Raw genomic sequence first — 288,358 nt, forward strand, 5'->3', positions numbered from 1 at the left:
AGATAAAGTATTAGACCGCATTATACTATCGCCAAACAGCAATACTTTCCACGATGTAGACACGAGGGGTATAACATTTGTTTCCTGACGCCGATAAAAAACGGTTGTGCGTTTTCTGATAAGCGCAGTTGATCATTTATCATTGGATGGTCCATCAGCTGTTTTATTACCTATTATAAATAATTGAAAAAATATACATCCGTTTTGGAGGAATAATTATGAGAAAATTGCAATACGTTCGACATCCAAAATTATTTCTTTTCTGGTAGTTGGAACAAGTTACATATTCCTATTGTTTGATAAGTATGAAACTTATTCTGATTATAGTAATAGTCAAAACACCGCAGGTAGTATATTTCCTTAGTTTTCAATGTTTGTTTTTACGTTGATTTCGTTTTGTGTCCTCGTATAGTTACGAAAAGCAAATAATTTATATCATATTTATATGTTTATATATATGTAATAATAAATATGTAAACTTGTAAAGGAACATCTGATGTTCCGCACAACTTTTGATTTTTTAATGAATAAAAAAGTAAGAACCGCTCGTTTATTAATAAGACGATTATAATAATTTGACACAAACGTAATTTTGAATCGAATGAAATCCTCAAACGGGTAAGTGGGATATTAGCCAAAGTCCAAAAGCAGGTGAAACCTTTCTTTAGACGTATTGAAAAAAAAGTAGTGATATTTTGTATTAGATAGATAAATTTATTTCATCATCAATTTTAATATAATATTTTTGTCTCGTGTTCCCCAACTAATTATTGTTTTAAAACGCACATTTCTGTATGTCTGGTAGTTAATGTCTCGAACGATTAGATAATTATTAACTCATAAATGTCGTGTTAAAATTTTCTTCGACTATATATTTCTATTACGCACTTTTAAATGTATTTTTTATTTTTAATGTATAGGTCATATTAATAATTTATCATATGTTGAAAAACACATGTCTGGCTGAATGGTGCAAACCTTTACCTATTTCAAAAGGAAAAATATTTCCTAGTAAAGTAATTAAAATTATCAGATGTATCAATAGAGGATGCCAATTATTCGATTATAAATCAAATGTATTGAAGTAATAGAGAAGATTTAAACTCTATATTCTTTGATTTGCGTAAAAGAAATATAAAGTTACATTGAAATTAGAAAAAAAAACTGCTCTATTTTCTAATTAATAAAATACTTAACATATCTAACGGTAAGACACTGTAACTGACACATAACGACTAACGATCCCTAAAAAGTATATTTTTAATCTGTGTATATTTTATTTTATATAAATACTTTTTCAATTTAATTTAAAAAAAGTTAATTAAACATAGATAAGTATTTAAGACAACAATAGATACCCAGAAAGTATAAACATTCTTGATTTTTTTTAAATAAAGATGTAATTAACGTAATTAGTAAGACATCGACGTAATTGATTGAAAAAAATCTATGTGTCTATATGGTAGTGTCATCAAATGGGTAGCATCGTGCCACCAGATAAATATTTTATTTAATTTTTTTTTTTATTTATCAAGTACGGTTTGCTTTTTATATAATGAGACATTAAAAATAAAATGTGGCAATTTAGCTTTATCAATTGTTTAATACACGCCGGATTATGAAACAGAAATATTAACATATTTTCCCAATTTATTTTTGTTTGTAAAAATATTGCTGTAATTAATAGGCGTATTAAAATTAATAAGAAAAATCATTATTATTAAAGCTATTAGATATACCGCGGTCTTACTCTCGTGGGATAGCATGAACTTTGATGAATTTGACGTGTAATACTCGTATAATAAATTGAAAAAAAATATACTTATCGATATGATAGATGAAAAAAAAATCTATTTTATACTAAATAGGATATATTTCATAGATTATAACATGTAACGGCTCATTCGACGAGGCTTGAAGCTTGTAGCCATCTGTACCTAATAGACGCTAATTCTATAATAGCTTATTGTCATTGGTTCTTTTTTCAAATTCAAATTTTTTGTACGTTCGATTTCAATAAATTTTACATGAATCTCATTTATGATTAATTACAGTCTAAACAAAGTATATTTTCGTAAATTATGCTCTTATTATTTATTAATAATCATATTTTAAATTTATTATAATAAGAATAATTTATAATTATTTTCGTCATTAAACGACATGTTACCAATATTATAGGGACAATAAAGATATAAACTGATATTTATGAAACAATTAAGTACTTCAATTCATTTTCGATAAATAAAATCTAACATTTTTTCTTTCAACCTGTATCCAATTTAATCACTATGTAGTCTTATATAAGTAATAATGATAATTTGTGTATAGTATTAAAGATCTCATCGTAGACGTAATATGTTAAAACCCACTCCATACTTCTACTACATTCCAGATGTAATTTGTAAATATTCATCGAAACATAACGAAAACATTCTACTCTCTAATTTTAGTGTAATTAATGTTTAATCTTAAGTATTGTGTTTAATTTAAGTTAAAATTCGTTTATAATTTGTAAATGTTTATAATTAACGTAGTAGATGAAAATTAATGCAATTAAAATACGTTGAATAAAGCTACAAAATCACTGCACGTGCTATACTCTGGCAGAAGACGAGCTATGAGCTAGATTAAAAATATTTTATTTTGTTACAATAGTAATCAATTTATATTTTGCCTCGTTTTATATAGCAGATAAGTTCTAATGATTCTGATCAATATGTTTATACTGAATCGATATTGTCTTCTGTCATGGTTTAGCAAGAGCTAAACAAAAATAAACCTTTAAAGCGTATCACAGAAGAAGGGTTTCAGTAGCTGTTTTTCAAAAGTAGAATATTACTTACATATTTGCATTGGATTTGTTTTTAGATAACTATGATAATTTGTATGTTGTTCTGTGATACGCTTTGAGCGTTACTGATTGCATAGTCCAGCACATTAGTACAGAGTCACTCCACCAATATCAGATTTGTATACTAAGAAAATTTTAGTGAATAAAATATTGACTGGTGCTTTCACAATAATTGTAAGTTTCATTTAATGCCTTGTCCTATTCCTGAAAATAAAAAAAAAACATAAATTTACATTGAAACTATTTTTCAAGCAAATGTTACTGTTAACATCAAATGTTATCGCCTAAAAATGTGTCTTTAAAGTCTTAATTATATGCATAACACAAGGGTAGTTCTATGATTAAGACTGATCGAATGAAATGTTAAATACATTCAATTAAACTTTACAGTAATGCAATTTTGAATCGTCAATATTTCAAGTCTACCGTTTCAGAAAGCAGTCTCCAGCAAAAACAAGATAACTCGCATAATTGCTAGCAAACTTCGGCGCCTTTATTATAAATCGATGGTACTGTGTCAAAAAGTTACAAGCACATCTGTGTAACCAGTGTACTAAATTACAAATTAGTCACCTGAAAAATGTGTGAACACATATAATAAGAAACAATATTAATTGTAATTTAAGATTAATTTGAAAAAAAACTATAGTCGAAACTGCTGAGTAGCGGTCAGGCTTTTATACTAAGTTGATGATACTGTATCAAAAAGTTATACGCACATCTGTGTAACCACTGTCCTAAATTTCAAATTAGCAGCCTGAAAAATATGCGACCGCATATAATATGAAACGACAATAATTTTAATTTAAGATTAATTAAAAAAATACAATAGTCAAAACTGCTGACAAGCGGTCAGCAGAAGGTTTTCGTAGCTGCGTCGACCGTTATAAAGTAAAAATCAAAATATTCATTCAATAGAAGCGTTAAACTTGCTTATTGATTATCAAAAATCTATTACCAGCTCAAAAATAAACACCTCCGAAGCACGGCGAAAGAAAGAAAAAATATTTTTTCCAATCCAAATTTTAAAATTAGGAAAACAAACTTCTTTTTTCTTTTATTTAAGTTGGTAAACCTTGGAATGCGATCCAGCTTGGATACGAGCGCTCAAATTCCAAGGTTTGCAATCGACTAAATATTATCCATTGGGATACTTGAGCTTTAATTTTTACAACTAAACGAAATTGACTTAGTAATTAAGCAAATTACCTAAAAGGAAATAACTTTTAGAATTTTATCTATGGGACATTGCTACAATTTTTTTTTTTTTTTTAAAGTCTTTCATCGTAAGGCGAAGTGTTGGAGTTTATATCACACTACATCAACGCGTTGGCAGTATTTCATCCGACATTCGATTTTTCACGCCACTTTTATTTTAATTTTATTATTAATTAGTAATTGTTAAAACTGTCTCATAAGCCTAGTTGTCTATTCTGAGCCAGTATGTTCAAGAAGAAGTCTGACGAGAGATTCTCAAGTAGCAGCTCAGAGTTGTGAATTAGAGGTACGTTCTTAGCGCAAATCCGAGAATACTATCTCACCCAATTGCGACGTATTGATGTTCCTTTGGATTATTATATTAAGGGAAAAATGTACATTTATTTTTTTGTATAAACCTGCACTACAATAATTTCTGCATAGTTGACAAGCCTTAGCTTGGAATAATCAATTTTATGTCGGAAGTAATATAATTTATTCAGTAGAAATCACCCATACTGTAAGTAAATGCAAATTATTATGATTTAGAATGTTAATCATTATTTTTATTTCGAACCAGTAATTATTGATATCTACTGAAATAGAACGTTAATTTTTTTTTTAATCGACTTATATCGCAACGTAGCATTTTATTATCTGTGGAAAATGGATAGGGAGTTTGGGCGGGCTTTTAAAAAACCATTACATTCGAGAAAAATAAAAATGGCCGGTTTTTCTTACTGATCAAAAAGACAAATATAATATTAATATATAATGAATTTAATTTAAGCTATAGTTAAAGTTATTTTTTAACTTTTCTTACAATATGTATAGTAGGTACATAAAAAATAATCTCTATTTCTCTTGGTCACGCGATAACTTGAGAACGACTTTGCCGAATTTATTCTACTTTTTTTCAAGTTTTCTATATATTATAATGGAAGTAGGAAAAAAGATAAACAAACCTTAGATTTACGTATTTCATGCGATTTACTAATAACTCAGCTATATTGTGCACTACTAAGAGTTTATGATTAATATATCTTTATTTATAATACAACACTATTGCACTTAACCATTTATTTCCACTTTAATTTTACTTCCAAAATTCCGATAACAGTTTTGTCGACGTTCAAAACGCCATTTTTTTCGCAAATCCATAGTGAATATCATAGATTAATCAAGCTCTCGGCCAATTATATCGCGTCAATTTGCTGTCAAATGTTGTTTATTTGGCTTTTTTCCTGTTGTGGTTGGAATTGAGTAAAGATATGTAGAAAGTTCTTACGGATACTACAGATAACTTCAACTGAGCGTGTATGCCGTATTAGAAATGTGGACAGGCTTACTTTTTCAAAATTATTTATTCCCGTACGAATTAAAACATTTTAGCTAAATAGGAGAATGTCTGTCAGCTAGTGGTTAAAGAAACAGCAGAAGACTGAATACTCAAAAATTATCAAATAAAACAAAACACATTATTTATCAATTGTATATTTGATATCAAATCTTAATACATATAACATGGCTTAGCAAATTTGAAAATATTTATTAACACTTATTCCTCCGTAGCTATTGTGAGTCAAACGAGATACGAGTGAGATCCTAACCAACTTATTACATCTATTATTTATTTTGTAGTAATACATTACATTGAACATTGAAGAAAAAAAACAACTATCTTCCATATTCCTTATCAATAACAATATCTTATTAAATAGTATTTAAAATTAATTAATTGTTCATCGAAATTTGTGTGCATTACAATTAGCGGATTTACCTATAAATACTCCTTGGAGGTGGTTACTTTAATAATGCTATCGTTTTTCTTTCGAATGTCAAATGAATAACTACAGAAAGAGATAAATCAATATTTAACTAAAAACCTACCAAGCAATGTGAATAAATAAGGCCGTGCCTGTAAAATTTAATTAAACTCTTGCTAATACGAATACATATTTCAAATCATTAAAACAAGCGAAGATTAATATCAAATGAATATTTGTTGGTTTGAAGTTGCATTTTTTTATAGTTAATTATGGGCAGTGACTGTCATTGGGACACGTGTGACTTAGCTAAATTTAAATTTATCTAACTCATACGTGTCTCAATGACCTTATACTATATAATCCTTAAATTAAACACCGTTCATGTTCTATAACATTAGCTAGAAGCAACATTTTAACATTCATTTTGATATGGTTACACAGATCCATCAATAAATCATGATAACGCGTAAAATACCTAATTACATCATAATATTACATTCAAATAAAACATCTTCCAGAGAATCGTCGCGAATCATACGAAGCTATATGTTTACAAATTACACAATCATATTGTCATTTTAATACAACTACTCGGATGTCTCTTTGATTTCCATCTAGCTGACGAAGATCACATAACATATGTAACTCATACTTGAAAATTCAAAAAGCTGGGTCGGTTTCCGAGTGAAACTTCTTTGGGCGCTGCCGCGGTAAGAGACTAATTTTAAGCTTGAATTTCTAGTGCAATATTTCTATATGTAACGTTTGAAGAGAACTTTTCTCACCCAAAAAGGTTTCACTTAACATAATAAAATTATAATGTTTATTTTTTTTTAATTCGTATATTAATTTAATTATATGTATTACTATCAACCATTGAAAAATCCGACAATTATAAAATTTGTTACTATTCTTGTGAGTATTAGAACTCGAGATCACAATAATGTGAATGAACCAAAGTGTGATTCGATTCCCGGATGATATTGGCTCAAGACCGGTGCTCGATGTGCCGTAACTACGTGGCAAGTATTGTGCAGACGTGTAAATATGGCTACCGCTACGAGATAAGTGTTCATAAACTAAAACTTAATTAGTTTATTGCTAACAAGAGAGATATGACGATAGTTCAGATATGTTTGAACTTTTCTAGATATTAAAAGTTTTGGTCCGAATTGTCATGTATTCATTATTCAGCTATTCATTAGTTAGCTATTCAATAAAAATTCTTAAAATAATTTTCTTGGTTATAATCTAAATAAATTAAAACGAATCGTTCAGAAATATATTATTAAGTTTAAATGTCTTTTATAAAAGGATATTGGATCTGTTATTACGAATATGTATTATAAAACTGTTAATTTTTTTTAAATTGAAAATTACATTAATTATTCAATTATGTATATATATACCTAGAGTTCCAGTGTTTTTAAATTTATTGAAATTATACCAACATTGATTATAAGTAGATAACATTTTGAAAGTAATTAATTTTTTAATGAAACATTGATAACATAACATTTAAAGATATAAATAAATGTTGCTATTAATAAAAAATTGTCAAACTTCTTAAAACCCGAACTTAGATGAAAAATAATTTATTGTATAAATTGCTTATCAGTAAATTAACTTTAGAAAATATTGGTAACGGTAAAGATATTTCCTTACACCACTAACCGTTCAATGTACAAATATTATATACTACATTATATTTACATAATGATTAAAATTAAATTATCACCACTAAAATTGTTTCGATCGACTAAAATGAGGCAAGATTTTAGCCACAACGTAGTCAAATATATTACAACTACAATGCAATTTTAAGACAACTTCCGATTCGATACGAATAATTAATTCTTTCAATTTTTAATCTGTCTAGATTAGTACATACTCGTACATAATAATAAAAAAAAAATAAAGCAAAAAAAATTATCTTGTACTGACTTGAGAACTATAGGCAAATTAAAAAAAAAAACTAATATTTTTAGTACAAATTAAAATAAAATGACACAATTATTATGTGTGTGCATAATTAAACGAATGTATGTGTTCAGTATGTAATACTTTTCCTATTATTTGAGGATTAATTAAGTCGTAATTACATGTTTTCCTCGTTTAATATTTCTAAATGTTTACTGCTTGAATTTACATGAAATATATTCTATATTTTAACTTCCTGCTATTTTCGTCAGATATGCAATTAATGGTTTTGAGTGTTATTTTATTTTAACCGAAAGTTTTAATGGCTTTGAAATCGTCTTATACAGTCTTAAAAAGGGACTGAAACATATATTTTAAACATTTAATTTTTGCTTATGATAAACAGAATAGGCCAAGAAACAGATCCGTATTTATAATTATAGTAATATTCTTAAAATTGCATTGAGTAATCATTAAAATAAGTCTCATTTAATTTCGCATTGTAAATTTTAGGCATTATTTCAATTTGTAGGCAAAATGCGGCATTTATAGTTTCACATTCATCCGTTTTACATTTCAAAGACACAATCACGTCTATAAATAGACTTCAAAAAGCGACACGCAACACATTTTAAAATTGTCAATTCATTATTAAGACTGATCGTCTTCTATATCTAAGATTGTTCTCAATTACAAGAAAAGTTTTAACGACTGAGATAGTTTTAGCGTCGTTTAAACTTTTAAAGTCATTAGCGGCAAGTGACATTGGAGAACATTTTATCGGCCTACAGCTTAATTGAGGCATTCTTCAGACCAGTGTGATCTCTTCTGCCATGTAATATCGTTATAAAACTACGCTTTATTATTGGTTAAAAACATTTCATGACAAACTATCAACCCAATTAAACCCAATCCCAAGCCTAACACGCAATTTTACATTTAGAATAATAATTTAAAAATGGTGCCTTATGTCATTTCCATGAAACGTTTCAAATCACTGAAATTGAAGCCAGTACAGTGTGCGTTAACGGATCCTGTGAATTAATAAATATACGGTCTTTGTTGAGTATTCAAAACAGTCTTGTTTGTGAAAACTTTTGTTGATCAATACCATGCTACGAAAATTCTAGAGAGCTCTCGGAATATCAGCGAGTTTTGTTAGTGATGATCCAGGACACAAGCCGCTACCAACACTGCACTCTCCACAGTCCAATATTTTAATCGCTTTCAAGCTAAATTTCTCGCATCAATAATAGTTGATTTGCGCTAAGCAAATACTGTTTTACCCATTGGATATCCAACTACGGCTGATTGAAATCTACAATGTGCGACATCAAACTGAAAATAAATCTAAGTGCAACAATATTTAAAACTTTTACTTATGAGTCAATTCCCCATTTATGGAGATAACGATTATGTGATCCCATTGTCGAAGCGTTCCAAGATTGTTAATCTTAGGAGACTTTAGAAGATGGTCTGTGAGCAGAGCTTTGGAGTAGGACGGCACATTTGTTCCCACATTGCTGGATTATAGCAGCCCCCTGTCTAGTTCTTTCCGAAGCATCCTGGTTAGTTTGATGACGTCATCGTCTATCTGTCCGGCGAATAATGAATCGAGGAGCTCCCCCCTAGAGGCAAGTGCGAATACTCCGGCCAGTCGTGAGACTGACTTATCGGATAAGTGGCGCTCGACCACGGCCCTGGAAACAGAAAAAATATCCACATTAATATAGCAATATCCTTTGAATGTCGAACTGTTAGATGCTGCTAAGGGCACCAACTTAAAGATATAATGGGACTAGGGAGATGCATATCTTTAAATGAAGCTTTAATTCACCCCGGGGAAAATACTGTGTGGTGTGCATTTTTGAAACGGTAAATGTTTTGGCTATATTATTAAGATGATTTTGCAAGCAAAATTACAAAATCTATAACCTGAGCTGTATTAAAACTAATAATTTAATCATTGATGAATGAGTGTCTAATATGACTTACTTAAGTGATTGATGTGATTCCCGAAGAGCATCCTGAAGAAATCCTCGATCGTATGAGAAGTCCACCTCACAGAATGATACCACCGCCATCAATACGGTCTGAATAAAAATATTCATACATTAGATTATACATGTTCTGAAAATGGTGGCGGAAGAGTCCCACTGGATGCGGAAGGCGGAGAACCGGTATTATTGTTGCACCTTAGGAGAATCCCATGTCCTGTAGTAGATGCCGGTTAGCTAACGACGTTGGTCTGGTATTTGATTTATAAAACTTTAGATCCCCAGTTCCTGTGTTTAAATAGGGCTAATAAAACATGGTTGGGTATTTCTTGATATAAATTATCTTAAAATAAACCCCGGAGTATGGAAGCAGTATTTAGATTAATGTGTCTCGTGTAGAACCTAAAGCCTGTCGAATCGTCTTTCTATCAGGTGATGAGCGTGAGGTAATAGAGACTGCACATGTTGACTAATACGTCCCGCGCAATTGGTCAGTCGACGTTGAAATTGCCCGCAGTGAGGATATCATCATCATCATATTTATAGTGTTTATTATAGCCAGCAAACATACTAAACGAAAATGCATTAGAAAAGACAACTTGTCTATAAAACGCGGTTTTGTTGCTAAGTTTTACGATTATTGACATCAATTATTTTATAATGACGTTATAAAATTGTTTAATACACCACATAAAATTTTGCATTGTTGTAACATATTTTAATATTCATAATATCATTATTAGTATTGAAGAAGCAAAATAAATGTAGCGCACTAAAGAAGACCTTTATTACCTACGAAGTGGATCAAACTTATAACATTTTACTTTTAAGCGTGAAAAATAGTACGCCATTAAGTTGTTTTAATTAATTAGATTCTCCGTTTTAACGGGAACATAAATTTCGTAAAGAGACAGTTCATTAAAATGAGCATTTTACTCACTTGTCTAGCGCTACTGAAAGTTTACAATTATTAACTTGAATGTATTGCTTTCTTGAAATTGGTATTTTTTATTTTAAATAAAACTCACGTGAAACTTCGAGCGGAATGCAGCCAAGGCTCTCTCGTCCGCAGCTGACAGCTGCCCGTGCCGCCGCAACACACCCAGCTTCACAGCAGCTTTGATCACGTGCTTGACCAGCTTCTCAGCCTCTCGCTTCTCCACGCGCTCGCGTAATACGCTTAAGAACTGCCAGAGGAAGAAATATCGATACGATATTTAATGGAACGTTTAAATTTACGTCGGATTGAATAAAAGGTTCCACATAATATATTTATAAATATGACCTATACAATTGACGGAAATACATCTTATATGTGGATGACGGTGTAAGATGTCGTTTTACAATTGTTACAGCGTAATTGTCCACATATTATCACTTAGCCCAATTACTCGTTTGCTTCCTTAAATAAATTAAACAGAGCTACATATATTGTATAAAACAATTTCGAATAATACGATGTTCATATTATTCTAAAAGTTTTGTAACAATTAAAAATAATTTCGAAAATTCTGAAAACTTTGGAAGGGAATTTTTCATGGTTACTATAGTAAAATTTATTAAGTAAATTCGATTCATAGAATTCAGTCAGTGAGTTTCAGTTCATTTATATTACTAATGGTGAATTTATTTGCCATTAAATAGTAAGTAAGTTAAACATATAGGAATATAAAAAGTTGCACCCCTATAAATGACTCAAAGCTGAACTTGGAACTCCTTCTCCTTAGAGAAGTAGACTTAAGATATTATTGATAAATCTAAGATAAATTTGCTTTAAAACTTTCAACTAATTTTACTTCCCTATTTAAGTTAAAGTACAGTATAAAGTACATTTGTTTGAAAATATGAAATATGAGAAAAATTTATGCTCTTTTATATAAGTTTGTTTAAGTAGGAGTAATCAATAAACTCCACGGGGTTCATTTGTCACGTTCCGGTGCGCGTGTTGTACAAAACGTGTTTTTATGAAATACTGAAAAAATATTTTAATCGAGATTGGTCCAATCTCAGTTAAAAGATTTTTCTTTAATAATTCCCTTCTCGTAGGTTGAAATTAATTCCTTTGTAATTCTAAATAAAAGAACTGCTTGACCGATGTTTATTTAATTATACATTTTTCCACTCGAATAACGTGTGTATCAAGTTGTCTGTGTATGTACAATGTACATACATCAATATGTCGTTCAGAGCTCAGATCATGGTAGGTGAATCTATTGTTGATCAGCGCGCCCGCTGTTCCAGATTTATAACTTGTAATTTTACTAAATCTTTATTACTGAAACTGGAATAAGCTAATACTAATAATAGAATTTACCTGATCTAGTAGTTTTGCAGCGTGTTCGTCAAGAACCAACGAGCGCGCACTCGCAGCGCCCCCCACACGCGAGAGGAACTTCTTCTGCGCGCGCAGAGAGATGTCGCGGGCGCACCACGCGCCACCCTCCATCGCTGTGAAATAAAAAAAAGCATGCGTGAACACGTGACATTAAAAACCTAACTTTTCCCATTACACAAACAATATTTATAACTTCTTAGGCTTTTCCCAAGACGGTAAAAAAAGTCCAAGTACGGTTTCCTCTTGGTGTAAATATATGATTCATATTAAGTAACTAGTAAACACATTGTTTATTCCTAACACAAATATATAAAAACAACCAAACTGCTATAAGAACTACCAGTCGGTTAAATGTTTGGAACCTACAGCCTATTCCAATGGAAATAGGAAAAAGATCAACAATCCTTAGATTTACGTATTTCAAGCGATTTACTTATAACTCAGCCGTATTGTGCCCTAATAAGAGTTTATGATTAATATATCTTTATTTATAATACAACATATTATTACACTTAACTACTTATTTCCACTTTAATTTTACTTCCAAAACTCCGATAACAGTTTTGTCGACGCTCAAAACGCCTCAATTTTTTTCGCAAATCCATAGTGCATCCATCCATCATGGATAAATCAAGCTCTTAACCAATGATAACGCATCAATTTGCTTTCAAATGTTGTTTATTTGGCTTTTTTCGTGTTATGGTTGAAATGGAGTATATATTCATCTATTTCGATCGAGGAGGTGTAAAGATAAACAAATCTTAGATATTCCGTAAGATTACATAACAATTCTTGGTATAAAAAGTTAGGTTATTAAATAAATATATACGAAAATAACTACAACTATTAAACTAACTAAAATATATTTATATAAACTAAATTATTAAAATATTATCATTCAGGTTTGTGGTTGCTTAATTGCAACATTAAATGAAACGACTGTTAAAAAAATAAAAAAATATTATAATAATGTTCAGATTTTATGACGCAGCTATTAAGAATCAATTACTAATAAAAATATAATCAAATAGGATTTAAAAAGGGCGAATGTAAAATATTTTTATCTGTTTTAACATTATTTTCGACGCAATATTTTTTTGCTTTATTAATTTACATAATGATAAATGATAAAAAACACGTTAATAGTTATTTTAGTAACAACCACCAATGTATAATAAGTAACTTAATAGAAAAATTAAGCTTCACCTGTATATATTTATTTTGAATGTTGTATACATATATACAGCTATACATATATAAGTATATATAATACATTGTGAGTAATGATTAGTGATTGACTATAAATACATAATTTAAATTATTGTTAAATATTTATTTATTTATAAATATAACATGATAATACAATTACGACGAACGTTCATGGCGTTACTTTGAATGTATTTGTCATTTAGAACAGCTCTACCTTAATTCAGGCTAACGAGTATTTTGTTTAAAAATAACCATCCTATCAAAATTACAAGAAATGAAACTCACGTAGTATGTATTCAGTTTGATAAACGTCACTTAATTTTCTCCAATTGAATAATAATAAATTCATTTGAATTACAACACCATTGGCACCGAAAGGGTGAGTGTAAGCCATCGCGTATATCAAAATACATTTTATTAATAGTTACAATTACTTTTGAATCCTTACTTAAGTAAGGTTAAATTTTTGGTAAAGCTAAACTGGTTCGGAATGATGATTGTACCAAGAAAAGAGATAAATTGTATCAAATAAAAACATTAATTAATCTTTATATCAAGCAAAAAAATATGCACGTAGGAATCATATACAATTTATTATAAGTATTTAAGCAGACTCTGTGTACACGAAATGCTCACCATGTCTAACGTGACACAAGTATATCAATCTTATGATTGATTATATATTGTATATTATGTACATACTTACCCTTCAAACCGGAACATAGCAATCCCAATTATTATTTGACGGTAGATTAAATAGAGGACTGGACGATATATTCAGGCGAACTTATAAATTTATAAAATGTATATGAAAGTAACTCTTTGCATGTGCCTAAAGCCTCCTCTCCTTCTTAGTAGAAGGTTTGGACCTTACTGCACTAGGCAGTGCCCTAAGCACTGGACCATCACGGATTAATTAAATTAATCACCATCTAATTAGAACTAGCGATATCTAATGTTAAAATAAGTGAATTGATTATTTGAATTGGTAGGACAATTAAAAAATTATTATATCTTATTAACAACATTATAAATAATTCCGGGACACTTTAATTATTTCATTTTTTACATTTTACATTAGCAGTCTGTAAATTTCCCACTGCCGGGCTAAGGCCTCCTCTCCCTTTGAGAAGAAGGTTTAGAGCATATTCCACCACGCTGCCCCAATGGGGGTTAGTGGAATACACATTTCAGAATTTCATTGAAATTAGACACATGCAGGTTTCCTCACGATGTTTTCCTTCACTGCCGAGCACGAGATGAATTATAAACACAAATTAAGCACATGAAAATTCAGTGGTGCTTGCCTGGGTTTGAACCCGCAATCATCGGTTCAGATGCCTTCTAACCACTGAGCCATCTCGCACTTGATTATTAATAAGAGGTAATAATTATATTCAATGAAAGATCAATATTTAGGATATACATGAAATAGAGGCGCGTCCATACAAAGTTAGCCGAAAAACTAACTCGTGAAAAAAAATCTCGATTCGGACACTTCTGAGATTTTATTTACGACCAAAAATATTTTAGATTACGATATTTAATTAAATTACACTAAATAGCTCGCAATCATGTTAAGTTGAACGTAGTAAGTATGTCAATAGATAGTCTCAACTCTGAATATGAATACTTTTTTACAACGTGACATTCGACCTTTTCAGTGTTGCCTTTTTATTTTCATTTACTTGTTAAAGGATATTGATTTTCTTAAATATTTCAGTTATAAATACTGAGGGTGTTGGGAGTGTAATAATCGTATACGTAATTTACTAATCACATAAAATAAAAACGACAAATTGACTTGGTTCGGCTTTTGTGCATGCCCGTTAAGGTGGTTAACACCCACTTATCGAATGTTCTACCACCAAACAGTAATACTTAGTTTTGTTCTGTTTCGGATATCGTCGTGAGTGAGCCAATATAGTAATAGGCACAAGGGCCGTAACACCTTGGTTCCACTGCTGGTGGCGCATTGAAAATGTAAGTGTTTGGATGGTAGTGACCAATTAAGCAAGAACTAATTTAATTTAACGTTAATTAGAAATAAAGTTTAGAGTAACCTTTTATACTATTTAATAAAACTCCGTATAAACTTTTTGAAGTGAAACGAGGTAATTATAAACATATTTTTTCCGATATGCTTTAAATTACTCGGTCTTCAACCGAACCCTATACCCGACAATTTTAAAAAGAACGCAAATATATTTAGCCGGTTATTTATACCAAGCCAGAGTAAGGTCAATGACCTCCATTGGTCCTTTCGCCAGACGCGGGCAATATTATAATGTGCTTTTAATTTGCATATGATGAATTTATGTATCCCCAGACAGTGAAAGGTCAACGGCATCTCTGTACCCAGGTAAAGATAATACAGGTAAGGTATAATCATTTTAACCCTTTAAAGTAGCACATTAAACTTTTAAAGGGTACGATCCGACTCTGTTCCTCGGATAGGCATAATATTGACATTCTATAAAGGAAAATCTTTTAAAACGCTGTCTATTTTACACCGAACATATATTTCGATAACAGCCTGCGCTGTTCTTTACGAATAAATTCGAAATTCGAAGTGGAATTCAGCTGCAAAATTAAATGGGGCATTGGCTTCAAGCATCGTATCATCGTAAATCAATTTTCAAAACATTACGATTAGGACGATCGAGCCTAATATCAAATTTATTTAATACGCCGCGTTTAGTAGATTAAATACGATGAACTACTAAATTGAAAACGCTTAACAAGATTTGCAATCAAATTACATTAACATTACATACATTACATTAGCAGCCTGTAAATTTCCCACTGCTGGGCTAAGGCCTCCTCTCCCTTTGAGGAGAAGGTTTGGAGCATATTCCACAACGCTGCTCCAATGCGGGTTGGTGGAATACACATGTGGCAGAATTTTGTTGAAATTAGACACATGCAGGTTTCCTCGCGATGTTTTCCTTCACCGCCGAGCACGAGATGAATTATAAACACAAATTAAGCACATGAAAATTCAGTGGTGCCTGCCTGGGTTTGAACCCGAAATCATCGGTTAAGATGCACGCGTTCTAACCACTGGGCCATCACGGCTCTCAATTTGGCTCGGATCGGCAATCAAATTGAAGAAACAAAAATCTGACAAAGTATGACATTGTTCATCTTTTCTTGAATTAATTTCAAGAAATTGTTGACCGACAAATATCTGTCAACGATAATTGAACCGTGTGACAAAATAGCCGATGTTAAATATTACTAATTTGGTGAATTTTGAGTTTTGTATAAGTTTAATGGTCCTTGAATGTCGTACAATTTTTTCCCGTACAATATAATGCATAACTATTCAATGAATACATACTGTACAAAACGTATTTTAGTATTTCTGAATCATTATTAAGCTATTATGAGTTTAATGTATTGATTAAATTCTATTTTAAACATCGTATGAAAGGTTGAGTCACTTTAGCGATATTTTAATATCAGTAATGGCTCAACCGTGGATGTATTTTATAATCATATACTCGTACGTGCATTATATTATGTTGATTGCTTTGTCGGTCTTTTAATTAGTTTATAAGGCCGCTGTTCCGAAGTACAGGGTATACTCTACCGTCTTCTGAAAGCACCTGAACTCTTGGCGGTCCCATCAGGTAATGGGTAAGCGAAAAGGGAGTGTAGTTGTGTTTGAGCACACATTTCCACAATAAAACATGTGCAGAACGGTTGACAAGTCTTCCTTGAGAATCGCTGCCACGGCTGATATCGGCCAAGAACAAGGGTCATTATCATCGTATAAGATTACTTAATTATTTCTCGTTATATACCTTGTGGTTGTAATTACCGGTACTCACTCACCCTTGAAACCGGAACACAGCAATCTACCTACCTCCTCGGACGGGCTTGTATAGCCCATCACCAAGAGAAGTTATTACTTACAAAAGTTATAATTTACAGGAGTAAGGAAATCGTACGATATCTAAAGGTTTTAAAGGAACGAATATTTACAACAGTAAAGTTTGCAAGAAGGTTCTTAACAATGACTCACGATATTTTTAAAAACTCCGTTAAAACGAATGACTAATAACAATAATTGTACTTTCACGCTCATCTTTGAAGCAACTGGATATATATGTATATTAGTAACCAGACTCTCGCTGTTTTTAGCCTAGCGGTTTGACCTACGTTAGTCAGGTCATTTTTTTTTTATATTTTTCCTGAAAAAGGTATTCTATATTCAGCTAATGCTAATAGTTTAAAGTTCTTGTTTTATTAACCATAAATAATAATAAAAATATACATACATATTTTATAATATATAGATGATTCAAATCTTATTAGCTGAGTTTTGTAACGATATGTCTGAAACTTTTTATACATGAAAAAAATATATGTTTTTGCATACGTATTTACTGCCGTATGTACTGATAAGATTTACATTTTAATTTAAACTAAAATAAAAAATGGGACGAAATAAGATGACTTACGATTGAATATTTTGTGGTATAAAATATTTACGATGTATTACATGCTTATGTGAGTTTAATAAAAGAAAAATAATATCCGTCGAAATATAAACATAATCGCTCGAAGATATGGAGTCAAGTTTGCAGCAGCTATTTTTTAATTTCCTGTGTCTTTCATCAATTTATTACTTTCGTCCTTGACGAAAATACGCCTCGTCAACCTGAAGGCAATTTTCTTTACATACTTAATAAAGATTCATGATATAGCGGGGTGTTGTTCACTTGAATATAGCAATATAGGCTTTAGGGTAACGTCATTAGTTCCAAAATACCTGAGCAGCAAAAACGCTATATTGGCCATGTACACAGGTTTGGGCGGAACATGATAGTGGTGTATTAGCATATCGCGTGCTGAAGCGGCCTTCGCTTAGGATATACAATCAAGTACAATGTCAAGTTGAATGCTTACAATGTCATGATATAAGGCCATTCTATTCTTCATCACCGCAGGTCGAGGATCATCACCAACGAAGTATAATAAGGATGGACAATGTATCCGCATTGTTTATTGACTGTATTGCGGATAAGCTTGCCTAGTAAATTGATAGTTTTTTAGCCTACGAAAAATATAGAGTATCTTACTTCATTGAACAAATACATTATTGTATGTTCATAATATTCATTAATAACAAGAGGAGACCTTGGACCAGCTGTAGGATCGCTTGCACACTACCATGACGCCCCGAGCCTTTAATGAACCTACTCAAATTAAGTATATTTAGATTTTAACGGATTCAAATTATTATGTGATTGGTCTGAGAAACAAACACAGTTTGTAAATGGTAACACAGAGCTATTATAGATATTGATAATAGTCTCGTGTGCCAATTATCAAAGCGTATGAATTATTTAATAACCGTATTACTATTGTCGAACTAACACCTCCACTCATTACAATGCAACAAACTATACACAAGACTGGACATAAAGAGAACAACACATCAATCTACATACAAATTACGAACAACCAAAATTATATTGTAAATCATAAATATTAGCCATAAGAAAAAATAATTTAGTCATTACGAACGGGATGATGGAAGATGAAAGAGAAGATGGAATTCACGCTTGTCACTCGATAGCCGAAATTTATTTATTATTATACGTATGTATAATACGTAGAATAACTATTCGTTCAAATTTTCTATAAAATTAATGTATTTTAAATGTAATTGTTGTATGAGCATCTTTCGGCGTCATTAGCCGAGTTCAACGAACTACATTGATTGCAACAATTGCCATCGTGCATTACACACGTACACAATGCGGGTCTTATGATGCCATCTGTTAGTATCTTGAACTTTTTGTTTGTTACACAACGTTCATATTTCAAATTGATATTAATTGCGTTTAATATTTATATTAAATAAAATTATTTCTTTGAATGAAATTATATTGCATATACCTAATAAACTTTCAAAAATGTATGTCTTTTGGTATTTATTTGCGTTTTGTGAAAAGTTATCGATGAATTTTAATAAAAATCATGGTAACAATATTGTACTCTGATAAATGTTTACACGTACAAACATGTGCGATTGAAGCGAAACTTATTAGGCTCGATATACTTAAAATTTCAAGGTCGAACGTGAGTGCAACGTTCTTGAAACTTATTGTTTACACCTTTTTTAAATAAAGTTGCTTTTTTAAATTCTAAATTCAAACAGCATATTTAAAATGTTCACACACGGTAGAACGGTTTGTATAAACAAGCGATGTCTTTAAAACAATGTTAATAAGACGTTTGTAAATTGATGACTGTGACGGGTTTTGATTGGCCACTTCATCACGCAACGCTTGTTAAATTCAATGGCATTGCAAACGGTCAATCCTGATTGACTTCACTTGAACTGAGCTAAAGGACTTTTATGTTACTATTGACATAATTTTTACTACAATATACATATAGAAGTTCAGAGTAATTTTATAATTAGGTACTAGTATGTTTGATTCAACATCAACAAGACTAAACCTATCGAAATGAAATTTGACATTGTAGTCAATTGGTGGTCGGAAAACATAAATTAGACTTCAATAAAAATTAATTGTCATAATCGATCATATTATAGATAAGCTTTTTCTAAAACTGGTTTATTCTAGAGAAAACCAGATACAAAATCCAATCAGCTTTTCAGGATTAGCCCTAATTTGCTTAGACATGCTTATATTTCGGGTCTCGCTTTGTTCTAAACGTTTTAATATAGTTATGATCTGGGTATTTAGTCGTGGGAAGAGTATTAATGTACCCGTGACTCTACGAACGAACTAACGAATACTGTAGTCATAGTTTTTATTTGCCATATATTTATATAACAATAACTTTAAATAATTTTGTCATCAAAATTAAAATATTATTTATTGAAGAAGGCTGACAAAAGCACTTTTGAATCGGTTTACATTGTTGAATAACATGCAAAGCTATCAATAATCCTTACTAATATTATAAATTCGAAAGTTTGTATGTTTGTGACTCTTTCATTTCACAATAATATAGCTATTATATTAAAATAACACACAGACCATAATTTATTTTAAAGATATTGTGTGAATAGGACCTGACAACCAACCCTTAAAACACGAACGAAGTGGCGGGCGAGAACTAGTAAGTAGATATAGCTATAATTTCATCAATTACAATATATTTTTAATTCTAAAGCAAAATAACTCTTCAGTAAATAAATATATATAATTGTAGATAAGTTCCTGCCATCCATATAAGCTAAAACTACATAACACTACTAAGGTACTGAATAATGCACGCGACACCCCGTTGCTCAAACGTATGACAATGTGGGCTACGTTCATGATATAACCATTAATATTTGAAGTAGCATAACGAATGTACATTGTTACAGAGAACGGGACAGGAAATTGCCCCCAGGGCAACCATTAACCCCTTAAATAAACGGAAAAGCGGAACACTAAAATAAGTGCTTTAAAGTCATGTTCAATTTTAATATTTCTGCACAAACTAAAATATTAGCCTATTGGCTCACGATCAAATTAATACACACACATTTAAACCAAAGTTTACAGGTTCAAATCTGGGTATTCGATATTGGGTTTTACGTAACGTTTGCATTTATTATTTTTGTGCTTAGTGTTGATAAAAGTGTGCATATATAATTATATTCTGATACAGTCATATATAAATTCGAATTAAAAATATCTTTATTAAACATAGAAGAAATTCACTTTTCTATTGATTGTCAAAATTGTAAGATGTCATGGATGCAACATATTAGTATAGTCTACAGTATTTTGTCTATTTTTAAAAAGTTCTTTATTTAAAATACGTTAAATTCTTAAAAAAAAAAAATTAAAATCTACTGTAAGAATATTTACACACGCTGACAAAATTAGGCCCTGTTTCAGAATTTAAATGTTCTAAGTTACTCATATTTTCAACAAACATAATAAATAAGATCTGTAATTGGTAGATAGGAGATATCTGAAGTTCGTTAACGCTTAATTGTGCCATTAAAGGACTTAAGTGTTACTATTTTATTCCTAACTAACTAATGGGCCGCATCTGCTTGGGCACATTATAATAATATCAGACAATATAATAGGGATATGCTTTGATTATTTATAAGGCTACACAGACTGTCAAAGCTGTGAACGTAAATAGTAGCCAACCGTTGGCTGTTCGCCGTTGGCAGTAAAGTAGTATGACGTTTGACGAGTGTCAAGCGTAGCTGTCACGCACGCCAAGATAAAGTTGGCTCGTTTGTTTTAGTGCGACTCTCTATCTAAATATATGTATAATAATCTATGTGGATATGCTCTGTTAAGCTTAGCAGGCTGACGAAAAGTATGTATTATATATATCTTACTTCATATACATTAATTGCATGCTATATATATGTTATGCCGAGATGGCCCAGTGGTTAGAACTCGTGCATCTTAACCGACGATTTCGGGTTCAAACCCAGGCAAGCACCACTGAATTTTCATGTGCTTAATTTGTGTTTATAATTCATCTCGTGCTCGGCGTGAAGGAAAACATCGTGAGGAAACCTGCATGTGTCTAATTTGAACGAAATTCTGCCACATGTGTATTCCACCAACCCGCATTGGAGCAGCGTGGTGGAATATGCTCCATACCTTCTCCTCAAAGGGAGAGGAGGTCTTAGCTCAGCAGAGGGAAATTTACAGGCTGTTAATGTATGTATGTATGTATGTATATGTTATCGTTAGATATAGATTTAAATGATCTTGAGACTTGGTCAGAAATTTCACATATCAAAGAGCGTTGAAATATCCTTCAAAAATGAAATGCAAATTAATATTAATATTAAATAAATGAGCACAATTATAATCTGGGAAATTATTTAAATATGCCACTGGGTTATATACGAGACAAAGTCAATGACCTTTTCTTAAGCTGCGTCTAAGCAAGTATCAATTTAGTACTTGACTACAATTGCCTTTCCAACAATACTCCTTGTCCAATTAACTCCAAAGATATATCCCAGATAGAGGCGATCGTTGACACTAGTTGTGGCTTTGAAATTAAAGGGTGTCGATGCAGACGGTCAATAAATAAAAATCTTCTTTTTTTAAATCTTTGAGTTAGATTTTTTACATTTCTCATGTTTCTAGGTAACGGTTAAATATTTAAATTATTGTTGTATCCGTTGAATTTAATACGCGATACTTCAATTTAATTTAATTGCATATGATTATGTAACTATTACTATTACTACTGAGTGTCGACTACTAATTCTGAGTTATTTTCATTTAGTGAAATCTCCCTGTCGGACCTATGGTAGCTTTAAATCAAATATAATCCTTTAAAATAACTCTTGTCAGACATGCTAGTAAGTAACTACTTAAATAAAGTATATTCTGATTTCATTTTATCGGTTAAATAGTTAAAACATTTGAAAATAAAATACGTATCTAAACTTATGAACAATAATGCTTTAACAATTAAATTTATTCTGTATTTAAGATAACGCATGCGATTAGACATGACGACGAATTCTTGACACAACTTAAACAAATGAGCTCCAATGTCGAACCCGAAACCACAACCGTTTCCAATCAGTGCAATGACCATTGCACTAATCATTCAATTATATATTAGTATCGTTAAATTATCAACGTGTTAATAAAATAAAATTAAAAAATAATCTTCTTTTTTTTTGTTGTCTAAGACACGTTTATATTGTAAGTACAAGCGGCGCTTACTCATAATTATACGACAATAATAATTTAACATGCCTTCGTAAATAAAAAATATATACATTTGAACATATTATGATAAAAATAATTTAATAGAATGGCTGTATTTGATGTACGAAACAAAAGCGCAACTCGCATTAATTATTTATACAGACATCGTTATAAAGGGGCAGTCATCTTCATGCGTTTATTGCCAAAAAAAATAAAGCGATACTACAATGTTCTTTTAAAAGCAACCGATTTTAACCGATCGTGAATAACCACGAGATATATAAATAAATTACATGATAGTGGAACGTAATTTTATATTTAAACGTTTTCGTATTCATTTTCAATGATACCAATTCCTATAGCAAAGTTTGTATGCATCAGATTTCAAAAAATAATAATCCGATTGGATATTATCCTTGTTATTTTAAGATGCACCTCATGTGATGATAAGTTCTAATGTCTAGTTGACACTTGTTTTTTATGGCATAGGTAGGCGGACTTGGCATGGGCCATCTGACAGCTAGTTGTCATTTCTTATATCGTCAATGCGCGGCAACCTTGGCAACTAATATGTTATATCCCTCGTGCCTGTAGTTACACTGACTCACTCATCCTTCAAACCGGAACCCAACAATACTGAGTATTGCTGCTTGGCGGCAGGATACCTAGACGGGTTTGCACAAAGCCCTACCAAGTATAACATACTTTATTACAGCATCATAATAAATGGTTATCCAAATTAATGATACTGTTAGGTGACATTTTAAGTAACATCTCTTCGGGAGTTATAAATATTGTACGAAAAAAACGTCCTTAAAATAAATAAAAGGTCGCCTTTGTCGTGATTCCGAGATTACATATATCATATATTAATATTAAGAAGCGATTAAAAACTAGAACAACTCTCAAGTCGTTAAAATTTGATGCTTTAACAATAACTTTATGCCAAGTTAGTATGGAAATAGTAAAATAAGTAATATGAATATTATACGTATATATATAACTTAAGGAAATAAGTTTTTATGCTATTCTGTTAAGTTTACAACTGTGTTCCTCATTTTACATAAACTTATGCATATCACTAAGTATTTTGAAAATAGTTGTAGATACAGAATTATTGCTCACGCAAAGTCGGCAGGAGAAGAATCAGTTATAAAACGCTACTAATCTATACTAATATTAAAAATGCAAAAGTAACTCTGTCTTTTGCTCTTTCACGGCCAAACTACTGAACGGAATTTGATGAAATTTGGTAGAACAAAAGGAAGGACATACGGATAACCCCTAAAACGCGTGAAAAGCTACGGGCGAAAACTAGTAACTTAAAAATTATGCCTATGTGACAAAAAAGGTCAAATTGTTATGTTCTTCAGTACCTCCAAATTATAACAAGCAATTGGACTATATATCAGGCAAAGTATACCTAGTAAGTTATATACGATCACGCTTAAGAACTATGCAGAAACAGAGACACTAAACATCACAGCTCGATCAGTTGTGCAAGATGATAAATACATGAACATGAGATCTTCCCATCGCAACTTCTTAGCTTGGTCGTGAGTTCGTTCCTTAGGTGTTCCCAAACACAATAGTGGATTCATTTCATTTCATTTTCACATGTATACGTTCTCATAGGCGTTGCTGACCTGCGTGACCAAAAAAGCAATAAGTTTTCATGGTGACGTGAATTGTACGGCCCTTCGTAAGGTATACAAAGTGTTATAAGTTTGCGTGTCAACAATCGATGGTAACGTCCCCACTCGCTCGTTTTCACGCTAAATTGTTTGCGAAAAAATCTCAAGGTGAAACTTGAAGTTCATTTTATTAAATCGCGTTATAAGCGTGAATACTGCAGAGCTTTACGGCGATTTTTTTTAACGTGCCAAAGAAGTAGTTCTTCTTTTTTAGATAATAACAAATTTCTAGTTATATTTTCTTCTCACATAAACACACTGGCACGGTAAAATGCAGTCTTGTTGGTACTTCTTGACCAAACAACATATACAACGCACTTTATTGCCATCAAGACCTGAACCTGACCATCGCTCTTGTTTAAGGGGCTCGTCGCCAGCTGTTAGGCAAAAAAGTAGTTGTTAGCATTCAAGCTCGCCTCGTAGCAATTTTCACCAAAATCGGTTCTGTAGTTTGGTCGTTAAAGAGCAACAGACGGACATACAGAGTTACTTTCGCATTTACGATATTAGTATAGATGTATTTGATATGGTTGATGTCCACGATGCCCAACAGACTCAAGCACAAAATTCTACCATTGGTAGAGTACCTTATAAATAGCCGAAATTAAAAAAAAATGCATTGTTTACATTTTTAAGGGTTCTTTGTACTATTAAGCAAATATCATACAAACGATAAAATATTTTTTAAAAGTGACTTTGACATTCATATTACTAATAATCATATATATTAAATAATCTTTCATTACTCAGTCCTCAAATGCCTCATTGCTCTATTTGCTAGCTTTCAAGAGGCTCCGAATAGCGTTTTAAGGTACTGAAATCAAAATATTCTTTAATCAAGTAGGCTCATAAAGGCACTTTTGAATCGTTATTTTACATTGTGGAATTAAATATAAAACTACCAACGGTTCACAAAGTAGATTCTACCAAGAGTTCTGTATTGAACTGTATCCTCAAGTTGATTTTCGTTGTATAAATGCCATAAATTTATTAATAAAACGGTAAGATATTTTTTATGTCTAAGGCGCATTAATTCGTTAAGCCCATATATATGCACGTTATATATCCAAAGCTGACACTCCACGATAGTAAAAATTTTCCGTTCACATATTTCGTATACCAAGGCTTGGTTACAAAGACTCCACACGTGTCGGGAGGTCGTAAAGTCTACCAACGTAAATGGGTACCTTATAAGATGTTTACTGATCTCGGTTGTAACTCTTAGGTTTTACCTATAAAACTTGTGATAAACGACTTTGCTATATATTACAACTTAATTATATATCATATATTAAAATATGACTTGAATGATATCAATGATTAAATGCCACTGCATTCTTGCTGTTATTTGTATAATGTACTAAATATGTTAACAAAATTATTTTGTTAGTTGAAATTGGACACTGAAATTTTTAATACCGTCGGTTCGGAAAAGAAAATATCCTGGCCTGAGAATAAATGGCAACGTTCCCTGGTTACAAATAGAATATAAGGAATAGATGTATTAAGTATATAATATTACCAACATTATAATAAAAATATATAACTTATGTAATTTAATATTATAAAGAATTCTTACACTCGGTCCACGTAAAGGATCACCATAAACACGCCTTTATTACAACATAAAAAACAGAATACTGAGGTGATTATCTTAAGGTCACTAGGGGGAGGGGGAGGTCTATAAATAATTTTAGACTTAATACTTATATGCACGTATTTCCATATGAAATCATTCTCAATTTGAACGCATATATCGACTAAATTCAATAAAATAATGATATATGAACGTCGAAAAAGTTTATTATACTATAAATTATTGTATAATAAACTATTATACAATAATATATTGTAATTTACTGATACACTTTGTGCATTATCATATGTATGTGTGTGTTGCAAACAGGTAACACCTGGTCAGTAAATAACAATATTTGAGGAAAGGGCTGGGTCACAGCATGAAAGCTCCCATGTTTGATTGCGCCAACAAAGAACGGATTGTTTTTTTTTTCGGACAATGATTATGGCAAAATGTGTCTATTTTAGCTACCTATTTATTCTAATTCTTAACTTCGAATAAATTAAATGAAAAATATATTTATACAAAACATGGTATAATTCACGCAAATCAGAATAGCTGCACATAATAGGTATTAGCACTTGAGATGGGCTCGTTGCCAATATTCATGAGTTTGTTCATCTGCATCCCTATTCTATAAAAGGGATCGTACTCGTGGAAAATTCCTGAAATTATATAACAGATCTTTATTATCATAACAATATATTGAAACATTAAAAATAATTTGTTTAGTATTCAACACGTGTCCCATATTCAGCATGAGTATCTAGAGTAGTTTGTCCCTAATTAACGAAAGCCTTACGTGATGTTACAGTCTAGTCATTCCGAGAAGTGACGACGCTTTGTTTTCAGGCGGATATTTTAATGAGTTTAATTTAATATGTATCTCTTATGCGTAGTAAAAAAATATGTAAAACTGGGTTTCAGAATGTCAAGACTATACGCAGTATTCCTTGTGTCTTATTAAAAATTCACCTGCGTTAATGTGTGAGTGTTACAGCTTGACCGGGGGTAGGGCATATACACTCAGCCTTTAAGTTTTTTACCGAATTCTCGAAAATTTTCGAATGGGCAGTAGCTGATGATGATGACAGATTCACCGGGCGGGTGAAGAGAATCCGTTGGCAGATTTTACGAGTATATATATACCCAGTTACAAATATTTAGCGTGCGTGATTCAGAAAAAAAATATATTTAACCAGCACCATCTCTCGGTACCGGGTTGTAGCATACGCAATTAAATAATGACCACACAATTTACAATACATTTTTATCCGTTTTCATAAGTACGTGGATCGAACGAAAAGTTATTTATAGAAAGGTTTTCTTGACATTTTATTTCATTTACGTTTAAGTTTTATGTTGAATTAATTGAATGGGTACTATTGTTGAATGTAAGTTCTATAAAAGGTCATTAGAAGATGGTTAACCAGCTTATTTTGAGCTTTGTAAACTTCGGCATATCTACTCCAATCTTGGGTAATTAATTACAATTTTAAAATCTGATTTTAACTAATATGTATACCTACTAGTTTCCGCTGGCATGTTCGACCGCGCCACGCGGTCACGTCACGCGACACGCGTGTAATCGGAGGTGCAAGTGTTAAGTTCATCCCTATTTCTACCTCACATCGACTATTCCAGATTTTAATTCTCTGTGCCAAATTTCATTCAGATCCAACTTCAGCCGTTTTGCCGTGAATGACTAACAAACATCCACAAAATTTTCGCATTTATAATATTAGTAAGATATGTAAATATGATAATATAATATAATATAATAATATATGGCATATGGCCATAGAATTTCATGTCATATAATATACATAACATAACATAACATAATCAGCCTGTAAATTTCCCACTGCTGGGCTAAGGCCTCCTCTCCCGTTGAGGAGAAGGTATGGAGCATATTCCACCACGCTGCTCCAATGCGGGTTGGTGGAATACACATGTGGCAGAATTTAGTTGAAATTAGACACATGCAGGTTTCCTCACGATGTTTTCCTTCACCGCCGAGCACGAGATGAATTATAAACACAAATTAAGCACATGAAAATTCAGTGGTGCCTGCCTGGGTTTGAACTCGAAATCATCGGTTAAGATGCACGCGTTCTAACCACTGGGCCATCTCGGCTCTATATAATATAATCATCCAATTTTCAATGTATCTTGCTGGTGGTTGCTGCCTTATTGCAAATTCGACCACTTTTGATTTGCTTGCGTGCATCTGCATCATGTTATTGAAGTTTTGTTATTTTTAATCATTAAGTTCTTTTCTAGAACCAACAACGTTTGTACCACAGATGCGCCATACAAACTTTAGAAGTGGAAACTTGTTCGAGTTCTAGGCGGCTGAAGTTATTCACTTAAACGCTCAGACTCGCTAGCTTGAGTTTGTCACTGAGATTTATTTTCTTTTATAATATTTTGTTTTCGTTTTTGTGTGTATTCAAAAAACATAATATTGTTATTTATTTTCCCGAAGGATTAAATGTAGGCTATTAACTTTGTATGGATTCACAAATCGTATAAAAATTACCGACCTCATTTATAAACGTTGTTCTGAAAGTTTAGTTAGTCATCATTGGTTTGACATTCGAAAGGAGAAGACATTTAACTAACCACCCGCCAAACATAATATATAAGTAAAAGTTAGTAATATATCTAATAAATAAAATGTATTAAATTTGTCTGTGTCTAAATCTGTCTTTGATGGATGAGCAAAGTCTATGCCTAAGAACTCTTTAATCATAGTAAGTTTAGTATAGGTATATTTAAGCGTGATGGCCCACGGATTACAAGACGTAAAACTTAACTGATGATTATGAGTTCAAACCCGGGCTAGCACCAATGATTTCAAGAGTTTAATTTGTACTTACTTGAAAATATCGTGAGGAAACCTGCACGTGCTAAATAGGAATCTGCCACGTGTATCCACCAATCCGCATTGGAGCGTCGTGGTGGAATCAGTTCCAAACCTTCTCCTCAAAAGGGAGAGGTGTCACTTGCCCAGTAATAAGACAAAAACAGGCTGTTCATTTATTTTACGTCTTTTAATATACTATACAGTGTTATTAGTAGTTAACAAGTTAAATAATTTAATATTGTCAGCTATACAGTAAAGACTATAAAAAAATATTTCAATTATACATATTTTTTTGTTAATGTATTTCGTACAATTCCGTGCGCGTTTTTTTTTGTAAAAAAGGGGTACAAAGTTTATTGCTTCACGTATTATTATATAAATAATAATTGTGGGAACATGAATTGACGGTGCTTGCTGCTCCCCTTCCCCAGTCCTCCCTCATCTTTGCGTATAATTCTCAAAGAAATTCATAAGGTATATCATAATTCTATTATACTTAAAACGAGTGAAACCGGTTCGAAGTGGTAACTCCAGAAACTGGAACAAAGTTGTATCCTTGACACGGCTGGCCTGCTTCGTATATAACACCTCCTTGGGGCTTAGACTGGACTATAGAATTTGTAAAAAGACACGGTCAATATAATAAAGGTTGTGAGAAACTTAAACGTGAATAATACGTCGTCTCTTGATTTTGTTAATGTTGAACATATTTGTGGTAAACGTTATATAACAATAGGTTATTATTATTTACTTTAATAATATTAATAAATAAATTGGTTTTTATTGAAAGGACAACATTTTTATGTAGGTAATGTTTAAAAAAATAATAAAAAAAGGTAAAAAAAGAAATACAAATATTTAGTTTAATATAAAAAAAAACATCCAACTGACTGAATCTTTGTATATTTTTTTCTTTTTTAAGCAAAATATTTTATCACCTCTAAGTTCTTATGTAATCTATTTATAATATTATAATGTTGTAATAATTACATACGTGCTACTTGCACGAGTGAGATACGAATATAAGGCAAAAATCAATGAACTCGATTTGAGCGGCTTTTTTATTGATTCTATTTTTTTATATAAAAGAACATTATAAACATGAATTATTCAATCTGATTACAACTGACTGATGATTATAGTATAACAAAATTAAAAAGCACAGTAGAGTATACTGAATTCTTTAAAATTAAAAATAAACAATAACATTTTATTTTATAACCATAAATCCTTACATTAACTTTTATATATATAAAATAATACATATTATATTAAGATAATGGTTATAAGATGTTGCCCTATGAACTGTTTAGCGGGTTCACTCAAAATAAACAGAGTTTGATGCCAATGAACCCGACAGACAGGTTCGAAATCTTTAATACTACTATAGGTAAAACCGCAATAAGAACAAATATTATGCGTTGAATTAGGAATTAATAAACTTACACATACATACACATACTCAACTCTATACATGTTCTGTAATAACACACACATTAATATAAATAACAAACGAAATACGCTTTATTCTTATGTCATAAAACAATATTGTGCTCATTTATCTTTACTGATTAATTGGTATAATTATTATGACATTTTATTTCAAACTTCGTTTCGTTTCGTCACAACAAATATTTTTACTACGGACGGATAGTATTACCTAATTGATAGATACACGGAAGTTAAGATATTGTTGCTTTTTTTTTTATTATTTATGTAAGTAAGCTACGAAAAATTTGATACGTATATCAAATGATAGCAAATAAACATTTCGTAAAAATCTTTTGAATCCGAAACGGTATTAAGCAGTTCTTAGAATTGTACGATCAAGTAATGATATCAAAGCGCATTCGACCTTCGATTTTCTCTTCAAAAGCGTCGTCATGGCAATCTTCAATTCTCGAAGGCTTAACATACTTAGATATGATAACATAAAAGAATTCTATACAATCAATACCTTTTAAGACCTTTTCAATAACTTTCCTATGTCAGCGCATTTCGCATTGAAGAATGAAAAACATTATTTATACGTAAAGTATAAAACACGTAACTGCGTGCGATTTCATCCGCGTTAAATGACAATAGTCCGCCCCCTTGGGTCGTATTAATCCTTTCAATTATATTAAATTCAAAATAAATCTTCGTTTTAATGTTGTAGATTTATGTCACAATTGTAATTGATTTTTTTTTATTGGCAGGTCCATTAGCTGAGACTTAGACAAAACTTCAGAATGAATAACTGTTCAATATAATGCCAATGAGTTATCAACCATAGCCTATGTCCCATTGCCTGTAATTACACTCGCTCACTCACGTTTCAAACAGGAACAAAGCAACAAAGTATTTGTGTTTAGCGGTAGAATAAATAATGGGCAGGTGGTAGGCAGATAGGTGGCAGGCAAAAAGGCTTTCACAAAGCTCTTCAATACATATTCATGTACTTATAAAATTATATCATATCATAGCTAAGTAATACATTATAATTGAACGATTTTCTTCTCAATCATGCGTATCAAATGATATATATTAATAATAAATTCATACGTCGAAAGGGATACGTTAAACGCTTAAGTGGTTACTTTAAATAATATTTAATTATAGGACGTAATGAAATTATTTAGAGTAAGCATATTCATCTTAATTATTCATTTTATTAAACATTAAAGATTTATGGAACATTAAAGTAATTTAATAAATTTTAACATAGATTAATAAGTCATGTTACTCAACAAGACTATATAGTTGGTAAAAATGCGTGGATTTAGTATGCGTCGATTTACGCTTGTAAAGCTAATTATGTATCTAATAAGAGCATTAGTAACTACTGAGATTCTTGCCGGTTCTTCTCAGTAGCATCTACACTCCGAACCGGTGGTAGTCTTACATTTAACTCAAAATTGAATCATGATATCATATTTGCTTTTAGGAGCTAGTTATGAATAAGAGTCTCGAGTTTTAAATAAAAACGAATTAAATAATTCAACCATAAGATTGATGATGAAGTTATCAAGTAATTAACAGATTGAAACATAATCAAACGATAAGTATAATGTTTCGTGTCAATAATCAAGGTAAATCAAATATACAAATTGAAGCTAAAACAGTATCACGGACAGCCGCACCTCCCCGCCTTGACCGATGGAATCAGTAGAACGAGGTGCAGCTTAACTTCACTTGTCATACTTAACGGTTTTTTTGTATTTAATATTGCTAAGTAAGTTGCATGTATCAGCTCGGCAATGTCTTTACTAATAAAATTATAAAGACACTAAAGTACCACTGTCTGTCTCTTACGCCCTTACGGCCAAACCTGTGAACCCAATTTGTTGAAATTTTTGTATGAAGCAAACTTGAACCCCACGGAAGGACACCTGCAACCAACCTCAAAAGTGCGAGTTAAGCCGTGGGCGACAACTAGTATCATATATATATATATATATATATATATATGTCAATAAATATTCTCATGTTAAGGATCAAGAATAGATCGGTTAATTATTATTTAACTAAAAAAAGTTAACGTGAAAGTAGAGATAGCTCAGTGGTTAAAACACACGATTCTTAATGGAAGGTTACGGTTTGAAATCCAGGCGAACACTACTAAATGCTCAGTGATGAAGAGGAAATTTGTATGAGTTGGATGAACGTTTGTTACATGTGTATTTAAATGAGCTGCAAGTCTCAAAAGGTGAGGAGGCCCTAGCGCAGCCGTGGCGAATTTACAGACAGAAACTTAAGTGTACATAAATAGGAGACAGTATTACGAGTTTTAGCTGGGAAGGTGTTTCATTTCCCTAATAATATCCATATTAACCCAATATGAACGAGAACTATTCAACTGTTTCACGGTCATAATTATGCAGTCACAGTCCAATAAACACGGTTGGCATACATGCAAGTTTAACATTCAATTTGACTTTGCAACTCATAATTATAGCGTATTGCGTTTGCCTTTAAAAGTAATTTAATAAAGGTTTAAAAATCACGTTCTAAAAATAGATCAGGTAATATACACACTAACAGTCTTAATTAATGTTAACATATAATACACACACATAAACCTGTTACGGTAATCTTACATACATGAACACCAACTCAAGTTTCGTCTTATAACGTAATTGCTCCTATGAGATAAAACAACGAAATTATATAATCTAATACGACTTTACATTACGGATTTAAATTGCTCACTTGTATTTTATGTTACGCTGGAAAAAATCCACTCTTGTTTTTTGTCGCTTTTTATTGTCGTAACCAGAGACAATTTTCTAGCAAATATTCCCAGCAGCTCTTAAACTGAAAGGCCGTACAAGCGGAAAATAAGATGAAATTGAATCCGCGTTCCCTTTGATGTAAATTAAGATTAAAATTTTATATCGGGAAATGTAATCTGTTTAAATATTATACTAAAATATTAAACATTAATAGACGAGGCACATAATCAGTTATAATTTATGTATATGGATAAAATAAAGTAATTATTCGTACGCTTTCCTATATTTTTGATACTATTATTCGGAAGAACATACAAAAATGTTCCATAAAAGCTGCTAACCCTTACTCTCTGCTTGCATACGGCACAGAGAACGTTTTTAGACAATTGTATACGCTTATATAATAAGATAACGGAAAATAAAATCAACTACTGACCATTCAATATATATATTTTTTTTATGACAAAATTAATCAATAGACTATTAATTTAAAGAGTATTTTTAAAATAAAGATGCCTGAATCGGATTCCAATGCAGGATTGATAAAGAGCTATATACTAACATTATTGTAAATCTAGTTTATTTCAAAAAAATAAATTATTTACGAGTTTTTTTGCGGTTTCTTCTCGCTGCAGGCTGATTTCTGGAACCCACCGCTACAGAAATCAGCCTCCATATGTTTACATATTGACGATTCAAAAATGATTCATTGTAAATTTTACTCGAATAAATACATTCGATTTAATTAAATTACTATTGAGAACTATACTTGTAATCGAAAATAAATATTTTAGCTGTAGAAGTAGATCAGTCTTAATGATTAATTGACAATTTTAATATGTTTTGTGTGTCGGTTTTGAAGTCTATTTATTTAGACGTTATTTCATATTTTAAATGTAAAACCGATGTGACGAAGGAATGTAAAACTTTAATTACCATTTTTGTCTACAATTTGAAATAATGCCTAAACCTTACATTGCGATATAAAAGAGACTTATAACAATTATTTAATACAATAAAGTAAAATGCAAATACAAATATTAAATACGAATATATTTATTTGCATACTATTAATGTTCCGATCGATTCAAGTTAGACTTTGAAACGTTAAATACTTCCAAATAAAAACAAATAACACACAAAACCACTGATTGCGTATGTATCAAAAATAGCCTGAAGTTATTGTATATTTTATGTAAATTCATGCAGTAAACACATTCAAAGATTAAACGAGGAAAAACATGTAATTATGACTTATCCTCAAATAAGAAAACATGTCTTACAGAATGAGCATATTATACATACATACTTTGAAAGATGAACAAACCCTTATATTTTCTTATTCTTTACGTTTTCTCCTTATACGTATTATGTACTACAAACCATTCTTGATGCATTTTAAATATACCCTTACGAGCTGTCCTTCCACAATTTGCCAGGGTGAAATAAGAATTTTATTTAGTATGATCGAACCGCCACCTACTGGGTCTTATCTGAACCACCTTAACCCACTTAAATACACACATTTCACATAACACATACACACAATTTTCGTCTAAATCGGTCCAAACTCTATAAGTGAACTCTTATGTAAGAAGTTCAATTGCATCCGTATGCACATGGATAAACCTAGTATGATGAGTTGTCGCTCGCGGCTTCGCTCGCGTTTTAGGGGGTTGGTCGTCATACGTTAGGCAAAAAAGTACTCTAGGTTCTTCATTGGAGTTCAAATTTGCCTCATACATACATACATTTTATCAAATTCGATTCATTAGTTTGGCAGTGAAAGAGCGACAGACAGACAGAGTTACTTTCACATTGTTAATATTAGTATAGATTCTATTTTACTCAACCACTTCTATCCATTTTAATTTCACTTCCCAAGTTCAGATAAAATCTTCACCGACATTTAACAAATCCATAATGAATATCCAGTGCCCATTACCACATTACCTTAGGTCTCAACCAATTATGACGGGTCAATTCAAGGTCAAAGTTGTTGATGGTAAGCGGCCACCACCGCCTGTCGGCATTGGCACTTAAAGAAACATTATATCTTATATGGCCAAAGCGTCACCAACCTTGTAAACTAGACTTCTCCTGTCCTAACAAGAAACATTCACATCGAGACATCTTCATTGGTGGCCAAATAAACAACACGTACTTTAATTTATGGTCATTAATCACGAGCTGCAATTACACATGACTTTGCTACAAGCGCAATTGCTACACGTAGTGACGGCACTGTCATAACCACTAACGAGGACAAATAAAATCTCAACTCAACTTCTTATTTGTAACATTATCAATGACGACAAACTGACGTTGGGTGGTAGTAATAGGAGTTTGACTATTCTCGGAAAATGATTTCCTCGCACGTAACGCGTTTCCTTTCAGGCTCATGTTTTATGCAAATATGTTTAATGGTAACATTGCCACCGTAATAGAAGAGCAGTTATCATAACTGATACTACACACTCCATTGGCTTAGAGGGTCGTATTATTAATGAGCACCGAGATTTTACATGGTTGCAGGTACCACTCGCTCATCAGATATTCTACCGCCAAACAGCAATTTTTAGTACTGTTGTGTGCCGATTTGAAGGGGGAGTGAGCTAGTGTAACTACTGGCGCAAGGGACAGCATCTTAGCTCCCAAGGTCGGTGGCGCATTGGTATTGTTAGGAATGGTTATTATGTCTTTCAGCATCAATGTCTATGGGCGGTGGTGACCACGTACCATTAGGTGGCCCCTTTTGCCTGTCCGCTTACAAATGATATAAAAAAAAAAAGATGGATGGACTCTGGATGGTGGATAGACACGTGGATCAGACAATCATCACTAAGTGTTCAAGTACTCATTATCTTAAACGACACATTAAAGTATGTATGTATGTATGTAGTGAACATATTTCTTTTATTAACTTAAAAAAAAATTACATAAAATATTGTTATAATTGTTATTGAATATGTATGTTTTAATGAAAACAAGTAAAGTAAAAAAAAAAATAAAAATAAAATAAAATAAAAACTTACAAGTGGCTACCATGAAGAAAACTTAAAAAAAACTCGTGGCAAAAAACAGTCCTGCTCCTGAAAATAAAAAGAATAATAATGAAAATAAAATAAAAAATAAAAATAATGTAAACAAAATTTAAAAAAATTAAAACTGGAAAACATGGGATGGGTTTGCTTGTAAAAAATTTCGACTACACATTGATATAACAAAGGTGCCCCAGAATTTTTTGTTAAAATAAATGTTAATACAAATATAATAAAAAGCAATAAAATAATACAAGTAGTATTTATTGGTATCAAGCATATGCGTTCAATCCGCCTGTCAAAAATAATTTTGTTTTCGTTAAATATACAATTAAACAAAAGAGATAAATTCTAATTATATTTTTCGTGAAATTGAAATCGAACCGAACAAAACCAATTTAACTTAGTCAATCGCAATGAATTTGAAAAGTTATAATTGATTAAAAAAAAAAAAAAACAATACATTAACATCGTCTGTAAACGAACACCAAAAAACTGACATCGTATTGTATTGTATGTAAATATCTATGAGATTTTATAATATATACTTCATATGTACATTAATAAGACACCGACCATAGTGATAATTCATACTTAATAGAATACTATATCGCCCGCCCGTTCGGCATAAAAGTCTAGATGTGAAAATTTAATCACATTAATTTCAGATGTGTGGCCGTGAAAGTATATGAGATAGACATAGACAGAGTTTTATATTCTCTAATAACATATATAAGTTATATAGATTATTAGAGAGATATTTCTAAATAACCACTAACACCACTAGTATCGCAACGAGATAAAATTATTACGGAAATAATCTTAAAACATAACTGTTATTACGCCGCGTTATTTTCGTATCCTTTTATCTGTGCTTCCCCGGAAGCGGTAAAAAAGGATTCGGTTGCGCCACATGTGTGTATGTGCATTGAAAAGACATCCTGACAGGAAATATTACACGATAGTGTTATAATACTAGTTCATTATTAACATATCTAGTCTTTTGTTATGTATATTTCCTTAAAGTTTATAGTTTATAAAATTAAAAAAATTATACGTGTAAATTGAAATATGATGTGTACAAAAACAGCCCAATAACATCATGCGTAATTTAAGTCTTGTGACGTTATTTTATATTTAAAAAAAAATCATATTTACAAAATTATTGAACAAATTTTTCAAGCAATATTTCTATATATAAAAAAGTAATAATTATCCAACTATCTTCTTGTCGTAATACTTCTATCGGTTTGTGTATATATGTGATTATTTTAAAACACCACATTTCCGTCTTTGTGTCCTGTAAAAGTACGATAATATAAGTAACATGAGCGGGTCTGCTATGAACAGATGCATTTACCGCTTACAATTGTCGTACCAAACGAGCTAGACTAGCTATCGTGTGCGTTGGACAGTACCTAAACATTTTACTGTTGGGATTATAATCCTTAAAATTGTATTCTTAAAGGCTATTTTCCTCTGTAATCCATTCGTACCATTATCCGCAGACGCACGTTTTCCGCCTAATTTATTATAAGGGCCGTCGCTGATACGAACTAGTCTTTTTATAGAAGAGACGAAGAAGCAATAATATATGGGAAACTATTTTAGTCTTATCTATTGGATTCCAATGTCCATACATATTTATTGAAACTCTAAAGTAATTTCAATAAATCGATAGCTGGATACTATTAACTATATATTTATTTAAAATGTTATACCTATAAAAAATATTTTAAGAACAGTTTTGTTTTAAAATTTGCTCGATTTTATTTTAATTGAATAAACGTCCGCGTACAAATAAATGTTCAAATTTTGTTCGAATCTTTTGCAATAACGATTCTCAATCTTTCAATCAATCAGGCAAAGTAAAACATTTGCTTTAGTAAGTATCTCTTGAATAAGTAAAGACAGGTGGAATTACCGAGTAAATAACTCTGCTAAGTGAATCGCGATTGTGTTTAACCAATACGACGCGATTTTTATCACCAGATTGTAGCGCAGCGATTATTTACTGTTGATATATATTTTTAATTTCTTTCCATATAATGCGAAATGTATTAATACTTGTAATAATTTGTTACTATTACAAAGACGAATAAAATGTTTATTTTATATTCGTTTCCTTTCTATTTTTTAGATATAATTTTGTCACCAAGGTACTAAATATCTGTGCAACATTTCAATCAGTAAGGTAAAATCACAATTTCACAAAAACTATAAATTAAAAAAAAAATTTTTTTATATGAACGTAAAGTACATTATCACTGATAACATAATATTTCTTATTTTACTTTGGAGCGCCCAATCGAAACACTCGAAGACGAAAGGCGACCACTGTTATAAAACTGCTCCATAATACCAGTCAGCTCAAGTATATTTTAAATTAGTAAAAATCATTAAAACTTAGGCCTCCTACACACAATTGTATTTATCATTAAGATCCATGAAAAAACTGAATTGTCTGTGGAAGAGAATAAAAAACAATTATGACTTTTTTATTTCCGAACAATATCTCCAAAGCTCCATATGAATGATAAATATTTAGAAGTCAAGAAAATCGAATTGAATACGTTACAGAACTAACATCAAACGCATCGGATGTTTTATTATCTTGAATATATTAATTTGGCATCAGAAGTCATCGAACTGCCTATAATAAGTTATAATTAAACGGGATTATCCGTCATGAGTCATTAGTCGATTGAAATGCTTTGATGCAACACAGAGGCAGGTGCTTGTTTTAACATTTAAATCGTTTTAATTATAAGTATTTTGGTTTTATTATCTGTGCTCGCTAATTCTTTTACGTGATTTGGGGCATGTCTTATTTAGATTATCTTTTAAAACCTTCTAATTTTAAATGTAAAAAGTTTAATAACTCTGTGCCTTCTCTCGATAACAATCGCAATCGCCATGGCATTTTCATTTAATGCATTTCATTTTATTCAATTAATATAGGATTTAAAAAAAAAATACTAAAAAAACCTACTTGATAAACTTTATTACTGGACAGAAAAAAGTGTATTAAAAATAATAAAATTAATTGGTGTCATTACAATCTTTAAGTTATTAGAATACGTTAATTTAGTCTTATCTAATTACGACTTTGACAAAAATGTTTCTAATTTGATAAATTAAAAAATAAGTTAGGAAAAGAATAAAATTATCGGTTTTAAGGCTATTTTTACACTATCAACATTACTAATGACAAATTCGATTATTATATGTGTGCACCATGTGTATGGATAACATTGTGCGTGACAATATTTAATTTTCTATTCAACCGTTCCGGTGTTGAGTTAAGATGCATTAGGAAGTGTTAATTCCAATAATAATTTTTTTACGCATTCTCGAATATTTTATTAGTTACAGGTGCAAAGAGCTAAGTTAGAAAGAAAATTAGTTTGCCATATTTTGCTTATTAGTAATTAATATAGGTAGGTGTTTTAAAAAAAATAGCTGCCATTTAAAAAAGAGCAAGGTCCATCTTACTAATAATATAAATGCAAAAGTATCTCATGTGTTTATAGATCATTAGACTAACTTTTTTAAATGAATCAGTCATTAGTCTTATTTTATTGCTGTTGATAACAAAACGACATTTAAATTTTATCAGTATGATTTTTTTATTATTTTCATATATTCATGTATTTTTTTATGCCATTCATTTTCCGCTTTCTAATAATTTGATGCTACGGTCTTCAATCCATCATAATTTTGCAACGGTACCTAATTATAATTAGTTAATTTACAATATATTAGCAGCTTTAAAAAACAAGGTGATTAGCATTAAGGCAAATTTATATAAAATATTTTTATTATTTATAAAAAAAATAATTCTCATTTCGATTATTATTAATAAGAAACGAATTTTGTTCAACAAATATGACGTAGCTATCTATCATATGATTAAACATTTATAAAGAGCCTCTATTTATACTCAGTTAAAATAGATCAAGATTAATATGATATCATAAGAATAGTTATTTTTAACTAATAATAACATTTATTTTAAACCTTTAAATTCTTTAAATAGTTTCCCACAAAGTACAAAAAATAATAGAAAACGAGTAATCTCGCAACGGAAGCTTGGATCATGACACATTTCCTTGTGATATAAATACAATGAAATGTGAGATTAACAACGAAGCGAATAAGTATTATTAAGAAACCTACTCTGTTTAGGGTTACCATATAAAATGTTAAATTATTAAAAGATATTTTAAGAACAATAATTTTATTTAGTGTTTTAGCGTGTTCGGTAGCACTAGTAAGTTATAATAATGTCTATAGTATTTATATTATTACAAATAATATAAAATACATATACAGGAATGCATTCGTCTTGTACACGTGTAACTGTCGAAAATTCAGGTAAAATAAAATGTGTACCTATAAAATCTGAATGACATATTCATAATGGATACTTCACATCGCGAAAGCTTTGATTGATTATATAACCTGATCTAGATAGATCGTCAACGCTGAGAACGCATTGAACAAAAATAATGGTCAAATGTTGGTCACTATGTACACGCACACTAGTAAAGTAGTATAACGTTTAGAATGAGTCAAGGGTATCCGTCACGCACACTAAGATAGTAAAGTTCTAGTTCTTTTGTAGTGCGATATGCGTCGAAAGTCTAGATATACATAAATATAATCTAGACGCGAAAGTATTAGAATGTTCATTACTCCTAGAACGGTTTTTGGTGAAAATTGTCTCGGCTTCGGTGATTTTGAAAAAAATATTTATATTTAACAGAAATATTTATTCATAAAAAAAAAAAAACAGTTACGACTCGCAAGGTTAACAGTTAAATAACAAACCGTGTTTCATATAATAGCATAAACAAAAGACGTCTCTCATCAAATGTCATAAACAATTGTAAATCTAATCAACATATTAAAGAGAGGAACAAATCATTTCACTCGACTTTCGAGAGGCGAGTAAAACCGTGGGATTCATATTACAATAACTAAAAAATTCCGCAACGCTTGATATTACCCAGAATTGAAATATAACGATTGTATACTAACAGTAAGAAATATGATTACATCTTCTAACTCTGCATTTAATACAATTATAATATGCCTGTTTATAGGGGGTTTATGTTTTGACGAGTTACTGTCGGGGTCATTCTATTTTTAAATTAAAAAGCTAACACCTTGTTCTATTTTATTTAAAAAAAAAACGGTAATACTATAAGTGCCAGCATAAAGTCTTACCTTATTTGTAGAAATACATTCTGAAAAAGATATATTCGGAAAATATAGCTCTACGATTAAGTTTACTGTATATAGAATCACGGATTGAAAGTTAATATGCCTTTGTCTAATAGAATTAAATTAAAACGAGTCTAAACAGAAATTACCGAGCAAATTTTATTATTTTGACATTATATAAATGCTCGTACTAATATTTCAGATTACAACAATATCTACTAATATTATAAATACAAAAGTAGCTAGTAGTAAGAGCAACAGACAGACAGCTGTCAACCAAACCAGCAAGCTTGAACTCCATAAGGACAAAGGCAACTTTTTATCCCTAATAGCTTACGATCAATCCTCAAACACAACCGCAGCCGCGGGCAACAACTATTTATTTATATTATAAGACATTCAACGAAAGTCATAAGCAAATGAGAATACTTTATAATTTAATTCTTCTTATTATTTAGGATATATTTAATAATACTTTCCATTAAAATGTCACGGCATTTTTTCGGAGTAATCTCTGATATTAATGTAATTGAATTATATAAAAGTCACGGCGATTCTGAAAATCTCATAAAAATTACGTTCGTGATGTTATGTGCCTTAATTTTAATAACTGTCACTAACTCGTCTCCGGTGACTTTGTCTGCGTTCAAATAAAGATTTTACACAAAAAATATTGAAAGGACTTCTTTATAAAGATAGAACTAAGATCTCATGACATTTTTTTATCATCCAAATTCCAAGTTATTGTCCAGTGTATTCTACCCAATGTTAATTCTTTTGTAAAGGCGCAGTACCTATTTCTGAGTGCTAACTTAATTCACTGCCAACATTTTGGTTTTACATAAAAAAAATTATGTAAAGGAACTGATCATTAAATATAAAAAAAATCATATACAAAAATAAGAAGTATTACGCAAATATAAAAATCGTATGTATAATTCATCAATCAATATTTTGGAAAAAAAAATTCGTGAACTAAATAGATTATCTTATCACCCAAGCAAAATCTCTTTCACAGCCGATTAATTATATATTCAATGCTCTCCCTTAGCTATATTCTAGATGTAAATTTACTCAGGCATAAATCAAAGTTTGCTTATCACTTTAGAAGTAACCAATCGTAATTCTCTACTCAATGACCCACTAAGTCATTTTACGAGTCTGCAGATTACTTTAATAAATTCTAAATCGGTCTACAAATCGCAATTCAGCTTTAATACTATTTTAAAGACTAATTTAATATAACAAATATAAAATAAGTGTCATGATGGCATTATATACCGATATATAAATCGTAACTATAAAAAAACATGTGGAAAGTACAATTCAAAAATATATACATCTTAATAAATAAATACGAGTACATAGGGACGACCTTCGTTAATGAAATAAATATATTTTTGTTATAATAAAATAAGACTTTTAGTTTACGCCCCACGCACGTGTACACGGCACTCGAGTCAATAACACTTAACACCCTAATAGATACATTTTCATCAAAACCAATTAAAATTAAAATAACATAAAGTGATAATAAACAAGTATTTAATTAATAATATTGGCCTATTTACGTAACGTTGCGTCTACTTATACACGTACAACTATAATTTAATTTATATTAAATATACATTTTAGTTTAGGTTCACCGAAACTAAATTTGTAAATTCTTCTGAGATAAAATGCCTTTAAGTCCATTTTAATAAACCTAATGGTCTCCTGACTACTTTTAACGGACATGTTATTTCTATTAATCTTACGCTTTATGTTAAACATTGCATTAAAATTTAAAAGCTACTTTCAAAATCAACAAACATACTTTCAGGTATACTATTCGAAATATGTATATATTTGACAATAGAATCGCTGGAGACGATATGATATAACAATTGTTTAGACACATGAAGGATATACAGTGAGCGGCTGGCATGTCTAAAAAAAAAAAATTGGAAATGTATTTTAAAAAATTGGAACGTGTGAACGGATTGTGTTAAAAAGTAGAAAAACAAAACATTGAACCGTCTCGGTTATGCGCCGAACAAATATTGATTTAAAAATATATAAATGTCTATCTAAACTTTACTAAAGTACGATTTTCTTACAAGCGTTAATTAAAAGTAATTCTACCGAAAATACTCCGCAAATAGCACTTTTACACTCATAATTAATGTATGAATTACTCTAACCAAATGGTATGTTCTCTAACTATTGTATTTCACATAAACGAATAGTACGTTTTTTTATCGTCTAATGTAATAAGTATTTCTAAGACAAACATACCTTCTATGACTTTGCGGAATCGAAAAGAAATAAGTATAAAGAATTCCGTATTTCGTGCAATGTGTATATCAGTGGCAAAGTATAAAAGAATGTTATAGCAATAGAGCAAAAGTCCTATTAAAATGTAACTTGCTAAACCCTTTATAAGTTTATATGACTAACATGTTGCACCAAGAACTATATTACGAGGTTCAAAAAAGCATACAATTTTGAATTTGGAATCAAACAAAATAACCACTTCCGTAATATGTTCGAAATTTAAACCAATTTCAACATTATAATTAGTTCGTTTAGATAATTACGTAGTTCTGCATTAAAAATATTAGTAACCAACGTACAGAACAGAGCAATTAAGGACAAACTTACGTGACATAATTTAACATTTAAGTTACACGTGATGTTTTGTAATTATGAAATCTATTATATAAATGTGTTTATTCATTACTAGCTTACAAACACTACATTTTATTTTTATATTTACACGAGCATGGAATCTGTCATGCATTATGGTAAAACCTTTTCTGAAACGCGTTGCATCTTCTGGTTAACGTTTCATGTGTATTGATTTAGTAGTCTTTCCAGTTAGGTAATTAAAAAAATCCTTTCATTTATTAATTATATGTTGTCTTTGGTCTGGGTGTTTGTGGTACCGTCGTTACTTCTGATTTTCTATAACACAAGTGCTTTAGCTATTTACATTGGGATCAGAGTATTGTGATGTTGTCCAATATTTATTAATATAGATAAAAAAATATTTACATGAAGGAATTAAATAAGGTTACACAACATAACAAATAATAATTTTAATGGTAATTGCAAAAAATTAACCAATCATCAGCCTCTGCTATCACCAGTGGAGGCAATATAGCACAAGTGGCAGATTTTCATCCACATCCTTACAATTTTTTCCAAAACCGTCGAGTATGAGATGAATTATAAAAAAAAAATAAACACTTAAAAATTCAATACCTGTCTGGGTTTGAATTCTTAACCATCGGCTAAGATTCACGTGTTCTAAACCACTCGGTCGAGTAAGTAATTAACTTTGATAACACTCGCTATCCTCATACACTTAACTGCCTCAACTCATACAATGGTATTCCCATTACTATGACAACATATTTGTAAACCAACAGAGTCATAAATATAAGAACCCGGTTACCGTCGCGTGGAATCGTGACTGGTACCGAATTGTTTTAGCGAAGTTCATTTTAAAAGATTTACGGCGTCTGGTGAGTCAGAAATTTGAGTAACAGTTTAAAAGTGTAACAAGTAATAATTAACCCCTTTAATATTGTAATTATTGTACAACATTCAAATTAACGAATACACATTCTATATTATAAAGAGGTTTACTTTGTGAGAAGCAACTCATCGGATGTCAAAAATTCTTTCATCAATATTTAGAATTAAGCTACTGGATGGATGTAGTTAAAAAATAGAAGTAAAAGAGTTTTACGTGAAAACTAATTGGAACGTAAGGCGACGAAAAAATGATTCTGCAAATGCGTTTCTTTTGAAAGATGCCTTAACGATACGCAGATATAGGAATTATTTGTGTAGAAAAATTATAGAGATTAAAACTCGGCGAAGTATATCTTACAATAAATTTATAATTTGATAAAATACTAAAAATATGCAAGACTAATTATTATACTATATATTGTATCAGCTTCTAAAAGGAAATCCTCCGTTATGGAAGCTTAGTCCACCGCGATGCACCAGTGCGGGTTACATGTACATTTAGAGGGTGGGATTTCCTCTGAATCATGTTTATTTTAGTTTTACAGGCCTGTCTCGTACGATGTGATAAAAAATTAAAAGGTTTTTATTATTTCTTAAGCCTTTTGAGTAATAACATAACATAAAATAACATATCCTGACTGATTGATTCATCATCGCCGACCGTATAACTATTAAAGTTAGGGCCATGAAATTTGATGATTAGGATCGTTTTATTGAGTCGACACCCACCAAGGAAGGAATTTTAGAAATTCTACCCCTAAAGAGGGTGGAACTTTGTATGGAACTCCGTCATTTTTTAAGTTAGAAACTTGAAACTTTATTTTTGGGATACTAATTAAAATGAGTAGATACGAAGTTAAGCGTTTCTGGATATTATATTCTAAGGGGTGAAATACACAATAATGTATACCTTGGTAAGTACCGTGAAAGTATTTTTATAATAGTCTGTTCTTAAATAATACTATGTTTTTAAACGATGCATCTACGTGTGTGATGAGTATTCATTGATTTATGTCGCCAACCATATCTAGAGAACAAATTACATATTACGAAGGCCTTACATCGATTTTATCGCATGCGTAATTAGATAACTAAAAACTAATTAGTCTTCAATAAAAATATATTTTTAAATTATTATCTTTAAATCTTCTCATATTTTATTTTTTTATTATTTAAGACGTCGACGATAAAAATGCGGTAGACGATGCTGCGATATTAACACAATATTTTAAACCTTACAACATCCACATTGACTAATATTTTAAGACAACATTAATGTAGAGACACAATCTATGGTTTATATGTAATTATATATTAACAGTAATTAAAGTTTTACATTAATTCAGCAATAAGCTTTAGTTTAATCTGCACTTAAATTTAAACCAGTCTGTTTTGCTAAAGGATTCAATGAAAATAAAACATGAAAACGAAGAATAATTTTCATAACGAACAAAGGAATATAAATGCAGCGATTTTTGCTTTACTATTTTGGAATGATTAACTGTTTTAAGAATTTCTTTCATTATACCATTATTCCCCAGACAACCTTAGTAAAAAAAAATTAAAATGTTATAAATGGCATAATACGTAGTTACTTTGGACGTACGCTTCAAAAAAAAGTTATTTGAACACTATTTTATTATATTCTATATTTAAAAATTATTGCGTATTAAAAAAAATAGAATTACATTAAATCGCATACGTATATAATAGGCACAATTTCCGCCCGCGGCTTGGCGCGCTTGTAAAGTGCTTTTTGTACTTTTCTTGACAATGACAAATGTCCTTTTCTTGACAATTTGTATGCAAAATTTAATGATGATCAGTCAGAGTACTTAAGACATGAAAACGTAACAAACAAATAAATAGACTCGCTTTTATAATATTAGTCAAAGTCGGGGGGTTCATTGAAAAGAACATGGGACGATATCTCCTTTTTCTTAAAAAAACATCATGATTTAAATTATTTATCGGACCAGATTTACCTCATACAGTTTTACAAGAATCACATCAAGCCTAAAAACTAGTATGCACTGAGTAAGTGTAATTAACTTTTATTTTTAATACGAAAATATAAGAATGAGTTTCGTTAAAATATTACAGCTAAAGATTGTACAGTAATTGATATTTAATCTGCTAATGCCACAAGCAGGGTCGCGGTAACAATGACGGCATCAAATTACAGTCTCAATATTTAATAATATAAATATAACTTTACAAAGACAATCTGCACAAGCAACAATCGCTCGTTCATTAGCAGCAACTTCTCGTAACTATATGAACTATAAAATAAAATCAGGTAATAATCATTAAATGATTATTTTAAAAATAGAATATAAAATCCACAAACTCTATAAATAAATAGTACTCAAAATAACATTAAGATTTATGTTTAGACTTTCTGAGTAAATACGTAACATTTATATTACTTGCGAGTAATGAAATGGAAAATCTTCATTCGATGGCACTGTAAATTTAAATTCAACGAGTATACGAATTTATTCTAGAAAAACTGTTACACATAAGCCTTAAGATATCACTTTGAACGGCAGATTTTGTAGATGTGACGTAATTTAATTTAAAACGTAGCTGAAAAATATATCTAATTTTACCTAAATATTAAGCTGTCTGGAAGATATGGCTATAGCCACAACACCACCCATTTTACAAAACAACTAATAAATAATAAAAAAATAAAATAAAAAATAATATTTTTATATGGATAATAAACTACATGCGTCGAATATAAAGCGAGTATGCTTTATTTTATAAGTATTTATTTTGATAATCAATTGTAATACAAGAGTCGTAAGAGATTATATAAAAACATTACTTAAAGTTATTAAGTATTCTTCAAATATGTTTGTAAACTGAATCTGTTATTAGTATAAAAAAAAAAACGAAAATAATTCATCGGCCTGTTTTGTACATCTCATTAAAATACATTGACATTGCAATCAACCGAACGAGTCCTCTAAAATCAATTATCCGGTACAGAACCGGAATGACCACATCTAACAGTTATATTACTGTTGCAGATGCTGCGATACTAATTTGGTTGTGGCACTTTCAAATTGTAGCACGCGACTTGCGGCCCACAAACTTTCAATTTAAAGCATTTCATTGATCTATACATATGAGAAAACTATTAGGTTACCTTTTGTACGCGATGCGTTTTTTTTAATAGTACATTTTTCCCAATGAAAATATAAATATTCCTAGAATTCTTTCCTCTTTGGGAGAAAGTTAGGAACTTGTTCCATCACGCTTATGTGTGTGGATTTTCATCTGGCTCATACAGGTTTTTTCACGAGATGAGGTATTTATAATTATAAATACAAATTAAACATGTGAGAAATCAGTGGTGCATGTCTAGTCACTATGCCATTATACCTAGTGGCTATAACCGAGACCGAGAGGAATCTCGGTTAAGCACATAGTTTCCTAGCTGTCTACTGCAACTTCGAAACATGTCATAGTTTTTTAACAACTTACATCCCTTACCGAGCCTGTTTATGGTATTAATTAAGTATATCTTCGCGGTTTCGTTGAAACTGGTCACCACTTGAATATTTCGAATATCTGAAACATGCAGAATTCCAGACCACGCGATTTCTCGTTGAGACGGTAAGTTCATTGACCTATCACATAATATCTCATCAGTGATCAGTTTATTCATGGTCTTATAAACCCAACAAAAACGTCGTACATTATTAAACTTATGCTTATTTTGACAACGTAAAGCCTCGTATGTCAAATGGCTTTTTTAGTGTATTTCGGTTAAAAACAATATTCTCAAAAGTATTATTCTTACAGCCATATTATACACTTATCTTTTACAATATTTTTACTATACACTTGCGTATTTACAAAAGATAATATGATTAAGAAAAAATATTTAAGTAGGTATATGAAACACAAACACGACTCACTCATTGACTCAGTATGTTAGCAACTATTTTACAACTTATTGATATTATATTTATCACTGATATTCTTAGTATTAATATTATTAAAAAATCGACAGAGGTTTAAGGTCTCAATATTTTTATCGTCTAATACGCTGTACATTGTGGACAACCGTAGGTATTATATACCCGGAACAAGTTTACAGGTTTTTTGGTGCCTTTTTTAAATTTATTTGCTATCATTTGTTAGAAAGAGAACATGAAATAGCTATTGATCGACTACTTGTCACAAAAAATTATATTAATTTACGAGTGACATATTTATTATGCGATCTTTTAACGAGTTGAATTGAATTTGTAACATAAAATATATAATATTATTATTAAATAGATATACTATTTTATAATAAACAGGAAAATCTGTGTGTGTGATATTTCGTAACGTTCATAGCTCTGATCGGAATTTGAATGATAATGAGTCTCAACTCATTATAAAAAAAAAAAAATTGTTAGTTAAATATGGGAAAATTAAAAAATAAGAAAGATCATACGAAATGGATGAAAACTTAACACTTTAAGAATACTTTTAATGAAAAATCAAACCATTTAATGTATTCTTAAAATTCTAAAATATATATATTAACATACAAACTTAACTTCAATTTAAACTTTTCTAATGAAATTCGAACCTCCTGTCATGAGTGTAAAAAAACCTATTAATTTATGTCATATCAATATTTTTTTTAATTACGTGTTTAAAAAAAACATGCATAATCACGTGACTTATTTGGTTGAAACATCGAAGACCTTTGTCAATTATAATTTAAAAAGTAAAAATGTTTGTATGTACTTCGACGTTCGCGTTTAACCACTTATACACTATGTAGGTAACATAATTACGTCAAGAATAGTCAAACAGTGATTGTTCCCACTATTTGTATGAATCATACACTGATTCATTTACCGGTTTCCTTGTAATTGCGGTGTTTGGCTTAGGGATTGTTAAATGTTATAAAACTCGATAAGGATTCATACTTCTTAAAAAAAAACTCGTTTTTTTTTTGTACGGCATTGCGTCTTTTGCGTCAGAAGCATTTTACTCAAACATTACGTATAGAAATATTTACATTTATATTTAAAAAAAAGTGTTATAAAAATAATCGGCTTTGCAGTTTATCTTATAAACCATTTATTTCACATGTATCTCTATAAATGATGATATAGATTATAACATTTTGGCAAACGTGCAAGTTGGTACATTAAATTTATTTCGTGTTGGCATTTGGGAAAACTGGGACAAAGGGATTTTCCATAGTATATTTTTCTAATAAGATGTCGGAAGAATAGTTTTAGAGTTAAATAAATACTTTCACTACTCATCAAATCTATTTACAGGAACCAGCAATTTACATTTAAATTAATAAAATTGCCTAAAAATTAAATATATCTATTAAAAAACCGACTCAAAAAAATTAATGCATGTACGCTAAGGAAAAATAATTATATTTCGATATCATTTTGGAACAACACTAAAATAAACGAAAACATATTATCAAAATAAAAATCAAAATATTATAACTTAACATAAAAAATCATTAATAAACTCGATATAAACAGACAAATTAGGTATTATATTAAAATCATCTCTAAGCACCAGAAACCTTAGCGTAGTCGTTAAATACTAAATAGTACCCACAAAAAAGTAGTTATAGTACGTAGGATAGTACGTTTCACTCATCAATTATTCTACTATAAACAATGCGTTGATTTGTTGGGAATTAAAAGGCAAATGAGCCAGAGGAAATAAAGGCACAAACGACATTTCAGATCTAAGGGATGGTGGGTCATTGGCAGTACAAAGAATGCTTGGCACATTTACAATAACATCAATTTCTATTTACCCAACAACCGTTCTGTTAAACATAAATAAAACAAATAATATTTAACAGATTATTATGATTAAACTCAAATATAAAATCACATATAAAAGTCTAGTGCAGCCCATACGGACGCGGCTGTGGATAAAATCGGCGTTACGTGAATAATTAATCAGCAATACGAGATGTATGTATGCTGCGCGTAATTCATTATAAAATACGACTGTGGATTAATTATTATACGAACACAAGCCACGTTTATTAATATTAATAACCTACAGAGTTATCATTTAACATTATGACTCATATATTTGTGGCCTTATAACCAAATATAACTTTAATTAGTCGTGTTTTGCTTATTACTAACACAGTTTTTTGTTTACATATTTTAATTCGGAATGTGTGACGTCAAAACAATATTTGTACTTTAAGAAAATTTTAATTTAAATATATACACTTAATACCGTATAGGATTGTTTTTATTTAAAAGCGAAAGTGTTGAAGACGCTCATCTCGAGACGGCTCAGAGTTTTATAACATTTTAAGATAAAGGATTTGGCAGAAGCAGAAGCCTGGTACGTCTGTATGATATCAACCCTTCTTGGTTTTTGCTGTTAGATTGGTTTCTCACTGCTGTACTAGTTGGTATGTTACTGTTCCATGCGATAATTGAAACGCACTAACGCCGGTTGCGATGGTCTTATTCTAAGCCGAGAATAAAAACAAATTAAAAATAAGAAAAAAAAATCAAATAAATTTGTTCCAAATGTAGAAAGTATAAGATTAATTAAAAGCATTTATAATATTTGTGTAACTTATTTTGTAACCACCAAAAATAAACCAAATACAAAAAGTTAAGAAGTTAATTTGGAAATTATAGACAAGCAATAATAGGAAAAATCTTCTAAATAGACAGGAATGAAGATGAATAGAAAGAAAGGTTAAAAAAATATGTTTGAATAGGAAGATTTCCGTAGGATAAGATGAATAATTTTAGAACAGATCTAATCACCCCAAAAGCAGCTGATCAAATTGTGGTTTTTCACTTAAATTTCTGTACCTATCTGGTTGATAAGAAAATGTGGTTATGGTTCGAAATTCATCCTAATATTATAAATGCAAAAGTATCTCTATCTGCCTGTTGCTCTTTCATGGCGAAACCACTGAACTGAACTTGATGAAAAGTGACTTTCGAGTTTGTTCTTAGAGAATAACTACTGTCTACGGTCAGAATTGTCAATAGTACCTATCATGGACAGGCCGTCGTTTCACATCGCGACACAATCTGTTGCACCGGTTACGTAGCAACTTGTAACGGTCCAAGTTTATCTCTGTCGGTCATTTTCTAAGTCTGAATTATGACGCGTAAATGTAACGATTAAAATTATTGTAAAAAATGTAAAACATTTTATTTATTTGTTTGTTTCTTTTTAAAATTTTATTTATTTCTTTGTATAAAATAGTGTTTTATCTTAAGAAAAAAATTATAATATAAAGATACATATCTTTTATAGTCAACGCTGCTTAATAATCTATTATAATAAACGCCTTCTAAATTTATATAACGTTTAGGTTTACTGGTTTTTATTTTCCTTACCAAATGTAGTTCTAATTTTAAATCAAAGAAAAACATATCATATCCGCCTATCGTCACGAATGTCCAAGAGACTTGTATAGAACGTTACGTACAGTCCCAAAAGCGCTTGAATTGTCGAAACATCAAAAATGTAATCCAATCTACTGTAGTGCTTTAAGAACACAAAATCGAATGGAAATTGGACTTCTATTTCAAATCTGTCGATTTAAGTTGAACATATTTACAGTATCTACTATTCAAATTGTGTAATCAAATACTATATGGATTTTATTTTTACTAAACTCATATTCTAAGGAAACTGATAGGTAACCTACTTTGATTCAAGTTGCAGAAATTAACAAGCGCTTCCTGATATAATTGTTACTTTGTCTTTTGGCACTGTATGTTATTTTGTTAACAAGGAACTTGTTCCTGTAATTAATTCTTATGTTATTATTCCTTTTCAAACAGAAAGACAGCAATACACAGTATTACGACTTAGGAATAATTCTTGAGTGGGCGGTACTCATCCAGACGTACAAATACACAGTACAAAAAACAATACATCCCTTTCTTATTGTGTAGCGTTAAAAAAGGATAGCAAGTTTAAAAGTTGTCTAGTGATTACGGGCAAGATAGAACATATAATATGTATTAAATTTGTACTTTTAATATATTCAAGTGACTTGGACCGCCTTTATATTTTAGAATAAATACAGGTTAAAAGGTCTGTATACTCTATACGTAACGTGATGAATACTACATCTTCGCTATTTCAATTTGCAAAGTGTTGAATCGTTCCTAAAACTGACCCAATTTATCGTAATCATTATATACGAGGGTTATAAAAGCTATTTTAATAATACGTTTATATAACTTCGTCATATAAAATGATTCCACTATTTTCAATATTAAAAAAACCATTTACCGATAACAAATTTCTTTTCAATATAATTTTCTCTTTTCAAGATAGAATCTACCCGTTTTCTCGTTCGATGTTAAAGTTTCTTTCTCTCGAACCCTACTAAGAAATGTAATTTCGCAGGTAAATAAACAGTACAGGATAAAGGACGGCGACCGTTAACACTAACAGCTGTTCGCCCACCTGCCGTTACCGACTTACCGGCTGTGAACACATCTTTGCCTTTTTACAACGTTGTTTAGCTTGAAGGGGACTCATTGAGAAACTTTTGAACTTCTATAATATGGTTTAATGAATACCTAGTATTGTATACGTTATTTCGTATTTGTATTTTTAGTATGTAACATTTTTTATTGGCTTTGGTTACTAAAAACATAAGGAATGTAAACTCCGTTAAAGTTAATCTATCAACTCACACGTCTTTTTATAAATTGTGTTTTTTTTAGGTTATGTCACGTAGTTTTGATTCAACGGTTATTGAATGAGATTTAAGGTCACAAGAAGGTCTCGTGTCTTATCCACTAGACTCAGATGTCGTTAGAATACGAAAAACATAATGCTTTGAATTCAAATATATTTCAATAAAATTAAATTTTATTGAACACAGAAATTAAGATAGACAACGATAAAACAATTTAAATACAGCGTTTGTTAAAACTGTGTTATGGCTTCTTTTTTTATTATAAAGAAATACCTATTCGCTTCGAAATAATTTCCCACGTCTAATATAATATTATCCCAGCCGAATAGGCGTTTTGTGGAAGGTCAAGTAGAATACCACACGAGCCATGGAATGCAAAGTGTGAGAGCACACTCATAACTTTTAACCTTCGTCCATTCATATTCAACATTCCCGTCGAATCCTGAAGATTATCGTGCCTACGTACAAGGACAAAGTTTATTAATTTCAATGTCGAATAATCTGGAACATACTAAATGAAACCGTAATTAGAATGTGGAATTAAAATAATAAGCTTTATATATTTATACATATATATATATATAAAAACTATAAAACTAAGACTGAAAAAACTACAATATAAATTAAAATAAATACATTTTAAGTATCTATACTTTTTCCTCGTTTGAATTTCGAATTCGTTCTGCAGTATGGTTGTGATTGAGTAGCATATATGTAGTTTATTATCAATAAAGCCATGAAAGAACATGTTCATTGGACCAACACTCATGGTAACCGTGAATTCATCAAAAATATTCTAAATTAACTTGCTAGTCGTCAACTAATCCGATGAAATCTTTATTAAATCGTTTTTAATGAGCTTCATGCTAATATCGTTGAAGGTTGCACAGGATTGTTAGAAATTTACTTGCGTCAAAGTTTGCAAGGGATAATCTCCAAAGGAAGGCAATTTAAAGTGAATGTACACAATGAGACCAAACTGTTCAAGTTCCAAACACTGTTACAGAAATACATATCGACAAAGTTTTAATACGCCATTGATGGCTTTTGTTTGCACAGAAACTTATGACTGTAGGCATTTTATGGGACTTTTTGTGGATCTTTTTGGATATAATTTTGAATGTCTCTCTCTCTCTCTTTCTTCGACGTCTATAGTTATGTTTCATAATTAAAAATAAATATATTAACCCACCGACTTTAGCCACATCAATGTAAGTCAAATCTGTTAAAATCGACTCCACAAGTCACAGATCGGGTATTGTAGATATTTTAATATTATTTTATATGCACATATAGTTTTTTTTTAAATTATTATTAATAATAATTTATCAATTTATCTTCCAACTTGTAATAGTAAAACTAGTGAACAGTTATATAAAATGGGTACATATCTATACGCGCTGCTCAATATGAACGATTAAAAAAACATATTTACACGTTGTTCTTCTGATTTAAATAAGTTATGAAATGGTACGTCAATTTTTAAAGAATAAAATCTGTAGTATACCTACACTGCAAAAATTAACAACCATTCATGTTCATTACCTGCATACCTATATTATATTATTGTGTAAATAAAGCATTATTTGAAGTGAAACCGTATTTTATACGTAAATATTTATTCTAGTTTTAATTTTTCTATTCAACCTCAACCTCTATTCTAAATTTGTAGAAAAGTCATAAAATTCGAACATTTTCTCTTCATTTCGCTTTAAACCTGAATTGAAATTTTGTATTCATTTTAAACTTACAAATTTTCATGAAAAATAATATATATGATAATAGTATAGAGACAGATTATATTAATAATATACTAATTTCGTAGTACTACCAATATTATCGTGTCTTGGTCAAAGAATAAAGAATGACTGAACATTGAAAGGATGAAAGATTAATTTCATGTCGTTAAAGAAATATACGCAACGTTACTACACAGCGGGCTCCCTAACCTTACCATGCAGTCCATGCCTAATTAAATCGTAGAGCAGCTGGGGAATAATTAAACGACCTTAATTCTTAGATACGGCATAATAAAAATATATTGTTTCAACATTTAGTCTCATAACATATAAAACGTATTATTAAAAAGCTTTCCTGTATGAAAATTCTTAATTAGTTACTTATTTTGAATATGTTGAGAAATTTAAATGAGAAACCTTTATAATTTAACATTGAAGTCTTATCAAAGGGATAAGATATCAATTACAAAAAATTGGTACAGCGATACCTTTGGGAAACTAAACCAGTTCTGACGTAGGTACTGAGGGGTCACGCTTCTCACGAGCAAAACAAATTAGAATTGTTATGTTATTAGTTATTGCAATCATAAATCTATTATGATATTTATTACGAATTCGCTTAACTTCATTACGTTTACGTAAACCGAAATTAATAACTTACATATTTATTAAATTAAAACATCTATAGTAATAAATGAGAAAAGGTTTTTTTCGTAATTCCTAACTGAAAATACCACTTAACCTAAATAATATTATACTCATTTGGTACTCGTAAAACTTATACCCGAAGATGCAGTGTGTTCCGGAAAAGGTCGTCGATAATATTATTATGTGTGTAGTTGCGCTTCGCAGTTTCATTAATAATATAATGTCATTGTAAGTTGCATATAAATTTTCAATTAACCCCGTGCTGTTTCTTAAGACTCGTCTACCTTAGAACAACCACAATGCAACACGAGACTTGTGTTTATTGAAGTCGTTTCTAAAGAAGGTTAATATTGTACTGGTAGGTAAGAATATATTTAGCATATATATTTTTTTTATTTTTTGTTTTTTATTTACTCGATTTAGAAAAGGCAAAGATATAGGACACAAACGGCCTACGGCGGACTTTAAACTAATTATTTTCCGATTATAAAAGCAAAAATTTCTAACTTTTTAATTTTTAATTGCAATGTTTTTGTTCAATAATTTTAACCAGTGTTTTTTTAGTGTGACAACAAAATAAGGCATCAGTTTTTCGTGAAAACTTTAATTTATGCGTGTCAATAACCTACTGCTCGATTTTGACGACGATAAGAAATTTTTTCATGCAATTTCGTTGTTAAATATACATATTTTTAATATGAATTGTAAAAAAAATATCTTATATCTATTTAGAAATTGAATATTACTACAGATGTACAATTTTTGTATTTAAATGAATAAAAAAATATTTAATTCAATTACATTAACTGTTTTATAAAATATGTTTACTGTTCTTAATAAGTTTAAGAGATGCCATCAAAGATATGCTTGAATGCGAAAGGGTTGAGAAGATATCTGTAGTTTAGTTTAGGCTATAACATTTCAATTTTATTCATATTGGATTGAAAACCGATCGATCAATTGGTACATATTTACGAATGTTATAAACCTCGAATTGTATTGTAGTTATATTAATTTCAGCTGTAATCATCTATGTGGCAGGTATTTCATAGAAAATTATAATGATATTCATGAAACTTACGGTAACCAAGGCTGCGTCCTTGGAGCTGTAAGGTGTGTCAAAAGAATAAATCGATTTACATTTATACGCATTGTTTTTTTTTTTTGAAAGTCATTAATGGATTATCTTTTTTTAGGTACATATATAATAATCCTTTAATAAATATGTTTTATCGCTCTTTAATATTACTATATCATTAAAGTATAAAACATAATATTATACTCTGTAAAAGACTGGTTTACCTATTTATATAAAAAAAATATTTTTTTTTTTTTTACTGAACTGATTATTTATTGTACCGATATTATTAATACAGTTTTAATTTCTATCAAAGAAATATAAAGCGCGATAGTTACTTAACATCTACTTAAATTAAATTAACGTTATATCTTTTATATAACCTAAACATAGAATGAATATAATAAAAAAATAAAAATATGTCTTTATAATGAAAATAATTATGACGCTTTAATGAATTACAAGGGTGCCTATTTGTTATTTTTAAAATTTTGACGATGTACATCGGCTCTTATATCGACAAAATTTAAAAATAACTATAAAAATATACTTAATTATTTTACGGAATATAAAAATAATTGATTTGGTATGGTGCGTACATATTCCATTTTTAAATTTTGTGTTTCTGATATAAATATGTTCAAAAGTAGTCATATTTTATAAGCAGAATTTATTCTTGTTAAGACTATCGCCAATTAACTTTAATTAAGCACGCTTAGAATATTTAGTAAGCGCGCGAACACGTGATGCAATTAGAACCTTGTCTTTATTATATACATACATAATTATATACCTTTTCAGTAATATTTGAGTCAATATTTTATAAGCAGCAAAAGTTTTTACAAGATATTTTTATTACGATTCGCTAATTAAATTTATAAAATAAATTGTCTTACAATTAAATAATTATTGGAATAAACGTACATAATTTTAGTTACGTATGTGCGACATGAATAAACATGAATTTATTAAAATATAAATAATAAAATTTAAATACATACATGTGCTGGAAACATGGCACTCATTCAGAACACACTGGTAGATTATCCAGGATTCCAGTTCAATCATCGTGGATGCTGTCATTTTCCGACAATTAATAAATAACACTTCAGTCAATAAATAGGAAATACTTATTGTATCTTTTTAATTCACTACTGCCTTTCACTTAACATCAATATTTAATAATAACAATCCATATGACTTGAATTTTAAGTCAATATTATTAAACAGTAAATAGCACGTCAACATACGAAACGTACTCAATGTTTTGATACCGCCCACGTCCTAAGCTTAAGCTTAATATATAAAGATGATACAATTAAGCTATCCTCTCGGCTACTAGTGTAGTTCTACGCTAGCCGCTCCAGCCGGAATCGGAAATTATAATTCGAGTTGCCATGATTCAGAAACAAAATTTGCCATAAATTTGAAGTGATGGATTTTTCAATTCATCAAATTCCAAAATGTCTGATATTTAACAGTAAAGCAATATTAGTAAACAATGCAAGGGGACTAAAGAAAGTAAATGTGATTCAATACAATAAATATTTAAAAAATATTTAATTATTAGTTTCTTACAATATATGTCTATTTTATTCATATTTAAATTATTAAATTATTACCCAGTTATTTTTTAAATATTGTCTAACTTACAAATTTCCGAAACCATACTATATTTTTAACATAAAGTAATATAATTAATTACAAGGTAAATGTACAAGTCTATCAATCATCAACATGTGCAAATTTCAGAAAACTGACAACATTTTTTTCCATAGAGCCATGCTGGACGTAGAATATGTTGAACATATTTTATCGAACATCGATAAAAACGATAAAAGAGTAAATGAATAATAAAAATTAGTTTTCATTAGGTATTTCAAAACTTATGTGTTTTTTAATGCTCACATTACAATTAATACAATATTCTTTCACAGAAATCACAAATTTTTACTTTTCGATTATTTTATCGACAATTTACGACGTTAATCAGTTGTCAAATTCGAAAATGACAGTTCTGTCTAATTTGTCTATGGCATTTCACAAGTGCTTCGCGCAGTAGAAAGTGCTCTATTTGTAAATATTGTTATATTGTAAATATTAGAAGCGAATAGTATTTATACAAGAAATCTTTGTTTTTAATATTTATTAAAGTGTTTTATGGATAAAACTCGTCGGTTGAGACAAGTTTAAACCCATACAGGTGAGTTAATATTTGTTACGCATAATATTTATAACACCTGCTTGAGTTTTCTTTTCATGATAAAAAAAATAAGGAAGCCATACATTATTTTGTTACTATCAAAAGATACAAAACTAAGCTACCTTTTTAAGCCTGTTATAAAATAAATAGTGAAATTTAACGCTGTTCCGTGTAACCTTGAGCCAAAGAGTGTCATCGTTAAAAACGGCAGCTGTGCTTTACAATTTACATATGTTTTTAAATGCAAGGTGTGTACTTTGTTGTACTGCAACATTATATATCGGACAAATAATATTTTAAACATCATGATGTAAAGTAAAAATATATTTCTAATAGAATTAAAATTGTTATAAAATAATTTAAAGGCGATAATGGGAATCGGAAATTGATAATGGAGAACAATATTCGGTAAACCAGTAATTACTGCTTTCTTAGCAAAATACCTTGCGTAAATCTAAAATTTTTGCAGCTCCTTTAATATCTTTTATCAATACAAGACAATAGAACTTAATATATTTGTTTTAATTAAATTCATTGTTTTTCTTCAATAATGTAATTCCAATGCATTGTTGTTCATTGTCCAAATACAAACAAAAACAGTTGTCGACTTGAAATATAATCATATAAATTGTCACTCTGGTTGTCCACTTGGTAAATGTCAATCTTGAAATCTAATTAATTCCTTAAACACATTAATGTTTAAGGAATGATGTTTGAAGGTCAATGTAACTTTTCTGTTTCTTTAATTATATTAATTAAACTATCAGTAGATATTTTATATACTACACAATTGCAATGTTTAGATGCTTGCTTTTATTAAAAATTGTAGCCATCATAGCCCCTGCGAAAGTACTGTAAATGTTTAAAAATTTGACTGATGATAGATTCAGCATATAACAAATTAATTTGTTATCAATAAGAGATTAAAACCATAATAAATATTACAAGATATGTTAGGTGTAAAGAGATATTTGTGTAGTGTGTACCTACCTTTTATGATATTTTTTATTAACAGTATACTGAAGGTCAAATATATGGTCAGATCATGGTGATCTCTATTTTTTAGTATCTATATTAATAAATATGGATACATATTTTTTATGCCAGACAATGCAGTACATTTCATAGATGGTTATAGTTTTTTTTTATGTAAGTATGGTCCTCCTACCAGCTTTTAATAAGATTATTGATATGACAAGCATGCATTTCAAGTATTTATTTAAAATATGTTATTAAATCATAGGATTTTTTTTATTAATGATATTATGTTAGTACAGTCTGATATCATACCAATGATGCAAGATGATCCTTTATTGTTATTAAATTTTATCATTGAAATACCAAATTATTTATGTGCCATTAGATGTGTCATTGACACTTTTATCTATCTTCTAATCTTTCTAAGGAAACAGTCAGATTTCTGCAGTGTTTGCCATGTTCGCTACTGCGAGAGACTGACTTTTTGTTATTCTCAGAGCAAGGATAGCATTTATCCGGCAAACACTGAAATGCACTACTCATTCTATTTTGACTATTATCATCAAGGACATAAGTATTCCTTTTGAAAAATTTCTGTGTACCCTGCAGCAGTTTGAGTACTTTTATGTCTGTTGTAGTACACTATACGTTTTGATGTCTGTATTATATTTATTTATGTGTCCAAATAACAGTTACAATAATTAATTTTTTTAATGTTTCTGGCCATACATGAATTCAATGAATAAATATATAAAATACTGATAATGAATTATGTTATGAACATTATGCAATATGTACATTGAAATGATTATGTAAATGCATTTAGTTAATAAACAGCAATATTACAAAAAGGTATGATATATTTAAAAGTGTTTGAGTTCTAATAAAAAGAAACAATTTTAATATCAATATTATTGAATTATTTTTTATTAAGGTATATGAAGTTTGTTAATCGACAAAGTTAATTAGTAAATTGACTAATTACTAGCTTACGAATAGCTTGCAAATGTCACACTGCTAGGCAATAGCACTATTTTTCTGTTATGGGAAAAAACTTTTCATTTTTCCACTTCACTCCTAATGAGATTTGTTAAAAATACATATTAGAATATCTCTTAGCATTTACAAGTTTCCTCCTAATATATTTTTCCAGAATTTGTAAGCGTTTACCAACTCATATGCACATGAAAACTCAGTAGTCTATGACCCATGGATAAGTTCCTCACATTCTCTTAATATCTATGTTCCAAATCAGTATAACTAGACATCAATTGAAAAATTGTTATAATACTCCAACAATTAGATGTTTATATCTATGTATCACTGATAACAACTCTTCATATCATAGCTATGACGACAAACATTCTTATCAGTCACTCTGGTCAGGGCAGGGAATTTATTAGTCACAAATATTCAATTAGAACAAGGTGTTAACTGATAACAATATTATTTTTATTTTTCTATTTTTGTTGTTGTTATTGAATAAAATAAATAACATGACACATAAACAATAAATTAAATACACAATAAGCATTTTATGCATTGACTGTTTCTGCAATAAAGCATACAAACAAGTCAATACTGCCAAAACTAATTTGATATAATAGTGAATGGTAGCTAACAAAGGCCACAATCCATGAACATATCGGCTTTTTAATAGCACGAATACTCCAGACAAAGCAAGTTAGGTTCGCTTTTTTTTATTTATATACAATTCAAATAAGGCACTGATGCTATTGGATAGGTAACTGCATATTGTTATTGCCAAAGTATGATCCATTCCTTATGAAATATATTTTATATTGTAATTTATGTCATTGGTGCCTATAATTACACTCGCTCACTCAACCTTCAGGGCCATAAAAGCGGCGCGAAGTTGCATCGCCAAAATGGGCGCACGAAATTTACGAAGTACCACGTCTGATGACCATTTAATTCTTTAAACACATGAATTATGTTCACTTCATGTGTTTAAAATAGCATTGACATAGATATGTTTATGGTTTTAGTAGACAGAGGTAAACGTAACGTTTTTATTCGTACTAGACGAAAAGCAAGATCCTCGATCTCTGAAATACAGTAATATAAATGATATTTATGATTAGTAGTAAAATAGATACCTGCTCAGGAATCGTTTTTACACAGTCAAGCCCACACAAAAGCCATCTCACCAGTAAATATCATTAACAAAAAATATTAAACCACCTTATCAGTGAATCTCAATTTTCAATCCTTCATTTTCGTTCAAAAGATTCCTTTTCTTATATTGTCTTATGAATAAATCAGACATACGATGGTAAAATGGATTGCTTTCATAGTCTCGTAAATATTTTTCAATACCGGCTCACTTCATACTAACACAGCTCAATACAATTAACAGCGAGGTTGCCTATCCGAAAACTGCCAATTTTATTTGCCTAGGGAAAATCCACGATGGACTTTATATTACGAAGAATATGAGGTACTTGTCAATGTCGGCCTAGGCTTAGCGATAAATCATATTATTTTTGATACACCGTTGCTGCTTTCCATAATACGACCGTAACAAATCGAAGTTCATTGTAACAATTATACGATGTCAACGCACTTTCTCCTACTATACGACGAGAACGTCATTATGTCTTGACAAATATATATTATTGTGAACGATATCGCACGAGTGTAGTCAATGCAATACATTGAAGTTTAAAAAATTTTCCCAAAAATGACGTGGTATCAACTAAAACAATAGTAACATATATGTTTATGTACCTTTTAAGTAAAAACATTTTGTATAATTATATTGTCGATTTCTTCAATTTTTTTTTAATTTTACAGAAGTGAAAATACTTCTAACCTCAAGTTAACTCGTTGATACGTCTAATTAACATACCTTCATAATTGTACATAAATAATATGTGGAATCTACATTTCGAACCGGTGGTCGTTTTACATTTAGTATAATATTATATAAGGACGATTCAAAAGTTCTTGTAAGAGCCTACTTGAATAATGTATTGATGTTGTGCACCTCCTTAGGATTTTAAGTATAATTTCTTAAGTCGTAATATATACATATAAACATACCATAGTACGATATATTTTGCGAGGCAATATAATTGTAAATATAGTAGAAGGTATTATGAATCACCATAAATGGACCGCTAAGCCGTATGTGTCTTATCAGCTCTGTTTTAGTATGTTGCATATTTATAAACAGCTATTGGTTTATTTTAAACATGCCTAGCATTATTTTAATAAACTGTTTTCACAATATTACACAAATGTTTCGAAACGCACATTAATTATAAGAAAAATAAAATTGTAATATTTTCATTTTTCGTAACGATTTAAACTCAAATTCAGAGCGAAATATTTTGACTATCTTGAGTATATATTGCAAGATTAAATTACAATTAAATTAAAATATCTAAAACCGGTAAAAACATTATAAATATTTACATAAATCGTCAGAATCTTTGTAAATTTCTTAACACCGGAAAACGAAACCTAACATTTCGCAATGAAATAAACAAAGAAAATCACAGCAATGAACGGACTTCCTTTTTAGTTATCCTTTATTTTGCCTACAACTAGTCGACGGCCTCATCGCCTCGCCGCCGTATTAGTCGCGGACGTTCTTCCGGTTTCTCAGCGTGTCTTGATTTCTTGTCTCAATTACTGCCACATTGAATTTTTTTATATATTTTAGACTTAACAAAATGTATTAATCTCAAATAAATTTCTTGCTTTGTTTAATCTTAATAAACTACCTTTTTTTTAAATTTATTAATATAACGTGACGTTACATTATTTATTCGATATTTAAATATTTTCTTTATATTCTCAATAAAGATTAACCATGAATGTATCTCAGTATTTAAATATTAGTATTAATATATATTATGTCGGCTACGTCTGATTGATATTCATTTATTTCTTGCCAGTTGTGGATTAAAATTCAAAATATTCAAGATTATGTGCTTCGCCTATCGCGCCAAATAGCATAATTAAAATGTATATATATATATATATTCCTATTATATAGTAAATTACTTCAGAAAAAAATCTATTCTTCATTCAAAATCGGCTTTGGTTGATCACAGCTCAATAATAAGGTTTCACGAGACAGCTCAGCTGCTTTGCTCAATGGAACACGATATTGACATCGAAGATTCTAATTCCGTCCTTGTCCCAAATACCTGTTTGAGGGCGATAAATAGTCTGACAGAACCCATTGAATTTATAGCAAAGTTGTAATCCAATTCTGTAAAACTATTATGCCATTCGTGTCTGACACTAGACTCAGGAGTCAGGGAAGCCATTAATTTTATTATTACTATTATTCATTATTTATTTCTATGTAAATAAACAAATAAACGCGTAATCGTTTTTTTTTCTTAGGTTATTTTCGTGTATCGGTATTAGAGTATACATAGTTCGGTTCGAAAGTGTACGGACCGACTATTTTCTCTCTGACTACGTGAACATAGTTAACGTAGTCAAAGAGTTATATAAGTTTAGAAAATGTATAATCGTCTTTCTCCGTCCTAAAATTATGGACACATACAAATTTAGTTGGATTTTTAGTGAAACCGGAATAACGAACAAAATATAAAAAACAGGGTATATGTGGGTACTACCTCATTCATTGTATATGCGATCTTCGAATTTCAAAGTCAATCAGTGTAAATATATAAAACATACGACAGTAGGTGGTTCATATTTAGAGTAAGGAATGATTTACACCATATACCGTATCACTTTTTTTCGTTCGTTCGTTAGATAGTGTATAATATGCCTAACTATTTTTCTAGTATAATAAAATACCTTATGAGCGACAAAAATGATCTACATATCATTTAACGAGATATTTTCGTGATAGTACATCTTTGCTTTTCATTCAAGCCCGTCTGGGTAGGTGTCACGCACTCATAGCCACATATTCTACCGCCAAAAAGCAATAAATCAGTGTGAGTGAGCCAGTTTAACTACAGGCACAGGATATTGTACCTTGTCAGTTGTCTTGTTAAGTTCACAAGATTGATGGCGCATTAGTTATGTAACAAATGGTTAAAATTTAATACGGCATTGGTGACCACTAAGGTGGCTTATTTGGCCGGCCGCCAACATGTGCCATAGATTTTTTATTTTTTTTAACTTTTATTTCATTGTAGGCATATTTATTTACAGATTATTATATCTTTATTTAAAATGTATGTCCTTTGTTTATATACATGTTACGTGTGCTAAAATTTATATTCAATTTGTTTATTAAAATGTTGCAATAGCGTAGCCTTATTTATATTTAAAGTAGAACTTAAAGTTGATAAACAGATTTCGAAACTCCATCTAGACTTCTCATTTAAGCTTGACACAGAAAATCATATTAGTTTGGAGCGTGTTTTAACAACTTTTGGTTTTCAGTATGATGATGTCCTCAGGGAGGCTCCGTTTAATAGCGAAATGTGCACATTTCGTGGAATATCTGATATAAAGTATTTTGATAACATAATTATAGAGATTTTTTAATTTTAACAGCTAGGTAGACTAACGTATAGTCATCTGATTTTCGTTTCTGATGCTAACAACTGCAGGCCCAGCTTCAAGTAAACGGGAACATCAAATAATTAACAGTATTTAAGATGACTACAGGAGCTAAATGCAAGTATTATAATGCATAAAAGTATATGATCCAACACAGTAAACGAAATCGAAAAAAATATATGATAATCTTCAGAAAATATGCTATTTAGATACTTTTGAAAACGTGATATAATTAGTTTGATACGATAAAAAAAAAATCACAAAGTTACCTCTAAAAATAGTTAACAATATTATATTTTAGTTTTTGTTACAATCATTCATTATCTTACGTTTTTCAATCCACATTAACAATTCCCATGTATAATTCAAATATATTTCTTTTTCTACTTTTATTTGTACAAATGTCAAACCAAAAAGTATCCACTACATTTATATAATTCTGTGATTGAATATAACTCAATAGCTAGAAGCTATACAACCTTTAATAATTATTTATAAATATTTTATTTAAAATAATTTATAGGCTTACACAAGGTAGACATTTGCATTAAATCTTTAACGCCATACTGACCTTGGGAACTATGTTGTTATCCCATGTACCTGTGATTACAGCCTCACACACCCATAACACCGCAAATCAATAATATTAAGTATTATATAAGGTATATTTAGTTTGACAGTCGAATGTTATGAGAAAACTAGACGGTCTTCCACAAAGTGCTAACAAGTAAAAAAAAATTAAAACTTTTCTGTAAATTATTGTCTGATACGAGCTGCGCACTTACCAACAACAACTGTATAGTATTTTATGTGTTAAATTAAGTTTTATTATTCATCTCAAATTACACGGATAAAGTAAAATATCGTAAAGACACGTCCAACAATCCGCAAAGAATCAAATTATTTTTTACAATAAAACGTATACCCAGTTATTTTAATTTCTTCACTTTTCTACTTAAAATTAAACTTTAATAATTTTACACACAAGGTACTTATGATGAAAATTAGTTCAGTTTAAATTTTATATAATTAATTACGTAATTTTTAACCTATATAAGCATGTCTGTATAAATAATATGCAAAATATATAATTAATTAATCATCATTAACATATAAATGACAATGATGATGAAATTCCGGTTTAGTATTTTAAAACAAGTGACGCTGTAGAGGCGACTTCGGCAAATAACTACTATAAATTCGAAAAAAATAAAAAATAATATGTAGGTTAAGCAGATAGTGTTTACGGTTTAAAACGCGTACAGTGCACATTTTTATTTATAAACACTAGACACGGTTTCGTATTTCCGCCCACAATATAAAACGTTTCCTTTGTAGTTAGCATTTGTTCACGCCCAGGCGCTGTGATGCAGGCCTTATAAGGTTTCGTTTAAGACCTCACGTAACATAACCAACTTTTAACCGATTTCTAGGTTCTGCGTTACCATACAGGACAACTACGTAACTAGTCAATGATATTGTTTTTTGTGGTTGTGTCGCCATACTCGTCGGAGTGTATTTTCTGAGAGGAGGTATATAATTTAGGACCAGCGTTGGCAATTTAATAAAATTACTAAGCACTAATCGGAGTTCTATTAGGCAATAATATCGTTCTGCTGTCATTTTTTATATTGAATAAATACTTAGACATGAAAATATACTTTTTTTTTATAAACTAAATTAAACTGATGGATTACTTTGCTATGTAAGCGAGTAATAGGTAATAGCGGGTAATATGATATAAACACTCACAATATTTGATAATAGATCGTCCACAGCTTATAATAATATAATGAATATTATTTAATGATATGAAGCGTTAACAGTGCAATAGTTTACTGGCCGCCTAGCGATGTAAATAGTCGCAGGATCGATCCCGACCCTTTAGGCTATTGACGTCCCCACTCCTAACACAAGTGATTATAGCTTATAGCTTAAAAGGAGGTGTAAATAGGAATATTAGTAATTCCTTAATTAATTTGGGTCACTGCTAATATTCTTTAATAATGTATATTTAATTTTTGTCAATAAATAAATTTAACTTAATGTAACCCTAAATTTTACAGAACGGTAGTGCTAATGACCTCGTAAATATCTAATGTAAATATTCATACCACGAACGATGAAAATTTTCACAACAACGCTTTTAATATTCAAATCTTTCTACACTGTTAAAATATTGTCATTAAAATTTAAAACAACCACGATACAATGAGCTTCCGCTCTACTAAAAATATTCAAAGGACCGAAACTGATACTAAATCTGAGAGGTCAATGTAACTGGTTATTGTACCGTCTTATTATTAGACTTGCCACGCTATTTTAAACTTTGTGTAGGAGTATTATGTGTCATCTTTGCATGCGTGTTTATTTCTTAATTTTCATGTACCATTTTGGCAACGATCGCTGTAAACATTATTAGGGCCAAAAATTTTGTGAAATCTTTCGGAACGTATTTTAAAATAATAGGATAGGACCCTTTGCTTATCCACTCCACTTCGGTTGACAAAATTTAATTTTCACATATATTTTTTTACACCCTTGTCCTATTTTATATATTTGATCTCAACCAGAAGACGTCCAGGATTTCGAGCGTCAAACATTCAAACAAATACTTTAATTACGTCAAAGTAACTCACTGTATTAATGCCAAAGAATAATATATGTAGTAATTTACATACATTAAATAATATTTGTATAAGTTTTTCAACACTAAAAGCGTAACGAAACTGTATGTACTTGTGAAATAATTGCCGTGGAGATTATTTTGATTATATAGGCATATTTTCAATCTGTACATTGAAAAGTCTCTGAATTAATTATATTTCGTCTTTTTTAAATCTCATATGATAGAGCAAATCAGCAAAGTTAAAACATTGATTTCGGAAAATATAATACAAACTTTTATAGATACTAGACGTCGCTCGCTGCTTTTAGAGTTTTAGGGTTGGTCGTCAGGTCGTCGTTGTCAATTGAATTAAATTCGTAATAATGGCCGTGAAAATAGCAAGAGATAAACAGACAGATAAATAGATAAACAGAGATATAATATTATTAAATCAGTTATAGACTGATATAACTTATATTTTTTGTTCCAAACTAAAGTGTCTAATGAAACCAAAAGTTAAAAACTATGTTTATTAAACATAGTTTACCGATTATGCGACGGATAAATTATTCAAAACTTTATACAATTTACGTACGTTTATTTAAACGAAAAGTAAAGTTAAGTCTCGGTAATGGTATACGTGATGTTTGGCGATAAAAAAGGCGCAAGTTACACCGTTACCCCTCGGGGGCCATTATTTTCGTTTCCAAGTAGTAGTCGGGACAAATATAAAGAATGGTTATGGCTCGTGACAAAGAATAGGTTTCTATTTATTTTTACTTTTTTTTTTTAATTTTATTCGTATTGTTTCAGGGTTCATCATGGTGATGGAAGCCAATCCCATTGGTGACAATCACACAGATGGTAAATGTATTTTCGAACTACATATTGTTTTTTAAATTATTTTTTTTAGTGATTATTCATTAAATTTATTTTATACATAATTTTATGTTTTCGAAAAATATAACTTATACGTAAATTATTTTTGTGATAGGTTCTAAAGTTTAAGTTTCGAAAATGTTTTTTCAATGTAATTTTTTAAAAGTAGTTATATACTCTTAAAATATATTATTTATAATAATCAGAAAGTGAAAGGAGAATGCGTAACAATGTAATCATGCCAGCACAAGCAAACATACATAAACAATTGTATTATAAACATTTAATCTAAATAGAAAATTAACCTAGATTAATCTGGTAGCGTATGGAGGCCGAAATTTGCTGCCAACCTTCGTCATTAAAATCCACTCACTCGGAATGTTAAATTTCGAACGCGTTCGAATTATAGTTCTTTGTGTTTTAAATACGAAACGTAATAACTAAATTGTTCTTAAATTAATAATTTTTACTTTATTAGCTATTAATACGGTTTCATAAAATTATTTTGAGAACATGATTATTCGTAACGAGACATGTCGAGGATACGTCCAATGTCCATTAATAACAAGTAGGGTAACTATAAACATTATTGCGCTTACGTCAAGAAAAAAAATTGAGTAAAGCTAAATAGCTCAGACTTAACTTTTTTTTATGAAATTGGTAGGCGTACATACCGAGACCATGGTCAGACCTGCTGGGCTATAAAAGGGATGACTGAAAGACAATTGCATGTGGCGGAGATGAGAATGCTGAGAGGAATGTGTGGTGTTTCGCGAATGGATAGAGTAAGAAATGAGTACATAAGAGCAAGTTTGAAAGTGGCACCGGTAACCGAGAAGCTATCTGGAAACCGGCTGCCTTGGTATGGGCATGTTATGCGGAGGAATGAGGACCGTGTTGTGAGAAAGGTTTTGAGAATGGATGTGGATGGATATAGAGGTAGGGGACGACCCAAGAAACGATGGATGGATTGTGTGAAAGACGATATGGTTAGAAAGAATGTTACTTATGAGATGACGTCCGACGGAGAAGTATGGGAGAAGAAGACATGCTGCGCCGACCCCAAGTAAAATTGGGATAAGGGCAGGAGGATGATGATGATGGTAGGCGTACATACTATTGGGACACTTGATGTTAAGTGGTCACCTCTACCTTTAGATTATGGCCTTAGGAAATTTTAAGCATTCTTTGGAATGCGCAACCAACCTTGGGAACTAATTTGTTATGTCAGTTGTGCCTGTAGTTACACTGGCTTTCTCACCTTTCAAACCGGAAAATAAAAACACAAAGTATTGCTAATTCGCGATAGAATATATGATTAATGGGTGGTACCTATTCTGACGATCTTGCACAAAGCCCTACCACCAAACAGTTTCCAGGATACACCTAAATCGAAATCGATAAATATTGTCCGAAATATAATCAAAGAAAAAAACAACGAAAAGCCGAAGTACAAACTTCCTAATTTTTGACGTTGATTAAATAATATTCAAGATTATCAAAACAGGATTATTGGTTTCACGATTAGTGCTGATATATTAACACACATAACTGCCTAACAAACAACTTAGAGATTAGATTAAGAATCAACTAATTTAAACTTAAAAAATATACATATATGCATATGCTATTATAAACAACTTAATCTAATGCTTCAGTTAATTTAATATAACATGACATTACTTGGGCCGTTGTGACGTCATTAAATAAAATCAAAATAGACTAACAGTAGTATAAGAGATACTCTAAGTCTCTTAACATCTTAAGATCTGACTTGAGCTTAAGATCCTGAATGAGGTCGTTATTTTAAATATCTTTTGTATAAATATAATTTGTAAAAATGTTTAGTTGGCATTCAACTTAATTGACGTCTGTTAATACAACTGTAAATTATTTTAAATGTATTATGTCTGTCTATGTATTCAGTGCGATTCTGTAAGAAATCAATTCGTATCTCACTCGTGAAATAGTGATAACCGATCACTGTGATACGCAATTTTGATACGTGTATCCTATAAATTTTATAAATATTACAGTCAATGTCATATATCACATTCTGACATTTGAGCTCATGTTCTATATAATATCCTAAGAGCATTTTCACAATATCCGATCCGATGTCGGTGTCGGACGACGATAGGTGACACCTGCTGACACCTGCCCGTACGAAGCTATGGAGCAAAGGGCCGAATCGGAACGATTTTGTCGGAAATATGTGAAAATGACACTTGGTGTCGGCTATCGGCTGTCAACTATCGTCGTCCGACACCGACATCGGATCGGATAGTGTGAAAACGCTCTAACAGTACTAAAACATTTTAGCTACATACAATATTATGTAATGTAGAGCTTTATATTAATAATAACTAACGATGTTTGAAACCTGATCAGAATTTGTAACGTAACCGCAGGCAACAACTAACAAGGATTGAGTAAAACAATAATATTATATCGGTTGCTATAACATTACTGAGAATAGAGCAACTGTTACCAAAATAAAAACGCATACCCTCAAATCGCCCACGGGGACCAACCGTCCTAAATATTAACATGTGATTTCTAAAAATATCAAGACGATTCATTCCCACTCACTGTTTTATTTCATAAGTTCATGACAATCAATTCCTGCCCACCGCGACGTTTTGGTCTTACATTGATTGTTTTCTTTTTTTTTTTTTTTTATAAAAATTTCTTCTTTCTCAATATAAAACGCGTAAAATAGTTAAATACCAAACTTAGCTTTCGTCGCTTCGATACAAACAACATACAACATGTACAGCCTGTAAATAAATATCCCACTGTTGGGCTAAGACCTACTCTCCTGTTTCACCAGGCTGCTCCAGTGCGGGTTCACATGTGGCAGAATTTCGTTGGAATTAGACACATGCTGGTTTCCTTACGATGTTTTCCTTCACCTACGTGCACGAGATGAATTATAAACACAAATTAAGCACAAGGAAATTGGGTGGTGCTTGCCTGGGTTTGAAGACGCAAGCATCGGTTAAGATGTACGCGTTCTAACCACTGGGCCATCTGAGCTCTCTCGTCGATAAAAGTAGTATAGTATAATAATACGTCGCGATACGTATTACTTAAATCGATCCAGCGACGATCAGTTAGCGACTGCAATAATGCAGGCAAAACATAGCTCATACGAGTATTTCTTGAAAGGACGTTCTGAATATTTAAAAAATAAATTAACTTAAATTAAGAATAAAAATAAATTTTAACTATAAGTATCCAAGTTAGAAGAGTTCCCTGGGTACCGAAAACCCTCCTGGAACTACTTATGCAATTGAGATACAACTTACAACGCGGGAGCTTAGTATATTGTTCCATACAACCAACATCATCCGCCAAGTCACATGGGGACAATCTGGCGGATTAAGCTACAATCTTCTTCCGAAGAGAACAGGAAGGCCTTTGAACCTTGTACTCGAATTTACTTTAGAGTAGATTACATATTTGTCTACAAATATATTTTCGTATTATAAAATTAACTCAAGTTACACATCATGTTCTGTATAAGTTTAAGAGGATATTAATGAAGATTAATTTATATCATTTGTTTTAATAACATCGTTAAAGCTGTTTTGAGAAATGGAATGTGTTTATATAATAATATATTGTTTGTATTAACATATTTATATACTAAAGTCAAAATAAATAGGCTATTTAACAATGTGAAAAATAAAGTGTCAATTATTGTAATCGATATAAATTATGAGTTTAAAAATGGTTATTTATGAACAAAATTTGAAAATAATAATTTATTTATTCAAAAATCCATAAATAAAAATGCATTTTTTTAAACGTTTGTCACGTGACAAAAAACGCTTCCGATTGGTCGGGCTTATGATGACGTCACTTGCTTATTACCTCGTTTGTCTACTGTATGTGGATTATATGTGCCACAGATTATAATACAGGCAAGTGACGCACCGACCCCATTGCAGCTCCATATTGTCAAAGTAGCGTTTTCGCGGGCTATTTAAATATGGAATTTTTATTTTGATATTTTTCAGCAAATATGTACTAAAATTAAAAAAGACAACTTTTACTGGGTTCCTTAACCTCTACTAAATAATATAAAATGCATTTTAAAAATCAGTCAAATAGCCTATTATAATAATGGTGATTATGTCCTCCTGTCCGATTTCGGACAATGGGGCAAATCTCAAATCGGAATTGCCAATCACGAAGGAGTATTAAGGTGCTCGAATATGGCGCTAATACCAGTGCACTCTGCATGTCACTCTCTTAATCCGATGGTACGGCGTCCGAAACTAACAGAGATTGTTCAGGCACAGAACCAACTTGATTTTTGTACTTTTTGAGACACATAATCTTAACACTATCAAGCCCTTTAGGCTGCTACTGAGAATAATATCAATATATGTTGTTGGCTTGTATTAAAAGCTAACCACTAAGTCAAGGGAGCGGTCTAATTGCAATATCAAATCCTTTAAACTATGCTAGTGTATATTACATTACGAAATCACCAGAACAATAATCTACACCGAATTCCGCAAAACTAGATTATCATGTGATACAAATGTCACGAAATTAGTCTTATTCGTGGAATACGTTTAAAGTATTCGTAGTAACCCATTTACTTTCATAAGCAATTCGAGGAATTCAATTGTTTTTAATTTATTAAATGCTTCCTAATTTGTTGCTATCACGACACGTAAAAATTAACTTCGTTCTTATTATTATTATACAAAAAGAAGACAATTTTTTTTTAATAATGTTGCAGCTGTTGCATCCTGTTTTATCAAATTTTTTTTTAAGCAATCTGCTTAAAGCTTCTTGTCCGATATCGCGGCCAAAGTCAACCTTGTTTCATATTCCCTTAACACTCCTACGATTTCAACAACATTTTTCAAAATCATTGAATGCACGATAAGTACAAAGTATTTTAAATGCGCATTTACAAATATAGTGATGTCAAATAATAACTAAATCAAGAGCCGGTTTGTATTGGAGATTTACCGAATATTACCGGTTTTTAACAGCTTCAAACCGATGTTGAGACAGTTTGTCTTGAAAATCAAGCTTTACTTTCGTGTGAGGAAACAAATAGTATTTCTAAAAAATATTTGTATCAAAACCAATAATTGAAGATATTTTTAATTAAATTTAGTATACTAAAATAATTCATATCTATATATGCAAAAGTAATCGACTCAATTAGTTTATCTTCATTAGTGAGAGTCATTAGAGCGTAGCTGGGAGCAATGGCTAGCTTTGAGTAAAATTATGTAACACGGTACGCATGCGCACTGAACCGTATGTCTGTTCACGTCAATCGCATCCGGTTCTCGCTTCATTGCTTCCATTGTCTTTCATCAAAGCCCTAAACGAATGAACTTCGTCTGATATGACTCGAGAAAATTGCTTGAATATTATAAGTACATACGGCTAAATTAGTGATTAAAATTATGATAAACTACAAAAATTATCGGAGAGCAGCCGAAACTCGAATCCTCTACTGGCGTTTGAGATTTACCTTTTAGTACGCACGCTTTTTTACTTCACGCGATGAAATTTTCAGGTACCCTGGCCCCTGGGGAGCCATAGCCATTAAGACTACTGTGATAGCCGCCGCGAAGCCATCCCGGCTTTCGTGCTTAGGGCCATCGGAAACAGAGCACGCAAATAACGTATCAAGCCTGCCCTATCTCTTAAACTCCGTGAGTCGATGCTGTTTTAACACGAATCGGCAAATGTAACAATTGTCTACTGCGAAACCAAAGACTCATCTTAAGTTTAGGGGCTAATTCCTAAACTCAAGGAGGGCCATACCATTCCATATATATTAGTAATGTATTTTTAATACATATGACTTACTGACTTATTTTAAAATATCTAGAATTACATATCGTATACGATGCGTCGATGCCCGGTGACGAGTGTTTTGGCACGAGCAGCCGTCTTATAATAATATTTTGAAGTCATGTTTGAACAACGCAACGCGTAAAGGAGGCAGAATTAAAAATATCTTCCATTATAGGTATGACACGACGAAGGTGAATCACGAACGGTCGTGTCACAAATAGCTTTAGATTACGTCTGCTAGCCTGAATTCTTTCATTTGATCCTAATTTTGTCATTATTACCATTTTTCTAGGTTAACGAAATCCTAAGAATAAATATTTGGATCACTGGAAATTTTTATATCAAAGTGGATGTTGATATCTGATAATATACTTCGTAATTCGCTACTAGATGGAATTGCACGTCCACTAGTTTACCGTTCAAACGATTGCCCGGACTCTTAGTATATGTACAAGTATGGGCCGTCTGCTGAGTTTTGCTTGATGTAATGTAAAAAATAAATTGATCTGGTTGCACTGTATACAGCCAACACCATCAACTATCGAATAACTGATCTAACATAGCAGGTTTTTAAATATAAATTAATTTCTATATCTAATCTTAGGAAGTAATAGAGCGTATTGTTTAGTTCTTTTTGCGTTATTTATTGAAAGAAGGTTATATGTATTAAGTGCAGATTATGTACCTAAATATCGGAACAGTAAGCATAAATGCCAACTTGAATACACTATCAAAAACACGTTAGTCAATTGGTCTGGCGATGCTCCTCCATTTGAACTCTTTTCGGTCGTGATGGATTTAACGACCACTTGTGCGCTATGATATTCTGAGCAGTTGGCTAGTCTTCCACGAGAATGAACGTGGTTGAAATCGATCAGTAGACCATCATAAAAAATTGTAAAAAACAATTCAACAATCAGGTTCGACGGTGAGAATTTTCCTTCAATCTAAATAATATATTCAATTGTTTTTTAATGTTATAATATGTGCACATAGTTGTTGAGCTGTCTTTTTTATAAAAAAAACTTATAGATCCTAAGAAGATCGAAATTAATAGTATTTTTTTAATTTCTAGAGCGAGTCCATAGCACATCCCTGCGGCCGAGAGCAGGCGGCGATGTAATCCCAGAACGTTCTGTGGGAACACTCGACCTGAACATGTCATATTCAGCGCCCTCCAACTTAGTACTAACCCCAGCACCCGAATGTAAGTAACAAATGATAATTTAAATAATTTCATTTTATTTTTTTTAATTTCCGTATATATTTTGGACATTCAATATTCAGGATACGTTTTGGTAGAATTAACTACGAAACTACTCACATATGTATCAACATCCAACAACACTCGTCCTGCAATGAAAACCTCGTAAAGTAAAAATTATTGCTTTAAATTTAATGATTGAAGATACGAAGCACGCCATCTGTTGACGATAATGTGACACTCGAAAAACGAATCTAGTCCGGGCAATCAATACCCCGATTATTTATTGTCATCTGTAAAATTACTTTCTACCTGTTTGCAATTAGCATAGTTTTCAATGAATGAATTCAATTACTTTTCATACAACCTTTTTCCTTTTTCAATATAAGTATCAATATTAAAAGATTACAAGGACCCGCGGTAATCTGACAAACGTTTTGCAGCGCAGTTTCGGACTATTCAATTTTGTCGGATTATAGAATACTACTTTGTAAAAGATTAGCACAATAGTGGTGGCGCGTACATTTTGTTACCTGATCAATAATGCATTATCAAAATTTTGAGATTGTCAAATTAGTATTGTAAATAAAGCAGGGGCTGGATTACCGGGGGTCTTCTGTATTCATAACTCCAAGTTGAGCTTAAAGCACCAAGCTAATAATGAGTATTATTATCTTAAGTGGCTACGATATCAAAGTTGGTAGTGATTTTCATATAATTAGAAACGTAAATTCCCATCGCACATCTTGCGGGTATAGCGGATGCAGCTTATGTGATATTATATAAATCTATATTTTTAACAAATTTTGCTAAAAGTTTTTTACAAGATGGCAAATTAAAAAAAAAACAAGTTTTCTTTCTAGTAGTTTGACGGATATGAATTACAATAAATAGATAATTACATACAATACCCTACATTAATTGAAATGATTTAGCTTAAAAGCTTCAATTCTATCATCAGGTCGTAAACTCTCAAGAGGTATATCAAGAGCGACAGATAACGAGGGGTTGGTATGGGCGTTAAGAAGCAACACAGACCCGGAACCGAACACACTAACCTCCGACCACATTCTCCTACTGCCGGATATATCAGTTTATCCGCCAGATTTTAGGTAAGAAATAATTTTCAAATTAAATTTATTATTCGGTCATTATAAAGTCTTAATAAACATTTTTTATTGGACGTGTGTCGTCCACCACTTTCACATTATATATACATAAACACATACAAACATACAAGTACACATACTTACAGACATACACGCATATATACACTTAACTGTTTTTTCAAAAATATATACAATACCAATATCCCTTATATTCAATTATATTCAATTTTACTAACTTATACTGATACGATCTTATTTATGTTCCCGATAAAACTTTGACCGAATCGTAACTATACACTATTCCAACCATAACAGGAAAAAGCCAAATAAACAACATTTGACAGCAAATTGACGCGATATAATTGGCCAAGAGCTTTATTAATCTATGATATTCACTATGGATTTGCGAAATTGAACGTCGACAAAACTGTTATCGGAATTTTGGAAGTAAAATTTAAAGTGTAAATAAGTAGTTAAGTGTAATAGTGTTGTATTATAAATAAATATATATTAATCATAAACTCTTAGTAGTGCACAACGTAGCTGAGTTATTAGCGAATCCGTAAATTTAAGGTTTGTTTATCTTTTTTCTACTTCCATTGGAATTGTAATAGATCGTTGATTTTGTATAATGGGTTTAACGTTTCGATTCGATGCGATAAACTGTCAATTTGTTGGTAGAATTGGGGCCAAGGTCAAGGCGCCTTGCCTAAATATTACAACTACTTTACATTTTAATGATACTCAATAGCATATTATTAGAAGAAGGAAATAGACAAAGTTTAAATGTCAAATATTTACATTTTTGTACTACCGAAATTTATATGCGGCTTATTCAGCAATTCTCAGTTTATTTTCCTACGGATATAGTCGTATAAAAGTCATTTATAGCGAGGATTTTTCTTGGCCTCTCGAACCAGTCGCCGTGACATTGCGTTTCCCACACGTGTCTCGGCAATTTGCCAATACAGGGACAACTAGGGATGTCGATTTTGTATGCCTCTCGATCATAATCGGTTTCAAACATTTTTGGTGGTAGGGCTTTGTATAAGCACGCCCTTGTTGGTATCGTCCACTCGTCATATATTGTACCGCCAAGCAACAATACATTGTTGTGTTCCGGTTTGAAGGGTGAGTGAGCCAGTGTAACTACAGGTACGAGAGACATAACATCTCAGTTCCCAAAGTTGGTAGCGCACAGGCGATGCAAAGAATTTCTTACGACGCCAATTCCTATAGACCGTGGTGACCACTAACCACGTGGGTGGTAGTGGCCGTCCGCCTAATAATGGCATAAAAAAAACAGGACAACATATGCGAATTTGCACATTTTGAACATATTTTTCTTCCACACCATTTATTTTTATTGTTATTGACAAACAACTGGGAATAAAATACTAAATTGTTTTGTTTATTAACTTGGACAAATTGTATCTGTAATAAACGATTTCATATATCTTTTCTGAAGAAAAACAATTTCGTTGATTGCTATATTTTGTTCGATCCTGTAGATGGTCACCTACATATACTAAATTAATGAAACAACTGTTATTTTAATGATAAAAAAATATATCACTTTCGTCATAGGCACGAATTTAATTTTAATTTTGTTATTGTAATTGTTTAATTGGTATGCTCTGTGATCAAATGTGTTCCCGGTAATTGAATGGCAAATTCAATTATTTTTTCATAATTGAACAGATATATTGAAACATACACGTGCTACATCGAATTTGTATTTGATTAAGTAAATCATTCGTTTGGGCCCAACCCTATCGAGCACGCTACACATTACAACCATTTTCAGTCATTGATCCCTCACGAACCATTCACTCTTTTAACCTTTTGTAACTCGATACTTGAACTTGGTATTCGTGGTCATTTACAAAAAATTACCGACACGCAAAACTTTTTCGTTTAATTTGTAGTGTTCAAGGTATACGATTTATTAGTTTATTTTTTATTTAATATTTTAACTTTTATAAAAAAAAAATTCACAGATTATTAGACACATACGTATTAAACGTATATCATTCCACCTAATAAATATAATTAAAGCAATAAAACCTTGAATACATCTAGTAAGTCACTTCAAAAGAAAAAAATCATTTTTTTTTTATTTGTATATCAAATGAACTCCACGCGATTTATCCTATAACTAATAAATAAATAGACTTTTAAAAGGAAACGATCTTGTGTATAGGACATTTTTATCGCATAGCATATTAGACTTTAAACAAATTATGTACCTTCTACATTCTCGGCAGTAATTACGATTACGATACGGTTTTATCTCAAATTATAGCATTAAATTTATGTTCCAAGGTTTGACCTTATATTTTATTTTTTTAAAAACGTTAATGGAATTCTGTTACAAAATATACACAAATAAAATTATACTAATATTGACTCGATTTGTTGCTTATATATTTTTATTAGCTTCTAAGAGATTGCATTTTAATGAAGATTCGAAATAAACCCTTTCAAATAGCAATAAATATATAGAAATAATTTTAAGAATGTTATACCGTGTATATTAATACTTATTTGATTTTTTTGCAATGTTTTGTTTTGTTTGCTCTCAGGATATTTATCGAAAAAGATCTTCTCGAAACGGCCACACTCGTAACATTAGAGTCGGCTAGTATATTGAACTGGTGGCGCCACGGTCGCGTTCCGGGAGCTCCCCGGCTGTTGCCGCTGGCGACATCTGGTGATGGCAATTGTTTACCTCACGCGGCCTCACTAGCTGCTTACGGGTTCCATGATCGACTTCTGGCACTCCGAACGAAAGTACAAGCCTTGTTATCCGGCGAGGGAGGGGATGTGCTTACAAGTAAGTTTGTTTGTTTTTCAACTTATTGGAACGAAGTTGAATGTGCCGTGTAGGTGATTATATTACTATACTAAATAGTCATCATACCATAGAGTTTCTTAAACGGAAATTATTATTTCTAAAATCCAGTTAAACTATTTTTCTATATTCTGTTACAACAGGAATATGCCATAACACTATTGTATATTGTATATAGTTAAGTACTTACAATGTAAGTGAGTATTTCGTCAATGTACTTACAACGTTTCAGATTTCTTTATTGATGGACAATTTCTATTGCTACTATTAGAAAAACCAACCAAAAGATGGCCCAGTAATTAGAACGCGTGCATTTTAACGATATTATAGACGTTCATGTACTTGATTTGTGTTTGTATTTTATCTCGTGCTTGGCGTTGAAAGAAAACGTCGTGATTAAATCTGTATGTGTTTAATTACAATTAAATTCTACCACATATGTGGATCCACATTCAACCCGCATTGGAGCAGCGTGGTGGAATAAGCTCCGAAAGTCCGAACCTTCTCCTCGAAACGGAGAGGAGGCTGGTACATTGTTAATTATAAAAGTAATAATAATTATTGTCGGTGGAATTAACGGTCGTCTATTGTCCTATCGTCCTCAGAGGCCATAAAGCGGCGCTGGCGCTGGTCGGAGAGCGTCCCGCTGCGCTCGGCGGGGCTGCGGCCGTCGGAGGGCGAGTGGGCGCGCGAGTGGGCGGACGCCGTGCGCGCCGCGTCGGCCGAGCCGCGGCCGCGCCCGCAGCCCGCCGCGCAGCCGCACTACGCCGGCCTCGAGCAGCTGCACGTGTTCGCGCTCGCGCACGTCATGAAGCGCCCCGTCATCGTGTTCGCGGACGTCGCGCTCAGGGTACGTTTTATAACTAATATCATATCCAAGTTCATCCAAGAGTATTTAAACTAGATGTCGTTTTAAATGTTATGTATACCATGGTAGAGTTTTGTGTAAGCCCGTCTGGAGGAGGGTCGCACAGAAATTGTGTGTACTACTGTGTCGACTTCGATGGGCGAATCAAATTGATCATGGTGTCCCCTGTTTCCTCATACAGTACATAAGGATCAAATCAAACATAGATAAGTTCGAAGATAAAAATATTCTAAAAAACTTAATTTATTTATAATTTGTGAATATGCCTGAATTCGACAGGATTTCCGCGGCGATCCGATAGCCCCGATCCCCTTCGGCGGTATCTACCTACCCTTGGAGTTGGACCCCGCAGTGTGCAGTAAGGCGCCCATCCTGCTCGCTTACGACGCCGGACATTTCTCAGCACTAGTTCCTTGCGAGCCCCTACCGACTGATGGAGCCAGAGTCCCGCTAGAAGACGAGGCTGGAAACCCTATGCCGATTCGGTATTTGATTATTTTTGTCCAAATATTTTTTATTTAATAAAGAAGTATACACTTGCCTGTTTATAGAATATGAATATTCCTGCGTCATATAATCTAATAGTTTAAGCCGCTGCAATAAGCTGCCTAATTATGAGTTTTTGAACTGACTCCAAACATAAGCGCATAATATTATTAGAGAGGAAAATATGAATTATATTAGAACATTTTAGGAATATCTTAGTAATATCTCGAAAACAGACATTGAACTGATAAATATTGCTCTAATATTTACTGTAGACATATTTCGAAACTTTATCAATTCGATTTCAGCTTCAACGTAGACCCGGGAGAAGATTTCCGATGGGACGTCGAGCCGGACCAGAAAACCATCAACAACCTCCTACCGGACGAGTACCAGAGGACGGCCATTCTCGCCGCCTACCTCGACCTCGAGACCGTCGAGTGCCTGTCGCGCAGCCCCCCGCCCGAGGAGCTCCGGCGGTCGCTCGACGCGCTTTCGACGAAGAGCTCGAAGCAGCTGAACTCGGTGGCGAAGCAGTTCGGCAGCATCGGGCGCTCGATGAGCAGCAAGCTGAAGAAGAACTTCGGCTCGATGGCCAAGCTGGGCGGCAAGAGCGGCAGCCACAGCAACCCCGAGGAGGGCCCGGCGCGCCGCTCGCCCTGCGCGCCCGGCGCGCTGCTCTGCTGCCGCCTGCGCGCCGCCCGCGCGCCCGTGCAGGACGAGATGGTCAAGAACTACCTCGACGAGGCGTGGATCGGGTCAGACATCCCCTCTCTCCCTTCATCACGTCATGCTGCATTTTAGTTTGTCTCTAAAATATTTTTAAAAAAAAAGTTTCGTCTGCTTTACATAGACGAACGGATAACAGGTTTCGGTTTCTTTCATTCATAGTAGTAGTTATATAAAAATAGTAATACTATATATAATGTTCATTATGATAAGGAATTGGTTTTATAATGGCAATTAATTAGATTATAATTAAAATCTTACTAAATTCCTTAGCGCCCAAGAGATACATACATCTAAAAGAGGAGAAATAGTTCATTGAGATCATACGTTATTTGAATTCACAGATATACAGCCGAAAAAAACAGAAAGGAAGAAAACCGTACAGCGCCTTCGCAGCCGCGCTACGGCACCGGTCGGTCACAGTTCTACGCTGAAGCCGACCGAGCTGCTCACGAAGTCGCCAGAACGCTTACCACTCGGTCCGTTAGGCCTGCGCAGGATCGAACCCTGTACCTTTCTAAGTCAACGTTCTACGACGACCGTCCCCCCTCCCCTAAACCTTGCCGGGCCCCACTTTGCATGTACTACGGCAGTCCGGCGAATAACGACTACTGTTCCAGGTGTGCGAAGTTACAGTGAGTGCTTCCCACTACTAATGTAGTTTTAGTTGTACTTAATAATCACAAAGTCTTTGTATCTTTCTGTCGTATTGATAAATATATATTTGTCTCGCTCTAACTCGTTACTCATCACCGGTCAATACGAGACAAAAAGTACTTCACGTAAGAGCGATGTACGTAGACGATCTATGATTCTAATTCCAAATTTTATTAAACCTATATTATATCAGATAGAATATAACAATATACTAATTTATCTGAATGGAGTAACTGTATGTGCTTCCAATTTTGTATGTTATTTTTTCTATAGGAGTCTTGGTACATGACACTATAACATTATCAGACAATAGTTTTTGAACGCAAAACCCGACTAAACAATACAAGCACCAAAATAGACTAGTCTATACAATGCTTTTAAATGATTATGTATGTATGTGTGTGTTCGTATATCGTAGTTATTTTCGTAGAAAACTACCAACCAAGTATTTTTCTGAATTTTCGTAAATTAAATTAAATTTAGGATTGATAAAAAATATTAACAATGAATATAAATTTCGGATATCAAAGTATTAAATTATACTCAATAAACTGTTGCTAGTTTTCTAGCATATATATTTTATAAAAAATCGTTAAGTAAATTTTTGGATATTTTTTAGTTTATTAAATATAAAAAAGGTTGCTTGACACTGCTCCGTGCAGTCATTGCCCTGAATATTATTATTTTTATTTTTCAACCATTGACAAATTTCAACTAGACTTCCCATTTTAATAGTCACAGACAGTTATGTAAATTAATTTTCTATTTGGTTACTATTGTTACAATTATTTATTAATATCAAATGCAATTGGACATTAAAGTCACAATAGAAGTTAAAGTAACTTAATACATTTTTGTATTTGAAATTAGTTTAAAATATCCCAACTGGGTAATGCTGTGTTTGGTATTATTGTAGAACCCTTAGTGGTATTTAATCAAAAAATAAGATATAATATTTTTTTTTATGATTAATTGTTTAGTTATTGTTACTTATGACAAAATCAATCATTCAAATACCCAATTGGTTACATATATGGTGCAAATATTTCGATGTCTAACTATATTGTTAAAAATATTATTAATGAAAAACTTTTCATTGTTATATAGGCTTCCTAAGATTGTAATCGTATAAATTGATATTAATAATATGCTAAAAAAGGCTACATTCAAAAACAAATGTATTATTAGTGTTTAAAGTTTTATTATATTACATAGAATTTACACCTAGTAAATTATGAGGAGTTCTTGGGAATGTGTTTATGCTGTAGGAAATAATTACTTCTTCACGCTTGTTCGTGAAATGATATTATCACTTGATGTTTAAATATATACACATAATTTCAATAGAATACATACTATCGTCTTTTTAAATATCAAGCTTATATGTGTTTTAATTGTATGCGATTGATTTAAATCTCTAGAAACATACAAAAAATGGAATGAATTAAAAGGATTCCGAGTTTGATGATATGATAGTAGAATGTAAAAGTTACTACAAACAAACAAATACAGAAAAATAATAATATAACTTTGAATCTCGTGTGGAGTTTATATAGTCAGAATTGTGATTTTTTATTTATTAATAGTATGTATTCCATTGACATGGAATGGCAATAAATAACAAATTAAGTATTCTTGTAATTATTATAAAGGAGTGCCAAGTTTGAATTTATGTAAATCAAAACAGACATGTACTAAGGGATTTAAAAAACAATAGATAATAATTTTGATCGTAAATGTGTTCAAAAAAATCGTATCGTCAGGTGCTATGGCGCGAAAACTATTTTTTTTCTTATATAAGAAAACGTTTTACCCTATAATAAGACAATAAATTCAATAAAAAATTAAAACATAGAAAATTATAGGATAATGAATAACATTTTACTTAAATAAATATCCCGAACATATTTTTGTATTGACAATGATTGAAAATTCACTCAAGTTTAAATAAAATGGAACACACATATTCTTGATCAGATGCTCAGGATGAGACTATTAATAATAATGATAGTTACAAAGAAAACCGAAAGAAATAAGAATGTTAGGTTCTAGTTACTGACATAGGCAGAAAATATATACCTTCCTCGGTTTCAAAAATATTTTAACATGGTCTTTAAGTTCTTGACAATTTATTATGTTACAAGTAATTTCAGACAAGATATGGTGCTTCCATTAAATTGAGAATGCAGATATTATAGAAGTAAATTAATTAATTTCAGCATCTTGATATTATATATTACAAAATAAAAAATATTTTTATAAAAAATTCAGCCAACAGTCAGGGTAAATGTTTTTCCTCTATATTTTTTTTCATACAAAATGAGCTTGGAGTGAATTCTCCGTCCCTATAACACAATCATAAAAAATCGTTTGATCTAGTCTTATAATCATAGTTTAGAATTAGATTAAAATTAATATTAAGTTATTCACTGAAATAAAACTAATTTTGACTGATTGAAACATTATATTTTTTTATAAAATACTAGTGCCCCGGCATGTGTTGCCAATGGTTTTTGAATTTTTTTTTTTATAATATATTATCCGACACCATCACGCAAGCGTTAAGTACAACTGTACAGTTGTAAATCCATCGGATGCTATAAGAACAGGACGGATTCTTTAATTTATATAATATATACATTTCATAATAACGACTTGCATTGTAGGTGTAAATTTCAAAAACTTTTTTTGCTTATATTGTTTTAATCTTTCTTTGTACGTAAAGTTCAAAATAGTTTTATTTAATTTTTATTAGTCGTGTTAATTTAGGAAACACTATGTTGATTACTTTTAAAATTTATTTTAATTAAATAAAACCGTTTGCATACAAATAAACATTAACATTTCCCACCATAATTCCTTAATATAAGCTGTTGTCACTTACTAATCGCTATTTTTAGGTTTAAAGATCTGTGAAATTACTTAATATAGAAGTGAGATTACATGACATAAGATTAACAATCACCGAATTTATAAGTAAAACTATAAAGCATGTTATATCTGGTTGGTACTGTTATATTTCATATCCTAAGGGTAGATATGGCATATCATGTTTTGTAGAACAATAAATGGTTATGCAAGTTGAATTGACTTTGAGTTTTTATCATTATTATATTCCGTTACATTCAATAACACGTTGGTATAAGGTTTGGATGCGTATTATTGATAATTTTGCGTTTAAAGTTTTATTTAGGGCTCAGTTGTGAAGTCGTGACGCTATCCTCCTTAAAAAATGATTGTTTATCAACAAGCTAATGAGAACACTAATTAAACCATAAAATTGCTGTATACACATACAACTCTTACTGATAATATAAACTAAATCACAAAAAGTATTCAATGTTACCCGAATTGACTGTATATCTGTAAGTTAACTTTTTTTTTAAAACTTTTTCTGTTAAATTTAACCAAGAAAAAGAGAATCAATGGAGCTGAAATGGAAGCTATTTAACGTATCCACGTCATATGTTCAAATAGGTCAATATTTTTGGTTATTAGAATTAGAAAACCATTATTCTCGTAAATGAATGCGCTAGTAAGGTGAAAAGAAATATCATTTAGACATAATTATATAATATATTTATACATTTCATAAATGTATTTTTTTTATTATTAAAGCAGTCTCTCTGACATACATCTTATATTTATAGATTCTTCTCGTCTCCCTGGCACGTGGTTGACATCTGTAGGACTCGTACAAAGGAAACATACGAAGGGGAAACATAGGTCGGCTAATCGGTCACATATAAAACTTTACTGCACAATACACTGGGACACTCGTCGTCCACCACTTTCATGGTCATGGTCACCGACACTACTTAATAACTACAGAAACGCCATCGTCGACGCGAATTAGAATAGTAGAGACGAATCGTTCAACAGCAAAATATTCATCAGTTCGGCGCACGGCGCGTGTCACGAATCGGGAACGATGTCCGAGTCGACGATGCTCTCCAAGTCTCAACTGTCCTGCCAGTAGTTGTAGTTGGCGGAGGGGGGCGGCACGGGGAGCGGCGGGGCGCCGGCGTAGGGCGAGCCCTGCGGGGAGCCGTAGCGCGGCCGGAACCACGGCCGGCTCGTGTACTGGTACTGGTTGCTGGCGTAGGCGGCCAGGTTCTGCCCCGTCGCGTTCGGGTACGGGTTCTGCGCGCCCTGGTTGGTCGGGTAGGCCACGCCGGGCGCGGGGTAGGGCTGGTTGGGAGCCGGCGTCGTGGACGGCGAGAAGTTCGCCTGCGACGCGTTCTGCGAGCTCGGCGTGGAGGCCTGCGCGTAGGGCTGGCTGGGCGTCTGCGCCGCGGCCCCGTTGGCGTACGTGGGTTGCGTCGACGCCTGGCTGACGCTGTAGCCGGCGTTCTGCGAGCCGCTGCCGTTGGAGTAGGTCTGCTGCGAGGCGGCCTGCGCGGGGTAGCCGGCCGTGGGCGTGGTGCTGCCGTCGGCCGGGAAGCTCTGTTGCGCGGCGTTCTGGACGGCCGGCGTGCCGGACGTGGAGTACCCGTTGTCTTGAGACGAGGAGGAAATGTAGTTAGTTTGGTTGCTCGTTCCGTTTGCGGTGTCGGGCTCGGAGGTGTTCGTCTGCCCGTTGCCGTTGGTGGGAGCAGGGGCGGTGGCCTGATTCGTGGGCATAGTGTATTGAACGTTCTGATTGGTCGCCGGCATAGTTAACGCCCCGGAGTTCGTCTGCATGACGTACTGAGGGGGCATACCCGCGTACTGCGAGGTAGGAGCTAAGTAATTAGAATTTTGGGGTAAAATTTGATGCACCGAAGGAGGCTGCGACCCGGATATTGCAGGATTGTTCGTCATCGGCGAGGACGGCGGCGCTTGAACGATTGGTATCGTCCCCGAAACGGTTAGGTTAGAATTGGCTAATTGCTGACCGGCCAGTGCTGCATTTAACTGTTGCGCAGACAACTGCGCATTGAGGTTCAGTCCCGCCTGCATATACTGAGAATTAGGGGGCATATTCATTGGCATTATTGGCATGTTATACTGAACACCGCCTGGCATTCCAAGCTGATTTGGCTGCATCACTGTTACATTCTGACCCGATTGTAGAACTTGTTGTCCGAGTAATCCGGGGGGAAGACCTCCTTGAACTAAATTAGGATGATTGGCTGGTATCATGTAAACTTGGCTATTCGGCTGGCCGATGACTGTCGGCATTTGACTGATGTTGAGTGGATTTTGCAACACAGTCATCCCCTGAGGAACTGTTATCATTTGCACGTTCTGCGCGGCGCTCTGTATCTTATTCGTTGTCAAATCTTGCTTCTGTCCATCTTTACTTGTCTGTATTTGAATTGCATTCCTGTCTATTTGCTTTATGTACATTCCAGTACCGTCTTGGGCAACAGTTGATGCTGACACACTGAAAAAAACAAATTCATTACATCTCTTATAGCATTAACATAAAAGCAACGATCTGGAAAAACTAATTTAACAATGATAATTTACAAAAGTCAATGAAATTACTTACTTAGTCTGTTGTCCAGAGGAGACGTGTATGATGGTCCCGTGAGCCGGATTAATCTTCATACCCATGCTGACCATAGTGTTGTCTCTAGCTATAGAGAACAGTTTTATTTTTCAAATATTATAATTAATATATATCGTTACGCAGATTTGCATTTAGGATACTACGCATCTGTTATTATCTTTGCATGCATATTTAAAGCAGTCATTTGATTTTCATTTTGCATCTTGTAAGACGGTGAGAGATCCTTCAAGCAGAGATCTGCAATTAAAATAGGTTATAATAAATGATCAATTGTTGCCCTCGTACCATTTCAGTAGGCAGTTTGTAGTTACATCTCCAGACTTGCTGAACGATGTGCTGAAACCTACTAAAAAAAATAATTACAAACAACTATCCCAACAGAATCCGCACTTTTCGCATCTTAAAACAGCTTTGACTTTAAAACAAAATATGATTAAAGATATAGTAAAATATTACGCATACGCATTAACCTGTTCAGCTTTTACGCAATTGGATAATTATAATAAACGTTTAAAGTTGTTCTAAATACAAAATCAAATTATGCCCAATATAATGCAAATTTTACGCAATCGCTTTGTATTCTAATCTAAGCAGATCCGTTGCTTCTGTTGTATTCCCGATGGCTCACTCGTACCTCGTATCCAGAATGTTTACCAAGATTAGTAAAACGAAACTTCTGAATCAGTAGCAATTACTTTTCAGCCATAGACGAAAAACATTTCCCTTTGAGTCTATAACAATTCGAGCACTATCGCCAAAAAGTTGAAACCTGTGAAATCAAGAAACGATGATGACAGAATATGATCCCCAACCTCATTAATACAGTGTAGGGTGCAAGATTTTTCGCTACTAATCGTTAAAACACCAAATAGCACAAGATACTTTACGAGTTCACGCAAAACTTTTTACGCAAGTTGCTCTCGCTGATAACTATTAAAGTATACGCAGTTAAACGAAGCTTCTCCATAAGCCATTCAGGAAATAAGTTATGTGTTGAACTGTAAAGATAAGCCAATTTTTTTGTCTGAGGACGACAATAATGTCCAGTCTTTCAGAAAGGACAAATTCTTTAGCTGCTTCTGAAAAAACATGCAACAGTGATTACTATCGTAAATCTATTTCAATTGCAGCCTTTATTCTCGATCTACAAATAAAACACAAATCATTATTCAACAACTAATCACAAAAAGGGACAAGATCTATAATCCGTCAAAGAATCTGCAGAATTCAAAAAGAATTGATGTCATCTGAAAATAATTCGCTGAGCGATCTTTATAACAGAAATTAAAATAAGGTACATTGGCTTCTACGCAAAAAATATATATTTAATACTACATGAGTTAAGATTAGTTACTTATAACAAATATAGAAACAATTTATATCCGAGATAAATAGAGAGGAATCGTATACAAGGAGTTGTTATTACCAGCCCAAACTTATTTTCATAAGCCTCCACAAAACAAGACGTTAAGCTTCGTATGTACTTTTTGGTTAAATAGATACGAAAATTATGATTCATCTGGTACGACAACACGTGTATGAGAATCCTATGTATGTTCAGAAATAAAATTAGCTGAAAACGTAAAGATCGTCGTCAAATAATCTCGGATATAAAGTGCAAATCATTAAATCTTCAATGTACCTGCGGCGGCTGTCCAAGACCTCGAATCTCTCGACGAACTCTTGTCCTGGCTTACATGCGACCTGCGGCATCGTATCATTTCAATACACAAGAAAATATTTATATGTTAAACATAATAAAACACGTACGTAAGCCGTCGACGAAGGCTGTTAAAAATGAGGATATGAGCTAAAATATTCGTTTATATCCTATTCAAAAGCATGCATTCGTTACGATTTTAACGTATCCTGTAATCATTAAATTGTTCTTTTAAAGATCTTTAAATTTGTATCGTAGGTCAAAATGAAAGATATATTCAAATCGTTTTAGACCAAAAATATTTCTGAATGGGCAGAAATGTTTTAATTTCCGAAGCAACGCCACCAACAATATCAGTTGCGTTGATATAAAAAAAAAGAAATATATTTAAAAATGATTCTTAAATTTTCGAAAGTACATAATACCAATACAATAATTGAGGTAATGTTCTTTTATATAAATAATTTCTATGTACTTTCACGAAATTATAGATTAGAAAAACTATCGAGTTCTTCCAATAGCTGGAAAAAATATATTAGTGCGAATATGAATATAATAGAGACTCACCCTGCCGGAGCGATTGGTCGTAATTGTAATTGACTCGGCGTACCATCGGACAACCTTTTTTGACCTCTCGTCTCTTGACCCGAATTCTTAGTAGGCGTAGACGAACTCTGAAATTGTTGAAACTAATTTAAACTTTAAAAAAGCTGAAGTGTTAAAACGAATAACATCGAAAAGCCCACAAACCAATTAATGGAAAGGCTAGTGCGGGGAAATGAGACGGATGATACAATTAAAAGACTAAGACAAACATTATGGGCATTATTTGCAACTAAAATTAGTGAGTAACAAATTAAAGCTGCAAAGGAATAGAAAGAATCTGTTACAATTCATTTACTGAATATTATATTCACGTAATTCCAAATCTCCTTACAACTTCCAAAGATCTATGTAACAAATTTTAGCTTTCTAAACTCGATCATTTTAATCAGATAGCTTGGGCAAATGATTTTTTAATTTTATATTTCAAAATAAAACTATAACAACATGTAACAGATACTTAATAAATCTACAATTAATGACGACAGGCAAATAAACATTTCAAATATTATAAGCTAACATTAAATGGGAAATGGGGGGGGGGGGAAAGAGAAGAAATTATATTAGTATGGTGAAATGCTAATGTAATATTTGCATTTGCTCACTGATATAATTTGTGGAGAGGACGCTTGACCAGTAGAAATAATATTTATTAAAGACGCACTGCTTACTATTGGCTGTTAAAAATGTAAAAGATCTCATTATAATCTCCATACAATACAGTTTGCGCACATGACTTTTTTCGTTTGGACTTTGTCAGGATAGCATGTAAGGCTCCCTGACGTTTGATATGAAGTGTTATTAAAAGTCGACAATACTTTTTAATTTGTGCTTGTGAATCAAATCTTATTCTTTCTGTGAATCTATAATTGAGTTACACTACAGTGATAGCACTTGATATTCATCAATATTTCGATACAAATCCTAAAAACAGTTTTAATGTCTAAAGTCCAAACAAAAAAAGCACATTGATATTTAAAACAATCATTGTTATACATATTATTAACTAAGTGAACTATACAGAACCTTCTGAGACCTTAAGTAGTATTTACTGTAACACAAAATAAAGATTAAAATTAAAAGCATAGAGTAATTTATACCTTTTGATTCAATTGCATTATTGTGCCAGTTGCTTGTAACTGCTGTAGTTGTGATAATGGAAGTGATGTTTGTTGAAAGCTATTTGCTGGTGCAATCTGTAAAGTCGAATTATTAATGCTTATTGAAAAAAAAGCTTATACAGAATATGTAAAAAACAATGTCAACATACAGTGGGTGTGCATTCAAATATTCTTAAAATTGTTTAAAATATGTGACTGTGTTATCTGCATAATCTATCCATGTAATTCAAATGCTTGGTTCATGTTGTTAATACTTTTCAATTGTTAAGTACTTAAATTTTTCACTTTTTCTAAAATTCATTTGCTCTGATGTCACTCAACACTTTTATTGGTACTAAAATATTACTAAGAAATCATTTGAATAAGGAGAATACTAAAAATAAAATGTTTGATTTGGAATTGATGCTCCACGTATAACATTTTACAGTATAAAAACTTTAGCAAATTTTTAGACTTTCAAAATCAATACTATTCTAATTGGAACAGTGTTTTAATAAGTTCAATTATCATAAAATAAATTTACAATGATTGCTATGATAATTTTTGAGTATTCCTAAAACCATCAATTTATACTCACAGATACAAATTGTTGTGGCTGAATGTTGGTAAAACCTGACTGACTTGCTGCTAAATCTTGCAACTGTTGATATGGTATTAACATTGTTTGTGATCCAGGAACTGTCCATTGCATTGTTTCTGCTCCTTGTATATGGTACTTAATTTCTTTATCACCTTTATCGGTACTATACAGGAATTTTTGTGAAGCATTAGTGCTTTGTGCTGCGCAAACTACTGGGGTTGCTGTGGCTGAACTAACAGTAGTTGTATCAGCACCTGTCAAACTTGCCTGAGGAAATGATAAGCCATTTGGCAAGATCATTGACATTGATGATGGTACACCACTAAGTCGCAATTGAGTGACATTCACTGGCTGCATATTAGAAATATCGACAATTTGTGTAGCACCAAAATTTGGTTGCTGAATTGCACTTAATTGTTGCGCTAAAGGAAGTGATGTAAAGTTAGTGTTGGATACTTGAACTCCGGGTTGAACTATTGGTATTAGTTGACCACTTTCCTGATTTAAGACATATTGCTGCTGTGGTAGCAGCTGTAAGACTGTAGGTTGTCTAACAGTCATCAAAGGTGTAGAAGCAGGTGCAACACTAACTACTGGAGGAATAACTGATGGATGTGATGTTGTTGTCATTGTTGATGGAGTAGATAGTGCTACTGTGACAACAGGAGGCGGTACAGGTGGCGGTGCGGCAGTCGTGGTAAGGGTTGGCGGCGGCACATTCAGAGCAGGTGGTGGGCCTCCTGCTTGAGCAGCACTCCATTGCGCTAACTCGGCTCGGATCGTCTCGATAAGATTTTGAGCTAACGATCTGGCTGCCGCTAGTGCCTCTGACCTTGTGTGGTGAAGTGCCAAGTGCAGAGGTTCAAATTTATCACTTTTCAAAACGGCAACCACTCCTGTCTCGGATCTAATATATTCAAGGTTTGTACCATTCTGTAATGAGAAGATTTGATACCTTAATGCAAATTTAATGTAAAAAATTGATGTTTTTTAAATCTAAAATCCAAAAAACTTACTGGCCCGAGTATTCTTGATTTAATATCAAATGCGGCAGGCGCATTGTCCAAACCTATATAAACCTTATCTATGAGCCCACCAGACATTATTAATGGGTACAATATCCTTATTTAACCTTTATTTATGTTATTTTCGAAGAATGCATCTTTTATGCAAGACACTGTTTTGACATTCAAAGTTATAGTTCTAAAACAAGACAGACATTATACACTTAACCCGTACAGACATTACAGAAGCGTCCATTGCGTTCTAAAATCTTAGTTGATACCATTTTTTTCTATAGAGGCGTGGCAAGCGCTCAAGATACTGGTACCAAAACACATTTTTTTTTTAAATAAAATATTAAAATATAATTATAAAAAGAAATAAATATGTATATAATCAATTAAAATAATTATGTGTCATTTGCGTTTTGATGTCATTAATCTTTAGTCTTTTCAATAAAATAAGTTTGAACTAAAAATTAACATCTGTTTTGAATATTAATATATAAATTAATTAATTATTTAAATCATATTAAAAATATAACGAACAAATAATGAATGTTGAAAATCGTTATCCAGTAACGGCGTCTTTATTTATGTTACGAGAAATAAAAAGCCGCCAAGAAAAAGTAAATAGAGGATATCAGCTACTGAAGAGAAAGGCAGAAGCTCTTCGGATTCGTGGTCGGCAAGCTGCAGCGGAATTAGCGACTACTCAAGGAATATTAGGGCATACATTGAGGGAGGCTTATATATCTTTAGCTGCTATAAAATTCACTAATGGAGAGTCGAATGCTTTGGTGTTAGAGAACGTAGGAGAGGTACACAAGAAGATACATAATTTTATATTAAATTAAATTGTTAAGATAAATACTCATTTATTAATATAGGCACAGATTCGCGTTCAGCGAGTTCCAGAAAATATATCAGGGGTGTCAACAGTATCTCTTCAAGTAGTTGAAGACCCAACTGCTAATGACGCTCTGCGTTATGCCGGTCTCGGTGCCGGTGGACACCGTACAGCAGAGACCAAGAAAGCGTTTAGAAAGGCTATAGAGTTATTAATAAAATTTGCCTCTTTACGTAACACATGTTTATTACTTGATGAAGCTGTCAAATCAACTCTAAGGTCGAATCACTAAAAATAGTTTACGTATAGTATTGATTTTAAAATAACTATTATATATATTTTGAAAATGAATGAACAATTAATTAAAAAATATAGTATGATTTATTTTAGGAAGGTAAATGGCATCGAAAAAGTAATTATGCCCAAATTGCGGAACACGGAAAGCTATATTTTGACAGAAATGGATGAGAGGGTTACAAATTTGATATTCCTGTTATTTTTCAAAGTACAATCTAATTTTAAAAAAAAATCATTTAAATATTAATTATTACAATTTTTTGTTTCAAGGAAAGAGAAGAGTTATATCGCCTGAAAATGGTAAAAGCAAAGAAAAACTTAAATCAGTCATTTTCAAAAGTAAAGACTGACAAGAAAGCCGTATGTGGAGATATTGGCGAAAATGGTCGGTTATCTTTTCAGTAGAAATACGTTATCATTTACAGTCTAGACTTTGAAGAATAATTCTTGTTTTCGCTTCAATTACCAAGACAATGATTAAATTAATTACAGATAAACCAGTAACACCGCTAGCATCTCCCAAAGAATCGTTAGAATGTCTTTCTAAAGTTCGTCCTTGCGACAATCTCTCTTCCACTACTGTGTCGGCTGGCGATTTTAAACCAGAGTGCTATCCACATAATTGGGAAGATGAAGACTTACTGTTTTAAATAAATTTGTCGATATTGTTCATATCCTTTGTTAAATAAAAATCTTTGTGCCAAAAAAGTTTTATTAGTACATTTTATTATACAAAGTCTAACAATTTATTTTTGAAGTTTTACAAAACCCAACCGATATCTAATCTTTCCTCCATTGGTTTTGTAAAATATTGACATCTCCTGAATTTTTCTAATATTTCTCCCTGAAAAAAAAATCATCTATAAATACGATGTATACGTATGTCGTGTTAGGAATATTGTGCTTAGCACATAGTTTTATGCTTAGCATTAATAAAGTCTTTCTGACAACAGCAGCTAATATAAAAGAGTAAATAACTGGTGTTATAGTGCAGAAGTAGGTATAGGCATCTAACTGCACTCTCTTCGTCCAACGAGACGGCAATCCTACAGGACCCTACGGTCTGTTTGATTATCGTACCATCAGGCTCCATACTTATGGCTAGACATGCTCTCTAAATAAGTGAATGTATGTATAATCTTTCGCAAAAAACAAATACCTATAACTTTTATAAATTAGATCGATAATTTGAACCCTCGGGATTTTCAGCCGTATGAGCCGTCATTTGACCAATACCTAAGGCCCTTATACAGTTACAATTCACATCCATATAGATCATGAGGAGTTCATTAATGATTGCTTTTTTTTAACTTACGGGTCCAGTCTTTATAATATTCTCGCTGTAATAAGTTATCGCACTGGATCCTGTTCCGTATAAAGGATATTTAAGATGCATCTGAAATCATATTGGTAAAATCAAATAAAAAAATCATGCTTCACTGGCTTCAAAGTTCAGTTACTATAATTTGTAAGGTTTGTTTGTGTAAATTGTTACATTTTTATCTGCAGTGCTCTCCAGATTGCGTGGTTCAAACTGGTCCTTCACATAGTTCGCTTCGTACTCAGAACAGTATTCATCAACAGGTTGTGATGTTGCTAATTCATCAATTACTTCATCTAGCATTTGTTCCCAAAAAAAGTCAGTCAGCATACGTTTTCGAATACCTTTAAGAAAACATCACTTAACATATTTTTTATGACTTTACTTAATAAACATTATTTCGATAACAACTGTAAGCAAATAAATGGGTCCAAAAAATTCAGACGACAAAATCAGACAGAATAGTAAGTGGCAGTCCTACTCCCACTGTAATAACAATACCTTCAATGTGGGTCGATTTTTTAGGAATTTTATAATTATCTCGCATTTCACTGCCTTGTCCAGGTACTTCACGACCATCTTGTAAAATCCATGGTCTACTGAAATTCTTTCCTTTGCCGTATGCTGAAGGTTCAATGGGTGCTTTTGGGTTAAGCTTAACTCGTTCTAAAGGTCTAATTTTTAGTTCGGTTTCTTCTCCAACAGGCTCTGGTATATCTGCTTGTACTTCTTCGTCCATTATCAAAGAAAAAAAATTCAAATATTAGAAAATGTTATTGAATCAATTTAAAAATGCTTGTTTATGCGTTGCTAGGCAGGCAGGCACCAGTTTTTTATTTTTGCTTAGTACAGACACATGCAGTGGTTCTATTCTCTTTGAGACAAACTGTAAAAGAATTATTAACATTAAGGCCTTAACTACACACAAACAAAATACGTCATACCTATTGTGTACAGACAATTTTGTGTCAAGACACAAAAAAACCTATTCTTATTTATAATCTGTTTCAAAATGACGATTTTTTTTATCGAGATTGATAAAGTTTTTGAATTTTGATCAGTTGTCAATGCCATTGTCAAACCTCAAAAATGGCTGAGGCTTGTCAGATAGCTCGAAAACAAGATTTGCCTCCTCCGGGAGGCTATAAGCCTATTCCCTTTAAAAGGCTGCCGGCAAAACAATACTTTAGTGGTAAGCTTAATATAATAATACATTTTTAGCTATTGATTAATATGATATTATGTAACTTCATAATAGGTTAGGTCTTTACTAATATGAACTCATAAATTGCAGAACTCTTATTACAATCACAATCTATTTTACATTTACATTTGATACATACGCTTTCTTTTAGCATTGTAATTATCAATATAACATGTATCTTTTACCATGAAACTACCAGTCTACCGCAACGTCCTTTTAAATATAATAAGTAACTCAAAAACTTCCTAATTCCTAACGATTTTTTTTCTAGGGTATGCTATGTTTGCTGGCTATGCTGGTATGACCCTTGTATCTATATATTTGTACAATTTGACCTGTAAAAAAATCACTAAAAATGAAATTGAGATGCGCTCCGCCAAAATGGCCATTTACCCTATGTTGTTGGCTGAAAGAGACAGGGAATACTTGAAACAGCTACGCAGAAACCGCGACGCGGAAGCAGAACTAATGCGTGATGTGCCTGGATGGGAGGTAAAGTCCTTACCCTACAAATATTTTAAAATACATAGTAAATTGACCAAAGTTTCTAATTTTTATTTTGTTTTTAGGTTGGTACTTATTATGGTGAGCGTGTATATAAGCTGCTGCCCCCAGATGCTCTAGTGGAGCCCATCTTCCATGAATATTATGCACACAGCTCTCCAACTGAATGGTTCAAGAGGGCTTACATCAAATTGCAGTCTTAAGTGCCTGTTTTGAAATATTCATAAACTGAATTATGATTAAGTCAGTCATTTAAAGTTATCTAATAAGCTCTTGGTTACCTTCAAGAAGTTGTATTGTTGTGTTCCATTGCAATGTTATGACTGACTTAAATACATAAAAGGTAACTTTAGTTGAAATAGATGTTGAACACAGTTTGATATTCAAATATGGAACAAAAATGGAAAATGTAGTTGCTTAATAAAGGCTTATTTATTAGTGAGCAAATTATTTCTCATATACTGTTTTCCGCATTGTAAAAGTTCCCTTAAATACATCTCTAATAAAAAGTTTGTTGATAAAAAAAGTCATTTATTTTCTCAAATATGTGTAACATACAAAAATATAAACATAATTGCAACAAATGTAAAAAAGTTTGAAACAAAAATATTGTCCCTTATTTAAAAACATCAAATTCAAAAATAATTATGAGATATTTAAACACCAGAATATAATCTAACACCTTAAAATAATATTTACTTATAAACAAAATAGCTCATAGTTTCCACATAATGTATGAATCTTTGTTCCCAAGTAATTAGGAAAATTGGTAATATGCAGACACAAACAATATTCTACATATTGTTGCCTATATTTATATCCTAAAAACTACATGAATAATGAGACAATCGTCAAATATGTATTCAGATTATTTTATTTATGGTTTGCACATATTCTACATCAATAAAATATAAACCACAAGCTATATATGAAAACATATATCTAATTTACTACAGCTGATTATTACATTATGTTATGAAGAGAGAATAACTATTAATTTCATTAAAATAGCCAGCAATATTGCAATGTGTGCATAACAATTACACCACAAAAAAATGAAATAAAGTGCTATGTGCCACATATGCCAATATGAGGCACAAATTTAGTCTTTAATTCTTGTGCCTATTTACATTTCTTAATAACAATTTTTGGTTTCAACTTTATTTTCCTTAATTTATACATATGCGTCATAACAAAATACAATCCTGGGCAGGCAAGAATCAATAAATACATTTTTAGCATAGATGGCATGTGGAAGGTGAAATTCCATTCATTTGGCATTGCTATGGTAAACCTTTGAGTCTCTTCAAAATAGGGTATATTCCGTAGAATGACAGTGGCCTCGCATACAATTCCAAGTGGGTAAAGTGGTATCCACATTGTGTAACGCAGCCAAGTTAAAATATAAATTTCCTTTTTATACAATTGCATTATGTAATAGGGATACCTGTAAAAAAATTGCTAGTGATTATAATAAATACTAAATGTTTTCTTTTCCCATCAAATTTGAGCTGATTATTTTGCATACAAACTCTGAAGTGAACTGACAAGAAAAAGGTCATGTATCTTTTTTTCATGTGTAGGATAACATGCTTAAAAAAATTTGAGAAAATAGATTTAATTTAATTTTCTTTACACTTAATTATTTTAATTAAGACTGGGCTGATGTCCAACAATATCATCATCCATCCATTTTTGGAAATTTTATCTTTAAAGGGGGGGGGGGGGGGTAAATGTGAGGTTACTTTGTATGGATTTTATGATATTGGCATCTCATGGTTTGGTGAACGAAAGTGTTATGATTGTTTTTTTTTTTTATAATATACCTGATAACTTCAATGATGCTCCACATAAGGAACAGATAGAAAACAACTGGCTTCGTCTGCATCCTTGGCTCCGCATCGATCATAGCAAATAGAACAAATGCGCGGCCGCTTACTTGTAAGAATGGTACGAGAACTCCACCCTGACAAAAATAAAAAAAAATCATATGACAAAATAATCGTTATTCATAACAGATAGAAAACTTACTGAAATCACAATACATCTTACAAGTTTTCATGGATTTAATTTTAGAATATAACATTACTAGAAATTAGAAAATCATATATCCTTGCCAGAAATTACATCTTTGATTAAAAATTACACCTTTTATTGTAACATGAGATAACAAAGTACCTTCATTGGTACTAACCTTAGTATATCCAAACAAAGGATGCATAACTTCTAGAAACATCATGAGTTGTAGGAACTTCATTGCGGAACCCACATGCTGATATGTGTCAGCAACCGAATCATAGTCCAGCTTAATATATCTTATAGCCATCACACATAATATATAAACAAATCCAATTAACTGGCATAGATTGTATATGACCAGGTACACCTTTTTCACATCTTCTGAAAGTTTTAACACCATTTTCAATTATTACACATAAACTACTCTTTATTAAAAGGTTAATTGGAATAGGTTACACTAACAGACTAAATATATCACTATCACAATTGTTATCTAAATATAAGGAATTAAATTAATTTCAATCACATTTTGCTTTATTTAATACAGATTATTGCTCATTGTTGATAAGATATTTTATTATTATAATATTTTATAGATTATATATAAAATCTATGCAGACTGATTGCAAAAAAAAAATTAAGAATAACTTCCTCATATCTCTTTTAATCCAATGGCAAACCAAAACAATTGGGTGTAGAACCAGAGGCATAAAAATATACTTTTAAGGACAAGAGAGTGTATTACAGTGAGTCAACATCTTAAGATATTACCATGGGCTGTTTCTTAAATTACTCAATAAATTAACCACAATTATTTAGGGTCTTGACTCGGTTTGAACCCATGAGCTCTGAATTTTGAGACTACATAATGTAAGTCTATAAATTATTTTATATAAAATATTTATAAATAATCATTTAAGGTTGTATAGCTTTTAGCTATTGAGTTATATTCAATCACAGAATTATATATATGTGATGAACACTTTTTGGTTTGACATTTTTATAATAAAAGTAGAGGAAGAATATTTTTGAATTTCACATGGGAATTGTTAATCTGGGTTGAAAAGCGGAAGATAATGGATGATTGTTACAAAAACTGGAAAAATAAATATTGTAAACTATATTAAATATTGTTAATTATTTGACGTTCCTATTTACTTGAAGCTGGGTCTTCAATAAGTTAGAAACTAAATCAACACAGTCAAACTTTGTAATATTCTAATGAATTTTACAAAGTTTGACTGTGCACAGAATATCAGTTAATGAAAAAAATCCTTAAATTAAATGTCAAATTATGATTAAGATTTGTTTGTTGCAGTGTGTCAAGGGCATAATATAATATTTATGCCCTTGACATATTTCATATTTCATGAAGAATTTTAAATGTATGTATTATTTTTTTTGTTACTAGGTATGTTAATTACTATAACATATAACAACGATGTTGATCTTTGAAATAAATTCATAAGATGTTATCTATCATCTATAATCTATATAAATCACATGATCCAATTTAGTTTTGAAAATATTTTAATTCACCATACAATATTTATTATATATGTTAATTGTCTAAGCAATATTACCCTTGAATGTGTCTAGAAAATCAATTATGTATAAATGCAAAAATATACAATACATAATCATTCCATGTATTATGTCTATGTTTAGACGTAAAAAACATGTATTACTGTAATTTGAAAATAGTATGCATAGGGCATTCTTATTACTAAGTATAGTAGCTTCCAGACAGTCCAACCTACATACCCACATAAAGGAACAGTTGGTTTTTGAGTATGTCATAATCAGTTTAGCTTTTCATTAATGTAATTAAACATGCTTATTGATACCAATAATTAAACTGTTACGCTTCTGTCACAGCACATAAAGATAATATATTTTTTTTTCAATAGCACTTGGCATGTTAATAAAAAAAAATGTTTTGTTTAATTTTCAAATATATGTTTTGTAATTTCTCATATTGTAAGGATCTTTTATTAGGATACAAAAAGATTTGTTGGATTTTTTGAATGTCCAATAAGACAAATAAGAACAGACACCTAGAAACGGCATGAAACAACTACAATACAATATTTCTTAAACTATTCTGTTGGTCATATATTTATTACTATTCATAATATACCTCAATGTTATCTATAAGTCAATTTCTTTTGTTTACTTGCATCAGTTCATTGAATTAAAACAATATATTAATTTAAAATGAATTCATTAACTTGTAAGTGACTTTTGTTTATAAACACAGATAAGGTAATGTGTTATCTATTGAGTACCTATTACTGAAATCAATTTACTAGAATAATAAAACAAAAATCTATAAAACCTTTTCTGTAACCCATTTCTTCTTTTTGTAATTTGTCATACATGCCAGGGTAGTCTAACATAACATCTCTCGTTTCCTCTTCACTGTCATGACCATCATCAGATTTCCATAAATCAAAGTTTATCTAAAATTATCAATAAAATTATTATCATATAATAATGTATAGATATTACCTTATTGATAATAGTATACTATACTAACTAATACTATATAATGACTAATAGTATACTCTACTTATACATAACACAAATATTCCAGTTTTGCACAGATATAATCAAGGTACAGAGAAAAATAACTTATTTTTTTGGGGAAAGGTTTTCGCTGGCATACAGTGAAATCCTGATGGAGTTTCTAGAACTCGTAAAATATTTATTTTAGAGAAAAAATATTTCAGATTCGAGTCTGGGTTGTTTATGTTTATAATAATTCATCTCTTGCTCATCAGTGAAGGAAAACATCAAGAGTAAATACCTGCATGTGTTGGATGAAGATTAATTAATTTTAATTGAAATAATATATGAATAGTTATCATACCTTTAGCCAAGCCGGTTTCTGAGGCTGAGCTGTAAGTCTCGGCCACCATGTTGGCTTGCTCTTTTGCAAAACCACTTCCACTCTGTTATCAAAAATTCGCACAGTTGTTGCATTTCCATCATTATTCTGTAGATAAATACTAATTAGATTATATAAAGTTATTAACTATCAGTTTTTGCATAAAATATTTGAATTAAGAAAAAAAGAAACATGTTATACATTGACAACTGACAAGTTTTTTTAAGGAAAATGACTTGAAAGATATAAATGATTTTAACATTTAAATAACACCGAATATAAACAGTTTTAAATATCTTACTGGCTTAATTGAAGAAAATAAATCTAAATTGAATTCGTATTGACTATCTCCATGAGCACCCACTCCTTGCGCCGCAAACTTTATATTATTATCACATACACTAATATCAGGCTTCAAAACATTTCTTAAATCAATTTTTAGTGATACACTTTTGTCAGTTTGTGCCCAATAAACAAAGGGACTAGGAATACCCATTACTCTTGTTTATTAAGTATAACTAATAAAAAATACGAATTATTTGGAGAAATTTCACTGTGCCAAATAAATTCACTCGTACTGTTGTTAATACATTTTACTTACATAGGAATTTCATTTTAAATCGTATTTACTATAACGTTTTTTATAATATATTATGAGCAAAGTACATGATCAGATTTTTTACTCATTAATGATTATGAATAAATACATAGATAACAATTTATCAATAATATGAAATCAGTGTTACCAGAGTATTTTTAAAAATACTTTTTGATTTGTGTTATCAGTACTTATATTAGCCTGCATAGAAGGCAGCGAAACCAATTGTTGATACTTTATAATATATTTATTTACGCTATAGCATTTTCAAACCGAAGAAGAAATAAATGTAAACAAATCTTAAATTTACGTTTTCCTTTCAATACGATTATAATAATAAATAAATAAAAAAACAAAAGTGAGTGCACAGTACACATGGTAGGTCTGTCAAAATACCAATAGGCTATTTGACTGGTTTTTAAAATACACCTTATACTATTTTTAGTAGAGGTTAAGGAACCCAGTAAAAGTTGTGTTTTTTAATTTTAGTACATATTTGATGCAAAATATCAAATTAAAAATTCAATATTTAAATAGCGCGCGAAAACGCTACTTTGACAATATGGCGTTGCAATGGTGTCGGTGACGTCACGTGCCTGTATTGTAATCTGCGATACATATAATCCACATACAGTAGGCGAACGAGGCTATCAAGCAAGTGACGTCATCATAAGCTCGACCAATCAGGAGCGTTTTGTGTCATGTGACAAAAGGTTTAAAAAAAATATATATATTTATGGATTTTTGAATACATTAATTCTTATTTTCAACTTTCATTAATAAATAACCATTTTTAAACTTATAATATATACTGATTATAATAACTTTATTTTTCGCATTGTCAAATAGCCTATTATTCTAAAAGTTGGCATCATATTCGAAACCGGAAAATAATGTATCATTGTTAATTTTTATTATTGTTTTTATATTGATGACGGAGAGTTTCGATTATTATTCAATTTGCATTGAACAATGAATTTGAAAATCAAAACCTTGCCAAGCTTCCAACTTGCAGATTAATAATTTATTTTATTTTACTAAATTTTATATTTAAATAATGACATAGATTATTGTTTATGTATTTTACTCCAAAATCTATAATCAGTTCCAGTTGTACAAAAGATAGCAAAATCGTATATTATACCTTTTGTAAGATAATTTTCTTATCTGTTTTTAGAGCACCGATGGCGACTAAAAACAGCTTTTTTAACCTGTAGGTATTAATTCGTCTGTCAAAAAGCCGTTTGCCCTATTGATGGGTGTCGAGATTTCTGTAATAAATTTCTTATTTATTCAAATTCTTTGAGAATCTTTTCTATTTTATATTGCTAAAAAATGGTTTAATTACTGTAAATTCTTTTAAAATTTATTAAGTGGCTGTGCACTGACTCTTGTAAACAAATCCAAAATGTCCGTTCCCAACACTGGATTGAGCAAATTGAAAAAGAAACATATTCGCGTGAAACATCAAAAAGTGAAATTGTTTCGTGCTAATGAACCGTTACTGTCTGTTTTTATGTGGGGTGTTAATCACACGGTAATTATTACGTTATTTTTATATGATAGCTTAATGTTTAATTATTCCAACAAATTGTTGCGACAACATAAACATTATTAAGTGTTAAATTCAAGAAAAATAAATAAAAATTTAATTATTGCGTTAATACGTTGTAAGTTATAAATATTTCCTGTAAAATACAACCTACCTATATTTTATGTTATACACATTTTATAAATTTTTGATTGCTGGCAAATGATCAATAATTAAATATGTTATTGTCTTCTAAATATAGATGTTTATAACATTGAAGGATTTAAAAGCTCAATGAGAGGCCAATTACTTCTCGTGTATATGGGACAATTGTCTATTGAATTGAAAGTAAATAAAGTTATTTTTTTTAAAGGAAAAATAATAATAAGGAAAATGTAATAGTAAATAATTTTTTTTTATTACTTTAATATTTTTGTTCTGATGTTGATTTAAGAATGTTAAAGAATCTCAAGATTATATTTCTAGTTAATTTATCTCTCAGCTGAAACTTTACAACTAGAGAGTTAAAAAAAACCTTATATTTTTTATGATATTTAGCCATAATATTTGATTTGTCTCAGAAATCTTTCAACATCATATATTCAATTAAATCACTATTAAACAGCCTAAAATAACTTTGAAATGTCAAAATGACTTAATAAATAAAAAAAATATTATTCTAATTAGATTATGAAAAATAACTATCTTTGCCATTGTTTCAAATTTTTAAAAAGAAAAATCAAAAGTCAAATCTATTTGTTATTTAGTAAACTATATTTTATAAATTTAAATGGTTAAATTAAAAATATGGTTACTCTTTTTATTTAGATAATAAAAGTCTTTTACAGTCTTTAGTCTACTTTGTTTAAAACATTTATTTAAAGTAACAAATTTACGACAAGTAGGTGAAACTGGGAACCACAGATACTTATATAGCAATGTTATATAATAAAATCCCCTAAATATGCCAAATCTTCTGGTATAAGTTTTATGAATATATGTGTAGTAGTAGTAGTATGTTAAGTGTTACAAAAAACATCTAGTCATTTATTCGTATAGATCAGTGATTCCCAAAGTGGTCCAGATGGACCCCCAGGGGTCTTGCTGGGGGTCTACGTAGGCGTGAATAAAAAATGGGGGTCCACGAAAATTTATGTGCTTTTGATAGTAAAGAGCAAAAATGTAAGCATAGTTTTTATAAGGGCCTACCAACATTGTTTACCAAAGTACCTAACTAAGCAGATAATATTTTAATAAGGCAAGCAAGTGTTACTTGTCCAAACTTGCATATTAAATATTACGTACAATTTTGTTTTTTTTTACTCTTCGTCCTCAGTTTGAGAGAATCACTAACAAATTCATAGATTTTAATTGCTGAAATACTCATAGTTATATTATATATATATATATATATATATATAACTATATATATATATATAGTTACGAAGGATAGAATTAAAAGCACCCATATTAAACAAATTTAAATTTAGTTCATATATTAGTGTTTCTCTCAAACTCGTTATGGATACATGCCAATAGGTGGTCCACGAGAAAAATAAGTTTGGGAACTACTGGTATAGATAGATTTGGTGGTTTGTTCATACTAAATTTTACTTTAAAAATGTATTACAATATAAATTTTCACACATCATTATTTATTGAACTCTTCAAGAGTCTCTGTCATGTAACTAACTTGTATTCAAATGTTTTGTTACAGATAAATGAATTAAGTCATGTCTCAATACCAGTCATGTTGCTTCCCGATGACTTCAGAGCTTACTCAAAGCTCAAAGTGGACAACCATCTGTTTAACAAGTAAGATAAATGCATCATAAATGTTAGTTACAAATTTTACTAAATAAGAGTTCTATTGGGATCAGAAAATATTGTTTGATTAATTATTATAAGAGCCGAGATGGCCCATGTTTGACGGAAGGAAAATAGTGTGAGGAAACAAATATGTATTACATATCAGTCTGCCAGGTGTGCCACACTGCATTGGAGCAGTTTAGTTGAGTTGCCTCTTAACCTCTTCTTCAAATGGAGAGGATGCCTCAACCCAGTAGTGCAACATGTACAGCCTGTTACTTGAATTATAATAATAGATGCAGAATACAAACGGCTTCATAGTTAAAACTAAGTTTATAGAGATCTTAGTTATTTTATTTTTAGGGTAAAAATATCTATGTGCTTAAATCTTCTAAACTATGCAATGAATTTTAATGAGGTTTTCATCAATAAACAGCATAATTCAATAGTATGATTTATATGTATAATACATGCATATTATAGTGGAGAAAAGTCAAGAATTTTAACTTACCTATCAGTTAAAACAACAATAAGAATTTTTCTTTTTATGTTTGTTATTCTATCTAAAAGTTATATATAAATCATTTTCATGTATCCACGTCAAGCCGGGACGGGTGGGTAGCCAGCTATTATATTATTACAAAATCTCATGATGTGCATCAATAATATCAACATCAATTAAAAAGTAATAAATCAAATGTAATTTAAGGGCTATAAATATATTTTATATCTATTAGCTACTTGTTAAGTAAAATATTGTTTCCTTTTATAAATCATAAATGTTTTAATTATCTATACATATAAGAAAATTGGAGTGTCTGTTTGTAATATTAAAATAACCCATTTTTACCAAATGCATATGTATGTATACACGGTATATATACCAAAATAACATTTTTTACAATTTTTGTCTGTCTATCTGTCTGTTTGTTCCGGCTAATCTCTGGAACGGCTGAACCGATTTCGACGGGACTTTCACTGGCAGATAGCGAATGTAATAAGGAGTATCTTAGGCTACTTTTATTTTAGAATTACATATAGAATAAAAATAAAGTCACGCTACAATATCCAAATAACTTAAATTCAAACGGGCACGAAGTCGCGAGCACAGCTTGTAATAAATAAATATAGTTTATTATACCAAATACTTATGTTATACATTACATTGCCATTGTATAATTTATTATATACATAAAATAAATACTGGTTTACGAATTATGCAACAATACATCTTCATAGATAGTTGTAATATTATTTTCTATAAATATTAATAATTTTAAACAGAGAGACCATGTTACATTTTAACCACAAGATATTGACAGTATAAGTACCTATGACATAAAATTCACCAATGACTAATCATATTATGCTACTGCAGCATCTACGTTAATATTACAATGCTCCGTTTCTGAAACTCCCAGTTAAATTATTACTAGCTATTGATTCAACAAAGTTATGCATAAAATAAACGTCGGTTAGCTATGCTATTTTAATTTTGAAATTAATGAATGAAATATACTTTATTGTACACCACAAACAAAACGAAACACACAAATAAAAGTAAAACAAAATTAGTAAAATAAAAATAAAAAATTAAAAAAAAAAACGTAAAAACTAAAAAGTGTTGTACAATGGGCGGACTTATGGCTAATTAGCCATCTCTTCCAGACAACCCAATCTTACTTGTAATTGGTAAGAAAATTTATGATAAGTAATAAATTTGGCTTAGCTAGTCGGATAAAGGTACGTCACGGTACCATGCGAAAGCTATCCCGTGACGTCCGTCGAAGAGATGGCCAGGGTTACGCTGGTTTTTGAACGGGTATTCCGGAGTACTAGGGCGCGCTAGGCGTCCAGGGTACCGGCGAGTCCCGAGTACTTCATGCGGGTAAATGTGTATAGCGTTTTTCCAGCGAGAAAATAGCGGATAAAAAGGCAATAAAAAAGGGCATTTCCCGAAACTGTTAACATACTATTTATAGAAATATATGACAATGTAAAAAAACTCTTTATTTACGTGTCAGTGCGCTGAAACGCATCAAAATAACAAATATATAGATTTTTTTTTTATGCGAGTACCATCAATACAAAAGAGTTAAATAATATCTCGTACCAAAAAGTTTGTACATCTAGTTGATGATTGTAGTTTTATTTATATAATGAAATTAATATTACAATGATTTTTTTTTCGGAAAGGCATTTTCAATTGCCCTTACGCTAACGAATAGATGAACCGCCGTTTAGAGTACCTCTGAAACCGTTTGCTACTCGGTCAAGAGTTGTTTCTATATTCATGAAGTAGCTGAAATATAATGCAAACAGAATAAGATTAGTGCGCAGTTAAGGCATTAAAAACGTTATGTGTAAAGACCCGCCAGCCCAGTTATTGTCTGTTGTACAATTATTATATTAAACTCTTCGGTAAGTGAAGTTTCCATTAGCAGTCCAGTAATTGATGGTGATGTTTGGAAAACATTGGATTTTATGCGTGCACCTGTGTTTGTGCACATGCTTGTCCACTGTAATATCTTCTGTGTTGGCTATTCTTCCTTCATTCCACTGTTAAGCTGCACTTTTTAGTGCTTTTGTGTTTCGGTTGATGATCCAGTATAATTTACTTCTTTAGTTTCCAAAGTTGGTGGTGCGAAAACAAGGGTTAAACCTTATAATTTCTCACGGCGCCATGACCACACTAACACTAACCATCAAATGGCCTATTTAGTCCGCCTAGCTGTTATAAGTAAAACTAAATCAAATACGAAAGCCTTAGAAGTTGCTTACATCTGCTTAGTAATTTTATCAACGCGGTAATAGACGCGTACACACTCAGATGGAGCTGTAGCATAATAAAATAGTCATTTATGTCTGTTTAAAGTATTTGACTAATATGTATGAATATAAAAATCGTGTACAGTAAATAGAATGATTTATGTATTTTTAAAATAGTATTTTTATTAGCAATATAATTTGTATGTCAGCATTAGCGGTGTTCTTGTTAATTAAAATTAGTTACAAAATATATTTATGTTTAAAAAGCATACATTGATACAAAAAAAACGAATAATAGCCGATTTTTAAGTAATTCTTTGTTTATATACTACGTACCGACAGCATAATAATTACTAGACTAAGCAAAGTATATTTCTTATTCATAGATACCTGTAGTTTATCGTTACAAGCTATCCTACGCTTCGATCGCCGTATATTGTGTTTTAGTAATTTTACTTTTATGAATATTTATTACAAGTAACCCATTACTTATTTCTTTTACGACGTATTATATTTTTAAACCAAATTTATTCCAGTAAGTACGGTCCTAAGCAGTCCGTTCTTCACTAATTAACGAACGTCTAATGCCGCTGACCAATAGCAGCGCACGGATACGATACTTTGCGACATTCTTTTTCGAGTTGCGTGTGTAGCGTATCCGTCCGCGACTGTAGGTTGCGTGTCTAATGAATTTAAAAAATCCGTGCAACTCTGAACACGTGTGTGAATTTCCTTATTAAAGCCGATAAGTTTTCAAACCTTTCATAACGATACGTTGCACCCAAGTTCGATCTTGTAATCTTATTCCCATCGGCTCAACAGTTTAATTTTTAAAAACAAACGAATCTAAATCCGAAGATACTTTATTCAAGTCGGTTAACACAAAACTGCCACCGGCTTACAGTGTAATTAATATTAATAACACAGTTTATATGTTACAGAGAAAACATGCCATCCCATTTTAAGGTGAAAGAATACTGCCCCCTCGTCTTCAGGAACCTCAGGGAAAGGTTCGGTATTGACGACTTAGACTACAAGGAGTCCCTGACAAGGTAAGGAACTCCGCCATATTAACTAGAGACTAATCGTTCACTGCTGCGCACGTGTGGAGCGCTAACGAGCTATCGTACAATGTAATTGTGATATATTTATGTATATTTATTTCTACGCCCATATTATTCGGACTGGTATCCCCGTTCCTACCACCCATCCTGTCCCTAGGTTTAGAAAGCCAGATAACTACCTCTGCTCGAGGAGGACGAAGAGGCTTAACAGTAAGCTGAGGCGGTCGGCTACAGCGCCGTCTGGTGTCGGCGAATTGAAAGCCGATGCCCACCAAGAGGGGATATTCCACGATGCGAGTGAATTCGTCAAGCGCGGTTTGACGATTAAACGACTGAGGTCAGCGGAGTTTCACTAAGCGCTGTATGATTTTTTTTTTAAATAACAATATTTTAGTGTGCCTTTAAACTGACACGGCATTCATTCGCATATCACGGACACACGCTGTCGGCTGTCGCTGTGTATCGTCATCTTCCTTAACAAAGAGCACTCATAAATATATAATTCCAAAGATCATAAAGTGTGTTTTGAAATTGTGAAATTCAGTTTTGCAAGGTCCCTTTGGTTTTTTTTTTTGTGTTTTAAATATCCTTACTACTCCCTTTGTCCTTGAAAATGTCCCGATTCTAAAACCTTTTTAAAGCAAAATCATGGCAGAATGTTAATATTATGTATTTATTTATTTATTTACACGATGGCAGCGAGTTTATTCATGATAGCACTTTACAGAGATGCATATATAAGGTAAGCATTTAGGCACAATTAACGACACATTAAAAAAAAATGTTTGGAAATAAGATATTATAGTATTTTATGTACAAGATGCAATTATCAGTACCTTCATGCACATATCAGTACAGCACAGTTTAACTAATGTTGGTGGCGACGACGATTCGGGCTGGGGTCTATGGTAAATCATTAAAAAAGATAGTTTAAAAAAAAGCAATGAAGTCTGAATAATTTTACGTTTATTTTGAACATTCCTGTAATAGCCTTTAATGTTTTAAAAGAACACAAGAAAGTGTTATGTTTTTGAATTGTATGATGTATCTAATAGTTTGTGTGAGTTTCTTAGCAATAGATTTCTGGTTGTTGTTTATTTCTGTTTGTTTAAATTCCTCTTTTAAATATTTCAAAATGTTTAAATATTTGAATTTAACATCTTTAAATATTCGGAATTTAAACATCATTAATTTCAAGAAAGCTTACATTCAAAAGATACTCTATTCTATTTAATGATGTCATATATGTTTACCAAAAATATACGTTACATACGTACCCCTGTTTTACAAAAAAATAAATACAGATGAATTGAGAACCTCCTCCTTTTTGAAGTCTGTTAAAAAGTGTCGGTAATCATTCATAGCGCAATGTAAATATAAACTTTAATGGTTATGGTCGTAGAACAAATATAAACGTACATGTATATATTTTTAATTTACAACAGTCTGTTCTTATTGTACAGAAACCTTCATTCTAAATTTAAAATCACTTCATTGTATACAATAAAGTAACAAAGTTATGAACTCAACATTGTTCTACGATTATGACGTAATCGTTAAAGCACTCAACGGAACGAGTGTTGTTTCTCATTGCTCTTTGAAAAATTTAAATTCTCTATGGAATTGTCACCAGGTCTCAACCGATTCCGGACGACTCGTCGGGAAAGTCCGGAGCCAAGTTCTACCAGAGTTACGACAGACTCTTCATCCTCAAGACTCTCACGTCGGAGGAGGTGGAGAGAATGCATTCCTTCCTTAAACACTATCATCCTGTGAGTTTCTTATAGACAATATTTATTCCTAATATTTCAGATTTCTAACAAGTAATTACTTAGTTTTATTTATTTCAATATCTTAATGCAATTGAGTTAATGTTAACTATTGGGAAAAAAAACCGTTCTAGAGAAAACTTTTTAGTTAAAGTGAGTTTATTCGATCACGCTGTATTACTTCGCTTAGAGTGATATATGTATATTTCAACTTGATTTATTATAAATTACTGCGTTTAACGAGCAGCCCTTCGGCCATCTCTCTGTGTAAAAAATTTAAAAAGTTAAAATTTTTAATTTTCGATATAATTGTAATCATTTTTAAACTTTATTTTTGTTTTGTCTTTTATGACACTTTATATCAACAGTAAATAAAACTGATTACGGTATCTGTAACACAATCCTTACCCGATTACTGCGGGCAATCTCAGTGTATGATTGTTGTATGAAATCTGTTTATTTCGCTATTCTTGCCGATTAGAGTGTTTATATAGATGTATTGCTATTTCGTTCTAAATTATAAATAATGATAAACTGCTGAATGATTGACATGCTGAGTTTCTTTCGCTTCTCAGGTTACCCGATACGACGATTTTAATGTTAAATTAAATTATATTTGGCCTTTGTCTGCGTCAGAATTATGTTTTCAGTAGGATTATGACAGAGCTTTATTCAGGACCGGATTAAGAGATCTAAAGGCCCAGGGGCAACAAAGGACTGGAGTAACTAATTATTTTCAAATAATTTAAACAATTTCTGTCAGTCGGGTTTTTAAATAATTTATTGCGGTTCAAATTACATTATTTTAGTAAACAAATTATGTTTACAAATTAGATATGCTTAAATAGAATTATATATAATAGATATATATTAATAGATTATATAGAATAGCCACAAAACGACAAAAATGATTTCGAACTTAAAAAGTTAAATTTCAAAAGCCGGACACCTGGCAACACTACGCACGCACACGCTCACATACATAGAAAAATGACATTCTCACACGAACATACAACATTCGTCTTTCTTATATAAATGTAAAATATCTTAAATGGAATTCTACTTCGTGTATTCGGTATCTCCTAAAACTATTATATACGATGATCTAATATATGCAGAATCTAAATGCAAATACTTGATAAGTATTCTGTTATAAGTGATAGTGATATCTTCTATCTAATCTCATGACACATGCGAATTTATTTCGGTGAAATTTACATTTTGATATGATAATGCACAAAACTCTTTCCTCGAAAACGATTTGTTTAATACCAAACTTAACAAAGTATTTTTAAGTGACCTTCGATAAGGCCAATACTTTTTAAGTAACTGGTTGTGCCCCCCGCGTTTTAGGGATTGGTCGTAAGGTGTTAGGTACAGAGAAGTAGCTATGTCCTTTGAGATTCAAATTTGATTCAAAACGAATTTAATCAAAATCTGTTTAGTGATTTGATATAAGAGAGACACTTACGCAATTTATAATATTAGTACAGATTTTAACAAATAAAACAGTGTTATTACTGAGTACATTATTTTTTCTCATTAAAAAATAATATAATTTAATTCAATAAAATAATGTATTGATTAGAAACGCAACAATTAAAATATAATATATTTACAAGTATTGCAAAAATAAAATTTAGTGCAATTGCATGGAAAAAGAGAAAAATAAATAAATAGCTTATTCGTTTATTATTATTACATTAATACATTTATTTTGTAATTACATAAAAAAATTGTTCCTCAATTTAAAAATGTTTTATAACGCATTCCTATAAGTATTCCTATATATTGTTTATTGTTTGAAAGTATATAATTACTTGTGGTATCACCAGATCTCTACCTCCCTCGATTAATTTAATTTTTGGATTATAGGATTAACAATTGACTTAGCAACAAAATAAATTCTTGATTATTTTCAAATATTCCGTCGTTTCAGGAACTCGAAATGAAGAGTATACCTTAGTAGGTTGTACCGACTCAAATGTTTGCACAAAGCTTGATCACAAATATAATATGAAAACCATTTTGAGAATAACTTCTAGCAATTGTACATTTTCAGTATATCGTCGAAAGACACGGAAAGACTCTCCTCCCGCAGTACCTCGGCATGTACCGGCTGACAGTGGACGGCATCGAGCACTACCTCGTGGCCACGAGGAACGTATTCTCCAACCACCTTAATATTCATAAGTAAGTACTCTCATCAGCAAAATCCATCAAATTATGTACTTCCGTCCTGCTCATAGACTAATTAAAATGATTAAAAATGTATCATCATATAAATGCATAAAATAATTTTAACGGTTCTTTTTTTAATTAAAGCGTTGTAATTTTTTAATATTGCGTATAGCATTTGAACATTAAAATACAGAAGGGCGTGGTACGTGTATGCGTTTTATATATAAAAAAAATACAGAAAATCACCAAAGTTTGGCGACGAAATGTAGCATGTAGATTTTCTCTTATCAATATATTTTCTTATCGGGCCTATAATCAACTTTCAAGACAAGAAAAGCATCAAATCGTATGCCTTTTTTTTTTCGGTAGTCTTAGGCGGAAATCAAGCCTTTCTTCCTTCCCTTTTGCCAGATTTTTTTGCGTAGGATCGACATATCGAACTGGTGGTACATTTATGTTGAAGTCATGTAATATAATTTCACAAGATTTCGACATAAATCTACAAGTCATTTTACTAAAATAACTTTTCAAAGGTGAATGAGTGTTTTTTTTTTAATTTTACAAAGAGTTGATGATATATCAAACGTGTATAAATTAATACAACATTAAATAATCATTAAATTAATGAATAGTTAAAAAAAATATTGATCGCGTAAAACTACTAAACTATTGCGTGTAACTTAGCTTGCAGTCGTTGACCTTGAGTCAAACTCTTATTGTAAGGTAAATAAAAGCTCGTGAAAAGAGAATTAAATATTAATTACAATATAATTGCAGGAAATACGACTTAAAAGGATCTACAGTTGACCGTGAAGCATCGGAGAAAGAGTTAGAGAAGGAGCTGCCGACACTCAAAGATAACGACTTCATCAAGCAGGGCGTCCGCATCGACATCGGAGACGCGGCCAAGGAGAAGTTGCTCGAAACCCTCACCGCTGACGTAGAGGTGAGAATAGAGAGACAGAGGGAATATGTCTAAAATTACATCAAAGGTACGGACTTAAAAAAACAGCAAAAGAAATAAAACTATAGTCACCGTAGAAACACAACACATCGTAGCTACCTAGCTGTCTTTTTATATGTTGTGCTTCTGTTTCATCATCAAAAGACGCATTTACCTCAGGTGACTATATAGCCTATTCTAATTGGAGAAAGAATAAAGATAAAAAAACCTTTGATTTACGTATGTATCAAGCGATTTGCTAATAGCTCGGCTATATTGGGCACTACTAACAATTCTTGATTAATATGTCATTATTTATAATATAACACTAATCCATTTTAATTATACTTCCAATGTCCCTAAATAAGTTTCGTCTACGTTCAAAACGCAATTTTTTTGCAAATCCATAGTGAATATCATAGATTATTCAAGCTATCGACCAATGATATAGTGTCAATTCGCTGTCAAATGTTGTTTATTTGGCTTTTGATCTCTTGTGGTTGGAATAGACTATATATGAATACACAATAAAAACAATGCTAGAGTAAGGATATTATAAATAACAAGGTTTGCTGATAATATTGATTATAGTATGATTTCAAATTCCTATGTGGTGTCCCCAGTTCCTAACGAAGCTGCACCTGATGGACTACTCGCTGCTGCTGGGCGTGCACGAGTGCGGGCGCGGCGAGGCCGAGGCGGAGGCGGCGCGCCAGCGCGAGGCCGAGCCCGACAGCGACGACACCGACACCGACACCGACACCGACAACCGCCACCACGGCGACAGGTAACCGACTACGGAAAGTTGTCAGTTCAAATCATACACTATTGTCTATCCGTTCCTACCTTCTTATTGGACTTGATATTTATATGTTTGACGATTAACTGTGATAAATATACAGATGGGGCTACAATACTCCTCCCGATAGTCCTCGAGGACTGGGTCGTCAGTCTTCGTTACGTTATGAAGGTATCATACCAGAACTGGATATCTACGCTATCCCCAGCCATGATGGTAATTGTACACTTTTTATTTAAATCTGTATAGTTCATTTTACGAGACGAACTCCACTTGTTGAGGAACAAATTATTCGCACCCCATTTAAGCGATTATGTCAAACAATCCTAAGATATGATTTGTCAAATGAAGGTCACGCGTGTCAACCAATGAGCGCAAAGCTCTTTTGGGAGCTCGTTTCATGAAATGAATTTTTGGGTTCCTATTACAAAAATAGTGTGCAAAGTAGACTCTTGTCAATGTAAACCTAGATTCTTTAATGCAAGCGAAACCAAGAATGAAAATTCCGTTCAAAACAATGTGTGAGATGAAAGCTATTTATGGAATACACTGTCTTAGGAATGTCATGATTTATAAGTTAAATGTTCTATTAAAATAAAACGGGTAGGCCTTGAGAGGACTTACTGTGGCCACAATGTAAAAAATCGACATAAAATTAGTATCAGAAAATGTTCGTCTGAAAAAGTAACAGCTCAGAGATTCAGTTATCAGAATTAGGGGACTAAATTATTTTTATGGATTGCTTATGAAAACATAAAACAAATCCTATATTAAAGACTTTAAGAATCTCAAATTATTTGAGTATATTCATAATTATATAAATCACAATACTCCCAAATATTAAACTGTTGTTATTTATTTGATGAAAATATTTATGTAAATTAAATAAATTAAGTGTCATTAATACAAGTGTATTTTTTTTACATTACAGGTGCACCAAAGAAAGAGATATATTTCGTTGCTTTAATCGATGTTCTGACGCACTACGGAGTCAAGAAACAGGTAACAAAACTTTTTAATCATATAGTCCCAATAGAAGCCCCCTCCCCCCCGTAGAAGTGGTAAACAATACTAAACATGGTATCTAAACGCCTTCACATATTGGTGCTTAGCTGGTATTTAGAGTTCATAAGTTGGGGAAGTTTTTTAATTATTAAAAGTACACCAAAACTAGAAGCAAGATTTCCTTTAATGTTTACAGGCAGCTAAAGCAGCGAAGACTGTGAAATACGGGAGCAATGTTGACGGAATTTCAACCTGCGACCCAGAGCAGTACGGAAAGCGGTTCATTGAGTTTGTGGCCAAAGCCATCGAAGGCAATTAAAAATAATGACAATGCCTCTTTTAGTGCACACCATTATGTGATGGTAATGGTTTATTTATTATTTTGTTCTGAACATGTATTATAGTTTTTATTATATTTTTAATTATAATATACATAGGTATATACAAATGTTTCAATATATTTTAGTTTATTTCAAGAACAATTGAAGGATCGTACCGATCCAACTGCCTTCAAATGTGAATTTTTTTAATATAATTTGCACCATTTTGTAATATTTTTACATGCCAATGTTTAAAATTACTTGGAATTTATTTGTTAAAAATAGTTGTTAATAAATAGTCGTTATCAATATTGATATCTTTTGTAAAGGAAAAAAAAAATTGTAAACAGTCATTCCAAATTGAAAATTTACATTGGTGAAAGGAGACGAAACAATAATATATTTTAGTGTTTATTTATTATGCTTTATATAAAATAAATGCGGATGTGACAGGGTGTAAGATCATATTTTTAAAATTGATTAAGCACTAAAAGAGGCAAAGGTAACTCCCAAAAATGGATGGTCGGTGCACAACTGTCATTTAAAAAGCTTTAATGCTTTTGATTGAGTATGTTCACTCAAATCGTTCAGAATTTGAATGTAAGTTGTTTGCTAACTTTTGATAGAACATAATAAAACTTCAAATACCTTGTCCAGCTTTCATTATTAATATTTTACAAATACGATTTTAGTTTTTTTTTCTTATTTTTTTTACATATACGATTTAGTCGAAAACGAATTTTATAATCATTGTCAATTTTCAATTGTATTCAATAGCTTCTGTGCTAATGCACATAAATATTATTTTTAATAAATAAATATCTCAATTTTAATAAAACTCAATTAGCTTTGATGATTACTTGAATAACAGCTTTTTTTTTAAATGTTAAGTGCCATCGTCACATAAAGAAAAAGGTTGATTTCTATTAAATCAAAATTAAAAGTATTCTAAGAAAAGTAAGATTATGGTGACTACTTAGGGTGGTCTAAATATCAGTATATTATAATACGAGAGTCGAATGGCATAAAGCATTACAATTACTCTCATTGAAATTATATAAAAAAAGCTGTTACTCTTGTTTCTGATCTGTTTGAAAGTCTTGAACTGATATTTTAAATGTACAAGCACACATTGCAATAATTTTCATAACTCGTTACTAGCTTTTATAATGTTCAGCTATTGTAGATTAGTATGTAATGAATATTATTGTTAAATATCATTGATATAAAGTTTTGAGGGTTAAAATGAACTAATGTTAAACGCTGAATTCGGTGTAAAGTTTGATATACGATTAATGGCTGTTACGACTAGGCACTGTGATGTATATCCGGCCCGAGTGTCGCGGGAACGCTATTTAATCGTTGTTTTTGCCAATGTCTAAATAATTTGCTTAGTATCTGTCTAGCGTAGTGTTAAAATATATTGTAAGATTTTGTTATTTATTATTCTATAAAGAATTAAGACTTGGATTGTTACTGAGATCTTTGTGATGTTGTTCTGTGAAACTGTCAATATGTAACGCGGTGTTAATATTGAATTGTAATCTGTCGGATGGTAAGGATATAACCATGAAAATTCTAAAAACGATGTGTTCTAGACTTTTTCGATCGTTTGTTGTGACCCATTGTATGTTTATTAATAAATATTTATAAAAAAACCAGTATTCCATTTCAAAGGTTGATTAAGCCCTACACATTGGTTTTAAACTCTGTCAAAGATAATTTTTGTGATAGATATTGTTTAACTTAGAATTTAATTTTAATCTAAATAAGACGATCAGTCATTATAATCTTGTTCAAATTATGCACATTTAACACACAAATAATGTAAAATTAAAAATGTAAGTGATGTTTTTGGTATTTGCGAGCATTAGTTTCACTCTTTAAAAGTTTTGTAATTTTTAATGTGTCGACATTGATTCCTGAACAATGTGTTAGTCATGAAATGATTCAATATGTCATATGTGTTGCCATTGTTTAGGTCGATAATTAATTGTAATGTTACAATAGGTTATATTTTGTTAACGGTGAGGGAGCTACAGCCTACTTGGCATATATTTATTACGGATAATACAGATGCTTCGCTAATAATCGGCATGTAAGCGACATAATTGAAATGTTATAATTCTCTAGTCTAATTCCTACTCTTGTAAAGACAATGTGTATGAAAAAAAAAATTAAACTTTAATTTTTTAATTATTCGGTTTATAAAGTTTCTGCAATTAGCGTGTTTCATTTTACTTTCCCGATTAGAGCAGGTGCTTTTTTTTTAAATATTAAATCTGAAATACTTGTCAAAAATACGTTAGATTTTTATTTTATTTAACGATTGAAGCTATTGAGCTAAACTTTTATTTTACTGTAAAATGGGTGCTCTTTACGACAGAAATTCATTGCAATTAAGAAATTAGATAAAGTTCTGAAAGGAAATATTGCAATTAATTTAATTAACTGACTTAGAAGTTGGGTACTTTGCTCAATAGCAGCTATTATTCCATATAAATAATTAAGCCAATATCTGATTTAAATTCTAAAACTAAGTAGCTGGGACTTTTAATTTTCAAAAAATATGGAATTATGACTGTTTGAAAATTAGTGCTCAGATGATAGATAAAAAGTATAGTGATCTTATACATTTTCACCTATAAACAGTTTGCTACATAATAAACAATTTATCTGTATTTTGTTTTAATTTGTTACCCCATTTTTTATTAATTTACAACAAGAATTGAAAGATGAATATATTATTTATAAGATTTATTTATAAACTTGTATTTTACAGTAACCTAATCCATTCGTGTTTTGACATGCTTCTCAGTGATCTTGTCTTTCTCAATGACGTAAACCACAGCACCCCAACCAGAAATGGCGTCACGATCCGCCGCATTTACTAAAGCCTAAAAAATAACAAATTATAATTTATTAGCTTACAAAATCTTACTTTCTGTATACTCAGTTACACTTAACATACAATAAGAGGAAAAATGTGCAAAAATTATTAATTAAAATATTTGAATATTTTTTGACAATTTAATTATAAGTAGTTCACTACTAAAATATTTGAAATAGTTTTAGTCATAGTTGAGTCAGCTTAGAGCATAGTTTCATTCATTGTGTTATGTATAGAAGTCAAATGCAAACTCCACTTTCAGTTTTGGTAATATGGATGGCCTTTCAGGTTCTGGGTGTACCCTTCACTTCAAATAAAAAATCATAGACATCGCCAACAACGAAGTTCCTTTGTGTGAAACTGAATTTTTGCCTAAAAAAATAAGCATTTAAATATATAAACTTTACCTGTGAAATTGTTTCAAAGAGTTCATCGGGCTTTAGATCAGGTTCCCACAGTGCTTCACACATGCCGTACAATTGGTCGGTACAAGTACCTGACACTACAAAATCTTCCGGCTCATTGGGACAACCAATCTGAAAAAAAAGTATCAAGTATTATATATCTTATCACTTAGTCATTTTGAGTTTGTATTTTTAATATAGCAGACACGGTCCATCTCCCTTTCGCAGTGTTTATGCTGATTAATTATGTCAGTATAAATTAAATATTCAAATTAACACTCTTATTTGTAAATTTCTTCAAATTTGATCCAACACTAAAAACAGCACTAACTGAAACATAAGTTTGCTAATTGTATATATATTTTTACTTACCAGATCCATGTTGCAGACATAAGGTTGATTGTCTATCGGGTCCAAGCCAGCAATCACTGGCTCAATGAAGTAAGGGCCAAAACGTCTTTCATATAGCAAATTGGAGAGCATCGCTGAGAACGTCTTGGGCCTCATTATTCTGTTTTCTTTTAGCTCATACAAGTTCATTCTAGCAACAAAAAGACATTGGTAAATAATAAAAAAAGATATATTATTATAAATGTTAAGTGGTGTTGGTTGTACTAATAAAACTTTTTGTACACATTGTGTATAGATATATTTTTTAACCTAAATTGTATTTCTTGAGAATGAGTGACTTGTTAAATTGGTTATATTCCAAAAATATTAGAGTATAGTGATGAAAATGAATAAATGTAAAAAATAATAATTAAGAGATCGAAGTCTCACCGAAATTTAAGCCTCTGGTACACTGTTTGAGTGTCAGTGGCTAAGCCAGGGAGACCAACGAAGAGTGAGGGTCCTATCTGGTAAACTTTCGGGAAATTGGTTGATACTGTTTGGGCTTGGATACCGTAGCGCTTATCCGTGGCGATGGCCACGCAGTCTTTGCCTTTCATAGCAACCACCGCACCTCCATTGTAAGCCAAAATTGACTGAAACAAAGATATAGTCAATTAACTTAGTGTACCAGTAACTTTATAAATACACATTCAAAATTTATAATGAAGAAATAAATATACATCTGCCTATTAATTAATTTATTAAATCAAATAAGCTTAGTAACGTTCATGACGCTATTGCACCCGGCATTAATAATTAAAAACAAAGCAATAAGTAATACGTAAATAGAAAGGGTAATCAAATTTACTCACCATCTTTACTTTTATTATATATATATTTTTTAAATTCAATAACCCATTCGTGTTTTACTCTTAATGAAAAAACAAATTGTAGTTTTCGGAAATGAAAAATGACATATCATTGAACACTACACAGATAATAGAAAACAAAAAGTGTATAAATATAGATAAAAAATATTTATCGATTTTAAAACATTTGATGCGCTATTTAATGGCTATTAAAATTTTGAGAAGTATTTAATATGATGTATAGACAAAAACGTTATAAAAAAATAACCATTATATAATAGTAGTCATAAGTGTCCTTATTTTAATAAGTTTGCCAAAACTTATTATAGTACAAAATAACAGTAGTAGTAAAAAATAAAAATAAACTTTAATTTTAAGGAGTATGTAATTTATTCGCATTTAAACCAAAAGTTCCAGCTTCTTTAAATTCGTCATCATGGACACAATTTTTTTTCAATAGATTTTGCATATACATCTAAACGAGAAGTCATGTTGAACCCCCATTGATCCCTGACTTGTCGACACAAATTCAGATCTAGTTCAACAATAAGAAGACCATCTCTATCTTTAGAAAGACCTGGTGTTCTACACCCATTAGGAGCAGTAACATAACTGGATCCGTAATAAGTTCTAACTTTCTTATCTTTATTTATAAAATACTCTTCCGTACCAACTCTGTTGATACTGCAGGTGAAGTAGTGATTAGCGATTGCGGCAGTACGGGCTTCAATTCCCCAAAACGTTTCTCCAAATTCAGCGATTGTAGCCGCAGGATTGAAAACAATTTGTGCTCCATTGAGACCAAACATCAACCAATTTAAAGCATGGTGACGTCCATAACAGATGTTTACGGCGATTTTTCCATATTTCGTATCGAATACCGGATGACCGAGATTACCAGGTGCATAATATGATGTTTCACTATAGCTACCAACACTAGGTAAGTGATTTTTACGATGTTTACCAATGTAATCACCTTTTTCATCGATCACCACAGCAGTGTTCCACCATTTACCGTCCTCATCTCGTTCCAGTATTGGAGATATGATCACCATTTCATATTGTTTTGCTAACTTACTGAGGAATAACGTGCTTGGGCCATTAATAGCTGGTTCGGCAAATTCCTCCCACTTTTCTTTTTCCCCTGTGCAAAGAAAAAAAGGCATCGTCCACGTTTCTTGTAAACACAAAATACGGACATCTTCGGACGCTGCTACTTCGATGATTTTCTCAATTTTCTTGAAAATTGCTTGTCTTTGTTCGCTTATCGGCTTATCAGTCGGTAAAACAATTGAATGTTGTATTAAACCTAACCTCAAAACGTTAGGTTTTCTAAGCTCTTCTTTCTTTGCTATGAAAGAATATCCCGCGACTTCGAAATTACCCTTGACACTTTCAGCTTTCGTCGACTCCTTAAGTTCCAATTCACAATTATCTTCTGTTCCATAATATATTTTATTGAATTGCTTTAACTGATCTTTATTTAAACGATTTTTAATGATATTATCTAAGCTGTCCATTCTGTTATCACTGCGTTAGTTAATATTTACGTAAGACGCTGTGAAGTAAGTTCAATTGGTATGCACTGGTTTTTAAGTGTCTACTAACTATAAATAGATTAATAGAATGGAAACTTGATGTATTGATTAAGTAAGCGCTCATACTACAAGCGTGTTTAATACACATATAAGGTCGTGTTATAATGATTGATATACATAGTGCAGGTTTTTTTAAAGTCAATTTTTTTTTTCAATTACTCGCACCTTTGCTGCATATTGACTCTGTTTCAATGGTTTTTTTCTTAGGTTGCGTTTAAATTTAGTTTTATTTAACATAAAAACATATAAAGAATATAATTATATATGTATATATATCATTTTTAAATTTTATTTTTTTCCTTTTCGCATAGTATATCATACAAAGGATATAGAAGTACTAAACAAAATAGGTAAAAATCTAATGTTAAGTACGCATAATTGATTGCTTCAATTTTTTTATTTTGCAACGTGCATATGATTTTATCGTACCATTTTGTCATGTATGTAAATCGAAGTTTTGTTTTCAAAGATAAACCAAATATTTTTTCTCTCAGCATTGTTTGAATCTTATCACTTAGGGTCTAAGTTCATCTTTATTAACTAACACAAACATACAGAAACCATCGTCTTTTATTCATGCAGTGTAAACGGTAGGGCTATTTAAAGGCGGGAAGGATCGAGAAAGATCAGTCGTTAACGCTGACTCGAGAGAGACCAGTTATCTTTTGCAATGGACGGGGAAACACATAGCCTAGAGGCAATAATTAACAACAACCTCAACAGCCGAGATCTGGATGAGTTCAACAGGATCTACTTTGGCCGAAAAGATCACAAAGAAGTCAAAATAAAGGAATCTTCTATTGCTACTGCCAAGGATAATGACTTCGAAATCGCGGCTTACGCATTTCCCGCTAAGAAGGAGTCAACAAGACCACCAAGGATAGTTAAAGTAGGCGTCATCCAACATTCGATCGGTGTATCAACAGACCGTCCAATTAACGAGCAGAAAAATGCAATTCTTGCTAAAGTGAAAAAGATTATCGACGTAGCGGGTCAAGAAGGCGTCAACATCCTATGTTTCCAAGAATTATGGAACATGCCATTCGCGTTTTGTACACGAGAGAAGCAACCTTGATGCGAGTTTGCTGAATCTGCCGAAAATGGTCCAACGACTCGTTTTCTCCGCGAACTGGCTATTAAGTATGCGATGGTTATAGTCTCATCAATCCTAGAGAGGGACGAAAATCACGCAGACATTTTATGGAATACTGCCGTAGTCATTAGTGACACGGGCAACGTTATCGGCAAGCACCGTAAGAACCACATTCCACGAGTCGGGGATTTCAATGAATCTAATTATTATATGGAAGGCAATACGGGACATCCTGTTTTTGCAACGAGATATGGTAAAATAGCCGTTAACATTTGCTTTGGACGTCATCACGTATTGAACTGGATGATGTTTGGACAGAACGGTGCCGACATAGTATTCAACCCGTCAGCGACCATTGCTGCTGAAGCTGGAAGTGAATATATGTGGAATATTGAAGCTAGAAACGCTGCAATCACAAACTGCTATTTCACAGCGGCTATTAATAGAGTAGGGTATGAGGAATTCCCCAATGAATTCACCTCTGCTGATGGCAAGCCGGCTCACAAAGACTTGGGTCTCTTTTACGGCTCGAGCTATTTCACTGCTCCGGACGGTGTACGATGCCCAGGACTCTCTCGTACTAAGGACGGTCTTTTGATTGCTGTAATGGACTTAAACATGAACAGACAGATTAGAGACCGTCGCTGTTATTATATGACGCAGAGGCTGGACATGTACGCGGAGAGCTTAAAAAGGGTTTTGGATTTGGACTTTAAGCCTCAGGTTGTTCACGAGACTGAGAAATGAGAAAATAACGATGTGTCATGAATACTTTTGTTTTTTAATATGTACACGCTACACACATTTATAAGTTTATTGTTTTGATCACGTTGCTGTATTTTATTATCAATAAAAAAATAAAAATGAGGTATTTATTTCAATTGGCTACGATTATTTATATAATTGAAAAATTGATAAATTTATACAAAATGAAATGTTTATTTCGTAGTACTCGTAATTATAATAATTGCCAAATCAAATATCTATTATTTTATTTAAATTTGGAAATTTGATGTGCCCGTAATATGATATTTTCAAACAGCACCATCTAAATGTCCTATGTTTCAAAATGTTATATAATAAAATTAATAAAAAATATTCAGTAATATTAAAAACTATTTATAACTGATGGTGTATATTGTAATATGTTTTGCTGTATACTGTAATTGTATATATATACGACTTGATTTAAAAAGAAATACTTAATACTAACGGTTTACTATAGTTTACAAGCTAATGATAATAATCGATTATAATTAATAGAAAATATAAATTTTGTACCGAGTAGCAACCGAACCCATAATGATCATTCCAGGCAAATTCTGTTGCTTGTACAAGTTGGCCTTAGTTGTGTATTCTAAAACAATAATTATATTCTATGCACGTAATAATTACTTACATAACACTGCGCAGTTAGTTAAGTGTTAAATAAATATATAATCGTATATGTTTTTATTCAAGTCTAGAATGCAAATTAACGTAAATAAAAAGTCCGTAGTTCTTCGTTTAGTTGGTTTAATTATGGTAAATTAACTCCACAGATAACAATTTTTTTGGTGGTAGGGCTTTGTGCAAGCCTGTCTGGGTAGTTAGCGACTCATCAGATATTCTACCGCCTGACTGCCACCGTACTAAGTACTACTGTTTGGGTGGTATGTTTGTTGTGTTTCGGTTTGAAGGGTGAGTAAGCCAGTGTAACTACAGGCACATATATATACATATATAGCGATATACTTGGTGGTAGGGCTTTATGCAAGCCCGTCTGGGTAGGTACCACCCACTCATCAGATATTCTACCGCCAAATAACAGTACTCTGTATTGTTGTGTTTCGGTTAGAAGGGTGAGAGAGTCAGTGTAATAACAGGCACAAGGGACATAACATTTTAGTTCCCAAGGTTGGTGGCGCATAGGTGGTGTATGAAATGGTTAATATTTCTTACAGCGCCTTTGTCTATGGGCGGTGGTGACCATTTAACATCAGGTGGCCCATATGCTCGTCCGCCAACAAATACCATTAAAAAATATATATATAACATCTTAGTTAGGTTGGTGGCGAATTAGCGATGTAATTAATGGTTAATATTTATTACAGGGCCATTGTCTAAGGGCGATGGTGACCGCTTACCATCAGGTTTCCCATGTGCAATTATTCGTCTAAATTGTATTTTTCAGTCAGTACAAAATATAAACTTTTCGGTTACGCAGGAGCTTTTCACTCCTAACCTACATTAAATCTGTTAGCTCCATAGTAACATACCTATATTAGTTACAATTATTTTTTTATATCTCGTACGACAGTACGCCCCCTGTGGTCCAAGGTCTTTGACACAATTTTAAATTCCAATGTAATTGATAACAACTATAATGTAAATATTTTTCGAGTGAAACAAATGTAGATAACAGGATTTTAACCCTGTTTACTTTTTAAGTTATTTTGTTTTTTTTTTTTTTTTTTGTGATAGACGAGTTATGAAAGAATGATGAGAATGATTATTTTGGCGCGCACACAGGGTGATATTAAAACTACGCGATGAAGTTTAATTTTTAAGCCACTAATTAAATGACAAGTCGCTCGTAATACACAAATTCACGACACGACTATATTTTTATCTCACTTATTCATGAATTTAAAAGAACCTGGATCTATTGGCTGTCCCACTCTAGTACTTTTAATATTTTTTTGGAATTAAAAACATTTTGTTAATTACACCTACAAGAAGAATATGCATGCGCGTTCGTAAGTAATACACTTCTTTTTTCGTTATTAATTTTATACAAATAATATAAAAATATTTTATCTCATAGCATCGTTTCTTTCGTTTTTTATTGTTAGTTTTTTTTGTGTTATAAAATATTTACGAAGTAGACGACGACTATAGACTATAGAAGACGACTATGATTCCTAAAGAAAAACAATAACAGTACTCTTCATTTTTTTATAGACAACAAAACAAATCATATTTCTTAAAAAGTCAGTCACTAAAAGCGCGCGAAACTCAACATAATAATTTCTGTGTAATTTTCTCACTCCGAAAGATGTCGCTAATGTGTTGCTCTTGCGGATGTCGCACCATCTAGTCATCGTCATTGCAAACTTTTAGTGTAATTTTGAACATGCTTATTTCGAAAGGATTAGAGTTGAATTTAGCTTAGCAAGATTTAAAGTTATGTGGTACCTGTTTTCTAGAGCACTTGTGAAGTTGCAGCCCGTGACATCCATTACAATAATGACGTTTTTTCGTTAGGGATGCGTTTTAAAATGTACATTTTAGTCATTATATTTGTATGGGAGGAAAAAAAAGGTAGTGTCACGTCTGGTAATTATAGAATCAATTACTGTTAATGATTTACAAAGCTTAAAAGTTTCCGGCTGCAGATAGATGTTTTTGCTGAATCTAATTATTTATAATGTATGTATGTATAATAATGATTTAAACTATTCGCGTAAAACAGTAGTACTTAGGTATCACTATTAAAAACTATATGGTGTTAAATTATTTAATATTTCCTTTTTGAAGACATGAGCATAATATATTTTTTTAAATAAATGAATATACGTTCGACATGAAATAAAATAAATTATTTCCGTCAAACTTGAATGTAAGATTAGTTTAAATTATATTTCAACTCAAGTATCGCCAAAGATTTAAAAAGTTAATATTTTAAGTTTTTGAGCGATTTTTTTTTCAAGCAGCCCTGGTTGCAACTAGGTCGACTGCGGCCGGAAGTCACCGAAGCACTCGCTTCGCTAAATGCACCAGACCTGATAGGTGCTTTAAATCGCGTTTTCACTGATACTGGTGTTTTAATGCGTATAACCGCAGAACAATAATACCCATACGGACGTATAACTTGTCTCTTTAATAATGTTGCGTAATTTAATAATAATTGATCTTTGCCATAATCGTAAAATAAAAATAATTGAAATGACAATATTTCGTTACTATTTATTTATCAGAGATAAATAATTAATAGGTACTATACAAATATAGGCGATTTTTTCTATTTCCAGATTTTTGCTTTAAAACATACTTTTTGTCGATTCGCGAGTAATTTATAATTATTTATTTGAAAGTACTCATATTATTTAAATCAATATAATAATAAAAATATATATTAAAAAAAATAACGGTTTTTAGTATAATTAAAATTCATATGTACACTAAAACAACATAAACAAAAATTTTCTTAAAAACGTAACATGGCCCACTACTGGGCAAAGGTATTCCTCCTCTCCTATTCATCCAAAAAGAAAAAAAAAATTTAGAGATTATTCTGCCACGCCTCAAATATAAATTTATAATAAGCAGTATATAAAAAACAAACAACATAATTCATTTAAAAAGATCTTAAAATTCGATTAAAGTCATAATTATTACGGCGGTATGTTTTTTGCAATTTGTAATTAAGGCCATTACGTTTTAGAAGAAAGATGGCCGCACTACCGCTTCCGGCGGCACTTTTTAATTTTTCATTTACGGTCGACGGTTTCAATTTTTTCGCTAATTTCTCATTTAACTTTGAGCTGGTTTTGTCCAATGTGGCAATGTTTTTAATCCAAATTAACAAATAAGTACCTAAAATTTGTGTTTTTAGAATAATTGATAATTACAATTTCACACTTAATATTTTAAAATGTGAAGAAACATTAAAAAATATTAAAAAAGAGTATAAAACTTTAAACATTAATTACAGTACAACATTTTAAAAAGAGCACAAGTTAAAAATATTTTGTTATCTGTATGAATTAATAATTATTATTTTGTACTGAACAGTTTTTTACCGTTTCTATTAAATTTTGTTGAAAATGTAAAATGTATATATTATCATAATAGTATTTACGAAATTTAATTTAGAAACCAGACGCCATTTTAAAAATCTATAAATTGACACTTTAAATTCCCGCCACGTTTCACAAGGCTTGTTTCGTTCAAAGAAATGTTTTTGTGCAATATCGACGAAATGTTTGATATAAAATTTATGTAGGTAAGACGAAGACGTAAGAAAATCTACATATTATATAATTTTTGCCAAATATTAAATACCTAACTGAATTTAAATAAAGAGTAAAAATATTGAGTAAGCATATTTCAATTAAAATATAAAACCAAACCAAATACATTTAATGTACTATAGATTAAGTTGATAAGTTTGACATGCAACCTTTGTGCGATTGATAAAAAAAAATTACCCGATCAATGGATCACGAAACGGGAGCTATAGGTTTTTAACAGTTTGGCAACGATTCGATCGAGCATGTTCAGTTTCATTTCCGGTGCAGAGGTTTTCCAGTGACTATTGAAAAAATGTCTCACTATTACACCGACTTGATTTGACTAAGAACAGAGAAATCAATCGTTTCTCAATTAATTTTTTTTATAGATGTTTTTAAGTATTGTAATCAGTAGCTCAGTAAGAGTTTTTAGAAGGCTCTATAATTGGCATTAAGTTAAATTGATCCGATACGATAGACATGGCAAACGGCGATATTAAAGTGGTACTCATACTAAGTACTACTCACCGAGAGTATTCACGCAATTGAAGTCCTAATTGTGCAACAGCGTAACGATTAGTGACGTGAAACCTGCCAGATTTGATATTGAACCTGGTTGTTGTCGTATCCGTTCCTAATACAAGGCTTATGCATAACTGGAGCAAAAATATTAAAAAAAATATATTTTTCTAGAAAAAAGAGGTTTGATAGTATTCTTTAAGTAATTTTTTTTAAATATATTAACTTTATGGTAGGTATACATAGCAGTTGTAATTCTAAATATAATATACCGATATTAAAACGACTGACTATCCAAGGAGGTTACAGCTCATCACTTAGGATCCGTTATTCTATTGTTGTGTTCCAGTTAAAAGTGGTATTACAGCGGTAAATTTGCAATATTGCTTAAATTGACCATGTTGTGCTTTCTATACTCTATTGTATAACATGACACGTCCATTTTATAAACTAGTATCTAATAAATTATATAGAAATCGTAATCGTAAAATTTATCCTAAAAATTAAAAATCCAGTAACCATGGTTGTTGAAAAAGCACTATAAAAACCGATTTACTCTACAGAATGTTCTGTTCCGTATTGTCGTCGGCAAATTGAAAAGCACACTCGAAAACCCCTTTAGTGTCACATGAAGGCTACACAATGACACCGACACCCCGGCATGACTACCACAGCCCTACACGCGTTGCGTTTATCGCTTTAAAAATTGACACTGCGGAAACGAAGGACCACACATGTGTACCCTGCACTATAATATTGCCATGGTAAAAACGTGCCAAAATTATCACAAGAAAAGTTCTGTCACAATCTGTTTCCAAATGTTTTTTTTTACCATTGTTTGTCCAAACAGAGTTTACAATCTAGAGGGATATAGGCGCAGAAATTTATTACTTTCTTTATTGGCACGAGCTATAAACACGAGTTTTTGTCGTATGAGCTCAATATGAGAGAAATAAACAGAAAATTGCAATAATTGAAATTAAGGCAACATAATTGGATGGGTCGCAAGGATGAGGGCTATAATTTGATAATAGACTATGATGGATCACAGCATAAAACTTGTATCAAACAATAACCGCCTGTTTTAGCCCTCCGCAGTCCGCATGTTGTATTACCGAGGTGACGTAAAAATGAATACATATGTTAAATATGTGTTCTAGGTAAATTTTTTATCTGTATTATTAAAACAACATATAATATAAAATTAAAACATGTAGAGAGTAATGCTTATTCTTGGTGGAAATATACCAGTGAAAACATATACATAATTATAAATTAATGAGAAAATGAAAACAGCTTCAAACTTCCGAAATAAAACGTAAGACCTTGTAAATGGAATAATAAAAGTGAAAATCCATAACCTAATTAATAAAAATATTTCACATAAATGAAATCGATTACGCAATAAAAACACTGTCTAAATTATTATTTATTATAAAAATCATAATTTAAACCGAAAACCTTAATAATTATATTAGGCATTATGTAAACATATGCTATTGCTATTATTTAATCGCAGGCGCAGTTTACCGAAACCTTTATTTGTACCATAATGTATTTACTTGAAAAATGTATAATGAACTTTACAAAATGATTTGACCATTCGACCTGCACCGGTAATTCGATTGACGTAGCTTACTCGTAAGTCTTGAATGTGAATAATAAATTGTGTTTTAAATAGCACATTTACTTTGTTTTCCGTTTCGATACAAATACTAATTCGATTCTTTTTCTGGTTTTAACATCATATTTATAATTTCCTTGTCTATAGTTGATCACTCCCCTGGGTCTCATACGTCATACAAAGGGGAGCGCCATCGGAGAGTTTAAATTTCGAATTTCATTCCATCCATTTTGAAAATGGCAGGAAACCTGATTAAAGTTTTCACTATAAATAAAAACCACATATCTAGCTATCTAGCTGACTGGTTGTCCAGTTCACTAGTTTTTAATTATAATAATAAAAATAATAAATCATTTTACTTTTATAATTATTGGTAGAAAATGTAAAACACAATTGACATTAAGAAGATTAAGCTTTATTCTTTGATAGTCATGAATGTCTATCGACAATTTCAAAATATTGTAAGTTATAAATATGTCTAATATGTTTTGTTAAAATAATTTCGTCTAGCCACTAGTATTCCTCTGGGAGAAGCAAGGCGCAAAGGGCGTGGCATTTGGCTACAGTTCGCGACCTTTCTAAACGATATGGCGTAAAAGGGCATGAACTCCATAAAATATGTGGTCTTCGTGGTGACATTTTTCAAGACGATAAATATGCTCTAAAACTGTAAATATCATTATTTGATTATTGTTTTTAACTTCTGTTTGAGGGATGTGTGCATAAGTATAGTCAAATTCAATGGCAGGAAGAGGAAATATATAAACAACTTTGACCTTGAATTGACCTGACATAGAACGATAAGAATCTATTATGTTAATTATAGACACATAAAGAAATATCTATGGTAGAGGATGGCGGAACATATGGGCCACCTGATGGTAAGTGGTCACCAGCGCCCGAAATTGGCGCGGTAAGAAATATTAACCATTCCTTACATCGCCTCTGCGCCACTAACCTTGGGAACTAAGATGTTATGTCCCTTGTGCCTGTAGTTACACTGGCTCACTTAAAATTGAAGCATCACACATATTTGTTGATTGCCAGAAATACCGTAGATATTAATCATATATTAAAACTGTCTCGGTAAAAAATGTCTTTATCGTAGACATTCAAAGGGCGGGTAGCTTTTGTAACATTAAACGAGAAACATCTACCCTTAACAGAATTACCAAGATCCGCTAATAAAGTGAGATTATCTTCATAAATCGCGAATTTCTCCTCCCAAGTAATAATTTCAAATCATTAACTTGATATTGTTGAAGCTGTAAAACATGACCAATTATAGTTGACCTTCCGTGCCTTTGTAACTTTGAAGCGTAAGATGATATTTAATTTTGATGCATTTTAGAAAGGGTTCTTTTTGTGGTGGTAAAGGAATTTATCATTTTATTCGGGATGTTATCTACGCGGATTGAAATAAGAGTTAATTCTGTGGGGGACCGAAGAACCCTTCTAGGTTTCTGGATCATTAACAGCACCTGTGATTGTTACAAAGATTTTCCTTAAAATTATCCAGGAATAAATATTTGGTATAATGCTAGTTGTATTTAAAGATTTTTACCCAAAATTTAAAATATTGTTGAGATTCCAAGTATAAGTACTTTTACTCCCAGTGAAGCAATGCTTCACTTTGTATCTCACTTAATTATAAATATTCAAAACAACTTATATTGTATCACCGATACGCTATTTTGACGTGAGCTTAATGTTTCATATTTTAAGCAGCCAATGTTCTATCACTTTTAGACTTTTTTTATTTACTTTTACTTACGATCTTGCTCTGCGGCGAGTTTTGTGTCCTTACAAAATAGCTAGTCGGCATAAAATAGCTTGTAAAAGGTAAGTGCCATTATTATATTTTCCATCATTTAAATACGTATAATGTACCTAATAATAATTATAACACCCCGAAATATGGGAAAGATATTTATTGAAATATTAGGAATAATTTGAACAGAATGATACATAGTTTATTTATGTATCATACTATTCAAAGATAAGGGAACAGCCTTGTTCATATTCATCATTATTATCATCATCATGCAAATAGAAAAATTCTCTATGTTGTAAAAAAATTTTTTTGGTAAGTAAAAACGATGGTGCTAGGAATGGAAGCATCTGAATTTAGAAGCTATTACATTTTAGATGTTGCATTTTGAATTAAGAAGTCACATTGCCGGAAATGGGTGGCTTTTATCACAAAACACAATTGTACACAAAGGGGTTAGAGGGTTGCTAAATAATCGCCAACTCGGCTGTGAATATCTAACGGGCTGTTTGTAAAAAAAACATCAAATAACACTTTATTTTTCAGTAAAAGGGCGGAATGACGACCTGTCATTTCTTCACTTCTATTAAGTACTTTATATTTTTTTATGCAAATATCTAAGGAGCGATAGATGTCATTACGAAATAATTGCTTGTATTTTTTTTATTCAAACGTTAGTTCTATGCGACATTTGGAATTAATGAAGGGCGAGAAAGAATGCTTTTAATATTCACGGTAAACATTTATATATTCATAAGTGACGGAAAAAATTAAGACTATCAAGACATATTGTTATTTGAATATGAATGTCATTGACTTTATCATTGAATTAACATTACCGAGTTTAAATCCTAGTTTTGTTTCTTTTGCTTAGAAATTCTCAATAGCGTTCTGGAATAAGGAAGTTGTTAGTACTCCCGTGCCCTAGAAATAACGTAAAGCCGTTGGTTTTACGTCTGGGCTCTCTCTGATTCTGTCGGATTGCTATCCCATTGAATTATTAAAACATTTAAAAATTTTAAGTTCCTATAAAAAATACATTGATAAATAAGGCATATTACCTACTCAATATAAGATATAGTAGATAAAGAAAGTGGACTCAGAATGTATTGACTTCTAGGCAGGATATATAAAAAAATAATTGTTGTTTACTGACATACTCTGTTATTAAAATGGTGGAAAAGAGTAACTACTGAGTTCCTTGTTCTTTTCGGTAGAATCTACTTTCCGAACCGGTGGTAGCTTTAAATTTAATTCAACAGTGTAACATGACGATTCAAAAGTTTATGCGCCTAATTGATTAAAGAATATTTTGATTTTGATTTTATGAAGTGAGCTTATCTCCGAGAACTGCCGCTGTTCTCGATATTTCACGAGGACATCATTATTATCATATGTATTCAATGTTTTTAATTCACCAGTAGGAAAAAGTTTGATTAATTTAGTTGATTTTAAATATGTTATTTTTTTGTTTGTAAAATGTTACGAAATATTTTTTAAAAGTAACCAGATAATTTTGATTGATAAACTATGACGTCAACAAACCGCCGTAAGTAAAAGAATCGTAACCACGATTAAGAGTGACAACTCGTGTAAAGTAAATTGAAGGAGTTTCTGACATCCGCGCCGCTGATTCAGTGTGGATTTTGTGACAACTCCTTGGAAACAGACTTAGGGAAATGTCACATGGATTGTGTGATTTAAACGTTTTGATACTTTTTTTTAATGAAATTGTTTTCGCACAAATTACTACAATATAATTCCTATCTATCAATATTTTACAATTCAATAAATTAATTAGGAATGATTACGGATTTGATTATGGACACTTAATACAACTTCACTATATGACGTAAAGTTACAAAATAGAAACAAAGCGATAGTTAAATATGATTAAATGAGATTGTTCTCAATAGTTGATTTTCTCACAAGTTTAGAGAAGTCAGTAATAATTTCGATTAAATTTAAATACATTAACGTTTGAACACGATGTCAAAGCGGTTTGCATAGAATAACAAAGTGAGATCAGATGTATTTTAAATAATTCCTAAAAATCAAAACTATCCGAGTGCACTACACTCAAAGCAATGCAAATGGCGCTCGAACAATAATCACAAAAGTAAGCGATACGAATAAAAATATCGCGTAAAAAAGCATTTCGTCCCCTTGGGTTCCGAGATTTAACATACCTAATGCGATTTGCGTGTTCCCTCACACCTTGACGACTGTCTGTAATCGTTTTAAGACGTTGTTGACTTGATACCGTTGCGGGTTTTTTTAAAGAAGGGTCTGTTGTGCCCTTATACTGTATCTGGCTGTGTTTTGAGGTATTAGGTATGTAAGTGGAATTATAATGCATCGTGAATTTTCCTACAAACAACTGCCTGATTAATAATTAATGGTATTTATTTATTAGTTCATCAACATAATACCCTCTAATTCAATGTAATGTCAAACATCCTGTTAAAACTAAGTAGTGTCATAGTATATGTGATATTGACATAAAAATTCAGACCGGCCATAATAAAATCAAAGTAAATAGTATTCTACGTACAAAACACTAAACATGTTTAAAAGTTAATCAAGTCGTTCATGACTCGTCAATTGTTTTCAATATATTGTAACATCGTGTCCATGATATCGTATAAAAATATATTTGACAGTTGTCAAAGCGTAGAAATAAGTATGTCTATAGTTACGTATGTGCTTCATTGATTGTTCTTATCAAAAATATATAATACAAGATTTGAGAAGAAATAAGAAAAAAAAGCTTATAATCCTAGTTAAAAGGTAGTCAGTATAGTCTGTGGTGTCGGTATAAGTAGTCACTTCCCTCTCCTCTGCACATAAATTATCTTGACTGTCTCGTAACGTGCTGTACTGAGAACAATAAAACAAGTTTGATTATTAAATTGAAAGTTATTACAAAATTAATTGAATAATGAAGGTGTTATTTGGGGTTCAATTACGAATTTGTGTGTTGTGTAGGTGACATAATTCTCACGACAAAGTATCGTGTCACCGATATGAATACTAAGCGAGCTATCATCTCTCGCTATGATTTCCTGAACGTCTTGACTATTGTTATAACTGTAGTTCCTGACTGATTACGACCTAATATATGTTCTGTCTCAATCACGCTTATGAATAAGTGGGAGAGACTGAGTGAGACACGTGTATTCGCAATTAGTATGGCTGGCTGGATCGTCCGCGGTAGATTTATACGCTCATTTGTAAATAATGAAGGCGCCACTCATTGTGATGGGAGTTCCATTGTAGGCGACCTACCACTTCCCTCGACTAGGGTTGTAAGAATAAGAAAAAACGTAATAAAGAAACGAAATACTTAATTAGAGATCTATATGGAGCGTTACTTGAGAAATTATGTATATTTTAACATTATAAGTAACGCCACCTTTTACCACCTAACGATGTTTAGACGATGTTTTGTATTTGGACCGCGACATAATGTTCATATATAAAACAATTTATTCTAACTAAGATTATACTAATTGTAAACAACAACCGATGCATTATTTTCGACCTTCATGTTTACACTGTTTGCTTGGTATAAAACTTGGGTTTCTTGTCGAATTTTCTCTGTAGAGTAAACTTCCTAAACGGACAGTATGTTCACGAAAAACTGTTACGTTATATATGTATGTAATGTGACTTTAAAAAATCCATTTCGATTTGTATTTCGTTTTGGAATTTCAGTTAACTAGTTAAATAAAATGTCAACATTGCTGAATATAATATATTTTCCAATCGAAGAAGAAGAACTTTAGATTAGTGTATTCCATGCAATTTTCTAATAGATGTGTTATATTTTGTGATTAATATATCTTAATTTTAAACACAACAATATTCCACTTAACTAATTATTTTTTCTTTAATTTTACTTCTAAAATTCCTATAACAGTTTCGTCGTCGTTCAAATCGCCATTTTTTCGCAAATCAAAAAATATCAAAGGTAATTCAAGCTCTCGACCAATGACATCGCGCCAATGAGATGTCAAGTGTTATTTATTTGTCTTTTGTCCCCTTGTGGTTGAAATAGGCTATAGAAAGTTATTTTAAAAGATATTTTAATATGAAATGAAAATGTATATAAATTCAAATAACTAAAATATAATTATCATTGTAGATAATAATGGTTAAAAAAAAAAAAATATATATATATATATATATATATATCCCGCTGAGTTTCTTTCGCCGGTTCTTCTCAGGTCCGAGGTGCTAAGTATTACTATACACTATAAACCGGTACTATTACTATATACTATAAACCGGTGGTAGATTTTTGACAATCAATAAGCAAGTGTAAACACTTCTATATTGAATAAAGATTTTTGACTTTGACTTTGATTTAGATTATAATTATACTGGTAGAAATGAGAGACTAGGCAGCGAGGGCAGCGAACTTCAACCGTTATAGCGTTTGCAGTTAAACATTAATGATCCTTTTATTTCGCAATGTATTTATAAGTTTCATAAATGGCCTCAGGTAGCGAGTACAGGTAGCGAGTACACCTGAAAAGATGATAAGAAGAGTCACGCCAGAAAGTATTTGAAATATGAATAATCGTTATAAAATCATTGACCTACGTATATTGAAACGTGATATCTGTAGTGTCAACCCTAAATCTAGATCAATTACATTCTATTTGTTCAGTTGCATAACAGCATTACGTAACGTCTTTGAAAATAGTACTTCCCGAATAGTTCTGTAGATATCACAAGTAATATTAATGAATGTGACGAGTGACAACCCTGAGGCGAGGCCAATTACTTAAAGTCAGTATGCAGATTCACGACTACACCTGCTATTGTCCGTGGCTGAATGTATCGCTTAATTCCTGGCGCCCTCTGGTGGTGAATAGAGCTCTTACGACGAAGAGTTTAGTGGAAAATGGGGTTAGCTAGTAGTGCACTTCCCTTTATTAGCAAATTATTGTAAGGGAATATTTTAATAGGTATTAACGTCATGAACGTTATGAATTGTCACTTGTTCGCGATGGAGTAGCATCTGTCTGGAATTGTTACGTTCAGAAACGTAGAAACTGACGTTTATATATAATTACATATAAAACGAATCCACTCATTCAAAAACATGTTTCATTTTATTAATTAAATAATGAAATGCGTGTTCTTATTGAATACTGAAAAAAATCGTGTCTATAAAAAAAAATATATAAAGGTAACTCGATATACTAGTACAAATCTTAGCATTACAATGAACAAATACACAAGAGGACAATTGCACATAAAAACTTCGTGCTTATGAAGTCCACTTTACTACTTGCGATGATCGGGTATTACCAAAATGAATTTAAGAAGTATATTTGATCATAGAAAATAAATGAAATAATAATTAACTTTTTTAATTATCGGTATTTTATAATTACAATACAAACAAATAACAACTTAAATTAAAAATAAAAACAGAAAGTATATAGAGCGAGTAAAACACTTAAGATTAAAATACATTACGTAAAATAGTTTTGAATTCTCTAATTTGTGAGTTAAATAATATATCTTCTAATTCTTTACAATGTATGATTTAATTTTTACATGCATGTAACTTATATTATTTTTCCTAAAGGCTTCCTGAGGTCAGTCTTTAGTTTACCATGTCTGAAAAATTACATATTATTGGTAGTTGAATTATTAGTAACATGCAATTCATATCGCCAGTAGTCAAAATCATTTATATCTAAATACAACGGCGGTATATTTCCTTAACATTTTCTATCGTTATGATCGAATTTCGATCATTGGGCGGACATTACGTATAAATATTTTATCAACAGATTGCCGGCCAGTAACATCAAGACACTATTTTTATAGATGGATATGAATTAGTAACTGAAAAAAGTGGTACATCTGTTTGAATAGGATTGCTGTTAATCTGTATAATCAAACTGAGCGAAGAGCTTGGCTCTGATTTTAAATTTCGAATTTGAAGTTGAGTCATAATTACTTAGAATTATTTTTACTGTAGACGCTTGAAGTAGGACAAATGCGACGAAAGTCGAACTAATTTTGAGCTAAAGTCAAAGTTCTTTATTCAATGTTAATAAACCAGTACAACTTTTGTTTTATATCAATGAACACATTCATTTTTTTGTTGTAACTGCGACGTTGCCAATAAACACCGAATCTCAGGCATCTTTCAACTTGACCGGTTAATTGTTGTGACGACGTGACATTACACGCGGTGCCGCGGGCAATAAGCAGGGAATTTCATTACGCTGCCAACGGGGCTGGATTAGAATGTCGGGGCTATTGTTCATTGAGTTATGGCCGCTCTGACCGCCTGGTATTGGCGTAATAGAAGTCATAGCTAATATGTGAAATAGAGATTTTTGTGAAATAACTTATTATTTTTTATGTTAAGTTAGCTTCAAAGATTCCATATGCATGGGCTGCAAATATTGCTTAAGCTAAATATCTGTCAATATTATACAATATTATATTGGTTATTTATTTAAAGGCGTCCTATTATTTTTTAAATACCAAAGAGGTAAAATATCTGTGACTATAAAAGTCACAGATATTTCACGGGATATTATATTCGTAAAATATGAAATATTTTAAAGTATTTTTTTAGAATTAGTGTTAACAGAGTTAACATTTGTATTTTTGTAAATTAACATTAAATTGTTACTGAAACGGCTTGTCCGGCAAGATTCTTGCAAAGTGAAATTACTATATTTTTCATTATTATCTGTAGCATGATGGCCGGCTGGGCTCAAATTGGCCGCGATTGGTCCATCTAATTGTTTGAAATATGCGAGCAGTTGCAAGGAATAGTTTAATGGCACCGGTCTTGGTATTGGCATGAAATACATTAATTATTGAGTTTTGAACCGTTTTTTGAATAAATGAATAGGAAAAATTAAGAGGAATTTTGATTTTTTTATTATTTTGTGTGCTTTTAATGAGCAAACTCCTCCATTGGTTTAATGGTAGTTTCAAATCCTGTATTCCGCCATTAATATGTGATTGGATTTTTCTGTCTAGAAATTCAATAGAATTCCAAAGTTGGCAAGTTCTCATTGCTCAGCGTCACTCCCACGGGATAGTAAAGCCTGTCAAACTATTGGCCCTGCGTTTAAACTTTCTCTAGTCGAGTCAGATTGCCATCCCGTAGTTAAGAGTAAGGAAATAAAGACTGCACCTGGGTTTGCTTAATAATAATAAACTTTTATTTCAGGCCCATATATTTCTAGCCCATATAGTGTTAGTAAGACAATGTTTTCTTTAGAATCTAGTATTGTTATAATTACAAAATTTAACAACAAAACAATTACATCTTTACTTTACAAATTTTAAAATAATAATATTTTAAAATAAAAAAATATATTAAATTTTACATATTTTTTTACATTATATTAATTTCAATTAAGCAATTATTTAATTTAAAATGCATCATCGTAAAAAAAATCAAAGTGATCAATTACATTTTACATTTTTTTTTAACATTACATGATTAATACTCTCCCTTTGAGGAGAAGGTTTGGAGCATATTCTACCACGCTGCTCCAATGCTGGGTTGGTGGAATACACATGTGGCAGAATTTCGTTGAAATTAGACACATGCAGGTTTATTCACGATTTTTTCCTTCACCGCCGAGCACGAAATGAATTATAAACACAAATTAAGCACATGAAAATTCTGTGGTGCCTGCCTGGGCTTAAGATGCACGCGTCCTAACCACTGGACCATTTATATAAGATCAATTACAATAATTCTATTTGTTTAATATTTAATATTGTTTTCTACTTATGCACTTCTTAATATCCTGCTCAATTAACAATTAGAGAAAAGCCGCTGTCATCGAAATCGTTGACTTTAATAGTCGTATTCTTATGTAAGATTATAAATCATAACACTAAGGCGGATAAGACGAATTGAATTATGTTTGGTTATTTAAATGTAATGCCAATTCAAAATGCAATGACCCGGCTTTGCGTAACGATTTATTTACGCTGTTTATATCGCTGTAACTAAATAAAACAACAATGTACCCAAATCCAAATATTTAGCCACGCTTTGATTACTCAACTGTAATAGTTTTTTGTTTTTGTTTTAAAATTTGTTTTTTTTTTTTCTATTAATAATATGTCTTTAATTTAATTATTGATTGTAGGGCTTTGTGTTAGCCCGTCTGGGTAGGTTGAACCCACTCATCAGATTACTGTGTTCCGATTTAAAGAGGAGTCAGCCAGTGTAGCAGTTAGTTAGTAGTTCCCAATTAATATTCCAAGTTAATATTTCTATAACTGCCGTCGTCTATGAACCACTCGCCATCAGGCCTGTTTGTTACGCATATTATAAAAAAAAATATTGAAATTTTGTTAATTTTTTAAAATTTATTTAATATTGTTTTCTCTGTGAAGTGTGTGAAGCAGCACATAAACTAAATCATTCTTAAGATTGTGAGGTTGTAATGTTTATTGTTTGCTGGAGATAAAATAAAAGAAATAAATAAAAAAGAATCATACTTCAATTTGTAAGAACTCGTATCATGTAGAGAATCTTACTATGTTTATAATCATTTCTAGTGGCTTAAAACGTATACATAACTAGTATTTAATAAATAGCAGAAATATTAAGACGATGTCTGTTAGTCTATATTTAGTTCAAAGACTTTTATTAATGAATTTGTACAACACACTTGAAAGATTTTAAGGTAATTTATGACTGTTGATAAACAATGAGGAATGTGCCTCGTAAAAATAATATATCATTGATTGTTTTAAGAGTTTTGAATATTGTCTGAGGGATATTATATTGTTAGCATTCATCTGTGTAATTTAGATGTTGTGAAAAATAACAACTTAATTGCATTGGGACGACTTCCCGCATCTGGAGCGTATTTCCGCAATTTGTATATTTTTATTCGTTATAATCATTGTAATTTATATAATCGAATTTCAACGATGAATCGGAATTATTGTTAATTTATTAAAATGTCGATTGTTACCTAGTGAATACTTTAAGAAGCAAAATAAACAGTTAATCGTATTATTACGGATCATAGCTTACTTTACTTGATATGTGGATTGTGTAAAAAAGAAATAATTCCAGATGTATATATTGTTTAGTAAATTCACTACAGAACAGACTAAATACACTACACGATAAACGTCTGACTTTTCAACTATATTAACTGTAAACCGAAAATTATGTATTTTTTTTTATCCTACAAATCGCATTTAAAATTCGGATTATATTTCAACATATAGGAAAATATGTTTGAAGCATAACTTATTATCATATCTGTTTATGTCCTTAGAGAAATTTTCTAACTCTTTTTCTCGGACAGTGAATCAATACTATTTGAGGGCGAAACACATAGCATTTTATACACAAGGGTACAAAATATATAAGGTGCTCTATAAGTTCTATATACACAGGTGGGGTTGGGTCAAAGGTTCAACCAATCGGCAACCGGATGAAGGGAACGGGAACTGTTTCCGGTGTTTTTTTATTTTAATTACTTCACTGGTTTAGGTGGACGAGTTCCGCCAGGTGTGGCGAATTTTTAGTTCCGATGTCTTGTGGTCGAATTTTGTTATACCTAAATGTTGCTGTTAAATATTGATTTAATTTAAAACTTCAGATTTCGAATTGTGTTTTTTTTAACGTCTTCATTAATCAGAATTTTATTGTAAAGATTGTTGATTTTTTATAGACGTAATGGCGGTTTGCCGAAAAATATTGTTATTTAGTATAATAGACAGCATTATCTACAAAATTATATTAAAAGAGCAATTTAATAACGAGGAATATTCGACTATGAGACGCTATTTTGGTCTCTTTAATTGTTATTCTTATATTAAAATGTATCTGTATGGAGTACAATAAATAACATTATTATATATGTTAAATTTAATTGTCTTATCCTTAAATCGATAAGAGGAAATATGTTCCTCAGAGTATTTACAAATACTAGTTTTAGTGTGAGTAGCGCTCTTTGATCCAGTCTAGACATAATAACAGAATATAATTAAATATTGTCACTATTAGTTACAATTTCGATCGAACCATGATAGAAGTTAACAGATAATTACCAACTTATTAAAATTTAGAGAAGTTAATTCAAACTTGACCCTGATTTTTACTTCATTGCACCCTAAGAAAGTCTCGTCTAAAACTCCATGCTATAACTAAGGTTTAGATATGGAATCGCGGGGACAGTCTCGTCTAATAGTGAAGTGCGTGTTGACGAGCATCACGACAATAAGTGACATCCGCAAGATGTCCCGCGTCACTATTAACGTCTCACACGAGCTTTAATTTGTATTTCCTTTCAAGAACATTGCGTTAAACGTTTCGTTATTAAATAATTTGTTTACTGTGTACTCGTTTATTGTAATGAACAAAAATGAAAAAGGATTTAAATAGCACTAAACATAAACAAGAAAGGATATAACTATACAATATTATATTGATACTAAAAAGCATGGGTTACTCATTAGTTGATTTCCATACAGGATATATAATAACCATATATAGCTATGATAGTTAACTACGTATATAATTTGAGATATGAAGTTACTACTGAGTATCTAGTTGGTCCTTCTCGGTAGAAACTCTGAATCGGTGTTAGTTTTTCATTTAATTAAATCCTATAATATGATGATTCAAAAGTACTTATAGGAGACTATTCGAAAAGATATGTTTGATATTGATCTTAATTACCCTTCTGGATATGATTTTTTAACAATGTTTCTATGAGGGTGGGTACTTTAAAAGATTTTACGAGATATTTTAAATACATGCATGGATTAAAAGGCTTATGATGTGAACAGTTGTATTATTACAGATCTCTAGTAACTGTACTGAATGCACAATATTTACATACATATATTTGTTTAAGATGCACGCCCCCGTCTCATACATGCCACCTTTGCAAATTATGTTTAACTACATGCGAAATAAGTCTTTGGGTGGAATTTATACATCGTACTCACTCGCTAAGCATCCGTTTAACAATTTACTAATTATTCAATACACGAACACAGTTATAAATCGTTAGTATTTGTCACCGAACGACCTTCGAGCAATAACGAAATCCTACTCATTCCTACCCCGCATTGTTCCACCAAATTGGAACTGTGATTAATTTGCTCATTCCCCTAGCAATTTACCACCAAATTACAAAAACCCCTTCCTCACGGTTTTCAAAACATTCAGTTCGAATTGAATAGATTCGATGGGTCTATTTACCTGGACGCACTGTATGTTATTTGGTTAGTTGATCAAATAGTTCTAAAGGATGTTTTAGGATTGTGGTTTCTTGGAGTCGTTTCTTAATTTGTACTAATATTATAATAGGGATAATTAAGTTATATGTGTAAGATAAACCTATAAATTGCTTATCTTTTATCAAAATTGTCGCTTCTAAAGTTAAGGTTTTTATGAGCCTGTGTGCGTGTATACACATAACTAATGTATTCTGCCCATCGAAATAAATCATCTCAAACATTTTTAAGTTTTTATACTGTATGAGATTTTTAAGAGTTAAATTATAGCTTGAAAGATTTGATGTGATATGTTATAGATCAACAAAACTAATAGTAAAAAAGTATTGTAAGTATAAAATATTAACCGTTTGTGTGTACATTCATTGTGAGTTTCTGGTGTTTATTGCAATAATCATTTATATTAAATAAAAATATGAAAAACCCAAATATTTCTTATTTTATTTATAAATATTATAAGTAACAATAGCCAATAGATAAACATTACAGCCTGTAAATTTTCCACTGCTGCGCTAAGGCCTCCTCTCCCTTTGAGGAGAAGGTTTGGAGCCTATTTCACCACTTTGCTCCAATACGTTGGTGGAATGCACATGTGGCAGAATTTCGGTGAAATTAGACACATGCCTCACGATGTTTTGTTTCACCGCCGAGCACGAGATGAATTATAAACACAAATTAAGCACATGAAAATTCAGTGGTACTTGCCCGAAATCACTTCTAACCACTGCGCCATCTCGGCTTAGCCAATAGATATTAACTACTATTTGTTAAAAAAATATCACATAAATTATGTTACATTTTTATATTAAAATATATATACAATTGCTAAAATTGAAAATTACTGAGAAATAACTCCTCACTAATCTTAACGTTGATAACGAACAGCCTTTATTAATTTAATAAAATATTAAAAACTTTTTTATCTCAGTTCAGGTTATATAATCTTAAGAAACTTCCACGGTCGTTTAAAAGACACCTGACTCTCGCAGGGTAGCCAAATATATAGATTTGAAGAAAGTTTACTCATTTTAATTCCAGAAATTAAAACGAAGTCGTAATATTTTATAGTTCTGTTAAATTAGTTGAGTATATTTCACGTTAGTGCGAGTGACTTTTAAAAAGTCATATGTCAGTTTATAAATCACGTGGTCTACGATAGACCCGATCGAAACCTATCCACAATTATAGATCATTAAAAAATAAAGATTTTTAGTCGACAACATATATCCGCAAATATGTTATAATCGAGATATTTCTATATTAAATCCGTAAAATTCAATGACATGAAGTTCAACGGGCGGCCATGTTTGACGTTTACGGGTGCTTTAAAAAAGAAAATAATAATTTCGTGTAGTTATTAAATATAAATAAAATTTATATATTATATGAAATATAAATGATAAACCGTATTTGTTTAGTTTTATTTATTTAACCGGAGCGAAGTCAGATTTTCATCCAATTTTATTATAAACACATTCATTTCATTTTACTACTTTTAGTTATGGAATAGAATAGAAATTAATATAATATGAGTTGTCTTAAAATTCTGTTTACTCGCTTTTCATCAGCAGGATGCCGCTGTCCACTATTATTATAGGAGTTTATTGCTTATGTCGTCATATAAATATTATCATTATATTTTAACTCGACTTTTGTGAAGCAAAAGACAATACAAATATAATATTCAAGTGGCTTGTTAACGTCGCACCGCTGGGAAAAGGTCTCCCTTTTGAGGTGAAGGTTTGAAACTACTCCATCACGCTGCATATCATGGCAGATTTTTATTCATCACATGCAGGTTTCCTCACCAGCCCGAGATGAATTATAAAGTTGGTATGAACTTAGTCATCGGTTAAGATTTACACTGGATCATCTTGGCTCTTATATAAATATAAATATAAATATTTTGTACGTTTGTACATGTTTATGTTATGTTAGTTATTGCTAAGTAAACGTTGTATGATTATGTTCAATGCCCATAACATTTATACCGTAAACATTAAAATAAATCATTAGATATTGTTATGTATAATTATTTATTATTATTTTAAATAAATTTCTCTATTTCACAGCCCTATTATTATCCCAGGAAAATTAGTGTTGCCATATTATACGTTCAAAATCAAGGAAATAATTATCTAAGTACGACCGACCGAACGTTTTACTATACATCGTTAAAGTTTGAGATTAAGTATTATTAAATTGCAATTTGTGTTTCTTTAACGCCTAAGAATACATTTATACTAAACTTTGGGAATTTCCAAGGAAATTGAAATGTTTGGTAAACCTTTTTGGTTCTATCTCAAGAAGTCCCGAAGGACCTTGTTACCATCCTTTAATTACAAACACACCTAGCTATTGCAATTAGAACTGGGATTTATTTGCTCGCGCGCACTTACAACCTTGTCGTATTACACTTTATCATTCGCGTCCTTTCGTTTCCTCAGTGAAGGGTAGGGAAGTACTCAGATAAGGTGGCAGATGCATATCGTGGTCTCGAGTTTCCAAACAAGGGAGAGATTGTTTAATTTACAGCTTCTACGAGTTGGCGACGTTTTTGGGGTGGTTTTGGGCAATTCGTTGTCAACGGGTTAATTTAAGGAGTTCTTTTGACATTGTCTCTGATAGCAAGTGAATGTGCTGGAATTAACAGCTTTGAGGTTCTTTAATTTACGTTTTAAGGTAAAAATGATCTAAGATATAAATATACAAAGTTATAGTTATTTTAAATGGTATACATTTTTATGGTTCTGCTCTCATATTTATTGACTTGAATTTAAGTTAGGTATACTTATATGTTGCAGGCGACCAGCTTAATTAGCTATTTAATTAAAAGCCTAGTCTTTTTATTAAACGGCGCTCAATCAGCGATGTAATAGATACTATATTCGCAATTATTTATATTGCAAAATGTGCTGAAAGTTTATATATATATTTTTAATATTTTATTATACCAATAATTGTGGTCTTACCTTTTTTATCTTTTTGGTTTCGGTGGAAAAACTTATTCACTCGTTTCCCTCACGCCAAGGGGATATGTGGGAGTCATCGGTTCTGAGTGCAGAGTACAGCGAACTCTCCTAGCGGAAACGCTTAAACGTCTTCAAACTGGGATTTTTCAGCGTTGTGGGTCAAGGCACTTTCCTCATGCTCTTGACCTTCTTTTGTAGAATAATTTTTTTGCAGAAGAAGACCATCTCTTTCCAGCACCTCTCAATACTGAGCATAGCATTCCTCGTGCTCGGCAGCGAGAGGTTTCCACCAATAATTACCTCTAAGGAATAGAGTTGGAAAGTATATTTATTAACTGGACGCCATTTAGGCTACTAGTTGAGCGGCGCCGCTTAGTTAAAAGGCTAGACTGTTAAATGAAAGGCTGCGTGCGACAAACGCGAGCATATGATTACATTCTTATCTTAGTTCTAATTATAGTCTTAAGTGTTTTTATCATCAATGTCTGAAATATTGATTCCAACGGAAGCAATTTCTATTATAAAAAAGAACAAAGATTAAGCCAATCATCTTTAAAATCTTAATAAATACATTGAATAAAACTTACGAAATATTAGCTAGTTTTTCTGGGACAACTTATCAAATATGTAGTAGTAACTAGTTTTTCTTGGAAAAATCTTCATTGCTACACTAGTATAGTGTACATTCCATTTCATCTAACATGATGATTCCAAAGGGCTTATAAGATCTTATATGAAATAAGTACATTTTGATGTTTTTAAAATACAAAATAAAATTAATTCGACAAATTCAGTAATTTGTTATAATATTATTTCTAGCTTAGAGATTAGGAAAGGTATGAAGTTGTAATCCCGGATTAAGGAACGAAATAAATCAGAGATGACCCTGGCTCTACCTGTTTGAGCAATATGGCTATTTAATTTGGAAGGATTATAAGTGAATTTGTTTTATAAAATATTATTGTTTTTGATAAATTTATTTTATAAAAGTTGTTGATTAATTCTTTACATAGCAATTAATTAATTTATATTAGACTAAAAACAGATTTTTTTTAGGGGTTTAATCATTATTTCTCATAAGATTCAATTGTTATAAAAATATGTACACACAAGTAGAATCGACATAAAGCGAACCTATATAGCTATTACTTGCAAAGTTAACAACGATTGAGATATTACTCGTATCTGAAAGGAAATTGAGTGAATTATTTTCAACAAATGCGATGAAAAGATGGTACATTTAGATATTCCACTGTTAAGCTCCTCCTTTCATGTTAATGGCTGACGTTTGTACTACTCTGTTCTACATCGAGTTGATTCATATATGTCATTGATAAACGTCATTAGTGCAACGGTAATAAAGAGCCGGCTAGCGATGTAAAAAGTGCTGGTTTGATCCTGTCTGATCTGTCATAGACGTCTCTGGCTCCCCACTAGCACACGCTTTAAGCTTAATTGGAGGGGTAAATAAGAATGTTAGTAATTCCTTCAAATGGGGCATCATTAATGTTCTTAGAAAAAAAGAAATGTTAGAATTTCATATTCTCACGATATCATACATCTAGCAAGCAATGAGTTACAAATTAATCACATGATATACGGTTGATATTATTGCATTAAACCACAGACATCTCGGTTTAGAATAGATATATAAATTAAATAATACATCATTATTATCATCAGGCAATTACAATCCACTGTTGGATGTAGTAGTACTCCCAAAGTGCGCCAATGCTGCCAGATCATCAGCACCCATCAGGCCCCGCCATTTTCTTCAGGGATCGTCAGTGTATTTGCCGATCCTTGGTAATAAATAGTACAATAAAATTTCCAACGAAATTTCCAAAGTCAAAGGAATGAAAGTAAGGTATTGTTATGCAAATACATTAACCCACTTCATTTAGGCCAGATGTCCATAATTACAACCGTATGGTAACGCTGACCATAAATTAGTTACAATTGAAGACGATTGCCCCAAATCCCGTGTCAATCGGGGATTATCCCGGAAAATTGGTCGTAAGCCCGAAACATTAGTCGGTATTTATAGCGAACTGGTCACCCTACCCGATAAGTCTTGGACGTGATTGAATTGTTTACAGAAGTTTATCAATGCTCAATGTTCGTATTATCGTGATTATTTTATTGTTTTAAATTCACAAATTGGCACATCATATGTATCCTTTCTTTCGTAGTATTATTAAGTACCTAATTAAGTAATTACTTATTTGTATATACTATTGTAGAATTCTGAAGAGGGTGTTTTTTCGAATGCGATCTGAAGATCTACCAGTCTATTTGAATGAATGTATGGTCTATTAATTGAGACAAGTATTCGAAATGACGTTACGAGCGTCGGGGGCTGTGGCAGTTATATATTATATTTGTATTAAACGGTTTATATATTGTAAATAATGTCTGGCCGAGCTGGCTAGTTGAACCGGGATGGGAGGTGTGGATCGTGATGATTGCTGGTTCAAATCCAGGCACCATGATTGGCATTCATATGGTGTTCGTCTGGAAAATATCGTGAGGAAACCTGCATCTGTCTAATTTCCATGAAATTCTGCCACATATGTGTCTACCAACCCTGTATTGGAGAAGCGTGGTGGAATTAGCTTAAAACCTCAAAGACAGAGAAGGCCTTAGCTAAGCAGTGGGATATATACAGGCTGTTAAATTTTTACTTTAAATACTTTCTAAAGTTTTTGATTGCAATAATGAATACCTCTCCTTTTTTCTTTTGTATTCGAAAATTACTAATCACTTACTTCTCGTAGAGTTATTGACATTTCATATTAGGCTTATGCCCGGTTTCCGAGGTACTATTATTGGTAGTTTATCTATTCGTTAGCGTTATCGGTTCGATAACTTTTGAAAGTGCGTTTCCGAGCAGCGCAATGTAAGATATTCTCCGTTTGTACTGTTATTAATAACGAAATAAAATGATAAAATCAATTTCAATCTCTGTTTCTTGATAAGACCCATCTAGTGGCACATTAAGGAACAGATCATCAATTTCATAGTTATTGAATGGCAAGACGGGTTTTTGGAAACGAAATGACATGCTATTTCTTCTTTCTGGCAAAGTTATTTTTATTAAATAAAACTTTAAAATTAATTATTGATATAATTTGATCGAATAGGATGAGATTTTGCACAAGAATTCCCGATAAACGTAAGTGAGCTACTAAGGGAGATTTTCTCCATGTTCATCTCCTAAAAAGATTAGCAAAAAATAGGGTATGAAAGTTTGTACAGAAATTGGTTATTTCTGATGTTAGATATGGAAATCGGTATTTAGGTTTCTGTTAATGATACAACGAAAATTATCAAAGATCTTCCGAAAATGTATTATCTAAGAGGTAGAAATTTAGGATGAAAGTATCATGGAAGTTTATCGTTTTTAAAGTTGAAAATATGGAAAGCGATCTTCTTTTTCAAACTGAAAACAGGTTGTATCAATGAAAATTAATCCCTTAAAAGGCTTAAATTGGAGATTATAGTTATTGTATAAATATTATATTGTATACTAGCGTTATATTTAGGACATTTTTCGAGGTATTTACTAGATGTAGCGTATAAATAAACTTTTGAATTTGAAAATATGTAGAAGTGTTGTATTTGTATGTAAGAAGAATTAAATATGTATGGAACATAGCAAAATCTACATAAATTGCCATTATATTTAGAAAATATTTCATGACAAGCCAGACCTAAAAAATATTCCACTTACAACCGAATAAAACCCACCTCTGTCCGAGCACTCAATTTGCTAAGTGGAGCTAATGACAGATTATCGCGTCCCTGCGGCCACCTGAGCTGGCCGGGCAAAATATGCTATAACTCACACAACCCGGGTACAACCGAATATAATTCACCCGGATCGCGTCCAATAAATTCGTCAGGGTGATTAGTGCAGGTCGCGTTGGTACCATAAGTAAGGAGAACACTTTTTTTTGTGGATCTTTATAATTGAAATAATAGTAATTTATTTATTTTTAATAATAAATTATGATGTGTTTAAGTTTATGTGATTTGTAATTCAACGGTGAAAGAAAACATCGTGAGGAAACGTATATATGTGGGATGAAAGCCTGCTACCAAGCCGCATTGGAACAGCATAATCGAATAAGCTTCAAGCTAAATATACGGAAACAGCAAGAAGGTTTATTAAAAGTTACATACATACATTCTTAAAATAAATACATTAATTAAAAATATCAATTGCATAAATATATGTAATAGATATAGTTATATATTGATTTATAATTTATGCAAGAATGTAAAAAAAAAAATTATAATATTATGGTCGTAACTCCCTTCGTATCTGCACGCAATACGCAGAAACTACTAGATATTTTGTGATGGTGATTCTTTTATTATTTACCATCATTCAGTGAGGTCTAGAAAACATTTCATGCCATCATCCAATGACAAGAAGTCAACTAAATATAAAGTAATAAAAAGTTATATCAAAAATTTTGTCGATATTGTATTGTGCCAAATGCAAAATTTTGATAAAGTAATTATAATTATTATAATTAATAAATAAAAACAAAAAATACTTAAACACAAATATATTAATAAAGAAACTTTATAATATTACTACACTGTTAAGTTTAATTTCTTATCGATCGTTGAAGTTCGTTTGATAGCCGTATCATCTAGGGTGTCCTTTAAATTCGTTTTTCGTAAAATTATTTTGGTAACTTTTGATCTGTCAGTATTTTGCAAAGAAGTTGCTGCTTTATTTTCAATTAGACGTGATCTTTTTGTTTCTCTTCTAACGGCTAGTCTCGGTATTTTACTCGGCTTACTAATCAAATGTTCTCTAAAGCTACTAATACCTACTTTTATTTCAGTTCGAGGTCTCTCTATCCTGATGCGAAGGAGTGGCTTTTTATTTTTAAGTTTTGGTGTCCTATTGCTATCTTTTTTTATTTCATCCTTGTCACTAATCACCTTATAGGTTTTTTCATCTAGTTGTGTATGCATTATAGCCTGATATAGTTCTTTCTTTTCTTTTCTTTTGACTTTTTCCAATGTTGATTTTATTTCTGGGTTCACGTTAGATGATTTTGATTGGTCTATATTATCAGTAACGATAATGTCTTTTCTTCTCTTCTCACACGAAGTACAAGAACAGTGGTTAAGTAAGTTTTTTGAACTTCTTACTATGCAACGACACTTGCATTGTGATATCGATTGTTTAAAAGTACTTTCTTGGGAATAATTAATTTCTTTTATTGTTCGTTCATCTTGTGATAAAGTCAACGTTCTTGTTCCTTCTAGATCTCGTTTAGTCGCTTCCGATTTTCTAGTTACTTTACTTAACTTTTGAATATCGTTAGGCTTACTATAATTTTTGTTTGAAAATCCAGTTTCGATACTAGTCAATTCTGGTAGTATTTTTTTCAAAGATGATTTCTTGGGAAATGTATTTGCCATAGTTTGTTCAATAACCATACCTTTGCAATATGATTTACTACTTTTAACAGACACATATTTGGTTTTGGAAGAAGGGTATTGAATATCTGACTTCAATTTTTTTTGCCGAGGCTTAATAAAAAGTTGCACGCCGTTCTCTGGTTTATTTTTATCTAAAAAGTTACTTTCATGTTTCCGATTTTGCGTGTAATATGAGAAGATTTTGTAGGGTCCACGTTTTTTTTTAAAGAATCTTAAAATATTATCTTTGATACCTCCTTGCCTTTTATTATAGCAAAAGACGTAAAATAAGGAGGGAATACACCAGATTAGTTCCACGAAAAGTATAATGGCGATAATCAAATATTTTTTTGGAGATTCCTGTAATGACGACTTGATTCCGGATAGTGTTTCAGATTTTACTCTCTCATTTTCACTATTATAAAGTTTAGTTTTTCCACAAAACTTGTTAGTATCATTCATTAAACTAAGTATACTTCCGAAAGCTAAATACAAATTATCATCATTTAAATGTGGAGCAACGTCATTTGAAAGCCATGTCTGAAATTTACGCTTAAAATGGTCAGAACTTGCAGAACTTTGTGCCTGCGTGCAATTTTCTGCAATGTCGTAATAATTAAACAGTATCATAGAAGAATTAGGAGATGAAATTGGTACGAGAGATTGATTTTTAAGGGGTACAAATATAGTTATGGGAATGATATCCCAATTTATCACCGGTAGGGGTATTGAGAAGTCTGTATCGGTTTTTTCATAATATGCTAGATGTTTGCAAAGATTCTCCATGCTTCTCGTAAGAGTTTTACGTGGCCGAGGAAGTACATTAATTTCAACCGATTTTAGTAGATTCTCATTTGGGTTGCGCCAACTATGCCCGTCAGTGTTTAGATTTCTTTTAATATCTTCGTAAACTTTGAATACATTGATTGTTTTATCCATCGATATTGTTCCTCCGTAGTAGGCAAATTTAGTAATAGGTAGGACCCACACCTTAAAGTATCCTCCAATAGCGTCAGACAGAGCCATGTTCATCATATTATTTATTTCAGAATTTTTTATTTCTCTTTTAACAGTTCTGAAGGATTCTTTGAAATAGGTAAGCAACATGTTTAAATAGTCTTCATTTATAGTACCAAAAGTATAGGGGTAAGGAATTAGCCCTTGTATATGTTTTCGAGCCTGAAGAAGTTTAATTTTGTCTTTACTCCAGTGTTTCTTTTTCAAATCCGATTGCGTGAATAACACAGTTCCGACATTCGGCGAAATCAATTCTGGCCCACTCTTGTAATATGCTAATGTGTCGCATATGAATAATATCATAATGTACACGTTCATAACAAACATACTATAAAATATTTAATAAAATAAATGTTTATAAAACTTCACATGAATTGATAATTCTTAAATAAATAATTGTCAGAGACAACATCTCTCAAATATGTAATACGTCACAATGTAACTTTTTCTATTCATTGTAATATTATTAGACTAAAATGTAACTAAACCTATAAATAGTTGATATACGTAATTTTTTTTACACTTGTATTGAATTTACTAATAGTTGGTCGAAAAACAATAAAGAAGCTTCTTGTATTGCGTACTGCTTATAAGTAAGATTATTTTTACTAATAAATTTTAGTCAGATATTAAGAAGAAACAGCCGCTACATGTTCCACTACTGGACATCCCATCCTACGGATAATAATGCCCATAATATGGTTCGCGGCTTGTGTTTGAGGAAATACTTGTGCACTTTAATAATATAATCTGTGCAGCTGGCTCACTTCCTTAACACGCTCAGGAAGACATCATATTTTGATATCCATGTTATTTAATAAGAGATATTAGTCTAAGAATCCAATACGGAAAATTTATAAGTAAGATATATTATATCAAATAAGTTGAACTCATTTAATTATTATATTTCATTAATTTAAATTATTATCGGAATTGCGATTCAACGAGGAAATGCCTCTTGCCATCAGTCATTAATCATCATTTTGGTGCAGTTGCTAAAATTAGTTTTTATTTATAAATTGAAATGTTGTCGTAAAGAACTAAATTGCGTCTTGGTTTAAACTTCGTATGTATTATCAAAATATTAAATAATAAAAACCAATTCCATAAAAATTATCTCACAGAATAAGTTCTCAAATGATAACCATACGTGTCATTTGTCGGTCGTGTCAAAGCTTCAGGTGGTTCGGAGCACGTAAATCAAAGGGAGCCACCCCCGCAAATTGTTTAATTAAACAAGGATCTTTATAACATATCAGCATATATAGCAGTATTTGAAGGGCGCAATAGATTTCGTAGGAAGTTATGAAAATCGGTATTTTTTTTATGATATAGGTAGGCGGATGTGCAAGTGGGCCATCGGATGGTAAGTGTTCGTCACCGAACATAGACATTAGTGCTGTAAGAAATATTAACCATTCCTTACATTACCGCCACCAGCCTTGGGAAATAAGATTTTATATCCCTTGTGCCTGCACTGGCTCACTCACCCTTTAAGCTGGAACATAACACGCTAAGTATTACTGCTTGGCGGTAATACTTAGAATATATGATGAGTGGGTGGTACCTACCCAGACGGGCTTGCACAAATCCCTACAACCAAGCATATTGTCATTTATTTTTTTATATTTCTGTACGTTTCCGACTTCATTATATTGTATTGGTCATGTGTAAAGGAAATTAATATTGATTGACTTATTTTGATAAGAGTAGTTTATTATTATTATTTATGAAACTGTGATATAATTAAAAATATACGGTACAAAATTGAATTGTTTCTCACTTTGATATTTAATAGTTCATATATTTTCAAATATATTTTGTAACATTATAACTGTAAACAATCTACTTCTATACTAATATTAAAAATGTGAAAGTAACTCTGTCTGTCTGTCTGTCTGTCTGTCTGTCTGTATCTCTTTCACTGCCAAACCATTGAATCAAATTTGACGAAATTTGGTATATGGCATGACTACCAACCTCCTAAAACGCGAGCGAAGCCGCGGGCGACAACTAGTTGTTGAATAAAGAACAAAAATAACTAACTAGATGCACAACAAGTGTTCATATAATCTGGTTTTATTTACTTTATATCGAGGAATAGACGACCGTCGAATGTTTTCGGGAACTGCAGTCTTCCTGAAACACGTATACCTCGATAACTCAACGCAAGAGAAAAGGTACGCACACATTCCGAGAACTTATTTAACAGCGATTTTTATAAATTTCATACATGTTTAATACATTAATAAATACCTTTATTAAATACCTTAAACTAGGATTGTAGTATTTCCTACCTTTCGTGTTGTGAAAATGATATTTTATTTTATTGTATTTGTTATTCTAAATAAACAAACCAATTGAGATTCCAGAAAAAAAAAATTACATAGTCAGAACAAAATGCGTATTATTTATATATTTAATAGAAAAAATAAATAATACGACGAGAATTTATACGTTATTAATTGTATACGTACGCAAGAACATAAATGATATTTCCAGAAATAGTTTAGTTTAAGAAATAGTTTCTTGATATGAATACAAGCATAAACTTGTTACTTCAATTACCAGATTACCCGTGATTAGTAACTCAATGTATACGTTTTTACAATAGGATCCCAGAAAACGTTCGAAAATATTCAATTGTAAAAGATTCATTAAAGAGTGTTTGTGCTATAGGATATACAAAAAAATTTTTTTTTTTTATTTTGTCGTATGTCTATGTCATAGGTGGCAAACGAGCAGGAGGCTCACCTGATGGAAAAAAAAACTAAAAAAAAAACTAGTGACTTCTTAGTTGATTGCACACCTTGGGAATGAGATGATCGCTTCCAGCCTCTTTCAAAAAACGAAAATATATTTGTCGTTATTGTATGAAAACAATAATTGTAAAATATGACATTTAAAAAATATCCCGCTGACATTCTTTCGCAAGTCCAAGAAGTTTATTTCCAAGCCGGTGGTAGATTTTTGACAGTCAATAACCAAGTGTAACACTTAAAGATTTTTGACTTCGACTTTACTTTTGGAATAAATAATAATAATACCTTAAAGTAGGACTTGAAATATAAAATGATCACATGTTTTGATTAGATTTTTCTGTAGCGAACAAGAAATAACTATTTTTATTGAAAAGTAATAAAAATAACTATATGAGCATACAATAATAAGTAAGAGAAAGATCAACGTAGTATTATAAATACGTTCTTGAATTGCGCTGACCACGAATTTTTCTAAGCGATGCTGTTATAATTATTTATTGCTTTCATCCGGACAATACCGATCCTAGAACATTTGAATTAATTAAACGTGTTGTTGTTAGTTGAGATGGCGTGACAACGTGACCATTATTTTGTCACGCTCGCGTGTCTTGCCAGCATGCTAATTGGAGACTGAGTTATGATGACAAATGACCTGGTCACTGGATACAATTTAAACGATCCATTGAAATAGGAATTTGTAATATTAATAAGTTAATTTATTTGCTATTTATGATCTTGTAGCTCTTCATATCTCTGGTATGTTGCATGCAGTATACCTAGTCGTCTAAAAGCATCATGAGAGGGTGTACCCCAAGCAGAACGCGCCTAGGAGCATAGAGGCAAACTATGTTAATACTTTTACTTGGGTGATATAGATAACAATTATTTAAGTAACATTATTAACATTAAGTAACATTATTTGTTATTTTATGGGTGTCATTAATACGATTTCGCATTTATTTTTAAGTTAGCCTGTTCATTAAAATAAATCTTCCATTGGATACGGCTTGTTAAATAATATAAGAAGATATTGATTATACAAAAGCGCATAAATTAATTTACATACAGAATATTACATATATATTTTGTAAATTAAAAATTTCATTTGTGAAGAAATTTAATTGATTTCTTTTACATAGAACAACATATCGTAGCGTTCCAAAGCGTAGATTTAAACTCAATTGAATTATATAGAATGATATTTCAGAATATATATGATATGTTTATGAGCTTAAATGAATAAAATGTTTTTTTTTTTAAGCTTAATCCTTACTAAATCAAGGACGGTCCATTAATACATGATTACATTTACTTAAATCCTAACCCTTGCAGTCTTACTCTTATAGGCGTCTTATTGTAAACACTCATTCTACACAAAGCTGTCGACAATGCGTATTATCGGCTGCGGTAATCTTGATAACCCTTCCACTGTCTATTAATAAAGGCCCCTAATGATGCGTGTAACGCAATATTGTTGTGAGCATTAATGGGTTATGTTAGACGTGATGTTCCATTCGAAAGCAATTTTCAAGGATTATTGACAAATCGGTACACGCAGAAACCTATCTACGTTAATAATAATAGTTTATTTATTCTATTAATAAAAAAATAAAAAACAAATGAAACACGGATTAATGTTTGTAGTAAAAATAAACATAGCAATAATTTATCCAATTAATATAACCTTAATTATTACTTGTTCAAAATACCAATACGTAGGATGGTAATCAATGTTCTCATATTCTTACAAATATATATTTGGACTGTGTTGCCGTCCACATTAATTTAATTTTTTGTTGATATAATTAAGAATCGGTTTTAGTAGTTGTTTTAATAAAAAACCTTTTTATAAATTCATCTTTTGTGTGCATTTAATCGTATTCTAGTAAAATACAAATTCATTGAATACCGTTTAAAATATTTTCAAAGCTTATGAAAGTTATTTACACTGGGATATTTAATAATATGTTATTTCACATATATTATACAGGCTAATTATATTGTCAATAATATATTAATCTATTTCAGCTATTTCTTACCTCAGTCGTAAAGAGTCTGTTCCGATCGCATATTAGTAAATTGTACTTTGTTTTTTTTTTTTTAGTTTTACTAAATGTAGGCACAGATAACGTTAAGATCGCACATACATCAAAATAAGTGCACTTATAAAGTACTTCTAGGTTAATTTTTATGGCCTCCTCTAATTAGTGGGGTGGTGGAGTGGTCTGATATATTGTAGTGGTAGAATGGATTTATTGCCTGCTTGTGAATCGCCCTTATGATTTGTGTCTAATATATGAACTTACTTATATATTTATGGCCCACTACATATGTCTTAGGTGTTTTTTAATTTTTTTAATTTGTTCCTTATAATTGTAACTGTTCGTATTTCCAAGACGTATAACAATATCTAATAAATATCGAACATTGTAATGGAGATAATAATTAAGCCAGTTCTAATTGATGGATTAAGTTGAAATTTTAAAAATATTTTGGTAACTGGAACTTTCGTAATGACTATAATTTTCCTACGTTTAATCTACGTTTCAAAATTACAATTATTCTAACGTTATATACATTAATAGTAAAACAACATGTCACTTCCAGTGTCGAGTACACTGTGTTTGATACATGTACTGTATTTTATAAAGTTAATTTATAGAGGAATAGTATAAAAAAATGAAATTAGTATTCATACTAAAAAGATAAATCGATAAGCACGGCTGATTAAGTTATTGTCACTGCCTTCATTCATCAAAACAAAACAAATATCTTTAATCCTAAGATTTATTGAAACATAATATATTTAAAAGATAAATATAAATATAAAGAATAAACTTATATATGTAATCATCAATGTCTCCTTTTGTCGGTGTGATTTTTTAGTATTTAAGATATTAAGATAAAAATCTTACATTACATTTTTAGAACAAATGTTTCGAATTTCGAAATAGTAGGCAAAGCAATAACAAACACACAAGCAGGAATATAATCTCTGTATTGGAAGTTATAGAGTTTGCATTCCTTGATTGAGACGATGGGCGTCCCAAAAAAAGTTTCAGTATTTAACTAATGACTCCTGAATAACGTATTGAGAGAAATAAAACTTCTTTATTTATATCCTTAGCTTATTTTATATATAAATATATATTTCATTTTGCGATTATGAGTGTCATACACGTTAAGGAGTTATGCACCTTTAAAGAATCTCTGTTGACATCCTTTAAAAACGTATTGAAGTAAATTTTAGTAACTCAAGAGCGACCAGCCTGCTAAATGTTGCCTGACCTTTTCAAAAAGATTTTTATTAATAAAGTAATATTTGATTTCAATTTTATTTTTGTTTCATACATAATGATATTCTGGAAATTGAATTTGTACCAACAGTATTTTTTTTTATTACATACAATTTTATTTAAATTTAGTATAATATTTTTGTCCGTCTGAATAGGCTTTCATAGTAATGGAGATAATCATTGATATTGTATGCGTCAGATAAGCCATTTCATTTATATTTATAAAGTCTACTCCCGGATTCGTTCGTTCTGTGGTGTTAAAGGATTCCTCGGCGATGCCGTTTGCATATCTGATAATATTAAATACCGTGTAAAGGTTTCAGAATAACGTTATATAGAGAGGAGTATGTTTATGAAAGGAATTGTGGTCAGCTTTGATCACAAAAAATGATTCGATTTAAAATTGGAATGCGATCGTGTAAAGGTTTGTTAAGAAGATGGCTTTTAAGGAGAAATGACTGATTTTTTTTTAAATATTAATTATTTTTTAAATAGTCTAGGATTTTTGTATAAAATTTGATAATTTGAGTTTATTTGGCCAGTCAGACCATACTGTCTAGAATAGTTTTCAGATAATTCTTATGATGAAAACTAATTTAGTTCTATGTATTATATTTCAATACTAGGTAAGTAATGTTGTGGAAATGTACACATTAATAAAAAAAATTAAGAAAAACATTTTTACGACAAGTATAAGTAATATTTTATCGGAACCTGCCTCGTTTCTTCTGGATAGTTTATAAGGCTGCAGATCCTAAGATTCTGGGTTTGAATCTCCGAGTCGGGCTAAATAAAGTTATTATATTTTTAGTAACGAATTCTCAGTTTTCTTTTATTTAAGCCGGTTTCTCGGAAAGGAGGTAGTCCTGCATTTGATATTATCCGGTCGCGCTGAATTGACATCGGGCTATATGTGGAAATAGAGTGCAGCACTACGAGCAGAGCATTCTAAGTCAACTTACCACAATCTAGGCCAAGGAACGATTGCTTAGGTGACGGCCTCATGATGGACTTTATCCAGAGCTCTAGAAAGGTAATTTCGAAGTCTTTGTTCCCATCTTCGAGACATTGTTAAAGTTAACATTATTGGGAAAAAAATCTGAACAATAATTACTTTGTCTGGGTAGTTACTACAACATTCCGATTATCTCCCTTTTTTGTGCATTATTTACAATATTTATAAAACTTTATTGACCCTAACTGTTAAGTAAGGCCTCTTTTGTGCAAACTTAGGAGTATTAATAATTGAAATAAATAATAATATATGTGACAATCAGTATAACTTTAGATAAATATTGAACAATGAAATGAAAAAATCCAAAATAAAATCTCAGCGCCGACAATCTCATCATTACAGGGAGCGATTCGATCTGCGATGATTGACAGCTAATAACCACAGATTTCCCATGGGCGAGTGCAATTTGTTCCCTCTGTGGCACCGATTCATCGTCGATCTGCCACCATTGTCTGACACTCTACATCAAAACAGTTGACGTCTTAAGGCTTTAGGACGATGAACAATTTTGGGATTTTGGTTGACCTTAGATCAAGATTTAGCAGAGGAAATGTTGAAGAACTTCTGTGGCAACATTCCGTGAGCATTGGATATATTGAAACATCGCTGAGGCAAGATTATCTGTTTCTATTTTAATGTTTTTGACTGGATTATAAAATATATATCGCTTAAATGCATATAAGAATGCTTTAATAAACGAGGCATGCTACAATGGAATGGTAAATATACTTATTAAATCCGCAAATGATTTTCTTGATGTTTAAACTTTATTATAAATAATTAATATATTTATTCATTTATATTATAATAAAAATATTAGAGCAATAATACAGTGACGAATAAACAAATGGCGGCTTATGGATGTATGTATAAAAAGCATTAAGAAATAGTTTGTAAACCATTTGTGGGTGTAATGTTTTTTTTTTACTTGGCTCGCCAAGCTGGTGATGATGGAAAGTTCAGAATATAATCGTTTTTTGTACAGAGTTACCCCAGCGCCGTGTCTCGCTGCCAGGTCGATACTCGTTGCATACTGCAAGAGTTGTACACTACGGTTACAAGGCAAGGACGCACACACCAAATGACACTATAACGAGATAAAAGAACATCATATCTTCTAAACTGCTTAATTCCATCTTAGAATATATCAATATTTGTGAAGCTTGGGACAATCGAGGTGTTAACTTCGATAGTCACTTGACAGTTCTTAAATTCATTTTGGTCCAAAATCGACAAAGTCCAAAAAGGTTTCTTTCAAATTATCGAATCCTTATAATACCTTCTTGGAAGTTATCAAACATGACTATGTCCGTGACTTATTGAAGATGAATATGAAAAACGTTCAATATGTCGGAAACAGCTATGGCAGGTAAAGTAAGATCCTTAAATCCGTAGACAAGGATCTGCGGATTTAGAAACAAATGGAGGTTAAGGTTCAAACAGTGGGATCTTTATGCTGTTGATGACGTAGTACTAAAAGACAAAAATGCGTCCCAATATTTAATATACTTTTTCTATAATATTATATGTGTAACATTTTTATAATAATTGTAGGATTATGCTTAGAACGAAATCTTATCGCGGAGTTAAATTCTCGGAGAGAGAGATAAAAATAAATACTATTTTAAAAGTTTCAAAAGCAACATTAAAGGAACTCAGAGCAAGTAAAAAGTTTCTCTGTTGCAGGAAATTGACTCGCGATTCAATTTCCAGTCGTAATCCGTTCGGATATCTACGCGTTTTAACATCTGTTAGATTCGTGAAATATTTTTACATAAATATTTTAACATTCAGACGTATTTTATATGCGACTAGCTTATTGGTTGCATGGTCTGCGTCAAGAATGTGATTTTAAATATATTTTTTAGGCTTTACTATAAAAGTATTGCACCAAAATTCATATTCAAATCGGGTTCAATTAAATCACAAATCTCTTATAACATAACAGATTTTTATCAAATATAATAAATAATCAAATCAGTAAAACAATGTTTTGTTTTGGTAATCACAAATATATCGGAATCTTATTCAAACAAACTTTACTTCAACATAAGGTTGGCTTTAAGGCGAATTATAAAACGTATTGCGAAATGTCCATTTTTAAATATAATACCGCAACGTCAAAATAAAAAAGATCTTAATTTTTTGGTGAAAAGAGTTCATTTTATAGACTAAAATTTGTCACACAGTATTTATTATACCTAAATAAATGAATTGTGTTAGTAAGTTTAAAGTATAATTTAGAGGTTCGTTGCATAAATATATATTAATATTGACATACTTCTCATGTAGGTATTATATAAATAATAGATCTTTCTCAACACTAGTAGCTGATGTTAAATCTAAATTTTTTAAGCCTGATTCCCACTAACTGCATATAGACGGACGAAATGAATATTTGATAGGCTCCTAACGCAAATGTCAGCACAAATAGAATAATAAACGAGATAGGATTAACCGAAATGGATAATGCTCAATATTTCAAATAGGTGATTCGTTTCGAGAGGCCTGATCGTATTTACGAGGAAAGTTCGTGTAATTATTTGGTAAAGGTCAAACAATACACTAGAAATTTCACTCCGGAGGGAGCGCCCATCTACGTTACATTAAATACTTAATATATACTTAATATAATCGGATATGTTTTTTTAGTCATATCATTTACTTTTAGGGCTTAGGCAGGGTTTTGTGCAAACCCTGCCTAGGTTCTATAAGCAGCAATACTTAGTACTGTTGTGTTCCGGTTGGATGGGTGAGTGGCCAGTGTAACTACAGGCACACCGCCTATCTACTATATATATATAGTAGATATATGGACACTAGACACATACGTATTAAGTATTAAGATCGTTATTTTATGTTATCATATATAACGTGAATTGTCATATCATCAAAGTATGAAGTTAATATTGCGGTCTGTTTTATTTGGCCATGAAATATAACCATTTTTATTATAAATGAAATTAATTGTGGAAGTGAAAGTTTGTGATGAAGTTTGTGAGAAATAGCTCAGAGTGGTAGAGATAAAAGCTTTAACAAAGCTCTATCACCAGTAGTCATTTAAGTAATAGTAATATATATATATATATTTTAAGTAATAGTAGTATATATATATATATATATATATATATATATGTCGGAGGAGCAGGATGCCGAACAGTTGGGTTCGGAAATTGGTCCGTCATTTGGAAGACTATGTGGGCGTGCAATGGAGATATTCACAAAATAAAACGTATTTAATATCGTTAAGTTACTGTATTAATTGATTCAACAATCGCAACAAAAAAATATCAAAGGATTACAATAATTCATCCCGATTAAGAGCAAATGGGTTTGCAAGCAACCATCGCATTCTAGTCGCTTGTCAAAACATAACGACTCGCGTTGCCATGACACCTACAACTCCATTCGGGGTAGTCGGGGGGTTATTGCCAACTACTCGATTCATTAATTATCCAAATCAACAACCAAAGTAACCGCGCCCCGTTATATATATATCTACACATACTAATAAATATATTTTTTTATTTATAATTTTTGTGAGTAGTTAGTGGCTCTTTGTTTTGGAAGTAAAATTAAATTGGAAATAAGTGGTTTAGTGTAATAGTGTTCTATTATAAATAAAGATATATTAATCATAAACTCTTAGTAGTGCACAACGTAGGGCCCATTCATTTATTACGTAAGACGATTTAGGCGGGAAGAGGGGTCGACCATATCTTATGTTTTCTTACAAGGGGGTGGGCGGTGTCTCGATAGTTCTTACGTAAGATAAAAAAAGGTGCAAAGTTAAAATTATTAGAAAAAGCGCGGGCAACTGCGCGATGGCCGAGGTTTGCTCGGGTGCGTATAGATATAAAACGATATTTCCATTTCTATGGCAACGGACGGGCCAAAAAATAAAGATTATTGTATAGTATATTTGACATTACAAATAAACAAAAAAAAGTTTGAAAAATAAACCAAACGTATTAATTTTTTCCTTTAGATTCTTACGTAATAAATATAAAACGGGCAGGGGGTCAAAAACTAGCTAAAGTACTCTTACGTAATAAATGAATGGCCCCATAGCTGAGTTATTAGCACATCGTATGAAATACGTAAATCTAAGGTTAGTTCATCTTTTTTCCTAATTCCATTGGAAAAGGCTAGAAGTAGACGTCGCAGTTTCACCCGCGTGAAATTTAGACTTGACGTGAAGCGTGAATTCCATATTCCTGTACAAGCATAAATCACAGTCTCGTATTATTTATAAAGTTGTTGATGTGTGACGGTTCTAGAAATTATTTTACATCAAAAGAATATTAAATATGAATATAATATTTAATAAAAGTCCAGGTGTGCGTCAATCAGTGCGCAATAATATTAAAAGATTTATTTAGTATGTAATGAGTTCCGGTGCGTGTCAGTATTTGCTCTATTGGGTCGAAAAATCGATGCTACTTCTGGTAAATAAGGTAAATATTATATATTTTAAAAATGTCATAAAATGTTTTCTACATTTGGTATAAAGAAATGGATACAACTTATGAATAAATCATTATGAAAAATATAATTTATGACAAAAGTTTTGTATATAAATTGCGATTTAATTTGGAGGTGCTGGGATTTGAACCCAGGACTTTCAGCATGCGAAGCAGACACTCTACCACTGAGTTACACCCCCGGTGGGAATATTAAGTGAAAACTCCAATTAGGTTTATAAACATCGTCAAATATGTTTTTTTTTTAATTTGGTTCAATTTTTGTATTCCAAGATACAAATGAACTAGGTCGAAAAAACGGAAAATTTCGATTTATTAAATAAAGTTGTTTTGATAGTGTAATCATATAATGTAATAATAAATTGTTTAATTTAAACATTTAATCGAAAAAAAGCAAATTTCCTTCAAGAGATACGTAATTATAAATTTCTGTCAAAATAATTGCTTAAAATAGTATTCAGTTTTTTCGTATCTAAAGTAAAAGTAAAGGAAAATGGACAAAGATTTATGTAAGAAAATTCATTTATAATTATTAGTTTTTATTACATATAAAACTTCTATTATACAACTAAATTTGAAATAGTTTTTTTTTTTTAAGTTGTTCAAGTTATCTTTAAGGCACATCTGAATAAATATATAATAGAATATTAGTTACATTAATACATACAGTTATATTAATACAAAGTACGTATTCTAAAAAGTACTCCAAATACAATCTCTAAAAAAGTAAAAGTTTAATTCTGATAGTTCATAAAGCCACCACGAGATGGCGCTGAAACGTTATTCGCTAGTTAGTTATTTAAAGCTAACTTTTGTCAATGTCGATTCGTTATCGCAAGCAATGTTTTCGCAGAGCGCCCTTTTAATTAGTGAAAATATTAACACGGCTGCTGCGACAGATTATAGCTTAAAATTTAATTTAAACTATGTCGGTATTGATAGTTTTGTATTAAAACAAATAGGCCGCTCTATTTATACCTACTTTAATAGTCGTTTATAAAATATTCAAAGCCGAGATTTCTCAGTAGTTTGAACATATAATCTTAACCAATGAAAGGTTTTACTTAATCTGAGCTTTTAATAAATCTCGTGTTTCACGGTGTATCCACCAACACTCATTGGAGCAGCGTGGTGGAATAAGCCTGACAACATGTGCTTCTCAAAAGGAGAGCTGGCTTTAGCCCAACAGTGGGACATTAACAGGCTATTATTTTTGAACGTAAATAATAAAGTAATAGGAAGTGTATCATTGAAAGCGACTATTCTAGTATGTCCATTTTATTTAATCCCGTTTGATGCTCATGAGGTTAAAGCAGTTTTTTATTTTAAAAAAGAATACTATAAAATTTTAATTTAACCTTATCATTTACTTGCGAGTTCCGTGACAATATATTCGTAATAAATTAAATGTATTCGGGTATATAACTATCGATGAACGATATTTACATACAACAGAGAGCACACATACAAACAATTAATAAAATATATAGAAAAATAAGTATATACAAATCATGACCGCGTCAAGTGTTGAAGAGAATACTGGCAACATTGATCTAAATTTTATTCGCATTTCTCTGAACAATTCATTAATTTATCTTTTTATCACCTATGCAGACAAGCCTTTATTTAAAAAAATATGTATATTTACATTCTTGTAAAATATTCAACGCTGGTAACACAACTGTGAAATAATAGAAAAATATAACGGTATAGTTTTAACAAAGTCAAACATTTAATAATATATTTTTAACCAGGGGCCGATAACCACATCCTTTGGCGGCGATGCGTGAAAATCGTATCAAAATGATTACAGCACTCTTTTGTTGCACCCCTGTTGTTTCAACCCTCGGTTGTCGTCTCTATAATTATTTGTGCGCTGTGGTTTAGATGCTCTGATTTGTAGGGTTACAAAATAGGTCACTTTTTTTTTAATAGGAGTTTTACAAAAAGTGCTTTTAGTAGTTAGAGTTGATTATTAAACATTCAAACGTTATGCGGTTAATATTTATATATATTTGATGGTAATTATTTCATCGAATTGAAAAATAATACAAATAAAACATGAAATAGAATCGTCGAAATCATTTTAAACTTTTTTATCAAGCAATGGCGCGTGTTCTAGGACTTACATTTGACTTTTACATTGATGTAGCAAATGACTCGTTTCAAATGTTAATAAACGATACAGTGTATGAAATATAAAATACACTGAAGATGATTATTGAAATAGGTGCGTGAACGGGTTAATGGGCCACTCAATGGTAAGTGGTCACCATTAATATAAATATATTATATATATTAATATTAAATATTGGACAACATCACATACATTACTCTGACCCCAATGTAAGTAGCTAAAGCACTTGTGTTATGGAAAATCAGAAGTAACGACGGTACCACAAACACCCAGACCCAAGACAACATAGAAAACTAATGAACTTTTTCTACATCGACTCGGCCGGGAATCGAACCCGAGACCTCGGAGTGGCGTACCCATGAAAACCGGTGTACACACTACTCGACCACGGAGGTCGTCAGCTCCGTATAGAAATCGGCGCTGTAAGAATATATAATAAATATGAACCATTACTTAAAACACCAATGCGCCATAACTTTGGGAACTACTTATAATGTTATGTCCCTCGTGCCTCTAGTTACACTGGCTCACTCACCATTCAAATCGGATTATAACAATACTATATTTCTTGTTTGCACAAAGCCACCATCCCACCACCAAGTTAACATGGTGCACGCATACACGGATAACATTTCTGCGATGACATACTTTAAAGGAGAACTACCTAAGTCAATTACGGCCTGTAATGGGAACAAAAGGTTGATATTGAATAATAAAAATTACTGAATATTATTAAAAAATAAAAGATTACTCGTCTGATTTGTACTCGATTTCTGGCATCCGGAAATATGTGAATATTACCAGTCAGATATAGGCAGCGGCGGCCTTACCCATTGCGAGGCTCCGGGCGGTAGGTCTTTGCGAGGCCCCCTGTCCTCGGTGAAAAGTATGTATGTGATTCGAAAGTAGGTCTGGTTGTTTGGTTTAGGTATTTGTTATGTTTGACGAGAGATGGTAAAGTTATACAAATAAATAAAATTTGTGTACTTTAAAAATATTTGACATTGAAAGAATTACAAAATTAACAAATAAAGAAATTCTATTTTTTTAAATTGATGTTTTTGGCGTCTTCCTTAGACTAAAATCTTTTATTAAAGCATGGGCCGAGAGATATGCGATTAAAAGACCTATCTTCAAGTGTTTTGAGGCGCGATATTATCAATTATATTCAGAATTAATGAATTAGTTAACTAACTTTATTTTAATTTACTATTATTTTATAACCTTAATAAATATTTAGGAATCAAAAACAAAAGTTTTAAATAAAAAATCTATTTCAATTTTGCTTGGATTTTTGCGCAAGGCCCCTGCAAGAGCGAGGCCCCGGGCGATTGCCCTGTTCGCCACCCTCTAAGGCCGCCGCTGGATATAGGATGGTAATTAGTACGTCTGGTAAATCATATACATGAATTATATTAATTAGTATTGAAATGACTGACTTTTACATCTGTTATGACGTATGTTTGTCATTCTTTCATCGTGACTCGGTTTGCGAATATTGTTCTCGTGTATCCTGATATCTGTTGGTTGCTTAACCAACTGACCCCCTTCATTTCAGATTGAGGATCTATGTATTAAGATTTACAGATGATCTTGGATCACCAATTACCATTGCACCGCACCTCGATGATATATTAATTAAACATATTAAATGTTCTTTGAAATAAAAAAAAAAATAAAATGAAGCAGTTACGGTTTTTAATTAGTTTGTATAAACGAAACGTAAGAAATTTCAAGTATGCTGTACTTTAATGACAGAATCATAGTCACTTTTAATATTTTTTATCACTGAATTTCTTTTTTTAGTGTGAAAAAAATACAGGACAAAATTTTTGTATGTAATTAATGTATTCAAGGCCGAATTTGTATGGTCCGGTTGCATTACCTTTATCATAATATTAAATCAATTAGTTAATATACTTAATGATAAATAATTCTATGTTAGAATAATTCTATGATAAAGGCGAGTGCGCCGGTAACCGAGCAAGTAATGCGGGAACATTCGTACATCTTCCCAGTTACCACTATAACACGGCTCAAGTCGGAGGCGATGGTATTTATTTAAATTCATACTATAAAATTTGTTGCAAACTGAAGAATTTGTTTATTTGAACACAATAAACTTAAGAATTATCATTTTATTTAAAAAAAAAACATATTTTTGCATTTGATAGACCTTTTATTACGAACTATTATGGATTAAATATCACGTACGCTATACGTTTAAGGCGCGGAGTAGTTAAGTTTAACGTTAAGTTTGGCCACAAAGATGGGCTTTGCGAAGCGGAAAAAGAATTAACTTGTGTAGCTGTCAGATATAAGGCCCTTAATAATAGAATAAATCCTTCGTCTTTGCTATAATCAAATCAAAAGGTATCCCGCTAATAGATCTTTCTGTAGTTGAATGTAGATTCAAAGTATTTACTTATTCCAATTAGATTCCATTCCACATTATTTAGCGTTTTTGTAACTCCTGTAGCGTATCCAAAATGACGGGCTTAAATTCAAATGTAGTTAACGTTTATATACACTTTTTAATATGTTTAACTTGTATTTTAAAATCGTGGAAAATTGTGCCTAGTGTTCAACATTCCCGATCAAGAATTCTACGTGCCTTATGTACTTTATTGTATTTTTTTTTGGTAAATGAGTTTATTTCATAATTAAAATTTGAATAAGTTTAATTCGTTTATTTGATTCAATGAAAACATTTTCTTCGTTATTGAATTCGTAGTCTAATAAGATTATGCTTTATTTTTAATATTTCTTAATAATATTTTCATAGATAAATGTGCATAGATCTTTAAATAAATTAGATATTTATCAAAATCCAATTAAGTAAATATTTTAATGAGAATATATAAGTTAAATATATTTTTATAAACATACTATTCTTGTACCGTGTAACGGAGTGCAATTCTCAGAGGATACTCCGATCCATGCTGTATCGGATCGTGCACAGCAAGATGAAAGAGTCAGCTATATACATTACATCCTTCATCAGACAAGGACGGATAGCGTCTCGAGATGACCAACAGTTAGGGGTCAGGGGTGAACGCTCTCAGATATTCTGGTTCCGAATAAAAGTTTAAGCGCCAGAGGCAAGGTTTAGGTAACTGTGCTGGGTCATTGTGGCTTCATCAGGTGACTTTGTTCAGTAAGACTAGTAGTACTAGTTTACACGATTGTTAGCAATTATAAACTCAGACTTTATTAGTTATTGATTGAGTTATGAAAATAAATCAATTAAACTGTTAACTCTTCGTAGTCGGTAGTAGGTATCTATATATAATGTGTTTTTGATATGCAGTGCTTTGATTGTTTGTGTATTATGTTAGATTAATGTTTGACGTAATACATACCAATTATAGAAGTAAATGGATTGTAGAAATTAAAATATTTTCGATACTAAGATATTAAATAGATTTCTGATAATATGCCTTTGCAAGCTCGTCTAGGTACCACCCACTCATCAGATATTCCACCGCCAAGCAACAATACTTAGCATTGTTGTGTTCCGGTTTGAGGGTAAGTGAGCCAGTGTAATAACACGCAAAATTGACATAATATCTTAGTTCATCAATTCGTACGTCCGCTTAACTGCGTCATAAATTTCTAATTTATTTTAGTATGTAAAGTTTTGAATAACAAATACTAATTATATTAAACTCAAACAAAGCAATAGATGACACACCAAAGGACAACGCGTATCACGCGTATGTGAAGATTTGTTAGTTAAAATTAATAAAATCTTGTTGGTTTTACTGAAATATTCTCAGTCATCAAACAGTCAAATTTCCAATACGACTAAAGTTCAACCTGACTAAATCTAATTTAGGTTGTATTAACGTTGGCAGTCTTCCGTGAAATTTGTTGTAACATACATGACATTAGTATCGGTTCTGATTTACGAGTCCTGAATCGTGTTCGGTTGCAGATTTCGTTCTCGGGTTCAAACATTTAAGGACTCTGTTGGCATAGCTGTATTTGACTGTTTATGATAGATTTTTTATATATTACAAGCTAATGGTTTAGCTTGGCTTCTGATTTTTGAGTACCGCTTTTAAAGATGTTATTTTATTGTCATGTTAATATTAACGATATCAATAAATAAATCAAATTTCAAAATCTTGACGTGAAATGTCTCAGCGATTATAACAAGTGAATATTGCTGGTTCAAATCCGGCACGACCGAGTTTTCATTTTCTTTATATTAAATAATTTGGTGGTGAAGGCAAACATGGTGAGGAAACCTGTCAAAATTCTGTCACATGAATATTCATTATCCACCAATCGCCATTGGAGCAGCGTGGTGCAATATGCTCTAAACAACTCTAGAGGAGATTAGGCTTTGGCCCAGCAGTAATATATGTATAGGCTGCTACTTTATATATAAAAATATTTTTCAAACGTACATTTAAAAGTACCTTAACCTTCTTGACCCAAAAAAAAAAAATTACAAAATCATGAGTATCATTTGTTCATTTTACAAAAATTTGGAATAAGTCGAAATAAAATATTTATTTAAAGTATATAAATTTAAAGATTATAAATATTACTAGAAAGGCTTACCATAGTATCATTCAAATAAATGCAATCTCCTCCGAAACTCTGCCGTATCAGCGAATTCATCTCGCGGAATGACGCAAATTTAGTCCCTTTGAGATTCAAACTACGGAGCATGTTGTTTATTCTTACTAGATTACGCCGCTACAAAAGATACTCAGAGCCATTTGTTCATAGAAGATGATATACTACTCAGCCGTGCGTGTGACGACATGTTCTCAACCAACAAATCATCGTAAGCCAAGCAGTTCCTCGAATAAAAACAAAAGATTCCTTATTACAACGGAATAATGATTAATTTTCCCTAACATGTACGGGTTATGGTTACAATTTTTATATTTGTCGCTAGCAATGGAATACGACGAAGAGAGAATAAAATATAGCGAAAAAGTAGACCCCGGACGCAATAAAATATCAATTTTTTAGCATTGCACGAATATCAAACTTGAAATCGTTGTTGAAATTTAAACCGCTGTTCATTGCTGGCTTACTATGAATGTATTTCGTAACTTCGAAACATTAAGAGCAATGTATGTGGTGTAATAATTGTTACCGTTTTATTCGATATGTAGTTTTATGATTTTAGTAGACGCTTGCCTCCCCTTCCGCATAGTTTTAGTTTTGCCCGTATAGTTGAATATGATTGTGGTATGTAATACGAGAGAGGGGAATTCCGGTATTGTTTTTTAAATAATTTCAGATTTCCTTCAGAAAAATGTTTTTCTAATGTCAAATTGTGGTTCTTGACTGCTTAGTCGGTCTAGTGGCTAGATTGCAGATCTTGAGTTCCTGGTTTCGAACCCCAGATCAATCCGATAAAATTTAATTGGGTTTTTGGCGAATTTTTTTTAATCGGAGCTTGGAATCTGAAAGTTAGAAGCACACTCCAGTCCCTTAAAACCGTTGGGCCTGCACCTGATTTATTTCCGGTCGTGTCGGATATGACGTCCCATCGGATTATGAGTGAGACAATAGTGAGTGCACCTGTGTTTACGCACACACTTGTGCATCGCAATATGTCTAGCGTGGTCTCCCTTGACTGTCGTAGCTGCATCGGTCAGGATGACTTCATGAGTTCTCTGTGTGGGTTCAAATCGTTATAACCATTGATCAAACGAATATAAGACTTAGTATATGTGTATTGTTTTTATTTATACTTACGAAGGCGAGCCAAAATTCACCTTTCACGAGTGAGATATAAAATCACATTAAATAGTGTGTATGTATGTTAAGATTTAGGTATCATTGAGGTAGAAACCATTTTTGGAATGATATCTTTATCATTTTATGTGAAAGAAATTTGACGTCTTTTGATACAAAGAATCGATATAATTATGCTCACGCGATAGAATCTGAGCATCTAATTTGGATCTTATTAATACGCGCGAAGAAGACGACATAAATTAACATGTGTTGGCGGACGAGCAAATGGGCCAACTGGTGGTAAGTGGTCACAATTGCACATAGACGTTGGCGCTGTAAGAAGTTTTAACCATTCCTTGCATCGCCAATACACCAACCTTGGGAACTTAAATATTATGTCCCTTGTGTCTGTAGTTACACTGACTCACTCAGCCTTTAAACCGGAACACAACAGTACTAAGTAAATATACTTGGCGGTAGAATATATGCTGAGTTAGGTTAGGTACCCAGGTCTATTTTATTCTGTACAGGATCGTTCATCCGATTTTTCCTACAAGTTTTTAGTACAATAAATGTATAATATTTGTTGTAAGTTTATTAGTTATAATTATCGTTGCTATGCATGCCATTGCAATGCGACTCTGTAGGAATTCACTTCTCACTCATGAAATATTGTCATTTTCGATGTACTTCACACGCACACACGTATCAGGATGGGTCCTAATACGTGTGTGCGTGTGATGTACAAAATTTTATAATTATTATAGGCTCTTATCACATTTTGACATTAAAAGCTCGTTTTTAAGGTGAGTTTCGACTTTCTTCTTACAGAATAGCTAGTATTATAAGTAAGAGTCAGTGACATGCATTATTATTGACGCGACGCAATTACAGAGGGCAAATAGAAATCAATTAGGACTGCCAGCGGCCATCGGCGAATTAATTCAAAGGCTGGTGATCCACTTTCAATACCTACACTTTATATAGGTTAACACAATGTACCACGTGTTGGAAATAAAAAAAACAAAACACGTGAATCTTAGCCAAAGATTGCGAGTTCGAACCTTGAGAGGACCACTATATTTAAATTCAAACTTGCAGTATGAAAATCTCTGACACGTGTATCTTACAAACTCGCATTGGAGCAGCGTGCTGGAATAAGCTCCAAACCTTTGTCCTAAGTGATACAAACAGACAGGCACTTAGAATTGAACTGATAATATTAGTATAGAATATATCTACAGTTTGTTGGTGGTGCTTCAACTTAATTTACAAAAGAGACAGATGCAAAAGAGTGCGGGCGTGATTCGATCAGCGCTGCATAAAATTCAGCGATAGCTCGTGCATAATTGCGGTGTGGTGGGATTTATATACTCCCATTATACATAATGTGTTTATATTAAAACTCATTTCAATACGTAATCCTGTATATATTCATTGATGCTTGTATGTAATTAATTTATTTTATCATGTACTATTTCAGCTGCTGATTCATTATTATATTTGAATGGTTTAATAACGTTCTTTCACTGTTTTTATAAATGTAATAATTGTAAATTCAATGTTTTTTAGCATTTCATTTGTTTGTCTAGCTGACTTGATCAAGGTGGTATTCCTCGACGGATACTAGCAGACTATCCAGGAGACTATTGAACAAGTGTGTGATCAAATAAAACACGACACGAGAGTCAGCCACTGGACTCATTTCTTAATTCCTAGTTCTAATTATTTGCTAGAAAAGAAAAAGATTAATAATCATTTATTTACCAAACCGAAACTTAGAATCAGCTTTATGTCAGTTATTAAGCCAAGGAGGCAGTTAGCGTTTCACTTTTATTTTTTTATGGAAAATTTCAAATGAATAGGATGCTCACCTGATGGCACATTGCCGACCTTTAAGGATTGAGAAGCCTCTTTTCTTGAAACCCCAAGTCGTGTCGTTTCGGATAAACCGTCGGCGAAAACTGGAGGCAGCGTATTACACGGTATTTAAAAATAGATTCCCATAGGATCTAAGACGATCACATCGATCAAATTTAATCTGACTCACCCACATACAAGTTATAGTCTAATAAATCGCAAGGATAATAGTTGACCCCAATACTTGAAATAATACTACAAACCATGTTTGGACTTCCGAGACAATACTAACAAAAGGACTCCTTGTCCTACAAAGATAAGACTTGCACCTTTGCTATATTTTATCAAGCTATTTTAAACTCTAAAACAAAGTATTAAAAGCGACCGATTTATATAACACGCTTGATCGGTTTTGGTATTTGGACAATGTTTTTGGTACATTTGCAATTGTTTCGCTACAATGTCGTGGGAACATGAAGACGCTAGTGACGTTTTGAAAAGCTTTATATTGACCGCAAGACACCGGTTAGTTTATAATGTGGTATTTAGTGCATTTTAAATGTAGTGCGTGGGACGATTTTGATATTCAGAATTATTTTTAATTTACATATATTTATCATGGAAGTTATTGGTAACATAAAGATTTAATCATTAACTATTTATGATGGCTGCAATTAAATTAATGGGTTCACTGATTTTTGAATATAAATGTAATATATTAAATCCCTAAAGCAATTTTACTTTTGAAGCAGCGTCTTAAAGAGTATTCTAATATATGTAATAAAATTAGGCTACTTGACAATTAATTAAAATAAATAATTAAATAATTATAAAGTATCAAGACCCGCTTGCAACAATATAATGCGCAAGCGCCGGCTGCGAGCACTCGGCTGCCATTGTTCACGTGCTCACGGAGAAGTGATATATCGGAGCCGACTTGTTCTGTTCCATAGTTTTGTTACAACACTATCTCATAAGTTCCTACTTTATGTGTGAGGAATTAAATTGCTTTGTAATAACTCACACTTGAGCCGAAATAGTTCGTTGGAAGAAAGAGCTGTCAACTAGTTGCATGTTCAAGTTTAAGCATTAAGGTTTATATATATAGAAAAACAAATCCATCTACTACAACTAAAAACCCTGAAACTAAAAATTTCAAAGCTTAAAAGGACTTTCTCGCGATGGTAGGGCATTGCAAGCATGTCTCGGAAGGTACCATTCAATTATCACATGTTCTATCGCCAAAAAGCAATGCTCTTAATTTTTTTGTGTTCCAGTTTGAAGCGTGAGTGAGCCAGTGTAATTACCGCCACATTGATAATGTAAGGGATAGTGAATATTTCTTACATTGGCAATATTTTATGTCGGTGGTGACCATTTGCCACCAGGTGGTACTTTTGCCAGCCTACCAATTTTAAATTAAAAAGATTGTATTATTGATATTTAAATATTTATTATGTTAAATCGGTTTATTATCAAGTCGGTGTCGTCAAAATTAAGGCTGAACACAATCGGCGTAGATATTGTGAATCATAAAAAAACCCAAATTGATAACAAGCTTGTTTCTGGAAGTCCTCTAATAAATAAAAACGATCGATATATGGTTTGATCCTATGATTTTCAAATAATTAGTGTATATATAATTGGTTGATTATAACTCTGAAATTGATCACAGTAACTGTTCGAGCCAAATAAAACCTCCTTGCTATATACAAATTAATTACGGCAAGACGTCATTTTTTAAAAAAAAAGCATTGCGCTTGGAGACTTGGACGTCAAAAGAATAAGAATTTTCTTTTTACATAAAATATTATTGTTAATGAGATTAAATTCGTTATTCAAGAGCAAAATACTCTTCTCATTTCTCCATCTTGAACATTGGCGCGATCATTTGGTGACCCCGACGTGATCTTTACCGAACAATCCACCTACCGTAATACCTATCGAAAAACGAAGCCAAGACTATTCGCCCTCCAGGACATCGCCAGCATCCAGCTGCAGCCATCAATCCGAGGAAAATACGTCTTCAATCCTTCATAATAAATTATTTTTAATTCGATTTGTGTGAAAACGGTAGACGAGAATGTTTTTTAGTCAACTCACATATTCAAATAATTCTTATACAAATTACAGAAATAAACATCTATAAGTTCGGAATTGGTTGTAAAATCGTGGCGAGTGTCGCAGAATCTCGCTCCTACATACAATTGCAAGCGTGTTGTCAGAGACCGGCCGGCTGCGAAACCGATTCGTAACGGGATTCACGTAAAGTACAAATTCAATAATTATATTGTTAGATTTGTTTTGTAAAAAAAACAGTTAATTAATTGTGCGTTGTTTTCGCCGTTAAAATGAGTAAGTTAAAGGATCTTAGTAGACAAAGAGCAACCATTAGAGGTAGATTAACTCTTTTTGATAAATATTTAACACCATTAATGGAATGTAAAGAATTTAATGCGGTACAATTAAACGAACTTCGCTTAAGATGTGACAAGTTGCGTGACCTTTCAAGCTGTTTTGATGTTATACAATCACAGATAGAATTATTAGAAGATGATATGTCAAAGCAGCTTGAGGAACGCGATATAACGGAGAATTTATTTTATAATTTAATTGCTAAGGCTCAATCTTTGTTGGAGTATTTTGAAAACAAGAACAAAGATGAAAATGCATCCAATAATCCAAATAAGGGTCGTAATAGCTTAATGAAGTTGCCTCCTTTAAAAATACCTCCTTTTAGTGGTAATTCAAACCAGTGGCTTTCTTTTAGGGATACATATATATCACTTATTCATAATAATGATTCCATAGAAGACATAAACAAATTTCATTATTTAAAATCGTACTTAGAAGGTTCTGCTGGTTCTGTCATATCGTCTATTACTGTGTCTTCGAGTAATTATTCAATCGCATGGAATCTTTTATGCCAACGGTATGACAACAAGCGTCTCTTAATAAATGAACACATTAAGGGATTGTTTTCAATTCAACAGCTACATAAAGAAAGTGAGCAAGGCATACATGAGTTAATTGATACTTTATCCAAAAACTTAAACGCCTTAAATTCTTTAGGCGAACCTACTGATAAGTGGGACACTTTAATAATTTATATGGCCTTGGGGAAGCTTGACAGTGTAACAGCGCGTAAATGGGAAGAATTTAGAAGTGACTTGGATTCACCCTCATTAGAAGAATTTTATTCTTTCCTTCGCCAGCGAGCTACAGTCTTAGAAACTGTTAAGGCAGGTAAGTTTAATAATAATGAAAGACGACATATCTTGCCACATACAAAATCATTTATTGCTTCATCCTCCGTCGAATATAATCTTAAACAGAAGAAATGTCCACTTTGTAACCAAGATCATAGAATTTTTGAATGCCTTAAATTTAAATCGTTACCAGTCGAGGAACGCTTAACTAAAGTATCCATCATGAAATTATGTATTAATTGTCTCCGCAAAGGTCATCAATCATATCAATGTAGATTGAATGGCTGTAGGATCTGTCACAAAAAACACAACACATTATTACATAAACAAAGTTCTTTACAATCCACTCAAAATAATCATCTACCTACTACAAATACAAAACCTAATAATGAAAACACTACAAATACTAATGAAATTAACTCATCTGAGGCTGTAGTTGACTCCGGACCCTCCACTTTAGTTTCTATGTCAGCCGTTACCACCAATCAAGCTCTTCTTTCAACAGCGTTGGTCAAGGTAACGTGCAATGGCAAAACATTTATTTTGAGGGCTTTACTGGACTCTGGTAGCCAATCATCATTCATTAGCGAAAGAGCACAAAGGGATATTGGGTTTCTTAAAAATAAAAATTATCATCATTGTGTTTCCGGGATTGGCAACACTGTGTTAAAGGTTACGGAGCATTGCACTATCCATTTGCGCTCCATGCATAATTCCTTTAACACAAAAATTAAATGCTTTGTTTTACCTAAAATAACTGAACACCTGCCTCATGTCGCAGTGAATATACATGATTTAGGCATTCCTAACAATATTCAATTGGCTGATCCTAACTTCTATCAACCTAGACAAATAGATTTACGTTTGGGCGCTGATATATTCTGGGACTTAGTAAGGTCTGCTAGAATACATTTGGGGCCTAAAAGACCAATACTACAGGACACATATTTAGGTTGGATAGTGGCTGGTTCCATTTCGGGTGCGTTTTATAAGAACAGTAGTTCTAACATACAGTGTAACTTTTCCAAGGACATTAGCGCGCAACTGTCAAAGTTTTGGGAACTTGAAGACATACCTTCAACAAACAAAAATATCAGTAGTGATTATTGCGAAATATTGTTCAATCAGACAACTCGCAGAGAAAGAAATGGCAGATTTAGTGTTCAGATTCCATTGAAAAATTCGGTTGAATTATTGGGTGATTCATATGACATTGCAGAAAAACGACTTTCAAATTGAAAAAAAATTAAGAAATAAGCCACAATTAAAACAACAATATTTAGATTTCATTCATGAATATGAACGCATGGGACACATGACCGAGATTAATAAACCAGTATTTGGCTGCTACCTTCCACATCATGCAGTCATAAGAGAACATAGTGAGACAACCAAGTTGCGAGTGGTATTTGATGCTTCTTCGAAAACATCTACTGGGGTATCGTTTAATGATATCCAACACATTGGCCCTGTAGTGCAAGATGACTTATTTTCTATTTTACTTAGATACAGACAGCATACATATGTTGTTTCAGCAGATGTGGAAAAAATGTACCGCTAAATATTAATACACAACAACCAACGTAATTTGCAACTCATTTTGTGGCGAGATGAGCCATCACTACCTATAAAGATATTCCAATTAAACACCGTTACATATGGTACGGCTTCAGCGCCTTATCTGAGTAGCCGGTGCCTTTTACAACTATCAAAAGAATGTGGTGAGGACAAACTATCCCAAGTGATTAGAGAGGATTTCTATGTAGACGATTTTCTTTCAGGGGCTGAAACTAAACCGGCTCTGGAAGAATTAGTTACTTCCGTAGCTAACCAACTCAACTCAGCCTGCTTACCTTTAAGAAAATGGCGAACCAATGTACCCGCTATCTTTAAGAATAAATCAAATATCATCTTGCCTAAAGATTTAGATACATCGTCACAATCTAGAGTTTTAGGATTAAAGTGGGATCCTTCTGAAGACATCCTACAATTTCCAGTTGACATTAATATGAACTCATCCATAACGAAAAGAATAATTTTGTCACATTCGGCAAAATTATTTGATCCGCTAGGTTTGCTTAGTCCATGTACTATTATTCCCAAAATAATTCTTCAAAGACTTTGGTTATCAAATTTAGATTGGGATGATCCAGTTGATAGCAAATTAGAAAGGGAGTGGCTTAACTTTGCGTCGAATTTAAATGCTGTATCAGAAGTTGAAATACCGAGATGTGTCATTATTCAGAAATCAGAAACCATACAATTACATTCGTTTTCTGACGCATCTCAGGTCGCATGTGCCGCAGCTATCTACATGGTATCGAGTGACAGTTCGGGTAACGTTCTTGTGAAGCTTCTTTGTGCCAAGACTAAGGTGGCCCCTGTCAAAGCTTTAACGATTCCTCGTCTAGAATTATGCGGTGCCCTGTTGTCAGCACGCTTAAGCAACAAGGTATTGAAGACGTTACGTTGTAAGATCGATTTGGTGTTCCATTGGACAGATTCAACAATAGTGCTGGGTTGGTTGGCATCACAGTCTACTGACTTAAATACTTTTGTTGCCAACCGCGTTAGTGAAATACAAGAACTGACATCAGTAGGTGTATGGAGACATGTACCTGGCGACATGAATCCAGCAGACCTAGCATCTCGAGGTGTAAACCCAAAATCGTTACACTCCAGTAAGCTATGGTGGGAGGGTCCGTCATTTCTTACTGAAAATTCAAGTCACTGGCCAGCACCCATTAACACAACCATTATTCATGAATTACCTGAAAGGAAAAATAACAAAATAATAACTACATTACAATCAATTACACATACAAAGTCAAATACATTAGAAATTATACATTTTGAAAGATTTTCAAAATTCACAATTCTGCAAAGGTCTCTCGCCTATGCTCTGCGATTTATTTATAATACAAAAAATAAACACTGCAAACTTACAGGACCTTTGACAACAAACGATTTAAATAAATCGTTAAGTATATTAATAAAACAACATCAAAGCTTATGTTTTTTAGAAGAAATTAGATTACTCGAAAATAAACAAATCTTACCTCCAAAGTCTCGAATTTTGTCCTTAACTCCATTTATAAACCAAGAAGGCATTATTTGTGTAGGAGGCCGGATTCATAATTCGAGTGAACCTTACGAGAAGAAACATCCCATTCTTTTAGATTCAAGTAATCATTTTTGCAAATTGTTATTTACACATTATCACAAAACACTTTTACATGCAGGTCCGCAGCTGTTACTTAGCACATTAAGAGACAAGTTTTGGCCTTTAAGAGGCAGAATATTAGCTAGAAGTACTGTCAATAATTGTAGACTGTGCAGAATCATGAAAGCACAAGGTTCAAATCCTATCATGGGAAACTTACCTGTCATGAGAGTTACTCCAAGTTTCCCATTTCACGTTAGTGGTGTCGACTTCGCCGGGCCATTTTATATTACTGATCGTAAGGGACGCGGCTGTAAAATTTCAAGGTGCTACTTATGCTTATTCGTATGTTTATCATCAAAAGCCTTGCACCTTGAGTTAGCAAGCGAACTCTCCACTGATGTGTTCATGTTGTGTCTGAGACGTTTTGTATCTCGTAGAGGAAAGCCATTGGAATTGTATTGCGACAATGGCACTAATTTTGTCGGCGCAAACAACGAGATTAGAACGTTCTTAAAATCAAATAACGAAAGTATTTCTGGTTTCGCAGCCGATGAAGGCATTAAATTTAAATTTTCACCGGCATATTCTCCACATTTTGGGGGACTCTGGGAAGTCAAATAGGTAAAGGTAAATAGTAGGCGTCAAATGCGCGAAATACCATTTAACTCGTATATTAGGTGACAAACATTTAACTTTCGAAGAGTTGTCTACCCTCTTCACACAAATTGAAGCCATCCTAAATTCCAGACCTTTAACTCCCATTTCCTCTGATCCAAATGATCTATATCCTTTGACTCCCGCACACTTTCTGATTGGTCGACCTCTGACATCATTACCGTCAGATAATATGCTGGATTTAAAGGCGAACAGACTTAACCGCTACCAGAGCTTGGAGAAGATGCGGCAGCACTTCTGGGACCGTTGGAGGAATGAATATTTAAGCGAACTACAGCAGAAACATAAATGGCGAATCAACAAACGAGGATTAAAAGAAGGAGATTTGGTCGTCATCAAAGAGACCAATGCACCTCCTTTAAAATGGCGCATGGCCCGGGTTCACAAATTATACCCGGGTTCTGACGGAGTGTCGAGAGAAGTGGACGTTGTCACTTCAAAGGGCATCGTTCGTCGGGCTATTCATAATCTCTGCCTGCTACCTGAGTTTACACGAAATCCTGAGGACTTCGAGCGGGGGGAGGATGTTCGAGCCAAATAAAACCTCCTTGCTATATACAAATTAATTACGGCAAGACGTCATTTTTTAAAAAAAAAGCATTGCGCTTGGAGACTTGGACGTCAAAAGAATAAGAATTTTCTTTTTACATAAAATATTATTGTTAATGAGATTAAATTCGTTATTCAAGAGCAAAATACTCTTCTCATTTCTCCATCTTGAACATTGGCGCGATCAGTAACTAAATTCAGAGCAAAGTGGAATACAACTAAATGATCTAGTTAATTTCGACTATCTTTATTTGTAAATATAAAAAGACTAAATAATATCAAAACCAGTCAATCGCAGTCAAACAAGAACAATAACTTTTTTAACAGAAGATGTATAAAGATTTTTTACCTTTTTGTAAATACTTAAAATAATATTTAAAAAAAAACAAATCGTAACATAAAAACCTCATTCAATTTAAATCATGTTCCAACAACCGATTAACATTAAAGAGCTTACCTACCCTCCCCAAACAGACATCTCAGTTAGATGAATTAGAACAATCGCACAAAGTCAAGCGCGAGTTGTAATCGCGTGACGCCATGTTTTTCATTACCTCACCCGTCACCCTCATCGTCCTGTCTAACCAGCTCCTTTTGTCTCTTCACCACAGAGGTACAGCATTCTCGTTAATGATACTGTAGTTGATATTATTCGGCCATAAAATAAAAAGGGCGTTTTACTCCAGTATACACGACGGATACAAAACTTTTTGTATCATAATTTAACACATAGAAATTGTGTTCATTTTATAAAGCTGATAAGCCGTAAAAAGTATTCTAGGTTTTATATAAATCTTGAAGTTTTTGAATACAATAAAGTGTCAAACTTCAAAATATTAGTTTAAAAAGATGATGCAACATTTCAGAGACAATATCAGTTTTATACGGCGATAACTTTTAATTTTCAAATAGTTTTAAAATATAGTAAATAACAAAGGTTCTTCTTAACGTTAGTAGATAATTTTACAATATGATCGTGACCGGTAGCTGGCCTAAATTAGAAAAATAAATAAAAAATATAAGTTCACATCACGGCGACATTAACGGAAATAATAATACGAAAATAAAGTTTTCCGAGCGATTATTAAGGAGTTGAAAATAAGAGTTTTGTCATCGTGGTATTGTTATGGGTTCTTTAATAACGTGCGTTCAATTGAGCCGCCTTCCCTTCATTTGTATTAGCTTTCTGTTTTGGCACTGCGTGCTTTATCGACTGAACATTCGAACGACTGATTGAATGAACTGAGTGATTATATTAAATCATTCTCGGGGCAAGGTATCCGTTTCTATACTAAAATTCCGCCGACATTTTTAACTTTGCCGTTTCATAAATTCAAATCATTTGTAAAAAGTACATTGGTAAAGAAGATGATAAAAAAGCGTGGAGTTAATAATATTTAACTAACATGGCTGTATTTTTAGATGTTGAAAAAGAGTAACTACTGAGTTTCTTGCCCGTTCTTCTCGGTAGAATCTACATTCCGAAACTACCACTAACTACTATATAGTTTGTTAAATGACTTGTAAAAGCCTTCTTGAATAAAGTATATTTTGTATATTTTGAATGAATAAATTTGAAGATTGATAATATCACTATTATTTTTATATAGAGCATTATGCAACATAATAGATTAATCCGTTATGTGCTTAGATTTTTTTTAAATACATGTAAATAAATTGTATGATTATGATAAAAATAAGGAATAAATACACAATATCAAAATATTATAACTAATAATACGAGACTAAGTAGGTGAAATAAATTATCAGATCATAAAAAAAAAAAAAAACTTTTAATTAAAGCTGTTTCAATAATTATTTAATTTGAAAGTAGTGTAGTAGTTGAAGCCAAAATAATATTCTCTATTCTCTATTATCGAATTGATGTTATATTAATTATTATCAATGACTCATTATAGATTTTCGATAAAATGGCATTTTGAACATCGATGATGATGTTATTGAAGCTTTGCGAGTAACATTTAAGTGGATTCTTAGCAGTTAAGTTGTATAATGTTTTATTATAAATAAAGACATAGTAATCAAGAACAGTTAGTAGTGTGCAATATAGCTGAGTTATTTATTATACATATTATCGCATGAAGTAACATAAATATATAATTTGTTTATTTTCATTCCTTCTTCAATTTTAATATGCTGTAAATTGATATTTGATATTACTAAGAGCCGAGATAGCCTAGTGGTTAGAACACGTGCATCTTAACCGATGATTGCGGGTTTAAACCCAGGCAAGCACCACTGAATATTTATATGCTTAATTTGTGTTTATAATTCATCTCGTGCTCGGCGGTGAAGGAAAAAATCGTGAGGAAACCTGCATGTGTCAAATTTCAACGAAATTCTGCCATATGTGTATCCACCAACCCGCATTGGAGCAGCGTGGTGGAATATGCTCCGACCTTCTCATCAAAGGATGTGGGGGCCATAGTTCAGCAGTGGGCAATTTACAGGCTGTTAATGTGTACATTGATATGCCACATATTTTATCCTATAAAACTTTAAATCTAAATCATTTATTACTATTATTATTGTTATTTGATAAATATAATTTAATTTCGTGCATGTAGCTAAATAAATATGTATATATTTGTTTTTTTTAAACGTCAAATAAAAAGTAGTAGGGAGAGCGTTTGTTCCCGCTCCATAGCACTGAGCACACAGAACCGAACAAAAGTCATTAATTAACGCTCGGACGCGATCCATCACGGGGTTTTTTACATTTTAATTAGAGAATGTGTGGTCATGTCTTTCCGTGCAGGACTATACTTTTACATGTGTGTTGTGTGTCCGATCTTGCAACGAAATTTCATCCAACTACGAAATTATACAATACATTTTTAGCCATGTTTTGTAACATTTTGATTCTAAACTGGGTAACTATATTTTGTCATATGATTTTAGATTCGGTGATATTATATGTAAAATGTGATTCTTTCAGCCAAGCAAGATGTGGTTTACTCCCTATTTTATTAGTTTTTATTAGTCAATACATATTAAGGTACATTAATATTCACAAAACATTGAGACAAAACCAAAGTCCTCTGAGTTTACAATGGGAACGTTAATAATAAAACATCTATTCCGATGAAAATCCTCAATTCGACCTAATTAAGCTTTATTTCAGAGCAGACGGCGTTATCTTTGAACTTACCTGCTTTCAGCAGATTTTCCTCCCACATATTTTCCAACAGACGTGAAATTTTCAACAATAAACTCTATTACTAAAGACGTAAAATACATTTTTAATCGTTGATCCAGTGAAGGTGCAGATTTTAAGTCACGGAGGGTTCCTTGGGAACATTAATAAGGAGAATTAAGATTAAAATGATATTAAATTTTGATATTGTGTTGTGTTCGGATTATTCTCAAGGAAATTTTAATATGGGCTTCTTTCTCTTTGTTGTTGTCTCGTTTGTGGTTAAAGAATACCTCTTTACTTTCAGACTTCCTTAGGTTAACTACCTTTAGCTTTATTTGATTGTAGCATGTATATCGCTATTGTTAAGGCAAAAGGTCTTATGTGTATAAAAACTATGTTCTAATTATAAACTCAGAAAGCTCGCTTCCTTGTGGAAATAAAAAAAAGTGCGTCATTTTGCTATGTGCGCAATTGACGTTATTGCGCGGTGATATCTACTTAATCCAAAATTAAAATTATTGAATGACATACAACGCACAATCTTAAATATTGGTTCTAGCGGGATGATGTTTGATATTAATAGGTATTCCTTATGGAACTTAATCACTTATCGAAATCGGCGTTTAGGATTCTGTTTCTAAAAAAAACAGCGATATCCCTTCGACTATAGACTAGCCTCTCAATAAAAACTTTATTTACAATAAATTGGAATTGATTAATAAAAAAATGTCCTTATCATAATTATATTTTTAAATGTAAAGAAATGTTAATAATAAAAATATTTGCGAATTGTTGCAAAATATAAGGAATTAGCAAATTAAGATGTACCAATACATAGGAATATTATTTTCTTTACATTTTGTAAAGTCATTTAGTTTGTTTTCGTAGTTTTAGCTAAAAGTAAAATATAATTTATAAATTTAAATTAAAGGATTTTAAAATATTTTATAGAAAATTAGTTAGATATTTTTAGTAGGTAGATCATATCGAATTGTATCAGAAAGTTGAAATTGCGTGAAAGTCAAAATATTTGAATAAATAAAATCAAATTATTTCCACGAGTCTCAGTCGTGCACGGAATATTCGATTCCGGTCATGAAAACAAGTCCAAACTTCTGGCAAACTGATTTACAATAAAAGGTAACTAGACGCTTCAGAAAGTCCGTTTTTCTCAGCGACATAGTTTGAATAATTAATTTCCTGGAAGGGTCACTCGCCTCACCAATCATTGTTCATCAAGTCCTATTGAGATCCTTTTTGTAAACTCTGCATTGGTAATCATTTTAGATGGATCATATTACTTATTGGATTGCTCGGTTACGTGGTTATGCTGGGTTTATATAATATCACTACTATTTATAAAAGTCTTGATTTATCTTGTAGTTTTTGTTAGTTTTTTAGGTTAAATTTGTAGGCTGATCTAGAACTTCCTTATCTTTCAATCTGATTCACGAAGGGCTATGAGGTTTCGCGAAAAGTTGGTTATTGTCATCCCGATTGACGGCTTCTTCTTATTATTATTATAACTTTTAAATGCTATTATACTATTTGCTAGGTGCGACTTATAATGACATTGCGACGCAATATGTCATACTCAATCGGAAAAGCAGATTATCATACATACTGAGCACACGAAAATAGATCTTAAAGTGACGAAACTTTTCTTACCCCGACTGTACAATAATAATAAATACATTTTATTTGAAACAGCCTGGAGGCGATCATCTCATTCACAAGGTGTGCAATCAACTAAAAAGTCATGTGTTATAATATCCTTTAGCACACAAACGCTCATTAACGATTCTTTTAAATTTTACAATTGAATTATGTATATTTTATTTGATGTCTAAGGTAATCAATTGACGCGTATTGCTTAAGATTTTTAATATACGGTCAATGTAATTATTGGGATATAATTGTATCAATCATATCAGTATTTGTTCTGGTTTAAATTTTTGTTGCTTCCACATTTAGGTATTAATGTGCTAGGAAACACTCGCTATGTTAGCAGACGAATAAGGGGTAATGTTAAAACAAACTAAAAAGCCGCTTGATGGCATTCGAACCTTCACATATGACCGCGCATCGCTAGCGCCATCTTTTAAATTACGAGGAAACAAGAGTTGACAGCTCGTCGATCTGGTGAAGCGTCGTATCGATGGCTGGCGGGAATGTTGAACGCCGCCATTATTGTGTGAATGTGTGGTAGTCGACTGCAAGCGCTACCACCTCTGCGACGAATCGCCTTTGTTCCTCATAATTTTTATATTGTGTTATTGTAATTTCTTAAGAAAAGAATAAACAAATGGCTTATCCTGATAGAGGTCTGCCTTTATATATAAAACACATATTTTACAAAAAACTATATTTTTATTTTTTACTTTGACATTAAGCAATAAAATTGTATGGTACAAAGCGCCGACCTAACGTCACCTGGTGGTTTGATCCGGTCAACTTTTATATTAAATATATATTCACGATGGCAAATGTAAAAAGATATAAATTGTTCGTAGTTAATGCCTTAATGCTCATGAACGGGTTGTTAGTAATTAATATCGATATGTAAGATTTAATTTACTATGTAATTCCATATTAATGTCTTGCAAGCTCTCAGTCACTAAACAGGTTCATACCAAGTTTATTTTGTTGCATGTACTCCTTACCAGATTTTAATTATTGTTAATTAATTTAGGATCTCTGCATTTATAGAATATAATAATTTATTATACTGGTTATATATTTTTTTACTTTTTTATTTTGTTTGGGAAACAAACAGTACGATTAATTCTTAAAATTATATCATAAAATTACACATAAACCAGTAAAGTTTCCAGTTATAACTAAAAACATAATTAGAGCAGAACAAACTAATTATGAATATATTAACATACTAATAACAAAAAATAAAAACTATGAGTGACTATGAGGAGAAATTTAATTTATACATATTTATAATACGGTGGTGGATTTATAATAATCAATACACAAGTGTAATATGATAACATACATATATAGTGTAAGTATGTTATGATATATATGGTAGATGGATTTGGAAGGAAAATATTCCACATAAATCAAATCGTTATGGAGCAGAGTTTAAGTGATATACTATTAGTATTGGTACTTGTGAAAGCAAGGATAGTTGTGTCGGGTGCGGTAATAACCGTCAAGAGAAACATATTTTTGTAAAGATTCTTTTACTAGAAAGGCCTGGAAATTGGGTTGGTAACTATAATGTAACACTGAGGCTGAATAGAGAAGGACCCAAAGGATCTTCTTGCTGAACACCTACTGAGAAATAATTGCAATTACTATAATTTTTGAATAAATAAGTATGAATATTGATCTTCAATAAAATCGTGCACGTATGATGGCGGATCAAATTAATTTAACATTTCAATTTACATTTTTTGCGGTCGACGTGAGGAAGGGGTAACACTACCCTCTCACATTAATTGGGTTATGAGCCAGGAGGGTTATGTCTCCGGGGATAGAAGGGTTACTCCTCCGGGAGACGCAGGATTGATTGAGATGAATGTTGTCAGCGGACCTATTTGGAGACAAATTTTTTTTTGGGTTTTTTAATCGATTGTCTCTCATTGTTTTTTGGCTTACGCTATTATGTGTTGGGTTTTTTAAATAAAACGTAACGATGGAGACAAAACTTGGAAAAACGTATATATTATTTGTACAAGAAAAAAAGTTGGCTATCTTATTTGAAATTTTAGATAAAAAATATACAATTCTTCTTTTATAATTTAAATTATCTATACTTAATAATATAAATGTGAAAGTAACTCCGTCTGCTGTCTGTCTGTCGCTCTTTCACTGACAAACCAATGAACCGAATTTGATGAAATTTTGTATAAAGCAAACTCGAAATCCAAGGAAGGACATAGGCTACTTCTTTTGCCTAACACATGACAACCAACCCCCTAAAACGTGAGCGAAGCCGCGGGCGACTAGATAATATTTTTGCTTTGTATGTTTATACTTGTGGTGAAATATTTTGATTCATATAAATAGCGTATCACGACTTATGAAGTAAGTTCTTACGGAATAATACAGAAATAAACACACATCGCACATTTACGTATGTACATGTAAGCATACTAGCTGTTACCCGCGGCTTTGCCCGCGAAGCATATGAATATATATACAAATTAATTTAAAATATTACGTTTACCTCTTTGTATACTACATTATTTATTAAATACACACCGTATTTCAGCCCTTAGGGTAGAATATCTAGAATACGTATAAATAAGTATCTACTCCTTTTTAATCAGTATCCCAAAAATAAAGTTTCCTGTTTCTAACTTAAAAAATTACGGACTTCCATACAAACGTTCAACCCCTATTTCACCCCTTTAGGGGTAGAAATTCGTGGGTGTCATGATATGTTAGTTTATAAGTGTACAGCCTAAAATATAAGTATTATGCTTCTAGTTCTAAAAATGACAATACTTTCAACAACTTACAACCTTTCATCCCCCTTTTCAACCCTTTACAACACTTCTTTCCAAATAAAAAGTAGCCTATGTCCTTTCTCAGACTCTAGAATACTTGTGTAACAAGTTTCATTTAAATCAGTCCAGTAGTTTTGGCGTGAAAGCAAGACAGACAGACAGACAGAGTTACTATAGCATTTATAATATTAGTATCGATTATAGAAAAACGTAAACAAACGTAGCGACAACAGGATTGTATTTTTTTTTAATATTTAACAAAGCACAAGTAATTTGTTGTTGAACGTAAATAATTTAAAAATAAAACTTCTTGAGTGCTTTTCTTATTTTAGGGTTCCGGTTGTTTTATTGTTTTCTGATTGTTTTAATTAGTTGATTGGGGATTATTAAAAGGGTTTGTCGAATTTTGAGCAAGAAAAATATTGTATTTTCTTAACTTAAACACAGAATTGGTTTAAGAAACAATATAGTATATGTTTGTGCTCAAAAACTGCCGTTCTGTCCTTTGGACAACGACAGGAGGTCCAGAGTTTGCTCAAATCATGGATCTCAAACAAATCCATGTTTAGAACAGAATGAATTATAAAAATAAATGAAAACAGTAGTGCGTGCTCCATGTAAACTCACAAACCACGTGTTCTGACAAATGGAAAATATTGGCTCGTAGTAGCCATCACGACTTTGTACTTGTAAAACTCATTGCAAGTTTTCCTTCCTATTCCCCACACTTCACAATCCAACACATGCAGGTTTACTTACGACATGAATTATAAAAATAAATGAAGAATCATTATATCATTATAGTTGTATCCAAATATCTTTTCTTAGTAAATATATCGCGAAAGTAAGGAGTCAGTTGTATATCGCTTCTATATTATGTCTATACAGAAGATAGATCTTACGAGCAGATGATTTATCTTAAGATTAAATGTTATGAAATAAGTAAAATTGTAATACGCGAACGATATAAACGTAACGATAAACGCAGGATACATCCTGCATATCTGAAGCAGAAATATTAGGTTTTAGCATACTCAATACTAACTTCCTCGTTGACTTGTCCCTAGAACTGATTGAGGGACTGATAAAATGACACGATAACAAAAACGTTCAACTTTGCATAAATGCTTTCATACCGAGATCACGTCTTCGGCGCTCCCTTATTTCTAAAACCTAATAAAATCAAATAAAATCAATGTATTCTCAATTATGTACACGATAAACATTGCTCGCTAATTATGGCATCTCAAATTATATTTTGAGACGTTAACAGCAATGTATGTTATACTAGAATATAAGTCGCGAATATTTTATTTTGGATGGGATATGGTATGGTGGTGAGATGGTAAGATGTCCGATAACCTGAGATAATCCCGATAAATGCGATTTGCTCGGTAGCGGTAGCTTATAAAGCTTGTTGAGTTGAATCAATATTGTTCGGTCTGATCTGCAATCTGCCGTATAGAAAACATTTATGGAATTCTTGACAATATATAATATCGCAACTGGTAGTTGCATGCAGCTCCGTCCACGTATTCATTTTAATCGTCTTAATCGTTAAAATAAAACTAATTTAGCACAGGAAAATACAGAGGTCCTGATCGGTTTCGGCTACTGCGACTTACCGATTACGCAGAACATATTATATTGCACAAGTGTGGGGGCAAACACAGGTGCACTCTATAACCTCACTCTCATAATCCGACGGGACGACCAATTTGACTTCATACTTCCACACTGTCACTGATAATTTTTCGTAATCCATGATCTTGGGATTTGCGGCTTCATATATAGCCATTATACCAACGATGCAGTCAATAATACTCGTTTGATATGTTAATCCAAATAATATTTAAGAGTTTACGCAAGGGCCGTACGTCTGTGGAGATAAAATTATCTTAAGAACAAAAAAGAAGCACGATTAACTGAGATGGCCATTCTCGGTTGAACACAGTTTCGGTAAGTATATTTTTCAATCATTGTGGCAATGATTGAAAAATATACTTACAAACACAAAAAATATACTTACAAATACAAAGTGAAAGCTGACTAAACAGATATATGCTTTGTATGTATTGTTTGAAGATATCATAAATTACAAACAAAATAAAATCGTATTTAATTGAATAGTAACCAATTTTATATTTTTGTTTATGATTTATGTAGGCGGAAGGATAAATGGACCACCCGATAATCAGTAACAACCATCATTGATATTGACGCCATAAGAAATATTAACCATTATTTACATCCCCAATGCGCCACCGAATTTGGAATATAAGATGTTATGTCTCTCGTGCTGGTGCAAGTAAGTTACACTGGCTCACTCACCCTTCAAATTGGAAGACACCAATACTGCTGTTTGGCGATAGAATATGAGATAGTGGGTGGGTTGACCTTCCTAGACAGGCTTCCACAAGACCCTGCCACCTCCAAAAAATATCTTATGATTAAAATAATTTAAAAAAGCATCGATATTATTATTTTGAGATTTTTAGGAGACGAGGTTATAAATAAATCAAGTCGAGCACGACCAAGGCGGGGTGGTTTATATTGTATAATATTTTCATTGGTAATGTCAGGACACCCGCGGGGGCGACGTGTCAACTGTCAACTCACTCATTTGTCACTTCTGTCGATTGCTGGTACCCTGGTGGTGGCCGCCTGATTAGATCTTAGTAAATGGTATCAACCATCTTTATTCAACGCAATATTGTGGCAAGGATACAATATAACTTTTTATCTTTTTCAAAATTACATTCGAATTTTAAATGAAATATAGATAAGTAATTTATTCTTTAGGCAACATTATAATGGATTTTATTACTTCTTTATAAATTATTATTTTCTTTTATAGTATTCCGTTCGCTTCTTAGCTGGATCTTCTTAAGAAAAGACCAGAACTATTGGAACTATAGTTAGGTCTTATATCTTATAAAGGCGAGATACCCAGTGCTTAGAATGCGTGCGTGTTAACGGATGATCGTGGGTCCAAACCTAGGCAAGCACCACTGAATTTTCATGTGCTTAGTTTGTGTTTAAAATTCATCTCGAGCTCGGCGGTGAAGAAAAACACCGCGAGGATGTGCATGCATGTGTCTAATTCCAACAAAATTCTCCCACATGTGTATACACCAACCCGCATTGAAGCAGCGTGGTGGAATATGCTCCGACCTTCTCATCAAAGGGTGTGGGGGCCTTAGCCGAGCAGTGGGAAATTTACAGGCAGTTACTATTTTATTTTAGACTTGGACCATGGGAAGAACTTCCGATAGACTAGCAAACCTGTTTTAAGCTTAATTTGGGAAAAGCCGACTGTTTTTCCTGAATAAAGTTTCCTTATATCATAAATCCATATTTATTAATTTAAATGATACATTTAATTTTTCTTTCCTTTTTCTAAAGAACATAGATAGATTAATAGTATTGTTGTTTGTATCTATACAATTTGTGTGTAAACATTTTCTTATACCATATAATTTGAGCGTTATTGTTATTATTTCACGACTATAACAATTGCTGCGTAATGTTAAGGTTTGTTGATAGAGAAAGCACATCGTGGAAGAAATTATTTCTAAAATTGTAATTTATTGAAACAAATTTAATTTCAAACCTCTCCATACTAAGTTTCAAGTACATATTACATATTTCTCTTTGAAGTGAACTTATCGTGTTCTGAAACGATATTCCACCTAATATTAGCCTCACCGCATGATCCACTATTAACAGCGATTAGCCTCCAATAAAGCTGGTAACATCAAAGTCTAAAAACGGCGCAACTTTTCCAATTTCCCCCCCAAATACCCTCACAAGGATTTGCATGCCAATCGAACAATGCATCTTGTGTTTTGAAATATTTTCAATACCGCTGCGTGAGTCCGGACAACTTAGGGGTCGTTCCTTTGTATTCGCTTTAATATCTGTGGGAATGGACATACCGACTTCCATTAGGTAATTTATCATTCTTAAACGAGTGTAGACCATCTACTATTATCCTTTTGGAGTTTCTAGTCTTAAAAGGGCGAAGACTACGGCCTTTGTGCGGACATGTTCAAATTAATAGCGGATTCTGGCCCGACGGGTTCGCTTTTATTGATTTTGAGTGGTCGAGGTCCGATGTCCGATGTTTATGAATTATTAGCCGTTTGGGTTCCCATAAAATCTGCTGTGGATAGAACTATCGCGTACGGGGTCAGTTCGGGCTTAGTGAATTATTAATGAATTTTCGTAGATAGTCAAAAGGATATATCTATGTTAAAATATTTCACGCTTAATTGGAAATATTAATATGGTTAGGTATTATATTTTCCAGAAGTCGCTTCTTTTCAAAACCATGCATAATTCTAAAGTTTTCAGTTATTATCGATTTTTTAGTTGCGTTTAATAATTATTGAAATTTATCAAAAGTAGATAGCACTATTATATATGAGTAATTCGATTTAAGAAACTCAAATGTTGAGCAAGCAAGGGCAACGCTCAATAATATAAAATATTCTTTGTCCACTAAATCTTCATAGGTCATGCCACCGATTAACACTATAAACTACATAATTTTATTCAAACACGAGATGACCGCAGCTTCCCTTACATGAGGTCAAGTTTAGGGTCAGCATCACACTCTCACCTGACACGAGTCAAACACGCGTTTTTTAAAATAATGATAAAAAGAGGGATACATTTATTGAGATGTAGATCTCAGTGACCACGTGGACAAGGGAGATTAAAAATCAATTGAATGGAAATAATTTTTTTAAAGACCCATTGATCAAAAATTAGTATTGTAGTGTTGGGATGTAGCAATGGATAGAATACGTAAATTTTGTTGAAATATGAGGTGAAAACTCAGTCAGTATCACTGAAGTTAATTTGTGTTTATAATTAATCTCGTGCTTGGTGATGAAGTAAGCTGCACATGTCACAAACTGACAAGCCACATGAGTATCCACTAACCCGTATTGAAGTAATGTGGTGGGATAAAGTCCAAAATCTTCATCTCGAAGATTAAAGAAGGCCTTAACCCAGTAGTAGGACATTTGCGGCTAATACTTTTTGCTACGATAGTTCTTTTTAATATTTCTCGTAATCGGTTTTATCCAAAGCAATATTTTGTATAAAAAAATATAAATTCGAAAGTAAACATTGTTGATCTCATTTGCTTATTTAAAAATATATCAGATATACGTCCCAGTGGGATTACTTTTTGATGGACATTACTTAATTCAATATGTGAACTACCGATTTTAGATTCCTACCGATGTAGGAGCAGCTATAATAATCGATTATTTATTCGCCATTACTGTAGCTTAAGGGTGACATTTATTATCGATTTAAATAAAGAAGACCAAGCAAATCAGCGTGGTGCCGAAGGAAGCTGTGATTTCGGTAGTTATTTGAAACAAGTAAATCCAGACGGGAGATAGAATTTACATCATGAATATATTATAATGAAATATAAATAAAAAAATAGTAGCACAAGTTTTATAAGTTATGAATACAGATACAAATAATTTTAATAATTTAGCGTGTGTAGTGGAATGAGGTAAGTTTGGCGATACACGGCGTGACGACTATGAGGATTCTTGAAGTGAATGATGATTTAGTTTGACGCTTCAACGTAAATGCTTCTCATGGAAATTGGAAAGTATATTTACCATCTAATAATTAAACATGTGATTGAATATTAGTTCTCTTTCGTCTTGGTCTTCTTTGATATATGCCAAGTTTTTTATAAATTTAAGGTGATATTAACAAATTTACAGATACTTAAGTAATCAACTGTTGTCGTTTTGTGTATGTAGTTGTAACAAGTTATATACTTACAAACTTTAATAATTTAATTAATATCGGTTTAACTCCTAACTCCATTATATAATCAAATCGCTCGTTGATCTTACATTTATACCAATGGTATAAGTTTTCATGTTAAATTTAAATATTTTGTCGTATACAAGAAAGTCATTTCTGCATTACTCCTTCGTCTTTAAATTGTTAATTTAATAGCAATAAAAAAGTTACCTATGAATGCGCATTCTCGTTGAATGAATAGTAAGCTCATTAATGCCACAACCCACCATAATATAACACCTGAACGAGTACGATTATGGATAATGAGAACAAAACCCTTTGTAGCTATTCAGCCACTGATATTAATAAAAAGGGATAGTGACTAGGTCCTTTGTATACATGTTTGCTCGCTGGAATGACATGAATGTTTAGAAGCAAAAAATCGAGGCGTCGGTAATGTAACAGAGGCTAAAATCACGTAAGACCTTGGTGATGGTAAATTTTATCTTAATGCATTGAAATAGGGAGTAGTTTTCGTTGATATATAATTTGGTTGCTAGTTAAAAAACCTGGGCGCAGGTGAAGAAGACGATGATCGGTGACCTCTGGCATCTAGTTGTGTGGTTCGATTTGATTGACGTTTGTTTGACTTGCACTGCGAGAGAAATTTTCGGAATTTTGATTTCAGTAACTTCCTTGTTTTTATTATTAAAAAATAATCAAATATTCGTATAAAATAATATTTTTTAAATTATCGCTATAGTAGAATTTTAATTTTCTTGTGATGGAGTTTCTTGGTATGCAATTATTCTCGAATTGTAACAAAATTCATGCACAACAAATTAACTAAAAATAATGAAATATTTGTTGTAAGAAACAAACCATAGAACGAGTAGTTCATTAAGAAAAGACCAGTAAGATCATTAAAACAGACAATGGAAGCAGAAGCAGTTTGTAATAAAAAACAACTGGACATATCAGTCGTGACGTTACATGCACAAAAGATCTTTAAAAATACAATGCAATACAAAGGGCACAAAGTGACAATACTGACAATGGGAGACTATGGGAAAGACACAAAAGTCGTCCATATTTATGCATTGTTTGTTTAGCTTCTAAGAGGTGACGGCAGAAACAAATACCGCTCCTTTCTACCAGTTGTTACCCTATCTTAAAGATTACCAGACTTAAAAGATCTATGTTCGAGTGAGATTTGAAGTTGCAAAAGGTCATCGATAATTGGTTTTTATTCGTGTTTTCAACAATACTAATTGCCTATTATAATGATACTTGATATCTTATAATAGTTTAGGATTACTTGGATTTATATCATAACTGAACTTTACATTTAAATTAAACTACAGATTGTATTTAAGACTTCTTTTTTTTATTTTTTAAAAAAGGAACTTGAAAATTATATGGTATGCACAGACCTTATCGCTTTTAGTTTTTGCCATAAGTTACGGATTTCATGTTACTAGCTACCCATCCTGACTAAATATGGCTAAAGTTAAGGTGGACAAACCTATGAATATTATTGCTATACACACCGCACGGCATAAATCTTTTTTCATATCTGTGTTCTGTGTATTTGGTAACATTTCTAATATTTAGCAAAGATTAAATTAAATAAACAGACTCTTTTCGATATAGGTACTTGTTATTTATTTTCATTAATAATAATTGACTGGTTGGTCTCCCGCGAAACTTCATGTTTATTCAAAATATCTTTTTAGGAATTTCGAAACCGATGACAGGTTTTGTGTCATCTAAAGTTGGCGCCAAAATGACGAAAACGTTTTTAAACGGAATTTTTAATGTCAAATACTATACATTAGTCCAGTTAGAATTGGAGTGTGTTGATAACAATTTACTTTAAGTTTGTTTACGTTTTTCATTTTTTTCTTATACAGCCGTAGTACCGTTCTCTAACCAGCCAGTAACTTTTTTCCGCTCTCTAAAGGTTATTCTTTGTTAAATCGAAACAATTTAGTAAATTACAATCAAGAATCCTCTTTATTTTTCTGCACATCTAAGGCTAAAGCTCTTCAAAATAGGACCATCACCGATTTTTTATGTACAGCTATCGTCCCATAATCACTGGGACAAAAATCGGCTTACGTAATTAATATATCAAATATTTTGCGACAATAGACTGAAGTGTTAATCATAATTACAGTAATTAATTTAAACGTGAAAATAAAAGATTAACACTTAATTCTCTCAACTTCATATTTGAATTTATATCTCACCCATTCCTCAGACCGAAGTCTTTTAAATTCCAACGAAAACAAATTCCAAATCAGCTTGACGGCATAAATCTTTCAGAACCATTGAAATCAAAACAAGAGGTAAAACTAACACTCTAAGACACTTAAAACATCGACCGGTCTAACGGACCCGATGATTCATCTATCACATTAATAAAGCTTTTTATTGAAACACCTTTGTTTAACCCTTTTGTGTCCGTACCGAAAATTATGCACGAACCGTCCATTAACTTCTTGAGTTAGCTATTGTGATTTTTGGCTATGCTAATCTTGGTCCCGGAAACCCCGGACTGTGACTGATTGGCTTAAAAAGTTTCTCATAACCGTGGAGTACCCACGGTCATCTGAGGATACGTGAATAGCGAAATTTGCATATCGTTACGTAAGCAATTTTTCGTTGCTTTGTAAAAAGTCGGATCTGTTCCGTTTCATATGATTAATGACGAAGAAAAGTGAAGTAACGGCTCGTTTAGGAAAGTCGTTTAAATAAACTTGCTTATGATCATGAAGAAGGCGGACAGCTTATAGTTTATCTGTTAAATATTATTAAATTTTCAGTTTGTGTCTATACAAGATATTTGATACCGGCTTTATTAATTATTTTTTTAAAGTTTTAAAAAAGAATTGCTTAAGGATTTTTATTCTAATATGTCTGACTATCAATTTAAATAAAGAAATAACTCTGTCATGTTTGAGATAAAGGCGGCGAATATATATATTTTTAATATCACGCTACTTATGTTTGTGTCATACATTCGTCACTTCAAACCGAAATCTGTAATAACATAATCTGTCCCAACCCTTCGGTACCGCGATCCCGACCGCGGGGCTTTAATAATGCATCCGCCATTAGTTAACCCACAGATGCTGCGGCCATCTTCGAGTAATTCTAATTGCACGGAAAGGGTTGAAAGGATTACTCTTGTGAGTTTTCACGGCAATGTTTTTACTCGACACCTTTATCTTATCTCTTATAAATCCGCTTGTTCAATTTTCACGCGAACAAGGCTGGCATGATGAAATAAAAACACCGCATCATTTTAAACTCGACTTCGACTCGACGATATAACAAAGCCATTAGCATCGCCAAAATTTCCATTTTAAAGGCAGAACACAACATAATTAATTTTTGACGATGTTGACAGAGTGGTTTTTTAAAGGCGACAATTCACAGAAGGTGTCCGGGCACAGCTGGGCTAGTATTACGCTAATCTCTACGCCGTCGCACTTGTTAAATATTAACGCAGTCTAATTACAACCGCCTGCCACCCCACCCACTCTAATGGCTTTTAAAACTGATTCCCGCCCCGAAGGATGCGTATTTGATGACAACTTTCGTCGTTTCGCTGGCTTTACAACGAGGGCGACAGGAAAACTCTGCACGTGGTCTTTTGCACTTTAATCTCTTGCCGAGGTTGTATCCATTCCCGGGTATAGTTAGACACGTCTCATTTGAATGTCAAGAAGGAGTAATGGATCATGCAGTGACGATAACGCGAGCGTTGTTGGGAAATGTAGCAAGTCTTTATTGCATTAGACATGTGTAATGCTTTTAAGGCTGAGGGTTTGACACTTAGTGCGAGACGCGTTGTTGAAAACTTAATTGGCGCTGTGTACGAGCATTATGCTTTGAGTTAAATTAAAATACGAACTGGCTGAAGCAAAATTATCCAAAAAATATGTATACTTTCTATTATTACGAACGGTTGAACGATGCGGTTATTATATGTTAAAAATAATGTATTTAATGAAATTTAATAATAAAATAACGGCGACTTTTCCCACACGTATGCTCCAATGAAATTTTACTTAATACTTAGATTTACGGCAAAAAGCAAAGGCATGTAATTAATGATGTCGTGACAGTTTCGGCTATTTGTTCAACTGGCCGGGATGTGCAAACAGGTCCGAGCAAAAGGGATCGTTTAACGGTAACAACTATTTATGCGTTGCTAATGGTAGTGACAATCATTCTGCACCATTAGACGTATCATTAGCGACGCCGTTTTATTTGTTGTTTGTTTTCTTAAAATCTACGGTCGTTCGGACCGTCGCAGCCGCTTTCGGGTTGAAATCATTAATCAGATGGAAGACGTGAGTTTCGGATATGGGACAAAAGTTTTTTGATTAACAGTAAGCAAATATGGGAATGTGGACGACGGAGAATTCAATGGCTCAAGTCTGGCTACGGGTGGTTTTTATAAATGATTGTGGGATACTGTTGATTTTGTAAAATGATACCATTTTATTGCTTCTAATAAAATTAACGGAGCCAATTTGTAAGGTAAAAAAAAACTTTCATTTGATTCTGTATCGAAATTTTTATTGGTAACGACAGCAATGGAAAATTATGAATTAAAATGATATAAATAAAAAAATAATTAAAATAAATAGGAGAACAGTAATTACACAAATATAAAACAGGAGGAATTAAATATATATGTCCAACACATTACAACATGCATTTAATTGCTCAATGAATTCTAATTTAGATAATGGCTATGACGGCTTCAAAACCGGGCGTTCAAAAACAATTGTGACAATGATTACGTACTAAGTTTTACTTTTTCTGTACTATTCATTTGTTTTTCGTAATTACCTTCATATTTGTAATATTTATTAAATGTTAAATATGTAACCTTATGATGAGAGTACAGTTAATCTATATGTATATATTTCTGATGTGATCTTGATTCCCCGTATGTGCATATAATATATTTTTGGCATAAAAATGTATTAGCGTAAGTTCGTATGTTATCGTTGCCGATAAATAATTAGAAATACATGCAGTGACACGTCACTGTGTACATGTATCGTACGTAAAGTACATAAAGTACTTATGTACATTTATATGTAATGAAATATTGAAAACCGTTTTACGGTGATATGCTATTTATTATGCTTTCAATGTTCCAATTTTGATAGTTTATGTCGCATATCACTTTCTGACATTTTCGATCGTGCTTTGCTGTGAGATTTGTATTAGGTCTGCTGATGGTAATTTATAAGAACGGCGTAAATGCTTTTCACTGACGGAAAAAAAAGTGAATTCATGTGGTACTTATATTTTTTTCAAGGCTATATACATTGTATATAAATTTATTTATGTTGAATGTCTTTTTAAAAGAATGTTAATTAATAAAAGAGTATGTACCGTAAGAGAAATCTAACGGCTTCAGGTTGTACGACGGTATCACAAACGGCGATTTCAAATTGTACCAGCTAACTTGAGTAAACTTCAATAAATCAATTTTCTCGAACAAAAAAAAAGGTATATATAAAAAAAATCAGTGGACAAAAAATACAAAACGCGGTGCGGAGTGAGTTTCGTTCACTTGTTTTACGTGACTTGTAAATGTCATGACATCTGTCACGCCGTGACATGTCTTATCTTTTGGGGTAAAAAAGCCCCGTGGGTGATTTTCGCGGAAAAATAGCGGAGGGCTCGCAACGTATTTATGACTATGTAAATTGGTTCAATTTCGTATTTAGAATTTTTGTGTAACGTATATATATTCTGTTACTGTTTTGTCTCGGCCTATTACAACGGAGACTGAAGTTTTTCGTTCTGGAACAGAACGAACGTTTGTACGACGAGTCGCGATAATTTTATTAAAAACTCTTTCAATTGTAAAAATATTAAAAGAGGCTATGCAATGTAGGTAATTTGAATTATAAATAATTAAATTCTATATTAATGTAAAATCAGGCAAAAGTATTAGCCTGTAAATGTTCCGTCGCTAAGTTAAGTAACTATAACTAACTAAGTAACTTATCCGCTTAAGGAGAAGTTTTGGGGAAAATAAAAAAACGGTTATGGTCTCATTTCGTAGAACTCTAGCCGTAGACGTGCAGAAAAATAAAGAGGGTTCTTGTTTGCAATTTAATAAATTGTTACGATTTAGCAAAAAAATAATTGTAGAGATCGGAAATAAGTTACTGGCCGGTTAAATAGAACTATTGTATTTGACATTAAAAAATTAGTATCAGACCTGCTAGTACAATATAAAACCTGTAAGATTTAATATAAGTGATATAATTTACAATAAATTTAAAGCTGACTTAAATTATACCTGCTTTTAACTAAAGTTAACACAAAAGTGTTAATAATATTTAAATATTTACAACACCATAAACAGGTAATTATGCAATCAGCATTAGCAAAGTAATGCAAATCTGTTTCGATATGAACACCGTCCCCAACAGCAAAGTAAGCATTTTATATTATCATTCGTTCACTCATCTTTGTTACGAATACTACGGATTCGTTAGTCTAGTAGCTTCTTTATGCACATTCCGAAGATCGCAGTTCTGGTCACATCAATATAAAGTTATTGGGGGTTTTCTTTCATTTCTTAATAGCAGGGTTTGGAATTTAGCAGAGCCCGAAAAGCAAGTGACCCTGCGCCTAAACTGTATCAGCTCAAGTCGACTTGCCGTTCTATCGGATTATAAAAATGTAGGAATAGAGTGTATATACTTTTTGCGTACATAATCGTGCCCTTTATCTCCTGGGCAGTTGCTTAGACTCTGTTCTGCGTGACTGAAATCTGTTAGGACATCAGAATTATTCCAAAGCATATTAGGCAGTAGAATTTTAGACAAATGCACTGTAATTAGCCTGCGCTATTGATATTTGCTCATTGCCTTAAGTTGGCAACGTTGCATTTGTGGAAAAAGTTTTTGCTCCCTCCTAAGTGGTGAAAATTATTTTGATAAGTGGATGACGTCACCGCCGGCGGCGTGGACAGGGGCGCGGGACTTTGTTTTTTTTCTATGTCGATGTCAATTTCTTCTACTTTTGTAACACACGTGATAATAACTGAAATAGAAGAATTATTTCTAAAGATATTTTATAATGACATGATAAAAATAGAGCTAATCGATAAAAAATTGAAAACGTTTGTTCAAAGCAAGGCGAGGCAATCCACTTATTTTGTGGCTAATTTTTAGGTGATATATAAATTAGGAATTATATTTACGCGAATATGTTTCAATTACTGTCCACAATAAAACTGGTGTACATATATGATTTCAATTTCATATAAATATCGCGCTCTACCGTTGGAATATTACATATAAGTTTTTACAATCATTTTTCTTGTATATAATAGTGGAGAAGAAAACAACTATCAAATCGAGCTGGGTTAAATATTTATATTTATATATTCGATAATATTGTTCAATATACTTCAAAAGTTTCATGATATTGTTTAATTACAGAAATTAATTTCAATTAATAAAATTGTCTCTAGTTATGTATTTGACACAGATGATTGGTTGCTTGGTCAGACGGCTGGTGGTATCGAGCCTACTCCAAATAGCTATATGATAGACAATTTATTTTATCTTAACGTTAAAACGTCAATAGCGCAATACTTTACGGGCAGAATAGCGATGTAAAAAGTCGTAAGTTCGATTCTGATTCTTGGACTATTCATGTCCCTAGTCCTAGCACAAGCTTAAGACGAAAGTTGGAAGGGTAAATAGAAATATTAGTAATTCTTTAAAACAGAGCATCGCTAAAATAATGTTTTGTTATTATATTAATATGGAACGGACTGCATCAATCTAATAATATCGACGATTTATTTCGTCTGTTCTATCTTCCGACGTGTCTTCAAACTGTAGCTCGCGTGGACCAGAGAACAATAAATTTCATTAGGGTCGCTCGGTATTTCGGCGCGAGCGCTAAAACAATGTGTTGGGGGACGTGAGATAAATTGTCACTTGCGATAGTGGCTTAGGGATACTGTTGCCTTTTTATTGATAAAACACAAAAGAAGTTAGTTTTGTCTAACAGTTGAAGTCGGTACTTCTTTTTAATGTAACTTTGGCTGAACCGAGTCAAAGTAAGTAGAATCGTCATATTACACGCTAAGTGGTTAGAACGCGTGCATCTTAACCGATGATTTCGGGTACAAACCCGGGCCCACTGAATTTTCATGTGCTTAATTTGTGTTTATAATTAATCTCGTGCTCGGTGTGAAGGAAAACATCGTGAGGAAACTTGCTTGTGTCTAATTTCAACGAAATTTTGCCACATGTGTATTCCACCAACCCGCATTGGAGCGGCGTGGTGGTATAATATGCTCCAAACCTTCTCCTCAAAGGGAGAAGAGGCCTTAGCCCAGCAGTGGGAAATTTACAGGCTGTTAAGCTAAAGTGTTAATGTAACATTCGTATTTAATTATATAATTAACAAATAAAAATAATAATAAAGATACGATACATTATTATTCAAGGATATTTTGTCTCTAGACAATGCGAATTTTAAATTTGGAATTCGTTCTTAATTATTAAACTTATAACATGACAGGGATTGAGTTTTATGCTTAATAAGGAAAACTGGTGTTAAAGAGAGAGGCATATATAACTCTTATAAGTCATTTTTGAATTAAACGAGTATATATATGCAAATGCATTGGTTGGATTAAAAACATATTCGTACGTTTCATTTTGTATAGTTTATAAAAAAAAATCTTTACATTAGAGTATCCTATATTTTGGTGATACTTTTGTATGGATTTTAAGACGAATCGCAAATTCGTAAGTGCCAAACTATTTTAATCGTCTGCAACAGCAACAACAACAACAAAAGCAACAGCCAAGCCGAGTTATTTATTTGCAGTTTGTCATATTGTCGCCAAATGAAGTCCATACGCATGAACACACATGAACATACAGTGTCAGCCTTAAATGAAGGAGTTCTATAAATGCGTTCAATTTTTAAAAACATCTTTTAAGCAAGAGGCAAATTTCGAATTCTTAATCTCATTAATATTATTTTAAATATTTTTATTATATTATAATTATAAAAAGCTAATGATAAAATTTAGTCTATAACAGAAAATCGCCTCTTATCCAAACTGTTTGACAGAAAGTTCTTATATAATGAATGGACATCTCACATCATATCTGATACAATACTTCAAAATCTTTTGATATAACACATCCTTTCTCACCGGCCTGTCAATCGTCCATACATTACTAACATTCAAAAGGAACGTTCAAAGCCTCAGACACCCAAGTCTAGTTAACTATGACCACCTACCAGTAAATATCGTTGTTCAAACTTACAGCAGACCTAAAAAATATTTAACGTTCATTGCTGGTTTTTTGTTCTTTTGAGAACGCATGGTCGGTTTAAAACGAACGACGTATGTTGTGTTTTATAGGGAAATAGTGTTGGTAAGTGATGGATGTGATGGTGTGACGTGTGACTGTCAATCACAATCAGGCGCGACCACCCGCGCGATTAGGTGCGTGAAGATAACAACGACGAGTGGAGATGATCTTTGATGTTCAAAAATCGAACATCGATTTTAATTTTTAATGTAAATTTTGTAAGTAGGTAACACTTTCTAATTCTTATGAGAGTAAAAGATTATGCTGAGTTAAAGTAAAACAATTTATAGTAACGTAACTGATATAAAGGTTTCATTTTTATAACATAGTTGCACTTTTTATTTAATTTAGTAAATGATAGTTTTCTTTACAGCCTTATTATTAATATTTTGTTTCTGATGTAGTTGATAGTTTTAAAAACGTAACGATTTTTAAAAGTTGATTTTGTAGTCAGTTTATTTATTGTGACGATAAAAATCAATGGAATGTATTTAAATCTTAATATTATAATTAAAATATTCTATCATAGATAAAAAATAGTTAACTCTTGACGTCTCCATTACATTTCCTATCCAATAGGTGTAGCAGCGCCGTTTACTAGATACTGGTTGTCTGTCCGTCTGTCTTATCGCTCGAATCTTCAAACATACATCACAATGCCTACAAAAAGAGCTCCTTAAATCGTACCTATTAGTATGCAGTTTGTTTTCACGTATACAGCAAATAGAAAAAGCGATTGATCTGATTACGAATAATATAAACGAAATAACAAAACCAAATATTTGTAACTAATATAACCTCCTTTCTTTTAGAATCTGTTTGTTTTTTTTTTTATAAATTGCCAATTGCATCACGGTATTATCACATCGAACCGGAACAGCATATTGTATAGAAAACGATTCGGAACGGTTGGAATGATAGCAAACATTTTCACATTTTTTCATGTGTTAAATTAATATACATATATTTTGATCAACCTTAAAATAAATTATCTTGGGGAAATTTGAATGTATCGCAGATGAGTAAGCTTGGTGGGATATACATCCTTGTCTTTAACAAGAGCATTTGCTCATCTGTGAGACATCTTCAATCCCAAGTTTGTCATGTAAATGTAAAACTGTTGGGCTGAGGTCTCCTTTCCGTATGAAAAGGTTTGTAGCTTGTTCCGCCACGCTGTTCCAACACATCTAGAAGAATTTCGTTGAAATTGCAGGTTTCCTTATGATATTTCACAACCTAAAGTACGAGATGAACTACAAAGAAAAATAAAGCAGTTGAAAATTCAGTGTTGCTTGCTCGACTTTGAACACGAAATCATCGGTTAAGATGCACGTGTTTTAATCACTGGACCATCTCGGCTCTGATTTGAAACAACAGAGTTATATTCTATAGCCTTACAAAAGTGCCACTAAACTATCGCGTAGTTAAACGTAAGGTGGAGGAGATTGTCATAACTATAATATGAAACTGTATGAAATAATAAATAAATTACTTTTTTAATCTTATGTTAGAAAAAACTTAATAATAACAAATCAATGCTAGACTATATAGGTGTTTGTTGTATAATGTTTAAATAAAATAAAATAAAACTGTATTTCTTGTGTGTTCTATTTTGCTGTGTGTCATTGATGATTTGGCACAGTTGTTATGCATTTGGTTATGTACCCGTACATTAATTAGTCGACTAACATCAATAAATTTTATTGCTATGATTAATTTGAAGGGCGAGTGAGCCAGTGTATTTATAGGCAAGGAACATAACATGGTACATCTCATCGTGGGAAGTTTCATCGGATGGCCCAATCGCTACTCGACAGCTGTAAAATAACTTTACTTATATTTAATTTCTATTTTTTTTTATAGTATTGGCAGGTGGGCTTCGACTATACACATTTTCATCGTATTTTTTAAACATTTCTAACATCCATTCTTGAGAACTAAGATGCTATCTCTCTTGTAGCTGCAGTAACACTGGCTCAGTCACCCTTTAACCGGAACACAACATAAGTATAATATAAGTGGTGTGATGATGGTGACTACCCAGACGCGCTTGCACAGAGCCCTACCATTATGTTAGAAACGACACAGTAAATGACCTGATTTGATATACATTATAATATTGTGTAAGAAAAGTTTAAAACTATTGAGATACATAATATATAGTAGGATGACTCACATTCATCTATAACTCAACACAACGCCTTACTTAATACCTATTCGTCAATTCAGGGAAGCTCAGGCGCGAATCAATCGGGTCGTGGAGTTTGCGCGCACCTCTGTAGCTTCGCGGGTCGGGGGTCGCGACCTCCGACCCCATTGGGCGACCTTTGCCACGCCTACCGCCCTATAACCCTACTGAAAAGCTGAAAATTTACCTATAGCCATGTCTTGAAACATCACTTAAACTTTATACCGGTACCCTATTGGTACCAGAATATTTCAAATCCTAAACAGTCCTCAAAAATCTTTTATATTTCTTCCAAAAACAATGATTTTCAAAACTGTATCACTTTAAAAGAAAGTACAAACAAATTGAAACTTGCTTATGATTTTATTCGCTAGCTGTTAGCTAAGCTCGCTAATAGTCAACTGAAATATAATAATCCTTATATATTTTTTATTAATAATAAATTAAAATTATAAGAATCCGATACAATCGACGTTTAACGTCTACGTAGGATTTTGTGAAAATCGGCTCAAGCTTCAAACTTTACCTATTGACCATACAAACAAACTTTTGATTTTTAAAATTACTTACTTACACGAAGGAGAATTTTGTTTATATAGTAATAAATTAATGTAAGATGTAATAAAACCTCCTTGCAATAGAAAATATATATTTTATGGTATTTAAGCCGAATGATGAATTATGATGAATTAGTGAACCCAAACGGGCCTGCGCAAACCCCTAGCCAGGTTATTTGTCCAACTTTAGAATTGCAAATAAATTAACAAATCTTTACACCTAAGATTAATTACATCTGCACTCGTTCTGAGTATACTACAAGCCTCTATTATTGATAGCCCTACTTAGTTTTGTAAAATGACAATTCAAAAGTGCTTGTAAAAATCGCTAAAAGTTGAAGTATGTAGAAGCAGAAGTAAGTATTTGAGAGTTATTTCCAGTGGTAGTGCCCATTTACTCATATTTAACTATTTATAGACTCAATTTTAAACTTATTTTCAAACTCATTCCAGTCGCTGTTCTATTGCAGTGAATCGTAGAATTTGGATGTAGTATAACTTTATCTTACATATGCAGGATGCCTCTGGATCGTTATTTTTGTTTGCAAACGACACAAAATAAAAGTTATATTTGCCTGATTTGAAACTGCGACTTTCGCTCATTTCCACGATTACTAACTTTAAATGCGATCTATCAATATTCTCTATCAAGGTTACTGATTTTGCTTTAAATAGCAATATGCTGTTTTCTGCAAAACGATATAAGGACAATTCCGAAAAATATTATGTATTCTATTTCTTTGAGCCGAGATGGCCTAGTGGTTAGAATGAGTGCATCTTAACCGATGATTTCGGGTTAAAACTCAAGCAGGCACCACTTGTGTTTATAATTCATCTCTTTCTCGGCGGTGAAGGAAAACATCATGAGGAAACCTGCATGTGTTTAATTTCAACGAAATTCTGCCACATGTGTATTCTACCAACCCGCATTGGAGCAGCGTGGTGGAATATGCTCCAAACCTTGTCCTCAAAGGGAGAGGAGGCCTTAGCCCAGAAGTGGGAAATTTACAGGCTGCTAATGTAAAAAAAAGTTCTAATGTTTACATCTAAGGCTTTAAGAATTACCAGAAATATTCTGAAAGACCAATTTACGCCCAGTGTAATAATTACTCAATTTTTGGTTACGAGGACGTGAAGTGACGTTACGTTACGTCAAACCAGTGTGCGTGACCAACGGTTGAAGACTTTTGACCTGAACGGATTTTGATTCAGCACAGCTGCCTATCGTTGTTACAGTTTAACGGTGGAACGGTGACAGCACCACATTTTGTTACATTTTTTTTAATGTATATTTATTTAAATATGATTATTTACATTAAGGGCTTAATTATACACGAATTAAAATGATATATTATATTAATAGTTACTCTATAAATCGTGGAATGCAAGAATGCAAGCAGCATTTCCCCGTTAAATTGCAATTCCGATCTTCTAGGCAAAAAAATTAACCAGAGATCCTGTAACCAGCAAAGGTAATAGGGCGAGATGTTATACTTATATTTTAAAGGTTTTTTGCACTACTGCTCCAAAATATTAAGGTGTTTCGATTGCAAATGGGACAAAGACATTATTTGGAATAAGAGAAAATTATTTGGATCGTTTATTCGCTTCAGTTTTTTCCGAGGCGGCTCCGGCTCTTAACACTGTTTCACTATGAGATGGGGCAGTGTGTCAACGAAAGCATCGACCCAAAATTAGCGTGACTAAAATATGAAGCAATCACTTATTCGGAATGTAGATACCGAGAAAAATTGGCAAGTAACTCAGTAGCGTTCTAATAAATCAATTTATTATGACTATTAAGGAGTTAAGACTTTTGGATTATTTATACTGTGAGTTGGTTTTTCAGTCGTATTTCGTTCACTACCGAACACGCGTTGAATTATAAGGACATGGTTATATCAACATTCGTTACTTGGATTTGGGCTTACAGCTTTCATTTAATCAACTTGTTTTAGTCGCTGCACCATTACAACTTAAAAATATAATAATTGAATAATCTAAATATATATAATAATAATATAATTGAGTTAAATTTGTGTTTTCTTATTCAACTCAAACCAATTACACAAATATGTATTTCGTGGAGAAATAATATTCTTACCCGAACTTTTTGTAAATCGAGTTGATTTTCATCTAAGTTCCGTCGTAATCTGTTGTTATTAATAATTGAGAACAGTGACGGGAAAAGTTTGTAGGTAACCCACTGCTGGGCTAAGGTCTCTTCTCCCTTTGAGAAGAAGGAAGCTTCCAATTCGGGAATGTATAATATATACAGATTAGACATACAGATTTCCTTACGATGTTTCCTTCACCATCGAGCATGAGATGAATTATAAACCGAAATTAAGCACATTAAAATTCAGTGTTGTTTTTTGAACCCGCAATCATCGGTTACGATGCGCGCGTTCTAACCACTGGGCCATTTCAGCGCAAATAATTGCGTGTTTACACTTAAGTGGGTTCATATCGTCAACCGTGGCGCAGGTGGTGAATTTGCTGGCAGGTGGTCGGAAGTTGAGACATCGACTTACATATTATACTGATTTGTTTCTAAATATCGATAATATATCAGTATTATCGATATATTTTTTCTTAATTTGGCAATGATCATTGTATAAACAGCCATTGACATATATAGTAGGAAAATAGTGAGCTGTATTATTAAAAAAAAATACATGTGCTTTTCCTTGTTTCGTTATTAATTAATGTGTTTTTTTTTTTAATTTACGTTTCGACTAAATTGACTAAAAGGGTAATTATTATCTAATTATCTAATTTTATAGGTAACGTATTCTTTAAAAACTCCATTAGTATGTTTAAAATATTTTTTTTTCTTTATTAATAATGTTACAATTTTCCTCTTAAAATATTGAAGGAAAAATATGACTCCAAAAAAAAAAATTATATTTTAAAAATTTTACTGAAAAAGATTATTTGCGTCAACATATTATGATTACAGCATCCAGTACTGCGGTTACTTTCTATGTGCGTGTGTGTGGGAAAGCATTGCGTGCAACAGGTGCGCACGCAATCTCTGATTTGTACGCACGAGGCACGTGGGAACAAACGTGTTAGCGATACTCGAGGCAATTAATTAGTCTTACTTGTCTATAAAGTCGATGTAGCGATGGTGTGTAGTATCGATTAAAGTGAGAGTAAGTGAACGAAGAAAGTTATTTGCATCTGCGCACACATTTTTGTGCAAATTTCTATGTGCTACGCAGGTACAATGGCCACTGTAGCGGATTCGGTCAAATAAATATTATTATCATCATAAATACTTGATTGGTTGATGGCATTGAGTTATTTATGACTCAAATTTTCAATACGTTTTACGACCTCCTTTTTTATACCTTATAAAATACGATAAATATAAAATACGAGTTTTTGTAAATGAAAAAGGTTTTATTGCAAGATAATTCAATAAAATAAAACAAATGAATCCAGAAAGACATTTTTTATTCGTCAATTACGTTTTCTCATACAGTTCCGATCAAACACACCGACTCTATAATTACACCCTCTGTACAATTATTGCGAATAAATACATTCCTTCTCTTTTACATGTCGTAGATTTGGCAGGAGTTTTCACAATAGTGAAAGAGTAGAAAATATACATACAAATCATAATAAAAAGTTACGATAGATATTCAATGATAATTTATCTCTAGACAAAACGAATTTCAAATTTGGAATTCATTCTTAATTAATAAACGTATTACATGAAAGAGAGTTTATGCTCAATGAGGAAAACTGGTGTTAAAAAGAGAGGCATATATTGCTCTTATAAGTAATTTTTTATGTCACATGTCTAGAGATACAAATGCATTGGTTGGACTAAAAAAAACATATTCGTACGTTTCATTTTGCATAGTCGTTTATAATAAATATTCTGTATATTGAAATGTTATGAATTTTGCTTATACTTTTGTACGGCTTTAAATTATTTAAGAAAATAAAATAATATGTATAAAATAAATTGCCTTAGTTACTTATTCAATTCTTAGAGAACTGAGTTTGTAGAGCTCTGGATGATATTTTTTTTAAACGTAATCAATGCATTATTAACGATTATATTCGTATATAAATCCAATTGTCGAGGACTTTTGTTAATTTTTCTTCTTCTGTATTTATGTTTTCAAAAAAACAAAACAAAAAATATCTTATAACTGAAATATTCTATAGAATTATATATGTGTAATGACTATTTGTGTACGTTTTTATTTTTCTACATAGTAGTATTTTTTTGTAACAACAAATTCGTATCTCATCAGCGATTTTAAACGTGTACCAATGACACAATTCCGACAAGAACGATATTGAATACTATAATTATAATAATTAGAGTACATAAGCCTCAATATAGCTTGTCTATTTAAATAACTTGTGACATTTTACTTACAAGCTACGAATTTGTTGTAAGAGAAATGTTAAAAAATAAAAAAATCTGCCACTACAACTGACTTAGGATGTTTTTAATTAAACACATTCAAAATGTTTCGATATAAAGATATTTTCTTAATACGATATAAGAAACAATAAAACACTATGAAATCATATAAAACCTCTACACACAAATTAACATTATTATTGCTTACGAAAATCTTTTAAAAAAACGATACAATAAATGCTTTCTCGGAATTATACAAAGTTTGTACATTTTGACAGGTAAAAAAAAAAAAGTTACGTTTTTTAAAAGCACCAGTGAAAGAAAAATTTAAATCTTACATTATATTAAAAATTTACGATATTTTTATTTCATTATTGCTGCATTTTAGAACATCAAAAACAGATCAGTTCAAATAAAATCCGATAGTATTTTTATAGCACCTAAACAGAAATTCATTTATGACAGAACTTTGGGCTTGGAATATTTTATTGCATCAAAAATTCGCAATTTTAACGACTAAAACCGTCCGCCTACATATCCACGTACATCGGCCACTCAGTATTCTATTATTGCATTCTGCCAATCCAAGATTGCTAATATTTAAATTTCGCCTATATAAATTACTGCTTACGGAAGATATAGTCAATACAAAATCAATTCCAATTTAGGAATATCGCTTAAAGAGCTCTCTTATTGAACGTCGTAGAAAACATGCCTCTTTTACCTTATCACATTAAATATACATTTACAATATAATAAAAACATTTTATTTACAATATTAAATATTATCTCTAGTCTAAATATATTACAGAGGAACAAAATAACTTGAACTATGTCACTACTGACCCCAATATACCCTAAGAGTTCATTTTATGTTCGCTTGCGAACAAGACTCACTTCTAATGTTTAGGAGGTTGTCGATCATCATCGAGGTTTTTTGAGCGTTTTTTTGAGTTTCACAATTATTGCTTGCTTCGAAGACTTCGTGCTCTGCCGTCTTCGGCGGGTAGAACGCTGATATCGGATCGAATGATGGGCACGGATCGGCTCTCTCGCTGTCTCTGCTTCGCGATCCAAAATACTCTTCGGATGCTGTCTGTTCCGAGTCTTGGAACTCGCTGGATGACGTCACGGCGTCTTCGGGCGCTTCACGCTGGTACCTTTGGAAGTCGAAACGCTGGCTCGGCAGATATGGCGGAAAGCCGTAGGGCGTGGATCAGGCCGCCGCGAGCTGTCTCCACATTGTATGTCACATGGTCGCCATGTACGGCCACGAGAAGGAGCTCCCTGACAGCAGCATGTCCCTTATCAATGTCTCTATGGGGGTTTTACCCACTAATCTAACGAAGAACAGCTGCTCTATGACTTGCGAGCTCACGGTTCGTAACGAGGGCAGTCTCAGTAGGAGCTTGCCGAAACGCGTGGGCTGGTTGGGGTACTGACTCCGGCAGTACTCTTCAAGTGCGCACTGAGATTTTTCTTGCAGGCTTTCTATGTGTGGTACGTCTGATAGCCCGCAGGCATCTGCAAAGAAGACATACATACGTTAAAACATATAACTTGAAGACACAGTGATCGATTTAAAGTTAAAACGGTTCGTTATTTCCTACGAATATAATGATGAATATTAACGTCATATTCCCCCAATAGTAACTTTTATTTATGTAAATGTAAACGACATCGTCTTCAAAAACTCAGGTAGATAAAAGTAATATATACGCTACATTAAGCGCGGCGATGTTGCTTTGTTTCGTAATATTTAAGTTGTAAAAATCATGAGATGGTGTTTCGTTAGTTGAGATACACCTGGCCATTGTATTATTTGGTTGATGACCAATTAAAACGTAAGTGTCAAATAATTGTCCTAATAACATATTTTGTTGAAGTAACAGTTGACAACTTTCCCGTAAGTGACAATATTTTATTTAATGGCTGTTGGGTAAAGCAATGTTAGTTATAGTCGTAAAAGCAATTCTAAGACAGGATTAAAATGTTTCTTCGTTTATAAAACTAAATGTTTGCGTCCGAAATGAACTTTAAAAAAACGGTATTTGACGGTTTGAAAAAGATTTTTGCGTGATACAATGAACGTTAGTTTGAAAAATATTTTACATTGAAATCCTTCTAATATATTAAGCGTATTACGGTTCAACCAAAAGATAAAGCTACTTCAGACGCCAGTAATGTTTTCTTGTTAATTATAAAAAAGACATTACAATAAACATTTATTATAATGAATTATAAAAAAATATAGAATTACCTAACTAACTGCATCCTATTAAAAAACATATACGAGTATTCATATCTAATAAAATAAAACATTCATTTTTATTACATATTAAAATCACATATGTTGATTAATATATTTAATAATCATAAACCGTAAGTAATAACATATTATATTAAACATGTCACATTCATCAGATGTAAAAGAAATCTACGAAAAAGATCACAATTTTAATTCTTTCCTTCACGGTACTCGTTTCGTAATACGAAATAATCCTTTCCGTTATAGACCCCAGATATAAAAATGTCTTAGTATAATAGTTCGTGAACGGTCGCAGGCCGTCTTAATGCGATTAGGACCCCAGTACGTTTGCTGGAACATTAATATTTTTTATTGTTATACGGTGGCGAAATGACGCGGTAAACAAAACTGTCATTACGGTACCAGATGTAGGGCTGCCTTTGCTCGGGAAGGAAATTGAGATGAGGAATGTTTTTACGGTCATTATTCATACGAAAATGTTTTTTTTCTGTTTTAAGTTGTAAACGATATCTCCATCAAAGAGGTTTTTATTGTGTTTTTAAATAATTTAAGAATTCTCATTTATTATACTATGCTTTTTGGTTAGAATGTTTCTATATAGAATTTTTTTATCTGTTACGTTTTCTAATTATACCTAAACGTGACAGAAGTGAAAACTTATGATAGAATAGTTTCACCGTAACATTACACATTTTACGTTTCACAGAAACTCGAACTTAAAATTGTACCCTAATCGTGACCAAAAAGTTTCATTGGCTTAGTCGAATCAATATAAAATAGACAACGAAAAAATAACCTTCAAAATAAAAATCAATAATATGCGGATAACCGAATCAACCGATATTTAAATAGCTGTAAATACAACATAACAAACAAAGTAGGTAAAAAAAAACAAATCACCATACTATTCTTGACCCACTTGTGATAATAGGCATAATGAGAGTTATTCTCAATTTAACCGCTCATAAGATACGTGTCATAGTAATAAAGTGACCACTTAAAAAAATTGTAACTGACATGTGCGTGAGGTGTAATTAAAAATTAACCCACTTGGAGACGGGCTCAGGGATAGTCATTAGGTACTTATATTATGAAAAATTACTAGGAAGGTCTTTGAAGAGATATATATATATATATCAATATATAATTGCGTAAGTAACTCTGTCTATCTGTCTGTTACTTATTCACGGTTAAACAACTGAATCGAATTTGATGAAATTTGATACGAAGCGAATTTGAACTACAGGGAAGGACATTGACTACGCGTGTTATTCCTAACATATAAAATGCGAGCGAACCCGCGGACGACAACTTGTGTTTTATAAATTGACGTAATAATTCAGTACTGGGCTATTGGGCTATTGCCTTACCCCCATGTAAAGCTTTACGCTTAATTAGAGTAAAATATAAGAATATTTGTATTTCATTGGTAGTAAATTGTTATCTTTTTAAAGCAATACGTATTTCTTTGTAAGCGTAACTTTTGGCATTCAACTGGTAAATGTTGCCTCCTTCAATGGAGAAAATACGAAGGGCAAAGCATTACAGTGATCGCAAGTCAAATTGACATAATCTCCTATATTATATTCATGAAATGTTGTGTATGTTATCAGCAATTAAGTATTTTTTAAAGTTACTTGTTTTCTTTAACTCAAATAACGGGAGCTCTTGACTGCAAAATAATTAATAAACTATGCACCAGTGAATGTTCTACTGAGCGAAAGTTCTTTAGTTAGAGGGTAGGAAACAGTTCCATAATAAATTGATACTGCATATCAGAATATAATCAGAATCATTTAGATATCCCGTGTAACCGTTCGATACTCTTTTAATTATTTTGTTATGTTTTCATTGATTCACTATCATCATTGACTGTAACTGTTTAACATTGAATGTAAGCATTGACTGTAACTGTGCTAGTGGTTAAACTGAATAATGCAAACTTTGATAATTTTCAATCACTTAATAATTATTTACATGGCTTTAGGTCTTTCTGCAAGCTCGCCTGGGTTTGCACCACCCATTCATTAGATATTCTGCCATCAAATAGCAGTACTTAGTATTGTAGTGTTCCGGTTTGAGGGGTGAGTGAACCAGTGTAAGTACAGGCACAAGGGACATAACATCTTAACTCCCAAGGTTGGTGGCGCATTGGCGATGTAAGGAAGGCTTAATATTTCTTACAGTGTTAATGTCTATGGGCGGTGTGACCACTTACCATTGGGTGTTGCTATAAAATAAGTAATAACAAAATTCTTAAGAGGATTTAAATACATAAACTATTTAAAATTTCCTTATAAATCTAAGAGGCCAACTTGACATATATTTCTTGGGGCTTACAGTTCAGTCAGTTCTTTAGAAGTAAGAATAAAATTAATGTTTCACGATATGTACCAATGGTTGTTAGGTTTTTTTGGAAAAAATTATAAGGAAATTAATAAGGTTATGGTAACATATAATCGTTTAAATAGCATCGATGTTCGCAATCTATTTAATAGACCATTTTGCCTCTTCTATGATGGATCTTCAATAGCAACCATAAGTTCAACAAACTGTGGGTCCTTAAACATTTGAATGTAATCTTAATCTTTTCAAACTGTTGATATTTAATAGTGGTCTCAGCGACCCAGATCACCAGTAGCTAATGCCTATCAAATTTAATTCCTGGTCCACGCCTTCGACGGTGACGCAAGTACAATTCTATGCACTTATACTAATTGTCGCTGGAGCAGCTGTTTGTGATGAACGTAATTGATAAACTTTGAATCGGTCTATGTATTACTTGCTAGCCTATATACTATATAAACTGTTATTTAAATATATTTTTAAACGTTTAGGTATGTTTTGTTTTTGTTTATAATTTAATTGAAATCTTGCAAGAACAAAACGTTTATTTTAGTCTGTTGTAATACGTAAGTTACTGTTAATACGTATACAACAGTAATTATAATACGTATATTTTAAAAGTCATTTAGGCTAGTTATCTATGTACTAAAGTGTGTATATTTCAAAAAAAGCAAACTTAAGGCAATATTATTGTTGTATTATATTATGAATATTGTTGTATTGATGTAAGGGCGCGTAACTCATTGAAATTACTTTATGACATGAAATAAATTCAATATGACTAATGTAAATATATAATGATAGCTCATAAAGTATGCCGATGTTGTTTTATCAAATTTTCATACGTTTAGGTATTTTTTATAAACTTATTGTTAATTTAATCAAATTCGTTGCAAGAACAAAACGTTCAAAACGAAATAGTTACTATGGGAAATTATTTAATGCATTTCAGACTATTTTATTTTAATAAATTGCAATTATTTCACGATGATAGAAACACTGTCTTTCCGAAACTTGGTAAGGTTAATTTAGTTGTACAATTAAAAAAAAATAATTAAAAAACGAACAACGAATAGAATGTTACTTTTAAAATAAATTTGTATAAAAAGCAATGTGTCTTGTTAAACTATTAACCTTAAAGCACTGAAATCGAAAGGTGCCCAACAAACATCCGAGCTGATCTTTGGTCCAATATCACGTTTAGATCGTCCAATAGTAATTAACCCTGCGCCCGTCGACGTAACAATGTAATATACTTTAATTGATACGACCCCGGTCTGAATGACCAGTAAAGAATAAGATGAGCTTAATGAATCGTAGTAATTGTGTGTTTAATGCACTCTTGTACCCGAGTTTCATTATTCGATAAAACGTAATAGATGCTGTAATAATATTACTTGTATACGCATACATTTTTCTGTATTTTTTTTATTAACAGCTGTCACTTGCAAACATATTTTATTTGGAATAGGTAGGCAGATAGTAAGTGGGCACCACCGTCCATAGACATTGTAAGAAATACGTTCCATCATGTTATGTCCCCTGTGCTTGTTACACTGGCTCACACAGCCATTAAATAGGAACACAATAATACTAAGTATTATTATACTGCTTAGTGTTAGAATATATTATGACAAGTGGGTGGCTCGCATGAAGCTCTACTACTAAGTTATAATACTTTTTTTAAATTACAAAATATTAATAATGAAATATGAACCCGTGATTCAGAGGTTGGAACAACATTTAGTGGCTCAAATAGTATTGATGGTGATGTCAACAGATTTGACCCGCTAAATCAATGTCCCATCTGCCGCAATGAAGGACCGCGCGCGCCGGCGCCACTGAGACGCTCGTCCGTTACGAATTTTATTAATAATTTCAAATTTAGAATTGATTTATATAATATATTTTAACATTTATAGACCATAAAAATATTTAAATTTTAATTTGAAATAGAATCTATGTTTTATATTAACATCGAATATAAATTGTTAATAATCGTATTTAAGGATTATATAGTAAATAGTTTCGCTATGGCTTCGTATGAGTACAATTTATACGGTACGGGTGTACCCTATACCGCTAAGGAATAATGTAGATTTACAATTGAAAATAATTTAGAAATGGATCATTATTTACGGGATTATCCCCTTAATACAAGCAAATATATTTTTAAACAAATATTGGTCGAGAATTGTATAAAGTAAAGTATTAAAAAATATCAATTAAATATGCGCGATTTGATCTATTCATGTTTTTTTTTTCTTTTGGCACATAACATTCTCAGAATAGTTTTTATTATGAACAGGGACATCATAAATTGAGTCTGCTCATTATTACGCTTTATTTGAAATTAGTAATTTTTTGATAATACGTAATCGTTTTCTGAGAAATTGAAACTTACGAATTTATTAAAAGTTAGACTTCTAAAAATTGGTCCTAGTACATACATTTATAAGAATAAAAACAACGCGTGTTTAATAATGTATTAATCTCAATCAAATTGTCACGTACGAACATTAAAAAATTATAATTCATTATTTTAATCAAAATCAATAAAATAGATTTTTTGTAATTGAGCACGCATGACGTATTCTATTATGAACTATTAAGCGATATTTACTGAATAGTAAAGGGTGATCGAGCGTGTTAGTTCGACTGCCCGCATTCATTCATTCATTCGTTCGCGCCATATTTATCTTTTATAAAAATAAAATAATTGCCGCTTATTAAACGCGTCATGCGGGTGTTAATAAAGCTTTACATATTTTGATAAAGGGTTTTATTCTGAATTTATCTACTTTCTGAAGAAGTATCAGATTCAATCAAATTATAATTCAATAGAATTATATTGATTGAACAATAACCTTTTTTTGGATAATTTGTGAGAATTATCCAAAAAATATCATAGAAAAACATACAAAATATTACCATTATTTATATCTTTAAAAATTAAAAGATTTAATTGTATACAACCATGGTATTTTTTGGATACAGATTATAAATCAGATTGAATAATAAAGCCAACAGATAACAAATAGCGCAAAGAGCATGATGTAGGCGTGCTCAGCAGATGTTTGCATAGACGGGATCATCTAAGACTCAAAGAATGAGCATTATCGAACAATGGACCGGACATAATAGTTCTCTTTTCGACCGAATCTTATTATAACTGACGCGTACAGGAGTATCGGCGGAAAAATAAGCATGATGTATAGGTTGCTCGTAATATTAAAAAAAAAATTAAAATACACTTCTTTCAAAAAATTGCCTGAATTAGAATTGTCTATCAATAAAGTTAAGATGTGGAATTGAACACAATGCAAAAGGAATTATAAGTAAACCCCCCCATTTCCCCTTTTTTTAAATACTTTGAAGAATATCATAACCAATCATAATTATCAGAATTACGATTAATCGAAAACTACCTTAATCTTAGCTTAAAACAATATAAAACAAAACTTGCTGTATCCTCAAAATTGTTTATATATTGATAGCAAGGAGTCGATATTCGAGGGAGCATCCTGTACCCGCTTCCATCTTCAACAATGGCGCCTTTACAATCGTAAAATAATCTCGTAAGGAGATCGGAATAGCGAAACAAATTTAGCACCCACAATAGCCCGGTGTTTGTCACGTTGATTTCTATCACACCCTTCCCTTATCGTGATCTGAGGTGTTTATTTACGTTAATAATGTAGAACAAACTTCGTTTTATTAGTAAGGTTTCGCAATTTGTGCTAATGTTACACAAAACTCTATGGTTTATGGTATGAAGTAAATTAGATAAAGGGTTGATCATTGTATTGCGGTTTATTTTAAACGAAATAGTGGCCCAATAAAGCATATTATACACGAGCTATATGACTATTTTGTAAATATTTTCTTTAATCAATAATTATATTTCAAAATATATTAAAAATATATCTTCTTTGACATATCCATATTACTGTTAATAATGAAGATAATTATATAAGTTAATAAACACGTATAAATTATCTATGTATTCTTGAAGTATTCCAAAATAGATAATTTCGTTTTAAATTATTTCAACTTAACTAACCCATTTTCCTAAGGCGTATAAGTATGTTGTAAGACGTGAATTAATATTATATCTTTTATTGTAAACTTAAAATAGATGCTTTGATTAAAACAACATGTTAGTAACATAGATAGACGACATTTTACAAAATAATAAATGTACTGACTAGGCATAAACAACATTAACATAAATAATTTTAATCAAAACGTCCAAATAACGGTGACAATATTGAAAAGTAATAAATATCTTAGATACCGACAATGAATCAATAGACACAAATTGAACGTTGTAAACACGTGTCCCAAAAAAATAAAATAAAAAAAAAAGTTGATCGAAAACGTCAATTTGACAGTTTTAGAAATAGACAAGTCGCATCAAAAGAATAAGGTCGAATATTGTATGAACGTTTTGACAATTCATAGAATTCTATACTAATGGCTCGAAATAGCATTAAATGGCGCGAAAAGAGAAAAAAGGTTGCGTTCGTATTGTGTGTCGAAATTTTTAAATAAACACCTTTTGAGTGGGCGGGCGAGCGAGTATTTGTAAATATGTTTTGTTGTATTATAAGTTTTTTTCATCATTCTGGACGCAGGACTTTTGATGAGATTTGACTCGTGCGATTTGGCTCATTGAAATAATCTGTCTTATATTTTTAAAACGTTAATAATAGTATCTTAAGAAACCGTTTTTACTTTTTGTTAAGAAAATCAAAGCTTTTATTAAGACACAGTATGCGATAATAAAAATACCTGGATTAAAATATGTTATAAAACTAGTCGGTATTTGTTTTATCTGTAGTTATAAGTTGATTTAAGCGTGGAACGCGAAAGCGAAAAGGCGCGAAAGCTGTAAAGACGCGTCCACAATGCGAGGCAGGCTATCTCGCGATCGCTGTGACATAAACAACACCGCGGGTGGCGCTACTTTACGACATAACAATACTTTCACGGCTACTGGTAGCTATGTTAATTATTTCATTATTGTAAAGTACTTGTGGAAAGAGAAATTACTGTCTAGTTTATTCATAAAAATCTTAGTGAAAAGTGCGTTTTATTTGAAAACGGTTTCATATTATATGCTTTTTTCATAATAATGTTTTTATTATACAAGAAGTAAATATTATAATAAAATAAAATCGTTAATGCAGCATGTAAAAATAAATAAGTACAAAATTGTACTTGTTGATTATTACTGTCTGAAATATGATTTTAACGAAAACCAATTAAGAACATTTCCAGTTCGTTCAGACACAGTTAACATAAAAGAACAATGCGGTTTACAAAGTCGTCAACTGGGTCAAAGTGTCACAAGAGCGATGTCGGTGTCAGCGGCGGTTGTCAGTTTCAGAATGTCAGAGTGTCACTGATAGTCCGAGTTCAGGCATAAAGCGGCTGTGCAATCAGATCGGAGCGCGGTCACGTGTGTTCCCGGCTTATTATGTGTCATTTGTAAATGGTAACACATCTGTGAAAATTTTTACTTTAAATATTTTTTTTATTGTTATATTAATTCATACGTGATATTGCTTTTGATTCATAACTTTCTGAATCTCTTAATATTTATTTAATAAATATTACCGATCAATCTTTTCTTGTTAAATGGGTATTATTTTGTTTTTAAATTCAATACGTAGAACACTTAAGTATGGTCGAAGATATTTCTTTAAATACAGCCATTAGCTTGGGGACTAAACAATCTAGAATCATACTTTAGTCCGACGCTTAAATTACAAGAGTAATCGAGGAATTCACACGATGGCAACCACAAAGTATGGTATAATCGGCTCTCAGCACAGCGGTTGGAACTATCGAATTCTCATAAACAAAACGCGCCTTAACTAACTATCGCTGGCCATTCTTTACTCTCGTACTATGTGACTTTGCGTCGACGTACAGAGTACTATTTTTAACACCCCATAATCTTATTACCCTTAATATAAAGCTGATATTGCAATAAAAATATATGTTAAGGATTTTCCGCACTGTATTCACTGATAGCACTAATGACGTCGTAAACTCGATTGCGAGAAAGAGATAGAAAGAATAGTGATACCAGGTTCGCAACGCGGAAGAATTAGCCTGGACTAACGATGGAGTAAATCACTACTCGGGACTTCTCAACTCTTTAGTGCACGGATAAAATTTATATTATATTTATATGGGAGAGATATTCGTTAGGCGTTATTGATTCCTGCTTCGATGTTAAGACTTGAAGATGTACAATTTTATTTATCCTGAATTGTAATATAACTTAAATATCGTAACAGCAACTACCCTGTGCTTGAATTATATTACGAATATAACTGACTTCATATAGATGCAATACTTTTATATAATCAATTCAAATACTTGTCGAGGAAAACTTATTTTTTTCTAACAAAATCCAGACAAAACATCACGTTGGATTTAAAAGATAAGCTTGACTTATCTGACATGATTGTGATAATCAATCATGGACTATATTTTTAGTTTTAATTAGCTGAACTTGAGGCTTTACCCGAGCGAAATTTATAAAACACAAACTTCCAATCCCCGTTTTATCTTCATAGGGGTGGAGTTTCGTTAAATCTTAGCGGATGTCTACACCCTAGATTTCAAGTAGGTGTTGTAGTTTCTGAGATTTGTTCTTTCTGATTAATCAGTGAGTGGTATTTCCCTTTTACATATATAGATTTATATATCCGTTAAAAAAATAGAGAGAGATAGAAAACAGATTTTATTTTTAGTTTTTTCTTCTTTTTATTAAATATCCTTTAATTATTCCCCTTCGCTCAGATGGGCAGGTTTCATTTGAATAACAAAGAGCTGACCGCGGATGTGGCGGAAAAACGAAAGATTGACACATGTACACATCCATACAATTGTTTACACCGAAGGTTCAAAAACATTTTCCACCTTATAGAGTATTAAATAGGGCACATAATGCAATGTTAAAAGCGTATTGCACTCGGGTAGATTGGATAAGTGTTAAGGTTATAGGATTTTGATTATACGTGCAGCATTTTTATAAATAGCGACTTTTATGAAGGGAATTTATCTCGTTAGTGTAATATTTAAGAGTAGGGTTTACAATAAACTTATTAATAATTCGATAAGACTTATCGATAGTTGTATACAGTCGATGAAATCTAACTCGCAATTATATCTTAATTTAAAAAAAAAAAGCAACAAATACATAAAACGTACTTCTCGCCCTAGTTTTAATCGCACTATCATATACGCCTCTAGCAGTTTTTTGATGAATGAACATATCACAGAGAAGAGCATTGAGCGATGGGTGAGAGCGATACAAAGATCTTTGCACTTTGACATTTCGCGATTTAATCACGTACGAGAGCGTTGTAGAGGGCGGTAGTGGCTCAGTGCGTGCTTGACACCGATGATACCTCTTGACAAAGTCACTTCGACGGATAACAGCGGCCCCGATTATTGTCACGTGCTGTTTAATCGTTTAAAAAAGGTTCTAGAACGCGGAAAATGAGCTGCCATTTTGGGTCAACGGTTTTCTCCTTGAACTGTTATTAAAAAGTAAATTAAAAAGTGCCGATATCGGCTTAACGCAAAAGCGGTTATTTTCACAACATTCTTTAGCTTTGTGATGATTTATTTTCTTTACAAAATTTCAGTTACCAATTTCTACATTTATTTATATATTTATTTATGTATTATGATAATGAAATTATAAAGTCGAAGAACCTTATAAAATTAACAATCCGCCGGAGTTGACAATAAATAACCATAAAAGTGTATTTATTTCCATAACTGTCGCCGCTTCTAATACGATACTTTGAAATGGGCTGTTCAGTCAACATGGGCACCATAGAAATAAATAAGGCCCATGTGAAACTATATTACAGTATAAATTTATGCCCGATCTTAACTTATTCCAACGAAAGGTTCTAAATATACGATTATGATAAGGTTCTAACGATACGAGTATGTATGTGTTTCGTTGCAGTATTGCTATAATTTACTGACAAATAATATCACAAACATATGTACTTTTGTATGTTTATATTTTTATAAAAAAATTAAGTATCTAGATCGATCATCTTTAAATTTTTCATATGACAAGGTTCTACGGGTAGTTACTTTGTACTTTGGCAGTAGGCATTACAGTCGCGTACAGTCTCGTTTGTACTGTAATGGACATGACTCTAAACTTAGTTTTTAGATGAACATGACTGTACACGGAACGGGAGGACGGCTGTCCGAGTTTGAAACTAATGTTCAACGCAGGGATGTCGATATGCATTTTTATACCTACGATAAAGCTTGTAAAAAATAAGGGATCCCTTTTTTAAAACGAGACTAAAATTAATAAAAAAATATTTTTTATATTCACTTATCGTAAAATACTACAAATACAATTATATTGTATGTCAAATAAACAACACTAGTTTGTGTAATTTCGATGATAGTAATAATCAGTCAATTTTGTTATTTAGATAAAATTTTATCTAAACTTTATTTTTAGTACAATTAAAAAAAATAATAAAAAAGTCAACATCGACCAACCCTAAGCCTGGGGTGAAATAAAGCCCGCCTACACGACGAATGGAGTGAAAAAATTCCAGTTCAAAAAGCCACGGTACACGATCGCTCGCAAAAAGTCCACCCATTGTCGTGTCTGATATATGTATGGTTTCCACAGACTATAAAGGGTTTTGTTTTCTTTTACACGGCTGTTTGTTATGACCTAGGCTGGTATTGTCTATGTTGTGCTTCTGGTCAAAGCGCATACGTAGTAAGTTTTTATTTATATTTTCATCGTGATAATTGTCACATAAAATAGTCATCTCATATCCATCTGCTTATTTTTTTAATAGTCCTTAACGGTTTAAGGATCACATTAATTCAGCCAAAGTCAACAAATTATTGTGGATTTTTTTATTACAAAATGTAATATATCACAACATATAATTATTCGTACTCGGCACTAACTAATGTTTCTTGTTACTCGAACCATTGATAATAATCGATGGATTGTTTAGAGCGAGGGATGACACAATTGTACAAGAGGACGGTAAAAATCTCACTCTTTTGTTAGGCGCGTGTCGAAACACGACACGGCCTTAATTATATGAACCCCATTTTATTCACCAATTGCGTTATAAAAGATCATATGTGGATTTTATTATTGTATTAACCACAATAGTACGTTCAAAAACGCAGCGAGAAGTATTTATTCGAAATATTTTTATTAATCTTATCAATGTTTATGAATTTCCAGACTTTATTTTGTTTGATCATTTAAAAATTTATGTAGCTAACCGAGGTGCAGAGATCATGAATGATGTTGAAATATGAAAGAAATTTAAGCGTAACGCGGATTATAGGAAAATCAAACTGGTTTTCCCTCAACGCGAGAACATAAAAATAATTTCAAAAGAAGTTTCAAGATTTAATTACATTTATAAAGCAATACCTACTTAGAACATACCATTTTCACTTATTGCAAAACGCAGCTGTAATCAATGTATAATAATTACTTAAAAGGACTCACTTTTTAAAGTAACAAGTAAGAAAATGTAATGGCTGTCCTTAATAATTTTCATCATATTTTAAATTAGTTTAAAAAATCAAAGTTCAAAATCTGATATTAATAAAATGCCAAGCGTAACTAACTTAGCATAAAGCCCGGTAATAGACCCGCAATACCGTGAAAACCGAAAAAAAAAAACAAAATGGCGTCGCCCCTCAGCGGCATTACACCAGCAGTCAGCACTTTCGCAAGTACGGTGGAAACCTAATTTGACGGACCGATTAACACGGTAAAAGGACGCGATTGATTCTCCGTTTTTCCTTTTATTTTCAAAATATACTTATTATTAAATATATGATTTTTATTTACAAATAAACGTGCGTAAAATCAAATGTGTTTAACAAAGAAAATAAATTCGCAGTTTGATGTATGCTGCTTCTTAAAATATTCGTATATTATTGGTTTTCATATAGAGTTGAATTTCTGATTCGCTATCAGATTATGCCTAGATGCTATCACAAGATACCTACATAATATGTGAGATGTCATTTTGTATCTCCATGTGCTTATTGCTGTTAAGAACATGTTTTTTAGGTCACCTTCGAGATTTATCAAAGAATGCTCGAAAATATACGAGAGGACGCAAGGTTTTCATGTTCCCATTGCTGAGTCGATGAAATCACATCTCTAGCAATGTTCGGCTCCAGAACTGTTTATACATGTTATACATTTGAAACCGTATGTATATATCACCGTAAAATTATAAATCTCGTTACTAACTGACGAAAGATTGTGAACGGATAATTGTTACAAACCTTTCGGTGAGTTTAGGTTAATGTTTTTATGATTAAACTAAAATTCCCTTCAATAGATCATATGTATTATATTGTAAGCAATATGTTTAGGTTCACAATCTTACGACTACGTAAGGATTCGACGGATAATATAATGTATTTACAATTTTACGATGTCCTATATAAATAAAAAAAAAAAAATACACCCAGTCACCTATATAAGAAGTCCCAGTATTTTTATATGTGTCAGATTATTTTATTTTTAATTCTCTTAAACTAATACCCTTCGTACCGTCGCGTACAGGAGACGCAATTCACGCTCAACATGCTCTTGTCCAGTCGTGCTCAGTGCGGCCATTGTGCTCAATTCGGGCTCAAGTTAATTGTTTTTAATTCGCCAGTACTGTATTGTAACTCTTTAATTACGCCCACGGCGCCCGCTAATGGCATCGTGAGTGTATGCGCGGATCACGAACGTCCTTTTGTTTGGTACATTCCCGCGCTCATGTAGGATAGCTGATCTGTTCAAGAAATCTATTGTCTATGGACGAGCTATAAAAGGGTATTTAAGGTCTGTTTCTCGGTGAGATGAGCTTTACAGACCTTACAATTAGGAACAGGAGTTGTAGAACTTTATGGGAAAACTTTATTGACATAATATTTAAATGATTTAATGTGTACAGTTTATTCAATAGATTTTATGGGACTTTCGTAGGTCTATTCCTCTCTTTAAAATTATTTTTTTGTTAAACTGTAACAATTTAGTAAATTACAATCAAAATTCCTCTTTAATATTCTGCACATGTACGGCTGGAGCTCTTTAAAATGAGACCATAACCGATTTTTTATGTGCAACTATCGTCCCATAATCACTGAGACAAAAATCAGCTTAATATATATATTTATTTATTATAAATGTTCCGTAAAATAAACAAAATTACAGTAGTGTCTCTCATATTGATTATTATTTGTGCCCGATGAGGTAAGTTTTACGTTCGTGATTGTACATAAGGAATACCGGCGACGCGGGCGCGGTGTGTCGCCCTCATTTGGTTAATTCAGCCGGTAGAGATCCACAATTAAACGGACACAAAAGAAAAACTTCGACCGAACGGGAAATCACGACTCGGAGAAATTAACGATTCGAACAACTTTTTAATGAGCTTTTTAACGAAATTGTCCCTTGTACTTATTCGCAGTATCGTTGGGAATACGCACTTCGATGGCGTGATTATTCTACATTCTGCTTTGTATTACGTTATCTTGGATTTTACAACTTAATGTGACGCATTCGTTAACTACTTAGACTGACTATACTTACGTAGATACGTCACTATCAATCTGATTAAAATTATGTAGAGTAGGTATAATTAGAAACTTAACTATTTCTTTATAGGATGGCGGACGAGCAAATGGGCCACCTGAGTTAAGTGGTCACCACCACCCATAGACAATGGCTCTGTAAGAAATATTAACCATTCCTTACACGGCAAATGCACCACCGACTTTGGGAACTTTTGTTATTATGTCCCTCGTGCTTGTAATTCCACTGGCTCACTCACCCTTCAAACCGGAACACAAGAAAACTGAGTACTGTTTGCTGAGTTGGTGGTCCCTATCCAGGCAGGTTCGCTCAAAGCCCTGTCTATAGACTATCTATCTATATATAATTATAATACGTTATTAATAGTTTTATAATACATAAGTATATGTCGTATTCTTATTTCGTGCTACTCTAATGCAGATTGGCGTATCGAATTTTTGTTCTCTGTACATAAGTTGTTACTCGATTGGTTGTTTTTTTTTAAATTATTATAATAAAAAAGAAAAGCATGTCCTACGATATTTATGGAGGACTACAACCAATGTCAACTGAATCTGTTTGAAAAAAAACTATTTTTTTTAAATTCAATTACCGTATAACCGTTCAATGTTTTGCAGTCCTCGGTAACGGTTTGTTACTCTAATCTGCGATTACCTAAACAACAAACCGTAGATAAACCAGCACGTAACCCTAATCTACTAAGTGCGGGGTGTTCGGTCCCCTCGACCGCGGTCGCAATCTCTGAATGGCCACGACTCTTACCACGAAAACAATGTTATAATTGATTTAATCAGTTCTTATTTAACCTTTATTTTTCATAACTGCCTCTGGTGATAACCATAAAACATATATAATACATAGTAATATTAAAACATAGAACCGTAAGAATTCTATGTTTTAATCTTTTTAATAATTAAATTTCTGACTAGTGTATTTTTAAATAAAATTATGAAAATGCATATATTTGAGAAAAAATAAACTTTAAAATAATTATCGATATATTGAACGATAAAACTTTTTAAATTAAAATTTAATTTATAAATAAAATAAAAAGCTAGGTGATAAGTAGTAAATTACAATAATACACATATATAATTTCAACCAAAAATGACTTATATATAATGACAGAAGTCGCAATCCCAATCCCTTTTTATCGTGCACGCATTTTTTGCATCTCCCTAAGGGCTTCATATAATCGTATCTGCACACGTCACTGGAACGAAGCGTCGAGTTGACACCCTGTACTGTAACCGTTAATCGATGTGTGAAAATTAAATTTTGCAATTTAATTCACCTTTTTTATAAGGTTCGAAAGTATTGTACAGTTTTAGAAAAAAAAAAAATCAACTGATTAATATTTTATATATTTGTAGTTGATTTAAATTTTGGATCATTGACATGATTTTGTTTAAAAAAAATCACGATACACCAGTCAATAAAATAAAAAATATTATTTTGAACTGGCAACGTTGGGATGAAAAAAGCAATTATACATTTTACGCTTACAATAAAATACATCTAGGGTATAAAGTAATATATAACCACAACAAAACCACGAAACTAATAATTAGTAACCTTACACTAACCACGCGTTACGACATTTTTAAACAACATTATTCGGTTTTGAATTTTCGACTTGCAATATAATTATTGTCATAATCGTATAATTTTCGTTAACGCCTCTTGTAATCGAGATGAATAGAAGTTAATATAGTTATGTTGAAATAATTGTTACGGCTTACGTTTAGAATTTGAGTTCATTGTTTAATGACATTTGCTATTGTACCTACTATGTGGAGACAAATATTGTCACAGAATAAAAATCTTTCATTTACTAAAAATATATTATTGTTTTATTCACTGTAATATTGTTAACTTAGTCAATTGAATATTTACTCAAGGTATATATTTTTATTCGATTATTATACAAATTTGTTAATACTATTTTGATTTGCAAGTTAAAAGAGATTAAATTTAACGAAGAGCTATCGGTTCGAAATTTAAAATGATATTGACAATCAACTTTATATATCTACGATACCATCTCCAATTCCACGGTTTTCACCATCTAGGTACAAAATATTGTATCTTGCTTTATTAATTATTTTTTACCATAAAGTTATTATTACAGTAAATTGTGAAGTGTCAACTGTATCAACTTTTTTAAATATAGAACCTAATACGAAAGGATATATTTATATGTATTACTTATTTTGCTTCGTGAAATGTAATTGGCAATTGATTAACAATTTAATTTAGATTTTTAAATGTAAATTTCAAAAATAGAATATTTAAATGATATAGTCCCAAAATGTGCCTTTGCTGAGCATAGTTGAATTATACAAATATAAAAAAGTTCGTATATGTTGTGAAATTCGTTCGAAATGTCAAATTGTTGAACGTGACAAGTGACAACGAAATTAATTCCTTGTATCAGTGCGCTGAATATTCATGTGGTCACAGCTCGTTAGGTCGTTGGTCAGTATCAACAAGAGGGTTGCTGAATGCTATATCAATACGTCATATGCATATGAAAATTTAGACTTGGTCATGGAAACAGATGGACTCTGTTGATATTCGGTCCGTGTATTTGTTATCTAGAATAACATTATAGTGTTCTAGGAATTAATATTTAGTATTACCAGTTTCTGTCTCAAGAATTAAAATCAACAATATTGAAGTGCAAACATGCTTGATTAGATTTATTATTAATCTGGTGATCTGAAGTAATAATGAACTATGAAAGAATTAGTTTAGTTGGACATACGGAGTGCTTCCATAATCATACAACGTAAATATGTTTTTATTTTAATTTAAATATACTAAAAAACTATAACGTTGCCGCTGTGGAAGAATCTGAAGCAAAAAAAAGATCTAAATATTCGTGTCTTATGTCAAATTACTTTTTTGTCCCATTTGCTGTCGAAACACTTGGCCCTTGGAGTAGTGGTGCAAAAAGCTTCATCATAAGTATATAAACCTCGCCTTATTGCCTCCACTGGTGACATGAGGGCCGGTTCGCTGTGCTGCTAGCATTCTTGCCACCATTCCACGCGGTCAAGACTTATACAGTAACTGTTTGTAATTCATATTTGTATATATTTAAGCACTTAATTATTAATTCTTATGTTAATAAATTATTTTTAAAACTATACCATTTGCTATTACTAATCGTAAGCTCATGTTTTTTCAGCATTTGATAAGACAAATTGATGAGACCCCTTAGTTCTCTAATGAGCAAACATTGACGTTGGATCAAATATGACATGTTCCTAAAGTTTCGTTTGCTTTCATTTATTTATACTTGGATCTCGTAACGCTATACAAATTTGTATAAATATTTACTCAATGATGGTTATTGATATCGTTATGAAATATTTCTATTAAAATCGTACTAAGAAAATTCATTTTGTTTAATAATTAGTTTAACATACCTTGAGCATGTTACACTGGCTAGTCAGTGTAAGCTGGTGAACGGTGAATGAGATTGACATAAAAATTGTCTAGTAGAATAAATACATATATGTAGAACGATAAAAAAAATCGACGTCACAAAATCGAGGTAAAGTTCCCAAAATCTTGGCAACACTAGAATTGTGTTGCCAAAATATTAAAATAACGGTTAAAATTTATTCAAAACAACACTATTTAGAAAACAATAAATTAACAAGATAATTTTAAGATGACGTCCCCAGTCGAGATTAAATTATTTCCATTATCCGTTTGACGCGCCAAATGAGATAACCGAATCTATCTTTAACGAGTTTAATCAAATTGTTCTTTCATGACAATTAAAGGAAAACGCATTATTCATAAACACGTATATTATATTCAAAATACTTTACGTCGACAAAACGTATTTATTATATTTATATATATATTAATTTGAAGTTTACTTTTATGAGAATGCTTGAAGTTAATAATCGATTAAAAACATGCATTAATTGTAAATAACTGTTATTTCAACATGCTCTGTGTACGTACAATAGCTCATTAATCTTCTACAAGATAGGATTGTAAAATTAATTTACTGCCGAAAAATTCGTACCTACGAAATTGATATAGGCTCATCACAAAGTTATACGATACGAAATAATTATAAGCCGTCATCCCCCGACAGTTGGACAAACAGACCCCCTCAGGGAGAGACGTCTTTTTATCGGCGAGGGACCGCAAATTTCTATTTGCATATCTGTGCACTCATAAATCTCTGTTTCACTTATTAGCCCCTTTTGGGTACCGGGGTCGGAGCGACCCGCGGTGAAACAGGGTTAGTCGACAGTGTCGTGGTTACGAATTATGTGAATAGTTAAATGTTAATGTCTGTAGTCCGAGAGATACTAATTTACTGGTAGCTGATGAGAGAACTGCGATTTTTTTATAAGAAAAGTCATATTGCCGAATTGAATGAGATAAGTCAATTATCATACTAACATATTGTAGTCTTGTCTTAAATAGACTAAGGACTAGGAATGTCAATCTTATTTTCATTATCACCAAGTAATTAATAAATCTTTGTTATACCATAAGTAAGATGATTCTTTTGTTAGACTCTATAGTTAAACCAATTTTTTATAAGGATTCAAAATCAAAATATACTTTATTCGAGTAAGCTTTTACAAGCTCTTGAATCGTCGTTTTACAAACTATATTAAGTGAATACACCGGTTCGGAATGTAGATTCTACCGAGAAGAACCGGCAAGAAATCAGTAGTTACCCGATGAGTAAACAAGTATGTTATATAGAAATTAAAAAAAAAACAAAATTGAATGATTAGGAATATAATATAAATTTGATTACTCTGTTAATAAAAAAAAACCATTGAAATAAAACTATTTTCATTATTAAATTTATTTATTATGTTTTAATTCATTTTTAAAATTCGAATATATTCTTTAATATAGTTTTATTTCAATTGTTATGTATCTAATAAAATAAAAAACTACTTACGTGTCTTAAATGTCCCCGCGAAGGCATTTGTTAGTGCATAGTTAGGTGACCTGGTTACTTTGGGTGAATTGCTCGGAACAGAAGAACAGGTTAGTGATGTGTTAACAGATTTGAGACCGCCACCAAGAGTAACCAACACCAGGGACCAATGAACATGCGTACATGTGAAATGATTGAGATTCGCGTGCATATGCTACATTTTTTTTAAATAAACATGCAATATCAAACAATAAGCAACACTCATGCATAAGGATGTAAAGGCGCTACCACAACAACTTGTGTGGTAACACTCTAATAAATAAGTGTATTTTCATGCATAAGACAAACATTTTCAAACGAAGAAATGACCACTAAGAGTATATACCGAAAATGTGTAGGAGCATATGAATGAAATAGCAATAAATATATAGACATCAAAATAAGGGTCTATTACAACTTTTATATTAAAGAACAAAAATAAAAATAAAAATCTCGTTGTTAGGAAAGTTGAAATTGTCGGCTTTTCTCTATTATAATATGCATACATATTATAAACCTACCTCTTGTTCTCTGTTTATTGTTGAAAACCGCATTAAAATCCGTTGCGTAGTTTAAACGTACACTTTTACTTTATACCGTGTACAGATAAGTGTATTTATAAATATAATGGTATTATTTATTATTACTTTTCTTATTATTTACCAAAATCTACACTATATATGTATAAATATATCTTATTTTACAAGTTTGTCTTTATTCCCAGTCGTATTTATTACCTGTTTGTAGGTATTCGTACCACTGTTCAGTTTGTACCGTAGTATATCACAAAGCGCCGCCCTGAGGGCCGCCTACGTCGTGTTTGTCTTATCTCTGAACAAAATCTGGTTTCAAGCATGATTACTATCAATTAATTTAAACAACAAATCGGGTGTTTCAAATACTATGAATGTAAATATTGTCAAAACACAAGCCCCTCCTCGCTCTTTCGTAACACAAAATATATCGGACACTTAATAAGTCACTCTATACGTTTCCTTTTAAAGAAGCCATCTTTTTATTCTATTGACCGTCCCCCCGCTTTTATACTTAATAGTATTTCTTGCAATTGGTACCAGGCGGCCAGGAATAAAACATTGTGGTCAAGAAGCAAAAAGCTTACGATACACCAACGATATGAGAACTATGCTATCGTAAGAAATCTCAGTTCGTATTCCCTATGAGCGGAGTTCAAAGATTATTGGACGTCTGTACGAAGGAAAAAAACTAACGAATCAAGGGAATCTAAACCTTAAAACCTTGTAATAAGAGTGTTGTAGTTGCATGGATGTTGTAAATGCTTAATGTGTATCAATTTCAGCAATGGCCTGGGCGACATCGGGGCGAACGTGACGCGAATGTGTGCAGGACCTTTTTATTATCATTGAGTGACCGCGAACTACTCATATGATAAATGCGCGTGCAGAGTGATATTGCCTCTTAAACGTAGGTACAGTTAAATTATTCTACGAAATATCCCTTAATATATATTTTTTTAAATTACTAGTCCCAATGACTGCTTTAAATCATTTATGTTTTACATTTGACAGTGAAAAATTTATACTGTTGCTATAAATATAAAATTAAAAAAAAAATACTCTCGGTCATTGAACTAATTGAGCAATAAAAAACTGTCTGCGTCTTACAGAAAAGTGGAGAAATATAAAATGTCGGCAACACCTCATTTCCCGCGCTTTACGCGGGGGCCGATTGAAGTCATAAATCTTGGGCGGGAAACACTTTTTGTGCGGTAAAAATAGTTTCCTCTGTTTTGTGATTTTTTTTTTTGATTATTTTATTATTTAAGGTTTTTAATTGATTAATTGAGTTTTCTCTTCTCATAAATTACAACCAAGAGAAGTAATAATCAAAATAAGATATAAATAAATTAATTTATTGAAATTGGTCATAAATATATTTCTTTGATTTATAGCTTAAGTAATTATATTATTATTTGATTTAGTTAGCTAAAGTTTAACAAGATATTTATGATGATTTGTTAAGAATTCTTCAGCATCACTGGAAAACAGTTATTTCTACGTAATAAATTTTAACAAAAAGTATTTGTTCGAGACCCATTATAATTTAAAAAATGTAGAAACTGGTAACATTTGTAACTTATATAATAAAAATTGTAAGCGATGTATTAGTTTCTGTCAAATTTCTCCATAATAATAGGCTATAGGCGTTTTATTGAAATGTATTTTGTTCCTTCGTCTTGTAAAAAAACCTCCTAAATCTTCCATTTTCCCTAAAGGATGGAGACAAATGGCTGGCCCTGGGCGGTAGTTCTTTATTCATTCTGGGGGTTGGAGCGTATAAATCAGGCGATTTCACGTCAATAGCACTAGTGTTGGCCATGTTGGCATAAGTATGTTGGCTTAAAAAGGTTGTTACCTATATTGGGTCCATGTATTCGAAATAAATAGTTCGCATAAACGCCTGCTTTGTAATTTCAAAATAAGAATTACAAAAAAGTAGGTAAACATTAAATCGGTAAAATAATGTCAAAAGTCTTTGTCCAAGAATTCTCAAATCATATAATATAAATTATACTCGTTTAGAATCGAGCAAAATATTGTACAATTAATTATAAATTTCTATTTGACGTTTGTTAAATTTATGTCCTCACTGAGAATATAAATGTAATAATTCAACAAGTTATATTAAATAATTGTGTCTTACCTACCGTTGTCAACTTATTTGTAGCGACAGAAAAAAAAAACAATCTCTAATTTGTTTCTCTATATATATAATTACAATTACTCTATTGATTGTGAAAAATAATATAGTAAGGTTTAATGGTATACGTTGAAACTCGTATATATATATATAATACAATATATTATTTTTATTTTACTTGTTGTTATTTTGGTTTGAATTATATATAAAACCTCCTTTAATAATGTTAAATATAGATGATAATTTGTTTTAATCTCGCTTTCAAATACTAAAATCTAAAAAAAAAAAAGCTGAACTTATCTAAACTGTATTACATTTTATAACGATTCTGTTGACAGTACGCCTATTAATAAACACATCAACGATCTATCGGAGATAGCAATCAGACATTATAATAATTCACATATGTATATACAACCAATGAAATCTGACCCGTTTTGTCCGGCTTGTGTACATAATGTTCTTCGTTTCGTTATATTTCTTGTTTCTGGCCAGTAACACAGTTTTAAACATATTTAGTCAACTTATGGACCATTCCTTTACTAGTTTAGTTTACCTTTTTGATCCGTATAAATAGTATTTTATATTATTATGTGCCAGCGTCAGAATGTTAATGTTTTAAGATTGGCTCGGGTGTACATTGCTCTAATGATCTTAGTTTAACAATTTCTGTTATTAATGTGTAGTAGTTACTAGTTAGTCGATTTATTCCAAACATTTTTAAGGATATTACTATCGCCATAGGGCGGGAACATTGTTTGGAAATAATGGAATCCTAATGATTAGAATTTAGATTAGATGAGAGCCTTATAATATTCCTATATAAATGTCACAAGTGTATCTTATTTGATAAATAATAAAGTCTTATTAAGACAAAGTTTACTCTCTTATCTAATCGAATAGATCTCTACGAACAAAGCCATAAGGTTTCTATAATATAGTTATATGAAGAATATTTTTAGGAATAGAATGAGTTCTCAAATTGAAATTATTAGTCCTTAAAAATAAAAAATAAAACTGGCAAAAAGCTATGTTCTTAATTTAAAAAAAAATCGTGACTGTTTTCGATATTTAACTTGGTTGTGCTTTGTGCAAGACCGACTGGGTAGGTACAACTACTCATCTCATATTCTACAGCTAAACAATACTACTCAGTATTGTTGTGTTCCGGTATAAAGGGCAAGCGAACCAGTGTAACTACAAGCGCAAGGCACTCATCTTAGAGGTTGATGGCGCATTTGTGTGGTAAGTAAAGCTTAATATATCTTACGGCGAGAATGTCTATATCAAGTTAACATCAGATCCATTCCCTCGTCTGCCTACCAATTTTATACATAAAAAAACCACATGCCGTTTAATAAATGACATTTAAATAGCTTCAATCGACACCTTTCTAATTTACGATGAGAATTTATCAAATCGACATCAGATTCGATAGATATTAATTAAGATATCATTTTAAATGAGCTGAGCATATTTACTTATTTAGAGTTAATTTTTTTATGACTTTAAATTTGTTGTTTAGGGTAATTAATCTTTAGTATATTAATTTAAGTCGCCGATTTGGATGCAAAGTTAATTATAAATCATATATTTATGTAAAAATATTCCTAATGACTTGTTTGAGCTATAATAACCGACGCATAAGATTGATGGGATCGGTAATTTTACGGTAATCACTCATTTTTGTCTAGACCGTTCGGTCCTGTTAAAAAGGTTTTATTTAAAAAAATAATTAAATACTATAATTGGGTAAAATTTCAACTAACATAAAAAAAGGATAAATGAAATTTTCCTATTTCGATTTAAAAATGAATAAAAGTTTAAGGTGAATTGGAAGATTTAATTTAAGTAACAAGATAAGATAAATTGTTTACAGAGCCTCTGCAAATGCAACTGTAAACTATCTGTGCTTGTTGTTGATTTCATTTCCCGGGCTGCATGTTCCAGCGGCCTGTTTTATCTATATACTTAAAATGTCGATAAAACAGTAAAGGCGGGTAAAAGAATACAAAATCATTCAAAGACATTTTTTTAAATTTTCGTTTCATTTGGTCTTTTCTAGCCTTATACATCATATCATCCTATCTTCAATGTTATAGTACGTTTATGTGCTGTACATAAATGTATATTACAAATACAAATTGTATATTAAAACTTTTTTGAATTTATAAAAAAAAAAATTATTAAATGTAAGTATCAATGCACTATTTTTCTCAATAACTTGAAGCAATCTATTAATCCGAAATTTTTTACGCTCATGTCGACCCTCTAACCGCAACACAATAAATATTGCACACACTTCACTAAAGTAAAACGCTAGCTCACTAAAATACGGTGATGAGCGGCGCGGGAAAAAGGATTATTTTATGAAGCCGTTATATCGTATCGGGAAGTGCTCATGCAATAGAATACCTATAAAATCACCATTACGTGTTTTTTATTTATTTAAATAGTTAAACCGTCAACTTATAGTAGTAACTTTTGTTTTACAATAATAATGTTAAGTAAGATTTATAAAATAGGTCGATATCTACCGAATTAATTTACTTTATTATAAAAATGAAAAAAACAAATTTTAAACAGTCATCACCGATTCATTTGGTTTTAAGCTATTTGTATAATATTTCTCGTATCAATAATTTAATAGAGAGATATTTCATTGAATCCCGATAAATATATACAAATCATTACATTTTTATTATGGCATAAAATTAAAAATAACATTACAACAGCGATTGTACCCGCTGACGCTTATCACTGTAGCTATTCCATAACATTACGGGCGCCACACTTCCAGCGAGCGCGTGCTAGGGTGCATAAAAAATAAGCTCTTATAACTAAGTGCGTTTTCACACTACGTCCATAAGATATATAAATCACTATATGTTGCTGCATTTCTATGTTAGCTTAATAAAAATAAAGGAACGACACTTGTTTCTTTGGTGCGAAATTAAATATACTTAAGAAAATTATTTTTGTACTGATACGTTAAAAAGTAGTCTACTGAGTTACTTTTGTTAACAGATAGGACGTTTAATTTCTGGTAAAATAATTCGAAATTACAAGTTTACTAAAGTAAGGTACATTTAGATTATGATAAATAATTAATTAATAAGCACTCAGTTATAGCCTAAGTTTGAATTGGTAACTTTCGTTTTAGTCTAGTAATACTTTGAAACAATTCGCATATAATGCTTAATAATCTGTATTATATATATTTATGTTTCTAATTGTATATATTTATATACAATAGGATTCATTTATTGATAATATAATAGTGTTCAAGTTTAGCTTGCACGGTATCTCACTATTGAAGTTACTAATGCGTTCATATTTTTTTCTTTTCTAACTTTAAGTTAAATCTGTTAATTTAACGGTAAACGGAACTTATCTGAATAATTTATTAAAGAAACGATACTTGTAACAGTTTTATCTTTTTCATTTTATGAAGTTGGTATGTCGATTTTGACAAATGACTATAGATATATATAAATTAAATAAAAAACATATTTAGCTGATTTGTGATTATTACAACTATTTAAAATGGCCGCTTCACTTTCGGCCTTAAATTAGTTTTATTCCATTTTAAATATTTGTATAAAAATTAAGAATCTATGAATTAAAAAAATGCGTGATAATTTTATTAATTAATCAAGAAGTATTTATGATCAAATATATGGGCTCATTTCAAACGAGATAATCATCTAGCTCCATCTATTATCCTATATGGATTACGATGACTTGGCATTTAAATGAGGTACGTTAGAATACAAGGTATTAAATCTAGCAAATGTATGGGACGCGCACTTTCACATTGTGCCTATTATATTCCACGAGAAATGCTGACGCTACAGGTTGGTTCAGCACGTACGTTATAGACTTTTTAATCTGTCGTTAATTTTATTAACATATATTTTTGTTTCGTTTAAAATGATTGTCAGCTGATATATGGTAAGTGTTCGGATATAAACTGATTAAGATTAGTTAAGTCTCTTGGGAAAATTTTAATCACAATATCAACTCGACGCGTGTGTGTTAAATAAGTTATTTTTAAATTTCTGTTATTAAGATAAGTTTAATTGGACAGAAGTCTTTAAAGAATATGCCTAAAAAAACGTACGACGGAGTTTTTATATGAAATATAAATATTAATAATAATTAATATCGGCTTGCAAATATGAAAAATACAGAAATAATGAAGTGTAAGATGATACCTTCAGATGGTTGTGAAAACCACAAAAATAATTAAATAAGCTAGTCATGTCAATAGATAGATCAGTAACATAATTGCTTGTATTACGAAACGCGTAAAGATACCCAAAATATATCAAAATTCAACAAAAATGAAAGGCTTGCGAAATAATTGTAGATCTCTACTAAAACGTATGATTAATTAATTATCTCACCATCAAAAAAAATATTTCTGTAAACTAAAGATCTTTTAATTTCGATTTATGGTATATAATATTTTGAAATATTTATTTTATCGGTATTAAAGGAAATGAATCAATGAAATTCTACACAGAACAAACACATAGCATTAATTCGTCCCGAAATTTTGTTATAGTAAATCGGGATCTGCCTAATACGAAAGTCAGTAGACCAACGTGGCAGTTATTCGTAAAATACTAATAAAATATAATATACGATATGATATGTTCTCTTATAATGGTCTTAAGTGTTATCTGAAGGTTTAACTGTTTATATTTTATATGTTTTAAATAGACTATTTGCGTTTTATTAGATACCTATTTCGTTCATATTGCGTTCAAACAGAATTGCTATGAAATTAGCATCAAAATAAACCATGTAATGATGATGCCAGGTTTAATTGACTCGTTGTGAAATGTATAAGCGAGGTCCTATCATATATATGTCATATGTTATAAGCGCTAGCGTTTTTCGTTTTGTTCAGTTTCGTAATATCTTGTTAAGCATCTCTCTAGCTTGAAGTTATCGATTTTGTTATTTTTTAACATGTACATTTTGTTTATATTTAAAAGAATACTTCTATGTAATATGTATAATGAGTATCGATAAAAAAATATCTTGGAATAAAATAGTAAATAAACGCTACAAGTTTGTGAATAGGACTCCAATCTAAATCTCATAGAGCCAGCACGCCCGCTGCTTCATGCCAGCTAGCCGACACAAATTTATAGGTAAAAGTTCGCGACCGAACCAACCGGTCCAATGACTTCAAACAAAACAAAACAGCCTTTAATCCATCCTTATACGATCCTTTCTCGAAAAACCTACGCCGATCCTTATCGGATACTTTCTTAATTGTACTCCTCAGCCGCGGTCATGGGAATCTTGACCTTATTACCGATACAGTAGGTTCAATTTCAATTAGACCTAATATCTCGGCCTTGCCGCCGGTGGATCGCTCTCACCTTAGGTTCACGTGTGAACCTACATTAACCTGCTATGTAAAGTGGTCGTGTCAGGTGTATTCAGAGATTTCATTGTTGATGACTTTTTTAATTGGTCGTGTTAAGATGTTGAGATGGAGTTGTGGGGCGTGCGGCATCTAATTCTTTAATGTGGATTTATGACGGATACTCGTATCGGACACGCCTTTTGTTTTAAGTCTTGTGTATAATTGTGGACGGTCTATCGTTTATACGCTTGAATTGCTTGCTTCATGAAGGCTACAGTTCGTGTGAGACCCACCAATGTTATCAACATAATTTAAGATTGATTCTTCCATAAAAGGCTTTTAGTAGAAATCAAAATAGATAGAAATACTATAAGATATTGATGTGATAGTGAGTTTCATAAATACACCGCCTTTCAGACAACCTTACAGCCGTAATTAAGTTACATATTGTAATTAAAGTATCACAAATACGTAATTGTTCATTTCAACAATTTTATAATGTTACAATAACACCAATAAAAAGAGAAGTGAGAAATATATAACTAAATATCACCCAAGTGAGATCAAAGTCAGTATCGATAACTTAGAAGATGTTGCCATTTGTAAATATAGAAGCAATGATTCTTGCATGTGGCAACACAAGTGCAAATACATATAAGGATGACATTGATTTACTTGCAATCACCGTGAATAACTTTCGTCTGATGGGATTGATGCTGTAGGAATCAGTGAAAGGAATTATTGGAAAACAAATTTAAATGTGGGAAATTTTATTGGTGATTGAGAAAGGGAAATAGCTCGACAGTTACCTAGAAAATGCTCCTAAGTTAGGAATAGATGAGAATGAACTGTAAACGCATGTAGGAATAGCCTTTTGTATTCAGTGAATTTTCTTTTACTTCCCCTATCTCTTGTATTTTCCTTAGTACACTAACTTTCTTGTCATATCCTCATTAATTTGTTTGTATTTAATTGTTAATTTTATTTAAATCCTTTTTTTATGTGATGTTTAGCTTATCGTTATGGTTCAGTTGTTCATAAGTTGAAACTGTTATATATGGACGTAAATGTTATAAGTTGATGAACCAAATAAAAGAAAAAATAATCTTTGGTCTTTTTTATTATATTATATTCTAAGTATAAATATTTTTAAATACTCAACAGATAAGAATCAAATTAATAGTCAATAATATAGATAAAATATCAGTCAAGTTATAAAAAAAAAAATTGTCAAAAAAATCAGGATATGTATATATTATAAATACGTATTTACTGAATTTATATGGAACGCAATCGTAAAATATGCAAATATAAATTTCCCAGAAAGAACGTTTAATAATAATGATTCGACTAATTGCATCATAGTTATGCTGTATACTGCGCATGCGCCGCTCATTTCTCCATCGATTTAACACCTGTCAACATCGCTCAGACTCTACAAGTCTACAGGGTGTTGCAATAAGTCAATATAAAAAAAAATTATGCCATATTTTTTTTATAGTAAAGACCGAAGCTATTTGTTCATTGTAAGCGTTTTCTTCCGTTAATAGATGTTTCATAATAAGATAAGCTTGACCATTTTTACCTTACAATGAATTATAACTGTTGGTCTTAGTTAATACTCGCAATGATCGTAAACGAGTTCCAAGCACCTTGTCCGCATATTAGATGTAAGTTATTAGTAACAATTCAGATAAGTATAACTTAATGTTTAATTTAGATAAGAGTACTTAATGTTTAATGTAGAAAACCATTGTGCTTATTTCAAAACTTTATTGTTTGTCGATATAACTAATAAACAGCTTAAATCGCCTCAGGTAGCCCCGACATAGTAGGATCAGTTATTTTTTAGCAGCTTCGTGAACAGATATATGTCAGTAACGGAGTGGCGAATTGGCCACCTGATGGTAAGTGGACACAACCGCCGATAGACATTAGTCCATTAAGAAATATAAACCTTGGGAACTATAATGTTATGCTCCTTGTGCGTGTAGATACACAGGTTCTGTCAACCTTAAAACCGGAAGACAACAATACTAAATATTACTCTACTATTGAAGATATATTAATTATTAAAAATATATATAAATATAAAACGCAATATAATTAAAATACGAATACAACTCTGATAACATATTTAATTTAGTATAATATCGCTTCCGCTTGTCCGTTACACCAAACATCGATTTAGAAGATAAATATGAGCACTGTACTTGATCGAGTGAAGATAAGGTTTATTTTTAAGTAATTAAGATCACGTTATCTTTGATTTGTTAAATGTTATTTATTAATCATTGAAACACGATTGTAAAACACGGTGAACATTATTAGAATTACTACGATTATTGACAGTTATCGAGGTGAAACTTCCTTTGGAAATTTCAAGGTTGAATATGTGTCAAAATTTGATTGAAGCTTTTGACAGGAGGAGGTTATATAAAGTGACGTGCAAACTGACATAAAATGAAGTTTAAAATTAAATTTGTAATAATATCCTATTTCACTGTTTATATATATCTCTGATCATATATAACATATATCATACAATGGCAATTATCATTATAACTTACGTTGGGTTAACTATTTAATATCTACAGAAACTTATATTTAAAATGTACATTAAGAGGGCTTAGTAACTAATAACGAGTATTTACTATTAAAAGGTTACTTTCCAGTTAGGAAATAGTAAATATCAGAACGAAATATCGAATAAACAGTGAGCCACGATCCGCGGAGATCATCTGGGGCAACACGCGTTATTAATCTCAAATCTCAGTATATAAATCGTATACACAATGCTTGGGAATAGTATCGATTGGTTTTACTTTAGAAATATCTCATACGATTTCGTTATCGATTTGTAGTTAAAGTTTACAAATACTAGTTGTGTTTTGTGTTTTTACTCGACTGAATATATTTGAATTAAGTTTCGAAAACTACTTAGACGATTCAAACCAAAAAATATATTGTAATGGTGACGATTTTACGCGAGTTACTCTAGAGGGAACTGGTAGAAATCGTCAATTAAGAAAAAAAGTGTTATTCCCCCTCCAGGTGACCTTACCCTGTCTCTCTCTAATTTATATTATTTAAACATATTTTTGTTATTTTTTTTAATTATGGCAAAATTGACATTTAAAAATCCCGTCATTTAAATAATCTCAAATCTCGTTTTTAATTTATTTCCTTGAGTCTGTTATTTAATACATAATACAATGCGAAAGCAACTTCGTATCTGCCGGTCGTTTTTACACGTTTGAATACTAGAAGACATTACGAAAAAATGCTAAAACTGAATTTACAACCATAGGTACCTGTTATACATTTATTTTTTGTATAAGTACTTATTTCTCCATCGAGTTCTGTATCCTTATTCTTTTAGATTCCTTCCTTTTTGATTTTATTTTATTTTTGATTTTACCATTCAATTGAAAGAGATGAAAAATTTAATTGTAAGTGTACGTCGATTAGTTTCATTATAAAAGGTTTCTAAGGTTGCTAAGGTCAAAGAGGTCGCTATCACAGCCTTATATTAGCCTTTACCTTTATTCATTTAAATCCAATTAATGTTTATCCAATTAAAATTTGAAATAGATATATAATATTGAACATAAGTAATATTTAGTTACTAGTATTATAAATGCAATAGTTTGTTTTTTTCTTCATATCTGAACGATCATCACGATTTTTGATATATACGTGGTATATATATATAAAAGGGCATAAGGTATTTAGATAGCTAATGCTCTTTGAAGTACAGGTGTTAGCACCTGTACTTTATCAACCCCCCCCCCCTCTCACTCGCAGGCGGAAACTAGTACCATATAAAACTATTATTATTCAATAGGTTCTTTGTTATCAGTACATACACTTTACTTTTGATTCAAGTATGTACGATGCATTAAGTTTTAATACGTCGGATTCAAACTGATATCAAGGCGGATCAGTGTATACGCAGCCTAATTGTGCCAATTTATAATTTCATAAGGAAAATTTGTTGTTTCTGAAATTCATCTTCCGATGACTTATACAGTAATTATTCAAATTGCCGTCTTATCGGAGCAAAGCAGTTTTCTCGCCCTTATACGAAAGTAATACGACTGCGTTGATTTTTATTTCTAAGGAAATAAGTCTCAAAATGCTACACAGAGTTCATTTTTATGTATGTCACTTAAGGTAATTAAGAAAGAACCACGTATTTTCGTCTAAAATATATTTTCTTATCATTTATAAAAAAATCTTGGTTAAAAATGTTATATTAAAGTATACTTATAAATACCTACTTAAAAAATTCAGTAAAAATCGACAAACAAATTAAACCATAGCTCACATCAATTACCGAATTGACATTGAATCTTGAATCCATGGTATTATGGATACGTGAAAACGATCCGCTTTGAACTTCGACGAAGATGTTATGGTGACTTCACCAGTAAAATTAGTGGAAAAGTGATGTATAATTAACATCATAGATTATTCAAGATTCTAACCAATTACATAGAGCCAATACAATGTAAAAAATGTTTTGTCTTTATTATACTACTAAGTGGTAGAAATTTTCAAGGGTTTTTTAAGTGTTGCCAATTAGAAAAAATAATAATATTCCGTCTGTATCTTTGCATAACATTATATTATATATAGTTGATTAAATGTAGCTCTTAACCTATCAAATACAGTGTTACCAGTTATATTAACCACAAATGACTTCCATAAAACTGCCCCGTTATAAGTTACATCCAGAAGCCGAGATATCGATCTAATCCATCGATTCACGTTTATCGATTGCTTCGTGTATCGATGTTCTTATCGATACTCGATTTGTCACGAACATTCAATATCGATATTAATCGGATTGTAAAGTTATTTAATAAATATTGATTTTCATGGTGGTTAAATTATTCTAGATTATTGTTTTATAACCGCGAAGGTTACGCAGTAATAAACGAAAATTAATTGTGGTATTAATGAAAGATATCTGGCTGTTTAATAAAATTATGTTATGTTTACTAGCAACCTGCAGTCACTGTGACCGCCAATTGCCGACCGCAGATCTACTCCGAATACTTCTCACAGTAAATTAACAATCGCCGGGTATCATATGAAATCTTGAAAAAGGCACAAATTAAGGTCATTTGCCTTTCTAATGATACTATATTAAAAAAAAAAGAAAAATTTCATCATATAAAAATGCTGTAGTAAAATTTTACAAATACCAAATAAAAGCGAATTTATTATTAAACAATTCGAAGACAAAGTTTCTTATCGGCCAAGTGCATGGAAATCCCGACCTTGATCAATTCGTCATTTAAAAGAAAAAGCTAATTCAACTCTATTTAACACAGATAATAAAAATATATATGAAGTAGTTTCCTTATTAAAGTCACACTAGAAAAGAAAATAGCAATGAACTGCTGTGGGAAAATACTCGGAACTCAACATATTACTTGATCGTAAAATGACAAAATGTTATTTGCGACATTCACTATGATAATTATATTATATAATGGCATATAAAGGCATACACTGATCAGTAAAGCCCTTTATCATTTCACGAGAAGACGAGAAGCGAGTGTTAAGTCGTACTCGAATATCTTTGAACCTTCTGCCACCTTAATTTTCTTTCTAGGTCTAAAAACGTTTGGACATAAAATAAATTTCTTTATAATACTAATACAATTCTTTTTAATGTCCGATGTGATCTCATTATATTTTTTTATAAATAAATCCTACTTATCACTCAACACTTTGGTACTATACTAGAAAATTTCAGGTAAGTATTTCACTATTGGTAACGTAATGTAACAAATACTATTTTTTATATAATAGCTTTCAATTATAAACAACAAACGAAACTCATATGGCCCAGTTAATAAATTAAGTTGCGTTCAAATGATAAAATCAAGTGTAAAATAGAGATAACACATACAAAGATATACAAGATAAGAAACGGCTATAAAACACATGGTAAGGTACAAATTCATGAGACTAAACCCACAAGATCGTGCATTAAAATTCATCTCGTCGTAAGGGCCGGTTAAGTTAACGTTCAGATCCCGATAACCATTAGGATCCCTTAATTTGTTCCAGGCCCCTCACCTATCCCTTCCGTATCCCTTTACAAATCGTTAACAAAGGGTTGGTACCACTGGAAATGCTAAAGCTTATGGTTCGACCAGTACTGTACCAATATATTTCATATTAAATAATGTTTAAGGTATTTAAAATAATAAATAATAGCCAAAACAGTAGACTCTAAGTGAACATATTCTTTTGATTAAGCTTTGTATCGGTTGCGTAGTAACAACTCATCTAGTTGTTGTATATCAAGGTGCTCCAAGGGTGTAAATGTCGCTAAGCCCTTCAGTTCTCGTATCAGATGAGATATTGTAATGTTATTGTGGGCAGAGATTGAATATCTCGCTTGATTTGTGCCTTTCTTGTACGATTTGCAAGTTTACATTGCTAATGGCTTATGTGCGTTACGTATGTACATTATATTACTGATTGAGTTTATTACTTATACGGATCATATGTATGGTTTTTAGAGTGAGTATGTTTAGCTATTCATAGTTCACTAGTGCTAGCATTTGTTAGGTTTTTATTGATGGTTGGGGATCGTGTTTTTAATATCGTCAGTGCAATTATGTAAGAACTCTATATATGTAATGCATGTATCCTTCAAATATTATAATTGTACTAATGTCAATTTCAAAATGTCGTATCTCACTCTATCGTTTTGTTCAAAATGGAAAGCTATAGAAGGGACGATAAATACTATATTAATAAAACATTAGAAAATAATCAGCCGTTCTATTCTGTTGACAACATTTCACTTCGTATCACTCGTGAATGTTGTCAACTTACGGTGATACGCTAATTTGATACGAGTAAATGTTATAATTATTATTGTCAATGTAATATATCACTTTCTAACATTTCACGATGGTGTTCAGCGGTGAGTTTCGAGTTTGTTCTTACAGAATAGCTCTAATGTAACACAGATTATTTTTAAGCTGATCAATATAAGTAAGCATTTATTTAACAATATTAAAACTAACGAACGATTACTTTCAAACATATGAACGAGTGAATGAAACAAGTGACTATTCATTCCCCCTTCTTTTCTCTTTTTTCTCTCGTTGGGCGCATTGAACGTATAAGTCGGGGCACAATGGTGCCTTACGGATAACCCTTACGACATTTAGTAACTAACTTGATAATAATTAAGTCAAATATAATAGTTAACACCTATTCATAGTTATTACTAGATGTTGAAACCATGTTCAGCAAGTTGATAGTTCAGCAAATGCCCTCGACCTCTATCAACACAAGACAATGCTGAATCGTACAATAATTAACCATTTTAACGCGACCTAGCACCCCACTGAAATTAAACTGACAAGTGAAATTAACTTCGGTGTTAGAGATCACAATACATTGGTTAGTTTAATCTGTTTTGTTCACTAGCAGTTTACGGATACGTAAATATTTGTCTTGGAAATGTATACAAATAATAAACGGCTTTTGGGTTCTTTTATTCGTAGGATCTTCTCCTAAATACATTTTACAATTGTGAGCATTAAGTCTGTTTCGAAGGTATTAAAAATCTAAATTAAAAAAAATTAAATTGAAATTACAAGACAGTTAAATCAAGTCTTATTACTTTGACAGTGACATTTGTCTTTGTCAAAGAATTAGGCACGAGTATTACTGATACAGATACAAAAAAAAAATATTAATATACTACGTACAAATTCTGTCTTCATATTTATAATGAAGAAACCTATAAGTACCTTTGTAATATATTATGTTGATAATCTACAATTATTAAATTCTACATCACATATGCCTCATCCATTTTAGTGTTCTATCCCATTGGAAAATGTCAACGGGGCGCCATCATCGATGTTAAAGGTAATAACATAAATATATCTAATATCACATAACGAGGTGATGCTTCGATGACATTTACAAGATTTTTATGAATCTTTAGTGATCTTTTGATATCACAGATTGAAATTTCGATTTAACAGATAATAAACGCTATGCTGAGATTCCGTTTGGTTCTTTGCGTGCCTACGGGCATTTATAATTTAAAAACTATGAATTTTTTTGTTATTATTTTTATACCGATTTCATTTTATAACAAGATTTTATTTAACGTTAACTCAATATTATTAAGTGGGGTCATATCTCGTTATTGAATGAATGAAATGAACGAATTTGGAACCAGTTCCACATTGATCGAGTTACAATTTTGAACTTTTAGTGCTGAAAACAGTTTTATCGTATTTGATTCTATGACACGCTAATGAAAACTAAAATAAATTTATTAATAATAGTTTATTTTCACTTGAAATTATTTATTATACGTATTCTAATAATTAAACAGGTTTTCTTGCTACATATACAAGTAAGTGATTAGCATGTGACTTCAATTAAAAAAAAATGGTTCGTTAGTATAAAGGAAGAAACTATCAAATATAAAATCAATAATAGATTTATCAAGGAAGATCAAAACAACGCAGTATATCTATATAAGTATACTTCCAATTTCGGATCTTTGATAATCGAAAACTGAAGCCTAAACTTTCTAAACAGGCCTTTCTAAGCCTTGACAAACCCAAGCAGGGGTTACAAGTCTGATAGACGCCGTTTACGTCCAAGCGAATAGCTTTTCAAATCCCCACGTTAACAAACTTGGTCTTTCATTGTGCGTTATCTGTCCAACTTCGTGAGACAAGACAGACATGCGAATAGTTGATGTCTGTCAGATTTTCCGAATCATCGGCTTGGAGACAATTGTGTTACGTATATCGTTTTTATGGTTTGATTTGTTATTTATAATTTTTGAACCGAAAATTAATTAAATCAAATTTCGAATCTCTTGAAAATTATTGTTCTTAGATTTTTTTCTTATCTATTTAGATAAAGTAAAATGAGAATTGTTATCACAGCACATTTGTACTAGGCTAGAATTTATTAAGATTTCGTATAGACCTTACGAATTTTATTAGCACGTCGAAATGTATAAGAAACTATCATTACGATTTTCATTTCAATTTAACTCTTGCATACATGTGAAATTACTACGGAATTACACTGTGAGAACTTAACGTGAACTCTTGAAAAGTATATACCGAAAATTATACATTTATTTTAAAGCAACTAACATAAAATAAATATTTATATAGTAATAAATAATTATTTAATGGACGTTACATACATTGCGTCCATAATTCGAAGCGACACGTAATTCAATTAGTGTTGGTCATCCCACAAGCTATTTCGAACCGAAAACTCCGCTGTGCCGCACTATTTGCATATCCTATTACCTATTAGCGGCTCACGATGTGGGATCACGTGGTATATAGCTAATAATTAATTCGATATTAAATAAATTTTAATTCATAATTTATACTTATAATATCGTAAACATTTTGTTCAAGGAATAACACTGATGATAATATTAATTATTATCGAATTTAAAATTGGAATAGGACTGTATATATGTATAAATAACTTTGAAGTATTTGACTGAATCAAATTTATATTTTTATTATGTTACCGCTGCTACGAATATGTATGAAAACTGAATTGATTGTGAAGCCGAAGAATTTACTTGGTGGTAGAGCTTTGTGCAAGCCCGTCTGGGTAGGTACCACCCACTCATCAGATATTCTACCGCCAAAAAGCAGTACTCAGTATTGTTGTGTTCCGGTTTCAAGGGTGAATGAGCCAGTGTAACTACAGGCACAAGGGACGTAACATCTTAGTTCCCAAGGTTGGTGGCGCATTGGTGATGTAAGGATTGGTTAATATTTCTTACAACGCCATTGTCTATGGGCAGTGGTGACCACTTATCATCAGGGCCACCATTTGGTCGTCCGCCTACCGATATCATAAAAAAAACCGCTGTTTTTGCTAGTTTCAAATACTTCATAATGACAATGTATACTTTTGTAAAATAGTTTACAATTAAAATTTCAAAATATTAAAATAAAGTAAAGTAAAATTATGTAAGTAAAATAACCATGATAAGCTTTACATTTTGTCAGTTACCGTATCCTTGAATAATGCAATGAAAGGGCGAGAAGCGAGGGTTAGATTAGAAGGAGTGCCTATAAACAACATCTGTGACTACCGCGACCCCAGCCTTATTCAAAAACAAGTGTACAGTGACCGTGACACGCGCTCAAAATGACTGACACTGATGTGCGTTGTTTTGGTCACACTTTTTAACTCTTACAAAAATGGTCTAAATAAAATTTGGTAAGTTCATATATTGTTTTTTATGTTGGTAGCCCGGTGTGAAGGACCACGAGATATGTACAACGCGATTACAATTACGTATAATGTATTGTTTTTAATTTTTTGGTGGTCTTAATTATTGACATGCCTACTTAGATTGCGCGTGTTGCAAGATTGGACCGGATTTTCGCTTATCAGAGGCCCTGGTCTAACAGTGTCATTTGTTAAAAGTATTTATTTATCTTATATTGAAATATATTATTTTATACAAAATATTTCACTATTCAAATCAAAAGAGTAAAGCAGAGAGTTATATGTTAGCGGATAAATGTTTACATAAATTAAAATAATTTTATAGAACATAAACTTAAAAATATAATATTCGAATTAAAATGTTCAAAGTTGCCAGTTCATAAAATAGTAACATATTTAAGTTTAAATCATTCAATGCGTCGAGCACAAAAACCATCGGCGGTATTACTCACAAATAATATTTTACGCTCATTCACGAATGTAATCAAGTTAATATGAACTACGAATTTTCCAATATTAAATTGACTGAATTGAAGTTGAGTATTGAATGCGAAATATTTATATTGAATTTTAAACTATTCGAACGTACTTGAATTGTATTTCTTAGAAACAAAATCCATATTTAAAATTTAAATACAGTATTAATTTTGTTACCATATAACCATTTTCGAACAATATATTTAATATTTGTAAGCTGCGTTTAGCCGACTTTAAAAAAGAAGAGTTTATTATTTTTGGTTGTTTGTACTTCGATTGCATCGCGAATTATTATTACGAAAATTTGTAGTAAGTTGAATACTCTACCCGCTTCTAACTGTGCATACCTATCTTGGTGGGCAAGTCTACACAATACCCCCATTAGCTAAAATAAGTCCTGCGCTATAATTTTCAAATCACTTAATATTTCGAGTACACCATTTAAATTAAAATATATTTTATTAAAATAAAATAAGATGATTCAATAGTTTACACGAACCGGTTTACAAGATCCTAGGTTCAAGCTGGATCTAGACTCCACGGTGTGCCTACAAACAAGCTTTACGCAGTTGGAAGTGAAAGCTGATATCGGTATGTTATTAATTTAATTATGTTCAAGATGGGTCAGTGCTTAGTGTATCTTAAGGCCGCATTTATACGTGATCAGCTATACGAACTAGATATGTTCTTTTTTTTAAATTCTAAATATGAGAAAATAAATAAAGATTAGTATAATAAATATAATAAATATATATATATATATATATATATATTAGTATAATAGTATTTATAAAATAACTAACATGGAATATCCCAATATAGATTACTTTCCTAAAGTAATAATAATAATTATATTACAAATATTTAAAAAAAGAATACGAAACCTAACCTAACCGTCTAGTCTGAGAAGTAGTTATAGTTAAAACTAAGTATAGTTGTAACTAAGCAAATTTGATTCAAAGCAAAGAAAGCGACAGAAACACGATCCTATTTTAAAAGTATTCTGCTTAACTTAACATCGATATTCGCATAATTCCCACCTGCCCGTAGACTTAGAGTATAACGGTAGATCACTGGCGACCTCGGCGTGTTTCAGACTCAAAGATAGCCATCTTCTAATTAATTTCAGTTGCATATTTACACCATTAGCCTCTCGGATAAGTTATCTGAGTTTAGTGTAAGTAACTAATAAATTATGATACCGGCCTGTTTTATTACACGCTGAGTAAGTACGGAGTACGTTAACATTTTCTTAATAGCAATAATTAAGAGAAAGCTAATGTTCTTATAGAATTTAGAGATGGGACGATTTATTAAGATGTTCAGGGTTCAGGGCGTGTCCATGTATAATAAGTTTAAATATTTATTTAGTTTTCAGCTATGTAGGATAGTAAATTTAGAAAAGTAAATAAATAATTATAAATTAAATTGATCATTCAATCATAAATATACGATAGGCTTAAAAAAAACATTGAGTAATAATTATTTTTTAAATATAATGTAAATATTTTTATCGAATGATATTTCAATTTATTATCCAAGTAATGATATTCTCTCGTGTAACCTAAGCCTTAACTCGTGTTGTCATCTGATAAGAAGACAAACGAACGCGGTCACAAACAAAAACAAGTCCTAGCCCTCACTGACACTTATCTCCTTAATATTTCCATCCATCACGTTAGGGTTATCGATAGTGCTGAACAAAATTAAACTGTAAATTAAAACATATAAAGTACATAATTGTTTGAACTGAAATGTGCAATATAACAAAATTGCATAGGTTGCTAATTTTCAAAAACGCTAACATTGTAAATTGAATCGTTTGCACCATAAAATTAGAGTTAATTTCCATCGTAATGTGGGTGTAATATTGTTCATTTGACACGCGTAGGGTGGCGTGTTTCATCGGTGTTACATTTTTCAATATATTTGTTTCTTTTTTTTTTATTAATATTCGGCAAAAGTGACAAGAGGTGAATCTGAAGGGGATTCGGTACGCATCTGTTATTCGTGTTTATTGTGATTTTATGATTTCTCGTGTAAGAATTCAGCCTGTCTGTGATTGTACGAACAATATATTACTTGTATTTTATGTATTTTACATTAATCTTGGGGACCAGGAGAAATTTAAATTAAAAAAATTAATAAACTATTACGGACGTAATGTAAAAAGAGAGTTTTTTACATAATCGATCCTAGAACTTCTTGTAGATAAAATCTAGCGATATAATAATTAGAAATTTAAGGACATTTGCCTAATCTATACTAACATTATAAATGTGAAACTCTGTCAGTCTGTTTGTTGTTCTTTCACGGCCAAACCACGGAACTGATTTTCATGAAATTCGGAGTGAAGCAAGCTTGAATTTCAAGGTGTCCTTTATTTTTTATACATATCACCTGACAACTCTATATATATAACGTCTATATATATATAACAGCGAAATACCACTCACTGATTAATAACGAAATCTCAGAAACTATAACACTTACGAAATTGAAATTTGTCTAGTAGGTTCCTTATAGGGTGCAGGCAACCGCTAAGAATTACGAAATACGGATGTTACGAAACTTCACCCCTAAGGGGTAGAACGGAGTTTGGAAATTTGTATTTTATAAATTTAGCGCAGGTAAAGCCGCAAGTTCAGCTAGTCTTTTATAAAATAGAAAATAGTAAAGTCATACACAAAAAATCCGAAAAGAAGAAGTAGGTAAATTTGTTTTATAAATAACCTAAGCGTGTAACCGACGTTTTAATCAATTGCAAAAGTTATAGTCATCTTCATATATCTTGACCGGATCACGTGTTGACCTTTTATGATACGACTACTGGGTACAGTCGGCTTCAAATATCAACATTTCTATAAAATTGCACCAATCAAATATTTCTTATCCTTTCAAATTATACACTATTTTATGTTCATATTTGAATATTCATACTTTGACAGTATCTATTTATGTATATACTTTAAAATTATATATGTATGTAAGGTATATTTTCAAAATTAAAAGAGAAACAAAAGCGAAACAATGTTTAAGCTTATTTAATTTTGATTGGTCATCTTAGGTTGTAAATTAAAATTAAAAAATATTAGCCAATCAGAATTGTGTGCGATCGCTAGTGACATTATAATTTGCAACATCAATGGCCAAACAATTTGCAGGGCACTAGAAAATTTCCTCCAGGCGTGTTTTGCCGAAAACGAATTTTAATAGAATTTGCAAGTAATCGGGACACAATAGTGCGATGATTGGCGGACAGACCCGAGGTTTGAGATCAGTGTTTATGACGTAACAATAAGACGAATTACGTATTGTGAAGTTCTTTTTAGGATCCGTCTTTGAGATGATACCTTTTGTTTATTTGTGTGACAATCTTTAGGAGTACAGTCGGCCACCAAATAAATTACGAAGAAAAATATATTGCTATTTTTCTCGTTTTATTTAACAGAAATCATTACCTAATTACTATTACTCTGTTTTTAAACTAGATAAAATAAGTGAATGTTAGTTTCTTATACTTTAATAAAATCGAAAGAAAAGTTTAGTGAAATTTCAAAATATACAGCACGTTAGTGAAGAGCATAGGAACAAAATAAAGGGCCGTGTAATACTGTGATTCTGCATGCATTATGCATTGTATTGGTACAAGGCATAGACTACATTCATAAACTAGAACATTCAGAAAAACGCCTAACATGTTATGCTGACGCTATCGTTAGCATCTTGCTATCGATCGTTCTTGATACAAAATTTGTTTTTTATTTTAATTGTAAATTATGCTTAACATTAATTATATTATTACTTTTTCACAGTAAAAGATCGCTCATAAGAATTTAATCTTAGTTTTGTTTGAGCTTATCTTTAAACCGTTTCAAATATAATAATGATTATGCTCATAAAATAGGTACTAAAAATACTTTTTATATTATTTTATAGACTTGGCATTTGTTTAGATGAATGAATTAAATACAAAAAAAATGATATTATTATTATGTAAGTCTCTAACTTGTTCCAAGCGCCAACTCTCGGAACGCAAGGGACCCGGGCAGCCCGGACCGTCCGACACTTTTTCAAAATCGTGACCGGCCGCGGACTCTGCGTCACGAATTCTGTACCGTTACCCAACAGACCCACATCTCACTCACTCCCAGGGAAAGTTCTACGGGGGTAAACAAGATAGATGTATTTCATATGGATACCACCTGAAGAATTGCACAAACTTCGCGCTGGTTTTGGTATGATACTCTATTTATAGCTTAGCAATAAATGTACTTATTCATTATTTGGGAATGTTAAAGTAAGTCATATTTTGCCTAATTGCGGAGACGATAAAAAGTTATACAAGATCGTCGTAATCTATCGAAGCAAATATTTTCCATGTATAACTGTGAGAAATGTGCACTGAAATTTTACTGCATTTTTTTATTTGCACAAATTTGCAAAGGCATAAAATATTATGTCAACACTTTAAAAAAAGAATACACAGAACACATAAATTGATTCGAATATTGTAACAGATTATAAATACGTTTAGGAAGAGAGTGATGTAATAATGAAAATAAATATGGATGTAGTGTAGAGTAAAAGTTATGTTCGACCTCTTTTAAAACTATGACTAAGAGAATAGCTTACAAACGTTTTATTTTAGACTAAATTAGTGAACTCAATAGATTAGAAAATTTAAAGTTTACACGACGTATAAACACATTATATTACAGGGAACAATGTTTGGTATTAACATAATAAAAGATAACGAAGCTCTAACTAACAACTCCGCCAATCCTTCATTAATATTACATCCATTGTTAGGGCAATCAATTTCCAAACAACGAAACGCCGCATCGCATACTTAACGGCGTCAGAATTTCGAAACGAAACAAGTAAATGCATATTTGTGAGCACGTGTCTATAGACTTTTATAAAATTAATCTTATTTATCATTTAAGCGTCGGTCCGTACCGTCCGTACAAGCTGTAGTTGCGTCACACGACGTCTCAATGGACATCAATATTCGTGTAGGAATTACGCCGAGTCACGCTTGCCTCGATCGTTGATAGTTTACACTTTATTATCGGCCACACATATATGCGTACAGTCGGCGCCAATAATATAAGAATATTAAATTTTACTAAGACGATTGTGCTTCATCTGTACGATCGTAAGTTGCGTCGCTTTACTGTGATTTCCGAATACATACGTGACTTCTGCGATATGATCTTTTAACATATTTAAATATTAGAAACGTTAAATAATATTAATAAACACTAATAACAGATGACGTTTCGTCTGTAGGTAGTTTATAATATATCTATCTATATTTATATCATAAATCTGAGGAGTTTTTAATAGTAACACGATATAATGTAGTCTTTGAAACATTTGTGAGAACTACTAATCCAATTTGATAATTTGTTCGTTCTAGTTTGGCAATGAAATTAAAGTTGGAAGTTTAAGATTGAAGAAATTCTGTGACATGTAAATATTCTATAGAGGTCATTGCCCAGCAGTGAGATACTTTAGTATCAATGTTAACTCTCAAGGGTCGAGCTTAACTTATATTACGTATTAACTATCAATTACGCCTGCCCGTTGCAAAATAACTATGTCCCATTATACAGCGAGATGACGGTGAAAGTTGGACGTTTAAACATTTATTGCCGTTACATATTCATGTTGTGAAGAGTTGCCAGACTCTGGAAGATATTACCACCCCTTGTTAACATATAGGATAAAAAGAAAGAATCACTGCGAGCGTTCCTATCGGTGAAGTAATTTTCTATTTTGGAATTAAATATTGATTAAATTATCGATACAAATGTATACTAATATTATACATTCGAAAGTAACTCTGTCTGTTTGTCTGTCTGTTGATCTTTCACGGTAAAATCACTGAAACGAATTTGATCAATTTGATGAATACCAAGGAAGGACCAACCCCTAAAACGCGAGCTTAACCGTGGTCGACCATTAGTCTATAATTTAGCCGTGATTCCATCTATGAACAGTGGTACTATTATATAATCAAAATTGCCTATATTTTATTCAGCAAATTACTAAGTCCAATGGGAGATCTTCTTAAAGTGGTCATTTGTTTTAAGAGATACAACTAACTCCTTTTATTATACCAACCGAATAGCAGTGTAACGCGTTTTAAAACATCACTTGTCTCCCTTACTTTATTCAAAAGAGGTTTTACTACCAGATAAATTACACGTTCGAATATATTGTATCGTTAAAATTTTACTAATACTTTTTTAATTAGTCAGTACGATATTTAGAATATAAAAGGCTTCGTGTCTTTACAACCAAGATGGCGTTGCTTACAAATAAGTCACAGCATAGCATTGCACAATTTTGTAAGTCGGTGATTGTATAATATAATATAATATTCAATTACGCGGTATCGTTCATCTTTTTTTTTTATCAATAAAAGCAAAGAACGTATGGCAAATGTCGCAACAAAGACTTCCTCTTTTAATAAAAATATATTATCTAATAAAAATATATTAAATCTACCAAATTGTTTTCGAGTGATTATTTCGGAAGTGAACTCATTAATCAACTCCGATGATAGGAGTAGCAAAATAATTGTAAGTGATAACTGTTTTTCTTCAATAATTATAGAATTTAATGATTTGTTACTTGTACATACTTACAATTATATTTTGTATAATAAAGCATTTAAATTGTTCTTTAAAACATCGTCGTTTAAGTTGGCGAACGAATTTATTCATATATAAAATTATGGGCGCACATTTCAACGCTCTCAGAATTTGTCACGAAAAATTCAAAGTCTTACATCTGTTACATTGAAAATAGAATAAAAAATACGCTTATTTTTTTTTTCAGCCTTTGCCTAATGATAATAAGAGCGTTATAAGCGACCGCTGGAAAAAAAAAATACATCGCCCGATTAGCGATAGTTTTTCAACTAACGTCAATTGTGTGAAAATCTTGCTTAATAGTTTCTCTATATTGCTTAACTAATTAAACCCGCGGATTGCGCCAACGTGGAATTCAGTTTGTGGCGGAAATTAACTCAAACCTTTACCCAAACATTACTCTCCCTTACGGTGATAAAAAATTGCATATGGTCGCCATCGAGGTTAAAGCTTGCTTTGTGAAATTTCATCAAAATTGATTTAGTGGTGTAACCGTGAAATTATAACAGACAGAAAGATAGACAGGGTTACTTTCGCATTTATAATATTAGTTCAGATATTATTGTTGCAAAACATATTTTCAAATTGCTACTTATTGTCGTTGCCGTAAATTGCTTGATATTTTGTCACGTCATAATCTACCATTATTATACTCATAAATGAGCAATTTTTATTGCCCGTGTAAGCGCACCTTAACGGTAACTAAGTTAGTTGCCGTTTCGACGTATAAGGGTGTGTCTGTCGGAAGCCGTCAAGCGACGAACGTACGATAATCGCGCAACAAACTGACGTTTATGTGAACCAGATAAGAACTATTCAGTTCCGTATTTGTTTAAATTGTTAGATTATAATACTATGTTGATACATTTACAAAAATGTAATTATATATTTCGGATATTATTGAATTAAGTAATCATGCGTAAAACCTCTTTTGTGTTCAAGACCGGACCGTAAGTATGGGCCCTGGGCTAACACTACTTAGGGGCCCACCTAAGACATATCTGAGAGTAGACTTGAATTAAATTAATTGAATGTGTTTGATTAATTGCAGGACTCGCAGGGCTGCAAACCATACGATCTGTTTAATTTAATAAAGTTATGGATTCTTTCGCGTTATCGTCTATTTTTGACTTTGACTTGACTTCGCTGGGGCCCCGTTGAATCCACGGGGCCCTGGGCTGAAGCCCAAAATGCCATATGTAATAATTTTAAATAATTGGAATTATATGTATACTACAACTACGCCTTTTTTTCATGACATTTTATTAGAAGTTCTAATAAAATAAATAAATATAAGAACTTATATAAGAAAGCTGTAATTAAATATACATTATATTCTTTCTAATCTTATATGTTGTTTAAAAATATATACTTATATTATAATATGAATTTTATAAGTAATTTATGAATGTATATAATATAAACAATAAATATATAAAACACATACATATACATATACACACATTCACACATTCTCATAACGCGTCACAGAACACGTAATTTTTATCCTCCCATGTTCAAAGAAGTTTCAAACCAATTTTCTTGTTTAATTCTACTGCTACTCAGTACTGGTTTCAGATGTTGTTTTAAATCGATTGTGTAATCACTATATTTATTATGGTAGGAAAGTTTACAAGCGAAGTTGCGTCAAGGAAAGAGCTGATCACGTAAAATTGAAAATCTAGGTAGTGCTACCATTTATTTCTTACTCGGTACTACGAAATAAAACCAATAATAATAATATATAAAATTTTGATAAAGCGTATCATTAAATAGTGTATTAAATAAAGAAAACAAAATTTTAAAAGGTTAAAAATAATTTTTGGGACAAAAATTAAAACGAAATGAATTTAGTTTAAAAATTTTCGCGTGTATTGTTAATAAATAAATAAATTAAGCTATTTACAAGAAATAAATTATTAAAAACTAAAACGGCACGCGATCTGACGTCCGTCTAACAAACTATTACTGACTAATTAATAAATTATTATTTTTATATTTATAAATTTACATGTGTATTTAAGTAGGCATATCACAATTTATCCAGCCACCTACGAGAACAATAAGTCGCAAACTCCCCACTTCTACTCCGCCTCTACCCGAGGAGCGTGAGTTATTATCCCGTTTTACAATAAAAACGTCCTACAATATCATAAAACATTGCCACGGAGCAAATACCGAAATTCGACAAACGTCAAGTGTAAACGCAAGCGCCGCCACCCGACACCTCAATTTTATCCCGCAAAAGTCATCGCTCGGCATCAACCCCCCTGATCCGTTTTGTACACCTTACCACTTCCACCTTCATACAATTTAAAGGAGGCACTAGCCTCAGGTATTCGCGGGCTGCTCGTGTAATTAGGCGGCAATCGTGAAGGAGACAAAAAGCTGCCGTAAGATAGTGAGGAGTTGACACCGAGCGATGTGTCTAAAGTAGAATAATATCCAGAGGAAGCTGCTGAAGGAGGTGGTGGCGCTGGGGGCTGCTGAACTCTTGACGCCTCAGCGTATGCGTCCAAATGAGTCCTCACTAGTGAAAAAAGTTCATTGTAATTTGTTACAGCAGCTCCCGCACCAGCAACCCTGTAGAGCAGCAACCTTGCCTCCCCAAATAAACTGTCCAAAATTTTACCTGTCGTGAAGAGTACGATGGCCTTCAGACAGGAGTACTCCGCTGAGTCCACGTGGAGAGCTTTTAACTTCTCCACCTGTTCTTGGAAGATTCTTATGTGGTCCATGAACGCCACCACCCGATCTGCCGCCATCGGTGATGCGTGGAGACCGGCAGCGGCGAGTAATGGCGCCACGTGTAGAGGCATTGAACACTGAGATGCGTTTAGGACGAATAGTTCGGACCAAACGAGCCGTAATAGTGCTACTTGGTCCGTTACTTGCAGTTCAGGGAAGAAAGGTATATTTCTCGCCCATTCGACGGCGGAGAAGAGTAATCTTGCTGCTAATTCGCAGATATTGTCTATTCCCATGACATTAGTGGGTTGGACACACTGACCGTATCTCGACGTGGGATAAGGTTCTGCTCTGAGTAGGAGGGAGATATACGAGGAGAGGTAGGGATGGCTGTTGAGGCCTGCCGCTGGATCGCCATTCGCGAGGGCGAATTGGCCAGGAAGTGCGAGACCGGCGGGCTGCGTTGGCGGCACTCGACCTCTTTGAACAGCTGAAACAAAGGAAAAATAATTGAACTATTATGACAATATTACAAATAAAATAAAATCTTAGTAAATAAAACTTAAACATAATATAATAAAAATGAAGGATTGTTTGTGAAATCACAGTCATGTCTAGAGTACGGTGGTTTACATAATTCATGTTGCTAGGTAGATGTTACAACAAAGTCTATTGTTTTAATGTAAATTCCAAAATAATCTATTCCCATTCGACCGTCCAACCTTAAATATACAATCGACACAAGAAATCTATTTAAACGTTTACCAATATCTTGAATTTATTTTGTTAAACAGTCCATTGACGAAAACTTAACGCAACCAAAAAAAAAAAATGCTGCTTTTTGAGCAGGTAAATGTAAAAACATTTGCCGCCGTTATAAAACTAGTGGCAGTTTTCGCGAGAATCGAGTCCATTTTAAATTCAAATATGGAAGCCCATTCTTAGAGTTAAAGTCATTTGAACGCGAATCACAATTAGCATGTTGGTACAACGTCGTTATACCGTGCTCGTAATGGCGTTTATGACCACACTAACAACTGTCGGTGAGCGCGTAAATTAATATTGCTTCCTATGTCGCTACCACTAGAGATGTTGAGCTATGGGTAATTAAACTGACAATCACACACAGAAATGCCATTCCATATGTAGTATACATCTTTGTTCAACTATAAAACGCCGTATATATGTAGTTCGAATTCGGCTATTCGGCGTTGTTGTTAGCACCATGATTTATTTAACCATGAGCCATTCAAACTTAAGAAGAATGTCACATCTTGATGGCTTTGGCACGTCTGGATAGGTATATTTAATCTGTTATTCTACCAGCTAATATCCTATGAGTTAGCCAGTGTAATTACAATCAATAGCGTTCTTATGGCGTAGGGATTTAATGGCGTGGGAGGGTTGTTTAATATTATTTACATAGCCATTGGTCTACTGATCGCCAAATTGGGACGATTGAAAGAAAGTTTGAATCACTTCCCTCTAAAGCCTTCTTAATAGCATAAACAACTGCCATAGTACCACACAAATATATACCAGTATCAATAAATCCTTGGATTATAATTATTAAAATTATTGAATATTCAAAAGTGTTATATTGTATGTATATTTTTGGAATACATCGAAAAACTTGCAGCGATTCATTGTAGGAAACTGTAACAATTATTATTTTCCAATGTTTAGTATTTCAGTTTAAATTATGGGGGAAAGTATGAAAGTCGTAGTTTCTGAACCAATACTTAAATCGCAAAGCTTAATTGGTGAGTAAGATACATCTCTAATAATCTTTAATTGAATCGACCACTTATGCGAGTTTATTGACTAACATGGTAACAATATGGCGCATACAGCAGGCATGCCATTAGAGTTCTAAGATAAGTTATCTCGCGCAAAGCGTTCCGATTGGTCAAAGTCATTGTGATAAATATTTTGTTTCCGTTCATAATGTACCAATGCTAACTATATCATTGTTTTATATACATGGATGGTTATGATTCTTGATAAGATTGGATCTTGTTTTAGTTTATTTATTATACCACAGATAATGTATGACTAGTTTTATATATTATTTTATTTTAATGTATTTTTTTTAAATTTTTAATCATTCAATTACATATGTGAAACAATTTATTTATATGGCAACAATATATGCTATTAGGTACTAAAAATATTTTTTTTATAATGTATACAACTTTATGAAAGCGAAATTATTACAAAATATATTTAAACAGTAATTTCAATAGATCTCGTGTCTGTAGAGTCAGTAATTTGTTTGACCAACATCTGTGTAATGTATTTTAAATTGTTTCGACTTAAGACAAATATGAGTTTATTTTATGAATTGCTCAGGTTTATACATGAAATGTTTATTCAAAGATTATTTTAAATGAACAAACTCGAAAATTCATATAAAATATTTATCTTTAGTCAATAAATAGCCGTTCACTAAAGTTAAAATGTATTCATATTTACCGATGCCGATGCAACAACGATACGAGTAAAGACACTTATTAAAAAAAAAAAAACATTTAATATTTTTCGCTCGAGGTCTAGAAATACTAACATATTTATTAATAATGTAGTTTATTTGCATTTTTCATATTTCTCTCTATAATAATATACACAAAACAGATAAAAGATAAACATTATATTTTTTAATAGCAACATTAAAGGTATTTAATTTAATCTATTTTAAGACTTGTGGTTTTATAATTTTATCGATCGTATTTTATAGTAAGGTAATCGATTTCTTGTAACTCATAATAGCCCAGTTGTTGAACTAGACGCGTTTATGTTATCAAAGCATAGATTATAAAACCATTGATCAGTTCATTTATATCTAACGAAAAAGGTTGGTTTTATTTTATAAATATAATGATATAATTAATCTTTCTTTATTTATGTCAATTTAGTTGCATTCAATGTTGTGATGTTTCCGTTGTCTTTGATATAATTGTGAATAGATTATTTTTACGTTATGAATATTTATCAAAAAATATTTATTATTGTCATTAATACTTGTTTTTAAACTAGCAAGCAGAAATTATACCTATTAGTAAAAAAACTCGAGGACGTTAACCTTTTCACATTTTTGGATTCTTCCCATTCATATTGTCTATGGTTTTTGCGGGTAAACACCGTGACGCCACTGCGTAGGCCAGTTAAGGCGTTATAAATCAATGCCACTCTGTCACGATTGTAAATTCCAAGAATTAACAGGTGGAAAACGGTAAGTATTTGATTTTTTTTATTTACTTATATAGTATTTATAATACCTCATAACAATATAATACCATAAACAATTTTTGTTGCCTAAAATTATTCTATTAAAAGCTTATGATGTGAATGTTGAGTCACTAATAGTGTTTAAACACGAACGAAGCTAATGTTATAAAAACAATTAACATTTTCGGTCTGTAGCATTTTTTTAAATAACTTATACACATTTGTAATGAAATGTATGACTGTTAATATGAAAGTACTTACGTACGTACGTACTTAAGTAAAAGTAATGTTAATTTTCTATATACATATGTTATTGTTACAAATCTTAAAATATTTTTGTCTTTTAGGTCATGCTCGGTCTGAAATGCGTCATTTTCGGTCATGGTACATACCGACAAAAATGTTGTTACAAAAATGTCAAGCTCGTCGAGTATTCGGAACGTGCACGTTTTTTGGCGGGAGACCGAGCCCGCGCCGGCGCGAATGCTCGCGCACGCGCTTACCTTTTTTTCACTTGACAGATAAAAAATAAAAAAAGACGAAGCAAGTTCTTTTTATTACAAGCTTCTCGGTCGTTTTGTTACATTTTTGTCTTTTGTAAAAAACTACACATGTTAATGTATTATTAACACTCAGAAAATAATTCGTGTACTATGAATAATCTTGAAGGACAATGACGTTAGGTAATTTAAAACATTTTCGAATTCGATCAATGGACCCAACTAATTACCGGCAATTTTTATGTTTATAAAAAATTACGAATTCATCGATAGCAATATTTATCGTCGATATAATTTTACGTTCGATTACGTACACAGAAATCATCGAGGGATCGTTCACGAATTGTTACATCAACAATTCAATTAAAGTGTTACATAGGTAATTCCGTCTGAATTAGAGTAATTGCTGGCATGATTAGTCGGTTTCAGAGCGAAGTAGGACGCCTCACTCCCACGGTGCGTCGACACCTCGCCTAATGGCGCGTCATTACGCTATCTGCCGATACATCTTTGGTGCTTCGCTTGACATGAATTGGGCGATCTGTCAATTGTCTATTCAACGTAAGAGTGAGACGGATAACGAATATTGTACGCGGATATCCTTTACTCTGTTTTAAAAAATATAGTTTCGAGAACATCTACCGTACAAGGGACTTGGGTTTGAAGGAACGTCACTATCTAAAATCGAGTTCGGCCAAATCAATTGTTTCACATAATGGTAAGAATAATTTTTTTCTTTTTTAATTTGTTACGACAATTTTAATCTCTTCCTCCTTTGCTTTATAATTAACTTAAAAATATTCAACGTATAATTTACTTATACATAACAAAGTAGACTGTGCATACATAAATAATAAAATAAATATTAATATAAGTTATTGGAATGGCTACCCATACAGTTAACAGGTAGGTCCATTAACGATAATTTGCATCAGGCTGTCCTCTTTAACACCGTTTCATATTAAGCGGCGCCCGCGCATATCTCGTCGGATTAAAAGAAATTAACGCGTTTTATATTATAAATTATGTTGATATTTTTATAACAAGATTGGATTCCAGTTAGTTACATTATATATTGTATGTTATTAACTATGCCATCAGCATTTGGTTACTTTACATTTTAGAAATATCAACGCGGACTACATAATCTCAAAGAAATGTTGACACGAAAATAGAGAATACCAAAGTAATGTATGACTCGAGCAGTTTTTCGCATCATTTCGGTAACAATTTTTTTTATTATACTTTTTAGTTTCCGGATTTACGATAGCTCGTGAACCGTTGAATCTAATTTGACGAAGATCAATTCTGTACTTCACATGCATTGATTTAATGTGATAGAAACGTAAACAAACATTAGATTATAGGAAAGTCCAAAAACTTTCCGTAAACCTGAAAAATGTAACTTGCGAAAAAAAAAGCGCCAATTGAGTCATAAATTATTTTCAGTAATTGTAGACCACGTGATGATGAGCAACCGAGATGGGAATGACTACCGTACTAAGAGTCGTTTAATTATATAAAAACCAAAAGACTTGTGACCATTTGGCAATAAGTACCAAATTCATTGAATCAAAAAAGTATATTTTTTATTCAATGAGCGTTATGAATCGTTCATTTTCCAATTTTTTGTCCATTGTCATTATTGAGTGTCTTGCCGTCCAAGAGCGGGTCATCCTAACACAAGTACTGGTCCTTACTAGTAACTTAAGGTTTTGGTTCCTAATCTGTTATAGATTAAGTTTTGTATGTAACACAATAAACATTTTTTATTTTTGCCGTGCTGGTAGAATCTACATCCCAAACCGGTGATAGCTTTACATTCAATGTAATACGATAAAAGTGCTCGAGCTCTTAAGAACACCTTTGAGTCGTCCTTCCTCCTCTAATATTTTGATTGTTTACAATGTAATGTTAACTTTTTAAATTACATTTATTTATTCATACGAGTATAAAATTGCTAAACTGTTTCTAAATCCAGGCACGGTTAACCTATATACGTGGAGAATGCTCCTAACTATCCGTTTATGTACGTTTTTGTAGCCGCTAAGATTACATCCTAAGCACTCTTAAGATTATAGACACAAGTGCGAAATTCAAATAGAATTTTCATCCCAAACCAACAATTTTGTTCCATTCTCTCCACGTACTAATAGTGATATATTTTATTTATTTTTTTTCTTAGCTAAGGGAAAATGGATTTTATGTTTCGCTAATAAGGTTTAAAATTATCAAGGGCGTCAACGCTCTTGACACAGATTTACTAGAGGAAACTATCTGTCGTGTCATTTCTGAGATCTGTCGATGCCGCAGTAATGTCGGAAACAAAAGGCTTAGCTGTTCAATTGACACCTAGCGTTTATAATGGTAATTCAATAGAGATATTTGTCAGTGCTCATTAGCCTCAGTTTAATGTAGATAAGCCTACAAAATCATAGTCAATTATTAATTTAAAAAAAAATATACCTTTTAAAAGATGAAAAAAAACTGTTTGTTTGTTTTTTTTTAATTATCTGTAAACTAATACTTAAGAAATTATTTTTATTTATCCAACGCGTGTTTGGAATAAAAATATTGATTAAATTTATCGCCAAATTAAATGAAAATTTCTTACAGAGGAATTAAATCAGTATACCTATAATTAGATAGATTTTTTTTAAGGACTTAGCTGCTGTTTTTGTTGTTTTTTATTAATCATTCTGTTTATAAACTCATAAAAGGTGATTTTTATGCAAAAAGCTCGACGTTTTACTTCGTTGCTACGTTGAAAAAATAAAATTAGCAAATAAAACAATCAACAGGTTGCTTCACGATTGTACCCTCTTTGCGAAATAGCATTCAACGAGAATACTGGTCATCATCATCATTATTATTTCACAATTATAGTTATTTTTATGGTAAAGAATGTGGTTCACCATTACGTTTGAATAATAAAAAAAAATCAGATTTAAAAACAAAAAAAAAATAACCTAAAAATTAAAAAATAACTCAATTGCGTTTATGTAAATTACATATATATTGATGACATTTATTTTTTGTTTGTCTGGAAGAAATCGCCCCAATGATAAAAGCATTCGCTTTTTAATATGATAAATTATTTTAAATAATTTAGAGATTCCGTGCAATTTCGTATTAGTTTTCAAAAATCTTTAATAGATGGCACTAGTATAACAAATTTTGATATATCGGATGTCGCGGCAATAAATAGCAGTTTGCGTAAGTTAACAAACAAAAAGAATCTTACGTAAACAATAATGTGATGTAGGTTTGAATAAATTAGCACAAATATGAATACGGAGATTAGAAATCTTTACTTATATTAAAGTCAAACTCAGATACAAAGCGGTCAACTAAATTATAAATGATTTCGTAAAGTATTGTCGACATGGTTCCTCCAAATGTAAATTTGAAGGGGTAGTTTTGCCAATAATTACGGGTCCAAACCTAGGCAAGCATCACTGATGCATGATTTCCATGTGCTTAATTTGTGTTTATTCATCTCGCGCTCTGTCTAGTGAAAACATAGTGTGGAAAACTGCATATGTATAATTTCAACGAAATTCTGCACCATGTGTATCCCCCAAATCGCATTGGAGTAGCGGGATGCAATGAGCTCTAAACCTTCTCCTCAAAGGAAAATTTACAAGCTGTTATTTCATTCCAATGGCAGAAGAAATTGAGATAAACAAATCTTGCGCACATATTCCATATGATTTTCTTATAGCTCAACTTGCCTACTACTTAAATCCATTTTAATATTACTTCCAAAGTTCCGATTTCAACTTCACCAACTTTTCTCACAAATACATTATGAATACCATATATTATTAAAGTTTAAGTGTATCATTTATTTTCACTCGTTCTGCCATTGAAATGGACATAACACTTCTTAACAACTGCCGCTTATTTGACGTTTGTAATGGAGGGAATAATTTGATTTTATTTTATATATATAAGTCTTAATACTATATTCTTGCAGTTTATATGTTTGTAAGACGCACATACAAGTATATACAACGTCGCAGCATTAACGTTCGACTTTACAAGTCTGTAGTGAAGTAAACGGCTAATAAATCTTATTCAATGTAATTATTAGGAAGGATTTACAAGGATATTTATCTAGGTCTTAGATCTTAAAGTTTATTATATGAAAATGTGTCAATGCTACTTTATGATATTAGATAAACTTTATTGTTTATATTTGATTGATTAACGATATAAAATCGTAAGTTCATAATCTGGGTAATCACTATTTTATTTTCATGAAGGTTTTGTTTATGATTCAATTCTTAACAAGAATTAGCTCCAAACTTACTCCTCAAAAGGGAGATGAGGCCCTAGCCTAGTAGTTTCCTTTACATTAATTTTAAGATTAGACCGTAGTATTCCAACAATACTTAGTTTATGGCTTGTATAGTTTAAGTAGGTACCTACTTGTTTACGGGTTGTATATCGTTATAAAAATCTTACTGTATTTAAGTTAAATTTAAAAATTATACGTTTATTTTTTCAAGTTTAACTTAAATATTTCTTGTACAAATGGTTATCTTCCACACAATAAAAGAGTATCATTCAATTTGTAATTAAAACGGACGGGTAATTTGAACGAGATAATCAAAATGGTTTATAAGTACGTTTACTTAACAAGAAATATGTATTCTAGCGATTACACAGATATCTGCATAGTCGTTAAATTTTATATAATGTGCATAAATTGATTTCATATTGCAACAGCATCTAAGGGATTCTTATAGCACAGACTCCGTTCATTTAACGAGTCAATCTGTACGTTTGTGTGTTCCAAGAAAAAGTATTATTTCTTTGTATAGTGTGTTGTGGGCACTGTCGTGTAGGCTACTAGAATAATATCATTCATCAATGGTGCGCGTGTCGTTTCAATCGTATCTAACAAAAACGAGACATTGCTTCGAAAACCACGCGTTTTATAATTTCTAATTACATCATGTAGTAAATGTTTAACCATATTTATTTTGTTATTACATTAACCCGTCATGTAGATACATCTTTATTTGAATAAAACCCGACGACGTTCGATGTGATAGTTTATAATATAGTAAATGTAACTGTAAACGCGACTTTTAATCTTGGATTATGAATAAATCAAGGTAACATCGAGTCGAAGACAAAACCATGGGCACTACGCAAACGATTTAGAATGTAGATTATAACGAGAACAATCTACCCGTATTAAGTACGTATCCTATAGCGTTAATAGGCTATTTGACAATACGAAAAATAAAGTGTCATTAATTGTAATCAGTATATATTATGAGTTTAAAAATGATTATTTATTAACGAAAGTTGAAAATAATAATTAATTTATTCAATAATCCATAAATAAAAATGCATTTTTTTAAACGTTTGTCACGTGACACAAAACGCTCGTGATTGGTCGTGTATATGATGACGTCACTTGCTTGTTAAACTCGTTTGCCTACTGTATGTGGATTATATGTGCCACAGAATACAATACAGGCAAGTGACGTCACCGACCCCATTCCAGCGCCATATTGTCAAAGTAGCGTTTTCGCGCGCTATTTAAATATGGAATTTTTAATTTGATATTTTTCAGAAAATATGTACTAGAAATATAAAAAAACAACTTTTACTGGGTTCCTTAACCTCTACTAAATAATATAAAATTGATTTTAAAAACCAGTCAAATAGCCTATTGAACATAATAAAAAAAAACTTAAACATTAATAAACGAACGAGAAAATACGATACATTCGTAACCGAGAACAATCGTTTGAAAATGTATTAAGAGCTTAATGAAGACTTCACAGCGCTATAGGCGTAAGGGAACAAAAAAAAATACAAGTAATAAATTCAACCATTAACGATGACACACGTTTCTACCTATCAAGTCGTTACGTACATTACAAGATCCGTAAGATGTATGTATGTGTGTGTGTTCGGAACATACATCACTGTTAACGTGGAAATTGACTGGGTGATGTTTTATTATTTGTTATCTATACATATAAATATAAATATTGTTTTTTATCGTGTCAATATGTTACATACATTTATATTGTAACATAAGTAAATTTATTTTTTTAATTTTAATAGTGCAATGCTTGTTTGTATTAGCGTTAGGTATGATAAAAAGTCATATCCTCAATTCGTTTGTGTATGATTTAAGTCATTTCATCTACTGAATTTCTTGTCGATTATTTTCCAAGTAATCTTTTTTAAATTTAATGTATCGTAAAATTAAGTATCAAAAGGGCTTATGAGATATACGAAAGGGCTATTTAAATTAAGTATGACTTTTTTTTTAATTTTGATCGTTTTTATTTGATTACTTCATTACTAGGTTAAGCATATCAGTTATTACATTATATAGTCATTGTTTATTGACTGTATGTAATATATATTTACAACTGATATCCACAGGTTTTAATAAAAATAAGTACTCACATCATTTACCGTTAATCTATTTATTTTAGCTGTTACCTGCTATCTTGTTACGTCTCGATACGAGTTGATAATCCGTTATTTATGTCAGTAATTTTTCAAACGGGCCCAGCACGCGACTAAGTGTCTCCCAACAACGACATAACATCGACAAATGGTAGACCATCCACCTTTTGTTACTATAACGGTTGTGTTTTGATATCATTACAAAATTCCCGGGTTTTACGACAAGGAGAAATATAGGCCCTAATACGAAGATTGGAGATCCACCGGTGTCTAATGTAGAAAGTGTCGATTCGAAATTCGGAGAAGCGTTGACTAATGGCGCAGACGATTTGAATATCGATAGCCAGTGTTGTACCGATAAGTCTCCTTCTAATGTCGATTTGTTAATTTGAAACGGAATTCTACCAAACAATCAATTCGAATATAGAAAGCAAATATATAAAGTAAACAGAACCGCCCACATCGTGCTGCATTTCTAAATCGCTATTAGTGACGAAACCGGACTCGGAAGATATCAAAACAGTACCAGATCGTGTAATTAAATTTATCGAAAGATATAAAATTCTTAGAAAATATGCTAAACATTTGTATAATAAAGCAATTGGGAAGCGCGTGCCACGACGCATTCCTGCTCGGTATTAGCTCCACTCGGCCGAAGTAATTATCAACTTATTAAACGTCGTAGAAGATTTATGTCAGGGTCGGCTACAGGTAAAATCGTTTCGTTACACTCATCAATGTGACTAATGACATAAATATTAATTAAGCTCTCGAAGACAATAAATAAGTTTAAGGCGAGCTCGATTTATTGCTTGTAAATTGAATGAAGAATTTGCTCATCAATGGCCGACGAGTGGGGAGATAGATAACACAGGAGAGGAGGAGATACTTGCAATTTAAAGTCATATCAATATGAAAATCGTGCAATAATCTCGATGTGAAATAAAGGCAGCATGCAACGAGTCACTGACCACAACAACGTATGAGAAGCGAAGCTTGCGATAATCATAATACGCTTGCAGATATGTGATTAGCTGCGGGGTCACGAAACGGTCGGTGTTAGACAGAGAGCGCTCGCTATCCCGCTCTCACCTTAAATATATCCAATAGTAGCGATCTCCTCAGACAAACGACCGCAGGGCGCCTAAACCGCTATACTAAACTGTGACCTCACGAAATTCTCCCGCACGATACCGGCGCGGGCGATGATTCACGTAATGATGGACGTACACGGACTGACATATAGATATGGACGCTAGATGAATTACAAGCGACCGTCTCTTCTCTTTTAATTTATAATGAGATTATCATTTAATACGGACTGTCGATGTGACTTTCATAATCATATAGGAACACGAAATCAATTCGTCGAATAATTTGATATAATTTTGACTAAAGTATAATTATACGTTCGTAAATCAGCAATTTAGTGACTATTACGGAGATATCGACCTATAATATATGTGTTTGATATGTTAACTTCAAACCGATATCTATTTTGACGGCGGTGAGTTTAGAAAAATACCGCTTAAGCCGATCTTAAAGCAGAACAGACTTTCAAATTATGGCTTATCAGAATCGAAACGATGAGTTTAAAATGTAAAGTGAAACTATAAGGCTGTATACAAATATAATTTATCGTAAAGCACGGTACAGAGGGCACGACCAGATGAACAGGTTTGTTGGGACTACTAACGTAGTAACCAATATACATACGAACTGTGCATTACCCGCTCAAGAATTCGAGATTATACGCTCTCGAAGCGGTCGAGCCTGAGAAAATTTCACCTACAGGAAATTCTATCATAAACGTTTACTAATCCTACGATCTAACATCAAATTAAATCGTTCCAATTACTTAAGATCTCCGAGCACCTAATGTTGAAATGAAAACATTAATTGTAATACACGTTAAACGGCACAAATTAACGAGTTCATATCCGATATTTCCATTTCGGACTATTATTGCTATATTGGTGGTTAATGTTTATATGAGTGTGTTACAAAAAGTAATATTCCCGTAACAAATATTAAAACAGGCAATAAAATCTAATCATAATCAAATCAAGGGAGAAATCCGAGTGAACATCACACGTCGTGAAGGCATTAGATTCTGAGAGTCGAGGCCGCTCTAATAAATCACCTCTTTAGTTCGTTAGGCGCACGCCGCCTGCACAGCGGGGGTTCACCTTCGATTCCCGCCGTGGCAAGTGGAACGGCAATTGAGGTAACCCCCTGTAGGTGAATATTTTGACGTGCTATATAATGTCTCGTTGCGTTCCTTGTGATGAATGGTGGAAACGTCAAAAGACTTGAATTGCTATTTTCGATTAAGCAACTCGGTTTATTCTGATACAAAATGGAGTAATCAATTGTTATTAATTTCATAACCTTAATAATAATTCAGAAGAAATAGGAATTTGTGTTATATAATAAAAAATAAAAGTTGATTGTTGTATAAATGAATTAAAGACATCCGCATACCAGACAACGGGTTTTGCGCAAGCGTGCAGATGTAACACCAACTAACAGCATTGAGGCATTTTCTCGAAAGAGTTTGTATATGAAAAAGTATATCTAACACTCCCTAAATCTTTTCGGATACGTGGAGTTTTCTATCATCGGTGACAGATTCGCAACTAACATTATGTGAATGGTTTATTGCTATCCTACCAGAGATGAAGGCGTCCGTCAAAATTTAAAAGTTAATTATCGAATACTTTTACCGGCCGGAGTCCGCACCTCGATATATCATCCCTACGGATATAAATCACGAAGTGATTGATAGTGGTGTATATCTCACGCTCGTTCACTAGCTCCTTTTTTAATCCGACACAAATGATTTTACACTTTGCTTCGTTTTCTGATGCCATTTCGCTCTGGTTTTTACGAGGTGCCAGAATTGGATTTCGTTTCAGTTTTAGTGGATGTCATAATGGACGTATTGTTTTTCTTTTGTACTTATTAACGCCAAAACTAAAATGACTTGCTAAAAGATCGCCTTTAAAAAATTCAAATTATCTGATTTAAATACATTTTAAACTAATAAAGCTACTTCGGTACGAACAGTAAATTATGTAGGCAATAAACTTCAATTTAAAATATAAAGCTGCAGCAAGTCTTTAGAGCGTTATTACGTGAAACATTATACTTATTGGGCTTTCGTTTTATATTCAATGTTTATAATATGGAACTATCAAATATCTAACAGTTTATTTAAATTCATGCGAGGGTTACCTACCAACGACCGGATCAGACCTTTCAGCGAAGATTAGCACCGTTTCTATTGTAGTTCGTCCCCAAATTCACATGCAAATCGTTGTACAAAATGTGCGGAAACATAATTAGCTTACGACGCCCGGAACCAGTATCGGCAGGTACTAGGGGTCAGACGGTTTGACCGTAAGGTATCGGAACCGGTCTATTATTTTCTTCGTTTTTAATTAATGTTTTCGGTTCGATGTAACTCTTGACCGATGTCCGGCAAGGGTTGTCTACTGATTGATGTTAGGAGTTTTCGCGATGTGGCCGTGGGAACGCGTCGGCACGTAACTTTCGATGGTATCTTAATGTCAGACGCGGATAGTAAGTCTCAGTTTTCCCAGAATGTGGACCATTACGAGCGGCCCTGGAGCGTCGTACGAAACATGTCACAGTTATTATGCTCACAAGAAACGATAATATCTTTGGACTGTGACGCAGCAAAGTGGGTTTACCGCCTCGAGACGTTCTCGTTATTCTAAGCACTGATTATTTTGACGATTAAGTCGTAAAAATTAATCACCGAAGACACTGATATGTGCTACGAGTTTAGTGGTCACTCAATACTTGACCAATATCAAGGCTTAAATATTTCTCACGGTAGCACTGTTTGCCCACTAGGCTAGTCTAATGCAAACAGACCCAACTTACGGTCAGTTGATCAACAATGACCACACCTGGTTCAAGACGCAAATTGACACCCTCCTCAAAACGCAACGTTGATCCTTTTGACATACTCATTGTTCACAATAGGCGTATGTAAGGCGTTTTGCTATTGAAAAAATAATAACCGAAGCAAACATTGCCATAATTTGCAGCCCCTGGGAATAGCTTAGAACGCATGATGTTTTTGACATGTCTTGTGGGCTTTACAAAGACAGTATTATTCTTGGTTGCCGTTATACATATGACGGATTTCGAGTGAGAATTGATCGAATGTAATGAGAATACCAAAAAAAATATCAGCTTAGATCTCTCAGGTTAAGGGGATAAGTATAACACTATTTTATGTTAGTATTTAGTTTTAATAAGAATATTATATAATCCATCACTTTATACAGCAAGTTAAAGCGAACTTATAAACTAATCAAGCAAATTTTGAACATTCATTAAAATCAAATTCCATTGATGATCACAAACGAACTCCCCTTTTTGGAGTATCATGATAGCAAAAATCTTTCTAAATGACCGGCCCAGAACAAAAACTTATTAAGATATACCAAACAATGAAGTCGGTGATTGATGCGAGCGAAACAAAAGGTATCCTTTGTTAATGTCATAAGTGACGACCAAAGCAGGGATTTTTTATAGCTTCAATTTATGCATTTATTAATAAACTGGTTTTTAATGTATCTCATTAATCAAGAGACACAACATATAATACACACGAAATGAAAACATTTATCCAGTTCGGTTGAATCAAAATTAAAAAAAAAAAAAAAACAAATAAAAACAAAACACGTTAGATTAAAAAAAAGTGTTAAAACTGTAAAGATCCTATTGTTTAACGCCTGAACACGATGAACAGAGAAGATAAGCCAATATCATAGCACACTGCTGTTATAAGTATGACCAATGGACACAAAAACATATCTGTAGCAGATCATCAAAGACTTTAGTAGCGCTTCCTCAATCCCTTTCAACCGCTAAAACGTTTTAGAAAACACTACCACACGAGAGAAAAAAAGTCACAAAGGAGACGACGATTTTATCTAAACCAGATCTTTAATATTGATGTCTAAGACGATTATGCAATAACAAAGCCGCACGCTTTTTTCCTTTATAATAAACAGTTAATCTCGAATAAAAAAGTGGACCTTTTGCACCTTTCCATTGTTTGTTGACAGCAAACAAATCGTTTGTTGGACAAAATATGAGGTGAGGGTTGAGATGTTATGGGGTGCTCAAGGGTTGGATTGAGAGCAACGGGTTACTCGTCCTTTCCGGTATGTGACCAACATTATCTGAGTAAGGGATTCTAATGATGCAAAGCAAAGGTGTTGGGCATGAACAACGACGATACGACTTGCGAGTATTTTCTTGATTAGATTTAATTTAATGCTTCAATTGGGAAGCGAACTTTTTATAATTCGAATTTTGAAAACGTATAAATACTTTTATTCCATGATTACACGATTCACGATGACAAAAGCTTAGGCTAATGAATAATGTAATATTATTGCATGCAAGTTACGCAACAATGTAATTTTGACTTATTTTTTTTACTTCCTAAAAAGCAAAAGTATTAAAATCTGAAGCCAAAAAATCGTATAATACTTGTGTGTTAAGATCGTGAGCTGTAAGCAGGTGTGGTAATCAGTGACCCGGCGGGCGGCGGTGTTATGAACCTAACTTGCCCTCAGCGGACCTTCCTTTACGGCCGACATTATAAATAGTACGGTAACACGACGGAGATACACTTTATAAACATTTTAATGTTGATTTGAAATTCAAAATTATGCACTTATTTAAATAGGCATGAACATTTTTTTTTACCAGCGTTATATTCCGTATGCAATTCTGTATTGAAAATTTAGAAAAAGTAACAAATTCTGAGACGAATACATGGATACAGTATAATAGTCTGACAGTATAAAGATTAGCAATCCTATATTAGATCTGTCAAAATAAAACGCCAAACGAGACACAGTGTAATATTGATTAATCCAAAGAACCGCGGGGGGTCGTGTTCGTATTACAGTCAACTTCCTCTCAGGATAATGAATACAAAATATAGAAGACTAGTTGTTAGCTTAGCTGTTGTTTAGCTTATTTTTATCTCTTGCTTGGAATGATTTATATATTTCTCCGTACACTTCAAAATATCTATATTCATTAAATGGCGATAGGTAATATTTATTTCAAACGACATCTCGTTACTATAATTCAGTTACTATCGTTTATAAATCGTTTATAAAGTTTATATGAAATTTGTTTATTAACGTATTTGTAACTAATTTGGTCACAGCTTTTTAGTTTATTTTTCTAAATTTTTTAGTTTCTACATACTAGGTTTAAAACAATTGTCTACTGATATACTGGATTTTGACCCAAGAAATGAAAGGATTTCAAGGTTAGACAGAAAACTTGATCCTCGTAATCAAAGTTTAAGCTAACAAAATCGCCTATTAATTTAAATTATTAAATACAAAACCGAAGGTATTACAATAATTATTTCGAAACTAAGCTCAATGTTAAATTCATTATAGTTAAATTTGATTAACACTTAAAATCTAGTGTATATCATTATTTCTTGCCGATTAAATCGATTTTATCATTAATTTACATTAACAATGCATTAGAACATAATAACTCCAACTAATCCTACCATTTAAGAAATTTAATTTGTATCTACTCCCAATATTGACGAGATTAATAAAACTTAGTCATTAATACTATTAATCAATAGCTTGTCTATAAAACAATAACAGCGTATTGAATCCAATTTAATGATAACCTTTAAGGGTGACCGGCCATTAGATGAGCTTCAATGATGAATATAATCATTATACTATAGCTTTTCATTACAATACGTACTTTACCTTATAAGATATTTGAAGTTTATTATACTTAAGCGCCAGAAAATTTATTTAATTGGTTATAACAAACAGTTATTACTTGAATCATATACAGGGTTATTGGTAATTCGACGTATTCCCGTTAGGAGGTGATAGGGGCGATTATTTGCGATAATTTTAACCCCCATATGCATGATGCAAAAGTGAACCATTTTTGAGTTATCGCATTTTTTAGATTTTTTCAAAATAAGTCCAAAATGCAACTTCAAAAATTTATTTAAAAAAAAAGTATCAATTAAAATATATTTTTTTCTTCTGATTTATAAAAACGATTAAACACTGGATATTTTTCAATATTTAAACAATAATTATCGCTCCAAATTTAAAAATGCGAGACAGAAAACGATATTATTTCAATATATTTTTTACTTTTTTCCCTCAAATATGCCAGAAAAACAAAAAAAATAATTATGAAACTTGTTCTGCAGTTTATTTTAAAAACATAATCGTTTACTTAGCTTTCCGAAAATGTATAAAAACTAGGAATTTATTTCAAAGCAACCGAAATAAAATGATCAGAAAGGACGCTGGTGGAAATTCGTATTTGAACATGACCGAATTTGTACTAAAGGTCGCTCTTTAAAATTCCCACAAAATTGATTTAAAATAATAACCAATGTAAAAAAACTTACTCATTTGCTTAACTTACTTACTTAATACAAATTTAAAATAAAATTTAGATACAAAAACAGTTCAGTAGCTAAGTTACAATTAAGATATTTTGTAATTTAGCCTAGCTCTTGCTCGAAGTGACTTCCCCTATTGGGAACGCAAAGTCGCATTCTTTTTCAGAACAGTATTTTTGTTTATAAATAATAACGTTTAGCTCCTCGGATCTCGTGGACGATTATCCTTAGAGTTCATGCCGCTCTTAGTCGATCGTCAACAGTTATTTAGAATAACGCCCTTGACCAGTCCGACTAATGGTTGTATAAGATTAATGATTTAACTAATTACACTTGTGACAATCAATGTAGCTTTAAGTATGGCTTTTTGTGTAAAATATGCACTAAAGAGGCTGGAAATTAGATTTGAGCTGTAAACACTAATTGCGAACGAGATGTCAAAATTTAATGATTTAGTAATATGATGTAAAGTAAAAAAACAATTATTCATAGAACGATGGAGATAGATGTTTATTTAATGGAATATGCATTATCATATAGAATTAAAAACATACGTATGATGGGTACGAATTTATTATTTTTATATGGTTATTATCTTACTACAACATCGGGAATAGTTTATTAAATTTCCCGCAAATCCACTCATCCTTAAGGGCACTTAATCATTTAACATATTGTACAATTTCGTTTCTCAACGATCTAATGTGTGGATCGAGGTATTGTATCAATTTAGGTTTACAACTTGACAAATTCAATTCTCCAGTCCTATCCACTGAGCTACTCGTATCTCATTAAAGGAAAATATGTAAACATACTTGCTACCAACATAGTAGCGACTGACATAATTTAAGCCGCCACAAAAATAGTATTAAAGTTTTAAGAAGTAATTAAACTTGTTATGACTAGAATCGCGTCGTATTTGTAGTGTATGTCGTAAAATTCAAAGTTACATAGTGCTTACATAGTTAAATATTATGAGAAAAATTCTATATTTACAACATTAAATGTCTCAATATAGGCATGAATTACTTTTTATTTATCATAAAATATCATTAAGTAATGATTTTAATTATAACCAAACAGCTGCAATTTGTTATTATTTCGTGATTATTTAATTTCTAAATAGTATTTTAATCAAATTTTTTAACTCACCTTCCCTCCTCATGCCCATTTTGAGACATTTCCTCAGACGGCAATATTGGCATTGGTTTCTATGGTGTTGGTCGATAGGACAATTCCTATTCCCCCTACAGGAGTACGTCAGATTTCTTCTCACTGATCTCTTGAAAAATGATTTGCAGCCTGCGGAGTAGACACAACTATTAAACACAATAATTATTAACTCATTCAGATTAATTACGTAAAAAATGTGTAAATTTAACATAAAGTCAAATAAAATGATTATTTGATTTTCGTTATGATTATCATTAAAAAAATGACTCAAGACAAGATTCCTGGATTCAAGCCTGTGGACATGACATTATTACAAGTCGATGTTTTTTATATTTCTAGATACTACTCATCCATCGAAACTTCGGACGGATAGAACGAGGGTTTAAATAGATGGTTTATATTGTAGGGCAAACATGCAAAGAAAAGTCTTAGTTCATTAAAGTCCAGGGACTTCACTGGCGTACGCAGAACGCATTAATTACACGCATACATATTTATTTTGTTTGTATAAAGAGGACAAAAGGAGAAAAAAAAATGTATACAGTAACAGCCTGTAAATGTCTCACTGCTGGGCTAAGGCTCTAGTACTGGTTGATGGATACACATGTGGCAGAATTTCATTGAAATGAGACACGTCCATGTTTCCTCACGATGTTTTCCTTCACCGCCGAGCACGAGATGAATTATAAACAGAAATTAACCACATCGAAATTCAGTGGTGCTTGCCTGGGTTTGAATCACGCAATCATCGGTTAACATTCACGCAATCTAACCACTGGTCCAACTTAGCTCAGTTATATAACCCAGATAATTACTATGTCGTGTACGTCAAATACCTAATCTCAAACAAAGTTACTTTAACGCATTCTGATTAAAGTCTATTTTAAATATATTTACTTTGAAAACTTAACGAGTAAAACAAAGCGTTTTTAATACGAATCCAATTAAGAACGAACACTGCAGTTTCAATCAATTAATTAGTTCCTTAAAAGTTTTTGTTACGTAAACGTGTATTAGAAAATATCGTAGGCGTTAAGACATTCTTACATTCAGTAGTTATAACAGATTAATGGTCCGTGTTAATGCATTTAATGTATTAAATTATATTAACATAATCTCATACATCAGAGCTACTTGATACCGATAATTCGTCAATTCGTATGGAAGCATCGCCGATACGATATTTTACTATAAAGTATTTTAAAATACAAACTTAACGATATAACGATCGATTCTCATGAATACGTTATGGATTGATGAGAATTATCTCCGTAAGGCTATGTCTACATTGACGCCTTTTTATTTAAAATAATGGTCACTTCATATTATAAAACCACCAGTCCCGAGTATGTCTGTAAGTTTGAACGTGCAAAACTTAAAAACTACTGATTGGATTTTCATATGGTTTCCATCAATGGACGACGTGATCGTGAGGAAGGTTTAAGTGTATAATTAATTATGGTTTTGGATAAGTTGGCTGAAATATGATAATGTACGTATTACGTACCTATTTATAGTATTACACACTTGTTTCGAAATATTTTAGATGTATTGTATGTTAATATTTAATCGTAATAAAACTTTCTATTAAATTAAGCTAAATTTTCTATCACGACTAAAAATTCATTAAATTCGAATAAAAATAGTTTCATTGAAACATTTTGCTCAAATTCGAAATTGAAATTTTACTCTCTTCCCAGCTAAAGATGGCTACGAAAAACGGTTATTTTTTATTAGGAAGACAGATTGATAGGCCTCGTGATGCTGATTGGTCACCACTGCTGATAGACATTAATGTTGTAAGAAAAAATAGTAACCATCCTTACATCGCCAATGCGCCACTAACCTTGGGAGGTAAGATGTTATGTCCTATATGCCTCAAGTAACACTGGCTGATAACATTATATAATGAGTATGTGGTGCATTGTACATAGCCTACCCAGACGGGCTTGCACAAATCCAATCTACCAAGGCCAATTGCAATTAACTGTTTATCAAACATTCGCTATGAAACATAGTCAGAGCATAATCTCCCTTTTTATCTTAAATAAACATATTGAAATTTATAATGAATCTTATAATTTATCAATTAAATGTGTCATGGCGAATTAGATAAAAAATAAAACATAGCTCAGATATAATTACGTCTGTTATAAACGCCTCAGTGGAAAAACAACTTTATCAATAAAAAATACTAATCGTTTTTTATTTATTGTCTATCCAAACACAAACTACGTTTTATTAAAATTTCGCAAAAGAAATTATACTTAATTATGACGCTTTATAACAATAAATAACGTAAAAATTATTCGAATATCATAAATATGTGTTATTTTTATTATATTGAATATTTATCTATAAAAAATCTCTATTGGTTTTAAACGATAGGGTGTAACTTATAGCCGTTTTAATATATTGTAAATTTTTATTTATTGTACCGGTTTTAGAATTCTTTTTTTAAACTATTCTATAATAATCAGAAACCGACTAATGTCAACAGATCGGTTATTTGTATGGATTAAGATGATTTAAATATTGAAATTGTGTAGAAAGTTCTTTCTGTCAGTTCGTTCGTCGCGTGATCGTGAGCCATTAGTTAAAATACGAACACTGTATTGGTTTAGATTCTTAAATTATCATCAATTTCGATTACAAATTCTTTTATGTTTCACTAATTTAAGAATATATAATGATTACTATTCTTTGTAAGAGTTTTCTAATATATTTTATTTATGTGATTTTTTACTTTGTTATCGTAAAATAGGTTTATATGTTCAGTAAATTTGAGTTGAGTCTATACATTTTCAGATTGATGCATATAGTTCAAGAGAAGGCCTTCAAACACAAATACTACGTATTATTGTGTTCTAGATTTAAGTATGAGTGAGCTATTGTACCTACAGACTCAAGGATATAAACGTACAGGTTTGTTCTTCTTGCAGTCTTAGTGTCTATGGTCATAGAGTGACTTATTCGGTCATTAGTTTAACGTTATTGGATACTGAGTTTATCGGTATATATGTAGGTATTGTAGAATACTCTTTTTTATTGGTTGTCAAATTGTACCGCCACGCCGGTTTGTAAAGATTTCAGGCAGATTTAGAATAATTAAGATTAGAATTTAGGTTTAGGTATTACAAACATTTTCATAAATTTTTTTGAAAGGAAGCATTGTGGAAAATATTTTATTGTACACGCGACCCGAATAATTTTACCTGCTTAGGCTTTTAGTATTGATATTAAAGCGCTGCAAGCATGTAACGGATTCACCATGGAAAATTATTATAGCTTGAAGCGATGGAACATAGCTTTGTTAGAGTGTACGAGATTCGTTTTTTTTACATTTTTAATTTGCTTTCTCAGAAAAAGTAAAGGCTTTCCGACTTACAGTCAAGTTATTATATTAATGTTGGAGTTTGATCTATCGATGAATAGATTCAACCTTATAAATTAACAATGAGTATTTAATAATAAAACATAGCAACAATAGAGTTCGAATTCAACCGTAATTCATGTTTGTCAATTTCTATGTATATTTCCTTCATATATAAAACTAGGTACAAAATAATAAATACTAAAACACTAGATAAATGTTAGAAAGATATATCTTAAAGCCTAAGCACGAATCCTAGTACTGTGAAAAACATTTCATTGCGTCCCAAGATACCGTTAGCGCTTCGCAAACAGATAGCGCATGTTTGTGACACGGTGTGGGGTAAAGTCGATGCACAGGCTCGTTATATATTGCTGAAGTAGTATATAATTATTTTAAATACATTGAATCATTGCACAAACACAAGAACTTATAATTCAAGCGAATACGACAATAGTCTTAAAGCGGATGGAAATACGAAGCGCAACTTATATCATGATATACTAAAACTATCTCCTAAACGCGTTGCAACTTCTGGTGTAAGTTTTATATATATCGGTTTAGTACTATTTTCAGTTAGGAATTATATACATACATTAAAAAAATTAATCTATTTTTATTAAGTGTGGTTAATACTTTAATACTTGCTGTTTTTTTTAGTGATAATCGTCATTGTTCCGACGCTTGCTTGTTTGCTAGCAATGGCGCATGGAGCTGTTCCAGTGTGTGTCGGTGAATACACACGTGGCAGAATTTCATTCGAAGCATGTAGATTTCAACGCGTCAAATCAAATCTTTACGATTGAACACGAGATGAATTATAACCACATATACAGACTGTTAATTATATTTTAATTTAACTTACTATGAATATTTTTTATAAATTTTTACTCATATTTTTGGTTTTTTAGGTAATACGTGCTTTTCCAATTAATTAAAATCATACATAATTATTTAGTAAAGCCGAAACACAGCTTTTTTAAAATGAATCGTTTAAGTAACAATAAAAATTACATATTTTATTGAGTCTCAATAACTTTAAGATATATCTCCTCACGTAACAGAGCAAGCGATGCGTGCTGGCTATCGCGGGTTGCGCCCAATTACTACTATCGTTGGGAACATCGCCTCCGCCGCTTGCAAATTGTGCGATAGTGCATTGACATAGAGATTTAAGGAGAAACTCGCGACAATGGTAGGGGGACAGACACAGATTATAAATTTAATTCATGTCAATTTACATATTGGTCAAATGTCAATTTCCTCGCGTAACTATATAGTGTTCGAATTTTAAAAAATTGGTTGTAGTCTACCTAAATATCATAATACATTAGAACTTCATATATCATATTATAGATAGTCCATTGACCTCGTGGCTATAGTAGAGGATAAATACAGATAATAATAAAAATATATTAGTTTAAATCTTTTTTATTCCGCCTGTTCTAATAGCGTAAAGGTTGCTGGTGTAAAAGTATACAATAAACTGACTTGGAACTAATTTTCCTTATAATTAAGAGCTTTGTATTACCATTTATGCGATAGTGCCATGGCATTGAGATTTAACGATAAGCTTGCAACAGTTTATGAATTAAATTAAATTAATTTTTTTTTAAATTTTATTGTTTTTTTTAATTTTTATTATAATTTATTTTTTATTTATAGAACTATTGACATTATCAATTTTTCTAAATTATTTACTATCGAAAAAGACGAAGGTATCGGGCATACAGCTTAAAAAAAACACTTAAAAAAAAACAATCACTGTTCATCTGCGACGCAATAAAATAATTATAAAATAAAGCTTTCAGTGCATTTTGCTTCAAAAAAATGATCTATAAATAGTCTATGATACAATACAATTAAATACAACCAAGTTAGGTATGATACATGCAATTAGTCAAAATAAAGAAAAAAAAAATAACAGCAATAAACAAACAGACAGCATTACATAAATATATAAAAAAAAAATGTAAATTTTTATAAGAATAGGTTATTAGACTTGATTAAAAACGGAAAATCATTCTCATAAACACCACTTGCTACAGTTTAAATAATATATTGTCACTAAAATACGTAAGAATATGTCTGTATAGTGAACTGGTACAATTATTACTAAGAATACTTAATCGGTTTAAGATTATAGTTCGTGGACAGCATTGAGATATTAGTACATGCAAAGAATTTACCGAGATAACGTTCTTTTATAAAAAAAAAAAAAATCTTTACATTAAGTTTCGGTCCGATTCATTTCTGTAGAAACTACATTACGTTGGTATCTTTATAAATATTTAAATATGTATTTGAACATGATTCACGGGCATTCTATGTGCCAATCATAGTCTAGAATAGGTATATTTTATTTTACGCATGAATTAATTTCAAATTTTTTTTATATTTTTTAACTCGACTATCAGTTATAAATTAAAGGTGGAAAATGTAACAAGGAACTCTTTTGTATATTTATATTTAACTTAGGAAACGCAATTTTAAGTGTTAAAGAAAACATTACAAGATATTTGTGTCAAAGGACATTCTAAGATATTTCTGCAAATAAACAATTAGAATAATTACATAATATTTTTCAATGGGCTTATCCACCTTGCATTGAAGCAACATGGTGATATAAGCTCCAAGTATTCTCCTTAAGAGAAATGTTTGATCTTGTCCGGTTGTGGGACTTTATCGTGTTACTTTCAATTGAAAAATATAATACGGAACTTAATCCCATTTGCGTTTATTTGCAAGTGAGTTTATTAAGTACAATGTTCTTACAATATATACATATATATCTCTATTTAGTTTAGGTGGTCGGACGGACGAGTGGATCTAGTAAAGCGTGCAAAGCCGCGGCCCGCTTGACGTATGATAAAATAAAATCAATCGCAAGTCCAAATCAGTCATCAATCATGAACCGTATACCTTGAAACAAGTCGTCTATAATTATATTCCAAATTACAAAACGAATGCGTCAAATACAACAGTTAAAACAAATTATATTTTGTAAAACTTTTAACGAACGTTTTAATAACGTATTATTAATATTTAACACCAAAATTTCAAATTGTCCAGAAAAAGCAACACGTTTTTAGTAAAAATAGTTATAAAAAAACATGATACGAAATATATTTAAACGTCAAAGAGAGCGCCATCTTGTGATAGAACAGAACTATTTAATGCAATTATCAAGTGCAGATCATTGATGCATCCAATGATTACTTCCCTCAATCATTTCATTATGCCACAAAGGGAATAATGGACGGCAAGGATTAATGACAAAATATCCGTTGTCTTTTAGGAAGAGACGGCATAACGAGAAGTTATTGATAATTATTATTAGCTGCTAAATTATTTCACCTTGCCTGTTGTGTTTTAGTTTTTTTTATATACTGTACGACAATGTAAATAAAACGAATTAACAGAATATCCATTATACTGATTGATTTTAATAGCGAACGTAGAAGTCACTTTAAATTTTCTGTGATTTGTTTTTTCATTTTATTATTTAAAATAATTCTAGGCTGAATAGTAGACAATCTTAGTCACGTTAGGGTTCGATACATTTATAAAAAGTGATG

General features: G+C 31.8%; 12 protein-coding genes, 1 non-coding gene and 1 pseudogene across 18 annotated transcripts in view; 5 read left to right on the forward strand and 9 right to left on the reverse strand.

Annotated features, from left to right (window-relative positions):
* Positions 1 to 8,720: 8,720 nt before the first annotated feature.
* On the reverse strand, positions 8,721 to 58,645 carry LOC113398591 (tumor necrosis factor alpha-induced protein 8-like protein). 2 transcript variants are annotated; one of them, XM_026637397.2, is made up of 6 exons: positions 58,289 to 58,645; positions 36,362 to 36,418; positions 12,052 to 12,185; positions 10,766 to 10,924; positions 9,736 to 9,833; positions 8,721 to 9,440 (listed from the first exon to the last, which is right to left on the reverse strand). In XM_026637397.2, the coding sequence occupies exons 2-6, from the start codon at positions 36,372 to 36,374 to the stop codon at positions 9,269 to 9,271; spliced, it is 576 nt and encodes a 191-aa protein (XP_026493182.1). In that variant the 5' UTR covers positions 36,375 to 36,418; positions 58,289 to 58,645; the 3' UTR covers positions 8,721 to 9,268. The 2 variants fall into 2 exon arrangements, with proteins under 2 accessions (XP_026493182.1, XP_064073030.1); XM_064216960.1 differs by having other exon boundaries at positions 36,362 to 36,415; positions 58,285 to 58,645.
* Positions 58,646 to 59,314: 669 nt separating this feature from the next.
* LOC113398587 (OTU domain-containing protein 7B-like) lies at positions 59,315 to 83,327 on the forward strand. The gene is made up of 9 exons (XM_026637392.2): positions 59,315 to 59,490; positions 69,416 to 69,466; positions 76,398 to 76,529; positions 77,488 to 77,638; positions 80,221 to 80,471; positions 81,095 to 81,339; positions 81,637 to 81,842; positions 82,152 to 82,601; positions 82,917 to 83,327. The coding sequence occupies exons 2-9, from the start codon at positions 69,424 to 69,426 to the stop codon at positions 83,209 to 83,211; spliced, it is 1,773 nt and encodes a 590-aa protein (XP_026493177.1). The 5' UTR covers positions 59,315 to 59,490; positions 69,416 to 69,423; the 3' UTR covers positions 83,212 to 83,327.
* Positions 83,328 to 86,785: 3,458 nt separating this feature from the next.
* On the reverse strand, positions 86,786 to 93,901 carry LOC113398586 (myb-like protein U). 4 transcript variants are annotated; one of them, XM_026637388.2, is made up of 8 exons: positions 93,707 to 93,901; positions 92,688 to 93,623; positions 92,090 to 92,185; positions 91,595 to 91,666; positions 90,954 to 91,060; positions 90,369 to 90,430; positions 88,706 to 88,793; positions 86,786 to 88,597 (listed from the first exon to the last, which is right to left on the reverse strand). In XM_026637388.2, the coding sequence occupies exons 1-8, from the start codon at positions 93,791 to 93,793 to the stop codon at positions 87,190 to 87,192; spliced, it is 2,856 nt and encodes a 951-aa protein (XP_026493173.2). In that variant the 5' UTR covers positions 93,794 to 93,901; the 3' UTR covers positions 86,786 to 87,189. The 4 variants fall into 4 exon arrangements, with proteins under 4 accessions (XP_026493173.2, XP_026493172.2, XP_026493176.2 ...); XM_026637387.2 differs by having other exon boundaries at positions 90,954 to 91,075; XM_026637391.2 differs by lacking the exon at positions 91,595 to 91,666.
* Positions 93,902 to 94,102: 201 nt separating this feature from the next.
* Positions 94,103 to 95,503, forward strand: LOC113398590 (V-type proton ATPase subunit D-like). The gene is made up of 5 exons (XM_064216934.1): positions 94,103 to 94,512; positions 94,582 to 94,820; positions 94,932 to 95,013; positions 95,109 to 95,223; positions 95,331 to 95,503. The coding sequence occupies exons 1-5, from the start codon at positions 94,246 to 94,248 to the stop codon at positions 95,486 to 95,488; spliced, it is 861 nt and encodes a 286-aa protein (XP_064073004.1). The 5' UTR covers positions 94,103 to 94,245; the 3' UTR covers positions 95,489 to 95,503.
* A 95-nt stretch (positions 95,504 to 95,598) lies between these two features.
* Positions 95,599 to 96,992, reverse strand: LOC113398592 (uncharacterized). Its single transcript, XM_026637398.2, has 4 exons — positions 96,661 to 96,992; positions 96,334 to 96,503; positions 96,154 to 96,234; positions 95,599 to 95,682 (listed from the first exon to the last, which is right to left on the reverse strand). Exons 1-4 carry the CDS (start codon positions 96,896 to 96,898, stop codon positions 95,599 to 95,601), a joined length of 573 nt encoding a protein of 190 aa, XP_026493183.1. The 5' UTR covers positions 96,899 to 96,992.
* A 189-nt stretch (positions 96,993 to 97,181) lies between these two features.
* Positions 97,182 to 98,317, forward strand: LOC113398594 (NADH dehydrogenase [ubiquinone] 1 alpha subcomplex subunit 13). Its single transcript, XM_026637399.2, has 3 exons — positions 97,182 to 97,351; positions 97,635 to 97,855; positions 97,933 to 98,317. Exons 1-3 carry the CDS (start codon positions 97,249 to 97,251, stop codon positions 98,068 to 98,070), a joined length of 462 nt encoding a protein of 153 aa, XP_026493184.1. The 5' UTR covers positions 97,182 to 97,248; the 3' UTR covers positions 98,071 to 98,317.
* A 223-nt stretch (positions 98,318 to 98,540) lies between these two features.
* LOC113398589 (very-long-chain (3R)-3-hydroxyacyl-CoA dehydratase) lies at positions 98,541 to 103,472 on the reverse strand. The gene is made up of 6 exons (XM_026637395.2): positions 103,078 to 103,472; positions 102,759 to 102,884; positions 102,225 to 102,348; positions 100,062 to 100,267; positions 99,694 to 99,833; positions 98,541 to 99,314 (listed from the first exon to the last, which is right to left on the reverse strand). Exons 1-6 carry the CDS (start codon positions 103,270 to 103,272, stop codon positions 98,990 to 98,992), a joined length of 1,116 nt encoding a protein of 371 aa, XP_026493180.1. The 5' UTR covers positions 103,273 to 103,472; the 3' UTR covers positions 98,541 to 98,989.
* A 1,106-nt stretch (positions 103,473 to 104,578) lies between these two features.
* LOC113398588 (phosphatidylinositol 5-phosphate 4-kinase type-2 alpha) lies at positions 104,579 to 119,786 on the forward strand. 2 transcript variants are annotated; one of them, XM_026637393.2, is made up of 11 exons: positions 104,579 to 104,911; positions 106,623 to 106,720; positions 110,425 to 110,535; positions 110,705 to 110,884; positions 112,181 to 112,319; positions 114,379 to 114,509; positions 115,275 to 115,443; positions 116,064 to 116,227; positions 116,343 to 116,455; positions 117,171 to 117,241; positions 117,441 to 119,786. In XM_026637393.2, exons 1-11 carry the CDS (start codon positions 104,783 to 104,785, stop codon positions 117,561 to 117,563), a joined length of 1,428 nt encoding a protein of 475 aa, XP_026493178.1. In that variant the 5' UTR covers positions 104,579 to 104,782; the 3' UTR covers positions 117,564 to 119,786. The 2 variants fall into 2 exon arrangements, with proteins under 2 accessions (XP_026493178.1, XP_026493179.1); XM_026637394.2 differs by lacking the exon at positions 110,705 to 110,884 and having other exon boundaries at positions 104,581 to 104,911.
* Positions 119,787 to 120,308: 522 nt separating this feature from the next.
* On the reverse strand, positions 120,309 to 122,274 carry LOC113398680 (proteasome subunit beta type-3). The gene is made up of 5 exons (XM_026637543.2): positions 122,064 to 122,274; positions 121,639 to 121,844; positions 121,231 to 121,399; positions 120,862 to 120,990; positions 120,309 to 120,461 (listed from the first exon to the last, which is right to left on the reverse strand). The coding sequence occupies exons 1-5, from the start codon at positions 122,064 to 122,066 to the stop codon at positions 120,351 to 120,353; spliced, it is 618 nt and encodes a 205-aa protein (XP_026493328.1). The 5' UTR covers positions 122,067 to 122,274; the 3' UTR covers positions 120,309 to 120,350.
* A 205-nt stretch (positions 122,275 to 122,479) lies between these two features.
* Positions 122,480 to 123,715, reverse strand: LOC113398715 (beta-ureidopropionase-like). The gene has a single exon (XM_064216958.1). It carries the CDS (start codon positions 123,578 to 123,580, stop codon positions 122,495 to 122,497), a length of 1,086 nt encoding a protein of 361 aa, XP_064073028.1. The 5' UTR covers positions 123,581 to 123,715; the 3' UTR covers positions 122,480 to 122,494.
* A 553-nt stretch (positions 123,716 to 124,268) lies between these two features.
* LOC113398584 (beta-ureidopropionase-like) lies at positions 124,269 to 125,618 on the forward strand (annotated as a pseudogene).
* Positions 125,619 to 152,513: 26,895 nt separating this feature from the next.
* On the reverse strand, positions 152,514 to 154,751 carry LOC135193642 (uncharacterized). Its single transcript, XM_064217016.1, has one exon. It carries the CDS (start codon positions 154,698 to 154,700, stop codon positions 152,514 to 152,516), a length of 2,187 nt encoding a protein of 728 aa, XP_064073086.1. The 5' UTR covers positions 154,701 to 154,751.
* Positions 154,752 to 166,040: 11,289 nt separating this feature from the next.
* On the reverse strand, positions 166,041 to 166,112 carry Trnaa-cgc (transfer RNA alanine (anticodon CGC)). The gene has a single exon. It is a non-coding gene; the product is annotated as a tRNA-Ala (tRNA).
* A 46,124-nt stretch (positions 166,113 to 212,236) lies between these two features.
* Positions 212,237 to 288,358, reverse strand: part of LOC113398604 (steroid receptor seven-up, isoforms B/C) — an 82,497-nt gene continuing 6,375 nt past the window's right edge. The window contains exons 2-4 of the mRNA XM_064216891.1: positions 281,387 to 281,536; positions 262,539 to 263,084; positions 212,237 to 214,708 (exon numbers count right to left, since the gene is read on the reverse strand). Of these exons, the coding sequence (XP_064072961.1) occupies positions 214,434 to 214,708; positions 262,539 to 263,084; positions 281,387 to 281,405 (840 nt within the window). The 5' untranslated portion in view covers positions 281,406 to 281,536 and the 3' untranslated portion in view covers positions 212,237 to 214,433. The remainder of the gene's footprint in view (positions 214,709 to 262,538; positions 263,085 to 281,386; positions 281,537 to 288,358) is intronic.

This window comes from Vanessa tameamea, chromosome 14 (genome assembly GCF_037043105.1).
Source record: "Vanessa tameamea isolate UH-Manoa-2023 chromosome 14, ilVanTame1 primary haplotype, whole genome shotgun sequence".
Lineage (NCBI taxonomy): Eukaryota > Metazoa > Arthropoda > Insecta > Lepidoptera > Nymphalidae > Vanessa > Vanessa tameamea.

Bases quoted from the DNA above. Each gene is read 5' to 3' on its own strand.
- LOC113398591 (XM_026637397.2), bottom strand. The intron at 10,925-12,051 runs GTAAATTCTATT...TTCCTCTGGCAG, and splicing joins CTGCAAAACTACTAGATCAG to TTCTTAAGCGTATTACGCGA. The intron at 9,834-10,765 runs GTGAGTTTTATT...ATTTTTATTCAG, and splicing joins CATTCCGCTCGAAGTTTCAC to ACCGTATTGATGGCGGTGGT.
- LOC113398587 (XM_026637392.2), top strand. From the start codon at position 69,424: ATGGTGATGGAAGCCAATCCCATTGGTGACAATCACACAGATG. The intron at 81,340-81,636 runs GTACGTTTTATA...TGAATTCGACAG, and splicing joins TCGCGGACGTCGCGCTCAGG to GATTTCCGCGGCGATCCGAT. The intron at 81,843-82,151 runs GTATTTGATTAT...ATTCGATTTCAG, and splicing joins GGAAACCCTATGCCGATTCG to CTTCAACGTAGACCCGGGAG.
- LOC113398586 (XM_026637387.2), bottom strand. From the start codon at position 93,793: ATGTCTGGTGGGCTCATAGATAAGGTTTATATAGGTTTGGACAATGCG. The intron at 92,186-92,687 runs GTGAGTATAAAT...TCGACTTTACAG, and splicing joins AGCCACAACAATTTGTATCT to ATTGCACCAGCAAATAGCTT. The intron at 91,076-91,594 runs GTGAGCAAATGC...AGTTTAAATTAG, and splicing joins CCTCTCCACAAATTATATCA to TTTCAACAATTTCAGAGTTC.
- LOC113398590 (XM_064216934.1), top strand. From the start codon at position 94,246: ATGAATGTTGAAAATCGTTATCCAGTAACGGCGTCTTTATTTATGTTA. The intron at 94,821-94,931 runs GTCGAATCACTA...GATTTATTTTAG, and splicing joins GCTGTCAAATCAACTCTAAG to GAAGGTAAATGGCATCGAAA. The intron at 95,224-95,330 runs GTCGGTTATCTT...AATTAATTACAG, and splicing joins TGGAGATATTGGCGAAAATG to ATAAACCAGTAACACCGCTA.
- LOC113398592 (XM_026637398.2), bottom strand. From the start codon at position 96,898: ATGGACGAAGAAGTACAAGCAGATATACCAGAGCCTGTTGGAGAAGAA. The intron at 96,504-96,660 runs GTATTGTTATTA...GTTTTCTTAAAG, and splicing joins AAAATCGACCCACATTGAAG to GTATTCGAAAACGTATGCTG. The intron at 95,683-96,153 runs GTAAGTTAAAAA...TTTTTTTTTCAG, and splicing joins ATATTATAAAGACTGGACCC to GGAGAAATATTAGAAAAATT.
- LOC113398594 (XM_026637399.2), top strand. From the start codon at position 97,249: ATGGCTGAGGCTTGTCAGATAGCTCGAAAACAAGATTTGCCTCCTCCG. The intron at 97,352-97,634 runs GTAAGCTTAATA...TTTTTTTTCTAG, and splicing joins GGCAAAACAATACTTTAGTG to GGTATGCTATGTTTGCTGGC. The intron at 97,856-97,932 runs GTAAAGTCCTTA...TTTTGTTTTTAG, and splicing joins GTGATGTGCCTGGATGGGAG to GTTGGTACTTATTATGGTGA.
- LOC113398589 (XM_026637395.2), bottom strand. From the start codon at position 103,272: ATGGGTATTCCTAGTCCCTTTGTTTATTGGGCACAAACTGACAAAAGT. The intron at 102,885-103,077 runs GTAAGATATTTA...ATTTATCTACAG, and splicing joins TATTTTCTTCAATTAAGCCA to AATAATGATGGAAATGCAAC. The intron at 102,349-102,758 runs GTATGATAACTA...TGATAATTTTAG, and splicing joins AGAAACCGGCTTGGCTAAAG to ATAAACTTTGATTTATGGAA.
- LOC113398588 (XM_026637393.2), top strand. From the start codon at position 104,783: ATGTCCGTTCCCAACACTGGATTGAGCAAATTGAAAAAGAAACATATT. The intron at 110,536-110,704 runs GTAAGGAACTCC...TCCTGTCCCTAG, and splicing joins TACAAGGAGTCCCTGACAAG to GTTTAGAAAGCCAGATAACT. The intron at 117,242-117,440 runs GTAACAAAACTT...TAATGTTTACAG, and splicing joins ACTACGGAGTCAAGAAACAG to GCAGCTAAAGCAGCGAAGAC.
- LOC113398680 (XM_026637543.2), bottom strand. The intron at 121,400-121,638 runs GTGAGACTTCGA...TTTTGTTGCTAG, and splicing joins TACCAGAGGCTTAAATTTCG to AATGAACTTGTATGAGCTAA. The intron at 120,462-120,861 runs GTAAAGTTTATA...GTTATTTTTTAG, and splicing joins TCTTTGAAACAATTTCACAG to GCTTTAGTAAATGCGGCGGA.
- LOC113398715 (XM_064216958.1), bottom strand. From the start codon at position 123,580: ATGGACAGCTTAGATAATATCATTAAAAATCGTTTAAATAAAGATCAG.
- LOC135193642 (XM_064217016.1), bottom strand. From the start codon at position 154,700: ATGTTTGTTATGAACGTGTACATTATGATATTATTCATATGCGACACA.